Here is a 238,028-nt window from a genome sequence, read left to right on the forward strand (position 1 = left end):
GCTGCAACCCTTAAATCCCTTAAGCACAGCGGCTCAGCCATTGTGTACCACTTCGAATCATATTGTTGCATTCAGCAAGTTTTTGTGTTGCTCCTCATCTGTTTGTTCCCTCCTGAACAGTCACATCTTCCTACCTCTCCAGCTCCAGCTCCTGCCTCCTATCTCCTTCCTCCTCTTTATTCTTGTTATTTCTTGTCATAAGAATGAATTGAATTTGTCCCCTTCAGTGCAAACAACAATAGACAGAGTAGGGACCTTCAGGAAAACAAATCGCCCCCTCCTGTCCCTGTTGGGGATTGGATGTGTGTGTGTCTGTGCACGTGTGCACATATATTGCTGATGAGGCTGAGGGGGCAGATGAGGAACAGGCCTATGCCAAAGAGGTACCCAGGGTCATTTATTAACATGTCATCCCCACAGTGTCTGTTGAACCAGCGAGAGATCCAGACAAATGATGTTAATAATAATAAGTAGCCCTGTGGTGAGAGGAAGAGGTCTGCACTCCTGTCCGCGCTGGGCACCTGATGCTTATTATTAAAATAAAAAGGTGATATCTTAAATTCTGCAGTAATGTATATAGAATTGCAAAGGCTTGGTGGATGTGTTAAAAATAGCTGCTTCTTTTCTCCTTGTGTATATTATTACCTCAGTGCCTTAGAGCATTTGTACCAGGACAGTCTGTAGGTGAATTCCCATCAGTTTTAGCACCAGAAAAAAAGGTCCCCCATGCTCTATATAAATTAATTGTGTCAAAGGCTCAAATTACAGGTTTATATACAACCTGGTGACAGGAGACTGAAATGTCAACGATCCATGACCAGACACTCTGTCGACTGTAGAGAGACGACTAACCCACGCATTCAAGGACACTCCTTAGAATGTGTGGGGGACATGATGGAATATGCACTGCTCAGGTATCATAGAATCTCACGTGTGGTCATGGTTTGTTCAGCCAATGACGTAGTTGTAGTTCACGTTTTAACTTTACAGAGGATATTGTAACAAAGCTCCTGATATGATTCCCAAGTCCAAAGGCAATATTATCATGAACACACAAAACAGGTTTATCCTAGTTTGTAAATGTGTAGTTTACACTTGTCCTGTCTGTTATGACCGTATAAAGTTATGTACAAGAAAAACGAATTGAATATGTTGGACTACAAACCAAACATCTGTACTCGCACATTAAAACAACTGCATCATTTCCTTCAAAAATGTTCCATTCTCATGTACTTGAGTAGAAAAAAAAAACCTTTGCAAAGTGTAATGATATATGTAATTGCTTTCTTTGCTCAATCACTACAGCGACACCTTAACCTCAGAGGAGGTCTGCTGATTGGTTTAATAATTTTAATCACCATTGACCTGCACCGGAATGAGAAACAAAAGAGGAACAGAAAAAGGCTGATGAACCTACGAGGGAGAAAAAAGGCCAATGTCCCTGGAAAGTGGAGCTCGTTGTTATTAATAAAATGGCAGAACGCGTGATGGGGTTTCAATAGTATTCAAATCCACAACTTGTAACATTCACTGGAGTCAGTCGTTTTCATGCAGCATTCATAATCGTACCGCACAATAGCACTTTGTGAAGGGGGCAAGCTCAAACCTAATTCTCACATAATGGCTCCATTGACAACACAGTAATTCAACCTTAGTACATGACCAGTGGAGGTCTGTTGCAGGCATTCACACCACGAGAATATTCCTTTTGTGACCACTTTTAATTAATTGCAGAGCATGGGGAAAACACAAAGACAAAATGGCTCGGCTTTAATTGGCTTGACTGAACATTTTCATTATGGAGAGAGTGTATCTCCCTCAGACACTTTCAAAGAGCAAACTTGTTTCTTCTGTTCGGAATTTCTTGTGCATGAGGAGTACGGTGCGAATTGCGGTTCTGCATGAGAAAGGGAAAAAGACGTGGATGGAGAAATACGAAATGTGTCATTGCAAAGACTCAAGGTTGTGTGAGGTGAATTAAGTGTTTTAATTCCGCTGTTTTTTGCTGTAGAATTAACAAGTTTTAGCAAACAAAATTATATATACGCACATTCCACCATCATTGTGCATTGTGGGTTTTTTTAACGTTACTTTACGTTAACTTATATTCCGTACGTATATCAGCATATTTCGCCGGTGTCTGAATATGAAGGTGTGGTGCAGCTGCTTTCATGTGCTGTTTTGTCTTTGTGAAAACGCTCCGAGCTGCTATCAGATATCCGTTTAATTTATTAGGTGAAGGAGCCCGGTGAATCTGCATCTCCCGAGGCGTCCGCGGCGAAATTAGCATTCTATTAGCTGCTACATTTTACAGCTGTCATTCAGATTTACCTGTGGTTATGAGCAAATATGCTGCACTGCTATTGTAAGCCTTATCCCGCTGCAATAAATTGTATGTTCATGCAAATTTGGGGGCCGTTCAATGGTGATTATGATAAGTGCGATAATCTCCTTATCTCATCAGCCTCTCTTTGGTTACAGAAATGTGCTATGAAATGCATCAGTACACTCAGAAATTGAGCAAAACTGCAACTAATGCCACAGTCCCTCTCCCTTATGTTTCCCCCGCAACATTATGCTGATGGTGTGGAACTACAACGACATCAATCACAAAGTTGGAATCTGCTAAAAGTGCAGTTATCAGTGCAGTTATTCCACCGTGCAGGCGGGGGAAATGTGTAAGCCTCGTTTCACACTTGTTTCACCAGCTGGCTGTCTTATATCCACGCAGCCGCGATGCTGACAAATATTTGCGAGGTCCCGTGTTGCTTTTCTCCCCTGGTTGGATGAATCCTTTGTCAAGAGTCAGCGACACGTACACGAAGAGAAACAACAGCAGCCGCAGCAGCAAATCTGCCCGGTTACAAACAAGCAGTGATGAACATTTTTATGGCGTCTCAGTCACAAACTTCATCTTTAACAGCGGGGCCAGTCGATGCTAATTGCGCGGTGAAGTAACCAGACCGGCTGTTGTCATAGAAGACGGTGATGCATTTTGTTATTTGCTTGTAAGGCTCTCTGTAACCTCGGTGACCTTGCAATGAATCACACCTTTCCTTCAATATATGACCAGATATCTGTTATATCATCCGTGCAAGGACATTGGCTACAATAGCAGCGGAGTGGCAGACGCGATAAATATTATTTAAGGACTCAACATGTCACCTGTAAATACCCATAAATGCCATTACCTCACTTCATAGCATGTGGCCATAAACAAGTGATAAATACAGTCTCTCAGTGCCTCAGTACAACAGGTTTCTAAGAGCCCATTGATTTTGGATTTGAGTGTGTGTTAACGTTGAGCACTTAAAGCAACTTGCTGATAGAACAGCAAACACTCCCACAAAAGCTATTAGCGCCTTGTTAATGCTTTCAACGCCTTTTCACATAAGCCAAGGTCACGTATTCGTCTCGGTTCTGTCACGTGTCACAAACAGTCTTGAGATTATGTAAATGAAAACATATCGAGATGATGTGGAGGAAGAAGGGGAAAAAAATAGAAAACTTTTGTGGCTAATTATGCCACATAATTCAATTTTGATTAATAATTAATGTCTCCTTTCCCTAACTAAATATCTATAATTAATCAACAAGTCATCGCAAGAGAGTGGGCTAATTGGTTTGAAAACACAAACCTGAATACTTAATTCATACACGGGGTTGACATCGCTAATTGCAGGAGTAATCAAAGCTCCACCCTTTGGGATTTGACGGAGAGATCGGTAAATGGGGGTTAGCGTGATCCTTCATAGCATTATCCTGACAGCTCCATTTGTAACCAGACGAATATCAACAATGACAAAAACAGTAAATGGCAAAAGCCTCGCTGCATTAGGCTGTCTGCATGATAAACTCCGCTGATTGAATCGTTGGAGCAGCTTCACTTAGGACTGACTTGTAGCTGTTTCACTCGAGTCCTTTAAGCGGTGTAATATCCCTGTCGACACGTGAACACCTGCTTGTAGCTCTATAATCAGATGAGCGTACAGACGACTTCAGGATTCAAAGCAGAATTAAAACAAGAGAGGGGAGAGAAGGGTGGAGTTTGTTCGACTGCGCAAGCTTTGTATGGATAAAAGACCATTTAAAAGATTTTCTCAAGTTTCTTTATTGTCATCAGATCCCACAAAAACAAGAAAAACAAGAATTGCAAACATTAAATCACAAAAAACAGCAGTGAAGAGTGTTTATTGGGATCAGGCCCACATTTACTATCTAGCTGCCATAAGCAGTTACTGGGTTACCAATATGTGTATTAGAATAAGTTTGCAACAATTGTACTGTTGACTGTTTGTGTCTGTTGATCTTTTATGGATAATCTTTGGAAACTTGATTTGTCTCCAGCAGGAATGACTCGGCCTCTGCTTCATCACCGTAGATCATGTTGTGAAGTTGGTTTGAGAGATGGACTAACACATTGTTGATGTTAATGCTTTATACACTGGTAATAAAGGTTCTGAAGTGGGAAATAACAGAAAAGCGGTTTTCAGACATGAACTCCAGAAAATGTTTGGAAAAGTTATATTTTCATTTTGTCTTTCATATATGAAGACCGCAGCAGGAGATTTTCCAGGTCAGACACGTTCGTAACAACAGGAAACTTTCCGGAGCATTCAGGCGAGGGGGTGGCTCCTGGGGAGAGCACGTAGGAGGCAGGAGAGGATGTATCTTATAAATTCTCACATGGACTCACTTTGACATTTTTCTGACGTTTATTTAACCGACTAGAAGGAAAAGTTCCAGAAAATGTCCAGATCAAGCGACTCAGACATTTGTGTTCTCACATACAGAAAGTTCCTGGACTCAAGAGCTGGTCTGGAAGCACTTTATGAGTTAAAGGTATTTTTTGACATTTATCTACACACATAAGATTACAAGCGTTACATGGATTGGGCTGGATTGTATAGTGCATGAGTTCTGTGTCCACCTCCGGTCTCTTTATTTTCATGACCATCCCAAAGTGAACCCAAAAAGCAGCTTCCCAACCTATTCACTGAAGATTAGTTTCAGCACAGTGTGTGTGTATGTGTGTTAAATAACTGTTAACACATGACTTCTGTTAATGGTTGATTTGCACGGGGTAAGTGTCTCCCAAATTTCATAGATGGGAGTGTCGTACTCCATTTATGCATCGTCATCACACTAAAATCCACCATCCGTTACACATAACTTCCAATACGGACACGCTTGAGCCGTAACATGTCTCCAGACAAAGAGAGTCTCAGCTGCTGTGGGTGTGAGCTCCGTTTGAGGTGAGCGCTGATTTCGAGTGCAGCTCGACCTGACGGATCACAAGTTACATGCTCAGTAATGCGCCGAGTTTTGCCAACAATCTCAGGAATGTCAGAATTGATGAGAGTGCTCGTAGCAGAGTTTGTTTTTTTCAGACATTTTGAGGCCTGACTTTGTTTCCTTAACAACCTGCAGCACAGTTTCTCTCTGAAGTTCCACACCTTTATATTCACTGTCTCAGGGGCGGATTCAGGAATTTTCATAATCTGGGGCCATAGAAGGGGTTAGCATATATACAACATTCATGCACAACTCCTTGTTTTTCAATGCCTCTATAGCTTTGTGCAAAAACACATCATTGAATACATTTTACAAATTGGTACTGTTTCAGTAAAGCTTAGAAACCAACAATATATTTCATATTTATTGTATTTTACAACACATTATATAAAAGACAATTTAACACATAAAATACTGATAAAATACCGAAATCCCAAAGTTTGTGAGAGTTTACTCATCAGTCAAGCGACTAGTGACAGGACACAGGCACTTTTGGGAAATTACTTAAAAGATTACTCCGGATAACCAGGCCTCCCGCTTATTTATCCTTTTCATTACCGGCCATGTTGTCCTTGAAGTGGCACTCTTTAGTCATTCACATCTTTTTGTGTCAATCCCTGCTTTAATTGGACATCTATTTTTGTCACCAAACAAGATTTATTACCAGCGCACAGGTGAGAGTGAACTTGGTTGAAATTAGAATACTTTATGTCCATGACACGGGCACGTCCGTGGAGGGCCAGCAACCTTGTAGGTTGTTCCCTTCTGGAAGGGGAAGGTTTATGCGCTTGTGCACCTTGGAGACCCATATATATATATATATATATATATATATATTATAAATTCATTGTATATAAAGAGTAAAAACCTGGAAGACGTCAGAGGAAGGAATATGAGTGAGAGATTTTCTGAAGGATGCTGGTGGGGGGTTGTTGAGGGGACACTTCTCTGATGTATCTCCTCTGACCTGATTTCACAGTTGGTGTTTTATCTGCTTAACAGTGTCACCTTCAGTACCTGGTGAGATGAAGAGACGTCTCCAGCTTGAAATGTCATTCAGTCTTAATGTAGTGAACCAGTGACATCACATGCTAAGCTCAGTAGCTGTAATGCTAGTGATGGTTACTAATTAGCTGATTAGTGTTTTAAATTACAGATTAAATAACAGAAATCTTAACAAATTTCTAATATTCTCAACTTTTCCCATTTTCATAGTCACAAACTCAAAGCTTTTGTCTCGTTATGTCCATTTAATCAAAGCAATAAATGCCTCACAGCTCATTTTGTGAAAATCTATATAAAACTAAAAGCATGTCTGTTTCATTCATATTAAGATTTTAATCTTTCAATAGTTTCTTTTCAGTTTTCATAGTCATCACTGCCAGGAAGGACATTGCCAAACATGCTGGTGCACAAGCTACATGCAAACACTCAGGTCCTGACTTGTGGATGAGAAACACTCACCAGATATTTGGCTCATTTGGTTGGAAAAGCTTGTCAGAGAATTAGAGTGATGTTTCATTATTCTGTATTTCCATTATAAAAGATGATCCTCTTCTTGTTACAGGAGCACACGGTTATGGGATGAGGACTTTGTGTTGAGGATAGGTCACGCTGTTTTGGGAAAACGAGTTTTGCGTAAGTTGCTGCTTGAAGACCAGGACATTATCACTAACAATAGCATGAACTTTGATGAAGTAGCATCAAGAGCATGGGATGAGCTGATATAGAAAGTGATTGTGATCGAATTGCTGCTTCTCTGGCGAGTTGATGTTGGGCCTTGCTGAGGAGCACGATAGCAGTGTATGTTCTGACATAGGAAATAATGTCAGTGCGTGCTTTGACCAAAAATGTTTGTTGAACGTAGGAGGTGTTCCTTGTAGCTGCAACTTCTCAGAACCAAATTCATCCAGGAATCGTTACTGCATCACAGACACATCGATATCAGCATTTATCTTTACCAATATGTGATGATATGAAAACGTTTATAGAATAAACGATGCATAAAAGATATGTTAGACTTTATTTCCTTAATTCAAGTCTTGTGTATTTTAGTTGTATTTGTGTTTTCTTGGAATAGTTAAAGGTAAAGTTTATGGTTAAACTAAAATATCAAGCCTAAATTACATTTCTTTTTCCTAAGGGTTTGATAACATAGGAATCATATTATATGTATATATGATTTTTTGTTGCTCACTAATTTCAGCACTGGCTCTCAAAAATCCATATCTGTTTGGCTCATTACTTACTTCCTGTCACTTCTATATATTTTTGAAATAAAAGCAAGTGCTCCAACACAATCTTTGAAAATGTTCAGACTTTTTCAGTCTCATCATTTCCACAGAAGTCTAAACTCTTTCCCTTGATGCTGCCGTGTTGTTTTGTGTGTTTGAGTTCAGTCTGCAGCACCACATGGGGGTTTACAGGGACTAATTTTGATAATTGATTGTAAGTGTTGTGTGACAGGTCCCCTGATGTGAACGAGTGTGACGTAGGCACTTAAAGGGCTGTTCACCAGCAGCCGCTGATTGATCCGACTGATCGATGGCCTGGTCCGTGCACATGGGAGGCGTCTCAGAGAGGGTTCACATTCAGGGCTAATGGTGAGTGGGGGGGTAATCATTCTCTGTTTTCAACACTTAAGCTGTAGGTGTCTTAAATTTCACATTTGAACTCTCCATTATGAAAATACCTGTAAAGGACAAAAGGGAGAGGAGGTTATTCCGTTTGGAAATTTTAGTTCTCCTCACAAACCAGCCCACGTTTTTGTTTTGTTTACAACCTGTAACCTTCCATCAGAGCTGTGAGAGAGAGTTGATGAGTTCACAGTGAAGGAAGGTGGTGTTACAATGGAATGTAACATGGTCGTAGGGTAAACATTAATCTCCCTCTCTACACCCTTTTCTCCTTCATACACCTATTTGACCACTTCCCCATCGCTGGCAACTGCAGGAGCATCAGATTACAAACAAGAAAAAAGAAAAAAGGATCAGCCTTCGTCACAGCTGAGGCTCGTGCTCGCCGACTTGGCAACGGGGGCATCGTTCCAATGTGTCCGCTCTGATATTTCCCCTCTATCTCTCATGACCTGATAATGTGAACCCTCTAATGAAGCTATTGTGTGCCTGTCCGATGCCATTGTCTTCCAGCGGGAACTTTCTTTTCTCCAGCCGACACACGCTAGCCTCGGTGATGAGCGCACCTGCACTGGCCACGTCCCTCTGTCTTCTGCTCCTCTCCCCTTCTGTCTTATCATTGTTCTCAATTTTGGTCGGTTGCACACTATCTACATTGGCAATTTATGTTTCTCCCGCTCTGTTCTCTCTCGGTTTATCTCCGTAATAGCAAGTGTATGAGCTGTGATGTTTGTTAATGTGTGGATATACAGTGTGTGTGTGTGTGTGTGTGTGTGTGTGTGTGTGTGTGTGTGTGTGTGTGTGTGTGTGTGTGTGTGTGTGTGTGTGTGTGTGTGTGTGTGCATATTCAAAGAAAATGAAGTAAACCTACGTACATTTCTTGAAATCATACCATTATTAATCCTTTGAGGTAATTTAGAATCAGTGTCACTGTTGCATAGTTTGTCCACCAGAGTTATTTTGTTTAACATGAATCAATTAGTTGCTAGCGACGTAAAGACGTAAAATATTGTTCCAGCTGACCTGACACAGAAGCTGTGGTAGTGGTTGATTGAGGTATAAACGTACATTCTTCACGTCCATTCAAGAAATTAGCTAATTCAAGAGACCTTTGTCATTGTAAATATTAAGTTATTTTGTTGATGTGCACCTCTGTCCGTCTTGGGAGAGGAATCCCTCACTTGTTTTCCTTCCTCTGTTAAAAGGGTTTTATTTTTGAAAGTTTATCCTTAAGATATAGTTGAAGGATAAGGAAAGAGGATGTTGCACCTTGTTAAGCCTTGTGAGGCAAACTGTGATTTGTGACTGGAACCTTTCTGTGTGGAGTTTGCATGTTCTCGTGTCTACGTGCGTTTCTGTGGATACTCCGGTTTCCTCCCACAGTCCGATAACATGCAGCTTAGGTTACCTGGAGTCTCTAATTGACTGTAGGTGTGAATGGTTGTTTTCCCCTGTTTTTCGGGCTCTATATTACTGATAAGCTGTATATATAATCGATGATACTGTTCAGTTGTCTGAAATTTATTCTGATGTCATCGCCCCAAAGGATTCCTCATCAAGTGGGACTGGGACTTACCCGAAAATCATGTTAAAAAATTTTAACATTAACAATCCTGTTCCTAAATGTGTGTCTAAATGCTTCCAGCTGTTCGATACTGGAACGATGGCCATTGTGCTCTAACCCCCATAAAAACACTGCACTGACTTTGACAATTGCTCCTTGAATCATCAGTGGCGTTAATGAGCACTGGAGTATTCTCAAGTTCATCACACTGTGATGACACCAGCTCATTTCCTTTTGTCCCCAGTGTGCATCAGTATGGAAAATTATACCTGAATGAAAGAACCACACACACCCAACATCTGAAGATCTGAGTCTGGGTGTGGGTGATGCTGTTATTGTCTATCTTCTCTGTTGGCATAGCTTATTGTGCTTATTGTGAGGAAGCATATGTGAAGCTGATTTACATTCATGTGTGACGCACTTGTCACAGATTGAACCAACTGCTCACACTGGTGTTTAAATGTCATATCCCACTACAGTCTCCCTGACAAAGCCGGAGTTGTTACTTCTTTACCCATAAATAAAAAAAACAGGAGCGTGGATGAGTGTGTGACTGCCTTCTTTCATTTTTCATTTGCTTATGTAAACAGTGGTGTGTTCTGGAATGCAGGAGTCATATTTTTTCTTTCATGCCAAGATTTCCTGAAACTCATAGCGGGAGTGACACGCTCGCAGACAGTGCGCTCGCAGACAGTGCGCTCGCAGACGGCGTGGAGCCGAGCGGCGAACGCACCTTTGATGAAACAAACTTAAGTGCCTTTGATGTAGTGTGAGTTTATGAAGCTGATTCCAGCTGCTTTGTGCTCTTCAAGGCCGTCCTCCTACGGACTCTCCCACCAAATTAGAAATGGCACCTGTACACCTCCCTTCTTCTTAAACAATCAGCACTTACTGTTTCCTCTTGTTTGCCTTCCACATCATGCATTTGTTCCATTTGGCTCACTGTGGGAGTTGCAGAGAGCTGAGTGGCGGCAAAGAGAGAAGCACAAAGCGGGAAAAGAGCAACTGCAGAGTCCTAGATAACCACTTTTGTTCAATTAGACTAATTATTATCGAATTGATTAAGTCGACATATTTAAATGGAACCAATGGAAGGACAAAACTGATAAACAATCTATCTTGGTGTCGATGTTTACTTCATACCCGGTAACTGTAACCCACTTGATACATATCATGATCACAAATAATTATCTCTGTTGTAATTATGTTTGTTTGTATGGTTAGTTTGCATGATGACGCAAAAACCTTTTGTCAGATTATCAGGGAACTTGGTGGAAGGTTGTGGTACGAGTCAGGGAAGAAAACATTCAAGTTTGGGGCCGATCCATGATTATTGCAAGATTTTTCAACATTTTTGTTGATTTCACATTCATGGATCTTGATGAAAAAAGATCCGGTATATTTAGGGCACTGATATTTTTGCGTGGGTGCAATTTAGTACAGATCCAAATAAAAGTCTGGATCTCGTGAATTTAAATGTGGTTTCACAAGGGGACTGTTGGGCCTCGGTGGAGGTGTGTGCTCTCTGAGTGCCCAATAGTTACCACATTTAACTTCCTATGTTGAAAATTAATATTGGTCAATATTGTAATTCTCAAATATGTCATTCTTTAAAAATACTAAATAAAAACGGTATCAGTTTGGCTCTACTATTATTTATACTCTTCTATATATTCTGTTTGGTGTTTTAATCTATTAAAATGAACATTTTGAGTAACTGGTTACTATAAATTGTTCTCCAATAAATGTAGGGGGATGGAAATATGAAGTAGCATAAAGACATAGTAAATCTATGGAAACTATGGATTTTATTTATGCTCAATATCCCTTTTTTTGTTATAATCTCTTCTTTGACAGGCGTGGTTGTATCTTAAGTCATTATGTTTAATAATGGATGCTATTAGTCAAGTATGACAGCCTGCATATTGTTTCATCTCGAGTGCTAACACGTGTTTATAAAGGTTTACGCACCAATGGAAGTTTTTCAGTGTTTCTCAGTCTGTATTGTTGTTTACTGCCATAAAGCTGCTCTGTGTACAACATAGTGCACACGAGCATTGGAGCATTTTATATTTTTCAGGTGCGTCTGCTTGTGATGAAGCCACTACAGAAGCCTCATACTATCAGGAAACAGCTGTCCAGCTCTAATCTTTTTATGAGCGATATGCTGTTTTTAATGAAAGCCCTCGCAGCTCTCCACAATCAGCTAGCCATATCAGGGCTTATATTTCATCCTGCTATTGTGATGTCATCACCGGGCGCAGGCATAATACATAATTCCCTGTGTTATGACAAACTGTGGCCCGGGGGCCAGAGAGGTATATGAACGCTTTTGGGTCCATGTCAAGTCCACGCCATTTGTGCTGGAATAATCGCTCTCGGCTTGTTGCTGGATCATATGAAATAAGGGCTGACATCGAGCAACAAATAGGTCAGGGCTATTTGAATAAAAAGTGAAGAAGTCAAATGAATGGCTTCTCAGCTTCTCAGATGCCTGTGTCCTCTGCCACTCTTTCACCTATATACATACATCTCCACACATATCTACACACATCTAGTTATAGGAGTGATGATAAGAACAGCACTTTTAGCGATTCTCTGACCATTACTGGGTTATTTAGGTTGATAAGGATATCAAGGCTCTGATATAGATATGTAGATATGTTTAACTAGATATATAACAGTATACTGATACATTTAGTTTTGGTGGTATGCATTGTACTGGTCTGGGTATCAGACCCCATAGATATTTAAAATTTTATATGACAGGTCGTTTTATTTTATTTCAGGTTGCCTTTTAAGAACTGATCAGGGACAACAGATCAAAATTGGCCCCTAAAGCTGATTTATAGTGTTTTGCTTATCAACAAGTTATGTCCCTGTCAAATAGAATAACTTAATTTGAATATTGGTAAATAAATTACTTGAAAAAATAATTTAAGTAGGGCTACAATTAAAACCATGATCTTCTCAGTACTTTGTCGTTAATAAACTATTTTTAAACAGTTTCTAAATGACCGTAATATAATCTTTGCCATTTCAATACAGCCTTTTGTTCTCACTAATTGGCCATCATCTTTACATTGATACTGATACAAGCCAACAACCTCAGCTTGGCCCATCAGTCAGTTGGACTGTGTTTCCTGGTGTTGCAGAGTCTCTAAGTCATAAATACTTTGCAATTTACTGAATCAACCTATGTTTTAATGTTGGAGTGTTTAACATTTTAATACACCCACATATGAACGTTACTGGTCAATAATTCTCAAATATATCTCCGTAATTCTGAATCAACTGTCATTGCAAGGATCGTTGTTTAAATATTTTTACAAATACTGCAGGTAATTAAATTATTTGGTGCTATAGCTTCCAACAAATCTTAAATATCTGGTCCAGATGACCAATGTTAGCACGAGGTCGTGTTACAGCTTGGCCAATCTGTGATGGATTGTAGAATCTTGATGGAATAAAAGATCATATTTAGTTTGTTAGCATCTGAAATAATCCGATGTCCTTGTGGTAAAACTACAATGCACATATGCAGCGTTTGCAAGTGCGAGCATACAGACGAGCAGATGGTGGCTCCAGACACACGAGCATCCTTGTTGCTGTTTGCTGTGGCCTCCACCTCCACTCTCTCATCTCTCAGCCCCCAAAAATCTTTATCTGCTACATGATGCATGAAAGCACACAGTCCTCTCATACAACTTTACATGACCCCTGACCCCATCTGCACAGATGCAATATGACCTGACTGCCACCATCCATTTTGGCCTGTGCAGGAGATTCAATGAATTTTTATTATGCTGCATGTGTATGTCACTTGGTCTGGCTCCTTCTGTTGATCCTCATCGCCACCAATATGTCTTGGAAATACATCACTTGGCGCTCACACAAAACAAAGATGGTGAGCCACAGCAAAAAAAATATCTTTCTTTGGTGTTGTGGAATCTGAAGTCAAATCTGTACTACATATTGGATTTTTTGGTTTTCTATTATTTGTATTTCTTTTTTTGTACTTGATGGATGATTCCAGCGGGATTTTGACGGGCACATTTCCAGCCGTGCGTCTTGGCAAACTCCAGAAATGAATTTCTGTCTTTTTATGAATTTTAGGACATCTCAGTTGAAAATCTGGCGTTGCCATTTATAGAAAGCTTACATGAGATCAAATTGGGTCTATCTGATAATTTTGGGTCCCAGCGTCTGTGGCAGATTGACAAGCCTCACTATTTTGAGGAACTTTTTATTTCACTGAATCTTGGGGGGGGTTTAATACACCTCAGCTTCGCTCTCCTCTCTGAATCAGCATGCAGCCTGCTAACTCCAAATGGTGATTTCATGGCATGATGGTTTCTAGGATATGTGGATGGACTGTCAGTCAGTGAGCGCCGGTGGAGAGATGCTTGTGTGTTCGCCTGCTTTATTCGCTGTCTTTTTTCTTTTTCTTTTTTTTTTTGTTTCCCTCAGGAGCCTCTCAAATTGTCAGTGCCAGGCAACAACTTTATTCTCCCCAGAGAGAGACCAGGTATCCAGGGAATCAGGCGTCATTTAGCCTGTAAAAGCCTTTTTCTTTCTCTGACACTGTGCATCGCCTTTTATTTCCCTCTCTTCTTCTCTGTATCCTCTCCGGCTCACAACTGTACAAACATTCAGTCTCGTTTGTTTCGGTCTGGTTTCACTTTAGCTGGTCTCGATCATTCTTACCCCAGCTTGCTCAGCCCCTTATTGATCAGCTCTTTGATATTTTCATCCCTTATTGTCACTGATATATTACTGAGTGTAGTACAGGGATGCATGTCATGATTGTTTCCAGTATTGATTAATATATATTGATTCATTTTGATTAATTGTTTTATGTGTTAAATGTCAGAAAAATTGTCAATTTCTCTTAATGACGGCCCCAAATTCTGTAAACTGAAGCTTAGGGGACATTTTAATTTATTTTCTTGACTTGAAACTTTCCTATTTTCCATTAATCACAAATTTGAATATGTTTTCTGGATTTGTCTATACCTTCTCTTTCATTGTTGTCTAAGTGCAAACTGCAGCGTATTTAGCTTTACATCTAACAAGTCTTAGTATTAGCATGAAATCTTCTGACTGAAACACCATCTCTGTAAAACTCTATAAACTCTCCTGGCTTAGATCTGCAATGCTGCTTCTCTGCAGACATTTAAAAAAAGTCATTAAAACCCACCTGTTCAAAGACTTTTATGTTAGTTGTTCCCCCCTTTGTTTTTCAGCATTGGCTTACCTTGAAAGGCCCTTTATAAATCTGTTATTATTACTTTCTTATTATATCATTTTCATGATCTAATTAATCAGATTTAGTTTCTATATATTGTTTAGAAAAGGATAATCCTCCCATTGATTTGTGAGATTTTACAATATTTCAACTAGTGTTTGTTCACATCACATAAAAGCATAACAAACAATACACATGTAGGAATCACCTTCACTGTGTGATCTCAGCTTTACAATCAAGTGAGTGACTGTGAGTTTTTATTCTCATTATTACTATTATAAGACCCTATTGGAGAACGAGCTTCCCTTACAATTATGGCCATTGTGTTTTGGGGACAGAGCATTTATATCCTGCTGGTGGCTCCAAACAGATGCATTGTTTAACCGTCACAGATGACAGGGACAAAGCAAGGAGAAGAACCCTGGTGCTGTGTGTGTGTGTGTGTGTGTGTGTGTGTGTGTGTGTGTGTGTGTGTGTGTGTGTGTGTGTGTGTGTGTGTGTGTGTGTGTGTGTGTGTTAGAAAGTGCACTGTTTATGACTGTAGTTATAAGACAGACTGCTCTGAGTCACAGTGATAAGAAATATAATATATAAACTTTAAAGTGCTACATAATGTGTGTGAGGTCATAGAGACAGTGTGAGGAAAAAATGCTGACTGAAGTGAAATTTGTAAATGCTTGTTGAGATATGTAAAGGGATGATCAATCCTTTCTTTCTCAGCCAATCCCTTACTTTGTTTTTGTTTATGCATGTGCACGCACTTGTGAGAAATAAGATCCTTAAGTAACTGATCTCTTCATTGAAAGCAGATCACAGACCCAGATGTTTTCTCTCGTAAAATGATACCGTTGGCCGGTAGGTTCAGAGTGGCAGAGGAGGAATACATTCCATTACAAATATGCTGCCAGATGCTGAGAATGTGCCAAAGTACACTGGTGAGACATTTCTGAGAAGTTGAGAGAGAGGTGCGTGGGACTTTGAATTGAGATGTGTTAACTTGTGTTTTCGTTGTGTCCAAAGATTTGTGGTAGAATAACTAGTTAGAAATAGTTTGATGAATACAAAAGCACAGACTGTCCCAAAGACCTGCGTCTGGCACTGTGTGATTTATCAGCGGCTCATTGCATTTGGAGCTGGGCAGGTGGATGTAGGCAGATGAAACTAAACTATTAATATCCACAAAGGGCAATTTGTTTGTCGTATTATGAAAAATGCATATGCTACATCTCTGTGCATCTGGCTTATGTAATATATTCATACATGTCCCTCACAACTCTGTGTGTGTGTGTGTGTGTGTGTGAGAGAGAGAGAGAGAGAGAGAGAGAGTGAAACGCAACAGCTGTCAGGATGTGATGACTCAATTTCTTGACAAGCCTGGCACTGAGCAGCCAGTTGGAAACTGAAGGAGATACTGGCTGATGAAGAACTGCCACTGTGTGTTAATGGAAGCAATGAGAGAACATGTGGAAAGAGGTGCTGTCTGTTTTATCCCGAGCGTGAGAACAGTTTGTTTCTGACCAGAAGTATTTCAAAGCTAAGGGTTTGATCGGCATTACATTTACTAGAAGGCTACAGTACACTTGCTGTTGTTTGGTCAGTTATCTGTGGGACTAAGGCTAAGTCCATACTAATCCATTGTCATTTAAAAACAATGTTTTAAAACTCAAACCATCTCTTTCCATATGCTCCACTGTTTGTATTCGTCACTAATGATAATAGTTCACAATTATTCACTGCACTTTGTTGCCTAATGTGAGTAAAACTAAACTGAGTTTCCTCATCAGTGAGACCCCTAGTGGCTGAAGTTACATATCGTACGTTTGCGCACTTGAAAACTCGTGTTGACACCTGTTGACAGGTGTAAACATCGCAATAACAGTACATGAAGTGTAGTTGTGTAGATGTAGCCTAAGAATACATTGAATACATTTCCTGTATATACTGTATATAGTATATAAATTGTGCAACCAAAAGAAAACATTGGGTAACTTTATTGTCAGCATGTGAATTTACTGTGTCTGGTATAGACTCCGGAGAGAGATCGGATTCAAGGTCGTTGGATGGACACAGTAATGTCCTCCGCGGCTTATCTCCACTCAATCCCTTTATCACAACTGACGGAGAGAAAATAGCAGCATTCTATGTACAGTACAACAAACACACAAACTAATCTAGTCCCTATAAGATCCAGATAACCCCAGAAACCACAGGTAACACACAAACAAATCAGAAGAAGTTCACTTTATCAGCAGCCAAAGGAGACCTGGCAACCTGTCTCCCCGCTATTGTTAATCGTTCCTTCTCTCTCTCTCCAGCCTCCATCTGTCTTTCCCCCTTTTCTTCCTCCCCTCTCTCTCTCTCTCTTCCCCTCTCTCCCACTTTCTCTCTCCCTCTCTCACTCTTTCCTTGAAGCCCGCAATTTAATAACCTCAAGTGCTGTCAGAGGAGGCATTGAAAAATGGCTTCTATAAAACATAACGGCCTTAATCAGAGTGCGCTGAGGATTCTCCCTGCTGCTGCTGCTGATTCCCCCCCGACCCTCCTCCTCTTCCTCCCTCCCTCCCCCCAATCCCCGCCTCTAATGAATTAATGTTGAAATATGCAGGGGCTCAGTAGTCATTAGATGTGCGCCGCAAGACGTGATTTAAGATGGCTGCCTTTATGTGTCTGCCAGGGAAGATGGAGCGGGACGGGCCTGGCCGGACAGTGATTGTCTTGACTGACTGAGTCAAGAGCGCTTTAAGACCGTGCTCGGAGCCAAGGGTGATAGGTTACCACACAAGTATTTCTGCTAGACTAACGCCGCTGCTCCCGGGTTTGTGATGTTTTCACTACAAAGAAAGTCATTCATGTCCTCTGTGTTTGAATATGGTCACGTATCAAGTGGATACAGAGATGTCGGTTGATAAGCTCGGAAGATTTATGTCCTTTTCTCCGATGGCCCAGTGTTGCACACAGTGTTGTAGCCATGGGTTGGCATTTCGTGCCACCCCATAAATGAAGCGTGTGTTTGTATCATACCTTGAAAGTTGAGTGTAGCTGCTGTGATTTGTGGTCCTGGCAGCAGAGATTAATTCCGACGCTGTCTTCAACGCAGCTGAGCTGTGTTAAACCTGGGCAACTCAACATGTGTGTTCATGCAGGCATCTACTCTCATGCCCCACGTCCAACAATCACATAACTGACCATCACCGACCTGAATCAACGACAGAAAACCTTTACAACAACCATAACCTTTGGATTTATTAACATTAAAAGACAATATCAAAACTCAACGCAAATTTAAAGTCCAGCAAAAGCAGCAGCCCCCACACTAGAAGCCTTTTCCTTCTGATCCGGGGGAGAGGAGCTTTTAAAGGGCCTTCATTTCCAGGCCAGGTTCACCTCATTGATGTCTGATTGGTAGAATCAGGGTGTAACTACGGAGGAGACCGGAGAGCAACAGGGACAAAGCAGAAACACACAAAGCCATAACACTATAGAGAGACTTCTCTTCCGCAACAGACATTTTGCCATAGAACCAGCTTCACCTGATGCTTGTGTTCAGGTACGTTGGATGAAAACACCAAACACTGGAGAAAGGTCGTGGATATCGCTGATCAATAATCCTCAGACAACAACCAAGGTTAGAGACTAACTAATGTGTACTTTGAAGAAAAAAGTCTACATCAAGATTAGATAACAGGAAAACGATTTCTAGTGAAAGATTTGTCGCTGACCACTACAGCAGAATTTGGTCCAAGCAATGGCAAAAGCTCACATTACATTTTATTGTCAATTAATCTCCTATTATTATATAAATAATCATTTGAAATGTACGCAAACATAAACCGTAGCGAGAATCAACAATTTCTTTTATTTATTTTTCACTTTTTTTTTATAAGTGATGATGATTAATCTGTTAGATATTGTTGCAGATTAATTTTCTGTCAGTCAACTAATTGATGAATTAATCAACCAATAACTTAATCAAGCCGGCACTGATCGGTATAGAAATTAGAAATTAGCGTTCTTTGTATAATGTACTTCTATATATGTTGTTGCTATAATAATTCTTTATCCACACTAGATAAGTTTATCGGCACATTTGATCTTTTACAGGGTTTTTTTGTGTCGTACGTTCAGCAAATCTTTTCTTTTATCTCTTGTTTTCGACTAAAACCATTATTACTCTCGTGGCATCTTTTACACATTAATCACTGGTGTTTTCCGGAGGTGTTTCACAGCAGATATTGGTCCACAATCTTTCATAGTCTTCACGCTTTAATTTCGAGATTGCTTTTCCATATATGGGAGTGGTATATTAATATTGTAATATGTTCTGAATTAGGAAACTGAAACGTTAAGGCTAACAGTTATTCATCCCAGCAGTGTGCCTTACAGACTTCATAAAATCCATGCTACGTCTTCAGAACAAGCCTTACCATCAAACATCCGTTAGACATGTATTAAAAAAAGGAACATCAAAGTGAAGACGCTGTAACTTTTCCGAACATTTTTCTGACAATGTTTCATTACTACTGGGCAGGTCTATAATCTATTTCCTTTGAGACTTCCTGCTTAAGTCGAGATCACACAATTATGAGAGCTCTCATTCTGACGGCAGGGCGGAAATTAATTAATAAATAAACACTGCATTTACATTCATCAACATGCGGTAAGAATAGCTCTAATTATCACAGGTGAATTAACACTTTCATTTTTGTGTCAAAAAATTAATTGTATCCCTTAACAGCTATTCCCAGGGGGATGTTAAAGAAGAGAACGGGGAAGGTAAAAGAAGAGAGAAAAACACAATGGTGTGGACCACCAGGAGTGCTAATTGCTGCTTTCAAAGGCTTGCGTCAGTGTTACCGTCTTTCTACAAGAGTGTACAGTGTCCCACAGAGAGATGCCGTCGCTAGAACCTTGTTACAAATACACGGATGTCAAGTCTTGATCTACAGGACCTGGCAGGGCAGAACTCTTCATCTTAACCACGCGAGCTGACCGAGAACAAGGGGGTATTTAGAGCGGCAACAGCGTGAGGTAGCTATTTAAAGTGAGAGAGAAGTTAACCACGAAGCCTGTGTGGAGCGTTTGTCATTTTTCATGCTAGCATGTTAGGGAACTTAAAAGACTTTGAACGTGGTGTACGGAGAGTTGTGCAAAACAGCGACAGTTTGTGCAAAATAAAAATATTGATTATATGATCCAGTCCTTCTGTTAGAGGGTCAATAATAATAATAATACATCTAAAAACCCAAGGTCAACTTAAAATACATCATATATTCATTTCAGATTAAGCGACATAGACAATACATCAAATCTAAGCACAGGAATAATTTAAGTTAACCAAAACAAATAATATAATTCCAGTTTGTTAAATCTTAAAAACAGTTTGACAACTAGTGAAAAAACTTCTTTTAATGAGTTTTGTAGTTGCATAATGTCTAAATATCACTGGTTATGTTTGACCAACAGTCCAAAACCAAAGGATATACAGATTGTTATCATGTTCATTCCTAAATAAGACCTAGAAACGTCCGCTAATCATCATGTTGAGAAGCTGACGGGCAATTTCAGTGAATTTTCTGTCAATTTTCATGAATTAAGGTTGTTCAGCTCTTCTTTCAAGAACCATGAGAATAAATCTTTCAGAAGATGAAAAGAAAACTGAGATATATTTGACAAAATGGACAGATTTGCATCTTTTATGTCTGAATGTAGACTTGTACTTGTGAGTGACAGAATGGATGAGTGGGCATGCGAGTGTCTTTAACTCTTCCCATTTTGCGTGTTAATGTCTGAGTGAATAACCTTGTACCTGTGCTGTGACTGAGTGACAGTATGAGTGAGGCCGAGTGTAGGGATCGCTTCACGCATGCATACTTCTCTGTGTGAGTGTTTGTATGTGCGTGCGTGGTCAACCCACCGGTGAATACCACTACATTAGCCAGGCCATTAGCACATTTAGCTGTCTGTAATGCCCGAGTGTTAGTGACACGCTGGGGTCCCCCCTCCACTTAGGCACCACCCTGACAGACAGGACTGACATGCCAGGTGACAGTAATGCCACTATGTGGGAGCGAGCCGCGCCACAGCTCTGGAGGCCACCGAAGACGACGTTTGTTCGTCTTCCGTCTCGAAATAATTATAGAGTTGCATTCAAATGTATCATTACAATAACATCCTGCAATTATAACACGAGAGGGACGTCTTTGATGTAATATTACCTCTGATGAGCTTAAGTCAAGGCCTGTGACAGAACTGTAAAGTTACTGTACAAGTTTCTGAAACTGTCTGACCAAAAACTGTTGGTCCTTCACAGCAGACATTTTGATATGTCGTTGTACAGGAAGAGATGAAGACAATGAAATGAATGATGGCTTAATTCCATTTAGCTGCTTCAGCTCCAGGGTCTTTGTATATGCTGGTTTAGGGGCTCCATGGCTGAACTGAAAGGATTTCGTGTCACCAATGACATGAATGTTGGCTACTATGAGCCACTGCGCTTACTAAACAGCTAGCTTGTTAGCTTCGTCACAGACGCCTATGAATCCTGGGATAGGTGGCCCAAGAAGAATCCACCTGTTGGACTCTTCTTTGCCCAGAAATAGAAGAACATGTTTGTCGGCCACATTTGAAGGAGCCTGCGAATTGGGACAACCTAGTCGCACTGCTGTGACGACAACGGTCTTCACATGCAGCCTCCTAAGGATGCAGGCCCTGAATTGTGAAACATTTGTTTATTTCCTAGCCGAGTTGGACGAATACCAACCCCTACCCTATCTCTGATTGGCTAGTACTCATTGTCTTTCTTGGTTAGGTTGGTTAGCTATAGGCAGAGTGATGATTGGTTAGGATTAGGGTAAGAATATTAGTCAAAGCCAGTCATAGGCCAGGTAGAGGGCAGGTTTTCTTCCACTATGGGTGAGGGGAAAATAAAGGGTGCAGAACAAAAACCCTGCTAATGTTATCAGTAAAAACTTACTTAACAAGATAACACTTTATTATTCCTGAAAAAAATCCCTGTAACATGTAACAACAATGTGAATAAAAGACAATAAAACTTTCATATTGCTGAATGTACACCTGAATCTGCAGCTTTACAGAGTTTAACAGAGTTTCTGGTCATTGTTTAATGATGCAACCAAACAACTTCCTCGTTTTAGTTCACTTTCATCGCTCTTAAAAGCAGCGATTCAGTCCCAGCAGGCGGTTTGTTTTCTTCTCCACAAAGACGAGCTCCAAAAACCCATTGTTCCCCACCAGCAGCAGACAGACACAGCCAGAGACTAACTGGTGAACATAGCGGAGCGTTTAGCAGCTGAAGAGCCACATGACGTGTTTGCTAATGTTGCTCAGTAACTGCTGGATGTGTAAATAAGCAAATTTATCTCACTAATAAGTATCAACTTAAAAGGTGATGATGTGTCGATGTTGCGTTCACAACTTGTTTCTTCTGCCTCCCGAGTGGGCAGAGAATCAGCTACTGCAGGTTTTAAGGGCATCTATTTTAAGTAGACACGTATATTATGCAAAATGCCAGTAACGGAGAAGCACTTTTAATGAGAGCATGTTCAGTGACTATGACAATAATTACGCTGGTTATACTGTACGAGCAAGCCGGGGCGTACATACATTCTTTCCTCGCCCTCCTCTGGAGTCTGACCACAGGCTGTCAGTGTCCTGTCAGATTAATCTGCAAGTGTAAATCCAAATGTGGATGATGTGAAGTGCTCCTCAATCTTCGCTCAATATACTGCACACTGCCGGTTCACCATAAATGAGGCCATTTGATGAGCTAAGTTTGGACACAGGAGCGTAATGGCGGCATTAAAGAGGAGACCTGGGAGAATAGATGGCCGGACATCAGTCACTTTAATCACCTGTTTCATAATTCAGTGGATGGGTGCCACCTGGTCATACATGAAGGGTGTCAATGGGATCCCGGGTCTGAAGAGGAGTGAGACGTCTTAAAGCGGATCCACGGAGAGTCCAGTCCAGAGAAGAGCTCTTTATTTTAAGAAGCAGAAACACATTTATCTGGCTCAGCGACTGTGTGTGTGTGTGTGTGTCTGTGTGTGTGTTTTTGAAAGATAGGAAATAAAAGAAATTGATTGTATCTCCGTTGGTCTGATTCATCTTTGGAAATGAGGTCATTTTTTTTAATCGCATTCACTGGAGATTGCATCTTTATGATGGAAATCCAAGGAAAGCGTGTTCACAGGGGTTGGAAGGTGCAGTAGCATTACAATCTGTTACCTCAACTCAAGCTCCACTTAATGGGTGCGCTTGATTGAATGATTGGGGGAAGACGGATTTAACGTGGTGTCCGAGGCGGGCCTGACTCTGGATCAGCTTCTACATCAGACCAAATGTAAAGTCAGATTATATTGCACATCATCTTTTAGAGGAATATAAAATTGAAGAATGAACAAAATATGTGTTTAGGGGCATTGGCTTTTATAAAGATGAGATTATGTTTATACGTTATCAACTCATCTCAGCTTTGGTTTTTAAATATTTTATCAAATGGTTCCAAGTCCACGCTTCTGCATGAGCAAACCTGAGCTCCAGTTGAATTCTGGGTAAAGGTCGGAGTACAGCACAGGCCTGTAGGATGATCCCCACCCTTGCATCTCAATGCAGTCCTGCCGTCCACTTTCCACAGGCACACACCACAGAGGAGATAAGAGAGAGAATAAGCTGTCAGCGGGCCGAGTTTGCCAGTCCCCTCTATATTCTTCACATTACTACAGAGGGAACAATGTGTCTGCGGTGGCAGGTGGCCATAGTTCATAATGTGCTGATGCTGACCAAGTGTCAGTTTGATCCATGGGATCGGTGAGTGGGACGGGGCTGTGGCTCCTGAATCCTTAAGCAAGCAACTGTGTGGTGCTCCTATGGGGACGGTGGGAGACATGATACAGATGAGACCGGCAACTATCTGCCTAATGGCAGACATACAAGGCAGAGAGAGGGAGAGAGAGGGGGAAAGAGAGATGAAGAGGGAGAAAGACAGTCAGCGGGACAGATGAAGGGTTGAGTATCACGTTTGAAAAAGGCACAAAGGCAGATACAGGGCTTGTCATTGTGTGTTATTTGTCATCACAGGCCACTAGCTCTAAAACTAATGTACCGTGGCTGTCCCACAAACCATAAATGCAAATGTTTGCAGGCCATTCTGTTTACAGGCAGTCGTAACGGTTGATGTTGTGTGTTTGAAAGGACTGCTGAGGCTGAAGTTTTGCCTCGTAAAAGTTTTTGTGTTAAGAAAATAAACAAAGTCCTTAACGCGTGTTGGACTTATATACGTGTAATAGTGCATGATGGGGCATCTTCGTACGAGGTATCAGCTGTGGGGGATATAAAAAAGTGCTACAATGCAAAACAGGGACGCTTCCATTTGTCAGTTTCATTATTTTCTCGGTGGAATGTTATGTCACCTTTGAGTGTGTTATGAGGTGGCCAGTTAGGAAAGAGAAAAAGAAGTGCGTGCATAAAACGTAATCCGTTATTAGTGCAACCTGGTTGAGGGGTTTATGATGCTGAGTACATAGTCGACAGTATAATATAATATACGATATATAAAATGCCATATACTGTTTGAAAATGTCAACCATGTTTGAAGTTGGATGAAAGCGTTTTACATTTTAGGGGTTCCGCAGAAAGAAGAATTGAAATACTAGTTCTAGTGATAGAAACATGTCAATAAGATTCGGTCAACCTGCATATATCCTTGATCAAGTGATATAAGAAGAATCTGATTAACCTCATTGAAAAAGAGTCCTACAGACTAACTGACCCCATGTGTTAATACCTAAAATATTCACAACGTAGCACCCAGTTTGAATCCTGATAAATGGTTGGAGTTAATTTATTTAAATAGATTCTCAGTTTGTAACTCATGTGATTCTTAGTCATTTTTCAGGGAAGCTTAAGAGGAAGTGCTATTTTTTTTACTATACCACTGTCTATGCATTGCAAAAATTAATGTTCTTATACCATATCACCTTAAGTTTCTTTCGTCAATTAATAACGTAGCTTGAAGAATATGTATCGTCTCTGTGGTTATGAGACGTTCCACATGATTTAGAACAATGGTTAAACAGTCGACTGGACTGTTTGTGTCCTGATATTTTACTGGGCACTTACTGGCCAATCAGAAACCAGTTTTTTCTGTAACCATGGTGTAAGATACAATGATATTTTGTGGCAGTAGTTCAGGCGGAATGTGTTCTTCTTAATGTGCAGAATTTAAAATGCAACATATTAGGCCACAGCGGCTCGGGTCCAGTGACGTACCTTTACTCTGTGGTGGCGACGTGAATGAACTTAACGTTGGAGAGACATGGTCGGGACACAGTTGTTTACACACACACACACACACACACACACACACACACACACACAGTCCGTGAGGCAGGTTTTGCAGTGAGCGATGAGCTGAGTGAGCGTGATCAAAGCCACAAAGCGCAGCAGAAAAAAAGACACACACACACACACTTCCTCATGCAGCACAAAAGTGTGTAACACACACACACATCGACAGGGCTACTTTATCAGTCCCGGGATCTGACTCAACAGCATTTACATATTCAACAAACTGTCACATCCACAAATGCACGCTGGAGCCCTGGGCATTTGTTTGAAATAGATTCATTTATTAAGTGATGAATGCAATATTTGCAGAGTGACAATATATTCATGTCACCTGCACAGAGCACATGATATGCTGTAATTTGTAACAGCATGTGTTTGGATTTAATGAAAATGAATAAAGCTGCCTCGTGTGTTGCAAAAATTCAGCGGCCGGAGTATTTTTAGACCATCGATAAGAGGATGGTGACAAAGGTTAATCTGATGGTAGATGAAAGAAAGTGGACAACGAACGAAAATAATTACATCAAATTTAAAAGATGTTACTCCTACACTCAAATACGTGAATATGAATGAGTGCACGTATCTTGTGTTTCTTCACACAGCTCTAACGTTTCCTTTCCCTTGTTCGTATTCGCCTGTGTGTCGTGGCTTTGCCCTCCTCCACATCCCTGACCCCGGCTCATCGTCCCTCATTGTCGCTCCTCTCGCCCTCCCTCCTCTTTCATTTCCAACTACTCCCTCCCTCCCTTCCCTCCTTCTCTCTCTCTCTCTCTCTCTCTCTCTCTCTCACTTCTGGTCTTCCTCTGCGATTTATTGCACGGGGCAGGCAGACAGCAAAGAAACCTCCCTGTATGGAACGATCTGTCATCTCAACATTATCAGCCAAACACACCGCCTTCCATATTGTGCTACAAGCGCTTGGGCAAATTGCTATTTTTATGGGACATGATAAAGGAAATGCTGCCTTATGTTCACATTTTTTACTGCCCGGCGTTAGAGTGGGGCACGCTGTTATTCACTATATTGGAAACTAGTTTGTGCAGTGGGTGACACGTGCGTGCGTTGCAGGATGGGTAGGTTAACGGAGAGGAGGTGAACACGGATGTTGTTGTAGAATTGTCAACCATTACACAGTTGAGGTGTGATTCAATAGATCCTCATGTCGTGTCAGTCAAAAACAGCAACGAGGCACATGAGTCGTGCACGGTTGGTTTTAATTAGAGTCAAAATCATGAGTGATAGATTAATCTCAGTTACAAATGGCACTTTCTGTGAAAATATATGTTTCATTTTGGTTTCGAAAAGGAACATATGTACATTCTTTCTAATCGGTTTTGTTCAATTAATGGTTCTGTAGTAAATCAAGAAGTCAAAAAGTCAGATTGAAAAGGGTAAAAGGGCAAAATAAATAAAATCGGATATAAAGAGAGAGGGAGGGGGTGCTAACGTATTTAAAGGCAGACCTATTACCATGTTCTGTGGGCAAAACGAGCTGGTGTTGACTTCCTCTGTCTGTGTTTCCTCCTCTCCTCTCTCTTCTCCCCTCCTGTCTTTTCCTCTCCTTCAATCCTTCTCTCCCCGAGCCCTCGGCGTGCCTGACAGCCAGCGCTGCACCAAACTGACAGGCCCTCAAACCGTGGCCAAGAAAGCGAGCATTAATTAAGTCATTGCCGGACTGTAATTTCCTTGAGAAGTAAAAAAATTTCCTCACACGCGAAAAGGTTACCAAGACCTTTTCTGTGTCAAAATTACCATGCGTCATGAATATTAATGCGCTTAATGAAGACAACCTTTGCTTCATCAAGAATGTTCCAGTAGCAGGTGCCAAGCTGATAAACTCACTCTGTGAGAGCTGGGGTGGGTTTTTTTCACTTTTTCCTCTATCGCTTTCTTCTTTTTTTCAGTTTTATGTCAGATCCTTAGAGAGTCAGTTATTTAAATCAACATCTTCCTATCAGAATTTACAGGCTCACAAGCAAATACACACACATACACACACACACACACACACACACACACACCTTCTTTTCTCCGGTTTCTCTCTCAGGCCTGCTCCCTTTGGTTTTCCAAGGGAAAATATTACTTTAAATGTTTATCTCCTGCTCTGTCTGGGAAAATAAAAACTGTTTTCAAACATGCCCTCCACATTTTCAAAATCCCTTGGATTTGAAATCAGTCAGGCCTGTTAGCGAGCCAATTATATTCTCAGACATGTTTCAGGCAAGCTTCCACTGGCAGTGCCAATGAGAGTCAATACATGATCATGGGGATTTTGCATTAGTGTGCTATTAGAGGTTCTTTTTTAATTTTGGAAATACATTTTGATTCAGGCTAACTCTCAGGCAACCTTTCACTCGCAATGCCAATGAGAGTCATGGTGGTTTCGTGTTGTTTTGAGGTTCGTCATCGTAATTTTGGATTCCGGCAAACTCAGTACTCTAGAGACATTTTTTGATGTTATAATAAAATTAAAATGACATTAGCAAACTGTGATAATGTTAATATTAGCTGTTAGCTTATAGACCATTTGTCGTTGAGCTGACTCTGCTGTCGACTTTGACTCTGTACATGAGGACAACACCTTGTTCAAAGTGGGTCATTTTGTCTGGAGATAAAACTGCTATGACTGTCTGCAGGCGTGAGAGGTGTGTATCGAAGATAGAAACCTATGTGCACTTCATATCTTCACATATATATATTATAACGCAAAATATCCATCACTGATATATGGCTGTAGCTCTATCACCACTTTTCATTGGCTTATTGATTTATTTTCTAATTGAATACCACTGATTTGTAAATATCGTTAACTGTGGGACATTTCAGTCACCACGTGTCATAGACAGTGTCTTTGATCACTGGCCTCTGTGCTCCTCCTCCACCTCCTCCACCTCCTCCTCCTCCTCCTCCTCCTCCTCCTCCTCCTCTTCTCGGCCTCGTCTGCATCCTGCACAGCCGCTGCCTATTATTTCCGTTGTGTAATTGAGATGCAGAAACATTGACAGAACTCATTTACTGCGATGGAGAAGTGTGTAATGTGGAAGGGAACACAGATTATTACATCAGCCTGCACGCGTGCACACACACACGCACGCACATGCACGCGCTCATAAACATAAAGACAGACACACACACACACATGTTGGTAAAAGAGACTGTAACTGGCACCATGTTTGAAGAGCCTCTTCAATTGTTCTGCAAGGATTTGTACTTGTGGTCTCATGCAGCCTGGGAGTCAGAGGTGGAACAGAGGTGCAAACGTGTGATTGCCTCCTGAGCTGTGTTATGTACTTGTGAGTGTGTACAGGTGCTTATCACGAGGATCAAACATCTGTGTGGTTGTGGGGGCCCTGGCTATTATATCACACTAAAATCCTAACTAACACTAAAAGGCTTATTTCACTTATTGCTCCAAGAAATCTCTTGATTCCTGTGTTTCTCTCTCTCTAACGTCTTCCCATTCTTCCTTCATCAAGATGACAAAGAAGGTGGTTCATCCTCTTGAGACAAAGGACCTCACACACACACACACCCACACACACACACACACACACACACACACACTCTCAAACGCACACTCACACAAATACACAAGAGCGCCGAGGTCTGCTGTCATACACCTCTCATTAATTCCTACCTGTCAGCCGGCTCCCCCTACCGTATCGGCCCCCCGAAAGGTGACAGCTTTCCAATGACTGACAAAGGCTCTTTAGGTGATACAGAAGATCCCTAGCAACCGCTGGCTTCTGTAAAGTGCCCCTCAAATGTCACTTTTGCTGCGCTGAGACGTGCACATACACACACCCACACACAGTATTTTTAAAACAGAGGACTGCTCTCAAGTCTTCAACCATCTTTGACACCCGGAGCCTATGGATGTCACCGAGGCCTCAGCTCTTAAAGCTTTTAACATCCGAGAGAGATGGCGTTGTTTGACAGTGCTATTGGTGGATGCTATTGTTGTGTGTCGTTTTCCCCCCGAGTGCATCGGATTTGCTGTTTTTTTTTTTTTTTTTTCCTCTGCAAGACACAACCAAACTTTCCCCTCGTGTCCATTCTGCCGTCACGCGTTGAGTGGCAACGGCAAGCAATATCGGTGTCGGCTCGTTTGAGTCAAGAAGGGGTCAAGTACATAAAAATGTTGGCTTCTTGTGTTGACATCATTCCACTGTCAAGGCTGATTCGCCGCCGTGCAACCTCTCCTGTTTCCAGTGTCGTGGAGCTGATAAGAGTCCGTAGAGGCATTTAGAATATTTGACTGTGGTAAAGCCTGAGTCAGTAAGAGGATGACTTTTAGTTAATGTGTGTATTGTTACAGATTTTCTAACCATGCCAGTGAATGCAGATGCCTCCACATGTGGCACCAGCTCAGTTAATGGTTTGATCACGATGAAAACGAAACTCTATGGCCTTCACTCACAGTCTCTAAACTATGGGAGGCTTTGGATAATGTTAGACTCTCAGCCACTGTCATCAGCACAACAACAAATGAGGGAAAATCTTTTTGATCCATGGTGTTTGATCCCTTCGGTAGATTTACAGAAACCTGTGGAGCCAATGCCACGACACACTGAAGCACATGACCTAAAGCCTTACTAGGACATTTCCTGTTAGTTCTCTTCCCTGCCTGAAAGAGTGTTACACACAGTGCTGTTGTTTGTGGCTTTGAACCATGATTGTTATCGTCATCTGTTCATATGGCAGTCAAATGTAAAATTTGTTAAACTTGACAATGTTCGGTAACTGGAGCACTTGCAATGCTTGAATGGACATGAAACCGTCCCAACTACAAAAGACGACTGGTTCTTTGATCAAATGTTAAAAATACAAGGTTATCTATATTTCAATGTAAAGAGAAAAGTCAAAAATTCTGCAATAAAAGCACAGCGTTCTTTTCCCATGTCCAACAACAAAGCCTTTTGAATGTGCTACACCTTTAATTTGATGTATTAGTTATGTTCAAGAGAAGTCCAACACAATGAAACTGTCCATTAAAGAAAGTCTCAGAAATTAAGATGAAATAATTATAAACTAGTGGCCATTATATAAACTTGTAGAATAATATTGTTACATCATCCCGGAGTCTCCTTTGTGTCTGATTGAAAACATTGTGTCTATGATTACAATCAAATCAGCTGATCAGTGTGAAAGCCCTGAGATGGTTCGGGCCACTTCCATGATGTGACATGACCACTTGTGTCCCTTTGGGGAACACACTTTACTAAACATAGCTACATATTGTGAGTCCACCCAAAAAAAGACCATTACTTTTTAAGATTATTATAATTCATTTAGTCAAACTGACACAATAGTTTTTGTAATGGTGTAGAATGGATTGGTTATGGCAGGACTCAGATTCACTCTGCTCTCTGCAGTTTAATATAGAAAACCTGTGAGAAGTTAGTGAGGGAGAGGGAGAGAGAGACTGAGCTGATCAAATTAACAAGTGTCCCACACTGTGACTCAGATGAAAATCACAACAGGACGTCACTGCTCGGGAACAAAACCCTTTGGTCTGTTGCTGCATGTTCACTTTGAACTAAAATCAAATCGATAGTTTTATAGATGGAAAAGTTCCCGATGTAGATATCGTGATGAACACTGACTTTACTCTGCACATGTTCAAAATGTTGACATTTGTTGTACAATGTTGTAGTTTCTTTGTTTTTGTATTTTCTATTTTAATACATTAATAATTGAATTATTATATTCTCATGTTGGTTCCAATAAACCATTGATCTGAAAACTACACCTGCAACCTTGATTGTTGATCAAGACAAAAAGAAAAATGTCAGCTGTTAATACTTGTGTGACCTTGTAATGGTTCATATTATGTTGACCTACGTCCATCATCTTTCAAAGGTCATTCATAACACGTGAATGGTTGATGGGAAGAGATGGAAGCATCATTTATTTCTTCTAATTTCATTAAAACATGGATTATCTTCCTAAACATTTGATTTTAAATGTTCCAAAAGTAACTCTGAGCATTCGGAGACAATAGATTTGAACTTTGGACCCGGTTTCAAGACGATAATGGACATTCCCACATCTTTACACCGAGGCACCTTTTAAGAATGAGGGAAATGTTTAAAATATACGGCTCAGGGTTCCCTGCAGAAATTAATTACGTAACCTATTGTAGCATCCCTCAAAAGTTCACGGTGCATGAAAAACTTTATATGCATGGCCTTCACCTTTACAGGCTCATAAAATTGTAGAGTTGAGCTTAATTTTTTTTTATAATGTGACAGATAATTTATTAAGACCAGCATATGTTAATAACACTCTACATGGGAGAGACTTTAAAACAGTTGGGTTTGATGTCCACTCACAACCCGGGAAAGGTCAATAATATTTTTTAATACAGCTCTAATGATATTCATGCTCTTAAATTGGACTCAGGCAGCAGTGGTACTAATACCACTGTATTTAAAAAAAAGACTTGAATTTGTAAAATATGTGTAATTAAAGTGCATGATTTAGTGGGGGAATCTGTGTGAATACACATAGAGCGTCGTGCACATATTTTTGAGACCGCAGCATAATGCGTATATATATATATCATATATAAAGGGCAACTAAATTATATGTTTTCAAACTTTTATAATAAACGCTTAACTTATTTCTCTCCTTTTTTTTCAGGAAAGCCTCTGATGTGTAAGACGAAGTATTTCCAATGTTGTGATACAGTTTGTGACACAATATACTTTATATTTTAAATACGTCAACAAAAATGAACCACAAAGACATTCTAATTCAACCTGTCACAGTAGAATTCTTTGTTTTTGTGAAAAATGGATCGAGTTGCGCCCGCTAGCTCACCTGGTAGCTCGCAGGTGTTTAGTGTACAGGGGGGGGTTGAGTCCTCCTGCAGTGGTCACGCCTTCAGTAAACATATCTTCTACAAAAATGTGACCAAGAAGAAAGTAACATTTCACAAAAAACTAAGCATATTAATATTTTACACCATTATTTGCTTTATATTTTTAGTTAGTGTTTGGAAACATGACCTCCTCACTGAATATCCTCTTTGACCTACATCTCCACTGTGCTCTCTGTGTGGAAAAACAACCTCCAGTGAATATGCAACAACCCTCTTACAACCCGACGCTCTCTTTATGCACATGCATCAGCTGAACTGATGAATTCCGAGCCGTGCATGTTCCGGGAGCGCGGCAGCTCTGGCAGCTCTGCCTACTACTTGATTAGGCCACTCTGACAACCCAGCAGCCTGGTAAGGTCAAGCCCTACAGAGTGTCAGGGAGGTGGGATGATGATGCATCTCTCTGATGCCTCCGTTTTTCACCTCTTGACTTTGTTGTTTTTCTCCTTTGCATCAGTGTCAACTTTCTTGCCCATCTGCCGACGACGTGTCTCCCATCAGAGCCGCACAGTCAGAGTGTTAACCCTCTGTGTGAGGCAGGAGCACTTAACCATTTTGGGATTTGATCTTTGCTGCTGTTCATCCATTCAGCAAAAAATACAGAAATAAAACAGTATGTGGTGGATTTTCGACTTTTTCGCTTCTAATTTGATTTGCAGTGTCATCGACTACATTTCATCATTTTATCTGACAGTGGTGAGGTTGTGCATCCTTGGTGATGATTTGTGTAGATATTTAAAAGCCTTTTATAATGAAAGACTAAGTGTTTGTCATTTTTTTGTTTCAGTAGTTGACAGAAGATAGCGCTTTGTTATTCATGAAGAAGTTTATAATAGAATCAATCACCTTAAGTGTTGTCATGGATTTCCTTGACAGACATTTGTCAGGCAACAAAAATTATTCATGTTTTGCCAGAAATCAAATATTAAACATTTTTAAACTGACTGACGGAAAACTTTACACGCTGGACTGCAGTACTGAGGCTTTTTGCAAAGATCTAGTTCAAAGAAATGATAGTTACTCTCTATTTGTATTTACATCCAACCCAGGTAGTTAAAACAAATACCTTTGTAAAGTAGTGTTATTTGAGACCTACTTCTCAGATTGTGATTTTCTTAGTAGATTCTTAATGTATGTTTTACATTAAAGAAGCAAATCAAAGTTTTCTAATTCACTCACAGTGCAACAGGTCATGCACTAGATCAGAGTGACACTGACTTTTTAATTTGGTGTCACCACTGCTGATCAAATATTCAACTTTGTTCAACTTATTTCAAATAAAAAAGTTACAGCCCGACTGCATTCATCAATATATGATGAATAAGAATCATCTCATTTATGAGGTTATATTAATTTTGTTTTACAAGAGATTGAGTTTATCACATGCAAATAAAACCTTGAACAAATTCCACAATATACAAATACTTTTTTATATGTTGCTTCATGCATATCATATCATTATAGAATCAAACTAAGATCCCACGGACAATGCTTGAGATATAATTGTATGTATATGTGTGATATGTCTATAATCTTAATAATTCACACAGTTTGCTCACACAGTGTCTTTATTTACTCGCATACTCTGAATTCAAATCACAAAAGGCAAAGAGACGCTCTCTTCTCAGGGATGATTACAAGTGGCTTGTAGGTGACAACAGCCGCTGTGATGTGGATGTGTTGCCCTGAGCCACTGGACCGGTCTGCTGCTGCTGCTCCTGCACACACGTCTCTTGCTGTTAGCTCCTAATAGCGGATGTTTCGGCTGATAATGTTGCAGACATTGCTGGAGAAGCCAAGGTCAGGGAAGTGGCTATTCTTAGCGTGACCCCACTTATGGTCTCCATTTTGTCCGGAAACAAATGGGCGTGAATCGACTCCGATCGCAGAGAAAGAGAGTCGAGAGAATCGGAACTGTTTGATGAGACTCACGTTCTTATTTGTCAAGTGATGTGACTCAGGACGACACCATAGGAGGCTGTTCTGCCAGATTTCTCTATTTTTTTTTTTATTTTATCCCTCTTGGTGTTGGTGTGTGTCTGCGTCAGCGTCTCTGTATAAACAACCGGGAGGGAGGGGAGAAACTTTGTTGTGTGTGTGTGCGCGCAATGGGGGGTGTATGCATGTGTTTGTGCTCAGGTGGTAGATACCCTAGGTAAATCATTTCAGATCCATTTATTCCGAGGCCTGTTCGCAGACGCCACTTGCGCAACGCTGCCAAGGAAGTGTCACGATGTCAGCGACTTTGTTTGCACGTCTGACCCCCGGCTGGCTCTTTGTGTGTGTGTGTGTGTGTGTGTGTGTGTGTGTGTGTGTGTGTGTGTAGAAAGAGTGTGCATGTGCTTGAATGTACGCATATACTGCATGTATACACATAAATAAATGCCGTGTGTGTTTGGTATTATGATCCTCAGTCAAATATTCAGAGAGAGAAACAACAGCAGGGGAAGCTTTTCTTTTCTTTGACTTTGCTGCTGTTGCTGCGTTCAATGACTCCCGCTTCAAATCAAGCTTCACTACCATTGATTTAATTACTCTAATGAACAAACTGACGCTAAAACGCAGGATTCTTTGGTTCTCAAATAGCAAATTAATTTTTAAAGCGGCCGAGATCAAATTAATGGTATTTTTAGTCTGAGTGAATTTATATATTTTTTTGATATGACAGCTGTCTTAATGTGTGTTCAAAATGAGCTCGTTTGCGTGCGTCATTTGGGCGCTGACAGTCAGTTGTGACAGTTGTAAAGTGTTCTTGAAAAAGCGCGTGACGTTGGACACTCAAGGCAGCCAGACGAAAGATTTGCCGGCTGTGATGTCTGTGTGTCAAATTGCTTATCTCGCTAAGCATATGCCGGCACTTCAGAATCATAAACTTCAAACCCGCAGCCTTCAAAAGCGTCAAAACGGACTGTCTCATTCAACACATCAGTCATGTAGCCACCAGCAAAATGAGCGAGATTTCATTTGCACTCGACAAAAAGCTGCCGGAGACGTTTAAAGACACTCTTGATGACTGTTTCAATTTGGAGAGACTGTTAATGATATCGTCTCAGCTGCCTTTTCGTTTTTTTTTTTTTTCTTCGATAAAGATACAAGCAAGTACTTAGATCTGCACTTCAGCTTTGCCAATTATTAATTTGAAGACAATTAGTAAATCACTGCAGCGCCCATTATCCAGCTGTTGTCCCTGGTTTCGGGATTTGTGAAGAGCGAGCCAATCCCCGGGTCAATTTATCCTGCCACTGATGACAAAACACCAAATAATGAGAAGCAGCATCACACATAAACAAATGGCCTGTGTTTATATAGCGCTTTAGTCTTGATGACCACTCAGAGCGCTTTACACGTGTTTCCTCCCGATGAGAAAGCCATCTTTGTTGTGATGGGGAAATAAAACTATACAAATAGCATTGACCTAGTGATGGAAAACCCAAACGACAAAAATATCTTTACTTGAATAACACCTGCTGTGCTTTTCTCATCCACGCCCCCTGTACAACCCCCCCACACACACACACACACACACACACACACAATGCCGCACACCAGTCCTCGAGCTCCGAGCAAACATCCCACTAGGTTTGTACTGTTCCAAGTGGCTAAACTATTTCATTGCACTAATTGGCCAGTGTCATTCCTGACGTTTGGATAAACAGAGGAAAAGAGGGAAAGCCGAGACAAATGGCGGCTAATTAAACCGCTGGTGTGCGTGTGTGGGCGCTCTTAATTGTGAGTGACGAAACACCCCGCTTGACAAAAGCAACAACTTCTCATCGCGATGGAAACTCAACGTAAAGAGAAAGGAAAAAGGACTTTCTTTGAATTCTTCTACCTCCCTAATTGCTGACTGAGAGAGAGAAAGGGAAACAATGATTGCCCACAGTTTGTTTGAACCATTTTGGCAGCAGCAGCAATTTTAGGGCCTTTTGTTTTAATACAGGTTAGAAGTTTTTAATATTTTTCAATTTCCTATTTTCAATGAGAGTTTTCATTAAAAAGGCTGTGTGTGTGTGCGTGTGCGTGTGTACATATAAATCTTATCTCCTATTTTTTTGGCCCTCGCTGCTGCAGGTGATTCAATAAAACACAACTCAGATAAAAAACTGATCTTAACGAAAAGGGAAGATATAGTGCGAGATGCAAACTCTTGAAATAAGCTGAGGCATGTTTGAACTCCGACCCACGGGGGACATTTGTTTGCGGATGGTAGCGTGTTGGTCCACCGCATCGTCCCCAGGGAGATATCTTCCTCACCATTTCTCTGCTACTCCGCAGCACCGCTTCACCTCGTGTTACAGCCCCTGTCTGACTGACTCACACATCTGGACACACACACACACACACACACACACACACAATCCCTCAAACCCTCACCCAGCCCCCACCTCGTCCTCTCCCGCATTTGACCACTTGTCAGGGGATGTTTATGGGCCATTGTTTGCAGTGCTGATGATCATTGTCACCGGTTGATTCCATTACCCATAGCCGTCTGATGGATGGGGCCTACCCTGACGTCCACTGATACGGGTGTCCTTGACCACTGGGGCAGACGCAGGGAGCGGAGGGGGCAGTTGGGCGGAGAGCTGTATCTTTTATTTATTTCTTTAAAGCCACAGAGAAGATGTGTCTCTGTCGATTGTGGCAGAGAATTATTTCTAAAATGCACAAGCGGGTTTTACGTAAATTTCTGAAATGTGAGCAACATAGAACGACACGTTATATATCTCAGATGTTAAAAATCCATGTTTCACGATGTGTCAGTGCTATGGTAAACGTTGGGGAGGTTTAGGGACAAAAATAACTTTGATCATTGTTTGGGTTCAGGAGATCTCTGTTGTCATGGTAACCAAACTAATTATGTCAGGTAACAATCACGGCCGTGCTTAAAAGACACCCGTGTTGACAGGCAGCGGGAAATAGGAAACCAACAGCTGCCCCCTACGTGTGACAGTTTGGTCTTTTGAGTTTGTTGCTTAGGAACATAACACCTTAATTCCTACCTGGCTCCTGATAGACAATAGTCGTAATTACTGTGACCACTAGAGGGCTGTGTCATAAACGGGATCATATGTCGTTGTGTCTGGACGATTGATTTGGTGGTTTTTCTTGGGAGGAGATTCTCCAGTTAGCCAACACCCAACACCAGTGAGGGGATGTCATTAGAAGTGTAATCGACCCGCCCACTCGCTTGCTGTGAATCTTGTGTGTCCAGACTTCAGTGCAGGTCTGAAAGCAGCTCGACAAGCAGAGAAAAACAATACAGCAAGAACACAAGTACAAGAATGTGATATAAGATGTTTATTTCAGTATAAGTGAAAAAGAACAACTTTTTCAAAAGAAGAACTAGATTCATTCCTGGCAGCGGCACATCCTGGAGGTGGATGGGGGGGGCGGTCGTACAACTTTGACACACCAGAGATGCATCCAGTGTCCAGTCTGTGTTAGATTCAGGCAACGAAAGAACTTGTGGCTTGGTCACATTGCATCGGGACTTTTTCTGTATTGAACCAGACCATGAGTCTCACAACCCTGTCATGACTACAAGTGGATATTGTACTTGTACATACTTACATGGATTCAAACATTTTAATGATACGTTCAAACTTATTTGACATTTGCTAAAAACATTAAATTATAATCACATATCGTTACTCTATAAAAAAGTATAACGTGGCCGTAGTAACACTTCCTACAGTTTAGTTGTAAAGAAAATGAAGTCTGATCTATTGCTTTTAATCTGTTTGCACATGTAACTTTATACAACAATTACCACAGATAACCAGACTGAGGCTTGGTACATGTCCATTTCTCTTCTCTCATAACTAAGTATGAATTCAGAAGGTTGTGCTGTGCCCTGCAGGCTATTAGTTAAAATAACATACAGAAAACTGCAGGAACTTTGTTGTTGAATTAATCCAGCACATTAATGCAAACTGTTTTCATTGCAGAGTTAATTGAAACACAAAAGCTGTTATGTTTTATACTTGAAGCTTGTGCTTGAACACATCAAGTCAGACAAACCTCTTTGAAGAGACTCTATAGACACAGAGAATGCCAAGAGAGGCTGATGAGCACTAAAGCTCTGTTGATCAGGTTTTAAATCCTCTGAAATAACTTGGTTGAAGTGTAAACACAATGGCTTTCGTCTGGTCTTAATCACTTTGTCACTCTACAGTTCAACTCAAGCGGCACTGAGGGTTTTCTCCGTCGTCCGGCCTCCTGCCGTGCTCGACTGTCACAACATTATTTAAACATTTCTCCACCATCTCATTTCAACCCGGTGCTCCAGTCCCGGCCCCGCCGAAACAGATGAGCCTGAAGTCGAGGAATCATTCAGGAGTCACACATCACAGGCAGACAACGGCGGTTTACCGATGGGAGGAGGAGGGCTCGGATTTAACCAGGCTGAGGCCGCGATGTGGGTGTCATTGAGGGATTGGGCGACAGCGGATGAAGCAGTGTTGATAGCTAAAACATTTACCGCGGATCCGACCGTCGTAATTTTTCACAGAGCGCAGGCGTCATTGATCAGGATGATATCTGGCGCAGGGGGAACGTGTAGTTAAAGGCACATGTTTAACAAGCTTCTCCGGCATTTCCCCCCCAAAAAAAGTCACATAAAGACTTTCCATTATTACTCTGAACAAAGACAGAGCCATTTTCTATCCCTCAGATCTCTTTTGTCAACGCAGCCTCACTGGGCAGATTAGGAAACAGCCTCCTGGATCAGACGCTCCGAGACAGAGACAAGGCCACATTCCGCTCTCTGATGCAGAAATTAGCTCCACTTTGCTAAAACGTCTAAACGATAGTTGGGTTGAACCATTTTCTATCACTACTATCTGCTGGAGGTTTTTTGTCCTTGCTCCTGTAAGACAATGCCAGAGAAACACAGAAAAAAACAAAACAGGATCACCCGAGTCTCCAATAAAACTAACATTAATGGCAGTGCAATATGCAAAGCTATGCTAATTTTATGCACACTGTCAACCTGCGCATTGGCCATTCTTCTCGTTCGTTTCAAAAGATACGACTGCAATTAGACGACAGTTGATTGAAATCATTTGCGTTTTATGATTCCGTTACTTTCCGGAGCTGACAGGGCGTCGAGCAATTCGGTGACAGTATATTTCCACAGCATGGGGAGATTAACTGCTATTATTGACCCCGACGCAAACCAACGGGTAATACATTTCAAACAAACTACTCACTGCGTCGGTGATTTGCATGTGGTGTGTCATTTACCATATTCCCTGATTACCTAATGATATACGCTTTACTATAACACGCGGAGCGCTTTCAAAGCAACGCCGCACCTTTACAGTGACTTAACATGTCTGAGACGGGGAAGAATTTGAGATGATAGTTTAAGGGCTGCGGGGAAAAAGAGAAGTCTTATCAGTTAAGACTTGCTTTGTATGTAGGGTTTTTTTTCTTTCTCCTCCTCCTCTCCTTGGAAAGCAGGGGTGCAGTTGATGAATTCTTAAGCAGATCTCGCTGATAATTGTATTTCATAACTGTCATGTGGAGAGGGACTGTCCGCCGAGAAGCTATTTGTGTCACTGCATCTCTCTCTCTCTCTCTCTCTCTCTTTCTCTCTCTCTCCCCCTCACTCTCTCCGTCTCCTCAGCCTCTTCAATAAAACTCAAATCACGACAGAGATTGTTAAGTCTACCCCCAAGATTATTAAATCCAAATGGAGAATTTATGGGTGACACTTCATAACAATTAATCTGAGATGCTTGATTAATAAAGTTCGCTCACCTCCCCAACCCTCCCCCTCCCCCGCCCCCTCTCTTCCTCTCCCTTCACCCTCCCCATCACTAAAGTTGTCCCGTTTGAGTGGGATGGGGAGGGGGGACAGACGTACGGGTGGCAGGATGGTTGTCAGGGACGACATGAGTGTCATTCTTTTTGATTAATGGAGCATGGTGACCCCGCCCCTAACCCTCCTTCTTTCCCAGCATGCCCACTCTCACCTCTGCGAAGCAACCCCCACCACCACCACCCCACCCAAATAACAGGTAAAAATAGATGTGGGCCAAGTTATGCTCTACAATTCAAGCTAGGCAAGATCTGATTGGAGGAAGAGATGGGAAAGGAAGGAATAGTGGAAGGAAGAAAGGAAGGAAGGAAAAACAGGAAGGAAGAAAGATATGGAAAAGGAAGATAGCTGGACAGAAAGAAGCGAATAACGAAAGTGAAGGTAAGGAAGGGAAAACAGGAAGTTATGGAAGAAAGGAAGATGGGGAAAAGTAAGATTGCTGGAAAGAAAGGAAGGAAGGAAAAACAGGAAGAATGGTAGGGGAAAGAAAGATATATGTTGAGAAAGGAAGGAAAGAAAGGAAGGAAAAATAGAAAGATATAAAAAATTGGAACTAGAAAGTAAGGTTGAAAGTCAGACGACATGGAAGAAAGGATTCCACAAAATAATGAAAGAAATGAGAAATAAAAAGAGAAATGTAGTGCAGGGGAAAACTAAAGATGGCAAAATAAAGGGATAAAGGAAGAAGAAGCCAAGTGGAGAAACACGAGGAGGGTTAGACGGGAGCAGGAAGGAGAAAAAGAGGAGGCAGATTTTTTGGAGAATGTCACCTACCTAACCTTGTCACCATGTTAAGTCAGCTGTGATTAATTAGTTGAGTGAGACTGAGCAATTAGGTCACGAGTTGGTGTGTGTGAGTACGAACGTGTGCGTCATGTCTGTGTGTCTTCATGCACAACCTCTCTTTTTTCCCCCGATCGAGATCTTTTCATTAACAAAGAAGATTTTGTTTTTATCATCTGCATCCCCTGTCTTCACCACAAGGACACAGATCAAGAACAACTCGTCCAGACCAGAGGACAAAAAGATAAGAGGCAGTAAATAATTATATCGATAATTATCGCTAAATTTACAAGTTGAGTAGTTGGTAAAACACGGGTAATAACAAAACAGAAATAAATAGAGATACAAGTAAAGATGCTTTTAAAAAATCATCAATACTTTCAAAATCTATCTGTTCAGGGAATATCACATCTTGATATTAGTGTCTGTGGCTGAGGCTCCTTCCACTATAAACACATTTTTGAACATCGTTTTGAACATATCTTATTGTCCTGAGACGCACACGCACATAAATGGTAATCGTTCTAATCTTAAAGATGGACTTAAGATAAGTGGAATCACGCCAGTCGCATGTGCACAATCTTGCTTTTCCCCCGACGAAGCTGATGTGCAATTTTCAACTACACAGCTACATGTCTCCTACAGATTGAGGTTGATAAAGTTGTGTTTTTAGGTCAAACACAACTTTTCTGTGAATGCGCAGTCACTCTATGTCTTGCTTTATATTTTCATATGGAATGTGATTATACAACAAAATGCTAACGTGTAGAATGATCCTACATTCTCAGTTTTTGCTTGATAAATAAATCTAAGGGGGCTCTGTGCATTATCGCAGAAATAGCTCTAGATCCATTTGAAAGACTGAGGATAAGAAACCCTTAGACAAATCCTTGAACCAGTAAAGGCTTACAAAAGATCATATTTAACAATGATGGCTATATATTTTCCTTTTTGCAATTAAAGAGTCCCTCTGTGTAATTTAATGCTTCTTTTCAAGTGTCGGGTCCCCGGAGACTTGGCCTGTAGCTATGCCATCGCTCTTGGTGATTATCATTAATGAATGTCGGCGAGGACCATCCCTCAATGTGACTAGGGAGGAAACACAAGCCCTAATTAAAGGTTCCTATTCATAAATATATGCCTCAAACTACACGGATCGAGCGGCGCTGTGCACACAAGTCATTTTAATGTCAGAAAAGCACCTTTTTAAGAGCATTTTCCTCCCTTAATGTACAGCGCACCAGCGGCGGTGACAGATTTTCGCAGCCAAAGCCCGCAGCGAGGGATCTGAGCAATTTGAAATTCGCTGATTTAAATTTAGGAGTAAAGCTGAAGATTAGGACGCTCTAATTTGACACACAAGAGGACAGATGACAAAAAAAAAGAAGAAGAAAAGTCGACTTCTCAGTGTGCTCCCACTGTCGAACTGAACGTTTTCTGCGTGTTATCCTCCAGAGACTGTTGTGTTTTATTGTAGAAAAGGTTAGTTGTATTGTGCCTGGTGTTCCTCCGTCTGAGACAGTGAAATATTTAGTTAACAGATCACAGGACTTCACCCAGGAAGAAAATAATCCTCCTCGCCTGTGTTCTCTCATAAAAACTCATTTTAATCGTTTTAATTGCTCCAAAATGCAGACTGACAACAGCTCTCACAAACCCTAGTGGCTGCATTGTCACATCACTTTCTCGCACAAAGCTATTGGTAATTGTTGTGTGAAGAAGATAATGTTAACATCGAGGATAATATTGAGTCTGTCTGAATGTAAAAAAAAAAATGTTCATTCTTTCTCTTTCTTTTTTTTTCTCCACCAGGCCTCGGAAAGAAAAGTCTTGTCGGTGAGAAAAGTGCCGGCTGAGACAAACATTTGGCTGTTTCTCGTTCCTCCTTAATGGCTGAAAAATGCTAATTGGAGTGCACGTGTCAAAGAAAACAAAAGGCCTGGGAGGAGGAGAGGGAACGAGCGTGCGTGTCAGGGAGGCAGGTATTTTTTGAAACGTGAAATATGTCACTTTATTCTGCAGATTTTGGCAAGGATTTTTTTTTTGTCTTTTTCTCAAGGTTGCTCCAGGAGGCAGGGAAACCTCTGTGTCACACGGTTTGTGAAGATAAAGTTTCCCTCCCGTTCTGGTGCGTAACGGAGCTCATGTTTAAAAGACACACAGTAAATATATCCTGCTGAACAGCGGTTTCATAGTTCGTGTAAACAAGCTGAAGTGGCCTCCTCTTCCCTTCAGCTCTGAGCCTCCTCGTCGCTATAAAACAACACCTCCAATCCCGCAGAGACTCCGGTCCTTTCATAAACTTGCATCTGTCACCGCTGCGCAGCTTTTCACCACATCCTTCGTCCAAAACTGACAAAATCACACACAAAGAAAAAAGGCTCATGCGTGGTGGGGATTACAAACCTTTAATTGCATTGTCAAAAGTACAGCAACACATCGTTTTTTTTAAGTCTACACATTAAACAAGTCATGGAAAAGTAAATCTCTATAAAATATCAAAACCTCGCCGTCTCCCTCTCCCTCTCTCTTCCTCCATACTCACACTTTGGCATTTTAATTATGCAGTCTTATCTGATAGATGTGGAGATATAGCTCATGTCAAAGTTAGAGCCTCCTCTTTATTAATTTTTTATTATATATTCTTATATTCAGCCTGTCAATGAGTGTGTGTGGAATCTGATAGGACCCATCATTGATTGAAGATTAGTCAAGATTGTGAGCAGAGGAATTATCATAAGCTGTGAGCCTTCGTCATTCCAAATGTTCACTTATTTGAATGACACTGTGGGGAGAGTATTCCTCTTTATTTCAGTCTGCCGAGGATAAGTAAAGGCGTCCGGTGCTACTGTGGCAGATCTTTATACAAATAACATGAAATATGTAAAAGAAAAAGAAAAGTTATATTTCAGAAACCTGCTTAAACACGTGCTAAACACCACAAACTCCTGAAGCTGGATTTGTGCGGTGCCCTGCTCGTGCACTTTCACGCCAGAAGAGCCCTAAATGTTTTGACATCAGAGGTTTATGGCTGCAAAATGGCTCGGCTGCTTCGCCACAGGCCAAAACATATGCAACACAGCATTAATTATTTATGAATGTGAAGAGGTAGGCATTAAATTCTTGGCTTGGGTCAGTATGATCTTTGTCAATATAATATATATATATCCCAAAATAAATCCCTTAACTGGACTGAAATGAAAAGAAGACGTGTTAAAAATAATTTACTCCTGAGGGCTAAGTATTAATTCTGTAAATCTGACCAAAGCAATATATTTATATATTGATCTTTATGCGTTGTTTTCAAATACACTCAAACGACGTAAATGAAGAAATGCTCATGTTGGTGGATCATGTGATTCTCTCTGTGTTAGTGAGGAGGAGAAGGAAAGTCATGAAGGTGCAGAAGGATTGAAAAGACAAAAATGAAAATGAAAAAGAAACAATTACGCTGGTAGTTGTTTCAGTTTTTTTTTTTATTCTTATATATTTTCTTTTATCTACAAACTTCTTTTTAGTTGTGGCAAATAATTTCCAGAATTGTTTGGTGACTTACAGTAAAAGTTCCAAAAGTAAATATAGTAAATGAGGTTAAATAATAAAAATAATCAAATAAATACAGCTCGGTAGGAATTGCAATCTTCACGTAAAACGTACAAAACAGTTGACAAAGAAAATTGGTTTATAAATCATGTGGCATTTTTCATGTTCATATTATTAAGGACAAAACCTAAAAGAGTTAAGTTAGTGTTAGTCTGGCATATTAATCCTAATATATTTATTCTTATGGGAAACATACAATTTTATTGAATATGTACAGTATTTACATGTCATTATTAGCTCACGTGAGTTTGGGTCCCTCACCTGATCTGACAACCTGCAGGACTCCTTCGCCTCATGATCCCGCGGCTGCTCTTCAGATGGCTGCTCTCACGTCAGACCTAGAAAAAAGAGAGAGAGAGAGACAGCAGAAAGTAGAGAATAATGTATGTAAATATACATGCACGTTCTCACAGGCTCTGAGGGAGAAGAGGAGGAAACACGCTGACATGTCGTGATGCTGTCACCGCGCCACAGTTAACGTGGAAGAGGGGCTTCATGTGTACAAGTTTCTGGGGGCGGGTGGTGGTGGTGGTGGTGGGAAACAACTGTTTGTGTGTTCGGCTTTTGTCATACGTGCACATGGACACGGGCGGTCGCATCACAGGAAGTGTAACAACTGTAGAAAGCAATTTAGATCATGACGTTCTGATCATAAACGCCTGACTGTGTGTGTGTGTGTGTGTGTGTGTGTGTGTGTGTGTGTGTGTGTAAATATAATCATGTATGAATCCATTGTACATACAGTGGGTACATTAAGGAGTAAATTCACAAACAGTTTATTGTTCGTCTCACCAGCAAGAATTGTATTTTCAGTCCTCAGTTGATATGTAATGTGACTAAAATGTTTCTGTCACAAAATCCCAACATTTTATAATATGTCTTTATAATAATTCAGCTGTAAAGTTACAAATACACCTCAACGACAAGAACTTAAACGACAATGGTTTGGGTTTTTCTTGTATAAATGTCAGTGAGATGAAGAAGAAATAAACAAAAAGATTAAATATAAAAGAAACTTCATTGTAATAACAGAAACTGGAGCGTGCGTCCTGCTCATACACAGACATGTTGGTGCAGAGGTGGTTATTACCCCTGCCTCTTGAACCACATGTCCCCCCCTGCTGGCCTGGGATCAGACCTTGCACAAGCTGCTGTGATTCCACTGCATTCTCTCTGCTGCTTAAAACCCTTTACAACAACAGTCTGTGTCACTTAACACCACAAAATAACAAATCCTACATCGCCTATAGTCAAGTTTGTGTGGTTTTATTTTATTCTTCATATTTTGCCACTGACTTTGACATTTTACCGAATAAAGATCATATTTTCATGAGGGCTGAAGGTTGAAAATAGTTTCAAACCACAGGGTGATAATTTATTTAAATAAAGTCAGATTCATATTTTTCTCATGTACTTTAGACTGGTAAAATGATTCTGTAATACATTAAAACATATAGTGTACATTATAATAAATGCATTGTAATTATAGGAACTATTTTCAAGAACTAACTCAGATTATATATATATATGAAGATGTTTTGTAAATCTGGATAGAGCTTGTAGAAAGGCGCAGCCCTCCTGTTTGTGTGTCTGTCTGGAAATTGTAGTGACGTAGGTCTGCTCCATCAATCAGCGGCCAGGTCGCTTTTGACAGACAGGGACAGACAGATGTTGGGGCGGTACCTTGTTTTTCTTTTACCACATAATAAGCGTCCTCAGACATGCTGCGTTCGTAGATCAACACTTTGGCACCGCGCGTAAAGACGCAGGCTTCCTCTTGAGAGGCTTATTTGTGTGCGTAAAGACACGGGGACAACACGGCTGCTGCTTTTGTTTTGTGACCGAAAACGTGAAGAAAGGAAAGGTTTAGAAACTCACCAGTTTTGGTTGAAGTGGGCCCGTGTGGCGGTTTGCACCCAAGTTGTGTATAGTAATCCAGTTCCTTGTAAATGATCCGCTCCAAAGCTCCAGCCCGGACTGGAGCCTCCATGGGGCTGGATGAGTCCCGTGTCCGGCTGCAGGCGCGGGGGGAGGGCGCATCCAGTCTGAACTGAGCCACTTCTCGTGCCATCCAAGTTCTGTGTTGTGATTATCACCACACCCTCGGTTACCCGGTATTAAAAACAAGCCTGGGAGTTTCTCCTTCTCTCCTCTCCTCTGTCCTCCAGAGCAGCCCCTGCACCTCATTTAAGATAACATTGGCCCAGTTGTGTGCCCTTTATAAACACTTTATGGAGGATAATAGTTGTAGGACGCAGTGTAGGCTATTAATGGAGCCTCTTGTAGATTCAGAGCCCCTCCCCTTCACCACAAGCCTCAGTAAAAAGGTGTAGCAAATCGATCCGCAGCCTCCATTGTCCCACTGAAAGAGGCCACTGGAAATATCCACAAACTTTAAGAAGGAGCTGCAAACTCAACTCCATGTAGTCTCTGTTTTATTCTTAAACATTATTTACCTTGGGGGGGGAGCAAAGAGAGAAGTTGTTTAGACTTCTTGGCTGCAGCTTTTTTATTTTTTATTTTTTAAATACACGTCCCCCAGAGTCTCTCTCTGCGCTCGAATTACTGGTGATTGATGTTTCGGGGGTCTAATCCAAATAATCAGCCAGGCCTGATCTGTCTGTGCGTGGAGCAAAGATTATCCTGCTTGTGTGGGATCAACAAAGTCTAATAGGTTTATAGGTGATTTTTATATGGTGGATCTATCTTCTTTGTTTTTGTTTACGTGTGTGTGTTTTGGGGAATTAGATGAGGACGGTGCCAAATCCTGCCTGAAAGAATACACCGTTTATCTTATTGTCCGCAAGAATTCCAGCAGCAGCAGTGACTATTATATCAAATCTCACACACACACACACACACACACACACACACACACACACACACACACACACACACATCAACTTTTAAGAGTCACCTCTCATTCCATGTTATTATTTTTTCTTCTTTACCAATCGTCCACTCCTGTGTCCACGATCAGGACGCGCGTCTGTAGCCCCCACACTGTTGGCTCCGTGCGCAAAGGAGGGGTGGGTAGGGTGGGGTAGGGTTGGGGGTGGGGGGGGGCAGGAAGGCGTTGAAATGAAAGCCATCCCAGTGAACAATTAGAGCAGCGGATTGACAGGTGGGCTCTGACTGTCAGGGTGACGCTCGTGGAGGGGTGGAGTAAAGGAGAGGCCGGAAAGGCAGCTGGATGTGTCTGTCTATCAGTGGGAGCTGTCTGGATGCGCCGCGCATCACCGAACGTGCGCACGTTTTCCACTGCGGAGAATATCCGGGGCACGCTTTTTTGGGGGGGCAAAGAAGAGAATAAACAGTTACACGTTTAAGACAAAAAAAGAGGAAATAATAAGAACAACAGAAGAGGAAGAAGAAGAAGAAGGAGGAAGAAGAAGAAGAAGAAGAAGAAGAGTGTGGTGGTCGGAGGGCGCGTCTGCTCCCCGTGTCTCCTCATGAGTTTCTGAGAAATTCGTCAAGTGTCCGTGTTGACAAATCGGGCGGACAGCGAAAATGTGAGTATTTCATTATCCAGGGGTGTTTTCACGGAGACGCGGAGGATGAAGGGGGGGGGGATTCTCCGCGCACACACACAGAGACACCCACCCACACACACACAGAGACACACACTTGACTGATTGACACACACCCAGCTCCACTAACGTGTCACTCTTTCCTCTCTTTCCTCCCCGAAGCGGTCGGATACCCGGAGCGGGCACCGTGTCGGACGCGCAGCCGGAGAGAAAACGCACCGCGGCGCAGTTTGGACTCCGCCACCGGGCGAGTTAAAGGCAAGACAGGAAGCTCCGTGTGCCTCCACGTTCGCTGCGAATAGAGGTATGAGAAATAGTCCGGTGAGGGGCTGGCACACGCGTTTTTTGATGGGATCGCGGTGAAGGGAGCCCCGGCAGCTGTCCATATCCCTCCTCGGTAGACTGAGATCCGCACGGAGCTTTTTCTTATTTATTTTTTTTGCAGCCTGCGATGAGTTTGTGTGATCGGCAGAAGTTAAAGGACGAGCCCGTTTACAGCTGAATCCACTGCAATCTTCATTTTGTTATTTTTTTTCTCACCGGGACGCACCGATTCCCCAAATGACCAGAGACGCATAGAGATTTAAAACCCCCTCGCCCTAAAAGAGCCGAGCAGAGACTTCTTCACCCTGCGAGGGATCTACTCCGTCGTCAGCCCAGATATCCTCCTCCCGTCCAGCCCAAGAACCGGAGGAGCGACGAGAAAACGTTTCTGGCTTTGATTTCCTCCCGTCTCGTCCCGCTATTCTGATATCTGCATGAAAAGTCAAGCGGAAAGTCTTGCAGCAGCATGCCGAGGAGAAAGCAGCAAGCGCCGCGGCGGTCAGTAGGTAAGCCCCGGCTCTGCAAACAAACACACCCCTGCTTTGGAAACACACGCACTTTATTTATCTCCCCCACACTAACACACACACACGCGTAGAATAAACAACCAGGAATGTGCACACAAGTTAACGCAGCGGTGCACATAGAGAGGCCAGATGCAGGACACAATACAACAGGGCAACACATCCCTGTAGTCTGAGTGTGTGTGTTGAGTTGAGTTCACTGACTTCTGCTCCATTTCACCGTGGGTCATAATAGGGCGAGTTTATTCCCACTAATCAAGTGAGGCATGTTTGATTGGCAACAGTATTGTTTCATTTACGCAGGCATGCGCCTCGGTGCCAAATGTGCCATGGTGTGAAATGAAAGCGCTCAGCTGCACTCTTGAGTTTCAACGCTTTTAAGCCGATCCTCCACTTATAGGTTGCCAGCATCCAAGTTCTCCCCAACAAAGCTCATCTTATCTCGCTTTTACAGGCGATGTGTCTGATGTGTTTGGTGCCAGTGAAAAAAGAGAGAACACAAGAGAAGAGGCACATTCTCAGCTCGTGTTCCGCTCCGGGATTGCCACCCTTGATTTGATGCTTGATTGATCGCCTGTCATGCGACTTCTTTTGATCTATTCATTCCTGATAAACATCAGTAAATCATTCGCCACAGAGACACGCATGCGCCCCGGCAGCCGGACTCCCTCAAAGGGTAACTTCTTGCCCCCGCCGAGGAGCAGAGAAAAGACAAATTGAAAGAAAAGTTCTCAAGCGGGATAAATACTTAGCGATTAATACCCGAGAGGGGAGGGAACACGGGAGGGAGGGGAGGAGAGGGGGGGTGCTGGGGCGTAGCGAGATCACAGGGGAAGCGTCCCACACAGGAATGGCCCTAAAACACTGCAGGGTGAAGCGAGGAGGGCTGCCTCTTAATGGTCACTTCAAAAAACTCCTGACCTGACCTTTGTGTTCAGGTCTGAGAAGCACCAAGCTGTGCAAAGCTGTCATACATGTTAAAGACACAGAAAAGTTAACTGCAGTGATAAACAAGGAGACAACGAATGTAAAATCCCTGTTGGGCCCCATAAATAACTCCCTATAGGTAAATTATTGACACAAGTTTAGTAAAAGACAAGTTAAGTATATAATCTTGCTGATAATATAACTTCCTGGTTTTAAAAACCTATTAATTATGTTTGCAAATATTAAAAATGTTGCAACAATTTAGCAGCGTATGTAAATCACTATATGACGTAACCCAAAAGTCATTATACAGGTATGTTGTTGTGACCAGGTGATGTAAAAGTCAAGTTTAGTAATGATTTCTTAACAATAGAACTTTCTGGTATCATAAACCTATTGATTACGTTTCCAAATATGTATTGTAACATGTAATACCATAATATTAAACTATTTAGCAACATATAGAACCAGATGTACTATTTGATACAACTATACACTATACAGGTGCATTATTGTTACCAGGTGATGTAAAAGTGAAGTCTAGTACAACAATATTGCTATAATATTACTTCCTGGTATTAAAAACCTATTAATTATGTTTCCATATATTTAAGAATATTTAGCACCATATGTAAAATCCCTGTTGGGTACCACAAGGGTCACTAAACAGGTATAGTATTGACATCAGGTTGTGTCAAAGTCAAGTTAAGTATAATTGACTTAATTAACAATTAAACTTTCTGGTATCAAACACATATTAATGATGATTCTAAATATGTATTGGAATATGTAATACCGTCATTTGAAAGCATTTAGCAACAAATGTCAAACTGTACAGGTATGTTATTTGAGCCAGGTTATGTAAAGTCAAGTTTACTACAACAATCTTGCTAATAATATAACTTCCTGGTATGAGAAACCTATTAATCATGTTTTCAAATATGTAATGGAATTTTTAGGACCTTTTTAGTATGAAAATATTTAGGTGTCTCACATCAGGAATCACATTTAACAAACCTCTTTTTCTTCAGAGAAAAGAAAATAACATGTGATATCATATTCTGAGAGAATTTCTGCATCACAACATTTTGCTCGTCGACAGTCGGGGCCCAGTCGTTGTCGTTAACCTGACCAGACGTGAACTGCTGCGTGAGAGAATCGCATGTTTGTCTGAATCCATTTGATGTCCCTGCGAGATGTGTGTGATTGACATGCATTTCCAAATGACGAGCGGGGGGGTGGAGAGGAACCTTTGAAGTTCATGCAGTAATGACCAAAGCCGAATAAAACAGCTGTAGAATGTTAAGCAGGCGGTGGAAATGTGAGGTTAAGCAGACTTAATCAAGGTTGTGACAGAAAGACTTTGAACTCTGTGGGGCTGTAATTTCTAATTGACGCGAGGCTTTAGTGATGGATAGAGAGAAATGTGTTTGAAGAGCGAGTCTGCACGCTGGAAGTGAACAGTGTCTGTTTCCACCTCTGCCACAAACGCTGGTGAGAGAGAGAGAGAGAGCGAGAGAGGGAGGAAGAAAAAGTGTTGTTTCCTCTGTTATCCAGCCTCCATACTGGTCATCCAAGCCAAGCTCTGGCGTGGCCCCATTCCGGCTCCGCTTTTGAATATTGATTTAATTGTCTGCTTTTGTGACGGACACATACATCACACGCAGTGACTGTCGTTCCCCAACTTGGAAGCCATTGTCTGTGCATTATTTCCAGTGCTTGACGTATGGTCAATCAAAAAAAACGTCAACACCTCCACTGATGTCAACGTGTGTGTGTGACTGCTTCCTCTGTGTACGCACCTAGGAACGCAGGCTATTTTTACAATGCATTACCAGATATTTCCACAACCTAGATTTGTCACTTTGGAGTTGCACTAAAACGAAACGTTGCATACGCTCCTCAGAGAGAGAGAAAGAGAGAAAGAAAGAGAGAGAGGGAGGATTCAATGGCTCTTTGTATGCCATTTCAAATGGGCTCAGTTTCATCAGTCACAGTGATGATTCTAGACCCTGTAATGGCGGTGTACCCTATCTAGATTATGACCAGTGACAATACATCAGTGTTCTTTCATTTGGAACCACATTACTGCATCTGTTAGTTTTGGCAGTTGAGTTCAGCGCGGTGCCATTTGAGCAGCGGAGACTTTTGCTGCAGTCATTTGTCGTCATTTTTTCTTGCTGTCTCTTCTCGCTGAAGTGCAGTTGTTTCTGAGGTGTTCCTCGCAGCAGCCCAGGTAATTAATGGAGGCTGAACACAACGCAGTGATGGCTAGTGAGAATAATCAGGACAAGAATAAATAACAGGGCTTAAATATAAAGCAGTGCAGGCACAGAGACTTGAGTTTTGCTTTTCTTTTACCCAGTTTGTTTTCACATTTTACATTTAGTCGTGGGCCACGGTTCTGATTATCTTTCACTGAAACTATTTGGCATTAGCTATTTTATAATTCGTGCTAAAGGAAATTAATGAGCCTTGTTCGCAAAACAAAGATTGTCTGTTTTTAGGTGCCGACACATGAGGACGTTTCTCTGTTTATTACTGTAAATTTGTTATATTTGGGGTTTTAAATTACTGTTCGTACAAAAATGAGCAGTTTGAAGACCTCAACTTTCGTCCTGAAAACTTTTGGGCATTTGTTTTGGACTATTTTCAGATGTATTATCGACATAATCGAATAAAAAAATTTTTTGCCACATTTATCAGTAATAATCATTTGTTGCAACCCTCATTGAAGTGCTGTGGTTCCAGCACAACATCAACTTTATCTCCAGAGGAAAGTTTGATAGTATGTGCTCTAATCAAGTTGTTACAAAAGCGAACTTTGACCCTCAAGCACCTATTTTTATCCCTGTTGAAAGGAAACTGTTCATGACTGTTTGCATCAGCAGCGTTATCCTGTTTAAATTTGGCAGCTTGTTGTACACATTACAGCTAATTAGTTTAATAAGTGGACGTGAAATACTGCATGTGAAATACACAAAGAAGCCATAATTCTTACATTTGCCTTGATACTGAGGTCAGGGTTTTGATTGCAGCAGGAAAATTAATGGCGTTGCAGCACGTCTACTCGCGCTTTTACCTCGCCAGACGACCTATCTTAAATCAAACACTGTCACTCTAAGTAATGAATCTGTCAACTAATCATTCAACATGTCGGCGTGATTGCAGTGGGACGCCGTGTTGAATGTGTTCCACGCGAATTAAAAAGTTCTAGCCGCACACAAAAAAAAATATTTTTACTACCTATCCTGCACAACGTCCAGTTTTACTGAGTGAGACGGCCCAGGAGGAAGAGCTGGAGCAAACTGTGGGAGACGAATTCACAAGTGGGACGGAGCAGGACGCAGATCCAGGAGCAGTTTCTATACTGAACGCTGGTACAATGACATGCCGTGATACTGACCATATGGAAATGTGTTCCCTTCAAACCTAAACTCAATAATAAGTTTTTCCTTTGTCTGCTCTCTTGATGGAAATCTTAGCTGCAGTGGAGCCACTAATCAAGAGACTGGGTGCTGCTCATTTCTTTGATATACGTTACGTTGTGTCTCCTTTAAACAAACGCTGCGTTTTTAATGATCCGTCTATAGCTTAGCACGCCGCGTGTTTAATTAGAGCCCTCGTCACCGTTTGTCCACACTGCAGTCGCAACGAGCCGCACACAGATTCAACACACAGACAGCGGTGCCTCGTGAGCGTCTCCACTTCTTGACATCACTGGCTGCGTTCTCTTCTTTCTTTTTTTTTCTTCCCCTAAACAAATTCTGCTCTACTGCCACTATCACTACCTCCATGCAAAGCCAGTCTCTTAATTATGACTCAAGGGTTGGTTGTTGGGGTGGCGGGGAGAGGGGGAGGGGAGGGGAGTTGAGCTTTTTCTTCCCTGCGACGGCATCGTTAGCCACGGCCCCTAATTATCCAGGTAGCTGACGGTTCAGTGACAGGGCCCCACCGATTAATGCTGACAAATTCAGCAAGGTGTCAGGTCTGCGAGCCGCCTTGATGTAATCAACTCGGTGTTAGCCACTTCTCGGGCGCCCACCCCCGGTTGTTGCGGTGTAAACTCAACAGCAGAGGTTGCTCGCAGCGAGACGTGGCAACAACGAATTGTGGGACTTGCAAAACCCCCACATGCGGCTGGACACTGACAGGTCCTGTAATAAGGTCATGATTGGTTGTAGTTTCAAGGTTGTATGATTAGCTCGTGAAATAGCTTATAAATGCACCATATTCGATGGAAATGAGTTCTAATAGATAAAGAATGTGCTTGTAGCTTCATGTGAATTTGAGAGATTTTCTTCAAACTTTCCTTTTCCCCCTCTGATCTCTCCGGTTCCATCTTTTTGGTTTGTCTGACAGAACAAGTTCAAAGACGAGCAGCATTAACACATTTCCTTGTTGCTACTTTGCATTGTGTTTTTCCTCGGCAGAAATTTAGCTCACGGCACCTGTCGACTAAGAAGTCGGCAGCGAGAGACGACTATTAGAACCTCGTGATGGTTTTATCGGGACGCTGATAAAGTATTTAATGACATTTTTTCAGGAGAACGGTGTGTGGGTGTGTGGGTGTGAATGTGCAAGTGAAATATTCTGATCGGGGTGATAAGGAAGTGTATGTAAAGTGTCATTAACAGGTGACATTGACTGAAGGAGTCAGTGGATACATTTGCTATCCCACACTCCACTACACCCGCGCTTTCATTTGCATGTGTTGTCAGAAGCCGGTGGGCCTGCAGGAAATCAAAGACACACGCTAATACACACACCCGCGCTCTGCACGCACCGCGCTCCCCGTCCTCATCTTCGTGGAGGTTAAGTGACAAATGAAGATCGATGACTGCTCTTATGGAAAAGAGAGGGTCGAATTGAAAATATGTGGGAATTAGGCTCGCCAGCAGGGTGACGATGTGAAGGCATTCAGAGCTGCAGCCGCGAGGTAAAACTATCCCCGGGCTTAATGAGGTTCAGAGGAAGCCGGAAAACCTGGATTTTCACTCAAGCACGACACGAGGAGCTCTGACAAAGAAATGAAGAGAACAAGGTCGTTTTTTCACAGGACTAGCATCCTCGGCCTTAAATACATCCTGCACGTATTTATTGTCTCTGATTTTTCAGTGCGCCTGTTTTCCATTCACAAAGATATCCTGGCTACAATTCAAAGCAGCTGCAAAACAAAAGCCACAATGTACAGTAGGGATGTCAGATAATACCAGGAATAATAACAAGCATGACATCATCCACATGGCTGTCCTTAAGGGGTTTAGGGCAGCGGTTGCTAATTACTGTGAAGGATACAGGCTGAGCCCGAGTTTTCCTGCTGATTGAGTAAAGTAGCCATTTGGGTGCAGGAGAAAAGACTGAAAGCAAAGGCACCGATCATAAATTCAAGTCTAATGGTGTTTTGCACTGAATCCAACACAAATACGAATTTCACAAAGCGTCTGGTTTGTGGTATGCGGCAATTAGTATCTGGGGATTAATCATGACCAAATTATTAGGAAACTGAAACTAAACTTGATGCTGCACATATGCAATATTCCCACTGTGTCTGTTGACTGTGGCAAAGCATTGTGGGTGATCGAGCGCCTAAAGCGGTCCAGCTGCGTTCGCTTCTTCACACAAACACTGGACTGAGCTTGTCTAATAATCGCAGCAGTTGAAGACGCAGACAAAGGGAGTGAGGCTCAGTGTGGAGGAAGGACAGGAAGACGCAGGAAAAGAGAAAAATGGCCAAGTCGTGATTTAAAGCGAGAAGATGGGAGGTCCGGGGTACACTCGGAGGTCAGTGTGTACTCGGGGGAGCCCCTGTCTCGACTGCTTCCACTGTGATACACACTGTGTTTAGTGTGTGTGTTGCTCTTCTCCCCTACTTTTTCATTTTGCTGAACAGCAGACCTGCATGTTTTTTTCATCACGTGTGTGTGAGTGTAAATGCTCGTGCTCGTGGAAATCAAGTCCAGTGTGATGTTACTCCAGTGCATCTCGAGTGTGTCCTCGTATGATTGATGCTCCGCACACCAGACAGATGCTGTTATTGGAGCGACCACATAAGCCAGCGTTGGCTGCTGTTGATCGAGTTTGTCCACAGCCAGAAGGACTCTCTCAGATATTGGTTTCTGCATTTTGCTCCAGTGATCTAAGATATTACCGAGCTTGTTTTTTCCCCCCCAAGTTCTGCACTTGATGTATTAGAAATTGCCACTGAGGCGGTGCCTGTTGCGGTAATCACGGTGATCAAGCCAAGAGATAAGACTGGAGATACATGACCACCAGAGCAGGCACGGGGGGGTTTATTACCCTCGGTGCTCGCTCCTTATTGGATATCTCGCTCTCTCGTGGCCGATACTTGAGTCAAGTGCTAAGTCAATTAAGCGAAGACTGAAAAACTGCCTCTGATCCGCGAACTCCACGTTGAAAAACAGCCGTGACTTGTCGCTGGAGGCCTTAAAGTTAACTTGCTTCTGTTAACCAGCCTTGAACATCTGTGTTGGAGCAGGGTGGGTACGAGGCGGAGTGGGTGAGGGGGAAGAAGACAACACGGGGAGAAAAAAGAGTGGCTGTGAATAAAAGATATGAAAAGTGACAGATGAACAGGACTTGGGTAGACGTTCTCCTGCAGCAGCTGTGACTGCTGCCATCGCTCTGACAGGTGTCAATTAAGAATTACTGCCGAGGCCCTGTAGTCATTTCTTTCCCCTGCCCAGCTGTCGGCCCGTGTGCCTTTTTGAGAAATAACACTTTACCCTTGTCACTGCGTTAGCGCTAAGCTACAGTCGCCCCAGAAAATGAGTGCATGGCGGGCACACTAATCGATAACCAGTGTATTAGCAATTATTTTGCCCATTGATTTACGGCGAGGCAGCAACTCCCACCGTGTTGTTATTAGCCACTGATTATATGCGACTGTGCTACAGTGCAGACACGCAGGCCAACACATACGCCGGCTCTACTGTTGCCACTTAGGTGTAATTTATCTTTAGAGTCAAGTGCACATGTAGGGAGAGAAAGACCAGCGACAACGGTGCAATGTAACCCATATTTTATTCTCTATTTACGACTTTCAATAATTTGTTTCTAGCTTGCAAAGTCAGGTTTTATTGCTGCTAAATGTTCAAGGGGCTTTGGGAAAGTAACATTTGTATTCGGAGACATTTCTCAGAATTTTCTAAAATAGAGATCGGTGATTGAAAGTGTGGGGATTAGATTTTTAGGTAAAAGTTACCTAAACACTTTTGTTGAAAAAAATCTGTTAAAGATTTATGTCAGTAATCCGGCAAAAATCTTTCAGGTTTCCAGTTCCTTCAAAGTAAAAATGTTTATTTTCCTTCTGTTATTTCTGTGCACGCTAATATGATCGTGTTTGAATTGACACTGAATAAATGTATAAGCAAATGTAACCAATTTTGAATTGTTAATAGATGAAATTACTAATTGATAGATTCTCTGAAATATCGTATTGACTGATTAATCATTAATAAAAATGCCATTAATGACCATTAATCTCAGGCTTACTACCAACTTCACATTTACTCTCCAGCTCTTTAGTCTATTGATGTCACAGGGAAATGCTAACATGCTAACAGTAGCTACCATTTAGTCCGAGACTTGAAACAATTGCAGGAACTGTGTGGTGAAAAGAAATAAGAGTCATTTCTAGCTCCTAACGACTGCAGTCTGCTGTTTGTCTGACTGTTGTGCCTCAGCAGAAATTTAATTTAGGTTCGGAACATGAAAATGAAAACTTTATAATGGAAAGTGGCATCAATTCTTCACGCCGAACTATAAAGTAACCCGAAAGGGCTGCAGGCTTACAAACAGAATTAGTGTATTTTCTTTATGTTTTTTCTCTGTGGTTGCCTGGTTGGATTTGGACTTAATGTGTATCCTCACGATAACTGTACACTGTTGTTTTGAATATAATCCGTCTGCAAACATCAGGGGGAACATTTATATTAATTTAACACGTGCAAACTAAGCAGCAGCTTTTGGTAAAACTTTCTTTTCCCCCTTTGGAGTTGTACAGAGAGCTGCTGTATGTAGAGCATGTGGTGCTAAATCTGGCTAAAGCCACCGCTGTATATCATGACACTCCCCAGTACATGGCGACTGAGAAACACTGGCCTCAGCACATCAGGCCGGCCGCTGCGAGTGGTCGAGAGTCAGGGGGCGGAAATTTTTATCCCCCCCTGGGAGTGTTTATTCAACTGATAAGGTGGGTTGAGAAGCAATGAATATCATTTTTTGGACACTAGTTTACTGCAGATAAGCCATCGGGGAATGGATACCGTTAACAGATGACACTTTGTCCTTGAGAGCGGACACATGGGGAAGGTCACTCTGCAGCCCGGTGTAGTGCCACTGCCATCTCTCTCTCTCCTCCCCTTACCTCTTCATCTTTATCTCAGTCTACTCCCTTTTTCTCTCATTCTCTTCCCTCGTTTATTTTTTTTTTGGGGGATTACTGGCCCTCTCTTTCTCTCTTTCTCCCTCCCCCTGTAAGCCTTTTCTCATCTCCCTATCAGTCATCAATCTCTATCTTACTGACTCAGTTCTCCTCTGCCCTGCTCATATTTTCTTTCATCTTCCTCCCTGTCTCGAGCTCTCATCTAGAGCTCTCTCACCGGATGCTCAAGAGTCAGTGAACTGGTTACAAGAACATGAACTCAACATCTGAAAAGGAGAGCTTAATACTCTCCTCTTTCAGGCTCACTGGCCTTGTTCTCATATATCAAGTCCCGGGTTTTTTTTCCCCACCCCGACAGTTTGATTTCAGCGACATCCTGCAGTCAGACATCTGACTTGTAAAAATCCAAAAGGTCACAGGGCAATAAAGTCTTGTGTCATCTTCTTTGAAGTCTGAACACATGACTGTCACATTTTCCAAGAACTGTTCCCATTAAGCAGAGCTCTCCATAAAGCATGTTGCACAGGAAGAGAATCAAAGCGCATTTTGTTGATGTGGTGCTATTCAGTTTTGTTTGACACTTTCATTAAGAAAGAAACCCATTGACCACGATTTGCTCGGGGTTACACACAGTAATCAGTTAACGGCCGCCGGCCTCTGTTTGTCACTTGATGGGCAGTTGAAAGGAGATATAACGTCTCGTGATTGCAGTTGATTCAACTGCACCACATGCTGCCCCCCCCCCCAAAAAAATATTCCTCCCAAATCTTTCCTGAGCCGGCGTCTTGTCTCAGACAGTGACGGTCACAGGGGGGGTATAAGCTGGGCTCTGTCCCTGTAAGTCGTCTGTCTCAAAGAAAGCAGCAGGGGGCCCCGCGTACACCCAAATGTCTCCTGTCAGCGGGTCTGTCGTCACTCAGAGCCTGACACACTGAACCAGCTGTCTCTGTGTATGACTCGCTGACTGGACGTCCACCTGAGCATCTGTTTCTGATTACCTGTCTCTGGTTGTCAGGTGACCAGACGGTTGGCCCCTTTACGTGTCTCTCTATAGTCCATCTGCCTCTTGTCTCCCTCTAAACATATTGATTTTGATTTGATTTTGCAGAATTGATATTTAATGTAAATACAACACTAATTTGGGAGTGTAACTTTAAAAAATTGCAGTTTTTAGGTATTTAAATATTGTTTTGAGATTTTATGATAACCAGGAGTATGCGAATCTATGTAATGATCCGATACTACGTCTTTTAAAGTTAATTAGTTTCACACAGATATATCTCTTCTTCTTCGCTACTCCAAAACAGCAGTTGCACTGTACTGCCACTGGCAAGTACTGTTGGGATGGTAGGATGGTATTATAATCTCTACTGCATTTATCTAACAGCTGGATACTGTGAAACTCCAGGAAGTAGGTATTTGTACATAAAACAAGATACAGCGATCTACTTAGTGAGTTCAAGAGGCACTGGAAGATGGATTTTGTCACTTTTAGACAGAGCTGTTTCCCTTCTCTCCATTTGGCTATGCTAAGCTAACCGGCTGTTGGCTGTTTTACTGAGTGACAAACATAAGAGATTCACCGATCATTCAATGTAAATGTGGAGCTATTCCTTTAACCTTTCCTTTGTCTAACTAGTCTATTTCATAGTATTTTTTTCTACCTTACTTTTTAATTTGGGTAGAGTTTGCTCCTCAACCTTAGTTAAGGTCTGTGTAATACATCCGTCATCTTGCTGAACACATACTTTATATTTGGAATTTATCTGGCCTAGTCCAAGAATGGCCACATTCCCAGTTTTGTCTGTGTGTGTGAGTCACTTTTAGATAAGTGTGATGTAATTAGACTTGTTACTTAACTAATCTTTTTCCTGCCTCGCCTCACATCCTCATTCCTAAACTGAACCTAAAGAAAGTTCAATGACCTGAAGGTGTGAAGTGATGACTCTGCAGCTTTTGCATTAAACTGATGGCTAACATATTATCCAAAAATATACTTAACTTATAAAGAAATACATATACACAATAGGCCAACTCTAAGTCTGTGAAGCATAAAATTAGGATTTAGGATCGGGCTGCAATTTAAGTTAATTTGAATTATTGATTACTCTGCCTTTTTTCTTAATAATTCAATTATTCATCCCAATTAATCAAGCATAATGTGGTGTAATCAGATTACTTACAGTACCTACTATAGGTGAGAAGAAGGAACGAGTGAATATCACATATTTATAGTTGAACATGTTTTATTCATTTTGAGAGATACTTTAAGATCCATCATTTTTCTTTCTGTAGGAGCACATTAACAAACATGATCATTCATATCCATCTGTAAGAAAAGGTCAGAGGACTTTACTCCCTCCATCGCCGTCTGTTGAGCTTAATGCCACATGAGTGAGCAAGTCAATGAAGTATCAATCATTTATAGTTTTCAGCAAGAAAAAAAGTGCTGGTCTGAAGTTGCTTGAGGCTTCTCTGGTATCAATACCAACAAGTGACTTTTTTCATAATACACAGCTGCTGTTTACACTGTTCTGGACTCTGTGTGTATCAGTATGAGAAGGATGTGAGGATGCAGATCTGGAGAAGTTTGGACAGCAGCAGAATGGGACCAGATTATTTGTCAGCAGAGGGAATAAAGATATTTAGCTGAGTGCATTGCTAACATCAGGAATGAGATGAAGGAGCCGAATGTTTTATCTTGATTGACATCACGTTTATCAAATTCAGTCCATTAACCCCTTTACCTTGTTAGACTGTCCCCTCCTCTGTGGGGTCGTATGAAGTGAGACGACCCCACAGAGGCAAAGTACAGCCGAACCTTTTAGCATTTCACTGAAGAGGTTTCGTCTTTCAAGAGAGAATCGTGAATCTCTTAGAGCTTTAACGAGTACAAACACGATGGTGTTTGGTGTGATCTGTTTTCCTGGGAGACAAAGTAAGTTATGGTTTCTGAGCTGCTTGTTTCAAGGTGTTTGATTGCACTAAATACAGTTTATGGTTAAACTGTAAAATACAAAGCTTCAATTACATTTCTTTATCATTAGGGTTTGATCACGACATCTTAGGAGTCAATGCCAATTTCTTTCCTGATATTTATATCAACCAATATATCGGTGTCTGACATTTTTTTTATTCTGATATCAGCATCGGCCCCCAAAGATCTGTATCAGTCGGGCTCTAATCCTCAGAACTATTTTAAAACTACTGTTGGACATTTTTAGCGTTGCGGTGCGAGACTGGAGCTGCTGTTAAAGCGGTGCAATCCTGAGCGGGTGAAAACGTGCACCCCTCCTCTGGATATGTGGGATTTGAGGAGCTTGAGTGTCTACATGAGCAGGGCCACAGAGCTAGACGGGATTGAGTGAGGCGCTTTTGTGTGTGTTGTGTGTACGTCTGTGTGTGTGTCTGTGTATGTGAGAGAGAGAGAGAGAGAAAGAGAAAGAAAGAGAGAGAGTAGGTGCAGAAAAGCAGCAATTGAAGGAGGGGCATAAAGGGGTGAAAAAGAGGAGAAAAAGAGAGTGACAGTGAACAAAAAAGAACCAGGGAGGAAAGGGGGGGGAGGGAGTGGAAAAAGAGGAGGCAGAGCAACAGAGGAGTGAAAGAGAAATGACTTGAGGGGTTGAGGGATGGAGGGAGAGGTGGAAGGAGCGAGAGGGAGAAGTATCCAGGCGGTGGAGAAGAAAAAAAGAGAGAGAGAGAGAGAGAGAGAGAGAGAGAGAGGCAATGAAAGCAGTTGGCTAGGGGAGGATGTCACCCATGGCTGCCACTCATCACTCACAGCTTAATGACACTGTTTTTTTCTTTCCCCGTCTCCCGCTTCTTTTCTGTGGGAGCGGGGGAGGGAGTTCGGCCTGCACCCGATCAAACGGGGTCATTCAGAGTTCACAACCTCCAGGTGGGACCGTCCTCCGCTGGGGAAATGTGTGTGGATGTGTAGAGCTGCGAGGGGGCGTCTGCAGCACGAGGCCGGTTTAACGACGGCGTTTTGAGAAAAACGTCGACGTTTGGGTTAATAAGAAAATTAAAATGAAGGCTAACTAAGTCGTAGATGAAGGTTAAAACCGTTGTGTTCATAGACAAAGAGAAGAACGCGACAAAAGATCCATCATTCTCATGTGACATCTCTGTAAACACGGTCGCGGACTTGTTTTTCCTGCCTGTCAGCCTTTCCCTGTGGTCAAGGTGCACATGCCTCATCCCCAGTTTGCGCTCGTGTGTTTACATATGTGTACGTTTTGAAGCATGTGTGTTTACGCGTGTGGATACTTATGCTCGCTCGCAAGAAAACTGCTCTGTTGAAAACCAACTGTCTGTTGTTTCCTTCTGCGATTGGCCTGGTTCCTATTTCAGTGTTGGATTTGTGATTCGGTTTGTGTTGGTGTGTGTGTATGTGTGCGTACGTGTGTGTTAGTGTGTGTGCTTAGCTCCATTTGTCCTCTCACTCATTCCTGTTTCTGGGAAGCATCAGCCGTTTAAAACTCAAACGGCAGGATTTTTTTCCTCGCTCTCCTCCTCGCACCAAATTTGGGGAACAGCTGGGGCGGCCATGACGATGATTTGTCTCCCTCTGCCCGTCTGCCTGACAGGTTGAGACCATGCACACACACACACACACACACACACACACACACACTGAGGGAGACACAGACACTCACTAATAGGCACATATACACACAATTAAACATGCACTCAGTGTCACAGACACACACACACACTCACACAGACACATTCCCCTTTATAAGAGGCCATGTTCTCAGGGCGCTGCCAAAACACTCTGATTTCCTTTAGCCTGGGCAGCCATACATCAGCTTGGGGCCTCCCAGCCCGGATGGCAGGGGCTGACAGAATGACATGTGTCATTTATCAAACGAGGGGCGCCAGGCCTCAGGAAACGAGCAGACCGCCGCGTGACAAAGCCCCCCGAGAGCTCTCCTCCACTCACAGCGATGGGAGTGTGTCATGGGATAGACACTGACAAATCTACAGAGATGGAACACACACGGATACACGCTGACACCAACACACAAGCACAGGAAAGACACAGCGAGAGCCACTTCCAGCGCTTATACAAACAAGTATCACGCATTCTATTCAAGCTGCAGCGTGGCTCTGAATGCAGCAGTTTAAAGACAGAGAAGACGTCTGAATCACAATGGGGAAAGTATATTTCCTGGATTTTAACATGCTGGCAGTGGATCTACGTGCACACATACCCACACATGCACCCACATATATGTTTCCCCTGCAGCCAAAGAAGCCGCAGCCAAAGCCTCTCCTGTTGCCAGCAGCAGGCCTGTCTGTGTGCCTGTCCTTCTTAATGAACGGTCACTGGCTGCCGAGAGGAACTCTCTCTTTGCTGGCAACGCCGCTCCGTCCCCGTCCTTTCATATCCATGCCACCGCACACTCACACTATCCCTCTTTCCTCCTCCATTATGTCTCCCCCTCTCTCTCTCTCCACTCCTTCCCTTCCCTCTTCCCGCTCTCCGTCGTCTCCACCCCCTTCATCCACCCCGTTTACTCTTTCCAAAGCCCCTTCATTTGTCTTCATAAGCCTAATTTATTTTCTCTGCCAGATGCAAGCTGACAGCCATCAGTCTCCCTCTCCCCCACACACACACACACCTGACCTCCTGACATGCAGATAAATACGCTAACATGCACGCACCAACGCACCAACGCACATACCTCCTTCTTATAGCTTCTTATTCTTTTGCGCTGTCTCTATTACACTCGTGCACAGCCCATATTACCTCACTCACAGCTCTGAGGTCAGCTTTACAGTCACGTACCCTCTGTTTTACCCCTGTCCTCCACCCACTCCAACCCCCCAAAACCCTCCCATTAGCATTACAGAAGATGGATGTGTCTTCATAGCGGGGATTGATTGCGGATATAGAGTTATGGTGCCATTTATGTGTGTGTGTGTGTGCGTGCGTGTGCGTGTGTGTTGGTGTGAGATGGAGGGCACTTTGGGAGGCGGCGTTGGGAGCTGAAATGTGAGGGAGGCAGGCTTTTCTCTCGTTTCCAGAACCTTCCAGCCGTTCGTTGTCTGTCCGCAGTCTGATATTGTGCTCTGTTGAAGGATTGCTTCCTCGCTTCCTGCCTCTCTCTCTCTGTGACTGCGAAGCTGTTCTTAGCCATTGTATACTCACACACACACACACACACACACACACACACACACACACACACACACACACACACAGGCATGCATAGTTGGACACAGACACAATTAGGGAGAGATGGCTACTGATACAAGTCCACTTTAAGAGCTCTATACATAATTTACTGACTTTCTCCAGAGACTCATTTTCTAATCCCTGCTCCCTCCTATAATTTCTTCTATTGTCACTTTACCGCCGTGGTCATCAGGAAGTGGATGAAAACAAGCACATATACATTCTCTCGGCTGCTGAGTGATTCAGCTTATGCTTTTGTTATATATTTTGTTACGCCCCTGTGCTCCTCATCACGCTTTAAATCCTAAACCAGTGTTGAAACGGAGCAGCAGAACTTTGTTTAATGGAGCGCCAGACTTCAGCGCTAACTCGTCACTTGAGTGGGCAGAATGAAAAAGAAAATTTGGCGATGCATAAAGGATAACGGTTTCGATGGTGCACAACTGCTTGAATTTCCCTGGTGTCATATGCAGTTAAAAGCACTAAAATGTTTGGGGACGTTCGGTTGTCCTGAGCAGCCTCCTGCCCTGAGGGTTTGCGGTTAATTAATTTCCCTAAAGTGACTTTAGGTTGTTTTTTTTACGTTATGGTTTCTTTGTCTGTCTTTGTGCTTGTTGGGAAAGTGATGTCAGTCGGGTCTCTGAGGTCCTGTTCTCACAAAGTCCTCTGCGTTCTTGTGCGCGGCCTTGTATCGCATATCTAGTGTTTGGGTTTGTTTTTGAATTCCTCACTGAGAAGTAGATGGAGTAGAGAGGAGGGGATGCACTGTTTTGATCCAGAAAACAAAATGTCAAAAAGTCCCAGTCTCTTAAAGATAGAATATATAACAATTCTTCATTAACATGTCTAAATACGACTATAGACTTATGTTATATATTTTGTTGTCTTGCGTAGTTACGTTATCCAAAATATTTCCAAGGTTCAAACCCAGAAAACGATCTGCTTTACCCGTCTCTGATATAACTTCCACAACGAACGATGTGTGACACAAGAATAAAACAAAAATACGTGACCTCGTCCATGAACATGATTCTTGCCTGAGTCACGTCAGGTAGATTTTAATCGGCAATGGTGGTGAAGACAACTCCCATGATCCCTCGCTGCTTCACAACATCATCAAACTAAGTCTCTTAGTTGTTGTTTTGATTGAGAGACCCTTAATGGCCGAAGTTGCATATTGCAAATTTAAATCAGTGCTGTAGTTGTACGTTATACATTTATCATCAAAATCAATTGATCCCCAATGGAATCCCTGTCATCAGTATTAGTTTACATGAAGTTCAAATTTGATTAACTTTGGAAGTCGTCTCGAAAGTGCTAATCTTTGACAGAGCAGAAAGGTAGAGAGCAGTTGTAGCTTGTTAGCTAAGTCACGCAATCCAACCTCCGCTGTTACATAAGCCTATAAACTTGATTAAAAAAAAGAGGATTGCTTTTTTAGTAAGTCAACAGCAGGAGATGATGCTACACGTACATGTTTAGGAGCCGACTTTAGTGTCCCGTGTAGCGATCATGCTAACAAGCTTGCTACATGCCTATCACATAGATATCCCTATAGTTCAGATAGCATTTAGCATTTATTAACTCTTTTTGGAAAAAAATACATTCTAAATATAAGTCACTTCATCATCTTCATGTAATCTTCTCGAGCCAAATATTTAGCAGATGATGCCATGAGTTTCGTTGTGCCTCTTGTGCGGCGTGCAGGGCGCTTCCTTCCAAGCAGTGAAGGATCAGATTCATGGGCGTGCGTGTGGCCCTACATGTATTTTTTCCTCTTCCCGTGTCGCTCTTTTCCGTCTCTATGTTTTGTTCCTCAGCAGTGTACAAAGTGAATGGCCTCTGTGAATTGAGGGGAGGGCTGACAGCGCGGAGAAGGTTGATTGATGGCTTATTGTGCAACCGGACTCGGCTAGACCGAACTGGTTAGGTTGTGACCCTGTTTTGGCCCCGCGCCCTCTAATTTTCGTCTTTTTTTATTCTGGCAGTCTTTTTCTTCTCCCTCGCTCTGCCTGTATCTCACCATCTACCTCGCACACATTCAGACATGCACAGTGCATAAATATACATGTACGTGCAGACTATACACACACACACACTTCCTCTTCGTGCTTCTTCTCCTCCACCACCCCCCCCTCTTGTCGTCTTTGCCGCACTAAACTCATCATTGCTGCCATCATTCATTCTCGGCCGTTTCCTTTCTTCCTTCCTCTGCCCACTTTGTTTTCTTTGTCAGTGCTCCTTCAGGACAGGTTTTGTCCCGTGAGTCATTCCATCAGGTTTCACTTTACAGCCACTAATCATTCGAGTCCGAAACGCTCGCCACTTTCAGGAAATGCACCAAAGAGGATTCTGATTCTGCCACTTTTTCTTTTTCCGTAACTTCCCGGTCATCAGCCAATTCAAAATTAGAGGCTAAGTTCGCCTGAACAACAGACACCAGTTTAAACCGTGGTTCAGACAGGTTTTTTTTCCCCTGCAATGATTTTCTGCTTCTATTCTCCACACAACCATAGTGATTTATGGTAATTATCCATCTTTGGGGTCATCCATCAACTGGTTGTTGCTAGGCGATGGGAGCAGCTGTTGTTTAGTCGGGGGGAAGCTCCACTGTCAGGGGCAATGCAGGTGAATTCAAAAGACGGCATCTATGAAGAAAGAATTAAACCGTGTTGCTTTGTTGAGCTTGTTATAAATTCCTTTTAGATCTAAACGGAGCATCTTTGTGTCAAGTTACAAAAAGAAGAAATTAAATAACTTGCATGTTAAATAATTAAAGATGTGCAGAGTCCTGCGACGTCTGAAGTACTACCAGAAGATTGAATAAATACAGATGTTTTAAATTAGAATTTCATAAAGATAAGTTTAACCTAAACTCTGTAGCTCGTCCATGACTGAAATCTGATATATTTGCTCTAAAGTAAATGTGTTAACCAAATGACATCTGTCTGATGAAGCCTACATTGAATCAGTGCTTTGCATTGCTGGAGTAAATCTCACTCATATCACCTTTAATTAGCATTAGTAATGCTTTATCTGCACGTTGCCTGAAAACAAACCAGATGGTTTGAAATGTCTGTGCAGCAACATTAGATTGTTGTGGCTGTGTGTGTGTGTGCATGTGTGTGTGTATGTGTGTGTGTGTGTTTGGCATAAACGTGGAGCAGAAACGGCTGGAATCTACGGTGCCGATGATCTAATGGCTGTTGTTTCATCTCAGAACAAGCAGGCACTGACAGTTCAGGGAAAAGGTGATTTATGGACCACAGTCAATGTCATGGCGTGTCAAAACCGGTTCACATGAGATCTGAACAAACGGACAGAGACAAAAGAGAGGAACTGAAGAGAGGAATAACAAGAGAAACATGCAGAGCAGTGCAAGAAAGAACTGGAAATGGGGTTTTTTTACTTAGAAAATGCTGCAGTTGTCCTGATTTTTGGGGGGGGGTTGTGGCTTCGTCTCTGTGCAGCCATTGTTGTGTCTTTTTCTGTCTCTGGTTTCTGTCTTTCCCTCTTTCATTCACATAAACACGTCTGTGATCTAATGAAGGTGAAATACGCTCTCTGTATGACCCATTTAAAAAGCCTATTAGCATAATATGAGTTCACGTAACTGCAGATTAATTGGAACGTATGTGAAAGCCTCCGGGGGACTGTCCCAAGTTTTGGGAAATACTAATTCATCTTTTATTTCATATACATTTAGGAGACCGCTGCGTTTGATAAGGAACATAAGCTTTGAGACAGAATCCAGAGCAGTTGCCACAAGTTTAGAAAAAGTAAATTGTAAAATGTTGCCTGCACGTTTATCTACCAGCATGATGGGCAGACGGCACTGGTTGTTTTGTTTTCCTCTGCTGGAAGAGTCGTGGAAGATAAGAAGGTGGATTCGTATGACACATGAGTAGCCCCGGAAATATTGCGCCATATGGTGGGCCGTTCCATGCGGGTAGGCTTTTACATGTCTGGTCAGGAAGGCTGGGGGTTAAATTATGGTGAATACACGGTGTCCGTGGTAACGCTGATCTGTAAATCTTTGTGTTGGGTCGCAGTGACGATGTAAAACACGGGGTTTGTGAGACAAAATGAAAAAAGAGGGGGACAAAGCATGTGGGAGAAATCTTTGTCACAAAAGAAAACTACATCGATCGAAAGAGTTTTCTATTTAACTAAGTTACTTTATTTGGTAAACGTGACGGTGAATCTTGATGCAGAATTGCATGAAAAGCTCTGTTAGTGCTCAGTTGTCTCGAGGCTGAGAGGAGACTGTTGGTGTGTGCCAGCTTTTCTCAGTGTGCTTTGTTCAAAGAGAGTGTCAGGTCCTATGAAACCAAAGCAACAACTATCCCAGAGTGGAAAAAAGAGCAAGAATGAAGACGACAGCAGAGAGCGGGGAGAGACAGAGATTGCCTGACGTACTCAGCATTACCATAATTGGCTTTTCTACATGATAGGACAGAGGAAATAATAATGTCATTTTATTTACAGCCTTCTCTCCGCTGAAACACACACACACTCATGCACGCCGCGCAGGTCAATGACACACACTGATCAGGCCTGTCCAAAGCCATCAGAGGTGAGTGGCAGCGAATGGAGGGACCAGTGACAAAGCGAAACGGGAGAGAGAAATAAGACTGCCACGCCAGAGCTCCCATTTTGAAGGGCTGCTAAACGGTGTGAGGGAGCTTCCCCGGCCGCCCCGCTCCGAATGCAGCGCTCGGCCACGCAGGGCAAATCAGCCGGGTGAAAGCTGGCGGAATTGGACATTAGCACTGCAAATGAGAGTCGGGATTGCCCTCTTCTCGGAGACAACATGAATAAATGGAGAAGGTTGAGAGGGGAATGTGTGTTGTGGATGTGTGTGAACGACAGAGGGAGTGGGGGTTAATTGTGAAATGAATTTACAGTTCTCTTTTTTCTTTTGCTACAGTTTTACGGTCTGAGGTACAGTTGTAATACATGTGTGTGAATCCTGACTAAGAGACGACAGAGTTGTGTTAAAACACCTGAACACCAAAGAAAAGTTTTTTCAAGCCTTACTTTAAGGATGTTTTTTACATCGCAGAAGAAGCCAAACTTCTCAAATGTTAAAAGCAGCCACATGCAAACCTTGTTTGAATAAAGATCAATGTTAATCTGATCAAAATTATACTTAAAGCGGCAAATAAGTTAAATAAAATGGCTTCCAGTAAAGCGCATACCTCCGTCAACAGTCCTCTTATGAAACCACATTTTTTCGCTAGATTTTTATTTGGATCGGCCCCAAATTGTGCAGACTCATAAATATCACCCCCCCTTAACATGTCTGTCATGTTTTGTTTTTTTCAAGATCCAAGAATTATTCCCTGAGAGATCAATGAAGATTAAAAAGAAATAAAATAAAACTATCTTGCAATGGTGAAGAAATTGAAAATACATTCTTGGATCAAGTCCCTGATCTGGAGATGCACTCAAATTTAATGGATTCTTCCCTTAACCATACTGCATCTTCAAGTTTCCTGGAAATCCATGTGGTAGTTTCTGCTGGAACCTTAATAACATTGAGGTTTGAGAAGCACGCTCACTGCAGGCATGTTTATATTATCAGTGCATATGTGTTTCATAATTTTTATTGGCAAGGATTTTGTCCTCTCCACACTTTTCTCACTTTGATCAGATTTGATAATTCAACTCTGTATAAAAACATCGTGGGAGTGTTTGCAGAACACTGTACCTCACACCGCTTACTGCATTGGGGGAGGGATGTAGATTGTGTGTGTGTGTGCGCATGTGAGAGAGAGACTGGGGGATGTCCCACTGTGGTGTCACCTGTCTGCAGCAGGAAATCCTGGACTCTGGGCACAACAATAGTGACAGGCTCCTCTCCAGACGCAGATGGCTTCGCTCTCCCCCCTCACCCACCACAGTGCATCCCTGCCTGCACCTGACACACTGTGACACTTGACACACAAACACACACACACACACCCACACAAATCATTTGCCACACCTAGCTCACACACTTCGCTTACGCACACTTACTAACTTGCACACACATGGCAGAAATTGATTTCTCTTTACTCTTATATCATGCTTAGTTTGTTGGTGCTGTTTAACTTGTTTCCCTGTCATGTATTGTTCTGCCAGACACACCCACACACACTCACACACACACTCACACACACACCTCGTTTTCACTGGCCTAAACACATCTTTTCTCCTCTCTTTTCAAAACTTCCCCTCTTTTCCCCATCCTCCCTGACAGCACAAAGTGGGCTTACGTTTTTGACTGACAACCACAACAGACAACCTCACCCCCCCTCCTACCCTCACCACCGTTTTAATCCCCTCCCTATCCCTCTCTCCCTCCCTCTCTCTCTCTCCCTCCCTCCCTCTCTCTCTCTCCCTCTTTTGTTCTGAGTGACGCGGGAAAGCCGCCGTGTCAGCATCTTTTCCATCTCTGATTGCCTTATTAGCCGGCGGTGGCACCCGCAGCTTTTCTGACACAGATGGTGAAGGAGGAGGCTTGAGCGGGGGGGCTAAAGAAAATGGCTGACTTGTGTTTGTTGTTGTTACTTTCCCCTCCCACCTCCTTTCGGGCTTGTTTGCGTGGACACCGACACCTCGAGCTGACACTGACACACTCCTGACAATGAGGCCTGTCAAGGCAACATACGGAGGATGGCAGGGAAAAAACTGGGGTTTAGTGTCGGTGTACTTTTTGTGTGTGAATGTGTGTTTGCAGCGCTGTCAGGTTCCTCTCACTTTGTCAGCTGCTGCTTTATCTTTAACCGCTCTCACCACATTGACTTTGAAAAGGTTCACTTGTGCATTTGTTTCAATACAGTGGGCTCCATCTTGATTGGCTGCATCTTTAAAAAAAAAAAAGCTTTACAGGGGCTTTGGCAAAAGTTTGAAATCTCCTAATCTAGTGAGGAGCTCAAGTGAATGATGTCAGTGAATAATTAAGAGCTTACATGTTAGAGCGAAACCCAGCACAGGAGTGGTTTAATTAAAAAGACGAAGGCTGTACTCTGAGCGTCACTCACACGTACAAGGCAGAGAGTTGCAGCTGTTGGACCTTCAGCTTTTTCGAGGCAGCAGTAACTGGCACCTCACAAACATCAGGTATTATGTCCACTCCTATTATGGGATAGAGAGCTACACGCTGTTTGAAGCCGACAGCACATCTGCCTCCTCACTGGAGACCGATTCTGGCACCTCAGACAAGCATCTTACAAGGGATGGATTGGGGGGAGCTGCCTTAGCATATTTAACCCTCTACTCTTCCCTCGTCCTGCTCTCCTGTAATATTTCCCTCTTAATCTGCTTTCAAGGTCCTACTTAAGCCTATTTTTTACAATAGTGGGGCTCCAGTGAATTGTAATTGCTGTCATTTTTAAATCTCTGACATCTAGGTTTTAAACAACAACTGAATCCAGATTTCGGCCACGATTTGTAGACAACTGCAAAGAGAGACAAGGCAGCCATTTTCCATTGATATTGTAAACCTCCCCCTATTCTTTTAAAATGGCACACTTGACGCTGTGAGTACTCAGTGAGCACAGGCAGTAACAACAAGGCTTGTCATGTCCACTGGCCATTTCCTAGCATCACGCTGTGAGGACTTCTACAGCCGATGCCAAGTTGACTCCAGCCAACCATGGCTTGGCAAGGGAGATGCAGCTGGCATTTTCCTCCACAATCTCTTACTTGTAAATCCATACTATATGCGGCATTTTGGAAGAATAAAGCAATTCTAAGTGGAGAACATATCTTTAGTCCCACTTCAGCAGCAGAATAAAAAATATAATAGTAAAATACTCTAAATGGCTGTAGGAGGTTGTAGCATTTTAATTTGCTGATAAGGGAAAATGTTGTGTATTTGATGAGTATGCTGAAACGCTTGCACATTTGCAGTAAATTTGTCTTATTAATTCAGTGTTTCAACTCGAGTATGTGTCAAGAAGGGAAACATCAAAGGGAGTCTTTAATAGAACGATCAATGAGGCAGTTTCCCTTTTTCTGTTATTTTTTTTAATTGAGAAGAGACAACAATGTCTTTATTTCCATTGTGAAGTTACTGATCTCACCACATGATTAATAAGTGCCATCAACATCATAATTTTAAATTGTGCTTGTTTTTAGTTTTTAAACCAAGCAGAAGCGTTTCAGTGGTGCATCTCTCCTCTCTACCCTTGCTGAGCTGTAGTGTTCAATAGCTTCATTAGGCAGTGCAGTGAAGAGGACAATCTGTCATTGTCAAGATATGGATGTTTGCCACTTTATTATTGCAAACCTGTGTCCTCTTCTGGGACTATTGACAAAAATCTTTTATTACATATACCACCTACATATAGTGTATGCGTAGCATGTGGCCAATGCATAATTTGTGTCTATTTATCAAATATAGATATATTTGCATATAAAAATATCTAATGTCACGTGTCTCCTCTGTTTTGTTTTCAAGCTTATGGACCCGATGACGAACTTGCATTGGACAAAATTGATGAAGAGGAACATCTGCAGGATGATGGCCTCTCTCTGGATGGTCAAGACGCAGACTATCTGTTCAATGAAGACGAGGATGGAAGAGATCATTTCAGCTGCCAAAACTCTCCACTCAGCAATGGCACCAACCCAGACGCAGGGTATGCCTCCCCACTCAGTACCACCAGTGATCAATTGGTGGACCTTAAGACCATGTCTTCCTCTAATGATGGTCAAGAAAAGTTAGAGGAGAAGCTAGAGGAGAAGCTAGAGGAAAGCGCAGAGTCCATCAATGGCCTCTCACTACAGGACAGTCTGACGAAAATGAAAGCCGTCTATGCAAACCTGATCTCGGATGCCTCCTGGTCCAGCATTGCTATGGACATGCTTAAACAAGGGAACAATGTTGCCGCTAGCAACGGCAATGGGAGCAATCACAAAGGGAGCAATGGGTTCCTGAACAGTCACAGCCCAGGGAGCATCCATACGAAAGGCAGATGTAGCAGTAGCAATGCCTCGGCCACTTCTAATATTACCACCAGCAGTACCACCACGAGAACACTGTCAAGCAGCAGCCACAGTGGCACTAGTCTAAGTTCTGGCAGCTCAGGAGGACTAGCCTATGACTGGCACCAGGCAGCATTGGCCAAAACTCTACAGCATACTCCATACCAACTCCTTCCTGAGCCTAGCCTTTTCAGCACCGTGCAGCTTTACAGACAAAATAATAAGCTCTATGGCCCGGTGTTTACAGGTGCCAGCAAGTTCAGGTGCAAGGACTGTAGTGGGGCCTATGATACTTTGGTTGGCCTGACAGTGCATATGAATGAGACAGGCCATTACCGTGATGACAATAAGGATAAAGAGGATGATCGAAGCAAGAAGTGGTCCAAGCCACGCAAGCGTTCCCTGTTAGAGATGGAAGGCAAGGAAGATGCCCAGAAAGTTCTTAAATGCATGTACTGTGGCCACTCTTTTGAATCCTTGCAAGACCTTAGTGTTCACATGATCAAAACAAAACACTATCAGAAAGTGCCTCTAAAAGAACCAATGCCAGGCCTCACCTCAAAGCTGGTACCCCCAACCAAAAAAAGAGCATTTCAAGACTTGATGTCCCCAAGCTCACCTGAGTCTGTCTCATCTGGTATACTCATGGGAGAGTCTCCCAAAGACCAAAAAATGGCTAATCCCTACGTCACCCCTAACAATCGATATGGTTACCAAAATGGTGCCAGCTATACTTGGCAGTTTGAGGCACGGAAGGCACAAATTCTTAAATGCATGGAATGTGGCAGTTCACATGATACCTTGCAACAATTGACAGCCCACATGATGGTCACGGGACACTTTCTGAAAGTCACAAATTCAGCCTCTAAGAAAGGTAAGCAGTTAGTTTTTGATCCTATCATTGAGGAGAAAATTCAGTCCATTCCTCTGCCACCAACTACCACACGACTCCCAGCACCCAATGGGAAGTCACAGAATGACTCCCCATTGCCGCCCTCTAGCCCTGAGGACCGAAATGAAGAAAGAAAAGATGAATTGATTGGGGAAGAGAAAATAGAATTCAGGGAACCAGAGAAAAAAATCAAAGAGGAGAAGGAAGACCCCCCGGAAAAAGCTGATAAACCTAGAAAGGCTATATCTTATCAGTATTTGAGAGAGGAAGACTTGGAAGAGACACCTAAAGGTGGCTTTGACATTATCAAGTCTTTAGAGAACACAGTTTCAAGTGCCATCACCAAGGCCCAAACAGGCACACCGACCTGGGGTGGATACACAAGCATTCATGCCGCCTATCAGCTCCACGGATCTATAAGGTCTACCTTGCCCTCATCAGCACAGGTTCAACCTTTGTTCAGCAGCAACAGCTTGAAGGCATTTTCCGCTGATCTAGGTGCTCTGATCCATTCACCAAATAGCCCCTCTCCACCTCCAAGTCACAAGAGCAACGTGCTGGCCATGGAAGAGCTAGTAGAAAAAGTGACAGGGAAAAGACCAGTAAAGAATGAAAAAGAGGAAAAACATCTAGAGAATAAGAGTAGGTCTGTGAAGTCACCACTGACAAATCTAAAGGATAAACGAGCTTCACCAAATCCTGACAATATCTCAAAGGCAAAGAAAACCTCTGCTGCAGAGGACCAGACTGAGTCAAGAGGCAAAGATGGAGAGCAGACAGAGAGAGAAGTAGACAGACATATTAAGAGTGAAGTTGATTCACCAAAAAAGCCTGTAAGCAACGGCTGCAATAACCTGAGCATCATCACAGATCATTCTCCTGAACAACCACTCGTGAACCCTCTCAGTGCTTTGCAGTCTATCATGAACAACCATTTGGGAAAAGCCTCAAAAGTGGCAACACCCTTCAGTGACCCGTTTGCAATGCTTCACAAGATCAACAGCAACTCTGCTCCGAATAAGTCAGCAGAGCCGGTGAGTCAGTTTCATGAGGAGGAGGATGATCAGCCCATGGACTTGACAAAATCCAAAAACACCAATGGCAGTACCACTAAGGGTACTTCTACTTCACCACACAACAACAGCAGTAGCAACAGCAAACCAGCTTTCCGAGCTTTCTCTCAGTCTTCATCGCCCCCTCTGCGGGAGAATGCTTTGATGGATATTTCAGACATGGTGAAAAATCTGACTGGCCGTTTGACACCAAAGTCTACAACCCCATCTTCCATCTCTGAGAAATCTGACGGAGACAGCTGTACTTTTGAGGACGGCCTGGAGGAGCTGTCTCCCATCCAGAGACGGAAAGGTAGACAGTCAAACTGGAATCCTCAACACATCCTGATTCTCCAGGCCCAGTTTGCCTCCAGTCTCAGAGAGACTCCTGATGGAAAGTTGGTGATTACTGACTTGGGGCCCCAGGAACGGGTCCACATCTGTAAATTCACTGGTCTCTCCATGACTACTATCTCTCATTGGCTGGCCAATGTAAAATACCAGTTAAAGCGGACAGGAAGCACAAAGTTCCTAAAAAATATTGACTCTTGCCAGCCTCTGTTTTTGTGCAGTGACTGTGCATCCCAGTTCAGGACTCCTTCCTCCTACATTCACCATTTGGAGTCCCATCTTGGGTTCACCCTGAAGGACCTCTCCAAGCTATCCATAGACTTACTAGAGCAGCAATCAGTCAGCAGAATAGAGGACAAGACTTTCAGTCTGAGTCCCTCTGGACTCACAGAAGAAGACACTGGCTCCATTTATCAGTGCAAACTGTGCAATCGGACATTTTTGAGCAAACATGCAATCAAATTGCACCTTTGCAAATCACATGGGAAGTCACCTGAGGACCACCTCATCTTTGTGAAAGAGCTGGAAAAGTTTGACAAATAATGAAGTCAGGCAAAGTTGACAGCTTGACGGATCACTGTTGCACTATGACTCTAAGCTTCAATCTGTCATAACGAATAGTGCCACAACTGTATTAAGCATTGCTGGGACGTATATTATAATGATGACATGGTAGCTTTAATACCACTTATTGTAATTATTCAACTGAGTAAATGGCAGGAGCTTGCACTACAGAGGCTCAAAGATGTGTTATAGAAGTTTTTGGTGACATAAATGTACCAAATTGGTGCAGCAGCCATGGCACTATGTAGTGACTGACTGATTGTTGCTTTTGTAATGCACTGCATCTTTTCTGAGCCTTTGGGAAAAGTACATCTTGTTTTTAAACTGGGCCATGCTCTTATTTTGATCACTGTTTCTGAATGGTTTTTAAGATAAATATATTTCAACACAACTTGCATATTATTTATGAGACAGTTTCTGCATGTTTCTTATGTAAAGCAGTGAGCATATTATGTCTAATGAACTTTTAACCACGATGACAAAGCTAATATCCCTGGTTATCAAATTTTGCATACCACCGTTTATATGAAGGTACGTGGTTAGAAACGAGGCCATGTGAAAGATGGTGTTCTAAAGCGTTAAGGTGATTTCAGCACTTTAGGGAAGTGTAAACTGAAGAAGACTTGTGGGTACAAATAACCGCACATCACCGTTTTGAGTTTCAATTCCCTCGATCAACGTGGCATTGTGGGGACTAACTCTGATGTTGCTTTGTTTTTTTGCCATTAAATCACAGAATGTCTCACAAAATGTCAAGAATCTTTGTTTCTCCAGTAAAATATAATTTCCTGGTTGTTTCAACATGTACAGTATTTGCATTAGTAGGCTACCAGTTTTATTATTGTGAAGCTATAAATAAATGAAGTTTAAAAGTTATCGTATGAATAATCAGCAAGTATGTATACATGTATGTCAACATATCTTGCTCTTTACAGTTCAACATTATTTGTACTGTGTGCATTTTTATATTGTTATTTTCTAGAACAATTATGGGGGGGGAATGTGTAAAGCTACCGAATATTGTTGGACCGTAATGCCATTTTTTTCAGTGAAAAGTAGGTCCTTCAATGTGGTTTACATCAAATGACAGAAATTTACTGGCATCTGCTCTGATGCATGGTACTGTACATAACATTGAAAAAAAAAAATATTGCTCATTGATAGAATTCCAGGTTTTTGTCCTCGACCCAGTTATTCAGAATGCCATTCTTTTATCCTCAGTTGTAAAATAAACTCCATGTCCTGGATTAAACTGACGTGTTGTTTGAGTGATTTGGGGAGAATGAGAAAGTCCAGACGAACGCAGACATGAACTTGAAACACAATATCATTCTCTTTTGTTTCTGTTGTCTTTCTTATAAATGTTTAGTTTGAAGTTTTACAAACATTTTGCAAAATTTAGAATATCACAAACATGTATATGCAAAAAACTTGTATAATATTCTCTGATATCTAAATACACACAAAACAAATTTATCACTGAGTTGTAAAACTGTCTGTCGATGCTTCACACTATAATAATTTAGTATTTATATTTTCTGCATGGACAATAGTGAACATCCTTGCTGCTCAAGCACATTGAGGTTATATGTGGGTTACAGATAACAGGCAAAAATATAGGGATATTTGAAGAACTGGTTTTATAGATTTGTTGGAAGCTTTCAAAGCTTGCTGTAGCGCAGACAGAGAAGGAACTGAGTCCAAGTGTAAGTATCCCATTCAAGTGGTAACTACACTGCAGGTAAGCGCTCTTATATTCCAGGATACACTGAAATGTCCATCCAGCCGTCTACTGTCAGCATCATAAATACAATCCAGTGTGACAGGCTGGATTTTGACAGCACTCCACTTGACAGCGCTCTGACAGCCAACATGGTGCTCCAGCTTAAAGCAGACAAACAGCTGGTCTGACTTCTGAATTTGTGTAGAATAAATGGACTCCGGTTCATCCTCTCAGGGCCACTGGGAGCTCAAAGGGGCCGGGCTGGAACCACTCGGAGCACTCTCACCCTTTCTCAGCCAGGATTCTTGTGCATCAACAGAGGCATCGTCCTGGCTGGTGTTACTCGGACAAACAGCGTGGCAGCAACGTCAAGTTCTGTAAATTTTGGCCCCCCCAAAGGGGACCTGCTCTCTCACACTCTGGATCATTCCAGGGTACATCTGAGTGAGCAGCAGCTTCCCCACTGCGACTCACAGCTCCTGTAACTCTGAGCCATAACAATTTGCTTGAAACAGGTTTTAAAGATCCTCCATGTCTATCACTGTTCACGGTCAAGGTCTCTGGTGCGAGGCAGAGCTCGACCGCCTGGGTTTCCACTGCTGTGTCGTTTAATCAGAGCTGTGACTGATAAAATGAATGTTTCCCAACTTTCGCAAAATACACATTGTACCTCTGCATTAGTTAGTTGGTTGTGCACCAGCTATTAAGTATTGTCAAGCAGCAGCGGTTGAGATATGATGTTTAGTCCTGGAGAAAAGTCAAATTCGACAAAACATTATCCTGCATCTTTGACCAGACTGTCCCCACTATACTAAATGCCTGCGTCTTTCAACCCCTTCAGGTTTGTAAGTTTCAAACTTTATATTTAAAACTTCAAGGACAATCTAAGTGCATGGTTCTAAAGCACATGGTGCAAGTGCATTAGGGGCGAATCCAAATCCAATTATTCCAGATTAACAGCAGAAAAAACAGTCGCTGCAATAGTTGCATGGTTCATAACGGTTGTACTCTCTCTCACTTAATTAATCATGCATGTACGTTATGTACAATATGCAATAAACCAGTCAGAGTGCCGTCTCCTCGTCCCTTTTTAAAGGCCAGGTGTGCTTGCTCCGTGGTGGTTTGCTATTTGCCAGGTAGCAGGAGTGAAGGCTTCTCTGCAGAGAAAACCGATCCTGTCTGTGCTTGTGTGTGGAGTCTGACAGCAGACCATCTGTGTGTAACAAACACAGAATATGTGAATTCTGCACCAGCCTACGTATGTGTGTGCTCGTTGTATGATAACACACCCTTAAAATAACAGTGAAATACTGAACCACTGACTTCAGTTGCTGTTGGTCAGTCGCACAATCTCTTTCCACCACCTCAAGAAAGCACCGGAGCAAACGCACATTTGGTATTTTAAAAAACATGAAAATGACAACTGTTGTTCTGAAACTAGCAAAGATACTTGCACTGTTTTACCACGGGTGTAAGAGAGGGTCCAAGTTTCAAGTCCATTGCCAATTTTATTTATATAGCACATTAAAAATAACTTGGTTGACCAAAGTGCTTCACAAAGTAAAAGGTACATTAGACGACAGCAACATGCAATACATCAAAGTACCAATAGTAAAAAAGAAAATAAGATAAAAGAAAATAGAATAGAATAAAATAAACCAAGATAACACTGATGACATCACTATGACATCATTAAAGTTGAAGTACTGAAGCAGCTGTTAAGACAATAAAAACTGAAGTCAAAATATCCCCCTGCATAAAAACTTGCAGAGCATGTGTAGCGTAACCTTGTAGCAGGTGAGTATAACTTTGAGCATCTTTAGCATATTCTCTTTACTACCTGGCACTTGGTTTGACACATTTAAATACATTGTTGAATAAATGTGGGGTTCTTCAATTCAGAGCCCATGACGAGCGCCACGTCAGTGAAGGTGCATGAGCAATTTCAAATAGAGTCGTAATCCCTTTTAGAAAAATATTGTCATTGTCGTTAAAAGAAATCGGGATTTGACTTTATGGTTTAGCGTAGAGCTAAGCTTTATAGTTCAGCCAGAGACGCCTGATAAAAGAGGCCGTGGCATGTCTCCACTGAAGGTATTTAAGTCGACATGCACCCACCCCACGCAGCTCTGAACACTAGCCTGAGGCACTTTTCCCAAGAAACAATAGAGTTCCAGTGCCTCGCAGCAAGCTTTGTGTGGCAGGGAAATATGAGAAGTACTTGTGAGAAATACAGAGAAGAGTCACCTATAATAAAAGTCACATTAACACATACACTCGCTTTATAAAATGACTTTAAAAGTGGAGTTTTCTTTCAGGTTTAGACTTTTACTTCATATATTCTTAAGATTTCTTTTCTTTGTTTCTATTTCTTGATTGAATTTAACCTATTGTGATATGTTATACAGTGTATGTTGTGTTTTTATAGCTGTGGAGCAATGTTAACTTATTTTTTTAAATTGTTATATGTATAGAATTTATATTATATGACAATGTCCAGTATTGTCGTATAATATATTGCGCAAATGTGTAAAACCTGGAAGGTTGATTGAACAGAAATACAATCCATGCACATTAAGTGGATGTGTGCGTGTGTTTGTGCGTATACTAGTATATAGTAGTAATAAATACACACACATATATATAGACATGGAGAACATGGAGGTCTACCATGTTGCTGTTTTCGTACACGGTCTCCACAACAAACCATCTTTGTCTTGTCACAACAGATACAAAAGCTCCATATGACTTTGTCAAGCAGTCAATGTTTTGTTTGTTCTCTCATGACTCTTGTTTGCTTTAAAGCAAACACAAAATAAATTGGCTCCATGTCATCACCATTACCAGGCGAACAGAGGCTCACAAGACAGCAGCACAAATCTGATGTTAAACAAAAGGGTGTTTATGACAAGAGGCATCGTGATGCAGCCTGTTATCCATTTATAATAATCAGAATGGAAAGCCTGGAGTCGCAGTAAGCTGTTCTGCTGCTGAGCAGTAACATCTGTACATCCATGAAGTACTAAGTGTCAGCAACATGCACATGATGGTGCGGGCACTGTTTGAATCCTTGTGACATGCATATCATGTGTACTCATGCCGACAGCAAGGACTCGGCGAATTAACCTCGTCCTCTCCTGTCACCCCTCGCCGCTTTCTGGGCAACCTTCTGTTGATCGCAGCTCTGTGTGACAAGACCTCGCTTTCAAAAACACACGTGCACACCTGAGGGAAGAGGCGCATCGAGAGAAATCCCTCTGTGAATGTGCTTTAATGCAGAGAGGACTGGAGTCACTGGAACCACGTTTTAGTGCTTGGTTAATTCGGCGGCCCCCTAATTAGGTGTGACGTCTCATTTCAATAAATTCTAAGTTATAAACAAGAATATGTGTCTGACTTCAAAAGCAGGAGCGGTATAATGGGGTTGCAGCAAACAACAAACAGAAATACAATTGTGTTAGTCCTGCCAATAACACTTAATCATGTATAGTATTGTAGGTGGGTCTCTGCAGGTTTTCCTCTCAAAATGCTGCTGATCCTCATGATCCTAAAACAATGAATGGTTGCCAATCTCTTGATTAGTTACAGTTACATTAGTATTTATTGTCTCTACCTTGACGGGGCCTGAAGTTGTGAGACGTCAATCGGACCTGACATCACAAGTTTCTCACACGGAAGATAAATACACCCGAGGTGGCAGACTCATTCATTTCCGCTGCAGCCACACTGACAGCGAAAAAACAATATAGCACCTTAAATTCCTGTCGAAACATTAAGCCTCGATGGGCGGATTTGAAGGGAAGCCGAAGGTTTGAAATCACCCGAGACATCTCGTCATGGACAGAGAGTTCAATCCGATCGCTTGTTGACACGTTATTTTTTTTTGGTGTGTGTCCCCGCTGAGATCAGCAGGCCGTCAAAACCGTCGTGTAAAGTGTTGTGTACCTGTCAGGAATGAGCCTTGTTTTGGAAGATAGAGACGACATAATTCATCAGGCCGAGGGAGAGGCTCTTGAAGAATGGAGAAGTGACAAAGTCGATTCTTTTGAGAATAATGACGGCTGCCATCGTGCTGAATGGATGGAGTGTCTTTTAGGATCTATCAAAGCCTTTTTACCGGGGCTGGAAAGCCCACAGGTGTGATGCGCCTCGCCGTCACTGTTGTGTCAAAGTATCTGAAAGACTGAGATATTTATATGTGAACAGCTCATTTTTGGTGGTTTCTGTATTTTGGCTATTATTCAGTTTAATTTAATTATATGAAAATCCACATTAGAGAGTAAACATAAAACAAATGCACCTGAGAAAAGACACACTGGACATTTCTTTAGTGCCGTTTCCACTACTTCTTGTTTTATTTAACTACTTCGAGTTTTTCTGTGTTTTTCCATGACCAGAAAATTAGTTTGATTATCTTTCCTGCATATATCATGTACCGTTTCACACAGGCTACATATACCTTTAAAATGTTTTTTTTATTTTATGTATATCTTGTTCTAGATCTGAATCTGAGTATATGGGAAATTTGTCTAAACTGGGGCAGCGGAATCTGTGTGTGTCTGTGTTTAATATCGGACTCTGTATGTTTCTATTGGAGTTTGGATGTGTGCTTTTTAGGACCTAAGAAAAGGTAAATAGGTTACACCGGTGCTGCTGTGGTTCCTCTCGCAAATTCCTCATTATTTTGAACTATTCCTGGTTGTGGTTGCCAGGTTTGAATGTCAAATGTCGCATTCATTTCATCTTCAGCTGTGCGAGGAACCACTGTCATGCGGTTGGGTTTAGACCCTTGGACAGTGTGACGAGTCTCATTCACATTCTGTCCAAACCTGACATCATTTGCATGAGAATAAGCCCAAACTCTGCAAACGTGACACGTCCCAGACAGGGGATCACAACTTGGCTGTCATATTAGGCCGGTAAATTCAGGTGACACGGATCCTGTGTCCTCATCTGGGCCAACCTGACAGTGGTTCATGTTCCCTGCTGTCTTTTTCTGAGGGGCTTTGTGGGGGGGGTGGGGTTGCTTTTAATCAGCATGACGAACCCTGCCGGTGCGCGCACACACACTCACACACACACATATGTGAGAGTGGGCATATGCTGAGGGGCAGTGGGCTGGCCGTCGTGCCATCATTAGTCCAAGCCTACACGGCAAGCTTCTGACACATGTCGAAGGAGCTTCATTCGACCTACAGAAGGCGCATCCGCATTATGCAAAGGTAGCAGTGTCTTTATGTGCAGCACTACTGTCAGAGGCTTGAAGGAAGAACTGAGGAGGGAAGTGCAGGGGCCCGGGGGAGAGAGAGAGGGAGAGAGAGAGGGAGAGAGAGAGAGGGGAGGAGCAGATGTGGAGAGATAAGCTTCAAATCAATGAGAGAAGTGGAGGAATCCGAAAGTCGTATTTTTCAGAATAAATAAAAGAGTTTCTCGAGATTCTCTTGGCTTTGAATCAAAGGAGTTTAACAAACTTCCTCAAACTAAAAGCAGTTATTATCTGTTCTCATTGTCTCGTTGTTTTTAAGAACGCGTCGTTTCTTGTCTCCATTTCAGAGTAAAAGCTGTGAAAAGCCATTGTGCCGGTGAAGTGGCATTTGGTTTTTCGGTGTGTGTGTGTGTGTGTGTTTTTTTTCCACCTGTGCCCTCTGGCATTCTGATGACTCACTCTGAATTGGACGGTGTTCAAGTCCGAGGCACAGTAGGACACGTGTCAGTAATGATCACCAGCACTTCTGCAGTGTTAGTGTCGTGGACTGACTGCATGACACCAGCTAGAACACTAAAAAGGGCACAGTGTTGTGTTTCGTTGTGTTTTTGTTACTTTAGCGTATGTGACATACAGGAATGAATCAGATACAGCTGCTTCCAGACGTTTTGTGTTTACTGTGGTCATATTTACCTCTTTGGCAGATACATGTGCCTATTTAAACTTACACATATGTGGCTGCGGTTGCAAAATAATTTTATCTATCATGCAGAACATTTTCCTATCACCAGAAATATGCATTTAATGCTTTAATTTAAAGTGCTGTTCCCTTTTCATCCTGCACTCACATAACTCAATGTGCCTCTTGCACCTTTGCCGACAAATTCACCTTATGAAGATATAATTTTCATCGTTAGAATTATATTTTGTAGTTTGCAAATGTCACTGCACATAATGCAAATTCTCCCTCTTAAAAACTCCATTCTATACTGTACAGACAGCTTGTATATATTGTTATGTATTGTTGTTCTGTTACTTTGTTCACAAAGAACATTGCTTATTGAAATATCATCTTACCTAAAAAGAGCATTTCTAAAAAAAGGTGCTGCAGGAGTGACGCTGCGTTCTCGTGCAGCAGACACTGATTAAAGTCACTTTTTGCTGTGTTTTAAAACTATTGGCTGACTTAAAGGTTAACTGTCACCCCATCCGAGGCATACGCACGCTGCTCTCGGGCCGAAATGCTCTGGTCTGTGGAGACGTTGAGGTAAAAGTTGGAAGCGAGGAAGTTGTAAATCACCACCCGAGTTCCTCTCGTCTCCGGATTCAAACAGCCGCCGTCTTTAAGAGGTGTGTTAATAGAAGAACCAACAATCCACCTAATGCCCAAAGTGAAGGGTGGAGTCATATTTACAAGTCCAGCGATGAGCTTCTGCTTTCATTGGCCCACGTCAGAATAATGATTTAGTACCAAGCCCTGCCAGTCCTTTGTCACTTGGGCACTGCAATCTTTCTCTGTCAGTTGCCAGGGGGGAGGACTGAGATTCGTTTTTTCCAATAACGCTAAATGCATCGGCAGCGGCGCATGGTCCAATAGCTCATGAATATGAATATACATATAAATAGACAAGTTGAGGAGGCGGATGGATGTTGGCCTGTCACTTCAGCCTTGCCTAACATCTCCACTGAGGATAACTTGTGTCCCGGATCTGCAACAACTTCCCACAAAGTCGGAGCCACGCTCACCTCCCTCGTTCTCCCTCTTTCACTGCGTTAAAGCCGCTGCTCGGCTAACTGTTTTATTTTCTACAGCCCCAAATGAAATCACCATCATCAGCGTGAGTTTAGCATCTCCTCAATTAACAGTTATCCAACACTCACGATGGCAGACGGAGTGGAGTGACGGAGGATTGACAGGAGGGCGGCGGAGGAGCGCTGACAAGTGTGAACTTTGCAGGAAACTGTATTGACATGATGTGTTTGTTTGATGAGGCAAAAAACACCCAAACAGCTGTTTCACCTGCATCTGGATGAATCAAAACTGAGGCCGATGCTACTCAGCTAGAAAAAGAAAATCTGAGATGTTTATTTCATCACATGGTAAATGACTGCTCGGATGTTATTTATTAATTTACGGCCATGATTAAGTGCTGTGATCTTGATACGGATATAATGTGGTTACTGTCGCTGTTTGTTCTTACATGGCTTTTATTCTGTTATTTTCCGTTAAACACGCTGACGTTTAATGAGGCGCCCAGGAAACAAATAAGAAGCCTCTTTGTTTATTTGACAGGTACATGACAGTGACACTATAAAAAACAGTCAGGAAACAGACAACATCAGACATCAAGTGTACTGGTTTTAAACAAACCATCAAATTAGCTGAAGTTATATGTTGGAGAATCAAAGCAAAAGTATTTGCCAGTTTTTACTTAAAGTGTCAAATGTAGATTTCCATCACACTTTACAGACCAACTCCCTGGTTCACATTTGATCAACTCGCTCAACCCTGTGTCCTAGAAATTATATTAAAACTGGGATTTGTATCCTGACTCCTCCTTGTTATAGACAAACTGTGGTTTATTATTCTTATATCTTAATACATGAACATTATACTGATACATTCAACATTGTCTGACTTGGAAAGTGTGTTGATTAGTGGAAAACCTCATTAGATTCCATTGTGTTTCCTGCAAACATGTTTACTGCTGCACATCACGTGATAAGTATAATTTCTAGCACGACCTGACCTGTTATCCTAGAGAGTCCTTCAGCTTGTTTACAACCTGTTTGCTTTGTCTGACCACTTCTTCTTTCTGTTGTTGCCGTGTTTTTAATGACATCGCCCATCACAGATATGAAAAATGACTTTGGTGAGTGCAATGTTTTTATCTACTAATTATATGACCTCGATTGAGCTTCAGCCTCCAATGGGCTTGACTATAAACATGACTGGATGGATGGATAATGGATGGATGGATCAGATATATTGATACCACCATAGTGATGCTTCCTGGTATGAGAGACGACGTAACTAATTAGATAAAGTGACATTCTTTTTTTTAAATCCAGTTTCCTTGTTCTCATCTTTGATACCTTTGGACCAACGGTCACTTTAGTATAAATAGTATCTCATCCTTTTCCCATTTATAATCCCTGTCATTGAAGTGATATTATTTTTAACTAGTCTTATATTCATCCAGTTTCTCAAATCATGACTGCTTCCCAACCCTATGTCATCATATAGAGCTATTGCAGTTTTCTTGTTAGATCGACCATAGAAGCTTTTATTTGCAGCTCTTCAAACAACTTTATTCGAAGTTATCTGAGACTGAACTTCCTGTCACTGCACATTTGGGGCTTTCATAGCCTACATCGTCCAAACCAATATGCCGGAGGTGAGGCTGTAAGGTGACAAACTGGGGAAGTTAAATGTCACAGACTGAAGAAACAATATCTCCTATATCTAAAAATGAACCTGTTATCTGTGTTAATACAGACTTTATTGAATCAAAGAGGATCAACTAGACTTAACCACTAAATAACAGAGGAACCCTATTGTGCAGTTTATGAGTTGGTGCACCATTGGAAGCTCATGGTTCGAGCATTCTTCTGGGGGGAAGCTACACGTATTGCTCTTGTCATACCTGTCCAGCAGACAATGCAAGAAGCAGCTCTGCTTTGTTTGTCAAGACTCTCACCAAACTCGGCTCTGCAACTCCTGGTTTAACTCCCACACTGTCACTATCGGGCTCGCTTCTCCACCGCCGTGGGAGTATTAACGCGTGACATCTACAATGGCCTTAACACAACACACCGAGATTGAGTTCCTCATGCTGCCTGCGTGCGTTTCTTCTTACCTTCACTCTGAGTTAAGCCAACCCCACTGCTGGGAAAGAGATGTGACAAAACCAGGGGGAAGGGAAGTGGAAAATAAGGCAGAGCCAAAGCCGAGCTGCCACTCAGCGACAGGCGTTTTGACAATCATAGGCTGTCATCACTTTCTGATCAGACCTGTCAGCAAGAAATGCGGCAACAAGACAGTGCTGCAGACGGAACATCCGCATACCCCCCTATCCCCGTCTTACTGCACGCGCACACACACACACACACACACACACACACACACAGAGATAGATATTCAGAGTTGTGTTATTTATGTACACTCACATCACACCGAGACGTGCAAACACATCAAAAATGTCAGAAAGTGCTACGTACCAGCCCTAAGAATAAAACAGGTTTGGTTACACAGTATAGGCAACAGTGAATTGACTGCACTTCCTGCGAGTGCTGCAGGAATATCCCTAAAAACAAAAAGGCAGCACGCACTGGCATTTCACACTGACAGCTGACGGAGGAGAAAAGTATTCAAGAAGGAAACTAGTTAAATGATTTCAACACGGAGCTTGATGCATGTTGAATTGTGGCTGGAAGTCAAATCCCATCAATCCTTTAAGTGCAGTTTTTTTTACCCTTATATTGAATTTAAAAAACACTTAATTTTTCTTGTTTTCCTAGTTTGCACTCTGTCGATAGCACAGTGTTTAATGCTGAAAATCAATATCCGCAGCGGTTTGAAAACATCGTGGAGCTGAAACGCACCGTGAGCGGGAAAAAAAACAACATTCAATAGATCCAATTAATATCCTCTGTCCAAACAGAGAAAAACAAGAGACAGAGAAATGAAATAACATCTGTCATGTCATCTGAGTCTAACTGCCAGTCAGAGGAGCCAAGCTGCCATCTGCGTGAATGCTGGAAATGAAAGGGAAGCTCAGAAGCAGTTCTTTGATTTAAAATTATTAAACGACAAAAAGTGGTGGGAGGACGTTGTATTACTTGTTTCCATATTTCTTAGATTTTTTTTTTATTGCATTGTCTGTTTTTGATCAGCTTTTAAGCTTAATCAGACTTCAGTGGAGCAACTAAGTCTGTACTGTAACCTGGGTTATGTGTTGCCGGCTGAGAGAATTAATAGATTTTTTGAAAATTAGAACATAATTACTTCTTTTTAAGTTGTTGCTAACTCAGCCACAACTGATACCGAGGTTAAAACACCCGGAAATGCTGCATCAAACAAACATGTTTTCCTATTTCCTACAACCTTAAATGCATCATCTGATTGTGGACAATATACTTATATTTCAAAGCATCAAAACTCTTGTTGGATCTTTTGAGTTTCAGACTTAAGTTTGAGCTCTAATAACAACGTGAAGCCTTGAAAAGACTTAGCGTGATGAATTGTCTTGTGTGTTGTTGTGGTATCAGCATCACAACAACACAGAGGTTGATTCCAACCAGTGATGAAATGAAGACAGACACGTACTTCATGTTTATCTGTGAGCTGCTGCTGTTTCCGTGCGATCTGCTCTGGTCATTATCTGTTCATCTGTCACTGCCGATGATCATTATCACACTAACGGCCACTGGAGCCGAGCAATTACTCCACAGCTCTGAGACACACTGGAGGCTGTGAGTGGCAGCTGTCATCTTCCACATAATGACGTCTGGAATGGAACAACACGCTGGTCATATCAATGTGAAGCGGTTCAGTCAATGAAGGGAACACTCGAAGAAACTGTTTTCTTGTTATTTCTCAGCTTTGCATCTTTTATGCTTCAAATTACTTTCTCATTCAACTCTTGTATTGTGGTTAATTATTTTTGAATCAGTGAAACTAAATCAGTTGCAGGTTCAAGATTATTCTTTTTATTAAATCTAATCTAATCAAGACTATATCTATTTTAACAATCTAAGCACATGGTCTAAAGTGCCTGCTGCAAATCTACTTTTTCTACTTTAACGGCAGAAGGAACGAGGTTCAGAACTGGTTTGTTCTCTCTGCTTTACTGCTCCGCCTGTTTCTTTACATGCTCTGTGTAACAAACCAGAGAATCCTAACACGTGTAACCCATACAAGGTTAAACACCGATAATAGAGCTTTCCACACCCAACCTCTCTGAATTCAATTCTAAAGCCATTAGCCACATCACAACCTTAATAGCACATGACATCATTCAACCACTCAACTGCCACTTTAACATATTGCGATCAGGACGCAGGTTCAGGTCAGTGAGGTGCAACATGGCTCGCTTCAGTAAAAAGAACACATCCAGCAGCCACAGCAGCACTAAAGAACACGTCCTGCAGCTAACCCAGCTCTTTACTGGCATATTAACACAACTAACTAAAAGCCACATGTGCTCACTCTATGGCAGGTTGCTTTTATGATGAAGAATTTACTAAATAGTAAGACAATCAGTTCTCTGCAGGAACAGTGCAAAGTGAAAGCACGCAAACCGAATGTGTGTGTGTATGCTCATCACATGCTAGTTGTGCACCCACATACATGTATGTATAGGTGCATTTTAGCTTAATAATGAGTCCTACATTAACCAACCTCAACATAGCAGTGTGCCAGCAGCAAATGTCCATTGAGAACCCATGGGCCCTCAATGGACATTTGCAATTTGGACAAAGTGGGCACTGGATGTATAAATGAGAACTGCGTCCGTCTGAGCTCTGTTGGTATAAAAGGACACTTGCACTGACCTTGGTGCTGTATTTTTCCAGGTGTACGATCGGGCCTTAAATCTACATAATGTTTAATGATAAAAAAGATTCTTGTTCATTTAAAACCAACCTGCCATTAAATCCCATATCCATTACACTGATATTACAATATGAATGAGATTATTGGAAATGTCGGCTCCAGAATCGTGTTTTCTCTCACACACACAGATTTGTTTCACTTCTTGTTTGGTTCCTTATAGCTGCTTGGAATTCACTCTGGAACAATTTTACCTTTCACGTGAAATCAAGGGGGGACAGGGAATTCCTGCTGCCAAACTCCTCTTAATTAGAAACATCTTTCGCTGGGAGCCCGCGAGCCTGTCTCAGCCTGCAGCTCCGCTCGCACCCAGCACTGTACTGAATCCCATTTTCTGACCCACACATGCCCCCCCCGATCGCACAAAGTTTACTGTGCACCGTTGTGTTTTTGCAGGATAATTATGACAAGAGAGAAAGCAGGAGGGGGACGGTCCGATGCTGTGGCAGGCGAGGACACACGAGGAAGTCCTCCTTGTCATCCTCGGAAGCCACAGTCTGTCGGCGTATAAACACAGAAACAACAAACACGACAACACACTCGGATGATCATAATCAGCTACCGATTCCTGTCTTGAAGCTTTCGTCTTGTTCCTGTGATTGTTTTTTTTTTGTTCCTCACACAAACAACAAAACAAACACAGTTCCCACAACCTAGTGCGTGACTGTTAGCCTTCATCTCACTCCTCAGTTCCGTTTTTTTTTTCCTTTTCAGCTCTTTTCCTCCCACTCAGGCGTCACTCCGACACGTCGCCATTGTGTAACTCGCTCGCCGTTTTTTTTGATGATCCCGCGTTTAAGTGCGCGGCGTCTGAGGACATCTTCGCGGCGCCTCTCGGTGTCAAGGTGTTTGCAGATATTAAGTGATTGTTACACGCGGCCCTAATTAAAAAGGTGAATTTCAAAAGCAGGAAATGAATATGCAAATCGTCTGTGTCTGCGCCTCGTTTTCTGAAGTGGCGATAACAATGTGGCTCTAAGCTCTTCTCTTAACTGTAATTTTCTTTATCCACCGTGACAAACAAACAGAAACGATAATCCTATTATATTTTTAATGGCACGGTTTTGTTTTCTCAAGGCAGTGTGTGTGTGTGTGTGTGTGTGTGTGTGTGTGTGTGTGTGTGTGTGTTTGGTGTGTGTGTGTGTGTGTGTTGTGTGTGTGTGTGTGTGTGCGTGCGTGCGTGCACTGTTTTCCTCACCGTCACTGACAGAACTTGAAATCAATTTTCAGCCACTTCTGTTTCAGTCTGCTCAGATTTTCAGCTAATTCCTGTTTCTTCTTTGTGTCTCCATTGTTGTGATGTGTGTGTTTCTGCAGCGGTCAACTGAAGAGAGCGCACGTTTCTTCTCCAGGGCAGAATTTACATTAAGTAGCTTAGCATCACTCCAGGTTATTTGCACATGCTGCCATTTTTCATTTCTGCGGGGAAGATACGTTCATTTGTTTTAGAAGGTTTTTCCAAACCCTTGACGTTTGGAATATTCTGTTGAATTTGAATTAATGTCTCTTCGGTGAAATGTGTGTTGTTCTGTTTTCACATGAGGCTCTCTTTTATTTAGCTCAAACTTAACAGCGATGTGTTTGTACTTTTGTCTGAAAGTCAAACCCAATATAATTCAACTGCTTCCCGATGCTTTATGCAAATCAGAAACAGAACAGCGGTCAAATAATAATTTACATTGCTGAACTTCTGACTTATATTTCTGGATTGCCGTATCTAAATGTGCATGAAAACAACTTGCAAGTCTTAATACTATATGTGAGCTAAGTAATAAACTTAGTACGTGAAAGAATATTTAATATTTTGATAACATCATGTTAATAATTGGAGGAATTACCTTGACAAATACCCTCAAATATAAAGGAACTCTTCTCTTTATAAATGTTGAATTGTATCTTTACCTGTATTGATACATCACATTTGTCTCTTTAAGTGACCTGCTGTAAGTTCTAAGACTCTCTATAGCAGTTCATTTGGATCAAATTACTGATTGTATACTAATTGCACACTGTCTTTATTATTCCCCCATTATAAATACTAAATTTCATATCTTTTTACAGGAAATTTCTGTGGAAATCATTGGAATATATGGACCTGTAAAATACAATTTTGTATGATAATTGCCTTTTACAAATTACTTTAATAATATTCAGATGTTTGTAGAAAAATATACCTTTGAAGATTTACGTCTTCTGCACTAGACCACTAGGGGGTGCTATATTTGGAAATGAAAATGTTCAAAACGTTTGAATGGTTTTCGATGTTGTTTATAAAATACACCGGAGAAACAAAAGACTTTGTGACAGAACAATCTCAAGGTCCATTTACCAGCTTGTTCTGGACATTTCCACCACATCCCAGAGTCTTCATCGGCAGACGGAGTTCATTCAGATGGTTTCATGAAGCTTAAATCTCTGGAACAAGCCTGTAAGAGGACCTGGAGTTGAGATTGTTGTGTGACGCTGCCTTTTCAAAGGTTAATCTACTGTCAGACCTACATGAAATAACATCACTGTTTGTCTATTATTCCCTGAAGAAGTCCAGGGTGAGACAGGTACCGGATTTGCGTCTCTCTGTCTCTCTGTCTCTCTCTGTCTCTCTCTCTCTCCTCAACCCAGGTTCTGACAGTCACCTCTCAGCCTGCCAAGTTCATACAAATGGCCACTCATGTTTGCATTCAGCAGCACCGGTCACAGCTGCTTGGACGTCTGACAGGCCCGTCTAGAGTTCAGCAACCCTGTCTGTGTTGACAGCTTCTGCTATTAAGGACACCAGCAGTCCACGGCTTCCCACTGAGCTACTGACTGGTTTCCAGAACACAGTGAGTGTGTTTTCCTTCTAAACTCTCCAGTTTAAAAAGACATGGAACTTGAGTGTGTTCGTTGTGATGCGTATGGTCATTTTCCATCAGCGGGGAGGTCAGAGGTCATGAGGCTGGATGAAGGAGTTTGTGTCAGTGCTTTGTTGAAAGAGACAATGAAGGACAACAGAGTATTAGAGTCACTTCAAGAGAATAAGAGTCAGAGATTATGAGAATAAAGTTGTTATATTATGAGATTATAGTTCCTATATTATTAGGATAAATGTCAAAAGTCCTAAGTTGTATCAGAACTGTCTGTTCTACAGGAAGAATGAAACGGATTGAAGTTGCCTCCTGTGTAGGGAAGGTAATGTTGGGTTGTTGATTGTTTTCGCAATATTTTGTCTTTTTTGATATCATTGAATTACGACTTTATTCTCATAATATTGTGATTTTTACTCTTGTAATATTACACATTTATTCTCAGAGTATTATGACTGTTCTCGTGATATCACAACTTCATCCTTTTTTAAATATAATTACTTTTTTCTCATTAAATTATCACGTTATACTAATATTGTGACTTCCTTCTCAATTACCACCTACTTTAATACGATTTTTTTGTTAAATGGCAACATTACTCTTGTAATATTATGACCCTTGTTCTCATTAAATCCCAACTTTATTCTCCTAATATTACAACTTTATACTCATTGAATTGTGACTCTGTTAAAACTTGTTCTCGTTATATGTTACAACTTTGTTCTCGTTATATTAAGACTATTCTCAAATTTTTTTTCCTACAGTGTAACCCTAATACACTGTGTCATAATGAAGAGCAGCAATGACAGTTACTTCACGTATGGTGCGGTGTAAGTAACGTGAGGTGTATCTGTGTGCGTGTTAAGCCCCAAAAAACCTTCAATATGAGCCCAAAGTGTCAGGGCTCTAAGCAGGATACCCTCCAGGAACCACTCGGGCACGGCTGCCTATTCCTCCATGACAGCACATTCATTTCCTAACTAATACCTGAACTAAATACCTTCCTCCTGTTCAACTCCAAAGGCTTGTAAACCCAACCAGCATTATGTTTTCCGTGCCACTCGTCCTAATCAGTGAATAATGGCCTCAAACATTTCCCCCCCCCGACTTAAATAAACAGCACAGAGTACTTACGCTGACAATGTGCGGAGTTTCATTTGGAAATCTTTTACCTTCTGCTCCGGCAATGAAGAAAAGTCAACATGTAATTATTGTGGAAGTGTTTGTTTGAATCTTAGTCGACAGAGGTATTTAAGAGCCTGAGCCAAATCCTCATGCAGTCTCCCTTGAACCCGACAGAAGACACCGAGACCCCTTTAATCTCGGCGGTAATGCACTGACAAGCTCTTCTGACGCACCTTTCATTTGAAATGTTTTAATGTCTCTTCACATTCTGCTCCTGTCAGCTCGCTCTCCTTTGCTCCCCTCAGTCTCCTCACTCCTCTATCTGGAGGTAGGCGTTGTCAAGCGTATTTAAAATAAAAAGAGAGAGAGAGAGAGAGAGAGAGAGAGAGAGAGAGAGAGAGAGAGAGAGAGCTCGAACCAACTTCTGAGGAACATCAGTCCAACTTTAATCAGAATTTCACTGCAGCTTTTTCACAGAAGTTCATTTAGTAAAGTGACGGTATGTTCGTGGCGTCCTGATCTGTGCCTGCTCTCGTATTTTCCCAGGAGAGGACAAACCCAAACGTTTCCAGTTCTCAACCATTAGAAGCTGTAACACACCGTTTTGTAGGTTTCTCACTAACCTCCATTCAGTCAGGGAAGTGGCTGAGGACGAGGACGGACAAAATAATCTATATAGAGGCACAACGCTTAGAGTGAGATGCAAAATTATCTGTTGTCATTTTCTTTGTGTTCATTTTGTCTTTTTTGATATTTTATCTACTTGTAGTTGGTTTTGTCTCTGTATTCATTTTACATCTCTCGTTTTTGCATCTTTGTGGTCATTTCATGCATCTTTGTTTTCATTGTAGGCGTCTTATTGGACATTTTGTGTCCCTCAGTTGACTGCTTGCATTTCTTTACAGTTGTTTTGCCTCTTTTTGTTCCAGCTTTGCATCGCTTTGTTCTCCTTTTATTCCAGTTTGTGATCATTCTGCATCTTTTTGTAGTAATTTTGTGTCTCTTTTTGTCTTTTTGAGTGTCTTTGTAGTTGGTACGTGTAGTTTTCAGTGATATTTCGCAGGTTAGGGGCAGAGAGAGGCCCTGACCCTTTAAATCTCAAGGTCCCATTCAATAATGATGTCGGGGACTGAGGCTCAGGAAACTGGAGGTTTTGTAGTACACCACCTAATTTTTAGATTCATCTTCTATCGAGCATTAACAGTGGGCGGCACGGTGGTGCAGAGGTTTACAGTGTGGTCACACAGTAAAAGGGTTCTGGGTTGGACTCCAGTTAGGTCAGGGCCTTTTTGTATGTGTGGAGTTTTGCGTTGGTTTTCTCCGAAGTGCTACAGCAACATTTCACTGTAGATGAGAAAAGTCACTGATGTAGTTACAACTGTCTGTTTCCAGTGATTCTTTAGTTTATACTCAGAACAACAAGAGCAGGAGAAATAAATCGTTCTATCATGAAGCTACAATCAAAAGAAAAGTGTCAAGGTTTAATTTTTCTCTTGAACTAATAGATAAATCTGAAGTTTAACATTATTTACCTGTCTCCGTTTCCTCCTTGTCGCTACATAATGGACTTAACCCCAGTTGAACCTTAATCTCATGCACTTTGTTAATTGCAGCCTCTTATTTGTCTGTCTCCTCTCAGACATCAGACTCGGGTAAGAGGATTGAAATGCTTCACATTCTGTACTTTTCAGACTGATTTGTCTAAACACCCGAACCAGACAGGAGGGAGACTTTTGAGGATTGTTTAGTTGAAGGTTTGAGGGCTGATGAGGCTGAAAACTGTCCAGCGTCCCACTGAGTCCACTGCAGGTGTCCACCCTTCACCATATGGAGACGAGTTCAGATGTTTCACGTGCTGTAATCCAGAGCACATCACTACTAGTGTTGTACATGAAGTGTGTTTACTCTGTGCAGAGCCGCAAGCAGGAACTGAAACAGTTTCTGAAGACTTGTTTACTGATTTAAAAGAGGTGAAGGAAATTTAGAAAAGTGTTTGAGTAAATATCCTGGGATCGGAGACGCTGATGGAGCTGACTTCCCCTTTATTGTTTGAAATCTTGGATATAACCTTTAAGTGGAGCTTTAGATTGAAGTGCATTGCTACTTTCTCCATAATAAGTGATAAATTACGCTGCCCTGTTTCCTCAAAATAATGTTTATATATCACTTCATTGCTTATGTGGTGCTGCTACACAGAATTGTTGCAGTTGACATGTTGGGGGTGGTTGTGTTTAACGTTCAACACAAAAATACCCTCAGACTTTTCCTGTATTAAACCAAGACAATGATCTTTTCACTATACCTAACTTTAAATGCTGCAAGTCCCCGAAGATAAAGATGAAGTTTATTAACGTGGCAGATATTGAACCAGATATTTTATGCTTAAATTCATTATGAACATTTTTGCGACCTATTGGAAACACATCCTCTGATTTGGGTGGCGTTATGTTTCCTTTAAAGCAAATTAGTTGCATATAAATGTATCTATATGAGAAAAAGTACAACACTGTTTACTACCACAATGTTGCTTATTTGATCAATAAGATACAACAGAGTCAGATCAACACTTCAATCCTCAGTTGTACACAACAAAATTAAATTGTTAGAAGTATTTTCTACTTTAATGCGTCAAATCGCTGATAATTGTAATATATCTCATCTGCAGCCAATCAGCTGCTGGGATTTGGGCTTCAGCAGCTCTGATTTGTGCAGCACCAGGGTTTTAATTATTGGAATAACAGGAAACTGCCTGGAGACGTATAAAATGTTAAATTCTATTTCCTGAAGACAAACATTGATCGTAAATGCGAAAACAGTTTTGTGGCCAAAACAGACCACAACCTCCCTCCTTCCCCGGCAAATACACACACACACACACACACACACACACACACACACACACACACACACACACACACACACACACACACACACACACACACACTCACGCATCATTAATGTATTTCACTTCAAAGTCTTGGCAATTTTCTGATGACATTCACACTCCTCCAGGGTCAAACAACATCTCACTGCCTCCGTATCAATTATTAAATATTTTAAGCAGCATCCCGCCTTCACCTCCGTCATCCCCTCAAGACCGATGCCGTTATCATTTTTGTCAGAGTCAGTTTCCATCTGCATTTGTCATCCCTGCGCGCATTTACAAGTTATCAATCGCTGTGTCAGGATGCAAAATAACTGATGTTCTTTGGGGCGGGATTGGATGGGACTATCTGGGGCTTTCAATCAATGCACATTCTCTCTCGCTCCCTCCCCTCTCCGCCGCCACTACACCCTCATAAATCCCAATGCATTGTGGGGCTTTAATGTATTTGTGTGGGGGGGTGGAGGCCCGGGCTGTGGGCGCAGATGAGGTGGGGGGTCTGGGTGACAGAAGCAGTAGTTATATTATCAAACATTACACCTTAGGGCGAACACGGTATCAAGGGCTTTCAGACTGTGTAAGCTCGGCGCGGTGGCAAAGGAGGAGGCACGACTACAGCGCGCAGGACAAGAAGGGATTACTTTCTGTCGTCCATAAATCAACTCTCCAGCTAAACTAATCTTTCTGGCGGGGTGACAGAGTAAATACTCAGGGTATAGGGATGTAATGTGTGCTTGATGCATCTGGTTATGGCTGCCTGGCTGCACACAGAGAGGGCGAGAGGCTCTCCGCCAGCAGTTACAAGTTAGTTAATGTACAGTTTCCTGCTCGCTATATCCTTCTCCATCTTGTTTCAGACGACAGGGGTGAGTGGGCCAGCAGTCATGATAGTGTGTGTGTGTGTGTGTGTGTGTGTGTTTGTGTGTAGATGTGTCGTCTCCTGTTGCTGAATATTAGGAATAAAGTCAAATCAACTGAGTCAAATAAAGACCCTTCCAGTGGGCTAATGAGCACTGTTGTCATTCTTTCGAGATTTAAGGAAGATGGATGTTAAATGAATAAACAGAATTAAATATGGAAGAAAAAACATGTTAAAATACCCAAATTTGTATCCACTCTTATTAGTGTGAATGACCTCAACACGTTTTTGTTGAAGAGGGACAAAAGTCGTGCAATTAAAATGTCCAATATTAACCCACATAATTATTTCTTCCTTTTTATTGTTTTGTTGCATTATATCAATACATATTTTTTCTACATTTAACTTGGACTATGGGTGTTGATGTTAGCCTGAATGATTTAATCCATATAATGAGACTGTGCACATTTTATATGAGCAATTTACTGCACAGTGTCACCTACATGTGGAGGATCGGTTCATAAGCAACAAAATAATAATAATAATAATGCAATAGTATTATTAATCTAGGTTGTGTTAAATATATTTACATTTTTAAATTTGTATGGCCTCTCTGCTTTTGCTTTTGTTCTGTGACGACCTGGAAACTATCCCTTTAAAACCCCTCCTCTGCAGTTTAGCACACGGTTATACAGTGAGACTGAACTGATGGGGGCCATTACTGTTTGAGGGTACAGTGCATCACACTGCAATGTGTGAGCAGTGGGAGGGGCGACATAATGAGAAGCCAGGCTGAGCCCTCACAGAAGCAATTTAAGCTGAAATCAGACCAGAGGGAAACAAAGAAACCTCTGGTGACATGTATCCTGCTCAGACTAAATCACCTCTCACATTGTGTCTGCGCTGCACCTGATAAGTTGGTAGGTTTTTTTTACATTTCCCGGTGAAAAGGCTTTTTGCCACTCGGCTTGAGGACACCACTGGGGCCTCTGGACCTAAATGACAATTTGAAATTGCAGCGTGGCCAATTGTGCATCATTTCGCTCTCCCAGTGGAAAACAATAATTGACTCAGAAGATGCATAAACGACTCGTAGGATTGTAACCGGACGTGTTTTTGTTGAAAATGATCTGAACAGATAGTCTCACTGCAAACTGAGCAAAAATAAACCAAACTAGAGGAACAGCTCGTCTCCAGGAAGCTGCGGTGAAAACACAAGTCGATTAATCATTTAGGAAATAGAAAGAAAAGTAGTTTGGAAATAATCAATCGTTCTTACAAATACATTTTTAATCAAAAGGATAATTTACCTAATTCAGCGTTTCAGTTATAAAGGTTTGTAGCTTTTATATGTAAAATGACATGAATTGGAATATTTTTTAGTTTGGCCAGTGAGAAATTATGTTTTTTACTTTTTCTATAAAACTTAGAAAATCGATTAATTCAGATTATGAGATTAATTAATAATCACGATAATAATGAAATAGGATTGGCTATATTTAAATGGTCAGGAAATTATTAAGAGAATGAGTTCACCAACCTATCTTTATTCATTTAGTTTGTTTACTCATTCGTTCATTTGGTTGTTTGTTTATTCATGTATTTATTTCTTACAGTTGATTGTGTGGTTGAAGGTGATGACAGAAAACAGATTATTGACGAGGCTGGAGAACAACAATCCCATACTTCATGTTAAATGACAAATCAGTGACTGCGACAAAAATGAAGAAGCAACTATTTAAAGCCGGATCGTTTTATGTATTTATTTATGCAGGATCCTGTTGAATTTTCAATTTCAGTTCAGTCAACACTATTCAGTTTACTTTACTTCACCAGGAGGATTCACTTTGTATCAGTGCAGCTTTAAAAACTCAGCTAAGATGGTTACTTTAGTGTTTTAGCAAGTTAATATTCACTAATTAGCACTGAACACAAATTATAACCGAGGCTGATGGGAATTATAGAGATGTTTCACTTCAAATCAGAAATATCAACCACATGGTGGCGATGAGGAGGAAAAGTCAGGGGGTAACCAAAGCCAGTAGGATGTATCATCTGGCGACCATGAACGTGTGCACAAAAAAATCCTGGCAATTTATCCAATAGTGAATAAATAGTACAGCCTTAGAATAAAAAATGTTAGGTTTAAAATATTTACATTTTAACATTTTTGGCTATAGCTATTTCGTGGAGATAAGGACCCTCAGTTGACCCTTTGCAAAATTTCACTTCCTCTTCACATTTATTTAAGGAAGATTGAGTTTTGTGATCGGACATATATGTTGATTAAATTCTGAATATTTACTTCAATGAGACATACTTTGGACCAGTAAATAGACCAGTTAACGAACAAGTTAAACCAGTGCACAAAACTGAGGTCACATGGTGAAACCCTAATAGGATCTGTTGACCTCTCATGTAAACACTAACACGAATTCGCCTCCTTTTCTTTGCAGCTAACTGAGCCGTTTGCTCGTATGTCGGCTTCCACACATCTCGCCGTCACTGTCCACATCCAGCTGGCCACTTGCAATATTGCATTATTCATAAAACATAAACACACAAAATGGATTCCTCTGGTCCACTCCCCACCAAAGTCAGAAGATTAATGATTCACTCTTTAGGTTATAATTCAAAGTTCATCCTCACATACATCATATTTTGAAGCACATAGATTATAAGAGAGAGAACATTTATCATGTGACAGGGCAAACGCAAGCTCCCCTGCACACATAACACACACACACACTCACACACACACAGAGACACACACAAGCAGGACTCCTGTCTTCCGCTACACACACACACACACACACACACACACACTCATGCACACACAATTTGTTTTAACACCAGGCCCCACCAGAGTGAACCTCCTCGTTCACATCCAGTTATTCTAATTTTATTCAGACACATCTCCTCTGAAGCAGTAAAGTGCCGTTTGCACAAACAGATGAGAGATAATAGTCTAAGGAACTGGTCACTCCTATACTCTGCTGCCCTGTGAGAGCAGGAGAGATGATAATCATTCATCACAATAATCAAACCGCGAGACACACACACAGGATTTCACGCCGCTTCCTGCAGTGTCCGACTTCCAAAATTGGTACTTTTAAATAACAGGAAGCGAGAAAAACGCAAGCTGCAGACGGCAAGAGGACGACTATTCATTTAAATGCTGTAGTGGGTATTAATTCTAGTCAAGTCAAATTTATGTGTAAAGCACATTTAAAAGAACCAGAGTTGAACAACAAAAATATAATGAGAAGTACAAGAATCAAATAAAACAAAGGAAATAGAATTAAAAAAAAGTCTAAAACGTGAATAAAAACAACTTAAAGAGACTCAAAAGCCCAAGAAATCATGTAGGTCTTTAGTATAACCTTAAAAAAGAAACACTGTATTGTAAATGTGAACTGTGCCAATGGTTTGAGGCGGTTACAGTTAAGTGTGTGATTGCTTATAAATCTTAAAATATATTTCCCCCATTTTCAATAGTTTAAAGCCTTCTATTTGCATATATCCCTCACAGCATTTACATTGCAAAATTACTTGAAAAGATACCTCACGATACATGTTGTATTACTCCACAATACTTTAGCGCTACCTTGCAATGCTTTTGCGTTACCTCCTAATACTTGTCTTCTTCTATTCTGAGCCACGTACAGGAGAGTTGAGCTCGGACCACATCTCATGATTGTGATGCAGTTAGTGTAAAGCTGCAGTTTTGTTACTCAGAACCTTTGGGCTCCGTATACAGTAAATATACAGTATGTAGCCTAGCTAACATTTACTTGAATGTCGGTACAAATAATTATTGGTTCCTCTTGTCATTGTTTTGTTTATTTTTCGTAAAATTACATCAAAAGTCAACATAAAGACTTGTGAAAGGAAAAGTTTGACATTTTGGGAAATATGCTTTCTTTGCCAGAGTTAGATTCGTACTTTGACACCACTCTCGTGATCTTACGTTAAATATGAAGCTACCGCCAGTTAGCTTAGCTTAGCAAGAAGTGAAACGTTCCTCAGTCTCCAGTCTTTGTGCTAAGCTAACTGTCTGCAGGCGCCAGCCTCCATATTTACTGAACCCTGACTGTGACCATTACATTTATGGACTGTATCAACACGCGTGAAGATTGATGAAAAGGACGATGGCAGGCTCATCAAAAATAATTCTTCCCAGAATACAACTCTGGTGCATTGGATTAACTGCTGGTCGTAAATGAAACACAGACTTCATCAACTTTCCAGCAATTTCTACTGACAGCTGATAACCCCTCAAACATCCCAGCAAACATTAGCCCTGCCTCTCAAAATGATAGACTGTATTATGTTCTAATCTTCCCTCAAATACTTGATAAGAAAGGCTAATTTGAGCGCTGATGGAGTTGAGAATACGGCTGAAGCTCGGGACTATAGATACAGATATCGTATCCTAATCACAAAGAGGCCTGACTGCACACATTTAGAAACAAATTGGTCTCTTCACAAGTCCAATCACAGTTTCAGAGAGTTGATGCGGGCAGATTGAATTCCCTCCAAATTGGCATGGCAATGTCACAGATGCCACTTCAAATGAGGTTTGAACATATATTCATTCTGTAGCTCATTGGCTTATGTTAATCCTTCCCATTTGCCACTTGTCAGAGGCAAGTGTCATTTAGCGTTGCCATCATCTCGCCGTCTTTCAGCCCCTCAGTGACTCGCACAAGACGTGTCAGTCTCTCAATCAGCCGGGGAGAGACTTTCACATCAGCTTAAACTTTTCGAGATAATAAATTACGCCAGAAATGCGTCCAATTTGGAGAAATACCACGGCTTTGTGGAGTGATTTATTGCTCTCAAGTCGGTGATGTGGGGATGTAGATTCAACGCAGCATTGACGGACACGTGGTGAGCGTCCTCTGTCCTAATTGACCTGTGTACAATGTGCATTACCACAAGTTGTCACACTGCAGTGGGAGCAAATATCTAACTAATTCGCATTCACAATAATTCACTAACACAAAAATGCTGCAGATCTGATTGTGTTGCTGTTGTCTACATGTAACCGTGTGTGCAACATATGATTTGGTATCAATGTTGGATTATTTCCTTGTGGAGTTTTTCATCAGTTGTGGTTGTTCGCACTTATTTTCCTTTCGTGGAGTTTATTTGTTGTGATGAAATATGAAAACTCAATTCTGAGTATTTATACTTGAGTGTTTGTGATAAGTTTCCATGTTGTTTGCCATTTTTAGTTTTTGTAGAATAAATTATATTTTTTTCTATCGTTATGTGAGTATCAAGTTTGTTTTGCAGCATTTTCCTGAAATATTTGTCCTGTTTACCATCTTAGATTCTACATATTTCTCCTCCTCATGTTCGGTGAGCTATTAACATTTCAGATTGAAGCCTGCTCTTAATATTTTTAGTCCATGTAACACTTGTGCTTCTGTTTCAGCTTCATGCTGCTGTAAAAATCAGCTGTTTTCAATCTTGAACTACTATTGTTCTGGTCATCTGCTTCTTATTTATAGTTATCATCTGCTGTGTAGCTGCTGTGTCTTCAGGCTGCTTCTAGGACCCCTGCATCAGGTGGGTTTCTGGCTCGTGGTGCATCGTCGGGCCACATGTTGGACGGACAGACGGTAGATTTACAGGTAATACAGCTGCTGGCGTTGGGCTCTGTGTTTAATGTGGTATCTAAAGCTTTATTATGGTCACTCATCCATCTCCGCTGTGCTGAGCTCGCTGCAACCCTGAGTTATGAAGGAAGTACGATATGTACAAATTGAACTTTGTGCTCGGTTTTCACATGACTGATCTTTTCCACATGATATCAAAGAGTCTGGAAATGTCAAACTAAAGCGCTCCCATTTTCTCTGTTCTTACATTTTTACCGGAAGTGTGGCTTCCGTTATTTATTCAAGTCTTTGAATATATCTACACTCATTTCCTTCATCGAGATAATTTCCTGTGAAATTGGCAAAAAATATAATTCGGAAAATGTCAAATTTTCGCAGTGGTTAAGAAAGTGAAAATAAGTTTTTGCATATGCCCCTTTGTCCAGATCTAGGTCCTGGTTCTATCTTTCCACCAAGTTTTGTGGAAATCTGTTCAATAATTACTTTTTGCATAATCCTGCTGCAAACAAACGGAAAGGGGGTAAAAACTCCTCTGCAGAGATAATAAACCTTTTAAAATTCAAACCCCCTGTTTGGCTTTAACCTATTTTCTCGACTCTAAACATGCAACAATAAACACACAACCTCCGATGGTTGTTACTACCATTACAAATAATAAATTTCACATTATTGTAACACAAATGGGTAAAATCTGATCTTGTTTATTCGACCTGCTGAAGGAAAAACCCTCCTTCATATCCCCCCCCACCATGTTTTCATTGGCCGCCTCACACACGCCGATCTGCTCCGCGGTTCCCCTGAGGAGCATTGTGGGTAGGTCATACGATCTCGCACTACTCATCATCTTCCCTTTGATGAACAAATGAGAAAGTCCTGCGCCCTTTGAAGCATTCTTTGCGTGGCACGTTCAGGCAATTAATGCGCGCATGAAAAGCTGAAGCGAGAGCAGATGAGAAACGGTGACAAGGAGCGCAGGAAGAGAAGGAGTGGAGGGGACAGGAAGAGGGAGAGAGGAGGTTTCGAGCTCCATCACCTCTTTTCCAGGTGTTTCAGCCCGCATGATTTCGCCTGTGAACTGCAATCAACTTCCTTAATGGAATAAGTAATTAACATATTATAATTGTGCTACAGTTTGATTTGACAGAAGTCATTTTCCATATCTAATTCTATGCTAATTTAATCTGTTGCTCGTTCGCCAACACGACCTTTTGTGATTAAGTTTCACGGCAGATTTCGTCTGTGTTCCCGTGTGTGGGAGGGATTTATTTTAGTGGCTGAAAATGAGATGATTCTAGTGTTTTACTGCAGATATAGTTTGGGAAAAAAACTTTGTGTAGGAGATGAAGTTGAAGGAAGCTGTCTTTCTCTACTTTGACTATTATCTCTGCGACTGCTTATACATGAGTAATACACTGATCTGATCTGCAGGATCATTATTGCTGCAGATTCTCACCTTGGCCAGGTATTGGCCGTAATTACTTTGAATTCAGTGACTGATACAGTTGTGAAGAACACATCACACCAACACATAGTTCACAATGAATGCTTCTCAGTCTGAACGCAGTGACACCAGAAGTACTGACAGTGCCAGTGTTGGGTTGAAAACATTGTCCAAACATTTTAAAACTCTTCCAACTTGTCCTCATTGATGTGTGGTGTCAAATGTCCTTTGGTAATCTATCAGCTGTATTAATAATGCAGTATAGCTGATATTTATTAAAGGCTTGTTAAAGGTTTTCAAACATTTCAAACGTTTTTGGTCATTTAAAACACTGTGAAATTGGAAAATACACTTATAAGCTTTATACTTATCATACAGACAAGAGAGTAGTAACAGTCTGTATGTATATGATTGATGCTACAATTTTAACTTTATACAAGTATAAGTGCGCTATTAGCTGCATTAATTTGCTAAAAAAACTGACAGGGAAAATGTCAGGAAGTTCAGTATTTAGAGAGAAGTGATATAGAATCATAAACTTTGTTTCAGCAGATACCCTGAGCTGACGTGTTTTATTAACAGGAAATAAAAAGTTGGATGTATCTGTCCCTACGTTTGAGTCTCACAACGTTTTGCTCCTCAGCTTGTTGCTCCACATCGTAGCTGCAGCCATGTGTTAACGTTATTATTTCAATTCCAGCGGATGTTGTTTTGTTGTGGCGTCTCTCGGCCGTCCCTCCTGCCACTCTCCACTTTCCATTGCGGCGGAAGTGTCACAACAAATAACCTCCGATAGAACAAGATACTCTCATTGATACAGAAGAATTTATAACATATGATATGTTATCGGGGTTCTCAGATGGCAGCAGAGTACTTGGCCTCTTTAGGGCACTCCTCCTGGCTCAGAATCATCAGACTCCATACGTTCCAAGAAAACAAGCTGCCCTCAGCTATCAACACACTAGCAATCACGCTCCTGAGAGACTGTAGACATCCACGGGAGACTCGGGCTATCACCATCACAAGTTTTCCATGTTCGGGAGGATTTCACCCTCCAGAAAGAGCGGAATAAATATCATTTTACGTAATTACAAAAGGTCAAGCAGTCTGCGAGGGATGTAGCAAGTGGAGAGGAAGTAATCAGAGCAGCAGTCTGGCGTTAGGAAGACTGACAGAATGTGCGCCAGCCAGTAACGAGACGGCGTATCGGCGCGGTTCTTGTTTTGGATGATGGCTCCGGGGCCTCGGGGTGCGCTGACAACATTACCACACTCTTCACCTCCGATACACAATGCTCATGTCATCATCGCCTCGGTGTGGCGTCGCCCATTTGGGACTTGACACTGTTGCTGTTTTACAGTGTCACTTAAGGTTTCAGGCATGAGCTTATTAGTTCAATCAGCCTCAGCGCGGTGCTTAGCGTGTGCCGACTTAAAATCAAATCTGAGCATGTTGAATTCCGACTTCACCAAATCTCTCCCCATGTGGCTTTTACAGTTAAGAGTAATATTTGATTTCCTACAGCGGATGATGGTTTGTAGCCGTCACAGTGACGGATCTGAGAGGAGACTTTCATGTAATCTTTATTTGGAGAAAAGTAGTTAAAATACAGTAGCTCTTGAGTAAATAACTTGACTGAGGTACAAGTGTCTGCGGTTGTCATGTGCAGTTTTATTGTCCATTTTGATTTTTTATTCGTCTGCTTAGCGTCTTTCCCCTGAGATCAGTTTTTACTGCTGTGATATTTTCTTTCATTTCCTCCGTTTCTCACTTCTCTGCACAGTCGAGTCACAAACAACGACAATCACAACCAGGCTGTCGATTCTGATGTGAGAACGACCAAGCCAGACAACTGAGGTGAGGATGGATTTATGATTTGAATTTAGGAAATAAGCGTAAATCAGAAGGCATATGATCTATTATTTTTCTATAAACTGTAGAAAACAGCTTAATTTTTTGTTTCCAGCCATTAAATATACTGAGTCAATGTACCAACATATCCATATTTATAAAAATCAACCAGAATATAAACCAGTAGCAGTGGATTAGGTTTCAGAATCCATTATTTCAAAGGACACTTTATGCCTTTGGTTCATCTTGAGGAACAGTCCTGATTGAGGAGTCAGGATTGATATGACAGAAATGCAGCGGAAGGAAGATTTGAGCAGTTTTCAATAAAAAGTGTGATTCTACTTCTTCATGTTTGTGTCGCCGAGTGTCCCAGAGAATTGTTGTCCTTTCTTTAGGTGTGATTTAAAACACAACAAACTAGAAATTTTCAATCCCAGTTACCCAGTGTCTACACTGGTGTCTTTAAAATGGTTTGTCTCGTCCAAACAAAAGACAAAAACCCAATGAGATTCAGTTTTTAACCATGTAAAACAAAAACTGCAGATATTCACTAGTCAAAAGCTATAACTACGGAATTATTCTTTTTGAATGAGTAATCGGTTCCAAAGCATATGTATGAATATATTATTATTGAATTAATCAAGTAACTGTTTCAGCTTTTCTGGAGAGTTCAGATTCAGCCACTGAAATAACTGTTATATATTCCAGCTAAATTATGACACTGCAAACTCACACTGTAGATTTTGATGCATGATGATATGGGCACGGTGCAAAATGCATTCAATTTTCCTCAGTCCATTTTAACTTTTAATTATTGACTGTTTGACATTGGCAATGTCAGGCAGACAGGTACAAGCCAACAAGCCAATCAGCATTTGTCATCGGCAGAGGAGGAAAATCTTCTCTATTCGAACTGTCATCGTATTTCACATTTAGTGGGATATTGTTGTTAAAAGGGAAACAGACACTGTGCTCTGATAGATCTATTCACTTTCTGCAGCGTGTAAACGGAAAACATTTCTTCACATTCACAAGTCAAACGTGTTCGCATCATTTCAAGCAACCTGAGTGACAACATGTTAAAAACATCTGGCGTGTGAGTGATCGAGGAAACAAAGTGTTTCTGAACATACAGACGCACACAGGGGGAAAAAACAATGGAGAGCTGGGATTTTAATTTTCGTACTTTGTCACAGAACGATGAATAAGTTCTTTATTAACTCCAATTATACAAATTCATTAACACATGCTCATCACTCCGGTTCTCTTAGATCTCCAGGCTAAAAAAATCCCAACACATTAAATAGGTTTTATTATATATTCATTATGTAATCCATGTTAGAATTTACAGCAGTAAGATATGTGGTAGGCCTATTTTACTTGGTATGATATGTGTATCTATGTAAGTACTGCTTTATTGTTTAAACATCTGGTACTTATAACTCCAGTGGGGGTATGCTTTGTGTGTGTGTGTGTGTGTGTGTGTGTGTGTGTACATGTTTATGTTTGTGTGTAAAAGAGCTTAAGCTTTTCATGACACACGCTTATAATTCTGCTATAAGCACTCAATCACACAGCAGCTCCCTGGAAAAAGAAAATCGAGTAATGTCGGAGAATCGTCCTCCTTGGTGTTTTCCCCTCCACCCCCGCCCACCCCCACTCCGTCCTCACCCACCCCCACTCCGTCCTCACCCTCACCCCCGCCCCCACGCCCTCGTTTCCCCTGCAGTCTCTGTGAGTGGTATCCATCTGTCAGTTGTCAGTGCCAGGGAGTGATACAGAGAGCTGTCACTTCTCGTCAGCCTGCATTGCTGAGGCCTTTTGCAGCTGCCCTGCCTGACTCGGGGCCAGAGGAAGAGTGTGTGTGTGTGTGTGTGTTGTGGGGGTGTGTGTCTGTGTGTGTGTGTGGGAGAGGGAGAGAGAGAAAAAGCAGAGGGTATTCAGGGGGCAGTAAAGCAATTAAAGTGGAGACAATTGCAGGAAAGCTGCAGAGAGATTGGAACCAGTGCAGGACGCACAACAGACTGTAAATATCACATTACCTTAATACGCTCAGCACTGTATCACTATGTGCTCCACAGGACATGAAGTCATCCGTGACCTTTATCAGCCTCTGTTGGTGACCAGCAGCAACTGCAACAACATCCACTGAATGTTGGGAAAGTGTCTGGTACCGGTTAGACGCTCGGAGAACGCCGGCGTTATTTCTCCAAATCAAATCAAATCAAATCAACCAAGTGCAGTCTAATCCAGCACTGTTAAATAAGTCCAGTGTTCTCAGTGGGACTCTGTGTTTGCTCAGTGACGACCACAACAGACGGATGAGCTTGTGAGTCATAAGAAAAGCAGTGGAGTTATTTTCATGTACTTCTTCACTCACGCGCTCCTCACAACTAAGTGAAAAACAAATTAAAATGCATCTTATGCAAGCGACACAACTGAGTTGAAGTAAACTGAGTAAACCTGCCAGACTGAAGTTTTATCAGGAGCTCACTCCCGTTCAAATCCCTCCCTGCTCCCCTCCCAGTATGAACAGGGGCGTTAACGTAGTAATGGGCTACACAGAAATTGATAATACGTCGAGCGAATGACATAAAAACATTAAACATTAACGTAGTGAGTCCATAAAATAATAGGGATACATAATTTTATTATAGACTGATGTAATGAGCCATTGAACCATCCATTACTGCAGTGATTTCCCTTCATAGACCCATAGCAATTACAAAGGAGGGAAAGTAGATTTAATTTTTAAGATCCCAAAAATTGGACGGTAGAGAAATGACTGTTGAGCTGCTTTAATTCAGACATGCACTGAAGTCTGGGTATTCTGCTGAAATCATCCGGAGGGGCTGAGAAAGCAAGCGCACGATTCGGTTGCTCCAGACAGTCTTTGGATTTGTTCGTGCCAGAATGAGCCCACGTGAGACTGATGATGCAAAACTGATAAAGATTAAAGGATAACAAAAATCTCAGGATGACAAAAGGAGCCTTACAGCTAGAAGACATAGACCAACATGTCCACTTGAAAATACAACAGGATTCATGCGCTTTTGGCGATAAGGGACAATGCCGCTGTTGTTCATGTGCAAAAAACACGTGATTTCATTAAACGTCATTTTCTCCTGCCTGCTCTACCCAGACACTTCTTGCCTGAACGCAACGCAGACTATCGTGCTGTTGAGAACGTGTCCGATCCAGACGATCTTTATCTGCGTTGTTCATATGTAAAAAGGCAAAGTCAGCATTAGGTCCGGATCCAAAAGTGAAAAAGTGAGTTGCGTGAATTTAGTGTAAATCATGATTCGAGATACAGAGAAGTGGGGAACATGTGAAAATGGAGATTTGAAGTGACCTCAAATCCGACTGGTGTGTCCCGAAACAGTAAATTGTTGATTCTTTTTATACTGAGCTTGAAATGTCAGCAAATATGGGTCATGAGAGAAAACTGTGAGCTTTTGATAGAAAACACTGAGCCACACAGCAGCAGCAGCAGACAACAATACGAGTCTTTAAATACTTCAGCATCAATCCTTGACTTGTCACCATTAGTAACAGCTGCGTGACTCTGGTGCCATTTTTGGTAATTTACTGCAAAAGATGTTTATCGGTTGCAAATGAACAAAGTTTGTTCTGTTCTCATCGTTTTCTTTTCTCATGACTTTTTTCCTCGGAACAAGTCAGAGAGGTAAATTACACAGTGTGAACAAGCTGGGCTGTAGTTTGTTGGTTTTCAGAGTCAAAAACTGTTAACGATAATTCGGTTTTACATGCAGAGGATATTGATTATTACTTAGTGATTTACTGACAAAATTATTGATTTATTGAATGTGAGCCAATAGATCAATATCAATTTTGAAGGCATCAGTATTCATGTATATCTTGTGTTATTAAACTCTCCCTCTCTGAGCAGCTACACAACTGACAAACAAATGCTCGTAGGCCCTTTGTTCAGTAGTTTTCTCCTTTGAGGATGTTACAAGTGAATCATTGTTACGATCTCGTCAAAGATGTGTGTCTGTTGACGAGGACGCAAGCCTGATCGTGTGTGAGCGGCTTTCATCTCGCACTGAAAACGCACTTATTTTCCGCTCTGACGTCAGTGTGTATTTCTTCACCTCTCTCCCTCCTGGGCCTTTCAGATGAAGCGACCTTCAGGAACATTGAAATGACAAGCATGACGAGTCCTGTGTAGTGGTGAGGGATCCAAGAGCCGAGCCTCGGGGGGCCCTCACCGTGAGAAACACTTTCTCTCACTTTATCTTTCATCTCTCCGTTGAGTCATTTTCGAAAAAGTCTAAGAGAAACAAAGATAAGCCACAGCCGCCGCAGCTTCGGTATTGATAGAAATACAGTTTAAAACCAGTTATATTGATTTGTTGCTGCACTGAGAGCATGTGTTTGTTTCTGCGCTTTTCTTTTTTTTTTCTTTTTTAAAGCTAGACTTGCCAATAAATGTGCGTATGAAGCTCGGCCCCGTAAAAAGAGAAACTCGTGTTGTCGCTCTCCGTCCTTCCTCCTTTTTATTGTCGAGTAAGATGAGTAATTTGGCAACATGATTGCCACCTTCAGCGACGCTATAATTCAGAATGGAGCTATTATGGTGAACACGGCGGAAGAAAAATGCCCCACATCCCTGCAACATGCGGACTCAGCAGAGTTTATGAATCATTCGGTAACACTACACGAGCACAGTCACAGCACCTGAGCTTTACAGCCCGGGAATAACACACATCAGTGGGAAAGTGTCACTTTATTGTGCAATGCTGAGGGATGGTGTGTTCGGTGGCATTTTATGAGCAGGTCAGGAGGAAGTGCACTGTAAATACAGTTTTGTGTATTTTTGTCTTTCCAAAAGAGGTGAAAGAAATAATGTAGATGTTGTGATTTTTACAGCTTGGTGGAAAATAAACTGAGCTCTCGGCCTCTCACACATACAAACCCACAGTTTTCTTCATCTCGCTTATCTCATTATTGGCTTATCAGTCTCATCTCTTTAAAATCTCATAGTTTTGCTCTGTGGACGCAGTTAACACAGTAATTGATGAAGAAAACCATGGAATTCAGTTGAAAGTGCTATAAAAAACACAGTGAGTGGAATTTGAGTCATCCTAACGATACTGTCTTCCTGTAACAATCAGTCAAGGCAGCTAAAACATAATCTTCCATTTCAAGTAGAAACTGAGGGATTATGCCAATATTCTTATTATTTTGGGGCCATTTTTATGACTATTTATTGTTGATTGCCAATAATACACAAATAATAGGACAGAGGCGGAGGCAGAGATTGTGGAATAAAGTAGAGCCTTTCTTTTACACACTAAACAATGCAGAAACGATGAGCATGTATGATTACATTAGATATTAGATTACATTAATTCAAGTTACGTTTGTGAATTTGTGTTTATGGTGAAATCTCAAGTCTCAATTACCTATGGGTCATGATGTCAGTAAATATGGTAACATAAGGGTTTGATAACAACATCTAAGGAATCATTGACTTTTCAAAAATATACATATCGATCGACATATCGATTTATAGTTATGGGAAATGTTTACTGGCCAATATTGGATTCTACGTTGGTTCCCTAAAAATCTATATCGGCCAGGCTTTACAATAAAGGTCCTCGGTTAGATTCTAATTTGGGCAGTTTCTGTTACAGTTGGTGACTCAGCCTCGATGTTACCAATGTGCCTCAGTACAACGGTTTTTAAGAGAATCTCTACAGAACACATTGAGACTAAATGTTAAGATGGAGTAACATGGATGAATAGGAAAATAATAAAAAGGACCAAAGAGGAATACAAATATTGTTAAACCCTCCTGGTTCATAAGAATGTGTGAAAATGTATAATCTTAGAGCTCGGTAATGTATTCTGTCTTTAAGAAACATTTCTCTGATCTAAGAATGTGTGTGAGCGTGTGTTTGTTGTGTGTTTTGCGTGTGCGCCTGATACCTGACATTAGCAGGATAAATAAAAATCAAATGCTGTTTTGAGACAGGAAAAACATTGCACACCTTTAAGAAAAACTCTCTTCAAAGCCTCGGCACTAAAGCTAGAAATTCCTTCCTGAGGCATCAGTAGAATCAAAAACAACAAACATTGCACTTATGCTCCTGTTTAGTTTCTCAAATTTAGTTTTTTTTTTTTCTGTTGCTAAAAAGGAGCTGTACTCCAGCAGGAGAGAGAACCCACTATCAAAAAAAGTTTAAAGGCACAAACAAGTACGCTACCCTGTTGGAATTTATCAGTTTTTATCTTCTAATCTCGGTGCGTTGGAGGCAGACACCCGCAGAGCTTCTTTTTTTTTACTTCTGCAGTGTTGATTTGTGACAAAAGGTTTGCAAATTGTGACAAATTACTTTTCCTAAATATACCTCATCTTCGGTGGGCTGCACCAGAAAGAACGGATTGATCACAGGACTTGTGTTAATTATATTTTATTAACACCGAATCCTTTGTTGGATTAGTAAAACTCATCTTCACGATTTCAAGCAAAAGTTAATTTAAAACCGTCAGAATATATCACGACCAAATGTACGACAACAGACTGCCCTGCTGGTCTTTGTTTGACATAGTTCGTTTCACCGATGGAGGTTCATTAGTATTTGGTTGTTTGTGGATGGAGGAGGCTTCACACCACTCAGGAGGGAGAGAGCGACAGAGGGAGATGCTCGGAGTTCTTGCCCTATATAGACGTCCCCATGGGAGGGGTTGGGAATCTTTGATTCTCTTTGAGTAGACATTTTGTCATGTTTTATATCGTTCAACCAATAAAACACAAGTCCTTGACTAAAGACTTGGTCTCCCCCCGGACGTCTGCTCTACATGGGCAGAACTTGTTTTGCCTCAGACGCACTCCTCCGTCTCTTCCCGCGTCGCCAATTACCTAATGCACTGTTTACTGCCCAAAAGCTGCTCACTTACCAAACGTTAGGAATATTAATGCTCATCTGAAGGGTCCTTTTAAATCTGGACACAGGTGAGTTTAGCCAGTTTGTCTTTAAAGCCAATATCTGACTCATATGTGTATTTTCAAACTGGGATGTAGAAGATCAGACTGGAGATAAAATGTCATAAAATTACATGATTAACAACTATCTGTCATTTTCCTGCCAAATTTCTGAGGCGGAAATGAAACATAAAAAAATGTTGAAGGTGAAACGTTGATATCAACAGCAGTGCTAAAAGTCAGGCTGAGCTTTGTTTGGAGCTACTTCCAACCATAGATTAAAGATGAACGACATGACGGCTCCACAAAAGTGAAGCCAACGCGTCTTTATCACCCCCTTGTGGCTGGCAGCAGTGTAGGTTATAAACCCCACCTCCTCTTTTAGAAAATGCGACTTTGACCAAACTAAAAAGAAAAAGTACACGTCAAATACATTTTTCTCAAAGATGGTTTCTGTCGTTTAAGTAGTTGAGACTGACTTGTGATTGGTCGAGCGGAACCTTGATGATGCAGCTCCAAACCCGGATCGCTGTGGTGTCGACTCCACCTCCAAATGACGTCATCAGGACAAAATGGCAGCACCCATATCAGGGATCTTTTGCCTTCATTTCTGGAAGTGAAGATACGCCGGCCATCTTTATATGTCAACATTTACTAATTAGCCCTAAACACAAAGCCCAGTCGAGGCTGAATGGATGAAGAACAACTAAATATCGACCCATGTGACTAAAGTGCAACGCCGCATCAGAATTTTTCCCTGCACGCGTCATCTCACACACAAATTAAACAAATAAATTCTCATATTCTTCAACATTTTGTCCTGCAGGCGGGTGAATCCCTTCCACAGTTTTTGCCGTCTCTCTCAGGGAATTTTTAAAAGGTGAGCGGAGGGGGAGTTTTATTGTTAAGTGGGCTCGGACACAGTAAAGATCCAGGAGCTGGTGTTTAACAGGACTATTAACAGCGAGATAGGAGATCGATACAGCGAGGTAGAGAGGAGGCGCATCTCTGTCACTGTGATGTGTTATTAGTGCCCGACAGTGGAGGGATCTGGCTTCTCTCCAGTTCCTGGGCCTTGTCATGTACTTTGCTCCACAGCAATTAAACCAGAGCCCCTCTCTCTCTCTCTCTCTCTCTCTCTCTGCTCCGTGCTACAAATTCAAAGTCTATAAATAAGCATTTCATAAATTACAGAAGCATTAACAGGTGTCGGCGCGCAAGGAGATCTTTGACTTAAGAAATAATGTGTTTATCTGAGAGATTTATTCTGGCAGCGTCGAGATATCCTCCTCTCAGTCTATTTAACAACTGTAGTGGAAGTGGGTGATACCTTCAAGGTCCTGGATGATGCAGATAGATTCTCTCATTTTCATACCTATTTTCGCAACGTATGCTTTTGCTCCTCCTACTGTTCGTTTGACGGCCGTATTATGCACGATGGCTGCACGCACCCCTGCGCTGTTTGACTGATGCTTTTAAAGCAGATTTGAAAGATGCAATCTATTTTTTCTTTTTTGCTCCATGTGAGTGATGCAAATTGCGATGAGCAGCTGTTTAAAATTTCTAGGATTCCTGTTGGAAACCGGTTTCAGGAGAATGAATCTCAGCGGGTCCTCGTCATTTAACAAAATAATCCAGAACATTGAGAGAACCAAATACCAGGATTACCTGTGGTACAGAGATTCTAAGTGGTTGCACCCTGTTAACTTGCCTGTTTAGTAGAGGAAAGTAGGATTAAGATATGTGACGTTAAAACAACCTCTGTATGCAGAATATACACATGATTTTATGAGTATTGCTTTATACACATTTTAAATATACTGTCCTGCATCCCCAAAAGTTGTATTCCCCTTTCTCACAGAATTTTCTTTTGTCCCTGACTTCAGGAGCTCGATGCAAACTGCTCTCCCTGCTGCTGAACTAAGCACAAGAAGTAACACGTATAAAAAGATGGTGAATAACACAACAGCACAGAAGAAGAAACTAATTTCTTCAACCAGTTTGTTCTCATCTCCGATCACAGAGAGGTAGAACGACACGAGTGTAAGCGCACACTTTAATTACACCATGTTTACACAGTAATCTAAGCACTTACAGATAAAGCAGAGTTATTTTAAAACAGACATGTATCTGTAGATATGGTGACGACTGGTTAAATTAAAAGACGTCATGTACTATAAACATTCACAATGTTTTTAATCGTTTTCAAGTTATGTTAAAGTTGTCATTCAGATATTTTTTGCTTCTGGATCCTTTTGTGTCAAAATCAAAGGCGATTATTACTATACGTATCTCTATATATACAAATATATATTCAGAACTATTTGGAAACAGACAAATATTTAAAACTAGACATAAGATCCGATGTTTTAATGTTGTTAATGGTCAGTTAAGGAGAGGATTGTAGATGACTGACAGTGAAAAAGTGAATTGAATCTGTATCATGTGGAAGTTTTTATTTTCACTATATATCATCTGTTATAATAACACACAGTGTTCTCTGCAGCCGAGAGTAAAGGAGAAATAATTCTAGCTCTGAGTAAAATCCAAAATAGGACCTGAGGTTAGATAATATTTCATTTTATTTCCCCATGTAGACGCAGGGAAAAACCAGCAATAAAACCTATAATAAATAGATAGTATAGACAAGCATATCTATATCTAGCTCTCCTCTGTGCTGGAGGCCATAACCATAGGCTAACATGTGTCTTTGAATCCTATGAACAAAGCCACTGTGGTTTATTTGTGGTGGGGCTGTAAACACTCACTAAAACAGAAGCTGTGTTTATTCTTGTCTGAGTAACTTGAACATGAAGAACCCAACGACTGAGTTTTAAAAATAATCTAAGCAAATAGAAATGGCTCTAGTCTTTTAAATCGAGATATGTAAGAAATAATAAGAATTCAGAACCAGGTCTAATAATCGTAGAGCTTTATCATTTTTTAAAGAGAAAGCCGTTGGTTTTGGTCCAAGCTGTAGATCACTGCAACAACACGTGTTCACCTTGTAGCGGTCGAAATCATCGCTCAGCGTAAATCAGCAGGGAAAAGCCTAACGTGTGTGAAGACGATGCAGCGCGAGTGGGTAGTTAGATAATACAAGAAATAAGAAACAGCCAATTCTTCAACTAAATTTAGGTTCGATTCCACACGATATAATGTAAAAATTAAAACGTATATCGCTTTAATACTGTTTATTTTGAAGAGGGATTATCAAATATGACTAATTTTAAAATCTGATTTTACAGGATTTATGTTGTGTATCTTTGTCACCGACTTATATTATATTGACTTCTGCCTTATTTAACAACAAGCGATAAATACTGTGGGTCTGAGTTGACTGTCTTGGTTTGATATGTATTAGCCTCTTTAGACGATGACTATTTTTAATAAATTCTTCACACTGCAACTGCTGTGTGTGTGTGTGTGTGTGTGTGTGTGTGTGTGTGCGTGTGTGCGTGTGTGTGTCGTGTGGACGTCCATCCCTTTGATAAAACCTAAGGTTCTAACACTGTTTCAACCTCGCAAACAAATCATTTGTTGTTTTCTTTCTGTTTGTTGTCGCTGTTTCATCCTAATAAAGACGTCACATTGATTTTTTTTTTTCTTCCTCCTCTTCTTTAAAAGTGTGTCCTAAGTGAGAGTGCACTTCCTGTTTGACTTTGTCCTCCAGATGTCTCTGTGAACTCCAAATGCTCTCGAACGCTGTCTGGTACCATCATCCCTCTTCATCCCCGCTAACAATTAGGTAATGAAATATTGATTTTTAGTTAGATTCATATTGATGCTATTAGCTTTGCATTGATAAATCACTGATGCTGGGAGCCGGAGCAGGAAGATATTACTGTGTGTTAATCTGATGGATATGTCTTCTTCTTCCTGCACGTCTCCCTCTACCTGGACTGTCATCCTCTGTCTTTAGTCCAACTCCATTACGACCCTGTTTTCATTGCATTTAGTTTTTTTTTTATAGTTGTAAAGTGAGGACTTAAAATTAATTTCAACATATAAAGAAGAGAGTAAACGATGCACGCCAGATTAACATTTTTATGAAATTCGTGCAAATAAATAAAACATGAGAATAAGATTTTTAAAATAACACTTGGGGGACATTTGTATTCAGAGTATCTTACAGTATAATAATGCATCTCTGACCCTCCTTACTTTAATGCTATGCTCTAACATTTTTGGGATGTACCGGACATCTCTATCACACACTGTGGCTGCAGGGAAATCTCCTTATCACCAGTGTCCGACTGTCACTATTCCAGCCCAGTGTCTAGTCATTACTGTCACAGTCGGCATCTGAAACTGAGCCGCTGCAATTCACAGAGACTTGAAAGGAATTTAAATGTACTTTTATATGGAAATGTGACTGCACGCTAAAAAAAAAAGGTGTACGCCTAAATTAAGATATGTCAAAAAATTTCGTATGACTGGACCGATGAAATCTCCTATAACGAAGAGGTCAATGGCCGTAGGTTTGTGGGGACCATTGTTGTTTCCTTGTGGCATCTGAATACAAATCTGTGTGTAATGAATGATCTCCACCTACTCAGATATTGTTTCATTATTTTTATTTTATACATCACTTTCTTAAACTATCAACAAATAGTGTTATTTTTTAAAAAGCCAGGTCCCAAACTTAATCTAACTTTTTTTAGTCACAGGTTCAGAGCTGTAGAACCACGAGACTCTGTTCATTTTTCTGGCCTTTTATACATTTGATGCTTCATCATTTGTTTTCTTATCTTCCCACATTATCGTCTGGTCTGTAAATTCCTCCAACTTCCCTGTCTTTAGGTCTACACTGTTAAACTTTGTCTTTTAGTCTAAATTCTAACCTTAAACCACCCAGAATAGTTACTTTCCAGTCTTAACTTCAGACTGGTTCTTCTAAGGACAGCAGTGCAACACACTCCTGACAGCTGTCACTCCAATCGGCCACCAGTGCGTCTCTCCTCTCTGCTCGACAACATCCAGGCGTTTCCCTGTCAGACAACATATGCCGCTGCGTTTGTGCAGCTCCGAGCGGCCTGACATTATCTACTCTCAGGCCCCGTGGCCGGCACCAACCCTCAGCCCTCTTGCTGTTGGCACTGCAACATGATCTCTGATGTCTCTCCGGCAGCTAACTGATGCTGTCACTGCACCAAGATATAACACAACCCTGCTGACAAACACATTGTGACAAGGACATACAGGCACACCAGCGTGTACACACAGACACACACATGCACGGTGGCACAAGTGCTCATGTGTCGTGGATGTGCCAGACGACAGCAGCTGAGAGTACAACCTTTATTCAGTATTTATTTTCTCCTCCGGCTTCCACCAACCAGATAAGGTCAGCTGTGCATATGTTGACCGTCACGAAATATATTAGAATACAAACGTTTTTTCTGCGACTTGGTGACTTATTATGTTTTTCCATAAGGTTAACATTACACACTTGACACGTTTAAAAAGCTAAAATGCAAAAAAGTTTCCCGTGGATTCAGTTCGGCCCCGAGTTTGAGATGTAGCAGATCTGACGTCTCAATCAAGCCTGCAGGCACAGAACTGTCTGGTGATGGAGGGAAATAAGGCCTCATCTATAATTCGAGGCTTTGTCTTTGTGCTATGACAAGTCTATAGTGGGAGTTTTAGGGCAAACACGTATATGGGTTAGTGGTAAAGAAAAAAAAATGGCACAAGAAATATAATGTCACATGCAGCAGTTATATAGACGGTGAGCAATTTAACCAAGAGGGGCGGAATTTGTAATGAAGCAGATCTCATACATTTGTAGTTATTGACCTCCACCTGCTGGTAGAAGAGGTGAACTGCAGCAAGGATAAGGCCCAAAACAATTTATTTTACAGAATGAATTGTGATGATAATAATAATAATAATAATATGATTATAACTGACAGAAGTCATAAAGTCATCAGATTTAGAAGTAAAATTAGGAAATGATCTGCAAATTAAGACTAACAAGTCTCCATTTTGGTATGAGGATCATTTGAAGCGTGAATACAAAATATAAAATAACTTTTTGAATCTCTGTTGTTCCCCGACCTGTTTGCGATCCTTTAAAATGAAGCTAGTTGAACATGTGATCCCTCTGTGGCCTCTTACATCAAGCAGAGTTTCGTTTGACTTTTTAAATATTCAACCAGTAAAGATTATCGTTTAGAAACAACAACAAAAAATAACTTTTTTGGTCCTAGCTGCATCTTTTATTATTTTTACTCACGACCCCTCAGATTGGTCCTCTGGAGAAGTGTCGGGATCCAGTGCTTTATATCATTTGTATGAAATATTCTAAATATTCCTCCAAAAACTCCAGAGATGAGTCTGTCAAAACAACAAGTCATGTGTGTTTACTGATGCATTTATATATTTATTTGAATGCTGGAGTTTCTGCACTTGTATTTTGGAAAACTCAGGACATTTGGTCAGTCGTCACTTTAACACCATCAAAAAGAAGGTTAAGACTTTGAAGGTTCGGGGAAAGGATTAGGTTTGGATTAGGGTTGGTTGTGGGTCAGAGGTCATACCCTCACAAAGATAGACGACAGAAGATGTAAGAGGTGTTGGTGTATTGACAAACCTCGACACTGTTATAAATCAAGAATTAACCAACTTTATTTGAATAATTTTACAGACAGACGTAGAAGTGGTGAAAATAGAAATTCTGATACCGACACAGTCACAACATTGAACCCAGTAAGAGCTCAACCTTCAGTTTCACATTTAAGTTCAGGCTCACATAAAACTTCACTGTCTCGTGGTTTCCTGCCAAACTGTCTGCAGCAGCCTCCTCAGACTACTGATGAAAATAATTAAAACAATAATAATAATAATAATACCCGCTGCAGGTTCTTCACTCCCTGCGGACCCTGCACTCTGACCTCAAGTGTCACTGGAAAAAACAAAAACTGAATTTTTTTTGTACATTTTCTGTTGTTGCTACAAATATCAAGTACTGAGGAGTGTTTAATACCACTCTTATCAAACAAAAATACCATTAAATAAAACTATCATTTACAATATTTATCAAAACAACAATTTTCCACACAAGTCATAGAGTTAATACTCCAGCAATAACTTATGTATTCTCAAGATCTCCCAAGAATCCATAACTCGATGGCTTTCTGTCAAATGCATAGACTATTTCTCTATGGGAGATGAATACATTGAATCGGTGGAACTAAAATATAAACATACTAAACAAATCTGCAAACAGAAAAGACAGGAAAACAAAGTGAGAATGAGGTGAATTCCAAAAAGTCAAAAACAAATATTTCTACAGTTTTTAAAACCGTAGTTTTTTTTTCAGGCAGATGTGAGTCGGGACCACATCAGTAGAAAGTCTCGCTACATTTTCTAATTCTAAAAAGAAAGTACAGCATTAAATTGCTACATAACAAGAACAATGTGAAAAGATGTTTACACCATTTTCCTGATCGGAGACACAAAGGACAAAGTCAAGCATCTTTCACCACAAACCTGTTTCAACAAACTGGTGAATTTAATTCTTCCTGTTTTCTCAGAGTAATAAATCATCTCTTCTGGACAGTCATGGTTTGGAAATAAATAAAATTATATTTGATGGTAAAGGCCATGGTGCCACAGATTCTGCTGTTTGACCAAAATAGGATTGAATTCTACCAAAGTTGATGCCAATTTACAGTCTGAGGTTTTATTTGAGGCTGTAAAATAAAGAGTGTGAACCTTGTCCCTGTTAAATTAATGATGTCTTCAGCACTGATACATAATACACACCGAATGACCCAGAAACATTTTGGATGTGGGGCATATTTTGTTCAACAGTGTTTGTGTTTTAAAATATTTCATTTGAGTGACAAATAAAAATATGTATCGTACAGATGTGGCCAAAATAAGGTGAATAAATGTTTCAGGTTTTTGAGTTGAACCAGTTCACCACATCAGATTTTGTGCTGCAGAACCATTTGATCAAATCGTTGAGTTTAACACAACCAGTGCATCCTGTCCTTTATAAACCTGTGTGGGATGGGGGACTTAATAGTGCTACAGCTTAGTTTAGCTCTAATTAAGCTGGTGGTGGCAGAGGGAGGATGGTGATGTGCTTTGTTAGTGACTGTGGAAGAGATCCTCTGCTGCTTCACTGTAACTGAATAACTGACTGAGAACCCCTCGGTATTCACTGTCATGATACAGAGCAGGGATAACAACAATTGGCCATTAATCACTGACAGCTCCAGGCTCAGGTCAAGTTTGAATAATCTGTAAATATGGACAGATTTCTCTTTATCATTTGATTGCCCTGTTGTAATAAGAATCATCCAGAACCCCAAAAATAAGCTTATAAGCTCCACAAAGAACATTAAACTGAAAATTTAAACATACATAAAAAAGGTAAAAGTGAAATAAAAAATCTGGGGTATCCTACTGATAATTCTGAAAGTTTTAGTAGAATCGTTATTTGTAAGATTTGGTCAGATTCTTTTGTGTGGCCCTTCTCCAGTTAAAGTTGTTCTTGCCCCAAACCAGCAGATGTCCTTGTGTCTCCGTTCATTTCCACCTGTGCTGCTGTTCCCACACAGTGGATCCATCCTTTTTACAATAAGCCCAAATGGTTCTGCCTCATTTCCAGAGAACGTTTATCCATGTGTGTTGCAGTAATTAATATATCAACATTCTTAAAAAAAAAAAAAAAATAATGAATTCCTAACACTTCAAATAAAACAACCATATATTATGACAAAAAAAAAAGGTGAGTCCACCTCATTGCTTTGCATACAGTATAATGTGGATTAACCTGTGCCCCTGTCCTTTAGGAGTTATGGCTGGTTCCTGGAAAGAACAACGGGCGTCTTTGTTCAGCAGTTAGTATCGTGCACGCTGGAAGTCGACAGGAACACGATGTGTCTTCACGTTCCTTTATGAAGAGACCCTGAGGATGAAGTGGAGCGGCTGTTTGACTGCAGGACACAGAGTTAGAGGTGCAGCAGTTAGATCCAGCAGTGTGAGTATGTGTGCACACACAATATACATTCACATTATCTAATAATATATAAGATGTGCAAATCGCAATTCGGAATATTCTAATATCATAATATCTCAACCATTATTAAAGCGACAAACTATTTTGTTTTTTTAATTGTTGTCTTTAATGGAGGATGCTAGATATATGTATATTCTTTCAAATCTTGTTTTTAAAATCTAAATTTATCATCTAGGTTTAGGTTTGTTCTTTTTAAATGGTTGACTTAAATATGTTACAAACATTAACTAGTTTATTTGTTTCACTTTTTCAATACGTCCTTGACCAACTTTCTTTAAAGAAGCCCAAATGAACAGATGTTCAAAATGAGATGTCATAACTATCAAAGCTTTAGAAATGTCCCACTTAAAACCATTAATGAAATTCCATATAGCTCAATCTAATCTAATATGATGATGGTCCAGCCAAAGTACGACACACACAAAGAAAATAGTAACAAACATTTTTAGACAAGGAGACATAACAAAATAAACATGTATGATGAAGAAAAATAAACATCTTTCATAATTTGTCAGCTCCTCCAGAAAAAATATATTCCCAGGATACTGTTTAATATCACCCACAGTGTCATCCATGTTCATTTCATCTGATTTATAATTCCTCACCCCTACAGAAGGAGATGCTGCCAATCTCCTGTGTTTAAGAAGTTACCCACACATTCCTCTAGGGGGAAAAGACAGAGCAGTTGTAGGTAGCATCAGGGTAGGCCTGACTGACAGGCGGCTGATGACACACAATATGGTGATGCTGGGCGAGTTTTACCCTGAGGGGCACAACTGTGTCTTTTTTTTTCCTTATTTGTTTGCCTCTTCCTTGTCAGAGCCTCTTACGGAAATGCGAAGGAGGAGACAGCCAGGTTGTGGAAGTTGACAGGCGGACACGCTAACACATGAACACACGCAGACGCACGTGAGACAGACTCTTCAGACACAGACAAGGCACAAACAGGAGGACAGGGACAGTTAGTGGAGATGGTCGGGACTTTTATGTTGCTCTAGTGATGGATCACGTTTGATGTTGACTGCCTTAAGTTGCACATTTTAGTTTTTAAACTTTAATTAAGGCAAAAGTAGGATTTTAGAACTGACACTCAATGACTTTATCTAAAATTGTAATGTTTCCTGATTCTGTTAAAGGTTTAATCACATTAATGTTTGTCAGCTGTAAAACAGACCTTTATTTTTACTGTTTAGAGTAAGAAATGCTTTTATTTTTAAAATTTGTGGGTAAATTTCAATATAAAAATGAATATCTTGATAAAATGTAATTTAATTGAGGAAGATAAGTTTAAAGAAATATACTTTTAAGTAGCCACTCATTTGCTTTCAATCCAAACCTACGTAGTGTCAGTGAATGCTGCAGAGGAAACTTACTTGTTTGGAAGCTTCAGAAGAGGAATGGACTTCGTTTCCAAAATTTCCATTTAACGTCAACATTGCTGTAAAAATAAGTGTAACAACATTATAAATATTCCACTCAGCAGGTTTGATTAACATTCCAAAGACTTGAAATGTGACATGTCCATTTAAACATCACAACATTAACAATCAATCTAGATGAGTCTTTATGAACTTTAGTTAAACAGTATTTAGTTTGTTCTCTCTGCCTACAAAGAAAATATAAAACTAAAGGTCCTCCTCACCTTGTGGATCGATCCGGGGGTCGATGAACCCCCAGTGCTGATAGATAGCAGCCAGGTCGTGAGGACTGTAGTTCTTCAGGAGACTCAGAACATCAACGTCCATTGGCATTTCTACTGTTGACTCACTCTTTCCCTGAGCAAAAAGGAGTGGATCTAAATAGGCTTTGCTTCCGTGTAGCCCCCACATGTTCATGGCAGCCCACAGATCAGGACCCTTGAGCCCTGAGGAGGAGTCACATGACTGCCTGCGGGGATTGAGTCTGTCTGCAGCCATGTTAGAAGTCCCACCATGGCTCCTGGCCAGCATAAAACCCAAACCCTCTTGAGGGAAGTTCCCCTCCACTGCCGCCCTGTGGCCTCTGTGCTTGGGGCTGCTGGTTGGCTGGAAACTAGAGACGCTCTTGTTGTGCACTGTACTGCTCGATGAAGTAGCTTGTACGCTGGAGCCTTTACTTCCCCCCTCTGCTGCCCGGTTATGTCCACCAGACTTCTTCGGAGGTTGGAGTCCCACCCTCGCACTAGAATATGTCCCTTCTACAGAGCGCGAGTCCTTTGACTGGTGCTTGGACTTGGGGACACCTGACTGGGTTTTGGACTGAGAATGGGTGCTTGCTGAGTGCTTTTTGCTGGGGGTTGTGGGGCCTGGGGGCTGTGTGCGCTGAGTTCTTGGGGCTGGTAAAGTTGGACAGTCCTTGCCTTCGAGGAACGGAGGAGGCCCAGTGCGTCTCCACTGGGAGACACCAGCCTTTGAACTCTTGGGATTGTTAATGCACGGTGCCCACTTGGGCGCCATGGAGCTGCCGCCATCCACCCTGTGGTTCACTCGCTGATGGATCCACAGTACTTCTGGGTAGCCGGTCGTGTGGGAACAGTACGGGCACTGATGTCTCGCCAGGCCCTCTGTTTTTAATGGGTAATTAACAGTGTCGTCTCCTTCACTTACAGGCAACGCAGACAGATTGAGAAGACCGCCAGCATCATCAGTGGTAAGTCTTTTCCCTTTGACCTCTGTAACACTTGACTTTTCCGTTTTAACATTTGACTCTATTAAGCTCTGGCTGGGCAAACATGGGTAAGGATTCCAGTATGGCTGACTGAGTAGTACACTCCTGTTTCTGAGGTAGTCCATGTATCTTGAGGTTTTGGAACCACTCTGGCTCAAGTTGTCCGAAGTGGTGCCGTGTTTGCTCTGGGACCCCAGGACGTCCTGGTTGTGCTTGTGCAGGTGCGACCTGAGTAGTGAGGCGTCAACAGTGTGGAAATCACAGTGCTCGCAGAAGTAGGGTTTTTTATCTGCAGTAAGAGTAACAGAAGCAGTGTAAGGAACAGACATAGAATTAGATGGTGTGTTAGTGTCAGTTTCATATAAAATATAACATATTTAATATGAAACTATATAATATAAATATTTTTATTGAAAATTAAGTTTTCCAAAAAACCTTTAGTGATTGTTATCTTGATCAATTTAATATCCTGTGTTGGTTAAACACAAATTTGTGAATGGGTTGATAAAGCAGCCCAGTAACAATCCTTCCCCTCAGCAACCATAAATCTACTTTAACTAAGCAAGATATTTTAAATGTTAGTCAAGTAGTTTCATGTAATGTATGTTACCTGCAGCAAAGAGAAAACTGCACACAAAAACAAATTCACTGTGTCGTACATGAATTTAAATAACTCTGATTTCTTTACCACATTTCCAATATGGATACAATTCCAAATTCCCAATGAATCCTTTTGTGTGTCATCTTCTCTCAAAAAGTGTGCAAAGAGCCTTCTTAAATCGTAAGCCCTTTAAATCCACCAAAATATTTGTAACAAAACTGTGCTTTTTAACTTTTTCATTAATGAATACAACAAACACAATACAACAAAACAGGTAGTTGAATTGTGTAATCTATCAGTGCATTAGATTATTTTGAAGCCTCTGGAGAAAACCTACGATGTTCATTTTCAATCTCTGAATACAGTTGTAATTTAATATAAATCCACTAGAGGTCTCCCTTCCTCACAATACAATGGTAGTAAATTCATCTGCCACCCAATACAAAGTAGTTACATTTGTTTTGAATTGCTGTTGAATTGCTGGCCTGGTTGGTTTATCTTACTTTAAAGCAAAAACTTTTGGTCTGTCCAAGAATGTGGTTCCCATGAAATGTCCACAAACATGACCTTTGATTATTGTTTCCCAATTTAAAGGAATTCGATCAACTATGTGGTCAAAACGCTCTAATGAGGTGCAGTGTTCTGGACTTACCCTCCTGGTCTTGGCTCCTGATGCTGTTGGTCTGTTTAGGTGAGTAATGAACATCTTTGACCTTCTTATTATGCAGCGCTTCATAGAATGCATGACCAAGTCCATTCAACAGTATCCGATCCTTCTGGGATATCCTCTTGTCACCTCCTTTAGCATGAGCCAGGCTGTTTGCCGTGTGGTCGAGGCTTGTGTCCCCCTTCTTCTTCTTAGTGTTGGAGCCGGAGGAGTCGATCTGCTTCCTCTTCTTCTCCTGCTTCAGGGGAACATACTCGCCCTTGTCCATGTCGTATGCCACCTCAGCATCAGCAAGTCTTTCCTCCCATCCCAGACATTTCTCCGTGGCCTCTACTAGTCGTCCCTTTGTGGCCAGCTGCCACGCCTGGTAACTACAAACTGGATCCAGCTCTGCAATTCTCGTGCCCACGGTTTCTTCCTCAGATGCATAACTCTCCCCGACACGTATGAGGTTCAAACTTTCCAAAAAATGGCTCTTAGTATTTTGCAGCTCAGAGGCTTCAGCGTCTTCATGTGGTGGATTTTGTGTTTGAGTGTGGTTCAGTTTATGTAGCTTCTCGTGTGTTTGCAACGTCTTGCGGTCAAAAAAGAAATTACCACAGCCAGCGCAGAGCTCATAGAGGCACTCTTCATTTATCAGGGATGCTTGGTCCTGGGGAACTCCATTGATTGTAGCAGGCGGCTCGTTGCTTCTGCCACCCTGCAACTGGTCTTTGACCCGATGAATGCGCATATGACTTTGGAGGAACCACGCCTGGCGAAAGCGACGTCCACATATCCGACAACCGTGATCCTGGCCGTTGCGGTGTCTTTTCATGTGGGATTTAAGGAGCAGTACCTGAGGGAAAACCTGGCCACAAATGGCGCAGGTAAAAGACTCGGCATCATCAGCCTGGACGCTGTCTTTTTTCTTCACTTTTTTCTTGGTTTCTTTCTTTTTCACCTTCCCGTTGACATTGTGAGCTTTGTCCGATTTGGGGACGATTTCAGGAGGATCAGGGGTCTCAGTGTTATCTTTCTCCTCCTTATTTACGTCCCCCTCCTTGACACTGGGATTGTGGCCCAACAGGCCCAGTTTATGGCTTCGGATGTGGGCCTTCAAACTGCCCTTCTGAGCCGTCCTGTGCTCACAGTATGGACACTTGTAGGGCTTCTCTCTTGTGTGTCTTCTCATGTGCTGGGACAGAGAGCTGAGAAGTGGAAAGCTGCGACCACACACCCCACACGTGTGTCCAGAGGTCGCATCTTCCTCTGCCTCAGCCTTTATACTAGCTGTGCGTTTTTGAGAAACGTCTTCCCTCTCTTCTGTCTCCATTACTTTTCCTGGAGCACAATAACCACAGCCGTGTAATAAATCCTCAAACTATGCAAAGTTTATGTTCCAGAAGTTAGTGAGCTCTCAGAACAGGCGTCAAAAAGTTGCAAAACATTACAGCTTCATTGTCCATCCTGATCTTTGTCTTCTTTTGGGAAGAAAACCTGAAAATAGAAAATACATTTATTAGACATGCAATATTTACCTTGTAATCAAATTCAGACATTTTTTATATTTTATAAATAATAAAATATATTTACTTATATATTATTATATTAATACCAATCCATTGCCTATTGAAGCTGTTGTTATACACAGAACAACTGTTATTTAGTTTGAAATACTTTGAATATTTGTGATAGATAGTTAAACTATATCAGAAATGTCTCAGTAAGGTATGAGGTCAAGGTTAGATTTCTAATTACAGAGATAACTAAACATGTAAGGCCTACAACTGATATGAAAGTCTTTATTGATACTTTCTTCGCGTGTTTCCTTTTATAAAACCCTAAATGCCACAGAATATAGTAAATAAGGATGGGCCGTAATAAATAAAGTTTTTTCAGAAATCCGTGATTACTTCGTTTAATCATCAGTCAGGGGATGAGTTACATTTTTTTTTTATTTCCTCTTTAATTCAAGGTACAGACAACTTGAATGCAGAAATGCAGAGGCTGGTTTTCCTGTAAATACACCAACAGTGACATGTAAGGCAGTTTCACTCAGCATGTGTCAAAACCACAAGCTCTGTTGTGGGAGAGATGGCCCACTGAGGCAATTTGCATCACACAGATTTTAGAATAACCTTTTGTCCCTTAGTGGAAGAGCGACGCCTGTCTGTACGTATTAGAGCTCGGGTCAGTGTCTCAAAATGCGTGTGTGTCCTTTGGTTTCCTATGTCGAAATTGAGTGCATGAGGTGAAGCATGAAGAGATGTATTCATTCCTGGCCGACCAGGATGGACCCCGAGGGGCAGTCCACTCTAATTCACGATCAATAACACATTATCAACAAACTTCATTTTACAAACTCGCACACAGACCAGACACAGCCCTGATTCTACGTTGCAGTAAAGATTGTGGTTAAAGGTAACAAGGGACATCTGCATTTTTATTGTCATCTCGCTGTCACTTATGACCTTGTGTGTTAACCATTATGTTTTAATCCTTTTTTATAATTTACAATCATAGATGTGGGCTTAACTATGCCAGCGACCTGGAAGATAACCTTGACATAAGAGGCTCTGATATTTCTGAGACATCTGACCCAGAACAAATCCACCCTGAACCAAAACAAGCCTTGGTTGTACTCTATTTTTAAAAATAGTATCATTGCACACTCTGATGTGGTTGAACATGTTCCTCAGGCAAACATGACTATCTGTTAGATTGTTAATAGCAAAAGAAAGTAATCTGTGGTGTGTAGCCAGCCAGCCAGGCAGTCAAAAGAAAAACCTGCTATTGTGTTGGCCGCACTAGAACTGTCACATCGCCTCATGTCTGGCCCTCCACCCCTCATTGGGGGGTCAAGAGAGTTATTGTTAAAGCAAAGAGGCCTGGGCCTACATGTCACTGTCTTCGAATACAAGTCTGAGCAGAGAGGCAGGACAAAGGACAACTCTTGTTTGTCTTGTCAGGCTCAAAACGTGAGGAAAAACTAGGTGCACGAGCACTTAGAGGCCAGAAAAAAAACAGGCCGACTCTAGTATGATTTTCAGGGGATGAGATTGCCTGTCTAATTATCTGTATTTGCATCCAGTCGCATCTGTCCGCATGCATGCATGCATGCCTGCCTGCTCGCGGTCATGTGTGCTGATCCGCTCACGCTGGAAGGGGTGCAGTATCTGGAATATGGGAGGAGTTTGGTAGGTTTTTCCGGACATGGCAGGTGTTTGGTAGGCAGACGCCATCAGATTAGTGCATGGGCAATGTGGCACACTGTCTTCAAGAGGGGGAGGTTGTGCAAGAGAAACTGGAGGGTGGCAATTAAGGGGTTGAGGTTAAGGCGAATGTAATGAGTTAACACAATGGGGATAAAGTCAGAGAGCTGAGGGCAACAGATGGGAATAAACGGGCCATCAGTGTGGAGTTAGCCGCCTCTACAGTATGAGCTTAGGTCTTTGTCAAAGCAGCCTACATGCTTAGTGTGCTCTATATATTTGCATCTGCAGTATCCTACTGTTGCTCAGTCATAAATTATACATACCTTGTATAAATGAGGGAATGTGTGTATGTTTATGGTTTTCAAGACCAAAATCAATCTTTATGTAACATTTTGAACCTTCTGTCTTTCTTATCCGTGTTTTTTCACCTCTCCTGCTCTCATCCCACAAACACTGAAAGCCCTTTGGAGGATCTGTAAAGTAATGCAGATAGCCAAACATGTTGCTCCGGGGGTTTAGCGCATTTCTTTTAGAATCCCTCGCTTTTTTCTCTCTCTTTTCTTTGGCAGATGAATAGGCATGTCCAGTCAGCTGTCCTCGCATTGATTCATCCTGACGTCCCAACCAGCTCAGCACAAACTCCCTATGGTCAGGGCACTGATGCTGAGAGCCTGTGTGCTGTGATGTGTGTGTGTGTGTGTGTGTGTGTGCGCGCGTGTACTTGAATGAAAATATCCACTGTTGTATGTGCGTGCACTCCTCGTGTGCCTGGTCGCTGCACCCAACTGAGGGTGTAATTTCCTGCCAGGGACTGTCAGTAGAATTTGTCATGTAGGACTGCAACTAATAATTCTAGTAGCATCAAACAAGCCAGAATATCTCAAACACTTATTTTCTATTTGTTGAAATGCAGAAATGAAATGTAGACTTATAGCTAGTGTCTGCAAAATGCTGTGACCACAGACGTGTTTCCCATCATGCATATGTGCCTGTGTGAAGTGTGTGTGTGTGTATGTGCTGAAGTCATCCAAATATTCTCAACAACCAGCAACAAACCTGTGCCAACATACCCCTGACTGGAGATAGCATGTGACTGTCCTTATGCTAGTGTTCAAAGCCATAGTCGGTCGCTAAGCCTCACATCTACTGTTTTGTATCCAATAATCCTGTCGGTCTCCATCAGCTGAATACACAACCAAAGCATATAACAAAACCGATCCACAGATTGAGAAGTTGTCTTTGTTGTAAATGCAGTCGAGATACAAGGGGCTTTTTTTTTTAAAGATTGTTAAGACATATGTCTTTTGTCTTAATCTTCAGGTCATCCCTCCAGCTCTGTGTCTGTGTCTGCTGTGGCCCCTGTCAATGCATCCATGCACAAAATCAAATCAATGTTTTCTTAAAGAACATTGAGCCTGCTATTACACAATTTTAGATACAGTACACATATATATGTCAAAATATTGGATTCTATATGTACCAGAGAGAAAAATTGAACAGCATATATGGAGTAAAGAGATTATTACAATATTTAATCAATTACTTATATCTTTCATGCTGTATCTTACTTTTGGACCTTATTATCCTTCACTCATTGCGAGGTACATTTAGAAGAGTGTCCACGTGTTTGTTTGTTAGATACGGTCGATATATATTAACATCTTTAAAATGTTGAACCTTCTGCTTCTGCAAATTTAGTGAAGCTCAACACATATATGATTTTAAAGAACAAAATGAAGCACAACAAATCGTGTCACATTTTTTTGAAGGAATCAAATCTCTAAGATTTTTAATTGACAGATGGCCTCTCAGAATCAGATTTTCAATGAAGAATTTCATATCACCAATGCCTGAAGCCATTAGGGTTGTGCTACAACCCTTCGAACTGAAGCAGAAACATATCCCGCTCAAGGTTGGTGCACTAAAATTAACCCTTTCAGCATCAGCATAAAGTGCAAGCCTAGATTGGCACTGCAAGAGGACTGCCATACTTATAAATAGAAGTCACAGACCACACAGTCGGCCATATTGAGCACCTGTAAAGCATTACGCACGACCAAGAATAGGAATTGGTTTCTTATCGCCTCACTTGTTCCAATACAGCTGAGTGTATGCAGGAAAATAAAGTAATTACTGATTCACTGCTGAAACAGATGGAAATGACTCATTCCAGATGTACTGGAGTCAGACCTCAGCCCAGGTGGCTCACGTCACCTTGCATTGAGCATCACTGGAATAGTGAGTGCAATAGAAAGTGCCTTATTGTCTGAACAATAATCTGTGACCACTGAACAACTATGTTAGAGCAAAGTGCTTGAAAAAAGAAATAAAAAGGGGGTTACATAAAAAGGTGTTACTCACATCACTCCCAAACAATCCTGCACTCTTTCCCTTGTATGAAACACACTGTTCGGTGTTGCACACTATAATAAGCACTCAATGACTTGTAGGCCACTGACACATACCAATATACCTCAGTACACACTGTTTCCGATGCATAATTGACACTCAAAGACGGTTTTCAGCGTCGTTCCTCGAGTTACTTAATTGCACGAAAAAGCGTGAAGCTGCACAGGACTGTGGGCAAACAGCCTAATGTACCTAAGAGATTAGACAGCCATGGGCTCAACAGTCACAAGCACGGACAAACTTGCGCACATCGGAGCCCATCCCCCTCCTTGTCCAACTCTCCACTCAGTTACACAACATGTACACGGATTACTCTTCATAGCATGAGATGAGCTGCTCAATGAGTGGTCTTTTTTCGTGCATGCCCCCTCAGTGCACTGAAGCACAAACAGGAAAGAGATTTCGACAAAGAGGAGTACCTGTATTTGAAACATAAACAATTACTCTGTGGGTAAAAGACACTGAATGTGTGATGCAAACCCAAATGCAGACATCAGTAACGATGCCATTGAAAGCAGGAAGGCAAAGGTGAGGAGATGCGATCTCTTAAGACCTTTTCAAATGACTCTGGTAACTGTAATGTATCCACTATGGTAAGTGTGAGGATCCACAATGAACCCAACTCTCTTTTCTGTGTGGATTGGCTAGTGTTGGAGACACTGGAGTATAATCTGCTGGCATTAACTTGCTCTCTAAAAAAAGCACTCTCGACAGGGATTAGATTATCATGGCAAGGTCAGCTCAGACTCGCGCTGACAGTCTCTCTTTATGTCTCTCTTTACGTCTCTCGATCACTCTGCTTTCTGTCTTTCTCTTTATCAGTCTTCCTGACGCCGTCTTTCCTCTCGACTGTCTTTTGGCAGGTGAACATTTAAACACTGTCTTTGATTTCAACAGATCACACTGCCGATGCAATCAACAGAAACCATCAAAAGATTAACACAGATTAAATGTACCGCATGTTATGGTACACTTAGCAATAAGCAATATTCATGTTACTCCAGCTACTTTGCCATTTTTGGAAAATGGTGTTCTATTATAGAAGAGTATTTTTTAAAACAGGAACACTTTTCAAATAAAAAAAAAAAAGGAAATTGTATTTTGTGTACAAAAAATATATAGTGTTTGTTCTATTAGAGAAGGAAACAATCACACTAGGGATGCAATTTAGGATTTTCAATATGAACTCAGATGCCATTTTTGTTTCTCGCTCAATCATTAAATTATTTGGTATATCAAATGTAAGAAATGTTTAATTAATACTCAAAAAATCTAAAATACCCACTTTACTGCAACAAAGAGAAAAGTAGTAAATTCTTACAACTCAGAAGCTGGAAATTGGAAATGTTTTGCTCAGAAAATTGCTTCAATAATTAGCGGATTATACAAATAGTAGCTTGAATGTTACTCAGTAGAGCTTATACCTCCTCCAAGGCCAACAGCCCTCTTTAATTCAATCAAGCTGCACCAACTTTTACTCACACATAGATATTAGTTCCCTTAATATGACTGATTTGTTTTCATCAAGATCCATGAATTATTCCCTGGGAAAATGGTGAAAATTATGAAAAACGCCACAATGTTTATGAAAGATTTTAGCATCCACCGCCTGATCTGTACCTGTATTTAACGGACTCTTTCCTGACCCACAATGCATCTTTCCAACCAGTTCCATGAAAATCCGTTATGTTGATTTTGTGTAATCCTGCTTATAATCAGACCAAACAAACAGGGGTGAAAACATAACCTCCTTAGTGAAGGGAACTGTTTTTCTTCGTATCTGCATTTCGGTTAATAGACAAGTCGTTTCAGCTCTAAATCTCTTTTGTGGTTTTGTTCTGACCTGGAGAATGAACCATGCAGAGCTCTTACAGTTGTACTTGATTCATCTTCAATGAAACAATTTTAAGATCAGAAACTCTGATGTAACCTTCAGTTGTAGTTGAACGTTGAACACTTCACTATTGACAGTAGAACTTGATAAATCTCACTTCCCTTTTATCTTGATTACCTCAAACAGTTGTGATACAGTTAACTCAACAGTGTAACTGACGGTTTCAACACATTATTATCATACGTGTGGGAGTCGAAGTAAATGGGTATTATATCCCCTCAAAGTGTTAATGCTACAGATTGGAGTGTTTACATTTCTCCTCTGTGTTTTAGATAAGACTGATATGAATGCCACTGTTTTTTTAAAATACAATTTCAATAAACCTACAGCAAAACCTCACAACTATTTATAAGAACTTTTTAACCTGACCTTGCCTATAGGTTTGTTGTTTTCATGGTATATAATGTGGATATTTATCAGTGTATAAGATCAAAATTGCCCTTCTCCTTCCCATACTGTGCTATGATTAAGGTAAGGATTGAGGAGGGGTAAGGCGATACCTGCTTAGCGATTTTGCCCTGGAGCAAAAGAATGACAGCTGGCAGCAGGGTCTGGATTAGGTTTCCTTAGGGGTATTGCATCTTTTACACCACCGCTTCTTTGGAGTAGAATGGGCCGATAGTAACCCGACTCCCTCAGACCCATCCAATCTCGTCTCCCTCTGCCTCAATGGGGCCAAACAGAAGGGATCTGTGAACGCCTTACTCATCCCTCCCATCTTCCATCTGGACATTTTGTCGGTGTTTGCACTCCAGTTCCTCCACTGGAGACTTAAAGGGCAAGTTCTGTCTATTTTCTCCTCATTCATCACAAACTGGGGAATCTTTTCAGTCCATTCAATACTGACTCACACTAATATTTTTGTGTTACGGAAGAAAGGTTGCATCCTGAACAGTGACGAATGTTGCACTTCGTTAAAGCAATATTTCAAAATTAGATGACAGTTCCTTTTAGAAGAATAAATACTATTTGCAGTAGCAGGTACATTGACATAGTTACTACTGTGATATCCCCCTTTTTTCCAAATACTTTTTTGAGATGTGCACTGATTAATTCAACTTTTTCATGAAAGAAAGCAAACCAATTTCCTGATTAATCCGTCTGTGAAATACAAAGCTCAAGTTAACATCCAGTAATAAACGTGTCAGTTTTGGATTGTTCCAAAATACTTATATATTATATAATAGGTTTGTATTTTCCATTGATCTGCTTACTAGCAAATTAACTTGTTTTTTCAATTCTATTTAAATAACTTGGCTTTCTATAACATGGTTCAGCAACTATCTTAGTCTTTTAGTTGCTGTTTTAAAGGATACATGTCATAAGCGCTTTTATTCCCATCTGTTCACACATGTAGTCCCTCTGTAAATAGATCCACATTTAGGGCCTGAAGGTGCAGGTACCACGACCCACACAGAGAGAGACGACATGGGAGCGACAGCTAGCATATGTTAACGCGAGGCTGAATCCAGTATGGTCCATCTGCATGCTCTGCTCGGAGGTAATAACATCAGAAGAGAGGACGCACACTCAGCAGAATGTGCACCTGTATACATTCAGAAGCTGATATCCATATTTTCTACTTAAATATAGTGCAGATGAGTTAATTAACTGTCATACTCACAGAAAAATCAACCTGCTCAGGAGATTTGTTTTGTTAAATTCTGGAGCCGTGTAAAACATATCCGTGAGATTGTTGTGCTGCGTTTTACCTGTAGATGCACAGTCAGTAACAACAAGGTAATTAACAATTAAGAGTTTCATAATTACAAACCAGATGAATGGATTTTTGGGGGTGTGGGTATCGACAGCAAGTGGAAAAAGGGTTTGATAAGATAGAGATGTTGTTGTCATAACTGATTAACTTACTGGTTTTGCATGTGCCTTCATCAAGTGATGATCCTACTTGCACAAGTGTCATACGAGACATGTTGAAAAGTCTCCCTTGTGTTTTCCTCCCTGCAGAATCAGCGACTTCATCTCAACACTCGAAAGCTTAGTTTTCATGTGATTAGTGTCATTTATTTCCACAACAGCTTGTAACTATTATTGTTTGATTAAAGCATTCTCTCCAAATTATGTTAAGAAATGTGAAACATAATATTTTCCTCAGTTTTATCTTGCACAAGAGATGCTTTTGTCACTACATACTTTAATAAACAATAAATTCCATATATGTTATTGATTGTATTTGCATCCATTTTTTTGCTTTCTCACAACAGTGGCTGTGTCACCGTCTATTTGATGCTTTTGCTTCCAGATGTGCGGTCGTATCTTTCTTTTGATTTGAGTCAGATCGAGAAAAAACAAAACTGCCCCAGCCCATTGTCACACGAGGGGAGCTGCCCAAAGTGGAGATGGGCCTTACCCCACACATCTTCCTGTCTGCTCTGTCTGCACCCTTCCCCCCATCCCAGCATCAAGCCCCTGTCCAGACCCCAGTCTCCTGACCCAGTCTACACGATTAAATCATTTTTCTTTAGCACGATTTTTTTGTGTGTCCCCCTGCTACTATGTCTGGTAGTCGTCGCACATGCACACCCTCCCCTATTGATCGTCATGCTGAGGAGATTACCCTAATAGCTGGGATTACCTCCCCACATGTTGGCTGACCACATACTGGGGGTGGGGGGGCAGGGATGGTGCATGTTGTGCATGATGTGCAAGTGTACGGGAGGAAGGAGGGGTGGAGGAGGGAGGAACGGATAGAGACAGGTTTGTTTATTTGTCGTCTGCGAGTGATCGAACGCAAGAGCTGACATGGGCAGAGTTCAGGGTTGTGTGTGGGACGTAATTAGACTTTTTCGCAGCCTACATCTCCATCTTTATCCTTCACAGGCGATGATCAGATGTGCGACAACACGCAATCTGACACACATGAGACACATGCTCCTTTAATGTGTACAGTTCAAAGCACAGCCACATGTCCCTGCAACGAACCAAGAAAACCAACGGAGAACTATTTGGATAATTGATTAATCGTGTCAGTTATAAAGTGAAACATCATTTGGATTTACAGCTCTACAGCTCTACTTCCTGTTGATTCTTACACAAAGCAAAGCAACTTAATCACCTTTGTGTACTTGTGACAGGTCTTTTTTTTTTTTTTTTCCTGCTTTCTGACACGTTGTGAATGGCACGATGAGTATTAGACGCAGCCTGGTTGTTCTCTAATCACCAGCTTTCCTGCCACATGCCCTGACAACAACACCTCCACCCAGTGTGCAGGGCAGCACCGTCCCATCCACATGTTTCCCCCGCAGCTCATCCCGGGTCGAGCTGCTGCTGCTGCTGCTGGTGGGTCAGTTTCTCCCAAGTGCTAAATGTTTGGATCAGATATAAACCCGAGAGCCAGGGAGGCAGGGAGCGAGGGAGGGAGAGAGAGAGAGGGAGACTGGAGGCCATTCAGACGGTGCAGAGAAAGAGGAATTCCGTTAATCCGCCGCTGATCCGGTACAATGGCAGCCTTGTTGTCTGTCCCGTTTGCGCTCACTTAACCACAAGTTTGCGTGCGTTGACAGTGTTCGCTCCGCGGCCGAGCCAAACACCCGGCAAAGACATTACAACCCGCCTGATAACGACGGGTGGGTGGGTGGGGGGGGGCAACAACGCGGGGTCAGGCTCCGGCGGCCGCGGAGGACACTTGACTTGGCGACGTTTCACTATAACTGACATCCGCGTTACAGCCTCCCCCGGACGGGATGGTCGCAGCTAACTTTCCCCCCCCCCACCGAACAAACTCCCACACAAAGCCGCCACACGAGCGTCCACAGCCCCGCACAACAATGAGCCCCGCTATCTGTTATCCGTTAGTTCAGCGGCACTTGCCTCTTACCTCGGACTCGGGCTGGGGTTAGGCGGCGGGTCGCTCCTGGAGGAATCCCATCACCGTTAAAGAAACAAAACAATGGCGGTTGAAGTGATGTAAAACACTCCGGGGCGCTGTGCTTCACCTTCCTCCTTCTCCTCCTCCTCCTCCTCAAACTTCACCGTCCCTTCTCTCAGTTGCAGCGGAGCACCTGCACCGCAGTCCCGTCCTCCTCCGCCTCCGCCTCCTCCTCCCCGGGCAGACAGCAGCAGCAGCGGCGGCGGCAGCAGCGGTCGTCGTCGGGGGGGATGAGTGACGCCAGAGATAACGTTATTAACGGTAATGGAGAGCCGGCGTGCGCGCGCGTCACCGCCTCGTTCACCGCAACCTGCAGCCACCGAGAGGTGACACGTGGGCGCGCGCGGGATGTTGCCAACACTTGGCTTTGATCGAGTCTTTGATTCGTTACTAGTGGTGATGGTGGAGCATCAGTGGGGTCCGTGAGAAGATGGGCCCCTGGGTATAGAAAGACAGGGGTCCCCCAGCTCTCCTGATACAGACCACAACCCACAGCAGACTGAAAGATAATAATAATAAACTTTATCTGTAGAGCACCTTTTATACAGGGAATGCAGCTGACAGTCATTTACATGCAATATAGATAAAAACAGAAACATGTTGAATTACCTTCAAAAGAAACGGAAAATTAAAAAAAAGAAATTAAATTAAATAAAAAATAACGCACAAAAACAGAAAAGAAAGAAAGTGATAAATAATTGTAAAAGCGCCAGAGTGCCAAAGTGCAAGTTCTAGTTAAACATCAACAACAACAACAACAATAACTAGGGCTACGTTGTCGGACTGAACGGGCCCGAGCACACGCAACTCGGGACCTGTTGCGGTTGGTGGAGAGAGCGATCGCTCTCACGGGCACATGGCTCCGCGTTGCATGTGTTTTGCACACTGCGGGAAGGATAAACGCTTCACTTCCTGCGTCTGTCACGCGACATCGATCCTTGTCTACTAATTGTGCATTACGGTCCACACAATCAATTACAGATCACACGGTGAGAATTACATGTAAATCGAATGATAGTTGTAAAACAAAGCTTACTTCCTGTTGCCAGTAGGTGGCTCCATCACTATTATTACATACAGACATATAGATCTGTTCAAGTAGGGGCTCTGATGTAGCGTGAGCAATTTTGTTTAAATTTGACAATGTTAGCACAACTGAATATTCACACTGATCAGTAGGTGGCGCTATGACCCTGCACTAATATTAATATATGGAGGTCAGGATTGACAGGAAAAAAAATAAATACAGACAGACGTCCGTCCGTCCGTCCGTCCTTCAGTAGTGCAGAGATATTCTCTCCTAAAATTTCTGAGCGAGCCTCCTACTTCCAACCAATCAGAGGAGGCCAAAGTCAGTGGTTGGAGCTCACAGCTGTCAATCAGTACGGGAAGGAGCCTCTGGTCTGTTATGGCTCGGGTACTGATGAAGCTCGAAGCTCATAATAACTGCTGAAAGACGTAACTTTACAGCAAAGTAGTATCTCAGTAATCTAAAATCTATTAATGGTGAATACACAAGAGAAATAATTACAGCAAGCAAAGCCGGTTTAGTATTTATATGGGCATCTGTTGTTTTAAGACAGGTTTCTTTACATAAGAGACACTTCTTATAATATAATATGATATTATAATAATAACTGAACATCTGGCCTATAACCTTCAATGATGTGGGATATATTGCTGGTCTGTTTTACTAGTCTGTGACAGTTTTAGCTGATAAACTGGCAGATAAGTGAAGAATATGCAGCATATTTCTGTGTTGTTGTGCATCTCAGTATTAACTTGTGGCTCCACAATGGAAACCGAGAGTTGGACAGATTTCATCTCTTTGAGCTGCTGCTAGTTACATTGTCAGTTTAATAAGTCTGCTTTGATTTCCAACTCGGCAAATCAACACCTCCACCTATTGTGTGATCCGTCTTTAGCTTTAGTTTTAAATTCGATTTTCATTTGGTTGAAACGTTTGACTCGTCATAGATTCAGTTTATTTAAATGTGTCTTACATGTTCTCATATTCCTTCCCTGAACCCTCCACCACAGAGCAAATGGGTTTTTGGTTGTTGGTTCTAACATTTGTCACCAGAGGGCTCACTTTAACTGAGAGTGAGTGCTGAGGGGAGCCTACCTCCTCCTCCTCCTCCTCCTCCTCTCTTTGACACTCTGTTGTATTCTCATTCTTACAATGGGTGGCGACAAAGCGCTGTCCCTATGGCACAACTCAGCTGGCGTGCTCAGAAGTGCACGCAGCATGGTGTTAGAGAAGGGCATGGACCCCAGTATGTTATCCATTTATAAAAGTGGATACTAAAATATACATCTGACCAGCTAATCTATGTTTTACATGAATAAATCAAGTTTAAATAAGCACATTTCATTTATTTCTTCTTTGGACATTTTTTGTCTTTTTTAGTTGAATGTGCATGAGAACAAAACACTGTTGCTAATGTCACAGTCACTGTTTTAGAGTGGCTGTCCCACAGATGATGTAAAAGCACTTCAACTCTCCCAGTGTTCCAGGAGTAAATTATTGGCCCTTTTAAAACTCAGGTGAAACCCGGTACATCACACTGTTCTTGGACATCACTTGAATTGCCAAAAGTAGGTCACTTCAATTTTTCTTATTTAGTAGAAACACAGAGATATGATTGGCCTTGAGTCTCTTTTGATTTGATTTGAAAGTAATGAAAAGTAACGAAAAGTAACGTACGTAACGTGACGTAAGTAACGTAACATAACGTAACGTGACGTGATGTCACATTACGTGACGCGACGTGACGTGACTAAATGTGACGTGACGTGACGCGACGCGACGTGACGTTAAGTAAAGTAACGAAAAGTAAGGAAAAGTAACGTAAAGTACGTAACGTGACGCGACGTGACGTCACATTGCGTGACGCGACGTGACGTGACTGAAAGTGACGTGACGTGACATGACGTTAAGTAAAGTAAGGAAAAGTAACGTAAAGTACGTAACGTCACTTCGTCACTACGCCACGTTACGTACTTTACGTTACTTTTCGTTACTTTACTAGCGTCACGTCGCGTCACGTAATGTGACGTCACGTTACGTGACGTACTTTTCGTTACTTTCGTTACTTTACTTAAGGTCACGTAACGTAATGTGACGTCACGTCACGTTACATTACGTACTTTACGTTACTTTTCGTTACTTTACTTAACGCCACGTCACTTACCGTCACGTTACTTTACGTCACGTCACGTCACGTTACGTTACGACGTGACTAAAAGTGACGTGACGTGACGTCACTACGTGACGGCGTGGCGTTAAGTAAAGTAGCGTAAAATGCGTCGCGTGACGTCACATTACGTGGCGGCGTGGCGTCACATTGCGTAGCGACGTGACGTGACTGAAAGTGACGTGACGTGACATGACGTTAAGTAAAGTAATGAAAAGTAACGTTACGTTACGTACTTTACGTTACTTTTCGTTACTTTACTTCACGTCACGTAATGTGGCGACACGTCGCGTAATGTGGCGCGTCCGCGTCCGTTACATTCTACTTACTTTGCGTTCATTGCTTTCGTTACTTACCGTTACTTTCGTTACTTTGCTACGTCACTTAACATCACGTTACTTTCGTGCGTTGCGTTAATAGCGGCGTGATGTAAAGTGACGTGACGTTACGTACTTTTCACGTCGTGACGTAAAGTAAAGTAACGTGACGTGACGTTAAGTGACGTGGCGTTAAGTAAAGTAACGAAAATGCAAAAGTGCGTCCGTCCGTCACTTTACATCACGTCACGTCGTAAAGTAAAGTAGTAGCTAAGCGTGGCGTGACATTAACAGCGTAGCTACGTGGCGTTAAGTAAAGTAAGGAAAAGTAAGTAGCGTCATTTCGTACTTTACGTTACTTTTCCTTACTTTTCCTTACTTTACTTAACGTCACGTCACTTCACTTTTAGTCACGTCGCGTCACGTAATGTGACGTCACGTTACGTGACGTACCTTTCGTTGCCTTAAGGTGCATAGCGTAATGGACGTCACGTTACAGTATGTACTTCGTTGCACCGTTACTACGCCCGTACGTCCTCGTCACGTTACTACGTCGCGTCCGTTGCGTTACGGCGTGACTAAAAGTGACGTGGCGTGGCGTGACGTCACATGTCGTGACGCTGACGTGGCGTTAAGTAAAGTAGCGAAAAGTAAGGAAAATAACGTAAAGTACGTAACGTGACGCGACGTGACGTCACATTGCGTGGCCTGACGTGGCGTGACTGAAAGTGGCGTGACATGGCGCGTTAAGTAAAGTAATGAAAATGCGTTACATTCGCACTGCGTTACTTTTCGTTACTTTACTTCACGTCACGTTACGTTACGACGTGACGTGATGTAAAGTGACGTGACGTTACGTACTTTTCACGTCGTGACGTAAAGTAACGTGACGTGGCGTTAAGTGCGGCAAAGTAACGAAAAATGCGTCACTTTACATCACGCCACGTCGTGTCAGCGTCGCAACTAAACGTGACGTGACATTAACTAAACGTAACTAAACGTGACGTGACGTTAAGTAAAGTGGCGTGGCGTGGCGTACTTTTCGTTACTTTGTTAACGTCACGTCCGCGTAATGTGACGTGGCGTCATAATGTGACGTGGCGTCACGGTACATTACGTGTTCACTATTCGTGCTACGTTACGTGCTACGTTACTTTCGTTACTTTACTTAGCACGTCGCTTAACGTCCGTTACTTTGCGTCACGTCGCGTTATGTTGCGTTCTGGCGTGGCGTGACTAAAAGTGGCGTGGCGTGGCGTGATGTAAAGTGGCGTGGCGTGACAGCGTGTAAAGTGGCGTGGCGTGATGTAAAGTGGCGTGGCGTGGCGTGCTGGTCACCGTTACTTTCGCCGTCATAGCGTCACGTCCGTCGCGTCACGTTACTTTACTTTGTCACGGCGTGAAAATAACGAAAATGCGTGGCGTCGTCACTTTACGTCACGTCGATTACGGCGTGGCGTAAATAGCGTAACTAAGCGTGGCGTGGCGTGACATTAACTAAACGTAACTAAACGTGACATGACATTAAGTAAAGTGACGTGACGTGACGTACTTTTCGTTACTTTTCGTTACTTTACTTAACGTAACGTAATGTGACATCACGTCACGTAATGTGACGTCACGTCACGTTACATTACGTACTTTACGTTACGTTACGTACTTTACGTTACTTTTCGTTACTTTACTTAACGTCGCGCGTCACGTTACTTTACTTTGATGTATTACGTGACGCGACGTGACGTTAAGTAAAGTAACGAAAAGTAAGGAAAAGTAACGTAAAGTACGTGACGTAACGTCACTTTACGCCACGTTACGTACTTTACGTTACTTTTCCTTACTTTTCCTTACTTTACTTAACGTCACGTCACTTCACTTTTAGTCACGTCGCGTCACGTAATGTGACGTCACGTCACGTAATGTGACGTCACGTCACGTTACATTACGTACTTTACGTTACGTTACGTACTTTAAGTTACTTTTCGTTACTTTGCTTACGTCCTCGCGTCGTCAGCATCGCGTGGCGGCGTCACATTACGTAGCGGCGTGGCGTCACGATACGTGGCGTGACGTGGCGTTAAGTAAAGTAGCGAAAAGTAAGGAAAATAGCGTCACGTCTGCGCCGTACTTTGCGTTACTTTTCCTTACTTTACTTAACGTCCGTCACTTCGCACTGATCGCGTGGCGTCACGTAATGTGGCGTCACGTTACGTGGCGTGCACCGTTACTACGTTACTTTTGCTTTACTTTTCGTTACTTTACTTAGCGTCGCGTGGCATAATGTGGCGTCACGTCGCGTTACATTACGTGCTCTGCGTTACGTTACGTTTCGTTGCGTTACTTACCCGTTACTGCCAGCGCCGCGTCATAGCGTCACGTTGCGTCACGTTACGGCGTGGCGTGACAAAAGTGGCGTGGCGTGGCGTCTTTGTTAAGTGGCGTCATGTTAAAGGCAAAGTAACAATGAATGTGGTGCGTCGCGTGACTGGCGATGCGTACTGTGTGACGTGACGTGACATGACGTTAAGTAAAGTAATGAAAAGTAAGGAAAAGTACGTAACGTGACGTGATGTAAAGTGACGTGACGTTACGTACTTTTCGTTACTTTTCACGTCGTGACGTAAAGTAAAGTAACGTGACGTGACTAAAAGTGACGCGACGTGACGTCACATTACGTGACGCGACGTGACGTCACATTACGTGACGCGACGTGACGTTAAGTAAAGTAAGGAAAAGTAACGTCACTTTACGCCACGTTACGTACTTTACGTTACTTTTCCTTACTTTACTTAACGTCACGTCACTTCACTTTTAGTCACGTCGCGTCACGTAATGTGACGTCACGTTACGTGACGTACTTTTCGTTACTTTTCGTTACTTTTCGTTACTTTGCGTCACGTAACGTAATGTGACGTCACGTCACGTTACATTACGTACTTTACGTTACGTTACGTACTTTACGTTACTTTTCGTTACTTTTCGTTACTTTACTTAATGACACGTCACTTAACGTCACGTTACTTTACGTCACGTTACGTTACGACGTGACGTGACTAAAAGTGACGTGACGTGACGTCACATTACGTGACGCGACGTGACTAAAAGTAAAGTAACGAAAAGTAAGGAAAAGTAACGTACAGTACGTAACGTGACGTGACGTCACATTACGTGACGCGACGTGACGTGACATGACGTTAAGTAAAGTAATGAAAAGTAAGGAAAATAACGTAAAGTACATAGCGTGTGATGTAAAGTGGCGTGGCGTTACGTGCACCGTTACTTTTCACGTCGGCACGTAAAGTAAAAATGCGTGGCGTGACGTGACTAAAAGTGACGTGACGTGACGTCACATTACGTGACGCGACGTGACGTTAAGTAAAGTAACGAAAAGTAAGGAAAAGTAACGTAAAGTACGTAGCGTGACGTGACGTCACATTACGTGACCCGACGTGACGTGACATGACGTTAAGTAAAGTAATGAAAAGTAAGGGAAGTAACGTAAAGTAAATGCGTGGCGTGATGTAAAGTGGCGTGGCGTTACGTACTTTAGGTAAATGCGTGGCGTGAAGCGTGGCGTTAAGTGGCGTCACGTCACTTTACATCACGTCCGCGTCCGCGTCGTAGCGTGACGTAAAGTAAGCCGTAAACGTAACTAAGCGTGACGTGACATTAACTTCGCGTAACTAAGCGTGGCGTGGCGTCACATTACGTGATGACGTGGCGTGGCGTGACATGGCGTTAAGTAAAGTAATGAAAAGTAAGGAAAATAGCGTAAATGCGTAGCGTGGCGTGATGTAAAGTGGCGTGGCGTTACGTGCTGCGTTACTTTTCGCGTCGTGGCGTAAAGTAACGTGGCGTGGCGTTAAGTAGCGTCCGCGTCACTTTATCCGCGTCCGCGTCTAATTAGCGTGGCGTAAAGTAACGTAACTAAACGTAACTAAACGTGACGTGACATTAACTAAACGTAACTAAACGTGACGTGACATTAAGTAAAGTGACGTGACGTGACGTACTTTTCGTTACTTTTCGTTACTTTACTTAACGTCACGTCACGTAATGTGACGTCACGTCGCATTCACGTACTGCGTTACATTACGTACTTTACGTTACGTTACGTTACTTTACATTACGTACTTCGTTACTTTTCGTTACTTTACTTAACGCCCGTCACTTAACGTCACGTTACTTTGTCACGTAATGTGACGTCACGTCACGTAATGTGACGTCACGTCACGTTACATTACGTACTTTACGTTATGTTACGTACTTTACGTTACGTTACGTACTTTACTTAACGTCACGTCACGTAATGTGACGTCACGTCACGTTACATTACGTACTTTACGTTACATTACCTTTTCGTTACTTTTCGTTACTTTACTTAACGCCACGTCACTTAACGTCACGTTACTTTACGTGACGTGACGTGATGTAAAGTGACGTGACGTGATGTAAAGTGGCGTGGCGTGACGTGACGTAACTAAACGTGACGTGACGTGACATTAAGTAAAGTAACGTAACGTAGTTACTTGTACTTTTCGTTACTTTGTACTTTAGTTACTTTTGTACTTTTAGTTACTTTGTACTTTTATACTTTTCGTTACTTTTGTACTTTTAGTTACTTTTGTACTTTTAGTTACTTTTGTACTTTTAGTTACTTTTTATGTCACTTCCTTTAGCCAGCAGGTGGCGCTGTGATTTTCAGTCATGATTTCTGTGTAGATGTCAGGCCGGGACTCTTGTCTTACATGTCTAGTTTGGACTTGATTGGACCAAATATGTCCGAGATACAGAACCTCGTGTTTTGATGGCGTGTAATCAAACTTTGACTCCACGCCACGGTCACACCGTGTGAAGAAAAATCGATCTTTGAGGTAGTTTTCATCTCCATCTTGTTGTGATGACACGCATCTCCATATGAAGTTGATCTGATGAAAGCCCTGGGACAAGTACATCAAAGTAAAAATGTGGAAAATGGCCAATATGAGCACTAAAGTAAAAATGGCGGGCTTCCTGTTGCTTTTTCCAATTGCACCTCTGACCTTTTTTGTTTGTCTGGTCATGATACACCTGGGCTACGATTTTTGTGAAGATCGGTGAAAGCTAACTGAGGGGCTTTTCCTTAGATGGCGCTGTTGAGCCATTTTTCCACACCCATTTCAAATTACTCCAGAATACAATTACTTTTTGGGGTTTTGAATTCCCTGCAAACTTTGGTAACAATTTGAGCATGTCTAGGCCCCGAAAAAGCCCCAAAAGGGAAATACAAATCCTTCGAAATACAATAGGGCCTCCCACCGTTCGGTGCTCGGGCCCTAATTGGAAAAGATATGTCAATGAGAAAAACAGGCAAAACAAGAAAAACAGGAAGAACAATTGTTGTTCCAATGAAAACATTGCGAGTGTGGGAGCTGTATGTTTTGTCCAGCGAGTTTATGGAGACGGCTCCGCAGAGCAGCATTAATCAACTTCCCCACGCTTCCGCCTCTTCCAGGCTAATCTCATTTTGTCATTCAGTGCTGATGTCCTTTCCACTATCAACATTTCTTAATGAGGAGTCATCTCTGCTGCTCAATCTAATCTCGAAGCAACACAACAGATATAAATAGAAGAAGAAAAAGCAAATTGCCTAATTTTCTGTCAAAGCCGTGTCATTTGTTTTACCTGTACCTGAGGTCAGAGTGCCACTGGTGTTTTCTTCAATGCAAAGACCCACGATGTTTATTTGAATTTAATGAAATTTTTACTCTGAAATGATAGGCTTTAAAATGTCAGTACATGTTCCATCAAATTCATGGATAGGTGAAGAAAACGGAGCAATAAATGGTAAATGTGATATTGATTAATATTAACAGCATATCCCAGATGGATAACAATTAGTAAGATTTCAAGAAACTTTACAAACAGGGTTGATGGAATAAGGATGAGGAAAACCCTGATAAATATCTGAACAAAAATAAAGTAGACAAGCCTCAAACTGGTGCTTGTCTTTTTGAAGTGCTTTACCAAAAGTCAAACCATTATACTCAACAGCAAAAGTAGCTAAATTCCGCTCCGTAAAACAGCCGGTTACAGTTAGAGAAAGGAACAAGGAAGGTGAAGCACATACGTTTAATTTCAGGGCTTTGTCACTGGTGACTCACATTCATGACGACTGATGTGGTTGTTTCAATTCCTGCTGTTAAACATTCTATAAAATGCCACATAATAGCTTTGAGTACACGTGTGTAGGTCTAACTTTAATTGCATGATGTGTTCAAGAGTTTTGACATGTCACACATGTTGGTTGACATATATATATATAATTTATATAATACATTATAAGATTATAGATATGATTTTGTTGTTCTATGATGCTGCAATTATACCGGATTTGGGTGAAATTGTATAAAACGTGCAGAGAGAGTAATTTAACAAAAATAAATAAAGCAAGGAGATTCAAGAAAAAAAATCAGTTCTTTAGTTCCTCACTCAAAACTAAAAAAAAAAAAACTGATCCAGTTTCCAAACAAATGTGTTGGTATTTCTGCATTATTATTTGCTTTAATTGTTTTTTATTCTGTTATTCATTTATTCTGATATGTTTGGTTTTTAGTGTTTAAGGTGGAGCTGGTGTGGGTGAGTGGAGATAATGATGATGCTGGGTGGAGCATGAAAACAGGGTGGGTGACAAACACATGGTTGTTACTGTCGTTCTGTGTTCTGCAGCAGAGCTGGTGGCTGAACGGTCTGAATACTGAAGATCTGCCTCCTTTGGTAAATATCCAGGTAAGTTCATTTGTTTCTAGATGTAGCTGAGAATTTGTGTATTTAACGGACAATCAGAGCTTTTAGGCCAAACACCTTTGAGTATATTTAACTTTTTTATGTCTGTGAGCTCCTGTTTCAAAACAAACCACAGTCTGATTCATCTCTGTAAATTTAAAATGTAGATTAAATAGTTTAGTTACTTATTCCACTGTTTTTCGAGTTTAGTAATAAATGGCAGCTTGGATTGTAAAACAAGGAGAAAAATTAAATTTATGTATTTATGTATCACAAGTAGATGGCAGCTTTTGCTTTTTATTTGATTTAAACCATGAAAAGACGACATTACTCCCACGAATGTAGAGAAAATTAAATAATTTAAGTGATTTTTTTTAAAAGGCTCCTGCAAAGTGTGAGTTAACAAAATTACATCAAAATTTGCCATAATATCATCGTCATGATACAAAAAATGGTCTTAATATCATGAAGTTAATCCAGATGCTATTGATTTAAACTTCAGATATATTTATTATTTCATGTTGAATGTAAAACTCAAAATTTTCAAACTTGGAGTCTTGACAATAGACATTTACAGATTATTAGAGATTATATATATGATGTAAATATGTTGACGAAGTGATTTGTGAAGATTGTTCTCAGGCTTTTCCACTTCAAAAGGTGAAATAAGTTTATTTTTGTGTCCTCCCAGAGATGTTTATTTCTTTGAGATGTGAATTAGATTAGCTAACTCTGTGGCTAACACTTTAGCCTAATCTGTTTATCTGACAAGACTAATCTACTTATTTGCTCATAAACTGTGGCTGCCATTATGTAATAATGATTTCCGCTTTCCTTTCAGGGATAGATGACTGTCAGCCAGTAAACCGACAACCAGAACTTCACAAGGAGGACGAGAGATCAACATCTTGAGTAATAAGTGCACGACATTGAGGCGGTGGTGGTGCTTTCGTTCTGACATTGACCTTCAACAGTTTGTCAAAATGTCAAACATCGACTTCCAGAGACTTGAGTTCTTCCGCAGCATCCTTAGCGGCTGCAGCCTCGGCCTGTTTTGTAATAACTCCCACCTAAATTTCCACAACACAAGTGATAACCACGAGCTGGTGATTCTTGAGGATGGACCCCCCTGGTTACGAATCGTCATCTCCGTCGTTTACTTCATCGTAGCTACTGCCGGAGTGTTGGGAAACTTGCTGGTGATGTTCCTGCTCTATTCCACACACACCATCCACACTGGCACCATCAATTTCTTTGTGTTCAACCTAGCTCTGGCCCACCTGCTCTTCTCCCTGGCCTTGCCGTTTTGGGCCGTGGACATTGCGCTGGACTACAGCTGGCCTTTTAGCTTGGCCACGTGCAAGGCCGTGTCCTTACTCACCGGACTGAACGTCTTCGCTAGCTGCTTCTTCCTGACAGCTATGAGTTTGACCCGTTACTGCTTCGTGGCGACTGCTCTCAGACCCAGTACCTCCCTGTGCAATAGATCCTGCACCTCTCCAGTGGCCACAGCCTTTATCTGGGCCGGAGCGCTGATAGCCGCACTGCCCCGAGCTGTGTTTGCTGACCTGAAACTCGTGGGCAGTGGCAACGACACAGCATGCCTGCTCCGTTTCCCAGCTGGCACTTCCTGGCTCGGAATAAACCAGCTCCTGCGCATGGTGCTGGGTTTTCTTCTGCCCTACGCCATCATAATCCTCTCATACCTGCTTCTGCTGCGATTCCTCTGTCGCCACAAACTGAAAGGCAGCAGCTCTCGGCGAAAGGCTGATATTTCAAAGTCCGTGGCGGTGGTGGTGCTTTCGTTCTGCCTTTGCTGGTTCCCATACAATTTCCTCACGCTTTGGGGTGTCCTGATCCAACTCGACATCCTTGATATCAGCATCGCGTTCTTCGCGGCTCAAACATACTTTTTCCCTCTGGCTAACTGCTTGGCTTTCACCAGCAGCTGCTTCAACCCTGTCATCTACTGCCTGGTTAGAAAAGAATACCGCTTGGCGCTCCACAACGTGCTCCTCAAGTTGAGTCTGGCCGTTGTGTCCAAGGTGCCGTATTGCATTTACTCTAAGGAGGGATCGGCACAAGCTGGGCACCTGGCTGTTCCTCTCAAAACATACAGCCAGACAACTCAATCTGACACAGAGAGATATGCACCAGTGTCAATGCTCCCAACTGCAGTGTCCACTATGTAAAGCCACAACATGGCGATCAAATTCTTTACTCCTAGACTTCTAAAGAGGATGCAGCTAAGCTTCTGTGGCGTCCTGTGATTTACAGTTCTAGCTCTCTGTATCTCTGTATCAGTTGCATGAAGATTTGACACTGATTCATGGCTTAATGAAAATTAAGTAATGGGAAAAGTGCGTTCACTCACTACAATTCACTGCAAATTTAACATCTGCATGAAACCTCACTATTGCTTTTTCTTCTTTTCCTTCTTATGATAATGAATAAGTGTAAGATGGTTTATTATTGTATAAAACTACAGTGCACATATTTACTGCTGCAGTTTGGACCAACAGCCATAACTGCACTGTACTTCTGGGTTGTTATTGTCTTAGTTTTAGATCGTCAAGGGTGAATAAACATTGCCGTTTGTTTGAGAAATAAATAAAGTTATTTTTAATCTATATTTTCTACAACTTTATTGTGTTATCATTAGTGTAGAAACTTTCAGTGGATCATTTTTTCAAACTGTTTACAGAAATAAGGCATAAAAATCATAGAAAAGGAATTTTGTGTCACAACAAAAATAAAAATTAGAGTAGTGGCTACTGAAGAAGGTGAGCATTTTCTGGATATCTTTTGAAAAGTTTTCTCTTTGGGGTAGTTTTTGATATTATTTTCTAACTTTTATGGAAGTTTTTTGGATGTAGAGATAGAGAATATTCTCATTAATGTAATTTTAAGATATCTTTTGGGGTTACTGCTTAATAGTATTGAGTAATTTTGTGGAATTCTTTTAAAACTATTGATTTAATTTTTGATAGTAATATTCCGAGAATTTTCAAGATTTTTTGAAATTTCAGGTTATATCCTGGAATTTTCCTGGTATTTTGGGAAATTGTTATGGAAAAATATTGAAATTATTAGGAAGACTTTCAAACATTTTAATATTTTTTTTCTGTAGTGTATAAAAAGAATTTGATTTCGATAAAAAACATTTCTGGCCAAATTTCCCAGAAAGTTGGGGAAGTTTTTTCCATGAATTTTTGCAAGATTCACAGGGATTTTTATCATTATTTTCCTGAAATCTTTAGGAATTTTTCCAGGATATTTTCAAGGAAATTTCCCAAACTTCTCTGGAAATATTACGCAAAATTTCCGAAAAGGTTTCTGCTATATTTTGGGTCTGTTGTCCCTTCACACCACAAGATGGTGGTGTTGTTCAATTGTAATACCAATTGAGACCTAAACTGATTCCACGCACACTTAAATAAATATAATAAAAGATCTCCATTTAGGGGTTTATTAATTTATTGAAATCACTCAGAAATCACCTGAAAAATGAATACATTCCCTTTGTTCAAACAAAACAAATCATATCAATCAAGTATAGTTACACTAATAATAATCATTACAAGCGCAATCATACCTACAATAACTACCATTGTAAATAAAACTACCAACATTAAACATCCACCATATAACATCAGGGGTCTGGAGGGTATGGCTTATCCATGGGGCATGGCTTATTTCAAAAGAAATGTCAAGTAAATGAAGGTATTACATCCAGTAGGCCGAATTCAAGTCAGAAACCCCACCAACTATATATTTGTAACATAGTAGATCAATTGTGCAGAATAATAGCTGCCAAGAAAAATACTTTGTTAGATTCCAAAATGCTATACATCCATTTTATAAACATAAATATGTTGATTGTTGTTAATTACCTCTTTTTCTTAAAATATACAAGAAATCTCATATCATTTATTAGGTCCTGCTTCAGCTCCAGCAAAGCGGCAGTTCTTCTGTTCCCTTGGGTCAACAAAGGTTCATACATCCTGTAAAATGTCACGACTCTGTAAACATTAAGCACTTCCTCCATCGTAACTTCAATAATAATTCCCACCAAGTTTTATTACAGTGGAGCATTTATCACATTTTTTCATTTGGAGCAACAGACAAAACTCTTGGTTCCTTTTAAATGCAACAAATGATGAGATAAGGGTCAGGAACCAACCAAAAGAAAAGCAGAGTAGTTACCTTTATAGCACAAAACCCTCATTTCATATGTGTTTAGCTTCTTCGCCAAAGATTGTGTCTCAATAATTTGTGCATTTGGCATCAAGGGTATGAAAAGATGTCTCTGTGTCCCTCCTAACACCTGAGAGTCTGACAATTTCCTGGAACACGATCAATCCCATCCCATTAATAAAAAGGAGATTCATGTGAATGTTACGGTAACGGCACTTAAATGCAGTAGTAAACAGGACAGAACTTTAGAAATGGCCCTGTGATGGCAAAGGTTTTATATAGAAACTCTTAACAACAGGCAACCAAAATTAAACTTAAAACTTTTGTATCTAGTTATGAACAAAATTAACACTTTTTCTCAGAATTGTCTCATAAATAAATACGCTTTTTTGGGGGGGGAAGGGGGCAAATGGAATAAAGTATCCTCTCAGGTTGTGGTATGAAGAGTTCAGAGGTAGCACACTGTACCACTGCAGCTAATACAGAGAAGTTTCAATAATATATGGGTCTAACATATATATATATACATGTATATATATATATATATATATAACATGTTTTTTATGTCTTTAAAATCATTTTCCTCAGTTTATGGATCGCAGCTTCTTGTAAAATGAAAACAGAAGTGCATTATAACATTTCAAAATACTGTATTGCAATGCAGGATAAAGAAATAAACACGTATTTGAAAAGAAGATGACTTAAAACTGCAATCCAGTATTGTAGAAAGCACCACAGCTGTTTTGGTTCTCAACACATTGGCAAATGTGTTTTTAAGAATGTGTCCCCGTTAGTTCATGTGAAACAGAAGTGCTGGGAATTCATCCGACCCTCGTCCCCTGAACGCAGTCCCATCAGGGCACCGTAGTTTCTGGATTGCAGCATTAAGAGTTATAATATATAAGAGTCGGTGTTTACCACACGTCCAACATGCCTGAAGGCCTACCCTTGATTTGAATACATTTTACATATAAGAATAAATATACATTAAGCTATTTTATACATTTCTGGTAACATAAACATATAATCTTGTGTCATTTTTATTTATCTTGAAAGAAAACGTCTTTTTAAAGGCAAGAGGTTAAGATAAATGATATCAACCATGAAATCTGTAATATAAATGATTCTGACTAACATACGGAGTAAACCAACACACTGCTTATTAATTCATCACCTGACTACAAAAAAAGGACATTTAATATACAAAGTGTACAAGTTGCTTTGTGTCTGCATTGTTATTTTGGGCCCTGGGACACGGACTGTAAGGCGGGCGAATCCTATGCACATATACTACACATCCCTGCGTGGAAACTCTTTATTGTTCTGTTGTTTTTCGCCGTCTCCCGTCTTTTTGTTCGTCTGATCCTCCCAGAACTTTCTTGTTGTATAATGCAAAAGACTGAATGCTGCCCTCTTTGGAAAAAATAACAGAAGAGTCAGCAGGTTGGAATAAAAAGAAGAAAAAAAGATGCCTTCCGAGAAGAAAGCCCAGTTTTTTTTTGTACATTAGAATATCTGACTGCAAACTGACTTACTCGTCCTCATGTAAAAAACAAACAAAACAAAGCTCATGCAGAAGTGTTGCACATCGATGCTTCAGAAACGAACACAACATATGAGTAATTCTATACTTCCCTATAATATCATTTGTTTCCAGTGTCACGTTGTGTTTACAATCATAGATATTTAAATGTATTTATATCGCACTTTTCAAAGCAATGGTGCAAAGTGCTGTGAAACAAATCGACATAAACATGATAAAAAAGCGGACGTGGACAGCTGAGAGGTTAAAGGCCGGGATTTCATAACTTTGACCAGGTCTACTTATTACTTTAGAGACTTTGTAAGGGTTCTTTCAGACTGACTGTGGGATTTCCACATGCAGACCAACGACTACATGGTTTAGAAAGCTAAAGGCGAGTTGTTTGAGGGTTGGGGTTTAGTTTAGGATGGTCCCAGAAAGTGACCCTAACCCTGATCAACACCGTCTCTCAGATTCAACCAGAAACAAACCAACTCCGTCCATTTTTATCTCTCAAGTAATTTACTCATTTGCATGTCTAACCAATTAAATATCAGAAAACTGCAAACACCAATTCCGAGACCCCAAAGTGAAACCCAAAGATATTCAGCTGCAGCTGTGACAGGATGTTAATGTCGTAGCTTCTTTGTTCCCTCGAAAAAGTGATGACATTCACTGTCGAGTTCCACTGTTTGAAATGTTATATATATTGATTATTATTGTTATCATCACTATTATTATTATTACAAAGTGAACAAAGCATTTTTGACTTCCAAATTTTGTTTGTAAAATATGACTTTTCATTATTAAAAAATGTGTAGCTCTAAGAAATACTTTTAAACAGAAATTTAATAGATTGTAGTTTAATTACTGTCCACCACAGGAAAACAAGGGGATTTAGATTGTATTTTAAGCAGTTATAACATACGTTGATTGTAGGAGTTGTTTGGTGTCTTTTCACGTAGGATAGCTGCAATATAAATAATGCAAAAATCATTAATGATAACCACCTCTCTAAGTGCAAACGCCTTTGCAGTGAGAATATGTTACGAAAGATTTTTATCAGAGTCAAATAGTAATAATGTACAGCAGCTCTCTGCTCAGGCTCTGATTTAACAACAGGCTGGTTCCTCGTCACCAGGAGGAGATTTTGTGCTTGTTAAAGCCTTTTCTACATTTTGTCTGCAGCCACTGAGATGAAAAGCGAGTGTGGCACTTGTAACAGGGAACAAAAAATCATAACTCCATTTTCATCCTCGCCATATCTAGTCTCACCTCTCCCGATCAAATCAATAAATTCAATAGGTTCAGTATTGCCGTAATTGTGGCGTTGGCTTATATTTCAGTCAACGTGTGCGGAAGATTCACCGCACACGTCGGTCCTCACGCTAAACTGATTGTCAAGTTCTGGTACAGGCAAAGTTTGAATATGTGCAAAGTTTTTTGTTTCGTTTTGTTTTTAAGAACCTCGGGAGATGAAGCCTCCAGTCGTCCTGCTGGATCCACTGCAGAGCTTCTTCTTCTTCGTGTTTGTTTTCTATTTCTTTGTCGAGGATTTGAATCTGAGTCTTCTCTCGCTCAAATGACCATCAAGAACTCTGGTCACTCTGGAATTGGCAGTCAGGATCCTGGATGTCCACCATAGCCGTGGCTGATAGACTGATGGGAGAGAAAACAGGTGAAATTACTAGTTGCAGTTAAAACCTCCTGAAGGTGCAGCTTTAAAGGAACAGTTTAAACGTTTCTTGGGTTAAATGTTTATTCCCTTTCTTCATGGAGATTGGATACTAGGGGCAGGAATCGCAGGGTAACTCACGAAATGATACGATACACGACAACGATAATATCACGATACAGCGATAAACGTAGGATGACGATATGTTGCCTTATTCTTATTTTGTCCCACTTCCGCTGGATACCCCTCACGTGTCTGTTTTGATAAAGAGCCTGAACGCAAATTAGCTTAGCACAAAGACTGGAAACAGTAGGGAAACTGCTAGCCTGGCTCTGTCTGAGGGTGACTTTTAAAAGAGGAGAGAGGGGGGGGTTCTGATATTTCTTGGCTGGGATCTATTGCCAGGCAACCAGCAGAGACTCCAGGAAGTCACTGCTCCTGGCTAATTATAGTCCAGCACATGAGCCCCTGCCTCAATTCTCAGTTTCCAGTCTTTGTGCTAAGCAAAGCGATGCTAACCAGCTGCCTTCTGTAGCTTTATAGTCATCTGAGTGTTATAAAGTGGTACGAGTCCTTGGTCAAGAAAAAAAATTAACGTATTTCCCAAAACTATTGTTATGGATGTGAAAACTGTTCATTCTCACACATTGTCTCTGAAGCCGAAGCACTGATAAGCATTTTAATTCTTATTTTAAATTTCCTCTGGCTGTGACTTTGAGCCACAGAGGACGGCTCGCAAACTATAGACTCTAATTTTGTTTGCAGAGTTTGTATCCGACCTCATCGCTCACTCGTATTTGTTTGAGAAGTCTGGTGTAAAAACAATTACTCTCTCACAACAGACCCAGTGGAACGCTTCTATAAACACTCTGATTTTCCAGGAGGCAATTATGTCTGTTTGCCCTCGATATTGACGGCTGCGAGGAAGGTGACAGCGAATTTCAAGGACGGCAAATGTTTCTCCTGAGTCATTTTGGAGTAAACACACACGTGCACACACACACACACACACGTGCACACACACACACACACAGAGCCTCTTCCACCTGCGTCACAATCCAGCCCACATGGTGCATTTCTAAGGCTGAGCCCGGAGGAATTACTGTGATGCTGCCGGTGACTCACAGACAAGGTTCCTCTAATGATTAATGCATTATGTGGTAAAACAATAACCTTTAAGTTAAGTGCTGAATACATCTTATTCCTTCACACAAACATAACAACCTCTGTAAACTCAATCCAGCTGTTAATCGTCTCCCCCTCGCGCATGTGCAGTAAAATGGTGAAAGCTCAGACGTGACATGAACGGACTTCTTGAAAAGATGGGAAATAGGTGACGTGCATGGCAGCTGCAAGCTTCTCTCCTGCACTGGCTTAAGCGAATGCTCTGGATAATGATGTAAGAATGATGCAAACTGGGTTTTTTTCGTTTTTTTCTTAGGACAAGACTTGGTTTGGCGAATAGAGATGATAACAGATGTAGACACAGGCACAAACCTGGTCTGTGAGGATTCGAGGCTTAATATCAGGAATGGCACCCCCTCTCAGCTCATCTTCCACAGCCATGAGTCTGACAACAGGGAAAATAGAGACAAACAAACCGGTTGACAAAAATAGAATGACGAAGCCGGCGGTCTTCAGATTTACTGTAGGATTATGTGGCCATATGATGATATTAAGGTCCTGACATGTTTCCGGGGCACGTTCAGCTATCCTCCTGAAGCTCAAGCTGAGCTGCCTGCAGAACGCTCAGACAGTTCAAATTCAGCTGTCAGCTTGTGGAAACGTACGAGTGTGTGCAGGATAGTGAAGTGTGCACCCATCTGCCATATCTGCATTCAGAGTATTTAAGAATAAGTTAACTCTGAAGGAGGCTTTCTGCCAAATGAGATGAGACCTCCGTGATACTATTAAAATAATGCTGGCTTAGGTTCCTCTATGTTTATAATTAATTCATGTGAAGTATGGATATTTATTTCTGCATTAGTCATGATATTTAAATGAGATACTTTTAAATGAATATTTTGGGAAATAATCAATTTATTTGCTTTCTGAGAACTGGATGAGAAAATGGTAAAAGTATAACCCTGGTAGTGCTATGGAGAAATGAATCTATTCATGTATTTCTGTGTCATATTCCACTAGCATGGCCACAATAGCCATGTTTCCAAATATTGCACAAATACTAACTGAATTTCCAGAAAATCTAAAAAACGAAAATGAAACTTGAGCCTGTGAATTTCATCTGCTATCATTTAGCAAATATTACAAGTTGGGCTTCAGCGGAGGGGAAACCTGAGTAAGGTGTAGGTCACAAATATTTGTGTTAGCTAAATCTGTTGCATTATGCTATTATTGATAAACCAATTTTCAATTTCAGCATTTGCATGGAAATGTAAAATAATTAATTTGAGGTTTTACTGCGAAGTATTTTAGTGGAAAACTTTTGAATTTCTCTCTGAGCTGGAAAACATTTTGTTGAATTGGAAAAGACTCACCACTTCAAACCTTTACGTTGCATGTTTCCCTCTGTGTGTCCCTGAAAACATTTGCAACCTGTTACACTTTCCAGCAACAGCAAATACTGTTGTATAGTTCCCTGTCAGTGCCCGTCCAGGTCAATTGAACACGAGTGGCCTTAACAGACTGGAAAGTATCTCTGTGGTCAATGCACCGTCACTTATAGATGTACAGCTGGAAATAATTCTGAGATATGCCACATGTGGATTTTAAGTTTGCACGACCTACTTCCTGCTGGTCCTACTTCAACCTGAACACAAGTCACCTGTTGATGATGCCTTTGATTTGAGAGTCCTTCTCCACTTGCTGCTGCTGGAGGCGGCGCTCACTGTCGTCCAGCCGGTTCTGATACTGCATCAGGATCTTGCTGGTCGTCTGCTCCTGCGACACGAGCCGCTGCTCGTACTCCTCGAGCTTGCGATGGGACATCTTCAGCCGTTCTTTCAGGGAGTGGATCTCTTCTTCGTACTCTCTGACCTGAAAGAGGAAGGAAATATAGAAATCCATTTTTCTGTGGTAATATTCCTGAATGATGAGTGATTTTTATTTATCTATAAACCACAGATGACAAAAGATCTCTTGTGCAGACAAGACTGCAGAGGCATTGATGCGAGACTGTGCGCAACCAAAAGTTTCAATGTAATAAGCTCCACAAAGTAGTTGTCCATTTCTAATACAGGAAAGAGTTTGAGAGTTAATTATAGAAAACGAACAACAACAACACTATGGCAGAACCAGTTGAGTTGTTTTAATTATTCTATTCATATTGACAGAAGTTCCTTAAAATGTTGTTCGACCTTTGGCAGTTGGTTTGTTTTATTTCTTTTCATTTTAATGAATTGTTGTCTTTCTTATTGTGAAGCACTCTGCAGCTGGAAAGTGAAAAGTGCTTTGCAAATAAAGTTTATTATTATTATTAAAATACCACTTTGTAACAGGGAATATATAAATAAAACAGTCAGGTAATACTTGTAGAAAGAAATCAGTCGTTCTCCAAACAAACTTATGGTACTTAATGACGCCATTTCTACTCGTGGTGATTTAAACTCCTTTCTGGAAATGTTGTTCATGTACAATAAAATAAACTATACCACTTTTGGAACTAAATATTAAAGTCATGCTTCCAGTAAGTCAGGAAGTCTTTGATTTCTTAGTCACATAGTTTTTAATATACCAAATTAAACTCACGGCCAATAATTGATCTTTATTGTTGATACTAATGACCCAACATTCTTCTGTCCAGGAAGGTAGAAATTAATCTTCTGTACAAGTTATTGATCACTGAAATGCATAATTCCCTTTAAACAATTGATTCTTGCAGCTTTTCTTAGTTGCCAGTGTCCTGTACTCGAGTTTTACACTCGGAGTGTGTGCGTCACATATTAAGAAAACATTTGTGTAGCTAAGCAGATGTTTTATGACATTACGCCTTCAAGATAATGTTTCTTTGAATCTGCTTCTTCCTGCAAATCTTCGTTTTCATCTCAGCTCTCACTTTAAATAGTGTCATATTTACAACACACACACACACACACACACACACACACACACATTCCCACACTTGAAACTGTTGTATTTTTAGCCCACTATCAAGGGAAGCAGGTGAGCGCACTAACCCTCTCTAACCGTGACTCATCCATGCTCTTGGAGTACTCCTTCAGCTGACCCTCTCGGTCCGGCCGCAGGCTCTCGATGTCAGCAGACAGATGTGGCATGTTGGACACCCAGGCCACAGTCCGCTCGTTCAAGTTCGACTGAGAACCCTGGAACAGGAACACACGTTTCAAACTGATGCCTGAATCATGTCCTAAAAATAAAAAGTGTGTTTGACTGAAGTGGGAGGTTTTCAAATCAAGTTTTAAAGGTCCAGTGTGTACGATTTAGGGGAAAGGGATCTATTGGCAGAAATTAAATATAAAATGATCCTAGTGATGTTTTCACTAGTGTGTTTCATCGAAATTGTATGAATTGTTGTTTTCTTTACCCTAGAATGGGCCCTTTAGATTTAAATCATTTATATTTACATTGGGAGCGGATCCTTTCTACGGAGGATGCCTTGTTTTTTACAGTAGCCCAGACTGGACAAACTAAACACCTTTTGAGTATTTATGACAACTGAAGTCTACCACAGGTTCTCCTTCATGTTTGGAAGGGGAGGGTGAGGTGAGGGGTATTCAGCTGCAACATGACACTTCACCACTAGATGTCACTAAATTCTGAACACTGAACCTTTAAATCTACTCTTTCTTAGGATGTTGTGTGAGCTGAGAATGAAAAGACAGTTTATTATTGAAGGTTTGAGGTTAGACTCACCTGTTTATTGACTGGTTTGAGCAGATGCTGCTGTGGAGGCTGCAGCTGTTGAGGCTTCTTGGTGCTTTTCGTGGGAGTGTCAGTTGACTCCTCTGCAGCTGCTGACGGGCCCTGGTTCTCTTTGGCAGCGCTCGTCTGGTACGGAAGCCCGGGAGCTGGACTGTCAGTCACCGACAGCTGTGTGTCCTGTTGTTGCTGCTGAGTGTGTTGCTGCTGCTGCTGCTGCTGCTGCTGCTGCTGCTGCTGCTGATGATGATGCTGCTGCTGCTGATGCTGCAGCTGCTGCTGCAACTGCTGCTGCAGCTGCTGCTGCTGCAGCTGCTGCTGCTGCTGCTGCTGCTGCTGCTGCTGCGATTGCCGTTGTTTCGGCTGACTGCCGCTGAAGTTTGCTTCAGAGGAGTTGAGGAGGAGGTTCCTGCTCTGCGGGCGAACCTTCGGAGGCGTGGCGGTGGCCGGAGTGTTAATGGACCGCTGGGACTTGAGGTGTTGCGGGGCGATGGATGACTGGCGGACAGGATGGACTGTGGTGGGAGGCGTAGCCAGAGAGGCGGGGGTGCCCGTCCCAGTGGTAGTTTGTGATGCGACTCCCATCAGGTGCTGCTGCTGGAGAGATTCCTGAGAGGAGGGAATAAAACCACACACATACACAATAAAAATTTAAAAAAAGCTTTAACTCATTTACTGAATGAATTAATCACTTAAATTAGTTTCCTGAAAATCTGTATATAGAGAATTTGAAATGATCACGCTCTAATGCCCCCCAGTGGTAAAATCCAGTAAGACACAAAGGCAGCTGTGCACATGACTACCTCTCAAGTCCAAGTCATGTGTTTGACCCAAGGATGTAAAAGAAATTATATAATTTCACCACTTTCTTAAACAGATTCAATCATTTTTTTCCAAACAAAAACCATAGGACATCTGAATCAATATGAGATGCTGTAAAAATATTACATAGATGGACATGCAGATGGATTTGTTTCACACCTCTAAAGTATAAAGCCTTTCACAGGGATTCATACAAGACATAAAATGACATTAAGTCAAGAAATAAAAATTGTACGAGCTAATATAAAAAGGTACATAAGGAGAATGTAAAACCCTAGAACTAAATAGAAATACATAAAAAAAAATGAGCAAACATTTATGAAATAAGAATAAATGTTAAATCATTACTTCCACTAAGTGGTGCTGCTCCAAATTCAATTTTAACAAATGGCTTTTTCTAACATGTTTTGACAGTTTGAGCTCAGGGTTTCTGGGGCATGAAAAGCCGAATGCTGATGTCTTGGTCGGACTCTGGACTCGGATGAGTGTACAGCCAAGACCTTTTGTGTTTGGGTAGTTACACAATTTTTAGTTGTTACGGCTCTGAGCTTCAGCATATAAAATTTGACATAAAATAATGGATGTTACATTAGTTTGAGCATTAATTGGAGTGGATTTACTTCCACATAAGAAGAACTGTGAGCATTTGCATACTTAATTGTTGCATCAATTATTTGATTTAATGTATAGAAGCACAGAACCTAAAAATAAAACATGTGTACCTGTCCAAGTGTGGATGCATGGATGGATGATTGATGCCTAAAGCACCGTCCTGATCGCACCATCTGTATTAATAAAACAGGACGCGCTTGTGATGTTTGTTCCATTAAGGCCCACGCAGCAGGACAGAAATAGCTGAAGACGACATGACAGTGTCATTAAACACTGTAATTCTACACGGACGCGCTGTAGTAAACTAATGAGTGTGATCGAGTCCACCAGTCACTGGCTTCAACAAAACACAATCATCTCCTGAGTTTAATTTATATGATTTAACAGAAATTGCTCAAACTGAAGTCATCAGTATAGATTTGAGTTTACATCTCTCAAGTCTGATCTGCAGCAGGTTTTGAGTACATATAATATGATGATATTTGTACTGTCCGCAGTTAAGACACTTCTCTCTGCTCTATTGACCTTAAGCTAGCTTCCAGCCCTGTTGACACAAGGACGCACAGTGTGATAGATGTCAAGCACCCTCCACTGCTCGGCAGAGAAGGTGAGGGAATCATCTGGCCTCAGCGTGTTCGCTGTTGCATAACGAGTGTCTCTCAGAGGTGCCCTTAGATTTACATATTCCACACTACTCAGGAAAACCGCCTTTTTGTAGACATTTGCCATTTTGTTTGGATCTTTGTTTCGTACGGGAAACGGAAGGGCTGATCCGAGTGTGGCGATGAGATGTTAAAGGTGATTCTGTCTGTCAGGCAGTTTGGCTTGGAATTAAAAAATGTGTCTCTGTGTGTTTTTAAGAATTCTAGACTGTCCTCATCGCAATGTTGGTGCTGCTTGTATTTCATTTGGGAGATTAAAAGTAAGGAAACTGTGGAAAAAATAGGAATTCAGTTCCACTGATGTTTTTCAACAAATAGTAGTAGAAGTAAGATGTTAATTGTTAATCATTGGTCAGTGTGGTAGTGATGGTGCATTAATAAATGTACTTAAATACAGAGGTTATGGGTTTGTAATATTTAGCTTGTCACCTAGTAATCATCATATTAACATTTTTGTGTTTCTTAATGAGAAAAGAAAGCTTTTAACGAAGTGTTCTGCAAGAGACAAATATAGTTTGAGAGTTTCCTACCTGCACCTGCAGCGACAGCTGGTGCCAGGCGTAGTCATTATTCTGATTCTGTCGGGTGAAATCATCACTGTAGCTGTGCGAGTGGACAATGCTGGGCTGCACCAGACTGCTCTGTGACCGCAGGCCGGACAAGTCCTCACTGCGGGAGAAAGCACTGTTCCCAAAGGCGGGTGTGTAATCATGGTGGCCATTCTCAGGCTCGGGGGCGAGCAGGAGAGGAGGGGGATGTTGCTGAGACTGAGCTGGAGAGTTCTGGGCGGCCAGATGGAATAGCGGGTTCTGGAAGGATAGTGGGAAGTGCATGGCCGCTGCTGCCTGCTGTTGCTGTTGAGAGATGGATTCTGTGGGCCCCCCGATGTGGCCCATCTGGCTCAGCCTCAAACCGGAGCCCGACGAGCCTGCCGGCATATGCCCGCCCATACGAAGAGGACCGCCGAGGTTCCCAAAGCTGTGGCCGAGCCCGGCGATGGAGGCTTGAGAGGAGGTGAGCATGTCTCCCACCGAGTTCAGGTTGGAAATGCTGTTCATGCGGGAGTCCTGAAGGTCCATCATAGAGACACTTTTATTCACACTGTGGACCTGAGACACAAAAGACAAACTGTGATTGTAGATTAATGAGATTTAAAAACGAAAAATGTTCTCTCAGTTCCCTCTGTAGATTTTATTACGGCAGAGATAAAAGCTATTTACCTTTTATCTCCTCTTTTAAATCTAATTTCTACATTTTAACATCTTATTTAAAGCACTTTGAGCACTTTAATTACCTCCTTGCTTTTGTATGGCTCCGCAAACCAGTCAACTTAAAGTTAACATCCACATCTGTCCAAACTCTGTATCCTCAACTACTGTAAGTAGTGAGGATTGTGAAGCAATTTAATAAAAAGTATATGTTTTGGCCAAATAGAAGTTGTCACTATGTTGACATCGTCTGATTCCAAATAATTTCTAGTGAGAAATTGTTTGAGACTTGTTTTTCACACATGATGTTGAATAATGAGCAGAAAAGTATTTTTGCAGAACACAATGGTGTCACAGGGGAAGTTAACCTTAGACCTTTTGGATATAAAATTCCGTCACTTCATAATTGGACAATGACGTGAAATCTTTGTTACAATTAGTGTATGTTATGGCCAAGAAACTGATTTTGTGAAGTCACAGGGACCTTGACCTTTGACCACCAATTTCTAATCAGGCGATTCTTGAGTCCGACTGAATGTTTGTAGCAGATGTAATGAAATGCATGGACCGACGGCCTCTGACCACTGCTGTCGCCAACATAGACGACTTAAGATGTATGTATTTACTCTCTGGGGTCTCAAACACACTCACAAAGTTGTCAAAAGAGCTTTAAAAATGTCTTAATTATGACACCAGAGTGAAAATAAACGACTACATGTCCATTTCTCACCATACCTTCGGATCGGGCTCAGTAATGTCCGAGCTGCTCGTGCAGTATGCAGGGCTGGATCGAGCCAGCGGTGGACGGGTCACGTAGAAGACTTCCCTCGATGAGCGGAGGTCTCGTTCTGCGTGGCGCCTCATGTTCAGATTGGATGAGAGGGATTCGACGGCTGATACTCCCGTCGTAGGGGACGGCAGGCGAGAGATGTCTATTGAGCTGCAGAAGCAACAGAGAGAGATAAAAACAAGTAATACCAACTGAATACTGTTTTGCATCTAAGCATTTAATAATTACTATGCATGGGCCCTGGGGAGGGAAGCAAAAGTGTAAGCACACAATGAAGAGTCCCAAGTGGTTTATTCTGCTTACTGTCCTGTGTTTTTTAAGTATTTTGGGATGTTTTATACCTTAATTAGACCGAGGACACTGGAGAGCTGAGCTGACAGGAAAGGAGAGCAAGAAAGAGGAGGAACATAATGGAACTAATATGAGGAAACACTCCTCAGATTCCCTGTGCTCAGGCCTCAGCTCCTCTCACACTGCTGCTTCTGCACACATGTGAAAAATCTGCTCTTTATCGGAATATCTGTGTTTTTTTTTTTTCTTATTTCTTATTTGAGCAATCATCTCGATTCATCCAGTTAACCACTGCATTCATCTGCGAACCCCTCGCAGGGTGATGAAAATAATTGTTAGTTACAGGCCTAAATAAAGTGAGCACACAAGCTTCTAGTCAAGATGTTTTTAACCTTCGCACATGTCTATGGGATTAAAAGGTTTGTAAGACCTTCATGTTTTATTAAGAATGATGAACGAGGCCTGACTCCCTCCTGTCACTCACTCTGAGCGCTCTCGGTGTTTACTCCGGCAGATTTTGCTCCCAGCAGACAACCGCTCGGGAGGAGGAACTTCTAATAGAAAACACAAAATAGCTGCGGTGGCGTCCTCTGATATTTCCTCTGTTCTTATTCTCATTTAAAGACTTCTAATTCAAACAGTTAGGCTGTAATTAGAACAACCGTCCCCCGACAGTAGCAGAGTGCTGACGTGAATTAAAACACAGAGGAAACAGGGTTTAGGTAAGAGCGTGTGGGAACAGATGGTGCCCGACAGTTTGGGATTGATAGAATACTTTAAAAAGCCAGAGGAGTATTACGGGCTCTTTAGAAATACACCAGTGTTTTGTTATGAGCTTTTGAATTCTCACTCGCTGTGTGATATTGATCATAAGAAAACCACGATACCTGTTTAAGTCCCGCATCATCAGGCTTTGGAAGTCAGAGGACATGAGACGATTGAAAGACGGCCGTGAGAACAGTCGGTCCTTCGGCCGGTCGGGCTGGTGATTTGCAGGCATGTGCAGCTGCGGGTTCCTCAGGGCGACACTGATGTCGTTCAGCAACCGTGGTAAAGGTCCCAGTTTGAGAATGGCGTCCTACAACACAGATACAGTCAAGGAAACCAAGCTTTCTATGTTTAAAAAGAATTAAAAGTTTAATTTTGAGAATACGACAGCATAGTATCTGATCTGTACTCAGTATCGACAGATATGCTCAGTTTATGTGGTGGAATGTGTATTAGAAGAACTCAAGTTGGATCAGTGCTTTCCTAAAAATCATTATTCAGTGTTTGTTTTTGCAGAATCATATCGTTTCCTGCCTGGAGGCAAGTGTTACCGAACCACGGCCCAAGGGCTGAGAACCTCTGCTGTAAATCTCACTTCATCGTTCTCTAAATTCAAATGATCCAGGAGGATATTCGGGGCTGACCCCAAAGTATTTATATCTTTAATTACCTTGAAACTACAGCAGAAATTTGGTTACATCGACAGCGTAAGAGCTAGAGTTAAATATTGAAGTGCTAATTCCACCTCTGTTTTTCATAGTTCAAATTATATTCATTATGTGAGTTAAATGGAAAAACTGCAGAACATCATTATCCAAATTAAATCCTATCAAATATTTAAATGATCAAATATCAAATATTTAAATTGTTCTCCAAATGTATCGTAGTGTTATTCCACCGAACCTTGCTCAGCTGGCCCATGACTTCCCACAGTAAGCTGTGGAGCATGGACAGTTCTCTGCCGAGGTCAATGTAGCCCTCGAACCCTCCGGCGTTTCCCCCAGTGTCCATGTTGGAAATCTCGTACAGGAACTGCTGCATGGAGCCCCACTCCATCTCCAGGAACTCGTTCATGAAATACATGTACTCCTCCTTCGGTCCAAATCTGTGTGACAGACAAAGAAGAGAGTGAATAACAACTAAAGAGTGGACGGATCTAATGTTCACACAGTTAGCCATCGTATGGGAACATCAAATTTCTGGTGTGGAGAGCCACTGGTACGATATATTTCAATATGACAACTGTGATCATCAGAATATTTTTTCCAATGTTTCTGAAATGTGGACTTTATTAAATTACATCAAAAATTTATGTTTTTATTACAGGTTCCAGTTAAAGTCAGTGATATTCAATGAATGTCAGTAAAACGTTCAGAGTGAAGGATTGAATCTGTTGCAGCTGAAAGGTTCAGAGCTCAATGAACATGAGTGACAGTCCAAACTGCAGGACTCCGTCTCTGCCGTGCTCCACTGTGACGTTTCACTGTGACGTGCACGAGCATCAACGTCTACACTTCCAGAACATAATCAGAGGGTGTAGAGATTTGAGCGATGACGAACACTCACTTGTTGAAGCTGGCCAGGTTCTGCATCACCTTGGCGATGAGTGTGAGCGTGCGGGAGGTGCGCTCGGCGGGGTACTCCTGCATCAGGCTGAACAGGGAGGGGGACATGATGGCCGGGCACATGAAGCGGAGGAACAGCGAGGAGCTGATGAGGCTGTCGGCGAGGTCCTCTCTTCCGCGCTCAGCACATCTGGCTCTCCACGAGGCGAAGACTTCCTTCAGCTCGCGGGGAAATATGCTGAAACGGGAACATGACCTTAGTACCAGCTGTCGGGGAGGAGTGAGATGTAAAAATCTGGCGTTTCATCAAGATCCAGAGACGTACAGAAAACTACTGGACTGTACCCTGCTCAGAATAAAGAAACATACTTATAAAACCCTTTCTAAAGAGACTATGTTTAATAACACTGGGGGAAAAACATGCAAACACTGAATGATAATGTTCTAATTTCTGTTACAGTATAAGACATTGCAAGAAGAAAGCTTTTACATTGATTTTACTTTGTTTTGATCATTTATAAGATAAATTTGAGAAAGAAGGGGTAAAATTTGAAATCGAAAGTTGTCGTGCTTATTCAAAAAATCAAACAATATGTGATATGCAAGATGTGAAAGATATTCATTTTAACATGTTTTATTTCTGTCTGTATATTTATTTTCCTTATTGAAAATTATATTTTTTTCCCCCCTGATTCTATAATGAAACACTTTTCTTGGTATATAGTTTCGTGGAGTGTACAAACTGACCAGAGAGAGTTGATGATCTTGCAGAGTAGCAGCTCGCAGCACATGCGCAGGTTGGCCTGGTGGTCGGCGAGCACCGACGGCGGGACACGCATGGGGTCCACCTCACAGTTCTCCTCCGACTCGTATAAGGCTCGAATGAAGTCACCTGGAAGTTGAAGAACAGACTTTTCGTTATGTTTCTAGAAATGCATCATCAACTACTTTTATGTGATGTTTATGTCTCTGACTTTTTAGTCCTTCGTCCAAGTTATAATTACGTCAAATGTCTTATATCAGATTGTGTTGGTCTGCCTTTGTAGAGCTGAGCTGCTTTAATCTTAAATCCCTGTCCTACTGTGAAACCACGGCCTGATCAATATTCAGGAGGAAGCATTTAAGTCACTTGCAACCATCTGTGTTAATAATTAATTACAGTGAAATAATTACAAGCAAATGTTACTAATACATATTTTCTACATCAGATCATTCTCGTGTAAGCTGCCAGTGGCAAGAGGAAATATGTTATTACCTACATTCCTTTATAATATTATTATTAGATGTTATTTGGTCGTGTCTTTGAAAAAAAATGAAAGGACGACTGCTTAGATGTTGTGAAATGGGTCTAAATCTGATTTATAAATATAACTGTAAAGCATATTTACACATAATGGGGCTAAAACATAAAAATACTGTCGTTTTTTTATTCTCTATGTGCCTTAAAAAAAGACCTATAATCAGCAGATTAACATTTGAATAAAATAAAAGAAGAATGTAGTATTTTATGCATTTGCATAAGAGTTATTATAGCGTGATTCATATTTGCTGATGTGACATTTAAACTTTTGTTCCTCAGCTCAATTATGTATTAAATGCTGCCACCACAACAAATAAGGGGACATCGGGAAAATGTAACGATGTAAAACTATGTCGACTCTAAACTGTGACATTACCTTTGCTAAGAGGCAGATGTTTGGATAAGATGTTGAAGTGTAGTCAGGTCTAAGACATCAACTTATCAAAATATCAGATTTACGTTAAACTTACACATATTCCCTTCACTCTTTCTGCAGGAAATAGGAAACACGGTGGTGCTCAGGTTTACCTATAGCCTCCTTGAGGTATCTGTGACCTATCAGCTTGAGGTACTCTTCCACAGCCTTGGTGGCCAGCGTGTTCTCCCGGAAGATCAAGTGCTCGCGGTCCATGAATCGATCCACCTCGCACATCGCCATGTCGGACAGGAACTCCTGAGAAGAGATCACGTTTGCAGTTCAGTGGAGCACAGGCAAAGGAAACAACACCTTTCTGTAGAGACATTTAAAATTAACTGGTCATAGAGAACTGTGCTGTGGGCGTGATTTCTCACACAAGCGCATTAGCAGAAAAAACACGAATGTAAAAGCCACACAACGGAAACACAACCACAACGCAAGTGAGCGTCTGTGGTCAAGTCGTCATTTGTAAAACCCTGAACAAGCCGATTCTCTCTTAAAACTTGATGCTTGTCTATTTGTGGGTTTATGGTACAGGTGTGTTTTTAATTTTTGGATGCTTCAATCACCTGGACAGTAATAGTTCTAATAGACAAGCATCTCATTTTAAGAGCCAACTAGCATGACAGGGTTTTAACAAACAAGGGCTCACTTGACAGCAGCAACAAAAATTAATTACCGTAAAACTCAAAGACAAAGATGCATGCACTCAGATATATTGTATCTTCACCTTTGTCTTCCCGGTGCTCTGAAGGATGTGCACCAGAGCAAACGCCACCTCCTCTTTGCTTTTCACGCTCAGCAGCGGCTCCAGAACGGCACACAGTGTTCGGTAGTTGTTGGTGATGTACTCGGCGAATTCCTTGTACAGCTCCATTGGCAGGATGTTCATCGTCTGGTAGCGAGACTTGACGCGCAGCGAGGCATTGATGACTTTGCCACTTCCGACACCGCCGCTCTTGGCCAGAACGCTGGACTGTATCACCGGGTACCACTGCTCCACGAACTGCCGGCCCGTGATGCTGGAGATGGGGATGCTGACAAGGCCAAGGTATGTGCTTTTTTCCTGGGTCGCGAAAACAAAACAACATGTTTTATTAGATCCATAAATCCATTATCTACACCGCCGGCGTATTCACACTCACATTTACACCTATGAACAATTTAGCATCTCCTAATCCCAATCTCCTTGTCATTGGACTGTGGCAGGAAGCCCGAGTATCCCAAGAAAATTTACGTGGGAAAAACATGCAACCTCCACACATTAGGACCCCTGCCGGAATTCAAAAAGTCAGGCACCACTGCAAAGTTGTGCTGCCCAGTTTTATTCTATGGTTTTACTGGCACCCTTCCTTTACCTTGCGTCTTTTTTTGTCCGTTTCCTTGTAGAGGTGCAAGCGAAGGCTACGAATGGTAGGCAAATTGTTGAACTCAAAATGCTCGCCCCAGAAGACGGTGTCCGTGCGGGGTTTGCTGGTGGTGCGCGCGTACAGCATGTCATCCAGACACAGCTCGCAGTAGTAGCGTTTCTTAGTTGGGAGGTCCCGGGCCTCGATGATCCACAACTTGAGCACATTGTCCACCCGTCTGCTGTTGTCCTGGAAACGAAACGAGGAGTTCTGTTACTGCATTATAACAGTCCTTTTTCACAACTGACATTGATGTTGCACCCTGGGTCTGCTGAGAAAAGTAACAAGTGGACAAAAAAAAAAATCTATTATATCAACCTTGTTGGGTTTGACAGCTCGTTGGAGGTTCTCGATCCACTTGTCTCTCTCTGAAGCCGAGCGGCAGGCAAAACATTTTGTCCCTGAATTGGTCGTCACCTTCAGAAAAAAACAAGAAATACATATTTATCATAATCAGGGAATCTGCTTTTTATGGCTGCAAATAACAATTACTTTCTCTTTGATAAATTTAACAAATTTTTCATAAATTAATCTGTTGTTTAAAACCCCCGAAAAATGATAATCACAATTTCTCACAGCCCAAACCTACGTCTTAAAAGTGATTGATTGTGAGATGAAGAAATCCTGTTTAAAAACAGAATATAAACATTACATTTAAAGGTATATCTATTTGTTACTTTAATACACAGCATAAAATGACTATTTTAGTTGCGAGAGAAGGAAGAGAATCGGGAAAAAGTGGGAGAATTGTAGAAGGGTTAAACAGCTTAACACACCTCAAAGCAGTACTCTTGTCCTAAAATACTCGAGTGGACAGGTTTGATTATGGCCTCTTCATCCAAAACTAGGTCCAAAGCCTCCGCAGCGCTGCTCGGCGAGAGCAGGGATTCATGGGAGTGGGATTCTTTGAAGCTCTGCATCAAGCGAGTCCTGGCGAGAGGGGAAGAAGAAGAAGAAGAACGAGGGGGAGATTTATTGACAATTCAAAGTCAGATGTGATTATGTCAGTGCTTCATACAATACAAAATAAGTCAGTGAGGCTGAGGAATCCTCGTGAGTCCCTCCTGCAATTTCAGCATGGTTCCTCAGACCAGATCCTTTTATAATGAGTTTATGGAGACGTTAAGACAGCCATACTTTCAGTTCACAGTTTGCTCTGTAGACTCAGCTCATGTGGCTCATGCTGTATGTTTTTAAGAAATGGCCGACAGTGTCTCAGATTATAAAACCCAAATATAAAAATCTTGATACCAGTCAATATTGATAATATTTACAAATCTGACGTAGAGCATCAAACCCTATGTATACATTGATATTGATGCATACAGTCCCCTCATGAAACCACATTTAAAATCCCGAGATCCATATTTTTATTTGGATCTGCACCAAATTGCACACACTCATAAATATCAGTCCCATAAACACTGCAGACCGATTTTTTCCATCAAGATTCATGAATTATTCTCTGAGAGATCAATAAAGTGTTGAAATACCCCCTATCTTTCAAAGTTCAAGAAAGTAAAATAAATAGATCAGCACCAACATTTTATGGGTTTTTCTTCCCCCCACACACACACACACACACACACACACACACACACACACACACACAGAATTTTGTGAAGATCGGTTTGGCTGTTCTGTTTTCTAATAGACAAACAGAAAGTTTTAGTTTTATCACCCAGCTCTACTCAAACCACACAATAATCTATCAATGCAAACTGTAGATGTAATGTTGATATTACCTGCTGTGTAAATGGTGTGAAACTGTAAATTTGTAATAAACTGCTCTGCAGTTACAGTCTGCAGGAACATCATAGTGCAGGTATAAAAAGGCACAGAGGATTAGACCTGGTCACCGGCTGACCTTTAAAACAGGGCAGCTCTATCAAGGCAGAGAAAGTGTTGGTGGAAGTGAAAGAATCAAGGTGAGTCAAGTCGGCCTCTCAGGCGAAGCAAGGTCAGCGGGTCAATTGGAAAAGAAAATGTTGTGAGGAAAACACTTTTTTTTCTGACCAGTTGTGGCAAAAGAGGCAAAAACAAATTAAATCCACTATGTGTGTGTGTGTGTGTGTGTGTGTGTGTGTGTGTGTGTGTGTGTGTGTCACCATCTCAGACAGCTGAGTGGGTGCCTGCCCTTTCAGTTCAGCTGTAGCGAATAGCCTGAATGTGAGTCAGTAAATTGATTTGGTTGCTGATGGAACAGTAAGATACAGAGGTGAAGTTCCCCCCTAAAAAAATACAGATATTCAACTTGTCACTTTGATTTAAAGGGACATTGCAACATTTTTGGAAACATTTTGCTTTCCCCGGCTAAAGTTAGATAAGAAGATGAATGCGATCAATGTCTGTGCTTTAAATGTGAAGCTATAGAGCCTGCAGCTGTTTAGTGCTCAGTAAAACTACATGCAGGGGAAAACTAACCTGGTTCTGTCCAAAGGGAACAAAATATAAAACATTGATATGTCTAGTTTCAATAATGAACATATAACTCTTTTATAACTCAGTACTTTACTGAGGTAATGTGCTGGATTACTTCTTGCAGTGTCCATGGTTACAGTGCTCATGCCAAGGGTTCAGTATCTTACTGGGATCAGGTCAGACACCTTATCCATGGGGTGACATGGTCAAGGTTTATTAATCCCTCAATATTTTCAGAACCTACAATTGAAACACGTTGAGCTGAAGCTCTGGCGTTCATCGGCACTGAAGAGCTGGAGCTTCATCATTATTATTAACATTAGCTTTGTTCATGGGGAGAGAATATAATTGGGAAGAAGAAGAACAGGGCAGCTTTTAAGAGACACCAGTTAATTGCAAATGACGAGCACTAATCGGAGGCCAGATTTAATGCTGCTCAGAGATACAGCAAATCGTCCGGTTTAAGAGCCACAGCAGAATGCAGTACGTGGAAAAGGCTTTGGTAAACCGACTTGGCAGCAGAGGTAGAGCGGCTGTGCTGGAAAGCTAGAGTGTGAAGTTGGACGGCGAGGGTTTATAGCTAAGTCAACTTAACACTACTGAGTGAATTAGGCGTGTGTGGGCAGCACTGGAGGCAGGCTGTGAAGGCAGCTGTCTGAGGCAGTGGTGGACGGCAGAGTGACTGAAAGACAGAGTCACTGTCACCCCAACAACATTGAGCTTCCTCCCCATCGTCCTTCAGTGCAGCCTCCACAAAACCCCTCGGGTTAACTCTTTTTTTTTAACTTTAACTGGGCTTCTCACTCTGTATTTTTAGAACTAAAAGATTTTTCACATCCTTTGCTAAATGACACATTCCACATCTCTGAGCAACGGACATCCACACCTGCCCTAAAAATGTCTATTTGGCATCGTGGTGGGAGGAAAGTGAACTGTCAGCATTATGTATTTTTTGACTTTCTGCCTCTCCCTCTCTACGTGTGTACTTTTCCCATGTGTGCGTCATGACTGGGTTGTGTCAGGACAGCATAACATTTTGAACACAACGCAAGCAAGATTCCTGGGGGATGTGACCCCACGTCAGAACACGAAACAAGAGAAAGCTCATGAGAGCGTGTAAAGATGCAAAATATTTCATCCTGACACGATGATAGAAATCATACCGATGAAATAAATGTATGCATAATGTGAAACTGGAATCTATTACATTTTAAACTTAAAAATACAATGTTAGCATAAAAAACTATAATGTTACTATAATGCCTTTTGCCTGCTGTACTACTGCACCCACATTAGCATGTATGAAAATCCTGCTTCCTGCACAATTATAAGCACAACAACATGACACCATTTCCATCATCTGTCTTTTTCTGCATGGAGTTGCCATATTCTCTCAGGGATTGTGTGGGTTTGATCAAGGGTGTTGTTTTTTTATCTGTGTGAGCTCAACACAACACAAGCTGTAACAGAACAGGTACTGAGACTGACTTGTGAATTATACATGTTTATAAAATTGGAAATTAGCGGTTTTGGGGATTATTTTGTAAAGAAAACAAATCCACAATACAAACCACAAGGAGACGCATGATTAATTGCACCCTTGGCCTTTTCATAATGTGTCTTGGCTGAACTGCGAGCACTTAATCACTCAATGGGTAAGAATATATTTATTACACTTGTAATAAACTGGCAACCTGTCCGCAGCCTTTTGGCTTGGCTTCTGCCCAAAACATGCTGGGACAAGCTCCAGAACCCCCACGAGTCTCAGTTAGAATATGCAACTAGACTGGATGAATGTTATTGCCTGAAATTATTGGAAGGCTTTGAACCGTGAAGTTTAATTACCTCTCCTGGTCGGCACTTCGAAACCGGGGCAAGATCATCTGTCGGAAGCTGCTGGTCCGGTCCAGTTTGGGCTGGCTTTTGGCCCTTTTGATGGAACCCTTCAACCTTCGATTGAGAAAACTCTGAAAATTCAAAAACAAACCAAACTACAGATAAGATATATAAGAACAGAGTAAATACACAATGTTATTCAAAACAACTTGTATTGAACAAATGTTTTTATCCTAGCTCTGATCTAACTGACAATTTTAATCATTTTTAGAATGTTTCATATTATTGTACTATTTTCCCCATCTTACTTTTACAGTTCTGCCCTATTGCTTTTTCAATATTTAAACTGCTTTCAAATGTTTTCTATTGCTTGCCTTGATTTCCAAGCATTATTAAAATCCTGCATAATTCAAGGAAAATACTAAAATACAAAACAATGTACATGGAAATGTTCTTCTTATCAATGAGTGAGTAAACTCTAACTTAAGCATAACAAATATTGGCTTTGCTTCCCAAGTAAGAATTGGTATTTTACAATATCAGACTAAAAAAATACAATCTATACATTTTTCTCTGTGAAATGACAAAATAAGACAAAACACTCACCGGCTGTCTGAAGGGCTGTGGGGTGGCATTTGGAGGAGTTTCCATGCTTGACTGTCTTACAGAGGCAAAACTTGCCCTGCGAGATTGGTCTATGAGGAAAGAGTGCAGAGAAAAAAGGGTATTAATAAATATGAAAGCCATAGAAAATTGTTTCTAATCTACAGTAGATAATTAGAATTTGTACGTGGTTCCAGATTCTCCTTAAACTACAAACAGTTCAAATCAATATAGTAAAAAAACATGATCAGAATTGCCAAAATGTTCAGTTTTCATATGAACTTTGCAAAGTTAGCACATTATTTCCAGCAATGGCATCAAGTCTCTTATCTTTAGCTTCTTCCAGCTCACAACAAATCGAGCTTTAGGCACAAGATGGAAGATAACGATGAAAAGGCAATGCTCTCATGCACCAATCAATATGTCAGAGTTTGGTTTTACACTTTCGGAGCAAACTGGACTACGCTTTTGGAAGAAAAGGTCAAAAATGTGTTTTTCAAAAGAAATTCCAAATTGCTAAAATCATTACCTTGCAGCCGCTTCGGACACAGACAAAGGGAAACAGCATCAGAAATCATGACAGAACACACACTGATCACAAGCAAGCTACCGACACACCAACAATGCAGAAGAGAAGAAGAGTCGCCAACGAGGACAAACAGCCACAGCTTCAAAACAACAAGAAAGAGCGACGCCGTGTTTGGAAGAGACGTGTGTATTGTCTGAGAAAGAAGCTATTTATGACGATTCTATTGGAAAAAACTTCTTGTGTCAAGGTCAACGAAAAAAAATGACGCAGATGCTGATATGAGAACTCTACCTAACTAATCTGAAGAGGAAACACTCATATGACTCATCTTCAACTTTACAGCCTTAGTCTGACTTGAGGCCTGTGCAAACTCTGGAACATGGTGATGGATCTATAAAAGTATGAGCAGTAATCTTAAGGGAATCCGACCTGATGCTGCCTCCATATGACTGTGTGCTGACTCAGAACACGGAGCAAGGACCATAAAGATAGTGAATACTCCATACATGACTCAAAAATACTTATCCTGCCATACAAGGACCAATAGAACCCAAGAGGGGCTTTACAAACGGCAGAATGAAGGCAAATGTGATCGTGTCCCTCCAAACACCAAATCTAGGAGCAGATTATTTTGGAGTACAGTACGAAATTCCTCCCTATTTCCTACGTAATTGTTCTATGTCCTCGCCTGGTTGACTTGTGAATCACTGCCACATTCACATGAGTAATATGTTTGATTCAAAGGGGTCGTTTTCCCCCCTGATAGAGAAACCAATCAGATTTTACAAAGGTAGGACGAGGACCATTCTTTAATCTACCAAGTAACATCTGATTGTTTCTCTATCAGGGGAAGACGACCGTCCATGAACCGTCTTTCAATATAGCGAAACTAGCTAAATGGTAAATGGTATATTTATAGTGCTTCTCCAGTCTTATCAACCACTCAAAGCCCTTTACTTTACAATTCACTTTCACCCACATACTTTCATCACACGACATTCATTCACTGTCAGCTCAGCCGTCAGGGGCACTTTGGGGTATAGCATCTTGCACAAGGACACGTCGGAATGCAGACTAGATGAGTCAGGGATCAAACCACATACTCTCTGGTTAGTGGATTCCCTCGTGGACTTCAGCCGCCCCTAAGCTAGCCATGTACAAAGATATAGCTTGATATGAAAGATACAGTATGTAGAAGGATATAGCAGTGTATGAGTGTAGGTAGCTAGCTGGCTATGTAGCTCTGTTCGTGAGAAATGATGACGAGAAAATGGGGGCAAGCACAACATAAGTGGTTCTAAGCAGAGTTCTAAAAATAACAACGTGTAAATCGTTATGTTTGATCATTGTGAAAAACATTCAGTAACTTCCGGCAACTCAACATTTTTTATCAGTGAGACGGATAGATCACTCGCTACCAATTTATGACTTGGGCAAAACATAACAAATTATCCTCTATCTTAATGAAATCAGATAATATGAACATGATGTCAGGCTGAATTGAAAAACTGAATTTGACTCAGCTCTGGGTTTGTGATGACAGCAGCACCAGAAGCAGTAAAGCATGTCTTAGGTACTTAAGGCCATAAAGGATAATTCAGCCATGCTTATACAAGGGGGGTGCATTGTATTCGATATATATTGTCAGGATTTCATTCATTTTCTTAAAACAGCTGGTTGTGTAATCAAAACTGCGCGTCATACATTTGATCCTTTGAAACGGAGCATAACAACATTAACTCCATAGGTTCATGTCTGAAAGCTACATGTGATCAGGTTTCATGTTGATATTCACCCGCCGCTGCTATTTCTGTCTGTGATTCATCTGTTGGGGTCATTTTCTTTTTTTTTTTTAATCGCCCATTACCCACAAAGGAGCTTTTTTCCCCCTCCTTTGCTACAGAGAATCAAGACACTCTGTCATCCTCTGATTTCCCTGCTCCCAAAGCCTGTAAATAGGCGACTCTCCAGGTTCTATTCTGAATCCCAGCTAATTGTTTGGTATCCATGGAAACAACTCCGAGGGCTTCTACTTGAACTGTAGAAGATATTGGCACACAACCGCACAGTAAAAGATGATGAAAAAAGTAAAACGCTGCACCAGCCTGCGTCTCTGCAAACACGCGAAACCGATCAGACCTGTCGGGTGCCCACAAGAGGGAATCTTCCTCAGCTGGTGGAAGATTTTCAGCCTCTTTTGTGTCTCATGTGGGTCTGAAATCTGACACTTCACTGAGGGAAGACCTACATCCAATTGATTGTAGGATCCTGGCAAGGGAAGATTTAGCATATTTCCAATTTTAACATAGCTGCCACTAAATACCTGCGACATGAAGGGCCGTAAGTAAGCGTATATATTTTAACACACAGATGAATTCACATGGGCAATTCTGAATGTAAATTGCTGTCAGGACGGAGTGTGTGGGTGGCAACAGCCTCTAGCTAACTGAGATACAGAGGGAGAGAAAGACAGAAAGAGGAAGACTGAGTGGGTGTTAGAGAAACATACTCAACCTTTACAGTATCACTCTCTATTAATACATGTTTGGGAACTTTGTTTTTAAATAAAGTGAATAAAATGACCTTTTTCACAGGATCGGACACAAATTTGATGCAGTATAATTAAGAACTCAATGTGCCATCGCTCAGAGGAAGTGATCACGACATAAATAGCCCTAAAAAGAAACACACACAAACTGTGCAATTGCTTTTAATAACCATGAAATCTCACGGCAGCTATTCATTCAGCAAAAAAGGTGCTCAGTGAAAACTGATACCAACTTATCATTCAACCCATCGGTACAGTCATTAAAAAATCATTACTGAAACTGCACTCGCACCAATCTGATATAATGGATTGGTTACAGCTCCAATACTGGGAATCACCTATGACGAGGCTAATCCCCAAATACATATAGAATAGAATAGAAGGATTTATTGTCATTGCACAAATTAAATTTGTTGTGCAGCACCTAAAAAACAATATGCGTACATACATGCATTCCTGCACACACATCTGTTTCAGGAGGCCCTGAGCCGCTGCGTCTCTCCTCCTATAGTCAATTTCAACAACTAGAATGTTTAATGAAATAGAATCCAATGTCAAAAAAGGTGTTGGTTGAGAGAGTTGCCAAAGTCATCCGACAATCCAACGAGGTCGAAAACCTTATAAACATTGGGCAAAAATCACGGGACCATAAAGAATCAGTAGGATTCATCCTCTGGTCACCATGGAACCAAATTGAAATCCATCCAATAGCTGTTCAGATATTCAAATGTGGTGGACTGGCCAACCTCTAATGGTCAGAATCTAAAGACTGCATATGGTTTTGGATCAGTGCTTTATATCAAGAAATAGTAATAGCTGAGGTATCGGGATCAATATCAGAGGATGAAACTTGAATTGGTGCTTTTTCCTTTTAAAAAAAAAAAAGAAAGAGTGAAGATTGCTAGTGAACAAGTGTTCACACATATTACAAAACAGTTCTCAGCCCGGCACAGTGTCACTGGTCTGGAAAGTTATTAGAGAGTTTCACTGTGTCCTCTCAAGTGTCATGTGGAGGACACAGCTAGGACAAAGGAAACACAGCAGCATGGCCAAATTCTTATAATACTCTGTGGGTGTTATACAATGGAGGTTTCAGGGTAGTCGGTTAGTCCAGTTAATTTACTTTTAAAAAAAGAGTCAATAAACACGATATTGGAGAAGAGTGACCTTATTTTTCATCCCTTTATATTTCATTATGAAGAAATATATGAATTTTCACCAGATAACATCATTGACATGTTTGAGTTAATTTGCCTCACGACCTACTTGACATTATACACCTCTCTGTCACTGTTGTTCATGCTCACATCATGATAGCGATGCTGAAATGATAAACTGCGCAGTCCCAGACATATTTCAGAAAATCCATTATACTGATGTCACTCTGCATCTCTAAGAAAATGGAGAAATAAAAGAATTGTCACTTGCATTTTTTACTCATGATGAGAAACGTCACTTTTTATGCTACTAAACGAGGCTCTTTGATATCTGTCATATTAATTCAGTTTTTGTGTCCCATGTATTATATATATATATGAGTTTTCTCCAGTGTTGAGCTTTAATGTACAAAATGCTCATCTCACTGCATTGAAGGTGGGAGCTGACACTTCAGACTTGAGTGAGCGAGCCTGATTTTATTGTGACTGTCCGGCCGGCGAGGTTTCCAGTCCCAGACCACGCAGACAGGATCTTGTTCTGTCTGACTCTGGAGCATCTGACAACGAGGAGCTCTCTGGTGACTCACAGACAGACCTGCCGGGGCAGATGTCGCGCTCATGTCATATGGAAGTCTCTGTAATTGCCATATTCCGACTAGTAAATACTGCTCATGTCAACAACCACCTGGTAATTAAAGCAGGGAAATTGCTATTTTTTTCCAACAGCACCAACTTGTCCGTAATAAAGTCAATATGTCAAGGTGGCCCAACTAAACCCTAATTTAACTACTGCAAAATCTTCCTGTCATAGAACTGTGGTTGAACATGTTGACAAATTAATGCAAGTTCATAACCTTTGGAAAATATAATGACATCTATATATCACAGCACAAGTTCTGCCACTAGTAACATGATGCTGAAGCAAAGGCTCATCTTTCATTTACTTCAGAAAGTTCATGGTTTGTATATACAAACTTAAACAGATTAAACTGTTTGACAGTTTAATCTCTTGCCATAATGTTTGTAATTATCTATTCAAAAAGTTATGTTGTTTCTATCAAACTGTTTCATTTCAAATATCTATACAAATCAAGAGGACTGAAGGCATTTGATGGTGCAGTTAAAAAACAATCTTAAGCAAGCTATATACTGCAGTTACATGCATTTTCATTCCATAATTTTTGTAGCACTACAGATGAATTGGTCGGCCGATATAATAATGTCTTCAAACAGTCAACAGTATCAATGTTTATGATGTTCCATAAGTAGCAGATTGGACCATAGAGATGCCAAAGACAAGTCTCGGTTAATTATAATCAATAAATTACCTGAATGAAGCCCAAACTTCCAGCTCAGTTAATACTGAGTCACTGTTAAAATGTTATGTTTACAATAAACATTAATATTGGCCATTAGATCATTTTCATTTTGTTTATCCTGAAATAATAATGTTATCTGTCTCAAAAACAATATTTGCTACTTTAAGCACCATTTTTATTCTTTCACGATTCCACAGTTTGTGACATCACCACATTTATAATTTGAGAATCATTTAAGTTCACTCTGATCTCTGCGTGCGGGATGAATAATTGTTTTTGAGTATGATAAAGGAGGAGAATTCAAACTCAAACAGGGTGTTAACTTGCTCTATAAATGATTAGACAAAGAAAACTCGTTTTCACAGGGACATTTTCTGAAGTAGGAAGGTGTTTTGGAGAAAGATGCGACAGAAGTTTCAGAGGAGGACGTCCCGACTACGCAGCACAAAAAGCACAAATCTATTTGCACGAGGGGCAAGTGAGAAAATATGTTTTCTTGTATTTCAGGTTGAGTGGAATCTGCGACTACAAATTCAGTACAGCCCATGGACAAGTGCAGAATGTTCATTAACAGTGAGCCGTCCAAACAATCAGCCTGCGTGACTGACAGGAGCAGAACCTCGCTCCATCAACCTCGTGGCTCTCTGACAAGCTGCCGGCATCGCCTGGGAGGTTTGACACGGTTTGAGCTGGAGCAGCGGTTTACAAAACACGGGATTACACCGGAGACGCCGGGCACACGGAGAGTCAGCTGCTAAATGGAATGAACTCCTCTCCTCTGCCTTGTGATTTCAAACGCAAGGTGAATAAACATCAGGGCTATTGTTTGTTACAGTTAAACTGCTTCTTGACTGCAAACATCGAGGAGTTAATCTATTCAGACTTACTCAATTATGCATCCTACATAATGCATACGCTTACCAGTGATTTAATTACAAGATGTTTAAATGCAGCAAATAGGCTGTTGGCTTTGCGCTGGTAAAAGTTGAGCAAAAATATGTACATGTGAGGCTTCTGACTGTTTTCAGACCCACTCTGGTGCTATGTTTAGAAACAGCTCTGTAATCAAGTAAATGTAAGATGCACAGAAGAGGTAGAGCTGCAGCATTTGAAAGCAGAGGTGGGTGGAGGGGTTGAGGAATCAGGGGCAGTGTGGGCGCCAGGGAGCCACGGGAAAGAACCTGCGATCGGCTCGGAGAAGCTGACAGATATTTTTGGGAGGAAAAGAAACGGAAGGGACTTGTAACATTTCCTCAGGTTCAAGATTATTGAACAAATGCAAACACTCTATAAGATGTGAACAAGAACAGTAACCTGAATAAACAATCTGAAGTTGCTCTCCATCATGTTTTCTTTCCAGCATCCCTGTCTTCATCTCTCCTGCCTCTCGCTCTGCCTGTGTGTGAGCCAGCCAAGGGGAGTGTGGCCTAGTTACCATAGGAACCTGTTTGTAGTTTGTGCACTGCTCTCCATCCAACTACCTTCACTTTTAGTAATGTATTTATAAGCATTATTGCTGAGCCGGTAAATGAGCAAACCCAGATTAAAGGGATGGAAATCTGGGAAAATCTGGGGATCAATCAGGAGTTTGAGGCTCTTATCAATGACTGAGGCGCTCCTGGATTATATCATCACATCACAGTTCACACCGAGGTTATTTTCAACCAAGACTTCCCCAACAGAATTAAAACCACCTCGTTTGTTTCAGCTCAAAACAAAAAAGACTAAATGCTCGAAATCAAACGACAGCTTTACACGCTGCGCAAACCAACAGAAAAAATGATTCCTCCTGCCGCCCCTGGAGGGAGCAGAAATGGCTGCTTTCATCTGGGGAAGTGAAAGGCACAGAGAGGAGGACGACTGGGAGAGTATCAAAGCTGGAGTGAAAGGCAAATGGTGCTATCAAACCTAAGGGATGTCAAAATAAAACTCTGGGAGTGTGACAAAGCAGGGCTCAGAGGGCGAGTGTTGCTCCGCTGGAGGATTGAGAGTAAAAAAAAAAATGATATTGACGGTACTTGTAAAGCTGTAGAGGAGTGAAAAGGACTGGAAAGCCACAGCAGAGGAAAGGGAGCAGAGTGGCACAGGCTGAAGTACGTGTCAAACATTTTCATAAACCATTGGCAACGGTGGTGTCGGTGGATTTTTGAGAGAAAAACAGCGTGTTAAAGGGGAAACACATAAAAACATATACAACAGAAAAAGAAATCTCATCGGACCACGACAGACTGGAGAAGCTGGGACGTCACAGAGAGCAAAGCGGACAGTGGAGAAACGTTGACAGATCCGGGGCTAAACCGACTCACTTGGGGTTAAAACTCCAGGTCCGCCACAGCAAACCTCCGCTTGACCAACCAACCCAAACTGACTCTGATGCGGCAGCCACGTCTTTGATGTGTCCATGCAGCTATGTGGCAAAGACAGGTTTTTTTTTTTTTAGATATTTACGACACAACAATGAACATGAGTAAAAAACCAACACAAGAAAAATATTAAAAGTGTTTGAGGATAAGAAATAAACGCTGAAATGTGAACATTTGGTTTGGCTCATTTTTACAAAGGAAACAAGGTGAAATGTTACTTGTAGCTTACATTTTTTTAATATATAGTCACACCTTAATTTCAATCACCATGGATAAGACATTTGGAAACATGCAGGTCTGGGTAAATGATCAAATTGTATTGCAACCACAACGAACTGGCCTTTATAGACTCTGAGACTAAATGTCACGATGCTGCCTAACCACAAGCTGTTACTATGATTAATTGATAAGCTTTCCTACAGGCACATCAGTGTGTAACTCTCAAGTCTTCAATTCCTTATTCTCTGAATGGGCACTAATAGGTCATTAAACAGCCATTACATTAATCAATCCAAACAGGGATGTTGGCAAAACATTGAAGATATTTATTCTCTCGTAACGGGAAGCAGCCACGTCCATTTACGATTAAGGTCCCATATTGTATAAAGTGAGATGGCCGTGTCTTATTTGATTATAAAGCAGGCAGGTGATATATAAATACTGGGGAAGTATCACAACACTCAATGCACAAAGACCAAATTCTATGTCCTTAACTTTGTGATGTCATTAAACAGTCACCACCCTCTGCCCTCAGCTACAGAGCTCTGAGGTTCTTCTGATTGGCTGACCAACTTTTTGCGGAGCTCCAGAGAGAAGTTGTTAAACTCCACTGTGTGTTTTTTTTTGCAACGTGTGAGGTAAAAGGTTGTTAGATTATGTTAATTGAAAACAGAGGCTCAGGATGGACAATTACCAGAATGATAATAATACCTGATGTTTTCTCTGTTGGGTTACTCCAAAAAAATAAGCATGGGTAAGCACTTCATGGCCTGAGGCAAAAGAAAGCAATATGAGAAGATTTTGGGCCAGAAGCTCATTGACAGGCGTTTTCTCTTTTTTTAAGGGAACATTCAAACAGACTGACAAAGGCTTTCTGTCCTTGGCAGCAACAGAAAGCCCCTCTGTGCATTTCATTGAAGATGGCTGAAGAGCGGCAGAATTATGAGGGAAAACTTGGTGTTGGAGGAGAATCAGCTCTTTGCCAGCTGACAGGCTCCAGCCTGACAAATGTGGCAGAGCGGCAAAGACGCCAGATTCTCACCACTTCAGAAAATTAATAAATGTCCACGACTAAAATAACAAATTCACTCCATGAGGAGATGTATGAGAAAGTCGTTCTCCCACATAGATGGATATTTCATATGGAGGAGGACGAGGAAATCCTGCGAGGGGCAATGAGTCAGAGTGAGCCGGACTTATCTTGTTCCATCAGATGTGCAGCCTCAGACATTTCATTAAGTGTCGCTCCTCTCTCTGCACTGCATTATAGTTTTTATCCCTTAAGACATCACAGTATCTTAACTGTACAATCAAATAGACGATGAAGATGGTGGACACCTTTCGTCATTGCTATGTTATCAAGTGTCTAAGCTAGAGCTCGACCGATATGGCTATTTGGGGCTGATGTCGATACTGATATTAGGGAGTAAAGAATTTCCAATACCGATTCTGCCATAGTATTTTAATCTGCCCATGAATTGTCCATAGATATTAATTATTATGTTAGTGAGGTCATTATATTTGATTTCAGGTTGCTATAGGCACAATAGAGCACAATTAGCTTATAATGCTAATTGGCTCATTTTGTTTGTTGATTAAAGATCACTGTCCCTATCAGATAAACAGATCCATCACCCGATATGTTAAGAGTTAAAGTGTAATAATTGTGACTAAAGCACAAGCGATTAGAATTTTTGGGGCTGATGCCACTACTATATAGTAATTTGGCAATGATTCCTAAGATGTCATTATTAAACCTTCATGATAAAGAAATGTTATTGAAGTAGTTTAACAATATCGTTTAATATAAAATATCGGCAAACACTGATATGTACGTGAAAGGCTCATATAGGTCAATATTATCGGCCAAACAATATATCGGTCGGGCTCTAGTCTTAACATCATCTGATCTTTCCTGTTGAGATGGAGGAAGCTGGGGAAGGAAAACGGTCACACACACAAAAAACATGACACCAGGTGATGTCCTTTTATCTGTTGCTCCAGAACAAAGTCGAGTGAAACACTAATCTTTATCGTAATCTTATTTAAAAGGCTAAATAAACCCTGAAATTCCTGTTTTGTCTCTTTTACTTTTTTTCTAACTTAAATAAAATGAAAGAAGCATCTCGTCAATATCTCATTATTCATATCCGAGCTCCCAGAAACTCCCCTGTAGTCTATGCAGGTGTTCAATGCACAACACCGAGGGGGAGCTCATTAGCAAACTGCAGGTATCGGAGAAATCAGTGCTGATTCGAGAGTAGTCGACCACGAACCTGCCACTTTCCTTAGTCTTCACTCAGTGTGCCATCATAGGTTTGAAATTTCTTATCCATTAACGTACGTACAAGATGCAACTTGGCATAACTTATAAAATTAACTAAGACACTCGGCTAGCTTTTTTTTTGCTAACTTAATTGCACTACATAAACTTGCAGGTATTTTCGATGCCACAAAATTGCATTCATAAAGAAATCATTTACAAATGGGCATAAAATGCATTTTATGTCCTCGGCAAATTCAGCATGTGATGCTGACGGCCTCGTATCCTGCAAGAAACGTGGTGCGTAATCAGAGCTTCACGTACCCTCCATAAATGGTCAAACCGCCCGTGGTTACATTTCAGTTTTAAAATGTACACCCAGTGTTATCACCTGTCCTCTGTGTGCAGCTGTATTGGACACTTAATAAAAGCTGTTATACACCATCCTGCCTGAGCTGTAGACTCCTGGACGCTCTAAGGTGGACAACCATCTTAAACAGCTCATGAACATCTCCAGGCTAGCTGACTCTAACGCTTCACTCGGACATGGGGTATCTATCTCTGAAATACTTTTACGTTTTGGGGCATGGAACTCAGATTCCCACACTTACCCAAAATCTCAGGACTCCCTGGTGACGCAAACTTGACAACTTGTTACATCTGTGGTTGCAGACTGAATCCCGTGGGGGTTTCCAGGGCACTTGGGGAAAGGGGCTGAGGTTCCAGGTTTTACTTGTAGAATCAGTTTGTGCAGACCTGAGAGACGGCTTCCAGATCAAGGCCGGCGTCGTCCACCTGGAGCTGTATTTCAACCATTGGGCCAATTTGTTGGGTTCAAAGTGGGCGGCTCCTCTCACCTAAGCTGCTTGTGTGTCCATGCACGTCAGGTGTGAATGAAAGTGTCAAAAGGATCCCTTCTTCGTTTTATTAAAATCACCTTCAGCTCAGTCCATCACTGGAGCCACAGCTTGTCCATCATCTCCGTGGTGCAGCTCAGCAGCTCTCCTCTGCTTCTCCTCCCTCTCCTCTCCCTCCGCTCCCTGTCCCTCCAACTCTGTTGCAATCCAGGAACTCGGATGTGATCCCAACGCAGCTTCCTCGGTAATAAAGACACTCTCCTGCGAGGACGGCTCTTGTCATCTTACTTGTTTGTTCTGGGCACATGTGACTTCAAACGGCCCCTGCCTCGCTTCAGTATCTGGCCATGATGGGAGCTCCTGTCAGGCGCTGGAGCTCTAATGATCCACGGAGCCAATTAGTTCATCCTCTGTCACTTATATCTTACATTTAAAACAAAGCGCACGCATTGTGAGTGGCTGCACCCACGGCCCCCCCACCCCCCTCTGCACGTTAGCGATGAGTGATGTTGAAACGAGGATGAAGCCAACTCTGCGCAAGGCTACCGCACGGCGCGCGCACTAAAACCAAAAACGCATCCAAAATAAACATCCCAGAGGTTATTTTACAGGCGGAATGACGAAGATGTGCAGCAGCAGCATCTCCACAATACCTGCCACATTTGTTTTTTTTGGGGGGGGGGGGCTCCTTGTGTCTATCTCGGTTGATTTAATCTCGGAAAGCGTCGGTGCTTCAGCCTGCGCGGCGCCACCACGTCCCCAGAATAATCCACAAATTCATCCCGGGCAGGTGGATCTGGAGCCGGGCGCGTCCTTCAGTGATCGCTCCGTCCGTCACACCTCATCTCCGTTTAACAGCAGTGCGTGAAGGAGGCGGAGGAGGAGGTGGAGGAGGAGGAGAATAAAAGGCGCTGGGTAAACGTAGTAGTCTCTCCCTGGAGGGCGGAGATAGCGCGCGAGATAGAGAAGAGAGAGAGAGAGAAACCACCGCCTCCGAAGGCAGCAGCAGCAGCAGCAGAGTCCGCCCTGCGCTGCTCCAGCTCTGGAGTGTGTGACAGCCGAGCCCGGACCCACCGCCCACTGCACCGAGCCATCACCCGAACAAAGTTCACTGAAGTTACTTCTGGACTGCGGAGAGCGAGTAAAACGCATCCGGAGGAGGAGGATGCACTTTTAATCAATCACGATGCCGAGTTTGCAGAGTGAACTTATTTTGAAGAGGTGGGGGAATGGATTTAATATTTCTGGGGTTCCATCAGGACAAACATTTTGATGTGTTTTAAGCAGCTGCGAGGTGCATTAGTGACAAGTGATTAAACAGCTCATTCTATAGCTGGGACTAAACACATATGATAACAATGTCACCAGGGACCCACCAAAAGACTCTGGTTCACTATGTAGGAATGGGTCTGTGCAGGGCTGGGACATAAGACAATATCAATACTTATCGCAATATAATTTCCATCGATGACAATATCAATAAATCTTGATTTAGTGCACAGAGTGAAGGTAACACATAATCAGAAGTGTTACATGTTTTGCTGTTTGTCAAATGTTTGTCATTTCATTTTCTGTCCATAAAAGAGTTTAGAACCATAAACTTCCCTATGGAGCAAAACTCACTCTTTAAACTTAAAGCTTTCGTGTGTAGAGTTTAGTGACATCTAGAGGTGAAGTGTCATGTTGCAGCTGAACACCCCTCACCTCACACGCCCCTTCCAAACATGAAGGAGAACCTGTGGTAGCCTTCAGCTGTCATAAAAACTCATAAGATGTTTAGTTTGGCCTCTTTGGGCTACTGTAAAAAAAAAAACATGGCGGCCTCCATAGAGAGGACCAGCTCCCGATGTTAATATAAAGTATTTAAATATAAAGGACCCATTCAAGGGTAAAGAAAACAACAAATCGTACAATTAAGATGAAACACACTAGTGAAAACATCACTAGGATGATTTTATATTCAATTTCTTTTTTTTTTGCTTGATGAGACATCAAAAAGTTGTATCAATACAAGTTAAATGCACATAAAGAAGCTATAGTATACATAGTCCTATTAGTAGAGAAATTCAGTGTGAAGACAGTTTTTTCTTGCTGAGTTGAAAGTTAGAATGTACACACTTGATTTGACTAACGCAGATTGCTGAACGTTTTTTGAGCTCCTGCCTTTTTTTGCACAGAGTTAGACGTTCGATTTTTTATTTCTTACATGGGTGTCCTGCGAGAAGGCATCGCTTAATGGAGAAAGAGTCAAACTCTCTCAGTGCACATGGTCCTTAATGGCGCTCAGTGACATTTTCTCTGTTGAAAAGAAACCTAATCGCCCAAATGTAGGAGAGATCTGTGTGTCTGCGTGACTCATTTGGATTTTATTAGTCTGCACCCAGTTTTATTCTGGTCACTGAGAAAATGCCAGTCCGACAAAACTGTCCATTTAGGTGGAGAAGTGTGGAGGCAACAGCAACGTCTCTGGTCGAGAGGGTTTTTATTTTGATATCTGCTATTTGTGAACATGTTGCATAAATGTGTATTGCTAATTGCTAAATCCCGAATGTGTCATAGATCATTCCGTGGGCTTGTATATATACATATATAAAAACAGAATTACATAAATCCCAGATAATGGAGGTGTAACCCAGTTATGTTTTTTGTCATAAGATCACTAACATGATGATAAACTGTGGGTATGAAACGGTGGAAGAAATGAGTAATAATGACGTTTTTTATTTGAATAAAACATTATAGGCTCAATCTAAGAATAAAATAAAAAATCTTTGTGTTCTTTGTTGCGTTTACAGACTGTGATGTGGCTGTAATTCACGTGGTTAAAATAGAATTACTTAAGTGATTTTTCTTCAGACATTTTCATTTCTCTTGCTGGTATGAAATGAGCAGGTTTGACAAATCGCACGGGAAAAGGCTAAAATCATGTTTTATTACAGTTTTTTCAAAATCCTAACTGGGGACACTGGGTGGCACATGCAGTCCTCATAAATGCACCAAAAATATAAACTGGAAATGACACAGCTCCACTCTTTCACTCTCAAACCTCACTCATTCACTCTCACACACACATAGTCAGAAACAGACTCACACATCGCCATGGAAACTGATAAAAAGAAATAGCTGGTCTGCAAAAAGAAGAGACTGATGATGAAGATACAGTATTAGAGTTTGGAGGCTCAGCAAGAAACAAATTCACGGAATAAGGAAAATATTTAACATTTAAGGCCATCCGTCATAGAATATGTAACTAGATATTATATTCTTTTTAAATGAGTAAATAATGATGCTCATTTAAATATTTCAAATCCAAAATCAACAGCTTCTAAAGTGTTTGCAATCCATCTTAACAATTTTTTTTTTTACCAGTTTATTGCTTTCTTTTCAATTAAATTACAGCCTATTGTATATTTAATATGAGTAAGAGCTGGAGGAAACTGCCCGATGCAAACAATGCAAATGTGGCAGGAAGGACTTGAGCAAATATGAAGGAATGAAAGTTGCGCTGGATGTTGCAGATAGCAGAGCAGAGAGGGTGGGCAACAGAAGAGGGGAGAGGACAAGGGAAGGAGTACAGCACAGTACACCACCTACACTCGTCTCCATGGCAACTACCACACGAGAACGAGTGATAATGCAGTTCCCTCTCTTCCTATTCTGAAAACTGTTCACTTGGTACCATATGCACTGTGCACTATGTGGGAGACAAAGCGCTCGGTGTTCTGTCGGCGCAGATGATGTGAGGAGTGTTTCAGAAACGTCAAATTAAAACACTATACCAGCCTAATGATATAACTTCATTCATTTCATTCGTGTATCCACCAGAGACATCGGCTGACACTGAATTCATCATCATCGCTTTAGGGGGTAACTTGTTTTTGTTTTTTTTTAATTAATGTGTTTTTTGTCTCCTTCTTCACCGAAGCCAACGGCTCAGTGTGTGGGCAGCGGGCGCTTTTAAAGACGCATCGGGGTTGATCGGAATTGAAAAGGCACGATAAAAATAAATACATTTCTCCCAACGTGGTGCCTGCTGCTGCTGGTGTGAATGTAAAGCGACACCATAATAACTCCGCAAACCCCCTTTTTCACATGTTTTTTTTTTGCGCAGCGTTGCTCTTTGAAAATCTGTGTCCCTCAGACTGCGAGGACCTCAGTGTGCTGAACACAGGGGTTGTTACTGTGAAATTATGTGACAACAATCGTGCAGAGGACATGGCACGAACTGTGCGTGCAGCCTGTGCTTGATTACAATTTGTGCTTCACCATCAAAGTCTGGGGAAATTACATGAGACATTGACTCTTTGCGTCCCCCCCCCCACACCCCTCGCCATCTTTGCAGGGGGCCGATCCCTCCACTCTGGAGTTTTGTGATTTCCAAACTGTGTGTGTAGCTGTCAGCAGAACTCATCCTCCATCGGTTTGTGGTGTTAGGTTCCGTCAGAGGGGATTTTATTCTGTCGCTCTGTGTTAAACTGTCAGGCAGATTCTCATGATTAATACAAGAGTACAGCCAGTCTGGTCTGTCATGCACATAGACTGTATGGAAAGCTGTCAACTCAGCATACAGTGCAAGCGAGGTCGGGAGTCGGACTGCCCACCAGGACGGCTTCCAGATGGCCGGTCCGCCTCTGCTCTTCACATCACCAGCACCGTTTGCATCATGACGGAGACCATGTGACTGAGTGGTGACAGAGATTTGTATCTCTTATCTTCAGCCCTGCCCTTGTTTGATCTACCCCCCCCTCTCCTCAATTTTGGTAAAAAATGATAACTATGATAGAATATTCATGTTTTTGCAAATTAGGTTAAAGTAATGTATTATTCACTTATTCCTTTCAGTGGATCGGCGTCTTAATAAATGCACTGTCTATCTACAGCTGAGCTAAGTGACAGATATCCATTAACACATCCAACAACAGCCTGAGCTCTTTGAAACATGAAAGAAATCCTCCTGTGTTCCTAACTGTATATATTATGTACTATATGCTGGTTTAGCTGTTTGTATAATAGCAACAGACTTAACAACATACGTTATCTTTGTATACTAAGAGGAACTAATACAGTATATTTGACTAGAGCACAACCCATATGGCTTTTTGGGAATGATGACAACATTTGAGGAGTAAAGAATTTCTGACGCTGATATATCGGCCAACATATAAATATACATTTGGCATTGATTCCAAAGACGTCGTAATCAAACCCTTATGTCAAAGAAATATATTCGCGGTTTAATGTTTAATCTATAAACTTTAAATAAAAAACAAAACACAAATACACCTAAATATATAGAACTTGAATAAAAAAAATACACATCTTTTAATGTGAAATTCAAACATAAATTTGCACCTTTTTTTGCATTATTCTGTATTGGTACATATCAGCAAATACGTATATAGGTGCTTGATACCAATATGAAAATAAACGTATGTGTCCGTCAGGTTCTATTTAGAATGTTGTGTAAATAATGTCAAACTTCCCGAGCAGACAGACAAATGTGTTTTTAAATTTTTTGTATGTGAAATATTCGTTAAGCTTCAGCGATTAACCGTTAAATGAATGGTCGTTTTTTGATAACAAAATAAAAAGTGTTTCTAGCTTTTCAGTTTTGAGGCTTTGATGCTTTTCTTGGACGATTTTCACCATTTTATCGACGAAAATATTATTCACTTAATCAAAAATGAATACTTAGCAGATTAAAAGAATATGAACGTTAGGTGAACCTGGAGCCATTTTAATACCATCTTATTGGTTAATAAAGTGTCAGCAGCTTCTCCTGCTTCTTGCATTTGACACTTTACCATTGTGAATGCACGTCATACTCAAAGCCTGTGTAGATTATTATGGAGGATGGACATTTAGTTTCAAAGACATTCATCTTGCAACTGATTTATACTTTAAATTATAAAAAGGCAAAATTTCCATTTTCTAAATCCACGAACCAGACTACGTTTAAAGAAATATGAAGCATCCACAGTAGTTGGTCTTAGATCAGGGACGAGGATTCTAAATAAGGTCATGTAAAATGCATTTTCTCCTGAGCAGTAGAGACATAAAAGAGCTGAAGAACATCAGGCATGAAAAGGCCTGGTTACTTAAAACCGAATGAAGACGTGGCCGACTGTTTAGCGAGATGCTCTGTTGAACATCATCAGGACATTACAGGCTCAGCAGGAGAAAATATGCTCGAGTGCAGCTCGGTCCCTTTGGCAGAAATGTCAAATCAGAAATTTGGGAGCCTTCCTGCAAAAGGTAGAAATTTTCTGCCTGAACCATCTGCTGGAGGCTTCAGTGACATGAAGGCAGACGCAGCAGGACTGGTACCTGAAAAGAATTCAAGGTCATCCTCGTCCATCACGTGACCAGCTGAAGCACGAGCATCTGCTCAACCTTGATGGTTTTATCCTAATAAACACACTGTAGGTATTTTTATTGTATTTTTGAAGTGTGGATTTTACCCTCACACCCTGAAAAGCTGCTGGACAAAACCTTTACATTTTGTTTTGTTTCTCAGTGGGGTTTTATATAAAAATGAGAAAGGCTGAGATGGCCAAAAGCTGCGAGACGCTGTGAAGGGGAGTGCTCCCTTTTCGAGGGGGTCGAAAGGTCCAACGCTAGTCGAGCACTAAGTGGAGTTCAGGGTGACTCTGTTCCTCAGTGAATGAACCCTGAGAGAATAAATTAAAACTAATTGAAGGTCCTGGAAGTCCAACAGTGTTCTTTGCTGTAACACTCAAGACTGGAGCTCAGACAATTTTGACATTGAACAGAAAACAACACATTTCACCTTAATAAATCTATAACAAATGTAGTCAAATGCTTGTAAATTTATGGCTTATTTAGACATTATTCAATGTCATATTTCACCTAATGTCTGGAAGTTACCAATAGATGAAATTGAAGTCTTATTAAACATTAAGAAACATTGAACAAAGACATTAAAATGTCATTATTTGTCAGAAACAAACAATACAAGGTTTTCTGTATTTCAAAGCCTCTTTTAAAGTTGAGCAATGAGAAATGGATGCAAGTATTCATAGCTTTAAAAAGCCTGGTCTCCTGTGAGGGTTTGGAATGAAGGAAGAAAATACATTTTTGGGAAATATTAAGCTCTATAGCATTCGGATTGCATTGCAGTTTTTTTGCAGTTCATTGTTGTCTGAGTCATTTCAGTCTAACTGATGTTTAAGTGTTTGATGTTCATGAAATGTGTTATAAACCAGAGTTCATAGAGAGAGTAAATATAAATTATTCAAAGTTTCAAATATTTATTTTTTTAGTTGAGACGTATGTACATTTGTAGAAACAAAATATCTGAACAGTAAAAAAAAAAAAAGGCAAATCATTATTTTAAAAGAATCAAAGCTGCCAAAGTGCAGATGTAAACGATGTTTGAATTCCAAAGACAAGTTGAAAGTTTACATGCGCTCAGTCTGAACTCTTACTCTTACTCACAGAGACATCACAAGTAAGACTGTTTCTGCAGTTTGGGGGGAATAGACCAACTGGTTTGGTTTGACAATGTTGGTTTTTCACTGAGTTGCTGTACTGCAATGAAAATATTTCCAAAATATTACCATTTATTATTCCAGCAACTGTAACGTAACCATCACAGTGACTCCTCGGCCCAAAAATGTCCAATGCTAATGATATTTCCCTCATGTCACACAATCCAGTGACTGTACCTGAACAAACCGATTTCCTAAACTCCTTACAAGTCCAACCTATGTTGCAACCCCACTCTGCTTGACAACCACTTTCTGACGAGCACCCTTCGACGCTGAGGAGTCAAGTCCCGTCATCCCTCCCGAAGTGTTTGGAAATCCATGAGCGGCCACGTATTTGCGGTACGCTTCCCGGATGATGCGGAAAGCCCGTGTGTTAGCGTAGGGTATATCGGTGACCGGGTCTCGGTACAGTGCGGCCTTGTGGGTGACAGGACAAACCTCCTGGATGGGAAGCTGAGGACTAGACTGCGCGCTGTGAAGAAAGGCCGCCTCGAAGGCCTCGTCGTCACTGAAGGTGATGTAGGTACGGGAGCACAAGCCCCCGGCAGCCTGCTGGGCCGCTGTGGTGGGGTTTTGAGGTGCTGTCTGAGGAACATCTTGATCCAACCTTTGAAAAATGACAAATTGAAAAATTACATTGCTGCCGAAACATACCACGGGGCTACAAATATATATAATGAATTCCATTTTCTTCCAGTTCTTTTTTTTCGTTCAAGTCACCCACGTCTATCGTGAGCTCATACGTACCCTTCAACATCCACATTCTCCTCTTTCAGGACTGAGTGAGACACGAGGGGCATCAGGACTGAATGGTAGCGGATGGTCGGTCCCTCGAAACGCCGCTTCTTGTGGACTTGTTTCTTCTTGTCAGCCTCCAGACGCTCATAATTCTCTACATGCAGAAAGTCAAAGAAATAGGCACAATCCATATTTTAGACTTATTGTAATTAAGTGAAAAAAATTGAGACAACTTGAGAAAAAATATGTCATATTATTACTAATTTAGTGAGAACAATGACTATTGAATTAATCATTATACAACATTTACTTTACTCGGTGTTATGTCCTTGCCAAACAGATGGGCTACATGGATTCATAAATATTCTGAATAAAGTTGGTGACATCTGTTCCAACACATACTCGCATACATATTCCTCTTTACATTCATATTCTGAAATGTCTTTAGCTCTTGCACAGGCTATGGAATAAACACGTCACTAACCATATCAGGTATAATGTCGGTTTATGAGGAAATATTACTCAACATACTGTTATTTCAAGGATACTTAGACTTTCAATTTGGTAAGCTAACTTTTTCTATTGTCACTTAAGCACAGTAATATTTATATATAATATTTTGCTGTATCAACCCAATTAAATGGATGTAAAGAGCAAAAATGTCACTGATGAAAGTCAGACATAGTTTTATTGAAAATCATTTATGTTATATGTTAAATGGTGTTAGCAACCCAGGTAATTACTGCTTAAAAAAGGGGTAATTTATAAAAATGTAATGTATATACTTAAGTAAACATAAATACTTGAATATTTGTTATCAACACTCTCTTTGCTTCTGATTAATTTCTTACCTAGAGATCGAATGTTGAGCTCAGCTGTGATCTTGGCCCCAGCCAGCAGCTCCTCCTGGGTAAGGGGCCGGTCCCGATGAGCCCCTCTCCTCCTCCGAGGGGCGTCCTGACGCTCTTGCAAGCGCAGGTTGGTCTTTCTGGTGTGTTCACTGGTGGACTGTCGCACAGACTTCCGAGCTATGAAACGATTAAGGCATACAGCTCAAACAAAACCAGAGAAGAATTTTGTTTATGGGGATGCATCTGAAATTGTGTGGTTTTTGTGGGAGGTGTGTAGCCCGCTTACTTTCACTAAAATCTTGGAATTCTGGTGGAATCCTCCTTTTTAGCTCCACTTTAGTTTTCTCAGTCTTCTTCAGTTCCTCAGACGGTCTTTTGGGTTTTGGTTTCGCAACCTTTATAGGTTCCTTGAATTAAACAAAAATAAAAGCCATAGTTTTTGTACATGTATGACAAGTCAGCAAAGTCCCAACTCTCCCAACAGCAAGTTAGAAACTCTTGTGCACATAATGTGATCTAATTCAGAAGTGTGGTGGCAAAGCTAAATCAATTATCCTTCTGCTCCCATGGCTTCATTTGAAAGAATAGCATTTGGCAGCTAATTGCTCCAGTGGAGCTGCACGTGCTATTGGTTGCAGAGCAGCCACAGTAAAAAGCAGCGATAAGTGGTTCATATGTGAAATAGTGTGAAAATATACAAAAGAACACATACGCTAAGACAAATACTCAAAAGATAAAGCACAGAAAAAAATAGCTGCCAACTAACTGCTTGAAAATTTGGTTTTAGAGTTTCCATGTCTATGTTCGTAACAAAAGAAAGTCATTAATAATGCTTAGTCATTCAAAAGGTCTCATCTAAATTCATGTCTTAGTGCAGGGACTGGATTCAGACTCTGACAGCTGCTGAAACGATGTTACCTTATAAGCTTTAGTGACAACTCGGCTTTTCCGCCGTGGCGCGTCGTCCTCCTGGTCGCTGTCTGGCTCGTCTCCTTCATCGATGTCAAAGTCACTGTCCACCTCGTCCTCCGTGTCTGAATGTTCTCCGTGGTACTCATCATCTCCTGATTCCTAAAAGGACACAAAAAATGAACAACAATTCAGTGTTAAAGTGATGAAATAGGATTAATAGAGACTACCTGACCCCCTATAGGGTCAGTTGGGTAAAACTAAATCCCTAAAATGTCTGTTTGTAAATACAAAGTGCAGAGATAGGAGAAAACCTGCATAGTAGCCTAATTGAGCAATCAAAACAAGCTACAGTGACTACTAAGCTGGTCACAAGTTAAAAACTGACATTATAAGTCAGACTAGCGTTTTCTAAAAGTGTCAGGAGAAATGACTGAGGCATCTCAGGATTCGTTTGATCCATCAACTCTTGTCGCCCTCGGCTGAGACGAACATCAGAGCAGTCACTGTCAAATGCCCCTACACAAGGTGACCGCTGATCCAACAGCCGTTAGAGGAAAATTAGCTCGACTGTGAAATGAGGAAAACAAATCAGCATCTTAAAATATAAGCCTCCGATCACGTAGCTACAGTAAAGCTTGTGATGTTCTGAGACTTCATTTATCTGAAGGCCGTTATACTGTAGCTTCTCTTCTCTTTCTGGGTCTAAAGCGAGAAAGACTGACACTTTCATCCAGTCTTCAAAGATTTTTCAGATCTAAAGACGGAGTGCCAAGATATTTTGGAGTAGCGGTCATGTTTTCAAATGAATCATGTTGGCATGCCAGAGCTGACGCATGTCTCACCTAAGGGACATTTTGTAGACACTTCATTTTAGTGTGCTTTCCGTGTTAGATATATTTGTTTATGTAAATCTGATTTTTGAATGTGTTTGTATTTACTTCTCTTGGTAACACACAAGTAAAGGACACTTGACAACTCTCAGAACTGACAAAGCTAAGATGTATTTGTCACACTCTCAAAGTCCTGCAGACCGAGAATTTTTTTATACACCGAGTTAAGTTTTATCTTCTAACACCTAAATGTCAGATGTAGGATTAACAGCAGAAATTTTTTGCATGACCACAGTTAAAATTGAATAACTTTTAGCGATACAGAGACAAACAGAAATACATTAACACACACTCAGCTGCCAGGTTACAACGTGCACACAGATACAAAAAAATCCTACATTCAGAAGATATTGGTGGGATTATTTTCACGGAGACTAAAGTGAGATTATATCCATAAAATAAATATTCAAAACACCTCATTGGGCCTCTCCCAAACAAAACAATTGCTTAATCTTATCACAATATTCCCCAAGCAATCAATATTCACTATTGATCTGCAAAGTTATTTTAATGTTTTGATTTGTGACTGTTAAGAAATGATGAGTCTGTCTGCAGAAAAATAATAATATCTTCTTTCCATAATTGACAACACACTACTAGTGGGGTCTTCTCCAATTCATCAAATAAAAACAATCTTAGCTAAGGTTCATGCACACATCCCTGAACCCTCTCATCATGTACTTTACATGTGTCAGGTTATCTCTTAAGGGACTAATACAGTAAATTTGAATTTAAAGTCAACTACAACCTCATAAAGACTCATATTTAACAACGTCTCCCTTTGTGCTGCAGTGAAACGCCTCCAGCAGGCTGACTGGATGCTAAAGCTAACACATTAGCTCCCTCTGTGTGAATCGGCTCACTCACTTCGTTAAAGCCTCCATACGTGGTCTTGTAGAACTCGTCCTCTTCTTCTGCGTCCAGTAACTTGGACATGCGGTTCCCCGCAGTCGTCCTCGGTTCGCGATCAACCACCAGAGTCATGGCTGCAGATGTCTTACCTTCGGGTATGAATCTGGTAGCTAGCTTCGTGCTAACCTGTGTAAACTACGGGGGGGTTTATATCACTTCGTCGCTACTATCGGTGGTTACTTGATTATATGTTAGCATTGATGTTTTATATCTGTTTAATCCTCTTTAAAGTCGCGTTAAAACGATAGACAATGTTGTTGTGGTCTCAGCCAAATACAAAGCTAGTGCTAGCTGCCACTAGCCGCTGCCTTCAGAAACACTTCCGGGGCAGGGGATGTACTTCCGGCTCACGGTAAAAAAAAGTGTGTTCACAATAAAATTCACAATAAAATTGCTCTTCATTTATCATTTATTAATTTTGACTTGAAAACACAGCTTGTTCAAAACTAACATGATATTTTACCTTGTATATGTGTTTACATACTTTTATTAAACTAACGATAACAACGTAGTTCTTCCTTTGGTTCTATCGTCATGGAAACTAGTGATGGTTGATGCCTGGAGGCTGAGCTGATGTATTACCATGGCAACAACATGACTTGGCTGAACCACTTTGATGATGAACATTATGATTTTTGTTCATCATCTTATCTTAACAGGAATTAACGTAACCAACTGTCTCACACATTTTACTTTCATTTGTGTAATTTAAGTAATTTGTATTTTAGGTGTTGTGCGACTTCCTGGTGTCATATGAAAAATTACCTTGAAAATCTGCACGGTGAAAATGTTCTCAGCAGCAGCAAACAAGATATTAACTGTGCCTGATGTTTTGTGTGTGTGTGTTTGTGTGTGTGTGTGTGTGTGTGGACTGAGAACAGGAATAACGACACCACAATTTACATATTTGAAAGCACAATAAGTTTAATGTCTGCTGTTGTTTTTTTACAGAAGACACATGAAGTGATTTATTGGGGAAATAAAAACATACAAAAATACAGTGCACAGATCTGATAAAGAATGAGTACAGTAGTAAATATGCCAATATCAGAATAGCAAAAACAATGTAAAAACAAATGAATTACAATAGAAAAGACATGCAAGTGTTTTACAAATTAACCTTAACATAAGGTTTCTCTGTTATTTTCTTGTTTTCTAATAAGTCAATATCTATATCTATAAAACTGAAAAATTAAAGAACATAAGATAATTGAACCACACAGGCCTATGAACTGTTGTATTCTACTATTTGTGTAATGAGATTTTAAATAGTTTCTATGAATAAACCTTAACAACGGGAAATATTTGCAGCAGGCAGTCAACAAATACATTTATATATCTACATTGTGCATTTTTTATTCTATCGACTTTGGTTGTTATTTTTCCCAGAAGAGCAGAAAGCAGCAAAAAAAAATTCTTTGCAACAGAAATATTAGGTAATGTTCTCACACATACATGAAAGTATTCATTTTCAGCTACTGCGCACAAATGAACATGCTGTTAAAAATCAACTGTGATTTATTAGAATTGCTTAGAATTGACATTTTCTTTATCGACTCATATCAGTTTCATGGTAAACCTGCTTGTCTCCATATAGTTTCCTTTGCCTCCGTTACTGCTCAACACAGCACTGCGTGGCACGTATGCGATGGTGGCCGTGTGCTTTAGTTGGCCTTTGCTCTTACTCCAGAAGAACATGAAAATGAAACATACACTCACAGAACTGAAAAATGAAAGCAACCCAATGGCTGCTGCTATCAGCAAAGTCTTGACATCAAATGGGTGTTTCTGATTTCCATTCACCCCCGGAGCGGCAGACGGGAGGGAGAACCAACCTTTAAAACGAGAGGACGATGGAAAGGCTCGGACTCGAAGGCTGACGGCCCGGCTGTCATTTCCTGCCGCATTGGACGCCACGCAGAGATAAGTGCCGCTGTCTTGAGGCTGCACATAGCGAACCTCCAACGAGCCATTAGAGAGAGTCCGTATTCTACCAGTAGGCGTTAATGGTCTTAGCAGTGGGTTTAGCCAGCTTACAGACGGCAGAGGGTCACCTTCCACATCGCAGTAAAACACCACCGTGTGTCCCTGATCTACTTTCACTTCTTGAGGTTTGCGGTTCAGAATCTGCGGCTGGCGACAGGTGAGCAGGCCCGGGAGCTCGGCGTCAGAAAAGTCCAGGAAATTCCAGGCCTCCAGCTGGAGAGAGGTAGTGCAAGTGGGTGACTGTCCGCCAAAGTCCAGGTGCAGGCGTCTTCGCACCACCCACAGCAAACGGCAGTCGCATGCCAGTGGGTTATTATCAAGCCCCAGAGTTTTTAGGGCGTCCACTGATTGAAGAGCACCTGCCTCGAGCGTGGTGAGAAGGTTTCTAGATACATTCAGCAACTTGAAATGTGCTAGCCCCCGGAATGCTCCGATTCCGATGCGTAGCAACGATCCGCCGACCAGATGGAGCTCCTGGAGCCGCAGCAAGTCTCCAAGCAGGTTCCCGTGAATGTGAGTGATCGGATTAAAGGAAAGGTCGAGGCGTACGAGATAAACAAGATGATGCAAGGGGACGTAGGGCACGGCACTGAGGTTGCAGTGTGTGATAGTGAGGGATGTGAGGTTTAGGCCGAAGAGGCTGTTTCCTGTCAGCGTCTCCAACCAGGGGCAATGAGAAATGGCCAGCACCTTGAGGCGCACGAGATGATGGAAAGAATAGTTTGGCAGCGTGGTGAGGCCCAGGCGGTGAAAGCGAAGGCTCCTCAGCACGCCGAGCTGTGTGAGCGCCTCCGTCGGCACAGCAGTGAGGTTGCAGCCATCGATGTGCAGCTCCTGTAAACTGGTTAGTCCAGCGAAAGCTTGATGTGAGATGAAAACAAAGTCGTTATCCGCTGCTATAAGACACTGCAGGGCCGCCAAGTCACGGAAAGTGAAATCGAGGAGAACGAGGATCTCATTGCTGCTGATGTCCAGTAGCTGCAGGTTTGGCAAACCGGCAAGCGCTCCAACAGGAATAATCTTCAGGCGGTTGCGGGCCAGACGCAGCGTCAGCAGGCTTCGCAGGCCGAGAAAGGCCTCCAGTTCAACTACAGCCAGAAGATTGTCGCTTAAATCCAAGTCCAAAAGTTGTGTCAAACTCTGGAACTGCTGATGCACCAGAGTCTTTATGTTATTGTGCGTTAAGTTGAGTGTCTTAGTGTCTTGAGGGAGATCGTCAGGCACCGTGCTGAGTTGGCCGCGAGAGCAGTTCACCTCCAGCAGCTCGGCGTCGCAGCGGCAGGACTGTGGACACGGCCGGCGTGTTTCTGAGGTCAACGCCACTCCGACTGCCAACAAGTAGAGAACTCCCCAGCACAGGCGTCGGTGGAGAGAAAACGCCTCGGACATCTGGTGACGTGCCTGCATGCGAGTGAGAGAGAGAGAGGCAGCTGAGGAAAGAGTGAGAGAGGGATTCATGTCACGTCAGGAAAATTCAACTTCCTGCAACACAATAATTCAACAAACTGAAAATATGTAATATGTATTAAATGCCTTTTTCTTACCTCTCAGTGAACAGGAAGTAGCTTTTCATAACCCAACAGCTGCTGATGTTGGGCCTGTCTTCATAGACTCACAAATACTGGAGACAAAATAAGACAGGAAGGACGTTGTCAGATGTTGGAAGATGATGATGATGATGATGATGATGATGATGATGATGATGATGATAGCCACGAAACTTGGTAGAAAGATGTGGTATGAGTCAGGACAGAAGTCTTTCAATTTTGGAATATTTTTTTCTAACATTGTGAGATACATTATTTGACAGGTTCCTACATTTTTCGAAGAATGGTTTGATGGAAAAATTCAGGCACATTTAGGGTACTGATATCTATGAGGTTTGTGCTCTATTAACAGCATATACATATACAAAGTTCAACTAAGCACTCCATTCTCTGGTTGTAGGTTTTTGTACCAAATATTGCTGCTGGCACCACAGACGTACAAAAAACCTCACTATATTTCAACAAGTTGTAGTTTAGTTTATGAAAAGCACACTCAACATTTTAAGTAGAGATTTTAATTTGTAGCTGTTCTGTGAGACTCAAGTCGTCTGGCTGTGATTTAACCACAATAAACCTCTAAACGTCTAAACCACCATTAATTAAATGTCTGACCTCTACAAGAGCAACACCAATCAATCAGCAGAGCTTATCCCCTTATACACAACTTTATGCAACTCTAATGATGCTACATTAGACTGACTCATCTAAGAGGCCCGCCGTCCTGTGGATGGTTTTTATTTCAACTTGACAGCTCTGCCGGGAATGAATCACATGAAAAGCAGGAACAGGTTGTCACGACAGATTGTCCTCTCTTGTTTGATTCATGCAGTCTGAAAGCAGAAAGAGGGAGACGGTGTAACCTTGCACCAAATGAAGCATCACACGGACTTAAATGCTCAATTATCTGCGGGTCCACAATTACTGCAAACATCATCCGTCTCCTGGACAAATTACAATATCAAAGTGGCAGCATTTCCCAGGCATTTGTTACATTGAGTATGTCATGTTTTGTTTATTAGATGTTGTGATTACAGGGAAGGCTGTTTGCAGGCGGATTTAAAAGAGCACTTTTGCCATTTTCCATTATGTTCTGCATCTTTCAGGGCAAATAGATTTTATTTATATGCAGAATAATGTAGAAGCAACATACTGATGAGGACGTGTGGTGGCATTTAACGCTAAATATCACTCACAGCTTATACATACAAACTATACATACAAGATTTTGCTTTTATTAGATGATGGTGTAATAACGGATCAAAATTGCATTCTAATGAAATGAAATTGCATTTCATTTAGAATTTATTATTCCTCTGTGTTTTTTTATTGTTTTATTGTTGCTCTTTTATCTGTTTTTTTTACTGCATTGCTGAGTGTGATCTGTCTTTTCTATGATTTATCTTTCCAAATCAATTTTCTTTTGTGAAGCACCTCGCAACTTTGGTTTTGAAAGGTGCCATAGGAATAAATATTTATTATCATTACAATTATTAGTATGCTAAATATATTAAGCTTCCATTTAAGAAGGGGAAAAGGATCAATACAATAGAAACATTTTCATGACTTATATTTAATATTGTTTTAAAAGTGTCATATTTCACAAAGATCTTTTAATATTTATTTCTGCTCCAAATGTGGCCACATCAAATTTTTTTTATTGAATTTCAGCCTTTTTCAATATGCTTTATTTTCTAAAACACATAAAATAATAAAACCTCTCTTGGATTTAAGATAAAACATAAAAAATATATATTTCAGGTATATGCTCAGATCTAGAGGAACTCGAGTGAATACAAATTGTAAAAACTTTAAACACAGATTAAATCATATTGAATAAAAATAACAAGAATAATAGCATCGATATAGAAATAGGACATTTCTAGGTTTAATATTATGGCTGTTTATGGAACTGCTACATATCCAATCAACTCATTTTATTTAAACAGTTTCTAAACCCAGCACTAGGGGGCAGCAGACGCAGAACTACATCAGTGTACTAGTTTGGAGAAATGCAGGGATGTTGACCATCTGCAGGATTTTTCTGTCACTGCATCAAAGTCGACTGTGACTGTTTAAACGTTACCGTCACATATTTCATGACCATCACAAGTAATGAATTCCAGCGATGGTCACGTCACAGGAAATACGTAAACAGTTGATTTATTCTCATGTGGAAACAAGAATCTGAGGCAGCAGACAAACTGTAAGTCTGTAAAAAGAAATGACTAATGCAGCAGCTCCTCGGACAAAATGTGCTGTTCACATATCAGCCACCAAGAGAGCGAGAGAAGAAAGAAAAATATACATAACACCTTCTAGTGGGAAGCCACCCTCAGCTTTGGCAGCTCCCCTCACATGTTGTTGTGGAGGAGGATGCAACACTTAAAGAGCGTGTGTGGACAGAGACGATACAAGAGGAACAACAGGATGACTGACTGCAGATACATCATCAGTAGAGATATTAGGAAAATTTAATATTAGTCATGTAAAGAGTGAATGTTATTTTGTGCTTTTTCTCATCCCTGCAAACTAATTTGTTTTGGCGCCACAATTATTGATTTAATTTAAATCTCCCGGTGATTTCCCACATAAATCATCTCAATTTGAAACTTGTGGCGGCCGAGGAAACTTGGTCTGACATTCAAGATGTCATCGAACAAACAGGACAGAGTGAGGCAGGAGGAAATGACCCCCTTCGTCCTGATATTTGAATGGACCCTGTGTATTACAGTCTGACTGCTGCTGATGAAAGAAGCTGGAGTGATGGAGGCTGACTGCTCCTGAACTCCTCCGGGATCACAACGGTTGAATTGCAGTCACTTGCTGTGGCTTTACAGCTGAAGCTCAATAACTCAAATTATGTCACACAAAAAAACAACACAAAATTGCAGCAATTTTCAAGTAAAGAAGGAGGAAAATCAAGTACTGTGACTCACCGTCTCTTCACTGTGGAGGGCTTCTCGTTGTGATGGCTCCAGTTTCACAGTTTTGTAGTTAAAAGAAAAACCACCAGAGTCTGTTTGCAGTACGTCACTTTTCCCTGCCTCAGAAAAACATCCAGATGAAACCTGCAACGTGAGAGAAACACACGCACGGTGAGAAAAACGCCTCATCCTCCCATTGTGATATTTTCCAACTGGAGGCGCTGTGATGCTGCAGTTCAGTTCCCCTGTTGCTCTGCTGTCCTCATGGCAACAACAACAATCTGGCTCTGGACGCGCAAGTGCATGCTGGGGGATTATATGCACTAGCTGCTGGACAGCATCCAACGCGCTGCGCTGGATGACAGGAGGCAGGCACAGGTCGGCCAAACGCAGAGATTTAGGGGGCAACACCAGATGGGCACGAATTTAAGAACTGACACTTAAAGAATATCTTTTATCTTTCTCTCCTTCGCAGCCGTTTGAAAGTTTGATTGTGATCTATATACTAATTTTTTTTTTTGTAAATTCATGGTTTAGTGCTGCAGGTTAACACAGTAATTGAACAATCAATGATCACTTGGCGGATGATGAGTGAGGTGAACATTCATTATTTAAATCAAACCAAAATGTAGTGGACACAGGCTCTGAGGCTACAGTTATATCATTGATCAGTGATTAGTAAATTAACATTACTGAAGCACTTTTCTATACAAGCTGAGATGTGTATATTATGTACATATTCTGTATTATTTTATTTTATTTTTTATTATTTTGCCTTTTTCACTTTTATTCTCTTGTCTATCTCGTACTGACTCTGCTGCTGTAACAAGTGAATTTCCCCAGTGAGGGATCAATAAAGTTTCATCTTATCGTATCTTTAGCCAATGATTATATTTCTGCAGATCCAATATGAAAACTACACAACAACAGGTTAAATACAAGTTTGGTGTCACAGACCGACAAAGCACTGAGATCAGGGGGGGATACACAACACATGGTATCTCTATCATTATATTCATGGCATTACCACATATTTACTATTGGTGAATATATATTTTAAAAACTGTATCAGTGAAGGAACAGTCCTCTTTCCATGTAGGAATCTTTTTCAGTTACCTTATATTAACGCTGGCTGCAGATTCTATAAAAAAGTTTAAAGCAACAGAAGAATGGAAACAATCAGGTGTGTGAGTGGGACGTCCCGTCTCAGTGCTGCAGGATTATGTGAGGAGTGAGTGTGTGTGTGTCGACAGGAAAGATGCACGCTCACCACAGAAGAAGAGGCCACTGCTGAGTCAGGAACTCACCATCTGGTACCTCGGGGACGCTGTGCTCATCAGCGAATCTCCGTCCAACCCCGGATTCAGGAAGAGGAGAGATCAGAGATCAACGCCAATTATACGGCCTCCACCAAATCAAAGTTCCACGTTGCATAATATCCTCCTGACGTACTATCATCCCCGTAGTGATGCCGGCTGTGGTTTCTGGGAATTTCCCTCCTGTAGATGGTGTTTTTCTGAGTTTCTCCCATATTTCAACTGGAAATCCGAGAAACGAATAGAAATGATTGAACATTTACTCATATTTTTATCTTATTATTAGTTATTTATATTATTTATTTTCTTTCTTGCTGAGAGATGGATGATTAGATTCCTCTCTCATGATATGTAGTTTAGCGTACCTTGACTTAAAGACTGGAAACTAGGGAAACAGCGAGCATGGCTTAAAATAAGACAAACAAAATTAGCATCTATCAAACTCACAATCGAGTATATTATGATCTTTTCACATCTTATTTCTTAGATCGGCACAAGAAAAAATGTGTAAAAATGATATGTTGTAGTTTTATGGTGGTTTACGTTGCCTGACAACTTGGCAGTGACAGAAAAACAATGATCCAGGCCAGGAAATCAAGCACATGCAGTGGATAAAGTAAATAAGAATAAGATGATGCTGATATTATCAGCATCATCAGCACTAAATGTGGGGGGAAAAAACAAGAAAAACACTGTGTAAGAAAAATGAACTTCCTCTTTAAAGTGTGAAGGTGTTCTTGTCCGTTTTAACACGACTGCACTTTCTTCTTGTGGCTAAATATCCTGCTGATATTCTGCAACAAGGTAGATGGTTTATATGATGTAATGACACAACGTTGTTTGGCTTGTTTGTGCTGCAGAGAAAGACGTTGAGAGATCACAGGTTTGAATTCCTCTTGTTTGAGGAGAAGAATATTTGTGTGTCGTCTATTGTGCGGAGGATCAATGTGTGTTTCTGATTCTTATTGAACTGTAAAGCTCCATCTTACAGCAGCTTTGACTATATTTGATTGTTTTGCAGGATGTTGAGGTTTCAGACTCTGTTAACTGAGCCGTGCATGTACGTAGTGCTTTCATGACTGTTGATGTGTACTTGTGAATGTTTCTACTCCAGAGAGTGGGGCAGTTTAGTTTTTTACTGTCGGGATCTATTTTTTGTTTCATTTAGAATTGATTATTCCTCTTAGTTTTTTTAATTGTTTTATTGTTGTTCTTTTATCAGTTTTTTACTGCATTGCTGAGTGTGATCTGTTTTCCGATGATTTATCTTTCCAATTATATAGTTTTTTTTGTGAAGCACATTGCAACTCTGGTTTTGAAAGGTGCATTATAATTAATGTTTATTATCATTACTTTTATTTTTATTATCCAAAATATATTAAGCTTCCATTTAAGGAGAGGATACTATTTATATAGAAATATGACATCTCTATGTTTAATATTAAGGCTGTTTATGGAACTACTACTCATCCAATCAACACATTTTATTTAAACAGTTTCTAGAGAGTGGGCGAGTTTAGTTTTTTACTGTCGGGATGGGAAATAAAATTCACTCTTCGATAGAAGATGCCAAATTACAAAAAACTTTAAAGTGTATTTTTGGCACTTGGTCCAATTCATGACATTTTTGTCTAGAATCCTGGTTATCTGCTCATCTGTTAATGGTCCTTCACAAATTCCCAGTAAAGTGACGTTTGAAGTGATGTTTTTGGGAAAAACCATAAACCCTCGGAATTTAAAGCCTGTAACAAAATAATATGTTGGCAATTTTACTGGGAACATTTTTTATTTAATCAATTATATAAAAGTATATTGATGAGTCGAATAATCACATCTCTACTAAAACTCATATAGGGGGCATGATTGTGATCGCTCACATAAAGTGATCAGTTTTACTTTCTTCCTTCGCAGGATGCACATTTTGCATGTGGTGTTGCTTTTGGCCTTTCTGGTCCTCGGCCACTCTTCACCTGCTGTAGATAACACGTGGGAGGAGTGGAAAGTCGAAAATCACAGGGTTTATGACAACGAGGTGGGACTTTTCTTTATCGATATACACACATAACAACTCCCACTGGTAGACTAGTAGTTCACACAGTCAGTGCTGATGTTTCAGACGGAGATCAGCTTCAGGAGAGCGGTGTGGGAGAAGAACATGAACCTGGTGCTGAAACACAACCAGGAGGCTTCAGAAGGAAAACACAGCTACACTTTGGGACTGAACCACCTGTCGGACATGGTACGATTCTGCTCCAACACAAACACTGATGTTTTGACAAGAGGAACTTTAGACTTCTCGGTTTTGGATCATGACAGAAAGACGTGTGTTAATGTGGATAATTCATAGATTTACAGATAATAAGCTTATTATTGTCTGGAAAGAAAGCTATGTAGAAGGTGTGTGTTGTATTACAGATGATTTATAATAATCAAGTAAGTGTTAAATGACAAGTGCAGCACCTTTCTTGTGCTCTGTATTAATGTGGGTGTGAGGTGTTGAAATTCAGTGATGAACGTAGGTAAAATCTGATCAAAACCTAACTCTAATATTTTGTTTTGCTTGAGCTACAAATTAAATATCTGCACAGAGTAAAATCTAATACTATCGTACTTTGATTTATCTATTTATCTATTTATCTATTTATCTATTTTTCACTTTTTGTCTTGCACAGCTTTGTGTAGTTAACTGTCTATTTTTTGCTCTGTTCATCTACTTACTTAACAACAGTGAACTGAATAACTGCTTCAATACTAGAAGGGATCTCAGTGGAGCACAAACCTCCACCGAGGCCCAACAGTCTGTTTGAATCCTGAATCTGTGTCTAAATTGAACGGGTTAGTTTCTTGACCTTCGTCCCAAACATCCACCAAGTTTCATGGAAATCTGTTTTGCAGTTTTTGCATAATCCTGCTGAAACAAACAAATCAAACAGCCGGGTGGAAACATAACTTCCGTGGTGGAGGTAATAATCCGAGTTTACTGGCTGCAGTACTGTGCACATCCTACGACTCACATGGCTTTATGGTAACAGCTTAGGATCCAACAGTTATATAACTAAGGAAAACTAATAATCCATAACTTCATATATTCAATATAAAGGAATTTGCAGCCAAACAATGGTCAAATAACAGAACCAGAGTTTGTTCAGGACAGAAATGTGTGTGTGAGACCTCTGGTGGATACAAACTTCATGACAAACATTTAGCCAGAAGACACAATTCTCCTCACACTGTATCACTACACTGACTCATAAGCTAAAGTGAATCCATTGACCTTCACTGGTACAAGGCAGAGCAACACTGTTAATCTGCATTTAAACCTGCACCATGTGGGCTTAATTTAAAGGCTTGATTTAAAGCTCAACCTATAGAACAGCTCTAATCTGACTTTATACAATCTGATTAAATTAATTCAGAAGAGGCTGCTGGGCCAATCTGGACAATCAGTAGCGTTATATGACCTACAGATCATGAGGGGAGGCAATGAAGTTACATAAATTCAAATAAAAAGTCAAATATTTATATATATAATTACTATAGGTCTGCATTTTGTTCCATATTATAATTTCTATAATTAAATAGTTGCTCTGACATCACAGTTTCAGCTACTTCAGGTCTGGCATTTAAATAAATATGGATTTAAAAGTGGGAAAAGCAATCAAGCAATTCATCGATAAAGAAATTACAATTAACTCTATTATCTCCTGATATATACAAAACAATTATGTATAGTATGTAACAAGATACAGTACAAGAAGCAATTACACATAATATTTAAAAAAAAGATATATATTGGCCGCCAGGATATTTCCTCATGTTTCAGTGTCGTCTCTTTGTTCAGATTAATACTTACGTGTGAGGGAATGGAGAATGTGTGGAGTAAACACAAGGGGGGCTTGATAATGCACTGAAGGTAGAAGAGGTTGTTTTGTGTGATGAGCCTAAAGACAGCAGGAAGCCTCAGGAGAGGAGAGTGGAGGTGTGTAGGTGTGACGTGTTGACGCTGCAGGAAACTGGAAACAATGATTTGGACACATTCAGGTGTTTGGCCTCCAGTCAAAGATCCCGAAGGACGAGGTGATACAGTTTCCTTTGAGACAAATAAAGGTGTTGGGATCAATTAAAGTGGGATTATTGTCCAATCTGACAGGAGACACAGGAGGATTGTGCAGCAAAATGTAAGTGAAGTGCAGGACATAATAAATAATAATAATAATAATAATAATAATAATAATAATAATAATAATAATAATAATAATAATAATAATAATAATAATAATAATATAATGATGGACACAAATCAATAAAACCTGTATATGACAGTATATACACGCACATTCATACGCTGCACTTATGTGTCTTCCTCTGTACCTATGCCACAGATGGTGGTCGGTGGTTCGATCCCCGGTTTCACCAGTCTGCATTCCGAAGTGCATAGAAACCGCAGATTGCAACTGACAGTTGTGCCGACAGTGTGTGAACGACGTGTTGTAGAAAAAGCGCTGTGTATAGTAACGCTGAATGAATTTGTGTTTGAATGGGTGGATGTGACTTGTACTGTGAAGCACTTAGAGAGGTCGATGAGAAGTGCTGTAAAAATACAGTAAATACATTTAACCTGCTGATACACAATATTCCAAGAAAACAATGGGTCCAGACTTAAGTAGAGATATATATTACATTTCTGTATTATTTCCTTTCTAGTGTTTTACAGTCCTTTTTCTGTTAAGACAACCGAGGAGATCAACGAGAGGCTGAACGGTTTGAGGCCGGAGGAGGTGGATCTTCTCAGAAACGAGACATTCAAGAGAGCGAGCGGCTCAGTGGCGCCTCCGAGTGTTGACTGGAGGAAGTCGGGCCTGGTCAGTCCTGTGCAGAACCAAGTAAGAAATCAGCTGAGCACAATCTGATGAAGAACCTACGACAAGAAATGCGGTCATTATGTTTTCCTCTCTTCAAAAGGGCAAATGTGGGTCGTGCTGGGCCTTCAGCTCTATGGGGGCTCTCGAGGGGCAGATAGCGAAGCGAACCGGCGCCCTCGTCCCCCTGAGTCCACAGAACCTGCTGGACTGCAGCACCACCGACGGTAACCATGGCTGCAGAGGAGGAAACCGCCCTAAAGCCTTCAAATACGTCATCCGCAACAAAGGCGTCGACTCCGAGATATCTTACCCCTACGAAGCCAAGGTTGTCCTCAGAAAACACCAGGGCCACATTTTCTTTCCTCCTGAAATGCTGGTTTTTAGATTTTGTTAGTTTTAACTTGTTTGTTTGTTGATTCTTTCATTTTTTATTGCAGTAATTTCCAAATATTTGATAATTTTTTACACAATAGGAATAACATTTATAACCAGTTGTTATTTTTTAGAGCTGCAAACCTGTTTTGATGTGTAAAGTGAATAATAATCCTAATCCTAATGTGTGTAATCTACTTTGTAATATTGTGATGTTATATATGTTTTCACTCTATATTCATCAAATTTCTGATTCGTCTCATTTCTCTTTGTAGGACAGGAAATGTCGTTACTCTGTGAAAGGAAAAGCTGGACACTGCTCTAATTTTAACGTCCTTCCAAAAGGAGACGAGATCGCTCTGCGGGACGAGACAGCATCAGTGGGACCTATCTCTGTGGGTGTGTACTCCAAGTTGCCGTCGTTCCACCAGTACAGACGAGGTGAGGCTGGTTCTCATCTGAGAAACCTAAAACCCTTTATTTGTAGTGAAGTTAATCGGTCACTGAACATCAGGTTTCTGTGTAAATATAATGATTATATGACATGTACAATTATTTCATATTGACATTTCGCTTTTATTAAAACATTTTATGTTTCATTTATCCTTTGTTGATTTCAGATTTGTGGAGGTATCCACTATATTAGGCAATCTGTCAAACAAGGATTAAGTATGATTTTACAGTACAAGTAAGACTGTACTTTGTAAAATACAAATACTCTCAATATTTCTGTTTGATAAATGGAATATTTTGTGATCTTTTCCTCTGATTCTGCATTTGAAGCTCACACTGTCATTATAAAGTGGATAAATACTGTTATCTCAGCATTTATACTGTTCCCAAGTCTCTAAAGATGAATGAACCTTTGCAATATGTGAACAAATCTAAGTTTTAACTATTATTAAGGTGGTAAGATTTATATTAATGTTCTCTATCTAAAGATAGATGTATTTTAAGTGAGGAGGATTTGGGTTATTTTAACAAGGCCTCTGTTAGTTTAGTTTGGCAAATCAAATATAATGTCTTTTCACTGGAAGTTGTCAGAACAACAGTAAGTTTACAGTTTATGAACTCATCTCTTACATTTACATTCTTAGTAAATAACTTCTGAGGCTTCACTCAATCTTCAAACTTCAAGAGCGTTTGTGACACTTCATAATTTTCTCATCTACAGCGTCATGTTACTAAACTTATGAACCTTTCAGGTGTATACAACGACCCGAAATGCAACTCGAGCTTTCTAACTCACGCTGTCCTGGTTGTGGGCTACGGCACCGACAACGGACAAGACTACTGGCTGGTGAAAAACAGGTGACTGCTGCCTCTTATGACTGGATAGTTGAAATCCTGCCACCTTCACTCATATGTGAAAAGAAACATGTGGATCCACGTGTATGATCAATGTTGAATCTGACTCTTTTCTTGTGATTTCAGTTGGGGAACTAAGTGGGGAGAGAAAGGCTACATCCGAATGGCGAGGAACAAGAATAACCTCTGCGGCATCGCCAACTTGGCAGTTTATCCAATTCTGTGAAAACGTCACCGGAATCATCTCTCAGAAGATTTCTTTTTTAAATTTAATATCAGAGACAAGATGTTTTTTTCTCTTTAAATTGCAGATGCTGTCCTGAACGTTAAAAATAAAGCAAATATCCAAAAAAATAAAGCAAATTTCACAAAAATTATGGTTTCTGCCATGGTGGCCTTTCTCACAGATGATTTTAATTCTTGGATGATAATCAAGAAAAAACTTGCTTTGTACTCTTTTGCATATCTCATAAGTTTTAAGTGTATTTTTGAGTTGCTGTGTTTATTTCAATGACAATGTACAAGATGTCAAATGTACCAAAGTGATTAGATAACTCTCTTGACAATGAAGAAAACATAAAAAGATAGAAATTGTTTTTTTATTTGCTGCATTTAATTTTAGTTTCATCTGATTGGTTCATAAAATTACTTGTCACCATCCTTCTACGTCTCATTTATCACATTATTCTTCCTCAGATCTCACAGTTTTTCTCTCAGCGGTGGTTCGAAGAGAAGTTTGACTTTTTCATGTTTGATTGTTGTAAAACTTCAGACTCATATTGAATCAATTGAGAACAGAAAATCAGATTGTCTCTCTTGTTTGATTCATGCAGTCTGAAAGCAGAAAGAGGGAGACGGTGTAACCTTGCACCAAATGAAGCATCACACGGACTTAAATGCTCAATTATCTGCGGGTCCACAATTACTGCAAACATCATCCGTCTCCTGGACAAATTACAATATCAAAGTGGCAGCATTTCCCAGGCATTTGTTACATTGAGTATGTCATGTTTTGTTTATTAGATGTTGTGATTACAGGGAAGGCTGTTTGCAGGCGGATTTAAAATAGCGCTTTTGCCATTTTCCATAATGTTCTGCATCTTTCAGGGCAAATAGATTTGACTTATATGCAGAATAATGTAGCAGCAACATACTGATGAGGACGTGTGGTGGCATTTAACGCTAAATATCACTCACAGCTTAAACATACAAACATCAACTGTGTAGGGTTTTGCTTGTATTTGTTGATGGTTTAATAAAGAATCAAAATTGCATTTTGGTCTATTTTTCTGTTTCATTTAGAATTGATTATTCCTCTTAGTTTTTGTTATTGTTTTATTGTTGTTCTTATATCTGTTTTTTTACTGCATTGCTGAGTGTGATCTGGCTTTTCTGTGATTTATCTTTCCAATTATATAATTATTTTGTGAACCACCTTGCAACTCTGGTTTTGAAAGGTTCCATAGAAATAAATGTTTATTATCATTACTATTATTTTTATTACGCAAAATATATTAAGCTTCCATTTAAGGAGAGGAGAAGGATCAATACAAGACAAACATTTTCATGACTCATGTTTAATATTGTTTTAAAAGTGTCATATTTCACATAAATCTTTTCATATTTATTTCTGCTCTAAATGTGGCCACATCAAACATTTTTTATTTAATTTCAGGCTTTTTCAATATGTTATATTTTACTCAAACACGTAAAATAAAATAAAACCTCAGAAAAAAATTGATTTAAGATACAACATTAAAATTTTATATTTCAGGTATATGCTCAGATCTAGAGGAACTGAGTGTGTACAAATTGTAAAAACTGTAAACACAGATTAAATTATATTGAATAAAAATAACAATAATAGTATTTACTACTCATCCAATCAACTAATTTTATTTAAACAGTTTCTAAACCCAACACTAGGGGCAGCAAACGCAGAAATACATCAGTGCACTAGTTTGGAGAAATGCAGGGATGTTGACCATCTGCAGGATTTTTCTGTCACTGCATCAAAGTCGACTGTGACTGTTCAAACGTTACCGTCACATATTTCATGACCATCACAAGTAATGAATTCCTGCGATGGTCACGTCACGCGAAATAGACAGATTATCTAATCTATTTAACATTAGATTCACTTTCACTGTTTCCTTTGCACAAATCCTCCTCATTTGCTAAACGATTCCTCTTCACATTCACTTGCATGTCTTCCACGAGCAGTTTCATTTATCTACTGGCCTTTTCCTATCATTCAACCTCTGTCGCTTGCACTTCTCGGACTGGAGAGATATTTTGGGCCACTGCTGCAGCTGGTTGAGAATTAGAATCACAAGACGAGCCAGTGGGAAAAAAACAAACAAGAAAAACACTGTGTAAGAAAAATGAACTTCCTCTTTAAAGTGTGAAGGTGTTCTTGTCCGTTTCAACACGATTGCACTTTCTTCTTGTGGCTTAATATCCTGCTGATATTCTGCAACAAGATAGATGGTTTATATGATGTAATGACACGACGTTGTTTGGCTTGTTTGTGCTGCAGAGAAAGACATTGAGAGATCACAGGTTTCAATTCCTCCTGTTTGAGGAGAAGAATATTTGTGTGTCGTCTATTGTGCAGGATCAATGTGTGTTTCTGATTCTTATTGAACTGTAAAGCTCCATCTTACAGCAGCTTTGACTATATTCGATTGTTTTGCACGATGTTGAGGTTTCAGACTCTGTTAACTGAGCCGTGCATGTACGTAGTGCTTTCATGACTGTTGATGTGTACTTGTGAATGTTTCTACTCCAGAGAGTGGGGGAGTTTAGTTTTTTACTGTCGGGATCTATTTTTTGTTTCATTTAGAATTGATTATTCCTCTTAGTTTTTTTAATTGTTTTATTGTTGTTCTTTTATCAGTTTTTTACTGCATTGCTGAGTGTGATCTGTTTTTCGATGATTTATCTTTCCAATTATATAATTTTTTTGTGAAGCACATTGCAACTCTGGTTTTGAAAGGTGCATTATAATTAATGTTTATTATCATTACTTTTATTTTTATTATCCAAAATATATTAAGCTTCCATTTAAGGAGAGGATACTATTTATATAGAAATATGACATCTCTATGTTTAATATTAAGGCTGTTTATGGAACTACTACTCATCCAATCAACACATTTTATTTAAACAGTTTCTAAACCCAACACTAGGGGCAGCAAACGCAGAAATACATCAGTGCACTAGTTTGGAGAAATGCAGTGATGTTGACCATCTGCAGGATTTTTCTGTCACTGCATCAAAGTCGACTGTGACTGTTCAAACGTTACTGTCACATATTTCATGACCATCACAAGTAATGAATTCCTGCGATGGTCACGTCACAGGAAATAGACAGATTATCTGATCTATTTAACATTAGATTCACTTTCACTGTTTCCTTTGCACAAATCCTCCTCATTCGCTAAACGATTCCTCTTCACATTCACTTGCATGTCTTCCACGAGCAGTTTCATTTATCTACTGGCCTTTTCCTAACATTCAACCTCTGTCGCTTGCACTTCTCGGACTGGAGAGATATTTTGGGCCACTGCTGCAGCTGGTTGAGAATTAGAATCACAAGACGAGCCAGTGGGAAAAAAACAAACAAGAAAAACATTTTGTAAGAAAAATGAACTTCCTCTATAAAGTATGAAGGTGTTCTTGTCCGTTTCAACACGATTGCACTTTCTTCTTGTGGCTTAATATCCTGCTGATATTCTGCAACAAGGTAGATGGTTTATATGATGTAATGACACGACGTTGTTTGGCTTGTTTGTGCTGCAGAGAAAGACATTGAGAGATCACAGGTTTGAATTCCTCCTGTTTGAGGAGAAGAATATTTGTGTGTCGTCTTTTGTGCAGGATCAATGTGTGTTTCTGATTCTTATTGAACTGTAAAGCTCCATCTTACAGCAGCTTTGACTATATTCGATTGTTTTGCACGATGTTGAGGTTTCAGACTCTGTTAACTGAGCCGTGCATGTACGTAGTGCTTTCATGACTGTTGATGTGTACTTGTGAATGTTTCTACTCCAAAGAGTGGGGGAGTTTAGTTTTTTACTGTCGGGATCTATTTTTTATTTCATTTAGAATTGATTATTCCTCTTAGTTTTTTTAATTGTTTTATTGTTGTTCTTTTATCAGTTTTTTACTGCATTGCTGAGTGTGATCTGTTTTTCGATGATTTATCTTTCCAATTATATAATTTTTTTGTGAAGCACATTGCAACTCTGGTTTTGAAAGGTGCATTATAATTAATGTTTATTATCATTACTTTTATTTTTATTATCCAAAATATATTAAGCTTCCATTTAAGGAGAGGATAATATTTATATAGAAATATGACATCTCTATGTTTAATATTAAGGCTGTTTATGGAACTGCTACTCATCCAATCAACACATTTTATTTAAACAGTTTCTAGCGAGTGGGGGAGTTTAGTTTTTTACTGTCGGGATGGAAAATAAAATTCACTCTTCGATAGAAGATGCCAAATTACTAAAAACTTTAAAGTGTATTTTTGGCGCTTGGTCCAAATCATGAAATTTTTGTCTAGAATCCTGGTTATCTGCTCATCTGTTAATGGTCCTTCACAAATTCCCAGTAAAGTGACGTTTGAAGTGATGTTTTTTGAGAAAAACCATAAACCCTCGGAATTTAAAGCCTGTAACAAAATTATATTTTGGCAATTTTACTGGGAAAAAAAATAATTTAATCAATTATATAAAAGTATATTGATGAGTCGAATAATCACATCTCTACTAAAACTCATATAGGGGGCATGATTGTGATCGCTCACATAAAGTGATCAGTTTTACTTTCTTCCTTCGCAGGATGCACATTTTGCATGTGGTGTTGCTTTTGGCCTTTCTGGTCCTCGGCCACTCTTCACCTGCTGTAGACAAGATGTGGGAGGAGTGGAAAGTCAATAATCGCAGGGTTTATGACAACGAGGTGGGACTTTTCTTTATCGATATACACACATAACAACTCCCACTGGTAGACTAGTAGTTCACACAGTCAGTGCTGATGTTTCAGATGGAGAACAGCTTCAGGAGAGCGGTGTGGGAGAAGAACATGAACCTGGTGCTGAAACACAACCAGGAGGCTTCAGAAGGAAAACACAGCTACACTTTGGGACTGAACCACCTGTCGGACATGGTACGATTCTGCTCCAACATAAACACTGATGTTTTGACAAGAGGAACTTTAGACTTCTCGGTTTTGGATCATGACAGAAAGACGTGTGTTAATGTGGATAATTCTTAGATTTACAGATAATAAGCTTATTATTGTCTGGATTCACACAGATACAGTTCTAATTATTAGCAAAACTATGTAGAAGGCGTGTGTTGTATTACAGATGATTTATAATAATCAAGTAAGTGTTAAATGACAAGTGCAGCACCTTTCTTGTGCTCTGTATTAATGTGGGTGTGAGGTGTTGAAATTCAGTGATGAACGTAGGTAAAATCTGATCAAAACCTAACTCTAATATTTTGTTTTGCTTGAGCTACAAGTTAAATATCTGCACAGAGTAAAATCTAATACTATCGTACTTTGATTTATCTATTTATCTATTTATCTATTTATCTATTTTTCACTTTTTGTCTTGCACAGCTTTGTGTAGTTAACTGTCTATTTTTTGCTCTGTTCATCTACTTACTTAACAACAGTGAACTGAATAACTGCTTCAATACTAGAAGGGATCTCAGTGGAGCACAAACCTCCACCGAGGCCCAACAGTCTGTTTGAATCCTGAATCTGTGTCTAAATTGAACGGGTTAGTTTCTTGACCTTCGTCCCAAACATCCACCAAGTTTCATGGAAATCTGTTTTGCAGTTTTTGCATAATCCTGTTGAAACAAACAAATCAAACAGCCGGGTGGAAACATAACTTCCGTGGTGGAGGTAATAATCCGAGTTTACTGGCTGCAGTACTGTGCACATCCTACGACTCACATGGCTTTATGGTAACAGCTTAGGATCCAACAGTTATATAACTAAGGAAAACTAATAATCCATAACTTCATATTTTCAATATAAAGGAATTTGCAGCCAAACAATGGTCAAATAACAGAACCAGAGTTTGTTCAGGACAGAAATGTGTGTGTGAGACCTCTGGTGGATATAAACTTCATGACAAACATTTAGCCAGAAGACACAATTCTCCTCACACTGTATCACTACACTGACTCATAAGCTAAAGTGAATCCATTGACCTTCACTGGTACAAGGCAGAGCAACACTGTTAATCTGCATTTAAACCTGCACCATGTGGGCTTAATTTAAAGGCTTGATTTAAAGCTCAACCTATAGAACAGCTCTAATCTGACTTTATACAATCTGATTAAATTAATCCAGAAGAGGCTGCTGGGCCAATCTGGACAATCAGTAGCGTTATATGACCTACAGATCATGAGGTGAAGCAATGAAGTTACATAAATTCATATAAAAAGAGGGGGGGGGGGCCTTGATAAAGATGCACTGGAAGGTACTGGAAAGAGGTTGTTTTGTGTGATGAGCCTAAAGACAGCAGGAAGCCTCAGGAGAGGAGAGTGGAGGTGTGTAGGTGTGACGTGTTGACGCTGCAGGAAACTGGAAACAATGATTTGGACACATTCAGGCGTTTGGCCTCCAGTCAAAGATCCCGAAGGACGAGGTGATACAGTTTCCTTTGAGACAAATAAAGGTGTTGGGATCAATTAAAGTGGGATTATTGTCCAATCTGACAGGAGACACAGGAGGATTTTGCAGCAAAATGTAAGTGAAGTGCAGGACATAATATAATAATAATAATAATAATAATAATGCTGGACACAAATCAATAAAACATGTATATGACAGTATATACACGCACATTCATACAGTGCATTTGTGTGCAGCACTTTCTCTGTCATGGTTACGTCAGGAGATAACGAGGGAAACTGGGATTGAAACTTCCACCTTGCGGTTAAAGGACAACCCGCTGTACCTATGCCACAGATGGTAGTCGGTGGTTCGATCCCCGGTTTCACCAGTCTGCATTCCGAAGTGCATTGAAACCGCAGATTGCAACTGACAGTTGTGCCGACAGTGTGTGAACGACGTGTTGTAGAAAAAGCGCTGTGTATAGTAACGCTGAATGAATTTGTGTTTGAATGGGTGGATGTGACTTGTACTGTGAAGCACTTAGAGAGGTCGATGAGAAGTGCTGTAAAAATACAGTAAATACATTTAACCTGCTGATACACAATATTCCAAGAAAAAAATGGGTCCAGACTTAAGTAGAGATATATATTACATTTCTGTATTATTTCCTTTCTAGTGTTTTACAGTCCTTTTTCTGTTAAGACAACCGAGGAGATCAACGAGAGGCTGAACGGTGCGAGGCCGGAGGAGGTGGATCTTCTCAGAAACGAGACATTCAAGAGAGCGAGCGGCTCAGTGGCGCCTCCGAGTGTTGACTGGAGGAAGTCGGGCCTGGTCAGTGCTGTGCAGAACCAAGTAAGAAATCAGCTGAGCACAATCTGATGAAGAACCTACGATGAGAAACGTGGTCATTATATTTTCCTCTCTTCAAAAGGGCAAATGTGGGTCGTGCTGGGCCTTCAGCTCTATGGGGGCTCTCGAGGGGCAGATAGCGAAGCAAACCAAAGTCCTCGTCCCCCTGAGTCCACAGAACCTGGTGGACTGCAGCACCACCGACGGTAACAAAGGCTGCATTTTCGGATACCTCTCCAAAGCCTTCAAATACGTCATCCGCAACAAAGGCGTCGACTCCGAGAAATCTTACCCCTACGAAGCCAAGGTTGTCCTCAGAAAACACCAGGGCCACATTTAATTTCCTCCTGAAATGCTGTTTTTTAGTTTTTGTTAGTTTTAACTTGTTTGTTTGTTGATTCTTTTGTTTTTTTATTGCAGTAATTTCCAAATATTTGATAATTTTTTACACAATAGGAATAACATTTATAACCAGTTGTTATTTTTTAGAGCTGCAAACCTGTTTTGATGTGTAAAGTGAATAATAATCCACTGAACATAATGTAGTTGCATAATGTGTGTAATTTACTGTGTAATATTGTGATGTTATATATGTTTCAACTCTATATTCATCAAATTTCTGATTTCATTCGTCTCATTTCTCTTTGTAGGACGGGAAATGTCGTTACGATGTGAAAGGAAAAGCTGGAACCTGCTCTAATTTTACAGTCCTTCCAAAAGGAAACGAGATCGCTCTGCGGGACGAGACAGCATCAGTGGGACCTATCTCTGTGCTTGTGGACGCCAAGTTGCCGTCGTTCCACCAGTACAGAGGAGGTGAGGCTGGTTCTCATCTGAGAAAACTAAAACCCTTTATTTGTAGTGAAGTTAATCGGTCACTGTACATGAGGTTTCTGTGTAAATATAATGATTATATGACATGTACAATTATTTCACATTGACATTTCGCTTTTATTAAATCATTTTGTTTCATTTATCCTTTGTTGATTTCAGATTTGTGGAGGTATCCACTATATTAGGCAATCTGTCAAACGAGGATTAAGTATGATTTTAAAGTACAAGTAAGATTGTACTTTGTAAAATACAAATACTCTCAATATTTCTGTTTGATAAATGAAATATTTTGTGATCTTTTCCTCTGATTCTGCATTTGAAGCTCACACTGTCATTATAAAGTGGATAAATACTGTTATCTCAGCATTTATACTGTTCCCAAGTCTCTAAAGATGAATGAACCTTTGCAATATGTGAACAAATCTAAGTTTTAACTTTTATTAAGGTGGTAAGATTTATATTAAGGTCCTCTATCTATAGATAGATGTATTTTAAGTGAGGAGGATTTGGGTTATTTTAACAAGGCCTCTGTTAGTTTAGTTTGGCAAATCAAATATAATGTCTTTTCACTGGAAGTTGTCAGAACAACGGTAAGTTTACAGTTTATGAACTCATCTCTTACATTTACATTCTTAGTAAATAACTTCTGAGGCTTCACTCAATCTTCAAACTTCAAGAGGGTTTGTGACACTTGATAATTTTCTCATCTACAGTGTCATGTTACTAAACTTATGAACCTTTCAGGTGTATACAACGACCCGAAATGCTCGAGCTCTGTAACTCACGCCGTCCTGGTTGTGGGCTACGGCACCGACAACGGACAAGACTACTGGCTGGTGAAAAACAGGTGACTGCTGCCTCTTATGACTGGATAGTTGAAATCCTGCCACCTTCACTCATATGTGAAAAGAAACATGTGGATCCACGTGTATGATCAATGTTGAATCTGACTCTTTTCTTGTGGTTTCAGTTGGGGAACTAAGTGGGGAGAGAAAGGCTACATCCGAATGGCGAGGAACAAGAATAACCTCTGCGGCATCGCCAACTTTGCAGTTTATCCAATTCTGTGAAAACGTCACCGGAATCATCTCTCAAAAGATTTCTTTTTTAAATTTAATATCAGAGACAAGATGTTTTTTTCTCTTTAAATTGCAGATGCTGTCCTGAATGTTAAAAATAAAGCAAATATCCAAAAAACTAAAGCAAATTTCACAAAAATTATGGTTTCTGCCATGGTGGCCTTTCTCACAGATGATTTTAATTCTTGGATGATAATCAAGAAAAAACTTGCTTTGTACTCTTTTGCATATCTCATAAGTTTTAAGTGTATTTTTTAGTTGCTGTGTTTATTTCAATGACAATGTACAAGATGTCAAATGTACCAAAGTGATTAGATAACTCTCTTGACAATGAAGAAAACATAAAAAGATAGAAATTGTTTTTTTATTTGCTGCATTTAATTTGAGTTTCATCTGATTGGCTCATAGAATTACTTGTCACCATCCTTCTACGTCTCATTTATCACATTATTCTTCCTCAGATCTCACAGTTTTTCTCTCAGCGGTGGTTCGAAGAGAAGTTTGACTTTTTCATGTTTGATTGTTGTAAAACCTCAGACTCATATTGAATCAATTGAGAACAGAAAATCAGATTGTCCTCTCTTGTTTGATTCATGCTGTCTGAAAGCAGAAAGAGGGAGACGGTGTAACCTTGCACCAAATGAAGCATCACACGGACTTAAATGCTCAATTATCTGCGGGTCCACAATTACTGCAAACATCATCCGTCTCCTGGACAAATTACAATATCAAAGTGGTAGCATTTCCCAGGCATTTGTTACATTGAGTATGTCATGTTTTGTTTATTAGATGTTGTGATTACAGGGAAGGCTGTTTGCAGGCGGATTTAAAATAGCGCTTTTGCCATTTTCCATAATGTTCTGCATCTTTCAGGGCAAATAGATTTGACTTATATGCAGAATAATGTAGCAGCAACATACTGATGAGGACGTGTGGTGGCATTTAACGCTAAATATCACTCACAGCTTAAACATACAAACATCAACTGTGTAGGATTTTGCTTGTATTTGTTGATGGTTTAATAAAGAATCAAAATTGCATTTTGGTCTATTTTTCTGTTTCATTTAGAATTGATTATTCCTCTTAGTTTTTGTTATTGTTTTATTGTTGTTCTTATATCTGTTTTTTTACTGCATTGCTGAGTGTGATCTGGCTTTTCTGTGATTTGTCTTTCCAATTATATAATTATTTTGTGAACCACCTTGCAACTCTGGTTTTGAAAGGTTCCATAGAAATAAATGTTTATTATCATTACTATTATTTTTATTACGCAAAATATATTAAGCTTCCATTTAAGGAGAGGAGAAGGATCAATACAAGACAAACATTTTCATGACTCATGTTTAAAGGGGACATAGCATGCAAATTCCACTTTGTTAGTGCTTCTACAGGTTAATGTGGGTATCTGGCATGTCTACCAACCCAAAAACTCTGGGGAAAAAACACTCGCGCGTTTTGTTATAGTTCCTCTAAGTCAGAAACGTCATGCTTGAGCGACTCGATTGCGCTTCCTGGGTATTGTGTCGTAACAATACACTGGAAGTCTCCTACATGGTCTTGGCCCACCCACCCCCGTCCCGTCCCGTCCCCCACACTCGTTACTTCCGGGTTTACACCGGAGGCTGCGAGGCGAGCGCAGCGCCGTTCCCAAGCACGCAGCCGGGCTGTTCACACGGGACGAGCATTTCTCCGCTGGTCAGCCCGCGATTCACTCACATGTGGCATTTGTCTGGATCGTTGGGACTGGGAGGCTGCAGCAGCTGCTCGGGAGCGACCGCTCGCCTCTCCGGGCGTGAGCTGGAATTTGTGTCAGCGCCACGCAGCCAGCAGTGTGGAGGACTTCCGCAGTGTTCAGCGCTACTGTAACCCCGAACCCCGACATTCAACGGGTACAACAACAAGCGGAGAAAGCAGAATCGCGGGCTGACCTTATATGTACAGTCTATGGGGCTGACCAGCGGAGAAATGCTCGTCCCTGTGAACAGCCAGGCGGCGTGCGCTTGAGAACGGCGCTGCGCTGCCTCGCAGCGGTCTTCCACACTGCCAGCTGTGTGGAAGACTTCCGCAGTGTTCAGCTCTACTGTATGCCGGGTTACAGTAGTTCCGCCGGGTTACAGTAGTTCCGCCGGGTTACAGTAGTTACGCCGGGGTACACCGGACGCGGAAGTGCCGCTGCGAGGCAGCGCAGCGCCGTTCTCCAGCACGCAGCCGCCTGGCTGTTCACACGGGACGAGCATTTCTCCGCTGGTCAGCCCCATAGACTGTATATATAAGGTCAGCCCGCGATTCTGCTTTCTCCGCTTGTTGTTGTACCCGTTGAATGTCGGGGTTCGGGGGTAAATGATGGTCTTCAACTTGTGGTAAAATGGGCATGCTATGTCCCCTTTAATATTGTTTTAAAAGTGTCATATTTCACATAAATCTTTTCATATTTATTTCTGCTCCAAATGTAGCCACATCAAACATTTTTTATTTAATTTCAGGCTTTTTCAATATGTTATATTTTACTCAAACACGTAAAATAGAATAAAACCTCAGAAAAAAATTGATTTAAGATACAACATTAAAATTTTATATTTCAGGTATATGCTCAGATCTAGAGGAACTGAGTGTGTACAAATTGTAAAAACTGTAAACACAGATTAAATTATATTGAATAAAAATAACAATAATAGTATTTACTACTCATCCAATCAACTAATTTTATTTAAACAGTTTCTAAAACCAACACTAAGCAAACGCAGAAATACATCAGGCAAAATTACTTGGAGAAATGCAGATGTTGACCATCTGCAGGATTTTTCGTCACTGCATCAAAGTCGATCAGACTGTTCAAACGCTATCAGCCACATACTTCATGACCATCACAAGTAATGAATTCCAGCCGTATGGTCACGCCACGCGAAATAGACAGATTATCTAATCTATTTAACATTAGATTCATTTTTCACTGTTTCATTTGCACAAATCCTCCTCATTTGCTAAACGATTCCTCTTCACATTCACTCTTGCATGTCTTCCACGAGAGCAGTTTCATTTATCTACTGGCCTTTTCCTAACATTCAACCTCCAGCTTTTACACTTCTGACTGAGAGATATTTTGGGCCAATGTTGCAGCTGGTTGAGAATTAGAATCACAAGATTTGAGCCAGGGAAAAAACAAACAAGAAAACATTTTGTAAGAAAAATGAACTTCCTTTAAAGTGTGACGGTGTTCTTGTCCGTTTCAACACGATTGCACTTTCTTCTTGTAGCTTAATATCCTGCTGATATTCTGCAACAAGATAGATGGTTTATATGATGTAATGACACGACGTTGTTTGGCTTGTTTGTGCTGCAGAGAAAGACGTTGAGAGATCACAGGTTTCAATTCCTCCTGTTTGAGGAGAAGAATATTTGTGTGTCGTCTATTGTGCAGGATCAATGTGTGTTTCTGATTCTTATTGAACTGTAAAGCTCCATCTTACAGCAGCTTTGACTATGATGCCCGACATTGTTTTGCACGATGTTGAGGTTTCAGACTCTGTTAACTGAGCCGGTATGTACGTAGTGCTTCTGCATGACTGTTGATGTGTACTTGTGAATGTTTACCCAGAGAGTGGGGGAGTTTAGTTTTTTACCGTCGTGGATCTATTTTTGTTTCATTTAGAATTGATTATTGTTATTCCTCTTAGTTTTTTTTTAATTGTTTTATTGTTGTTCTTTATCAGTTTTTTACTGATTGCTGAGTGTGATCTGTTTTTCGATGATTTATCTTTCCAATTTTATAATTTTTCAGAAGCACATTGCAACTCTGGTTTTGAAAGGTGCATTATAATTAATGTTTATTATCATTACTTTGTTTTATTATCCAAAAATATTAAGCTTGCATTTAAGGAGAGGATAATATTTATATAGAAATATGACATCTCTATGTTTAATATAAGGCTGTTTATGGAACTACTACTCATCCAATCAACACATTTTATTTAAAAACAGTTTCTAAACCAAACACTATGGGTAGCAAACGCAGAAACACATCAGTGCACTAGTTTGGAGAAAATGCAGTGATGTTGACCATCTGCAGGATTTTTCTGTCACTGCATCAAAGTCGACTGTGACTGTTCAAACTACTGTCATGATATTTCATGACCATCACAAGTAATGAATTCCTGCGATGGTCACGTCACAGGAAAATAGACAGATTATCTAATCTATTTAACATTAGATTCAGTTCTCTTACTGTTTCCTTTGCACAAACTTCATTCGCTATAAACGATTCCTCTTCACATTCACTCTGCATGTCTTCCACGAGCAGTTTCCATTTATCTACTGGCTCTATCATTCAACCTCTGTTTCTTTGCACTTCTCGGACTGGAGAGATATTTTGGGCCACGTTGCAGCTGGTTGAGAATTAGAATCACAAGACGAGCCAGTGGGAAAAAAACAAACAAGAAAACATTGTGTAAGAAAATGAACTCTCTTAAAGTGTGACGGTGTTCTGTCCGTTTCAACACGACTGCATCTCTTTCTTCTGTGGCTTAACATCCTGCTGATATTCTGCAACAAGGTAGATGGTTTATATGATGTAATGACACGATGTTGTTTGGCTTGTTTGTGCTGCAGAGAAAGACGTGCTGAGAGATCGTAGTTTGAATTCCTCCCGTTTGAGGAGAAGAATATTTGTGTGTCGTCTATTGTGCAGGATCAATGTGTGTTTCTGATTCTATTGAACTGTAAAGCTCCATCTACAGCAGCTTTACCTATATTCGACATTGTTTTGCACGATGTTGAGGTTTCAGACTCTGCTAACTGAGCCGCATGCATTTAGGTGCTTCATGACTGTTGATGTGTACTTAGAATGTTTACTCCAGAGAGTGGGGAGTTTAGTTTTTACTGTCGATCTATTTTTTTGTTTCATTTTTAGGAATTGATTATTCCTCTTAGTTTTTTAATTGTTTTATTGTTGTTCTTTACTGTTTTTTACTGCATTGCTGAGTGTGATTCATTTTCCATGGATTTATCTTTCAATTTTAATTTTGTGAAGCACATTGCAACTCTGGTTTTGAAAGGTGCATTATAATTATCGTTTATTATCATTACTTTTATTTTATTATCCAAAATATATTAAGCTTGCATTTAAGGAGAGAGGATAATATTTATATAGAAATATGACATCTCTATGCTTATTATTAAGGTTGTTTATGGAACTACTACTCATCCAATCAACACATTTTATTTAAACAGTTTCTAGAGAGTGGGCGAAGCTTAGTTTTTTACTGTCGGGATGGGAAATAAAATTCACTCTTCGATAGAAGATGCCAAATTACTAAAAACTTTAAAGTGTATTTTTGGCGCTTGTCCAAATCATGACATTTTTGTCGAATCCTGGTTATCTGCTCATCTGTTAATGGTCCTTCACAAATTCCCAGTAAAGTGACGTTGAAGTGATAAGCTGGGAAACCATAAACCTCGGAATTTAAAGCCTGTAACAAAATAATATTTTTACCATTGGGAAAATAATTTAATCAATTATATAAAAGTATATTGATGAATCTATCAATCACATCTCTACTAAAACTCATATAGGGGCATGATTGTGATCGCTCACATAAAGTGATCAGTTTTACTTTCTTCCTTCAAGAGGATGCACATTTGCATGTGGTGTTGTTTTTTGGCCTTTCTGGTCCTCGGCCACTCTTCACCTGCTGTAGACAAGATGTGGGAGGAGGAAAGTCAATAATCGAGGGTTTATGACAACGTAGGTGGACTTTTCTTTATCATATACACACATAACAACTCCCACTGGTAGACTAGTAGTTCACACAGTCAGTGCTGATGTTTCAGATGGAGAACAGCTTCAGGAGAGCGGTGGAGAAGAACATGAACCTGGTGCTGAAACACAACCAGGAGGCTTCAGAAGGAAAACACAGTTGCCACTCCTTTAATTGAACCACCTGGTCGGACATGGTACGATTCTGCTCCCAACACAAACACCGATGTTTTGACAAGAGGAACTTTAGACTTCTGTTTTGGATCATGACAGAAAGACGTGTGTTAATGTGGATAATTCATAGATTTACAGATAATAAGTTTATTATTGTCTGGATTCACACAGATACAGTTCTTTATTATTAGCAAAACTATGTAGAAGGTGTGTGTTTGCATACAGATGATTTATAATAATCAAGTAAGTGTTAAATGACAAGTGCAGCACCTTTCTTGTGCTCTGTACATGTGGGTGTGAGGTGTTGAAATTCAGTGATGAACGTAGGTAAAATCTGACCAAAACCTAACTCTAATATTTTGTTTTGCTTGAGCTACAAATTAAATATCTGCACAGAGTAAAATCCCAATACTATCGCATTTCGATTTATCTATTTTCACTTTTTTGTCTTGTACAACTTGTAAAGTTAACTGTCTATTTTTGCTCTGTTCATCTACTTACTTAACAACAGTGAACTGAATAACTGCTTCAATACTAGAAGGATCTCAGTGAGCACAAACCTCCACCGAGGCCCAACAGTCTGTTTGAATCCTGAATCTGTGTCTAAACTGAACGGTTAGTTTCTTGACCTTCTGGTCTCCAAACATCCACTCAAGTTTCATGGAAATCTGTTTTGCAGTTTTTAAGTGCATCCTGCTGAAACAAACAAATCAAACAGCCGGTGGAAACATAATCTGTGGTGGAGGTAATAATCCGAGTTTACTGGCTGCAGTACTGTGCAATATCCTACGACTCACATGGCTTTATGGCAAATAAGCTTAGGATCCAAATAGTTATATAAATTCAAGGGGAAACTAATTAACCATAACTTCATATATTCATTATAGGAATTTGCAGCCAAACAATGGTCAAATAACAGAACCAGAGTTTGTTCAGGACAGAAATGTGTGTGTGAGACCTCCTGGTGGACACAAACTTCATGACAAACATTTAGCCAGAAGACACAATTCTCCTCACACTGTATCACCACACTGACTCATGAGCTAAAGTGAATCCATTGACCACTAGTACAAGACAGAGCAATGTTAATCTGCATTAAATCCCATAAATCTATGTGGGCTTAATTTAAAGGGCTTGATTTCAAAGCTCAACCGAACAGCTCTAATCTGACTTTTTATACAATCTGATTAAATTAATCCAGAAGAGGCTGCTGGGCCAATCTGGACAATCAGTAGCGCGCATATGACCTACAGATCATGAGGTGAGGCAAATGAAGTTACATAAATCATATAAAAAGTCAAATATTTACATATATTTACTATAGGTCTGCATTTTTGCATTTTTGCAGATTGCAACTGACAGTTGTGTCATAGTGTGAACGATTTGTTGTGGTGAAAAAAGCTGTGTATAGTAACGCTTGAATGAATTTGTGTTTGAATGGGTGGATGTGACTTGTACTGTGAAGTAATTGGGAGAGGTCGATGAGAAGTGCTAAAATACAGTAAATACATTTAACCTTGCTGATACACAATATTCCAAGAAAAAATGGGTCCAGACTTAAATAGAGATATATATTACATTTCTGTATTATTTCCTTTCAAGTGTTTTAAGTCCTTTTTCTGTTAAGCACAACCGAGGAGATCAACGAGAGGCTGAACGAAAGTGAGGCCGGAGGAGGTGTGCAGGGGTGATACTGATGAGGACGTGTGGTGGCATTTAAGGCTAAATATCACTCACAGCTTAAACATACAAACATCAACTGTGATTTTGCTTGTATGTGTTGATGGAAAGAATAAATAATCAAAATTGCATTTTGGTCTATTTTTCTGTTTCAATGAATTGATTATTCCTCTTAGTTTTTGTTATTGTTTTATTGTTGTTCTTATATCTGCTTTTTTACTGCATTGCTGAGTGTGATCTGGCTTTTCTATGATTTGTCTTTCCAATTATATAATTTTTTTGTGAACCACCTTACAACTCTGGTTTTGAAAGGTCTATAGAAATAAATGTTAATTATCATTACTATTATTTTTATTACGCAAAATATATTAAGCTTCCATTTAAGGAGAGGAGAAGGACAAGAGGTAAACATTTTCATGACTCATTTAATAGTGTTTTAAAAGTGTCAGGACACAAATCTTTTCATATTTATTTCTGCTCCAAATGTGGCCTCATCAAACATTTTTGTTTAATTTCAGGTTAATATGTTATATTTTTACTCAAACACAGAAAATAAAAATAAAACCTCAGAAAAAAATTGATTTAAGATAAAACATTTAAATTTTATATTTCAGGTATATGCTCAAATCTAGAGGAACTGAGTGTGTACAAGAAAACTTAAATGATTAAATTATATTGAATAAAAATAACAATAATAGTATTTACTACTCATCCAATCAACTAATTTTATTTAAACAGTTTCTAAACCAAACATCATGTGGCAGCAAACGCAGAAATACATCAGTGTCCTAGTTTGGAGAAAATGGTGATGTTTAATCATCTGCAGGATTTTTCTACTGCATCAAAGTCGACTTCGTGACTGTTCAAACGCTATCAACACATTTCATGACCATCACAAGTAATAAATTCCAGCGATGAACATTGTCACAGGAAATACGAACAGCTGGATTTATTCTCATGTGGAAACAAGAGTCTGAGGCAGCAGACAAACTGTAAGTCCCCGTTTTCAGGTTTGTCCTGGATATTTGAATGGACTCATGTATTACAGTCTGACTGCTGCTGATGAAAGGCTGGGAGTGATGGAGGCTGACTGCTACTGAACTCCTCCGGGATCACAACGGTTGAATTGTAGTCACTTGCTGTGGCTTTACAAGAAGCTCAATAACTCCAAATTATGTCAATAAAAAACAACACAAAAATTGCAGCAATTTTCAAGTAAAGAAGGAGAAAATCAAGTACTGTGACTCACCGTCTCTTCACTGTGGAGGGCTTCTGCCAGGATGGCTCCAGTTTCACAAGTTTTGTAGTTAAAAGAAACCACCAGTCTGTTTGCAGTACGCCACTTTTCCCTGCCTCAGAAAACATCCAGATGAAACCCACGGAGAGAAACACACGCACGGGTGAGAAAAACGTCACTGCATCCTCCATTGTGATATTTTCCCAACTGAGGCGCTCGTGATGCTGCAGTTCAGTTCCCTGTTGCTCTTGCTGTCCTCATGGCAACAACAATCTGGCTCTGGACGCAAGTGCATGCGCTGGGGATTATATGCACTAGCTGCTGACAGATAATGAGTGAGGTGAATGCCTCATTTAAATCAAACCAAATGTAGTGGACACAAGGTCTGAGGCTACAGTTATATCATTGATCAGTGATTATAAACGAACATTATACTTCAAGCATCTTTCATACAAGCTGAGATGTGTATATTATGTACATATTCTGTATTATTTTATTTTATTTTTATTAAATTGCCTTTTTCACTTTTATTCTCTTGTCTATCTCGTACTGACTCTGCTGCTGTAACAAGTGGATTTCCCCAGTGAGGGATCAATAAAGTTTCATCTTTATCTTATCATTAGTCAATACCATATTTCTGCAGATCCAATATAAAAACCAAACAACAACAGGTTGGGAATACAAGTTTGGGGCTGCAGACCAACAAAGCACTGAGATCAGGGGGAGACACAACACATGGTATTCTATCATTATATTCATGGAATTACCACATATTTACTTATTGATGAATATATTTTAAAACTGTATCAGTGAAAGAAACAGTCCTCTTTCCATGTATGAATCTTTCAGTTACCTTATTAACAGCTATTATCAGCTGCTTCTTTTTTAAATGTGTCCTTCACAGTAAATCTATGTGAGCTCAGTGAGAAGATGTGGGTGTTAACATCTCTTATGAATTCTAACATGTGCTGACATTTCTGGAATCATCCTGTGGTCTGTAAAAGACTTGAATAATTTGCCTCATGAACAGAACAGGTGTAAATTAAACTGTATTCTGATGTTTTGTCTGCTCACAACAGACATGGGTTTAAAATAAGATAAACAAAATTAGCCTGTCAGCATCTATTAAACTCACACCAGTATATTATTATTATTATTTATTTCTTAAATCGCACAAGAAAAAATTTGGTAAAAATGATATGTTGTGGTTTGGTGTTTACGTTGCTCGACAACTTGGCAGTGGCAGAAAAACAATGACCAGCCAGGAATCAAGCACAGCAGTGGATCAAAACAACAAAAGTCAATAAAGGGCTTCAAACTGACTGAACTCACATCACAGCCTCTGTCTGAAAAAGGATATTATCAGCATCATCAGCACTAAATGTGTCTTGTGGTTTTCATTTCTCACTTTAACTGGGCGAAATGTCAAAGTGCTTGACTGTGAGTAGAAAACAAGAGACAGATCATCTCAACTATTTAACATTAGATTCACTTTCACTGTTTTGCACAAACCTCCTCATTTGCTAAACGATTCCTCTTCACATTCACTCTGCATGTCTTCCACGAAACAGTTTCATTTTATCTACTGGCCTTTTCCCTAACATTCAACCTCTGTCGCTTGCACTTCTCGGACTGGAGATATTTTGGGCCACTGCTGCAGCTGGTTGAGAATTAGAATCACAAGACGTTAGTGGGAAAAAAACAAACAGTAAGAAACACTGTGTAAGAAAATGAACTTCTTAAAGTTTGAAGGTGCCTTGTCTGTTTTAACACGACTGCACTTTCTCTTGTGCCAACACTGCTGATTATTCTGCAACAAGGTAGATGGTTTATTTGATGTAATGACACGACGTTGTTTGGCTTGTTTGTGCTGCAGAGAAAGACTTGAGAGAGATCACAGGTTTGAATTCCTCCTGTTTGAGGAGAAGAATATTTGTGTGTCGCCTATTGTGCGGAGGATCAATGTGTTTCTGATTCTTATTTAACTAAAGCCTCCATCTTACAGCAGCTTGACTATATTCGATTGTTTTGCAATGATGTTGAGGTTTCAGACTCGGTTAGCTGAGCCAAAGGTATGTACTTAGTGTCATGACTGATGTGTACTTGTGAATGTTTCTACCAGAGAGTGGGGAGTTTAGCTTTTACTGTCGGGATGTGGAAATAAAATTCACTCTTCGATAGAAGATGCCAAATTACTAAAATCAAAAGTGCATTTTTGGCGCTGGTCCAAATCATGACATTTTTGTTCAACTAAAGCTCTGTAACAAAAATTCACATATTTTGTCAATTTTCCTTTCGCAGGATGCACACATTTTGAATGGTGTTGCTTTGGCCTTTGTCCTTGGCCACTCTTCACCCAAGCCGTAGATAACACGTGAGGAGTGGAAAGTCAATAATCGTGAGGGTTTATGACAATGTGAGGTGGGACTTTTCTTTATCGATATACACACATAACAACTCCCACTGGTAGACTAGTAGTTCGGCTACAGTCAGTGCTGATGTTTCAGATGGAGAACAGCTTCAGGAGAGCGGTGTGGGAGAAGAACATGAACCTGGTGCTGAAACACAACCAGGATGTTTCAGAAGGAAAACACAGCTTCACTTTGGGACTGAACCACCTGTCGGATATGGTACGACTTGTTCACTGACAAACACCGATGTTTTGACAAGAGGAACTTCTTTAGATTCTCGGTTTTGGATCATGACAGAAAGACGTGTTAATGTGGATAATTCATAGATTTACAGATAGCCGAGCTTATTATTGTCTGAAAGAAAGCTTGTGTGTTATTACAGATGATTTATAATAATCAAGTAAGTGTTAAATGACAAAGTGCAGCACCTTCTTTGTGCTCTGCATTAATGTGGGTGCAGGTGTTGAAACTAGTGATGAACGAGGGTAAAATCTGATCAAAACCTAACTCTAATATTTTGTTTTGCTTGAGCTACAAATTAAATATCTGCACAGAGTAAAATCTAATAATTATCGCATTTTCTGATTTATCTATTTATCTATTTATCTATTTTTCACTTTTTTGTCTTGCACAGCCGTAGTTAACTGGTCTATTTTTGCTCTGTTCATCTACTTACTTTTCATCAACAGTGAACTGAATCACTGCTTCAATACTAGAAGGACTTCAGTGGAGCACAACCTCCACCAGGCCCAAACAGTCTGTTTGAATCCCGAATCTGTGCTCCAAATTGAACGGCAGTTTCTTTGACCTTCATCTCAAACATCCACCAAGTTTCATGGAAATCTGTTTTGCAGTTTTTATGCATCCTGCTGAAACAAACAATCAAGAGCCGGGTGGAAACATAACTTCCGGGTGGTGGAGGTAATATTCCGAGTTTACTGGCTGCAGTACTGTGCAATATCCTACGACTACATGGCTTTATGGTAACAGTTTAGGATCCAACAGTTATATAACTAAGGAAAACTAATAATCCATAACTTCATATATTCAATATAAAGGAATTTGCAGCCAAAAACAATGGTCAAATAACAGAACCAGAGTTTGTTCAGGACAGAAATGTGTGTGTGAGACCTCTGGTGGACACAAACTTCATGACAAACATTTAGCTAGAAGACACAATTCTCCTCACACTGTATCACCACACTGACTCATGAGCTAAAGTGAATCCATTGACCTTCACTGGTACAAGGCAGGAGCAACACTGTTAATCCGCATTTAAACCTGCACCATGTGGGTTTAATTTAAAGGCTTGATTTAAAGCTCAACCTATAGAACAGCTCTCTTAATCTGACTTTATACACCTGATTAAATTAATCCAGAAGAGGCTGTTGGCTGCCAATCTGGACAATCAGTAGCGTTATATGACCTACAGATCATGAGGTGAAGCAACAGTTATATAACGTATATATAAAAAGAGGGGGCCTTGATAAAGATGGCACTGGAAGGTACTGAAAGAGGTTGTTTTGTGTGTGATGAGCCTAAAGACAGCAGGAAGCCTCACAGGAGGAGAGTGGAGGTGTGTAGGTGTGACGTGGTTGACGCTGCAGGAAACTTGGGAAACAATGATTTGACACATTCAGGCGTTGGCCTCCAGTCAAAGATCCCGAAGGACTCCAGGTGATACAGTTTCCTTTGAGACAAATAAAGGTGTTGGGATCAATTAAAGTGGGATTATTGTCCAATCGACAGGAGACACAGGAGGATTTTTTGTATAAAATGTAAGTGAAGTGTAGACATATAATAATAATAATAATAATAATAATGCTGGACACAAATCAATAAAAACATGTATATGACAGTATATACACGCACATTCATACAGTGCATTTGTGTGCAGCATTTTCTGTCATGGTTAAGGCCAGGAGATAACGAGGGAAACTGGGATTGAAACTTCCACTCTGCGGTTAAAGGACAACCCGCTGTACCTATGCCACAGATGGTGGTCGGTTCGATCCTCGTTTCACCCAGTCTGCATTCAAGTGCATTGAAACCGCAGATTGCAACTGACAGTTGCAGCTTACAGTGTGTGAACGACGTGTTGCAGAAAAAGCGCTGTGTATAGTAACGCTGAATGAATTTGTGTTTGAATGGGTGGATGATTTGTACTGTAGCACTTAGAGAGGTCGATGAGAAGTGCTGTAAAAATACAGTAAATACATTTAACCTGCTGATACACAATATTCCAAGAAAAAATGGGTCCAGACTTAAGTAGAGAGATATATTATTACATTTCTGTACATTATTTTCTAGTGTTTTACAGTCCTTTTTCTGTTAAGACAACCGAGAGATCAACGAGGCTGAACGGTGCGAGGCCGAGGAGGTGGATCTTCAGAAACGAGAGATATCTTGAAGAGAGGAAGGGCCAGTGGCGCTCCGAGTGTTGACTGAGGAAGTCGCCTGGTCAGTGCTGTGCAGAACCAAGTAAGAAATCAGCTGAGCACAATCTGATGAAGAACCTATGATGAGAAACGTGGTCATTATATTTTCCTCTCTTCAAAAGGGCAAATGTGGTCGTGGTTGGGCCTTCATGGCCTCTATGGGGGCTCTCGAGGGGCAGATAGCTAAGCAAACCAAAGTCCTCATTCCTGAAAGTCCACAGAACCCAGGACTGCAGTACCACCGATTGCACAATAAAGGCTGCATTTTCGGATACCTCTAAAGCCTTCAAATACGTCATCCGCAACAAAGGAAGCGCCGTGACTGAGAAATCTTACCCTACGGCTGAAGGTTGTCCTCAGAAAACACCAGGGCCACATTTAATTTCCTCCTGAAATGCTGTTTTTTAGTTTTTGTTAGTTTTAACTTGTTTGTTTGTTGATTCTTTTGTTTTTTTATTGCAGTAATTTTCAAATATTTGATAATTTTTTACACAATAGGAATAACATTTATAACCAGTTGTTATTTTTTAGAGCTGCAAACCTGTTTTGATGTGTAAAGTGAATAATAATCCACTGTACATAATGTAGTTGCATATCGTGTGTAATTTACTGTGTAATACTGTGATGTTATATATGTTTCAACTCTATATTCATCAAATTTCTGATTTATCTGCCTCATTTCTCTTTGTAGGATCGGAAATGTCGCGATGATGTGAAAAGGAAAAGCTGGAACCTGCTCTATCTTACAGTCCTTCCAAAGGGAAACGAGATCGCCTCTGCGTGGACAAGACAGCATCAGTGGGACCTATCTCTGAGGTTGTGGACGCTAAGTTAAGCGCCGTCGACCTGTACAAAGCAGGTGAGGCTGGTTCTCATCTGAGAAAACTAAAACCCTTTATTTGTAGTGAAGTTAATCGGTCACTGTACATGAGGTTTCTGTGTAAATATAATGATTATATGACATGTACAATTATTTCACATTGACATTTCGCTTTTATTAAATCATTTTGTTTCATTTATCCTTTGTTGATTTCAGATTTGTGGAGGTATCCACTATATTAGGCAATCTGTCAAACGAGGATTAAGTATGATTTTAAAGTACAAGTAAGATTGTACTTTGTAAAATACAAATACTCTCAATATTTCTGTTTGATAAATGAAATATTTTGTGATCTTTTCCTCTGATTCTGCATTTGAAGCTCACACTGTCATTATAAAGTGGATAAATACTGTTATCTCAGCATTTATACTGTTCCCAAGTCTCTAAAGATGAATGAACCTTTGCAATATGTGAACAAATCTAAGTTTTAACTTTTATTAAGGTGGTAAGATTTATTAATGTTCTCTATCTAAAGATAGATGTATTTTAAGTGAGGAGGATTTAGTTATTTTAACAAGGCCTCTGTTAGTTTAGTTTGGCAAATCAAATATAATGTCTTTTCACTGAAGTTGTCAGAACAACAGTAAGTTTACACAGTTTATGAACTCATCTCTTACATTTACATCCTTAGTAAATAACTTCTGAGGCTTCACTCAATCTTCAAACTTCAAGAGGGTTTGTGACACTTGATAATTTTCATCTACAGTGTCATGTTACTAAACTTATGAACTCCTTAGGTGTATACAACTAATTCGAAATGCAACTCGAGCTCTGTAAATCACGCCGCCCTGGTTGTGGGCTACGGCACCGACAACGACAAGACTACTGGCTGGTGAAAACAGGTGACTGCTGCCTCTATGACTGGATAGTTGAAATCCTGCCACCTTCACTCATATGTGAAAAGAAACATGTGGATCCACGTGTATGATCAATGTTGAATCTGACTCTTTTCTTGTGATTTCAGTTGGGGAACTGGATGGGGAGAGCAAGGCTACATCCGAATGGCGAGGAACAAGAATAACCTCTGCGGCATCGCCAACTTTGCAGTTTATCCAATTCTGTGAAAACGTCACCGGAATCATCTCTCAGAAGATTTCTTTTTTTAATTTAATATCAGAGACAAGATGTTTTTTTCTCTTTAAATTGTGATGCTGTCTTGAATCGTTAAAAATGAAGCAAATATTCAACAAACTAAACCAAATTTCACAAAAATTATATTTCTGCCATGGTGGCTTTTCTCACAGGATGATTTTAATTCTGATGATAATCAAGAAAAAACTTGCTTTGTAATTTCTTTTGCATATCTCATAAGTTTTAAGTGTATTTTTGAGTTGCTGTGTTTATTTCAATGACAATGTACAAGATGTCAAATGTACCAAAGTGATTAGATAACTCTCTTGACAATGAAGAAAACATAAAAAGATAGAAATTGTTTTTTTATTTGCTGCTAATTTTAGTTTCATCTGATTGGTTCATAGAATCACTTGTCACCATCCTTCTACGTCTCATTTATCACATTATTCTTCCTCAGATCTCACAGTTTTTCTCTCAGCGGTGGTTCGAAGAGAAGTTTGACTTTTTCATGTTTGATTGTTGTAAAACTTCAGACTCATATTGAATCAATTGAGAACAGAAAATCAGATTGTCCTCTCTTGTTTGATTCATGCAGTCTGAAAGCAGAAAGAGGGAGACGGTGTAACCTTGCACCAAATGAAGCATCACACGGACTTAAATGCTCAATTATCTGCGGGTCCACAATTACTGCAAACATCATCCGTCTCCTGGACAAATTACAATATCAAAGTGGCAGCATTTCCCAGGCATTTGTTACATTGAGTATGTCATGTTTTGTTTATTAGATGTTGTGATTACAGGGAAGGCTGTTTGCAGGCGGATTTAAAATAGCGCTTTTGCCATTTTCCATAATGTTCTGCATCTTTCAGGGCAAATAGATTTGACTTATATGCAGAATAATGTAGCAGCAACATACTGATGAGGACGTGTGGTGGCATTTAACGCTAAATATCACTCACAGCTTAAAC

At 40.8% G+C, this 238,028-nt stretch overlaps 7 protein-coding genes, 2 long non-coding RNA genes and 1 pseudogene across 16 annotated transcripts; 5 read left to right on the forward strand and 5 right to left on the reverse strand.

Moving 5' to 3' along the window:
- Positions 1 to 40,383: 40,383 nt before the first annotated feature.
- On the reverse strand, positions 40,384 to 46,224 carry LOC118124309. Its single transcript, XR_004698712.2, has 3 exons — positions 46,087 to 46,224; positions 44,470 to 44,546; positions 40,384 to 42,957 (listed from the first exon to the last, which is right to left on the reverse strand). It is a non-coding gene; the product is annotated as an uncharacterized LOC118124309 (long non-coding RNA).
- Positions 46,225 to 47,322: 1,098 nt separating this feature from the next.
- tshz1 (teashirt zinc finger homeobox 1) lies at positions 47,323 to 77,191 on the forward strand. The gene is made up of 3 exons (XM_035183062.2): positions 47,323 to 47,720; positions 47,901 to 48,568; positions 72,554 to 77,191. The coding sequence occupies exons 2-3, from the start codon at positions 48,529 to 48,531 to the stop codon at positions 75,916 to 75,918; spliced, it is 3,405 nt and encodes a 1,134-aa protein (XP_035038953.2). The 5' UTR covers positions 47,323 to 47,720; positions 47,901 to 48,528; the 3' UTR covers positions 75,919 to 77,191.
- A 25,526-nt stretch (positions 77,192 to 102,717) lies between these two features.
- On the forward strand, positions 102,718 to 115,981 carry LOC118124957. The gene is made up of 3 exons (XR_004698784.1): positions 102,718 to 102,834; positions 106,044 to 106,117; positions 114,953 to 115,981. It is a non-coding gene; the product is annotated as an uncharacterized LOC118124957 (long non-coding RNA).
- A 3,693-nt stretch (positions 115,982 to 119,674) lies between these two features.
- On the reverse strand, positions 119,675 to 137,722 carry LOC118125269 (zinc finger protein 516-like). Its single transcript, XM_035183704.2, has 5 exons — positions 137,350 to 137,722; positions 126,000 to 127,493; positions 123,743 to 125,035; positions 123,474 to 123,538; positions 119,675 to 122,017 (listed from the first exon to the last, which is right to left on the reverse strand). Exons 2-5 carry the CDS (start codon positions 127,327 to 127,329, stop codon positions 121,967 to 121,969), a joined length of 2,739 nt encoding a protein of 912 aa, XP_035039595.1. The 5' UTR covers positions 127,330 to 127,493; positions 137,350 to 137,722; the 3' UTR covers positions 119,675 to 121,966.
- A 9,675-nt stretch (positions 137,723 to 147,397) lies between these two features.
- Positions 147,398 to 150,248, forward strand: LOC118125270 (relaxin-3 receptor 1-like). The gene is made up of 2 exons (XM_035183705.1): positions 147,398 to 147,679; positions 148,518 to 150,248. The coding sequence occupies exon 2, from the start codon at positions 148,660 to 148,662 to the stop codon at positions 149,866 to 149,868; it is 1,209 nt and encodes a 402-aa protein (XP_035039596.1). The 5' UTR covers positions 147,398 to 147,679; positions 148,518 to 148,659; the 3' UTR covers positions 149,869 to 150,248.
- Positions 150,249 to 151,135: 887 nt separating this feature from the next.
- On the reverse strand, positions 151,136 to 187,046 carry LOC118125285 (ras/Rap GTPase-activating protein SynGAP). Of its 3 annotated transcripts, none has more exons than XM_035183731.2 (19): positions 185,624 to 187,046; positions 174,618 to 174,706; positions 174,021 to 174,142; positions 170,531 to 170,684; positions 170,073 to 170,171; positions 169,704 to 169,943; positions 169,076 to 169,411; positions 168,456 to 168,600; positions 167,375 to 167,519; positions 166,629 to 166,865; positions 165,966 to 166,167; positions 165,182 to 165,372; positions 163,949 to 164,153; positions 162,536 to 163,114; positions 159,904 to 160,518; positions 159,207 to 159,353; positions 157,856 to 158,067; positions 156,568 to 156,640; positions 151,136 to 155,054 (listed from the first exon to the last, which is right to left on the reverse strand). In XM_035183731.2, exons 2-19 carry the CDS (start codon positions 174,660 to 174,662, stop codon positions 155,016 to 155,018), a joined length of 3,786 nt encoding a protein of 1,261 aa, XP_035039622.2. In that variant the 5' UTR covers positions 174,663 to 174,706; positions 185,624 to 187,046; the 3' UTR covers positions 151,136 to 155,015. The 3 variants fall into 3 exon arrangements, with proteins under 3 accessions (XP_035039622.2, XP_047200291.1, XP_035039621.2); XM_047344335.1 differs by lacking the exon at positions 185,624 to 187,046 and adding an exon at positions 182,474 to 182,570; XM_035183730.2 differs by lacking the exons at positions 156,568 to 156,640; positions 185,624 to 187,046 and adding an exon at positions 182,474 to 182,570.
- Positions 187,047 to 193,116: 6,070 nt separating this feature from the next.
- vps72a (vacuolar protein sorting 72 homolog a) lies at positions 193,117 to 198,018 on the reverse strand. The gene is made up of 6 exons (XM_035183633.2): positions 197,639 to 198,018; positions 195,888 to 196,040; positions 195,256 to 195,376; positions 194,970 to 195,146; positions 194,128 to 194,272; positions 193,117 to 193,987 (listed from the first exon to the last, which is right to left on the reverse strand). The coding sequence occupies exons 1-6, from the start codon at positions 197,753 to 197,755 to the stop codon at positions 193,597 to 193,599; spliced, it is 1,104 nt and encodes a 367-aa protein (XP_035039524.1). The 5' UTR covers positions 197,756 to 198,018; the 3' UTR covers positions 193,117 to 193,596.
- Positions 198,019 to 198,587: 569 nt separating this feature from the next.
- Positions 198,588 to 205,670, reverse strand: LOC118124349 (leucine-rich repeat and immunoglobulin-like domain-containing nogo receptor-interacting protein 1). 2 transcript variants are annotated; one of them, XM_047344161.1, is made up of 4 exons: positions 205,448 to 205,670; positions 204,153 to 204,284; positions 201,214 to 201,290; positions 198,588 to 201,099 (listed from the first exon to the last, which is right to left on the reverse strand). In XM_047344161.1, the coding sequence occupies exon 4, from the start codon at positions 201,074 to 201,076 to the stop codon at positions 199,241 to 199,243; it is 1,836 nt and encodes a 611-aa protein (XP_047200117.1). In that variant the 5' UTR covers positions 201,077 to 201,099; positions 201,214 to 201,290; positions 204,153 to 204,284; positions 205,448 to 205,670; the 3' UTR covers positions 198,588 to 199,240. The 2 variants fall into 2 exon arrangements, with proteins under 2 accessions (XP_047200117.1, XP_035037913.1); XM_035182022.2 differs by lacking the exon at positions 205,448 to 205,670 and having other exon boundaries at positions 198,588 to 201,070; positions 204,153 to 204,416.
- A 534-nt stretch (positions 205,671 to 206,204) lies between these two features.
- On the forward strand, positions 206,205 to 221,537 carry LOC124855045 (procathepsin L-like). Of its 5 annotated transcripts, none has more exons than XM_047344316.1 (8): positions 206,205 to 206,339; positions 207,368 to 207,488; positions 207,573 to 207,695; positions 210,187 to 210,339; positions 210,419 to 210,643; positions 210,966 to 211,131; positions 211,896 to 212,001; positions 212,125 to 213,272. In XM_047344316.1, exons 2-8 carry the CDS (start codon positions 207,369 to 207,371, stop codon positions 212,222 to 212,224), a joined length of 993 nt encoding a protein of 330 aa, XP_047200272.1. In that variant the 5' UTR covers positions 206,205 to 206,339; position 207,368; the 3' UTR covers positions 212,225 to 213,272. The 5 variants fall into 5 exon arrangements, with proteins under 5 accessions (XP_047200272.1, XP_047200273.1, XP_047200271.1 ...); XM_047344317.1 differs by lacking the exons at positions 207,368 to 207,488; positions 207,573 to 207,695; positions 210,187 to 210,339; ... (2 more) ...; positions 211,896 to 212,001; positions 212,125 to 213,272 and adding exons at positions 216,852 to 216,972; positions 217,057 to 217,179; positions 219,352 to 219,504; ... (2 more) ...; positions 221,080 to 221,182; positions 221,306 to 221,537 and having other exon boundaries at positions 206,260 to 206,339; XM_047344315.1 differs by lacking the exons at positions 206,205 to 206,339; positions 211,896 to 212,001; positions 212,125 to 213,272 and adding exons at positions 206,363 to 206,516; positions 221,080 to 221,182; positions 221,306 to 221,537.
- Positions 221,538 to 232,755: 11,218 nt separating this feature from the next.
- On the forward strand, positions 232,756 to 237,213 carry LOC124855036 (annotated as a pseudogene).
- The last annotated feature ends 815 nt before the right edge of the window (positions 237,214 to 238,028 follow it).

The sequence above is a fragment of the Hippoglossus stenolepis genome, chromosome 17, assembly GCF_022539355.2.
Source record: "Hippoglossus stenolepis isolate QCI-W04-F060 chromosome 17, HSTE1.2, whole genome shotgun sequence".
Taxonomy (NCBI): Eukaryota; Metazoa; Chordata; class Actinopteri; order Pleuronectiformes; family Pleuronectidae; genus Hippoglossus; species Hippoglossus stenolepis.

Bases quoted from the DNA above. Each gene is read 5' to 3' on its own strand.
- tshz1 (XM_035183062.2), top strand. From the start codon at position 48,529: ATGCCGAGGAGAAAGCAGCAAGCGCCGCGGCGGTCAGTAG. The intron at 48,569-72,553 runs GTAAGCCCCGGC...TTTGTTTTCAAG, and splicing joins AGCGCCGCGGCGGTCAGTAG to CTTATGGACCCGATGACGAA.
- LOC118125269 (XM_035183704.2), bottom strand. From the start codon at position 127,329: ATGGAGACAGAAGAGAGGGAAGACGTTTCTCAAAAACGCACAGCTAGT. The intron at 123,539-123,742 runs GTGAGGAGGACC...TTATTTTTACAG, and splicing joins CCCCCGGATCGATCCACAAG to CAATGTTGACGTTAAATGGA. The intron at 122,018-123,473 runs GTAAGTTTCCTC...TGTGTCCTGCAG, and splicing joins CTTCTGAAGCTTCCAAACAA to TCAAACAGCCGCTCCACTTC.
- LOC118125270 (XM_035183705.1), top strand. From the start codon at position 148,660: ATGTCAAACATCGACTTCCAGAGACTTGAGTTCTTCCGCAGCATCCTT.
- LOC118125285 (XM_047344335.1), bottom strand. From the start codon at position 182,570: ATGGACACATCAAAGACGTGGCTGCCGCATCAGAGTCAGTTTGGGTTG. The intron at 174,143-174,617 runs GTGAGTGTTTTG...TTGAATTTTCAG, and splicing joins CACAGCCCTTCAGACAGCCG to AGTTTTCTCAATCGAAGGTT. The intron at 170,172-170,530 runs GTGTGTTAAGCT...TTTTTTCTGAAG, and splicing joins GACAAGAGTACTGCTTTGAG to GTGACGACCAATTCAGGGAC.
- vps72a (XM_035183633.2), bottom strand. From the start codon at position 197,755: ATGACTCTGGTGGTTGATCGCGAACCGAGGACGACTGCGGGGAACCGC. The intron at 195,377-195,887 runs GTAACATCGTTT...GTTTAATTCAAG, and splicing joins TTGTCACTAAAGCTTATAAG to GAACCTATAAAGGTTGCGAA. The intron at 195,147-195,255 runs GTAAGCGGGCTA...ATCGTTTCATAG, and splicing joins ATTCCAAGATTTTAGTGAAA to CTCGGAAGTCTGTGCGACAG.
- LOC118124349 (XM_047344161.1), bottom strand. From the start codon at position 201,076: ATGCAGGCACGTCACCAGATGTCCGAGGCGTTTTCTCTCCACCGACGC.
- LOC124855045 (XM_047344313.1), top strand. From the start codon at position 206,479: ATGTTGAGGTTTCAGACTCTGTTAACTGAGCCGTGCAT. The intron at 207,696-210,186 runs GTACGATTCTGC...TTTTCTGTTAAG, and splicing joins TGAACCACCTGTCGGACATG to ACAACCGAGGAGATCAACGA. The intron at 210,644-210,965 runs GTTGTCCTCAGA...TTCTCTTTGTAG, and splicing joins CTTACCCCTACGAAGCCAAG to GACAGGAAATGTCGTTACTC.